The sequence below is a fragment of the Homo sapiens genome, chromosome 13 (assembly GCF_000001405.40).
Source record: "Homo sapiens chromosome 13, GRCh38.p14 Primary Assembly".
In the NCBI taxonomy this organism is placed as follows: Eukaryota; Metazoa; Chordata; class Mammalia; order Primates; family Hominidae; genus Homo; species Homo sapiens.
In genome coordinates this window covers 44,405,425-44,639,005 of record NC_000013.11, presented here as the reverse complement: position 1 = coordinate 44,639,005, position 233,581 = coordinate 44,405,425, and the positions used below count along the sequence as shown (strand labels likewise).

Sequence of the window (233,581 nt, the reverse complement as noted above, 5' to 3'; positions counted from 1 at the left end):
GGTTTGCTCCATGTTGGTCAGGCTGGTCTCGAACTCCTGACCTCAGGTGATCTGCCCGCCTCAGCCTCCCAAAATGCTGGGATTACAGGCATGAGCCACTGTCCCCAGCCTGAGAAGGCAAATTCTTAGTCACCTATCTAACATCTCTTCCCTTCTTCCTCCTTACTAATAGACTCCCAATTATCAACCTAAATAACAGAGAGGGGCTTTCTAGAGGAAAGTTATACTTATGTAGGAATAGGGCATTGCAATAGAAATACACATATCATAGTATGTGCATATTCAAGGAGGTAAGGACAAAGGATTTTAAAGGAAAAATGAGGATTACATATTGTTTTGAGATAACTATCCTTGGCTACAAGGATCAATAAGACCCTGATGCCAGTTCCAGGAGGTACAGGCAGTTGCTGGACAGATGTCCTCAAAGAAATATTTTTTGTTTGTTTGTTTATTATATATTTTCATTTTTATAGAAACATTTTATTGGTTGGCTAGGTGAAGTGACTCACATCTGTAATCATAGCACTTTGAGAGGCTGAGGCAGGAGGATCACTTGCGCCCAGGAGTTCGAGACCAGCCTGGGGTAACAAAGCAAGACCCCATCTCTACAAAAAATTAAAAAATTAGTCAGGCATGGTGGCACATGCTTGTAGTCCCAGCTATTCAGTAGACTGAGGTGGGAGGATCACTTGAGCCTGGGAGTTCAAAGCTGCAATGAGCTGTGACTGCATCACTGCACTATAGCCTGGATGACAGAGTGAGATCCTGTCTCAAATTGAAAAATAAAACAAAGGCCTGGCGTGGTGGCTCATGCCTGTAATCCCAACACTGGGAGGCTGAGGTGGGCTGATTACTAGGTCAGAAGTTCGAGACCCTCCTGGCCCACATGGTGAAATCCTGTCTCTACTGAAAATACAAAAACTAGCTGGGTGTGGTGTTGTGTGCCTTTAATCCCAGCTACTTGGGAACTGAGGCAGGAGAATCAGTTGAACCCAGGAGGCGGAGGTTGCAGTGAACTGAGATCATGCCACTGTACTTCAGCCTGGTGACAGAGCTAGATGCCATCTCAAAAAAAAAAAGAAAAAAAAATTTTTATCAGGCAACACTTCATTCTATAAAACAGAATAAGTGTTCCAGTCACAGAAGTATTTTTTGTTACAAGTATTTTTGTGTAAGATTGCAATGGCCTTTGTGCAAGATTGTGGTTTTTGCAGTCTTTTGTAATAGTTTTTGTTATCAGGTATTTATGCTTGAGAACTCCCTCTTCATGGCCTTCCTTGGCTGTCAGGTTTTTTTGTTTCTTTTATTTTTTGCTTTTTTTTTTTTTTTTTCCAGATGGATTTTCACTCTTGTTGCCCAGGCTGGAGTGCAATGGCACAATCTCAGCTTACTGCAACCTCCACCTCTTGGGTTCAAGCCATTCTCCTGCCTCAGCCTCTCAAGTAGCAGGGATTACAGGTGCATGTCACCCCGCTTGGCTAATTTTTGTATTTTTAGTAGGGACAGTGTTTCACCATGTTGGCCAGGCTGGTCTTGAACTCCTGACCTCAGGTGATCTGCCTGCCTCGGCCTCCCAAAGTGCTGGGATTACAGGTGTGAGCCACCGTGCCTGGCCTTTTTTTTTTTTTTTTTTTTTTTTTTTTAACAAAACAACTCCAGTTTGATTCTGACAATGTTCATACAATATTATTCAAGACAGTCATGTCCCCAGCCAGGGTAGTGGATGAAGATTTTTCTATACCCACTTGACAGTTTTATTCCAGTGTTCCCATCCTCTCCTTGAGTGAACATGGCCATATAATCCATATTTGCCAGATGAGATCTAAGTAGAGCTCTAAGGAGGATAGCATTTCTGTGAAGACTTTTATCTCTCAATAAAAGGAAACTGATGTGGCTATACCACTAGCATGCTTCCTCCTTATTCCTGCTTTCAGTATGGATATGACATTTAGAGATGCTACAGACATCATGCATAAAACATGAAGAGGCAAGTATAAGGGAAAAACCAAGGAAACTGTATACAGCAATCTTGTCATGGTTGAGCTGCAGAATCAAGGACCTCAACTGTTTATCACTAAACTTCTGTGGAAAAAAGGTGTACCACTTCATTTGAGCCACTTTCGACTAAATGTTCTATTACTTGCAGCTAAAAGCAATCCTAATTGATACAGAGCATCATGGTACATAATGTATGCAGAGAGGCCAGTTATGCCTTCTCCATGAGGCAATTTCTTATCTGCTAAGATTCTGTATTTGAGGTGGCCATTATAAAACACTGCTCAAATCTCCTGCTTCAGGGAGCACAACTGACTGATGGCTTCAGCTGCTGCCAGTGGGGACCCAGCCCTGAGTTCATGCCAAGGCCATCCTTCTCGGGAGATGCTCTGAGTCTGTGACTGAGCAAGGCGGGGAGACTAATGCAGGCCCATTCCTGCAAGAAGAAGGGCTCCTTTAATGGGTAACTTTGGCTCAAGGACTCCCTCTCAACCTTGCTGAAACTTTAAAAAATTATCCTGCATGTGAGACTCTTCTCTCCAATTTTCCTTCCTTGCCCCTCTTCTTCACAAGCATCAGATTTGCCCATGGTCTGAAAGCTCTCCTTGCCTTCTCTTTTTTCCTTTTCTTTATCCTTCATGGGGATTTCTCCCGATAAACCTCTTGTATGCCTAATATTTTCTTGAAGTCTACTTCTTGAAGAACCCAATCTAACACAATACTTCTGGCTAAATTAATTAGGAACATAATCTAACCTAGGAAACTAGAAGAGGCTCAGCCTGATTGAAGCAAAAGAGGGCTTGTATTAGTCCATTTTGTGTTTCTATAAAGGAATACCTGAGGCTGGGTAGTTTATTTTAAAAAGGTTTATTTAGCTTACAGTTCTGCAAGCTGTACAAGAAGCATGGCCCCAACGTCTGCTTAGCTGTTGGTGAGGGTTTTTGTGCTGCATCGAAACATGGTAGAGGGAGCTGGGCGCGGTGGCTCACGCCTGTAATCCCAGCACTTTGGGAGGTCGAGGTGGGCAAATCACAAGGTCAGGAGTTTGAGACCAGCCTGGCCAACATGGTGAAACCCTGTCTCTACAAAAATACAAAAAATTAGCTGGGCATAGTGGCGGGTGCCTGTAATCCCAGCTACTCGGGAGGCTGAGGCAGGAGAATTGCTTGAATCTGGGAGGTGGAGGTTGCAGTGAGCTGAGATCACACCATTGCACTCCAGCCTGGGCGACAGGGGGAAACCCTGTCAAAAAAAAGAAACATGGTAGAGAAGGTCAAAGGGGAAGTGGGCATGTGAAAAGAGAGACCAGACCTGAGGGTCATCCTGGCTTTGTAACAACTCACTCTCTTAGGAACGAATCCATTGCCCCAGAACTAATCCAGCCTTGTAAGATGGAGAACTCACCACCAAGCCATTCATGACCAATCCACCCCCATGACCCAAACACCTCCCACTAAGCCTCACCTCCCAACACTGCTACCTTGGGGATCAGGTTTCAACACGAGATTTGGTGGGAACAAACACAACATATCACCATATCCAAACCACAGTAGGGCTGGAGAAGTAAGAAGACTCCGAAGCAACATTCAAGCCACTTATTTACCAGCCTCTCTCAGCTTTCCTACATTTAAAATTCTTGCCACTAAAAAAATTTTCTTTAAATTTCAATAGCTATAAGGGTACAAGTGCTTCTGGGTTGTACATGGATGAATTGTACAGTGGTCATGTCTGGGCTTTCAGTGTACCTGTTACCCAAACAGTGTACATTGTATCCAATCTTGCCATTTTTTAGTCTAGACTCCTCATTCCCTCTGGATCAATCCCAAAAATCCACTCCTACCTTTCTGGATAATTCCTATCAGCATCAGTTTGGTTGCTTGTTTTCAAGATGGCCACAATAAAATCCTTTTCTTCATGTGTGCTCATAGCATTTTTAATATCGAGAAAGAGATCAGTCTGTTCCTATCCTCCTCCTGAATCTGGAATAGTCTTGGCAACTTGCTAGACCAACACATATGGCAGAAGTGACACCATGACTTTTGAGACAGTCATAAGAAGCCTTGCAGCTTCTCCTTACACCCATGGGCATGCTGTCTGCTGGGATTCTCTTGCACTCTGGGGGAAACCACCTACCATGTAAGCACTGTGGCCACCATGAAACCACCTTTGTAGACAGAGAGAGACAGAGTGAGGCCGGCCAGCCCTCAACCGTTCCAGCCATCCCAGCCCAGGCACTATACCTGAGTGAAAGAGACAACTTAGACTTCTTAGGCCCATCAGATGTCCCAAAAAGAAGAAAGGAGGTTTCAGACATACGGCCCCAGTAAAGATATCTCAGCCATCTCCAACCATTCAAGCCACGCTAGTGGAGGACCCAGATATCATGGAGCAGAGATAAGCCAGCCATTTCTGCTGTGCCCCGCCCAAGTTCCTGACTCCCCAGATCATGAGTGCAATAAAATATTTGTTATTTTATGCCACTAAATTTCAGGATGGTTTGTTATGTAGCAAAAGATAACCGGAACATCCTTGGGGTTTCTCAACATCCACATGGCTAAGCCATTTAAAACAGTGACTTCTCAGAACTTCATTTAGCTCTCTGAACTCCATCATCATATTGAACCAATTCTTCTAAGTCTCTCTCACATTCCTGCCAGACTTGTTGTCTTCCTCACTGGATCCAGTACCATCTTGTACACTTGTAGCTGTCATGCGCTACACAAAGGTATCAGGCCAATGAGTTGAGTGGTGGCTGATGAGGGTGTCGTTTTTTGGTTTTTTTTTTTTTTTTTTTTGAGACGGAGTCTTGCTCTGTGGCCCAGGCGGGAGTGCAGTGGCGCAATCTCGGCTCACTGCAAGCTCCGCCTCCCGGGTTCACGCCATTCTCCTGCCTCAGCCTCCCGAGTAGCTGGGACTACAGGCGCCCGCCATCACGCCCGGCTAATTTTTTTTGTATTTTTTTAGTAGAGACGGGGTTTCACTGTGTTAGCCAGGATGGTCTCGATCTCCTGACCTCGTGATCCACCCGCCTCGGCCTCCCAAAGTGCTGGGATTACAAGCCTGAGCCACCGCGCCCGGCCCTGTTTTTTGGTTTCTTTTGAGATGGAGTCTCACTCTGTTGCCCAGGCTGGAGTGCAGTGGCGTGATCTTGGCTCACTGCAAACTCTGCCTCCCAGGTTCAAGGGATCCTCCTGCCTCAGCCTCCCGAGTAGCTGAGATTACAGGCACAGGCACACCACCACAATCAGCTACTTTTTTTGTATTTTTAGTAGAGATAGGGTTTCACCATGTTTGCAGGCTGGTCTCAAACTCCTGACTTCAAGGCGATCCGCCCACCTTAGCCTCCGAAAGTGCTGGATTACAGGCGAGAGCCACCGCACCCAGCCAGGGGTGTCCTTTTTTTAGTTCCCGTAAATGTGTTAGGCGAGGCACGGTGGCTTAAGCCTGTAATCCCAGCACTTTGGGAGGCCAAGGCGGGTGGATCACCTAAAGTCAGGATTTCGAGACCAGCCTGGCCAACATGGTGAAACCCCGTCTCTACTAAAAATACAAAAATTAGCCAGGCGTAGTGGTGCATGCTTGTAGTCCCAGCTACTCAGGAGGCGGAAGCAGGAGAATTGCCTGAACCTTGGAGGTGGAGGTTGCAGTGAGCCGAGATTGCACCACTGCACTCCAGCCTAGGCAACAGAGCGAGACTCCATCTCAAAAAAAAAAAAAAAAAGTGTTATACAACTTAGTGGCTGCCATGACTGGGACAGTCAGATTCCCAAATTTTTCACTCCATCAGTTTCTATTGCTGATATCTGATTGCCTGTGCAGTATAATCCAATCTGCCTTTACCTCTATTTTCATTTTCTTGAATCCCTTATTGAAGTGCTTATTGTGCCTATCCTCAGTCTTGGATCTCTTTTTTTCCTCTTTCTCTATTAATAAACTTTCCTCTCTCTCAATGAAAATAGTTTATTTTCCTAATTATATGTATTTTCATATTTAAAAAAATTAAACAATGCATAAATTTATAAGAAGAAAGTAAAAACTCACCTGAAATCCCATCCCTGATGCAACTGTAATTTAACTGCCATTAACATTTTAATGACATTTTTCATGTGTTTCTATATACATGGGAGTTTTTGGATCAATCTCACTGTCTGTTTTCTTCAGTCCTTTTCCCAGAGATAAATGAAGAACCATCTAATTAGAGCCCACTACATATTTAGTTGTCAGACTTTGCCTGAATACTTACACTGCTTAGCCATATTTAAAAATCTGTTTCATTTCATGTGGTAGGAATGTGGTTCCTATCACATCCAGTTAGTTGATGCCTTCTAATTTCTCCTCAATAACTACCCATCTTGCTGAAAACAATGAGTCTCTCCTCAACTCCCCTTCATCTCAGTAGATTTCTGTCATGGCCCATGCATCAAAAAACAAAACAAAACACACTAGGAGGAACAAAGACAAGGGAGGCAAGTCAGGGATACTTTGGAGTGGGTTGTTGACAAACAAAGAAGACAGAAATTGGGAAGGTGAAGTATGTCAGGCCAGGATGGCATGTTCCCTGGAGCAAGGCCAAGCCTATTCTAGATGCAAGGGTCAAAAGCCAAAATGAAATTGTAATGGAAGCAAAATAAAAAAGATCTTGTAGAAATTCTGCTAGTGTCAGTCTGTTTTGTGTTGCTATAACAGAATACCATAGACTGGGTAGTCATAAAGACAAATAATTTATTTCTTACATTTCTGGAGGATGCAAAGTCCAAAGTCAAGTGGCCTTCATGCTACGTCATCCCGGATGGGCAAGAGAGGAAGAGAGGACAAGAGGCGACCAAATATGCTTTTACCAATAACCCATTCCTGGCCGGGCACTGTGGCTCATGCCTGTAATCCCAGCACTTTGGGAGGCCGAGGCGGGTTGATTACTTGAGGTCAGGAGTTCAAGACCAGCCTGATCAACATGGTGAAACCCTGTCTCTACTAAAAATACAAAAAAATTAGCCAGGCATGGTGGTGGGCGCCTGTAATCCCAGCTACTCGGGAGGCTGAGGTACGAGAATCACTTGAACCTGGGAGGTGGAGGTTGCAGTGAGCCGAGATCGCACCATGGCACTCCAGCCTGGGCAACACAGAGATTCCATCTCAAAAATGAATAAATAAATAAACAAAAATACCATCACAATAGCAATTAAATTTCTTTTTTTTTTTTTTTTAATTTTTCTTTGAGACAGAGTCTCGCTCTGTCGCCCAGGCTGGAGTGCAGTGGTGCGATCTTGGCTCACTGCAAGCTCCGCTTCCTGGGTTCACGCCATTTTCCTGCTTCAGCCTCCCAAATAGGTGGGACCACAGGCGCCTGCCACCACCCCCGGCTAATTTTTTGTATTTTTAGTAGAGACGGGGTTTCACCGTGTTAGCCAGGATGATCTTGATCTCCTTACCTCGTGATCCACCCGCCTTGGCCTCCCAAAGTGCTGGGACTACAGGTGTGAGCCACCGCCCCTGGCCAGCAATGAAATTTCAACATGAGTTTTGGAGGGACATTCAGACACTAGCATTCTTCATTAGTCCCCCAAAACTTATGTCTTTCTCACATACAAAATACATTCATCCCATCACAACAGCCCTCAAATTTTTCACTCATTCCAGCGTTAACTCAAAAATCCAAAGTCCAGGGTCTCCTCTAAGTTAGCTATGGGTAAGCCTAAAAGCACAATTCATCCTGAGACCAATTACTCTCCAGCTGTGAGCCTGTAAAATTAACAAGTTACATGGACCCAATAGGTCCCATGTCAAGTCCAAAAGCTAACCAGGGGAACAACATCCAGTCTTCTTAAAGCTCCAGCATAATTTCCTTTGACACCATGTCCCGCATCCTGGGCACACTGGGGTGGGATATGGTCCTCCCAATGCCGCAGGCAGTCCAACTCCTATGGCTTTGTTGGACTCAGTCTGCCCAGCAGTTCTCATAGGTTGGAGTCCTGTGCCTATAGCTCCCTGAAGCTGGTGCTGCAAGCTGGTAGCTCTACAGTTCTAGGGTTTTAGGACTGGCCCCACTTTCATGGCCCCAGTAGGCACTGCCCTAGTGGAGACTCTCTGTGGCAGCTCTGACCCCACATTTCCGCTTGACAATGCCCTAGTGGAAGCTTTCTGTGGTGACTCCACCCTTGCAACAAGTGTCTCCCTCGACCCCCAGCCTATCTGCAACATCCTTTGAAATCAAGGTGGAGGAAGCCATGCCCCCACAGCTCTAGCATTCTGCTTGTCTGCGGAATTAGAACCACATGGACACTGCCAAGGTTTCTGGCTTGTTCCTTCCAGAGCAGCAGGTCAAAATGTATCTGGGCCCACTTGAGCCATGGTTGGGGCAGTCCAGGAACACTGCACCAGAATGCAGGGAGCAGAGATCTGAGGCAGCTCTGAGCAGCAAGTCCGTGGAGGGTACCCCAGGCCCATCTCCCGAAACCATTCTGCCCTCCTAGATCTCTGGGGCTGTAATGGGAGAAGCTGTCTCCAAGATCTCTGAAATGCCTTCAGTGTCTTTCTCCTATTGTCTTGATGATCTCTTCCATCCATGTATTAATCTACTTAGCAAACAGTCACTTGGCCACATGCTTGGTTTGCTCTCCCAACATGTTTGTTCATCCTTTATGTAGCCAGGCTGAATTTCTTCAAAGTCTTTTTATTCTGCTTCTGTCTCTCTCTCTCTCTCTTTTTTCCCCCCCCCCCACAGACACTATGGTGACTTATGCTTTTCTTTTAATTATAAATTCCAACTTCACATCACTTTTTTCCTCTCATATCTTGCTGTACGTGGTTAAAAGTAGCCACATAGCTCCTTTAATGTTTTAATTAGAAATTTCTTCCACTGCATATCTTAGTTTATCACTCTTAAATTCCACCTTCCATAAAGGCTTAGGGCATAGATAAAATTCAGCCAAATTCTTTACCAGTTTATAACAAAGACGGCCTTTACTCTAGTTTCCAATACTTGTTCCTCAGTGTCAGCCCTTACTATTCATATTTCTGCCAACATTCTGATCATGACAACTTAGTAATCTCTAAGAAATTCCAGACTTTTCCTACATCCCTTGTCTTCTTCTGAGATTTCACCAGAATTGCTTTTAATGCTCCATTCAAGACAAAGGCTTTTTCTAGGCTTTTCCTCTAAATTTTTCCAGGCTCTATCCATTACCAGTTCAAACTGCTTCCACATTTTCAGGTATTTGTTAAAGCAACAGCCCCATTTCTCCATAACAATTTTCTATCTTACCCATTTTGTGTTACTGTAACAGAATACCACAGACTGGGTAATTTATAAACAATAGAAATATATTTGGCTCATGGTTCTGGAGGTTGGAACATCCAAGAACATGGGGCTGGCATCTTGTACTGGCCTTCTTGCTGTGTCATCTCATGGAGGAAGGTAGAAGGGTAAGAGAGCACAAGAGAGCAAGAAAGGGCAAGAGGGGAGTAAACTTTAACCAGGAACCCATTCCGATGATAACAACATTAAACTGTTCCTAGGGGTGGAGCCCCACATGACCTAATCACCTTTTAAGAGTTCCACCTATTAACGCTGTCACAGTGGCAATTAAATTTCAACATGAGGCCCAGCAAAGTGGCTCACACCTTAATACCAGCACTTTAGGAGGTTGAGGTGGGCAGATGACAAGGTCAGGAGTTCAAGACCAGCCTGGCCAACATGGTGGAACCCCGTCTCTACTAAAAATACAAAAATTAGCAGGGCGTGGGGGCATGTGCCTGTAATCAGAGCTACTGGGGAGGCTGAGGCAGAAGAATCACTTGAATGCAGGAGGCAGAGGTTGCAGTGAGCCAAAATCATGACACTGCACTCCAACCTGGGTGACAGAGGAAGACTCTGTCTCAATAAATAAATAAATAAATTAAATAAATAAATTTCTCCATGAGTTTTGGAGGGGACATTCAAATCATAGCAACCAGATACCAGAGTGTGACTCCAACTGGGCTTTGTTACAACCAAGTCCAGATGCTAAATTACTTAAAGATGTAAGTGTGGGCTGGGTGCAGTGGCTCATGCCTGTAATCACAACACTTTGGGAGGCTAAGGCAGGCAGATCTCTTGAGCCCAGGAGTTCAAGACTAGCCTGGGCAACATGGTGAAACCCTGTTTCTATAAAAAATACAAAAATTAGCCAGGCATGGTGCTCAAGCCTGTAGTCCAAGTTACTCAGAAAGCTGAGGTGGGAGAATCACCTGAGCCTGGGGAGGTTGCAGCTGCAGTGAGCTGCAATCATACCACTGCATTCCAGCCTGGGCAACTGAGTGAGATCCTGTCTCAAAAAAAAAAAAAAGAAAAAAAAAAGGATCCTTTTGTAGTTCATGAGGATGATGGTTGGGTGTTTCACACATGTGTGTGAAATGTACCACCCTCAAACCTTGTTACAATGTCAGCACATTACCTGCCTGACCTGAAAAAAAAAAAAAAAAGTTACGAGTGTGACCTAAGACCCTCTGGAGTTCTGGTTCTTGAAAGTGACTCCACATGAATCCTTGGCTAGTTGCTCCATTCACTCCAATTGCCTAACTATATGCCTTGGAACCAGCTCTTGCTTGCATTATGGCTCAGCTTGTACTCATGGCAGAAGGTGAAGTGGGAGCAGGCATGCCACATGGCCAGCGCAGGAGCAAGAGAGACAAGTGCCACATACTTTTTTTTTTTTTTTTTTTTTTTTTTGAGACGGAGTCTTGCTCTGTCACCCAGGCTGGAGCGCAGTGGTGAGATCTCGGCTCACTGCAAGCTCCGCCTCCTGGGTTGACGCCATTCTCCTGCCTCCCTAGTAGCTGGGACTACAGGCGCCCGCCACCCAAGCCCGGCTAATTTTTTTGTATTTTTAGTAGAGGCGGGGTTTCACCGTGTTAGCCAGGATGGTCTCAATCTCCTGATCTCGTGATCCACCCGCCTCGGCCTCCCAAAGTGCTGAGATTACAGGCGTGAGCCACCGCGCCCGGCCAGTGCCACATACTTTTAAGCAACCAGATCTCCCAGGAACTCCACTCACTATTTCGAGGACAGCAGCAAGACATAAAGGATCTGCCCCCATAATCCAAACACCTCCCTCCAGGCTCCACCTCCAGCATTGGGGATTACAGTTCAACATGACATTTGGCAAGGGCATATATTCAAACTATATTGGCCCTACAAAAGACTGGAAAGTTTGCTGTGATGGAGAAGGGGCTGTGTGCAGTAGCGGTAGGAATCTAAGGATCTAATGACTTTTTATGCAGACTTTTAAGCTATCTGCTAGTTTTCAGCTGCATGTTCCTTGCCAGTGAGTGCCCAAGCTTCCTGTGATTCCAATTCCTAAGAATCTCGGAGATTTTGTGATATAAATCAGGTCACTTACAGACTTCCCTCACTGGTTTAGAATTCAATTTTCACAAGTCTAGTGAGTCAGTTATCACTCATCCATCTGCTTTACAGTTTTCAAAATGTTGATGATGTTTGTCTTTATGGGTTTATTTATTTTAAACATTTTACTGTCATTTTCAAGGGGTTTAAGAAAAGAATTTGAAGTCAATATGTGCTCAATCCATCATCTTAAACAAGAGGCTAACATGAAAGTATCTGCAAAGGAGAACAACATGGAAAAAACCTTATTTTAAGAAGCTGAGATCATCTGTAAAATGCAGAATAAATTAAAGGGGCAGAAACTAAAGCCATGGGGTCAGAAAGACATACAAAAATCCAAAAGGGAGACAATAGAAGGACCAAAATATGATGGCGGCAAAGGGGATAAAAATAAAGAACAAGACTTTTGAAAAGAAAGAAAAGAAAAAAATCTGTGGACCAATTGACTAAGACAAAGAGGGTTCTGTAGTGTTTGTTTGGAATAGAATGACTGAGATAATTCTAGGGAATTTATGAAAAGTAATGAAGAGTAAGGGAAGAGGATTAGGGGACAGGTCATGGGTTGTGTTTTTATAATAGTGATTATTGAGAGTGTGTTATGGAGGCTGATGTGAGCAGATCACTTAAGCCCAGGAGTTCGAGATCAGCCTGGGCAACATGGCGACACCCCCATCTCTACAAAAAATACAAAAAAATTAGACTGGTGTGGTGGCGTGTACCTGTAATTCCCGCTACTTGGGAGCCTGAGGCTCAAGAATCGCTTGAACCAGGGAGGCAGAGGCTGCAGTGATCTGAGAACACAACACTGCACTCCAGCCTGAGCAACAGAGTGAGACTCCATCTTAAAAAAAAAAAAGAAAGAAAGAAAAGAAAAGAAATCTGGCCATCTCAAGAGGAACACCCTAAATATACAGACAGCAGAGACTCCTTTTGTCAGTTAGGGTTGTCAGAGAAACAGAACCAATAGGATATATGTGTATTTATATTAAGAGATTTACTTTAAAGAATTGGCTCATGTGATTATGGGAGCTGGAAAGTCCAAAATTTGTAGGGCTGGCCAGCAGGCTAGAAACTCAGGCAAGAGTTGACTCCTCAAGTAGTCTTGAGTCTGAAACATGTAGCGCAGGCCAAGAGGCTGGAAACTGAGGCAGCATTTCTTTGTTACAGTCTTGAGGCCAATTTCCTTTTCTCTGGGAAGCCTCCAATTTGTTTTGCTTTGCTTTGTTTCTCTTAAGGTCTTCAACTGATTAAAAGAGGCCCACCCACATTATTGAGGGTAACCTCTTTTACTTAAAGTCAACTGATTGTTGATGTTAGTCATATCAACAAAATACCTTCACAGCAATGTCTAGCCTAGCGTTTGACCAAACAACAAGGCTCCATAGCTTAGTCAAGTTGATGCATAAAATTTAGCTTTTACACTCCCCAGTGAAACTGCCCAGCTAGAGCCTTCCAATGTCAAAGTCCACTACCAATCAACAAGGTCCACTCATAGCACAGAACTCCCAGTCAGCCTTCTAAATGCCCTATCCTGAAGAAAGAGCAGGGAACCAAAAATAAATAGACATCTGTGGAAGTCACTAGGAGGAAACAAAAACAATTCAGGAAGAAGAAAATGACAAAAAGTATTAATACCTTCAGAGAGATAAGAGAAGATAATTCAGTCATGAAAGAAAGAAGCTAGTGGGGGAAAAGATTTCAGAGAACAAAAAGGAACTCTTGGAAATTACAAATATGATAACATGAATGAAAAACTCGGTAAAAGGATTATAAATTAAAGGTAAGAAAATCTCCAAGAAAGTTAAACAAAATGATAAAGACACAGAAAAAAGAGAAGAGAAGAAAAATAGCAGTTTAGGAGGATTAGCATCTGAATAAAGTTTCCAGAAAGAGAATGGAGAAAATGAAGGAGGGGAAATTATCTAAGTAATAACTCAAAAAAATTTTTGAGCGTTATCAATCATGAGTTTCCAAATGAAAAGTCTACCAAGTTCCCAGCACAGTGGCTAACTACATATCCACACCAAACCACTTCATCATTGAAGAAATTAAAGAAAACAAAGATAAGATAGTAAAGTTTTGAGTGGGTGAGAGGGACAGATGACACAGAAATGATCAAGAATCAGACTGACTTCAGGTATCAGGAGAGGGCAATGAAAACATGCCTTCAAAACTCTAAGGAAAAATGACATTTCGACCCCGGATTCTATTTCCAACCAAACATAGCAAATTTAAGGGTAGCAGAATGATCTTTTCAGAAATGAAAATTCATGGTGACTCAAGCCTGTAATCCTAGCACTTTGGGAGGCCAAGGCAGGAGGATCACTTGACCTCAGGTGTTCGAGACCAGCCTGGCCAATGTAGTGAGACCCTATCTCTAAATTAAAAATATTACATATAAAAAAATAAAAATCAAAAATAAATAAAAAATAAACAAAATGAAAATTCTCCAAAAATTTACTTCCCAAGAACTTTTTATCAGCAAGTGATAGTGGAGGTATTCCCCTAAAAAAAGGAGAAACCAAAGAAAGAGGAGGACAAAATAGTCAGGAATCAAGAGAATCTGAGGCCAGGTGCGGTGGCTCACTCCTGTAATCCCAGCACTTTGGGAGGCTGAGAAGGGTGGATCACCTGAGGTCAGGAGTTTGAGACCAGTCTAGCCAACATGATGAAACCCCATCTCTACTGAAAATACAAAAAATTAGCCAGACATGGTGGCTGATGCCTGTAATCCCAGCTATTTGGGAGGCTGAGGCAGAAGAATCACTTGAACCTGGGAGGCGGAGGTTGCAGTGAGCTGAAATTGCACAACTGCACTCCAGCCTGGGCAACAGGAGTGAAACTCCATCTCAAAAAAAAAAAAAAAAAAAAGGAAACTGAGAAAGAGAGAGGCAGGGGAATACTTAGCAGGATGAAGGGAGATCCCAGGATACAGCATTAGACATAGATAGCAGTCAGTCCAAACTGGATGAGGTCAGAGGATTCTGGGAGAGATGCCTTCAAGAATATGGAATCCATAGGGCACCTGACATGTTTCAACTAGTAAGAGGAGATTTATACCTCTTGAGGACAATTTGGGGCCAGAAAACTAAGCAAAATTTTTTTAAAGAAACAAGAAAAGCTGGGCATGGTGGCTTTCACCTGTAATCCCAGCACTTTGGGAGGCTGAGGTGGGTGGATCTCCTGAGGTCGAGAGTTCAAGACCAGCCTGATCAACATGGAGAAACCCTGTCTGTACTAAAAATACAAAATTAGCCGGGGTGGTGGCGCATGACTGTAAGCTACTCGGGAGGCTGAGGCAGGAGAATCGCTTGAACCTGGGAGGCGGAGGTTGCGGTGAGCCGAGATCGTGCCATTGCACTCCAGCCTGGGCAAAAAGAGCGAAACTCCGTCTCAAAAAAAAAAAAAAAAAAAAAAAAAAAGAAGCAAGAAAAGTATTAAACCTAAGAGAAGCAAAAGGTTATTCAAGAGTGGAAAAGGAATAATATGGGTTCATACTACTTGGGTCACTTATGCATAATATTTACCTAGTTAAAATAATGTAAATAGTGAATATTGTTTAACAAAATTACCTTTTTTTTTTTTGAGACAGGGATCTCACTCTGTTGCCCAGGTTGGAGTGCAGTGGTGTGATCAGAGCTCACTGCAACCTTAACTTCCTGGGCTCAAGGGATCCTTCTGCCTCAGTTTCCCAAGTACCTGAGACTACAGGTGCACACCATTACACCTGGCTAATTAAAAAAAATTTTTTTTATAGAGACTGGGGTCTCACTTTATTGCCCCAGCTGGTCTTGAATTCCTGGGCTCAAGCAATCCTCCCACCTCAGCCTCCCAAAGTGCTGGAATTACAGATGTGACCCACTATGCCTGGCCCAAAATTACATATTTGTATGAAGGATGATATTTGTGGTGAAGGCAAGGAAGTGGAAAAAGAGAGTTAAGTTTTTATCATTTATGATGAATACAGATAATATATAATATCACAAAATTAAGAAACACTGGTTCAGGAGGGTTGTGTAAAGATTTAGGGGTAAATAACAAAAACAAAAACAAAGATTTGATTTTTTAATTTATTTTATTTTATTTTATTATTTTTATTATTTTTTGAGATGGAGTCTTGCTCTGTCACCCAGACTGGAGTACAGTGGCGTGATCTCAGTTCACTGCAACCTCCACTTCCCGGTTTCATGTGTTTCTCCTGCCTCAGCCTCCCGAGTAGCTGGGATTACAAGCGCCCACCACCACGTCCAGCTAATTTTTGTATTTTTAGTAAAGACGGGGGTTTCATCATGTTGCCCAGGCTGGTCTCACACTCCTGAGCTCAAGTGAGCCTCCTGCCTCGGTCCCCCAAAGTGCTGGGATTACAGGCATGAGCCACCACGTCCAGCCAAAAATAAAGATTTAAAAGGACTTGTCTTTGGAAGGAAAAAAATGGTGGAAACAGGGAGAAAAGATGACTACTGTTTTTTATACTAAGCATTGCATAACTGTTTACCCTTCTTGCATACATAATTTTGATTAAAAATATAAACTTTCTTTTAAAAAAAACTTCTCATACCTGTAGAAAAAAACCCAAACTCCTGACAGTCTAAGAGCTCAGCTTACAGGATCAGAGTACCAGCTATATAAGCTTGGTCAAGTTATCTAAGTTTTCTAAATTCTGTGAAAAGAGAACAATAGTTCTCATGGTAACGGTGCATACTGACTGATTAGCAGCCCTGGTTGTGAAGAATGAATTAAAAAACCCATGTGGAGTCTAAGCATTATGCCTGACACACAGTTAGTGTTGTGTAAACTTTCACTAGTTTTGATATTATCAGGCTGACATTCAAGGATCTTTGTAATCTCTCTCCAATCTGCTTTTTCAACCTCATGTCTTATTACTCTCCTAGAGAAACTCCAATCTTAGACCAGGCAGTTCTTATCCTTTCTAAAATATATCTTGTTTTTTCAAACTGCCTCCTCACTATTGCTTGTGCAATTGTTTGTTTTCCTGTTCACCAACCTATTTGGTTGAAATAACAATGGAAATGAAATGTGTTACACCCTGTAAATAACTGGACAGTATTTGCATTCATAGGATCAAAATCCAAGATGTAAATATTTCCTCTAGGGGCTAAAAGCTGAAAGGAGGAGTTCCATTTTTGTTCAAGATGTGTTAATCTTGTCATTGCTCAGGTTGCCATGGTTCCTGTTTGAAATATTTTCTTGATGCTTCTAGGACTTAAGCTTATGCCACTGCATCTGAACAAGTGGTAATAACCCCATTCTATTGAGACAACGATATGGAGTAGGGAGGGGGTAGGATTCTTGTGGATAGGTCAGTGCTAGAACCAGAAATATAAGCCAAGATTTTTCATGTCTCTGTTACAAACTAATTCTTGCTACTGATGACACTGCATATTTCCATTTTCATTTTTTCCTGGTGAACAGGGAGCAATTTATTTTGTAAACCAGGGAAATACTCTTTTCCCTTTCTCTCCTGTGGCATAATTTATTAAATGGGAAAAACCTAGTAACTGTTTCCTTGTAGCTTTTTTAAAAAATAAAGGCTTTAATTTTATAAGTAAATTGTTAGTCAATTATTTTATTAGACAGAGAGATAATTCACTAGAATATAAAAAGGAGTAAATTCTAGCCTAAAAAAAGATTCAACCAATGAAAAGTAAGTAAATTAACTTTGGTAAATCATAATCATCGGTCAACTTCACAATCATTTTTAATTTCATAATCATAGATAGAAGAGTTCCTTGAACAAAATGGAAACTGTGTTTTTATGAATCTTGCTAATCTATCTCTGATGACATTTATGTCCCATGGGACATCCTTGCTTCTTTTCTAACCTCCTAGAGACTTGTGGTCTCTAGTGTATATAGGAAGTAAATAGTAATATGAGAATAGTGTTAATTGCTCTTGATTGCCTAAAATGATCATAACATTTCATAATTTTATGAATTTCATAAATCATTTTATAAGATTTTCTTTTGCAGATTCAAAGAGGAGGGATAATATTATCTTCTTTCTTTCATTCTAATTTGAATTCAGATAGACTATCCAGAATCTTACACAAATTCACCAGCGTTTCATTATTTATTATCCTTGCCATCAATATTTTGTTGACATTTGGTGACACTTTATAAGTGTCCTTAAGGCATATGATAATAGATCAGTTGCTGTAAGTTGTGCATTTGTATGTACTAGGAAGATTCTCTTTCCTCATAGGGTAATTTGTGAAGGGCTGTTTCATGTGAGCTGTATTCATTTTTTTAGATATGAACAATAAAGTGAGATACCTTTTAATGCAAAATAGAAAAATGGAAAAACCTCAAGTTAAGTTTTGAGAACGTTTTTTCCTTGGCTTTAAGGAAGGATAAAGTAGAAGCCATTTAGGTGAGTAAAGGGCTGCTAAGACTTACGCTTTAATTTCAATTGCTCAGTCCTGTTCCTGTGTTCTCCCTTCCAAGCCAAATATTGTTGCATAGGATATTTCAGGAACAATTAGAGCACAGCTTAGTCTCTATTGGAGATAAATTCTTATAATCTAAATATTAACCCATGACTGCCCTTTATTTCTAATTACTTTCTTGCTTTTTGATATCTTTGTTAATTTAAACATACTGTCCCTGCTTAAATCTCATGATACCAAAGTCCTGAAAAGTAGACAAGGACATGTTGCCAATGAAAAGTTGCCAACTACAGGTTGAGAATGTTCTTAAAATAAGAGCAGGGCACAGTGGCTCATGCCTGTAATCCTAGCACTTTGGGAGTCTGAAGCAGAAGGATTGTTTGAGTTCAGGAGTTTGAGACCAGCCCAGGCAACATAGCAAGACCCTGTCTCTATAAGAAAAAAAAAAGAGAGTCTTCTTAAAATAAGAAAGTCATATCCAAAAAAGTACCCATAAACCAAGAAACCAAGTTCCCAAGACCCTCTAGTATACTCTAGATACCAGTGATTTCATGTGAAAGTAATACTGAATATCAACCTCTAGGGTTCAAAAATTTCATCCAATAACAACATCTTTCATGGATTCAATACTACAATGACTTCAAGTGCAATGGCTTCCAACTCATCAATTAACAGATTGTTTGATGAATTTATTGAAAAATTGGCAGTTCTCAAGTGGTAATCCCACTAATGGATATTATGCCTGATAAATTAATTCTGAGGCTTACAATCTATGCAATGTGGAAAACAATTAGAAAACCAAAATAAAAACACTAGAGCACTAGATACACATTTCAAAGAAATGGCCTGTAGCCTCTTGTATAGAAGAGGACAAGGAGAAACAGACATTCCTGAAAACATGGCACATGACACAAGATGACTTATTAGCTTGCCTCAAGTGGCTAAGTGGCATGGAATGCTGCCTTGAACTGAACCATGCACATGATGTGAGTGCAAAGGCTGTTTGTTCATGATGATTTTTACTGCTGTCTATGCAGAATTCACTCAATTATATGTGATGACCACATATTTTTTTTTTCCAAAGCAGCATCTATAGGACATTCCAGAACAGCAGTCTAAAGGCCAACAGGACCTCACCTTCCTTCCCACCAAGTGGTGCCCAGTGAATCCTCTTCCTGATTGTGGTTGATAACTGACTTAGGTTTCATATTTTCCTGATTTCTTTACCTTAATTTTTGACTTTTTTCTTCTCTTTCAATTACTGGTGACATGCAGATTGGAGTAAAACACTTCACAAATTATTTCTGGCTTAACATTCCTCATTTCCAAATGTGCTTTTCAGACTTTAATTAAACCTGGTCTCCCTGAGCACCAACAAAGAAGCACTGTTTTCCTGCTTTCCAGAAGGGGACAATGAAAATGGAATAATGAATACAGCCAGTAAAAGTGAGAAGGGACAATAAAAAAGAAGCTCTCCTGACTTAATCAGAGTTTAGAAGCTTTTCCGCCTTTCTTTAGATCTAAATTCACATTATCAAGCATTTTGGAAAAATTTGTTTCCTTGAGGGGATTAAAAGGCATTGTGTTCTATTTCAAATTATGAGAAAAAATTTTATTAACGAATTCCTTTTAGATGTAACATTATATATAAATTAAAATACAAACTATAAGAAAAAATTACACTTTTAGCTGATTTGCATACATAAATTATTTTTGTGTGTGTGTGTGTTTTTTTTTTTTTGAGACCAAGTTTCGCTCTTGTTGCCCAGGCTGGAGTGCAATGGCACAATCTTGGCTCACTGCAACCTCCGCCTCCTGGGTTCAAGCAATTCTCCTGCCTCAGCCTCCTGAGTAGCTGAGATTACAGGCATGCACCACCACACCTGGCTAATTTTTTTGTATTTTTAGTAGAGACGGGGTTTCTCCATGTTGGTCAGGCGGGTCTCGAACTCCCAACCTCAGGTGATCTGCCCGCCTCTGCCTCCCAAAGTGCTGGGATTACAGGCATGAGCCACTGCGCCCAGCCCTAGATAAATTATTTTTATTATTTACTGTTAAACATTAAACATTTACTATTAAATAATAAATATTATTTATCATATTTAGACAAAATTCACTTATAATTAGATTAAAATGTTTATAATTTGACCAGCTGATCTTCAAGTCACATAACTTTTTTTTTTTTCCTTAAGACAGAGTCTCATCCTGTCACCCAGGCTGGAGTGCAGTGGTGCAATCTTGGCACACTGCAACCTCCGCCTCCCGGATGCAAGCGGTTCTCCTGCCTCAGCCTCCCTAGTAGCTGGGATTACAGGCATGCACCACCAAGCCCAGCTAATTTTTGTATTTTTAGTAGAGACAGGGTTTCACCATGTTGGTCAGGCTGGTCTCAAACTCCTGACCTTAAGTGATCCACCTGCCTCAGCCTCCCAAAGTGCTGGGATTACAAGCATGAGCCACTGTATCTGGCCTAACTCACATAATTTGATGGTTTTATAGAATTATAATTTATTAAGAAAATTTAAAATATACCTACTTTGTCTTTAAAACCCACACAGGCTGGGCAATCCAGCGAAATCCCATCTCTATTTTTAAAAAGTTTAAAAAAACACCCACACATACTGGACATAAAAGAGTTAAACTACAAAACCTCAGTGAGGCAGCCACTGGACAGCTGTAACCACATTTACTGAGGCCAAAGAGTACATTTGCTAGTGGTATACACAAAATAACCATAGAAAACATTTTTGAGGGGTAATGAAGTCCTTGAGGTAGCACTTACCCTTTCTTCCAAATTCCTCAGCAGGACAAAGAAAATCTTTTTTTTTAAAGGCCTGTTTTTGCAAAGGAGGCATTAAAACAGAGTTTCCCTTCCTTGAGGTCTGGTGCTGCACAAATATTTTTAACAGCTAGTAGGGACAGAAGCAAAGATGTACAGAATTTAAGCTGATAAAGATACTCTTATCTGAAATTTATATTTTTAATAATTGCAGATACAGAAATGAAAGAATAAGAATGTGCTACAGATATTATATTAAGAAAACACTCTGGCTAGGCACAGTGGCTCATGCCTGTAATCTTAGCACTTTGGGAGGCCAAGGCAGGCAGATCACTTGAGGTCAGGAGTTCCAGTCCAGCCTGGCCAACATGGTGAAACCCCCATCTCCACTAAAAATACAAAAATTACCCGGGCATGGTGGTGCACGCCTGTAGTCCCAGCTACTCAGGAGGCTGAGGCATGAGAATCGCTTAAACCCGGGAGGTGGAGGTTCGAGTGAGCCGAGATTGTGCCACCGCACTCCACCCTGGGTGACAGAGGGAGACTCTGTCTCAGAAAAAAAAAAAAGTAAACTCTCCAGCACGGGCCGGTTTGGAATGAAGGGAGGAATGTGAGTAACTCAGAATCCGAGGGCAAAGGAAGCAGAGGACATGGGCAAGTCCAGGTGAGAAACAGTTGCCTCTACAGCAGTTCCTTGGTGCTATGTAACATTTATTATGGTTGACTCCTCATTATCCATTCCACTCACCAGGTGATTGGTGTAAGTCAATTGTGATAATCCCATTTGTTTCGCCAGTGATTGGGTTAGGAATGGGAATGTGACTCAATGAGAAAAAGTCTGCTGGGGGGGTTTTAGAAAATATTTTCTCACTACCATGAAAGAGACAGAGGAAAAAATGAAATTTCTTCCTTCTTTGGGAACCAAATCTATACTCAGAAGTTGGCAGAGTGGGAAGAACTTCAGTATCTGATGACATTTTTGAATTACTATATCAACCAGTCTTGAATTCTTCCATAACTATGGACTTCCGTTTATGTAAAATAACGTTTCCCAATGTTTAAGCCAGTTGAAATCAAGGTTTTCTATTAACTATTAACCAGGAGTATTCTAATTGTTATAATTATTTGGAAAGATTAGATATTTTATCAAAATTCTTTCATGGTTTTATTTTATTTTATTTTATTTTATTTTGAGATGGAGTTTCACTCTTGTTGCCCAGGCTGGAGTGCAATGGCACGATCTCAGCTCACCGCAACCTCTACCTCCCAGGTTCAAGCAATTCTCCTGCCTCAGCCTCCCAAGTAGCTGGGATTACAAGCATTTGCCACCCCAGCCCCAGATAATTTTGTATTTTTAGTAGAGACAGGGTTTCTCCATGTTGGTCAGGCTGGTCTTGAACTCCCGGCCTCAGGTGATCTGCCTGCCTTGGCTTCCCAAAGTGCTGGGATTACAGGCGTGAGCCACCACGCCCGACCCATGGTTATATTTTAAATATGACTTTCATAATATGTATTTATACTTAAGTTAATTGCACCTACTTTATTCCACAATTCGAGTTCTCTTCTGACTTCTGAAGTCTAAATTCTCTTTCTTAAATCCTAACTCAAGAACCCTTTATAGCCGGGCGTGGTGGTGCATGCCTGTAATCCCAGCTACTCAGGAGGCTGAGGCAGGAGAATCACCTGAGCCAGGAAGGCGGAGGTTGCAGTGAGCTGAGATCAAGCCCCTGCACCCCCAGCCTGGGTAACGCAGTGAGACTCCATCTCGAAAAAAAAAAAAAAAGCACTTTAGGCCAGGCGCAGTGGCTCGTGCCTATAATCCCAGAATTTTGGGAGTCCGAGTCAAGTGGATCACCTGAGGTCAGGAGTTTGAGGCCAGTCTGGCCAACATGGCGATATCCCATCTCTACAAATATACAAAAATTAGTCAGGTGTGGTGGCAGGCGCCTGTAGTCCCAGCTTCTTGGGAGGCTGATATAGGAGAATCACTTGAACCCAGGAAGCAGAGGTTGCAGCAGTGAACTGAGGTTTTGCCATGGCACTCTAGCCTGGGCGATAGAGTGAGGCTGTGTTTCAAAAAAAAAAAAAAAAAAAAAAAAAGAATCACTTTAAGGCCAGGCACAGAGGCTCACACCTGTAATCCCAGTACTTTGGGAGGCCGAGGCAAGAGGAATGCTTCAGAGTAGGAGTTCAAGGTTGCAGTGAACTATAATTGCGCCATTGAACTCCAACTCCAGCCTGGGTGACAGAGCAAGACAATGTCTCTAAGAAAAAAAAAATTACTTTACATGTTAATAGAAAGATAACTGATGGCTGGGCATGGTGGCTCACGCCTGTAATCCCAGCACTTTGGGAAGCCAAGGTGGATGGATCACCTGAGGTCAGGAGCTCAAGGCCAGTCTGACCAATATGGTGAAAACCCATCTCTACTAAAAATAGAAAAATTAGCTGGACATGGTGGCAGGTGCCTGTAGTCCTAGCTACTGGGGAGGCTGAGGCAGGAGAATCACTTGAACCCGGGAGGCGGACATTGCAGTGAGCCAACATTGCGCCACTGTACTCCAGCCTGGGTAAAAGGGCGAGACTCCGTCTCAAAAAAAAAAAAAAGAAAAAGAAAGATAATTGATGAATTGACTTTAAACGTCTTTGCAACTAGGATTTTGGTGTTCAAAACTGGAAGATAAAACAAGCAGCATCACTGGTAGAATAACACTTGAAGCATCTATGCAGGTGTCACATGTTATCCTTTCTAGATTATATAATAAAATGGGCATATTTGATATTCCTAATAATGTGAACAGAAAAATGTGTAGAATTTATACAGAATGGCCGGGCGCAGTGGCCCATGTCTGTAATCCCAGCAATTTGGGAGGCTGAGGCAGGCAGATCACCTGAGGTCAGGAGTTCAAGACCAGCCTGGCCAACATGGTGAAACTCCATCTCTACTAAAAATACAAAAATTAGCCGGGCGTGGTGGTGCACCTGTAATCACAGCTACTCAGGAGGCTGAGGCAGGAGAATCACTTGAACCTGGGAGGTGGAGGTTGCAGTGAGTCGAGATTGCACCATTGCACTCCAGCCTGGGCTATAGAGTGAGAATTTTCTCTCAAAAAAAACACCAAAAAAGAATTTATACAGAATTTATTCTTCCCCTCACACTTCCACCATCTGATGATGATCTTATTTATGACTTAATATGTTCTCCATTCTTTTTTTATTTGAAACGGGATCTCACTCCGTCCTCCAGGCTGGAGTGCAGTGGCACAATCATGGCTCACTGCAGCCTCGGCCTCCTGGGGTCAAGTTATCCTCCCACCTTAGCCTACTGAGTAGCTGAGACCACAGGCATGCACTAGCATGCCCAGCTAATTTCCTTTTTTTAGAAAATTTTTTGTAGAGACAGGGTCTTACTATGTTGCCCAGGTTGGTCTCGAACTCTTGTGTTCAAGAGATCTTCCCACCTCAGCCTCCCAAAGTACTTGGATTACAGCTGTTAGCCACTGTGCTTAGCCGTATGTTCTCCATTCTATGCTGGCATTGAGAGGTAAGCATTCACTATGAATATCCATGTTCACGTTGCTGGGATGAGGAATATTGAGTATTAAAGAAGAATCCTGGCCAGGCATGGTGGCTCGCACCTGTAATCCCAGCACTTTGGGAGGCCAAAGCAGGCAGGTCATGAGGTCAGGAGTTCGAGACCAGCCTGGCCAACATGGAGAAACCCCATCTCTACTAAAAATACAAAAATTAGCCAGGTGTGGTGGCACATGCCTGTAATCCTAGCTATTTGGGAAGCTGAGGCAGGAGAATTGCTTGAACCTGGGAGATGGAGGATGCAGCGAGCTGAGATCGTGCCACTCACTCCAGCCTGGGCAACAAAGCAAGACTCTGTCTTAGGGGGGGAAAAAAATAGAGGAATCCTATTATTTCAGGAATCTGTAAATCAGTATTTCTAAAACTGAAAAATTACAGGTCTTTCAGAAAGAAAATCATGGTTGAAATTTTGACCTTTTAGAATAGCATGGTAAGAGCACCACTACAATGAGCATAGCCTGTGGCAGGTCTGGATAACGAAGTGAAGTGGGATGGCCGCTAGCCTAGAGTATCTTACATCCTATATAGGGCCCCTTTGAATGAGTCTTAGGAGTCATCTGCCCTTTTGCCAGGACTCTTTTGTTCCTAGTTTGATCCTAATAATAGAATACAGATATAAGGTAACAAAAGGGGAAATATGATAGAGGAGACATTAGTTCTTACACCTAGTATTCTTAGCAATACATCCCTTCCCTTTCTATTAATAGTCTTTCCATAGTGCTTTAGGGTATCTAAGTGCACCTTAGAGTGCATCTAAAGTTGTCTCAACCTCTTGCCTCTACTACTTCCCACTTCAAATAAATCTCATCTCATTGTCTTTCTTGCCTATAGTTCTGATTTATTATCCTCATGACAGCCACAATGATTCTTTTTTGTTTTTTTTTTCTTGAGACAGAGTTTTGCTCTTGTTGCCCAGGCTGGAGTGCAATGGCGCAATCTAGGCTCACCACAACCTCTGCCTCCTGGGTTCAAGCGATTTCTCCTGCCTCAGCCTCCCTAGTAGCTGGGATTACAGGCATGCACCACCACGCCTGGCTAATTTTTTTGTACTTTTGGTAGAGACAGGATTTCTCCATGTTGGTCAGGCTGGTCTTAAACTCCCGACCTCAGGTGATCCGCCCACCTCGGCCTCCCAAAATGCTGGGATTACAGGCATGAGCCACCACGCCTGGCCCACAGTGATTCTTTCAAAACATTTTATTGGCGTAACATTTTGCATCATCTCACTCTCAACCTTTCCGTATCCTTATATTTAGGATATGCTTCTTGTAAGCAACATAGAACTGGGTTTTGTTTTCTTACCCAGTTTGACAATTTTTATATTTTAATTAGAACATTTAGTCCACTTACATTTAATATATGTATTGATATATTACATTTTAAATCTACTATAGTAATGTTTGCTTTCTGTTTGTTCCTCTATTCCATGTTCTATTTTCTCCTATTTCCATCAACTTTTGAACTTATTTTATGATTATTAACATTCCAGTTTTTTGCTGGGTATAGTGACATATACCTGTAGCCACAACTACCAGGGAGAATGAGGTGGGAGGATCGCTTGAGCCCAGGCATTTGAGGCCAGACTAAGCAACACAGACAGAACTTGTCTCTGAAAGAAAAAATTGTTAATTCCAATTTTCCCATTCTATTAGTTTAGAAGTTATACACTTTTATTTTTCTCTTACTGTAGAGATTATTAATTTATCAAAGTCTCAGACTGGGCACAGTGGCTCACACCTATAATCCCAGCACTCTGGGAGGCCGGGGCAGGCAGATCGATTGAGCTCAGGAGTTCAAGACCAGCCTGGTCAACATGGCGCAACCCCATCTCTACAAAATATACAAAAATTAGCCAGGCACGGTGGTCCCTGCCTGTAGTCCCAGTTACTTGAGGGGCTGAAGCGGGAGGATTGCTTAAGCCTGGAAGGTTGAGTCTGCAATGAGCTGCATTTGTACCACTACACTCTAGCCTGGGCAACAAGCAAGATCCTGTCTCAAAAAAAAAAAAAAAAAAAACAAAGTCTATTTATTTTTTTAAGAGACAGGGTCTCACTCTGTCACCTAGGCTAGAGTTCAGTGGCACAATCATAAATCACTGCAGCCTCAAACTGCTGGGCTCAAATGATCCTCCCACCTCAGCTTCATAAGTAGCTGAGACAACAGGTGCATGCCTCCAGACCCGGCTAATTTATTTTTCATTTTTTGTAGAGACGGAGTCTCTCTATGTTGCCTAGACTGGTCTTGAACTCCTGGTCTCAAGTGATCTGCCTACCTCAGCCCTCCAATGTGCTGGGATTATAGGCATGAGCCTATGTGCCTGACCCCAAAGTCTAATATTAATTGGTATTTTCATGCTATTACCCAAGTCTGTAATGAAAGCGCCTTAGAAACTTTAACGCCATTTATACTCTTTCTGACTTGGATGCCATTGTTGTTATATTTTAATTTTACATTTATAAAGGATTCTACATTATTATTATGTTATACGGTCCATATTTATTTATATTTATTCACATATTTGCCTTTCTCATTGCTCTTTATTCTTTCTGGTATCTCTGGGCTTCCACGTAGGGTCATTTTCTTTCTGCCTAAAGAACACGCTTAGTGTTTTCTTTATTGTGAATCTGCTAATAATGTATTTTACCAATTTTCATTTGCCTGTATATTTATTTCAGCTTCATTCTTGAAGGATATTTTCACTGGGTAAATAATTCTAGCTTGATGATTTTTCTTTTCTTTTCTTTTTAAGATGAAGTCTTGCTCTGTCACCCAGGATGGAGTTCAAGCAATTCTCCTGCCTCAGCCTCCCAAGTAGCTGGGATTACAGACGCTAACCACCATGCCCAGCTAATTTTTGTATTTTTAGTAGAGACAGGGTTTCGCCATGTTGGCCAGGCTGGTCTCGAACTCCTGATCTCAGGTGATCCACCTGCCTCAGCCTCCCAAAGTGCTGGGATTACAGACATGAGCCACTGCACTTGGCCGACAGCTATTTTTTTTTGCTTTTTTTTTTTTTTTTTTTGAGACAGAATCTCTCTCTGTCATCCAGGCTGGAGTGCAGTGGCGTGATCTCGGTTTGCCACAACCTCCACTTCTTGGGTTCAAGTAATTCTTCTGCCCCAGCTTCCTGAGGAGCTGGGATTACAGGTGAGTGCCACTACACCCAGGTAATTTTTATATTTTTAGTAGAGATGGGGTTTCGCCATGTTGGCCAGGCTGGTCTCGAACTCCTGGCCTCAAGTCATCCCCCTGCCTTGGCCTCCCAAAATGCTGGGATTACAGGCGTGAGCCACCACACCCAGCCTTCTTTTAGCATTTTCAATTTGTCATTCCATTCTTTTCTGGTTTCTATAATTTTATGAAGAAGTTAGCTGTAAACCTAGTTTTGTTGCTCTGAAGTTAATCTTTTTTTTTGTCTGTGGTTTTACTATGATAAATCTAGGTATAGTATTTTTTTATTTATCCTGCTTTGGTTCATAGTAATCCTTGAATCTGTAGCTTGGCGTCTTCTTTTTTTTTTTTTTTTTTTTTTTTGAGACAGTGTTTTACTCCCATTGATCAGGCTGGAGTACAGTGGCATGATCTCAGCTCACTGCAACCTTCACCTCCCAGGCTCAAGTGATTCTCCTGCCTTAGCCTCCTGAGTAGCTGGGACTGTAGGTGCATGCCACCATGACTAGCTAATTTTTATATTTTTGGTAGAGATGGAGTTTTGCCATGTTGCCCAGGCTCATCTTGAACTCCTGAGCTCAAGTGATCCACCCACCTCAGCCTCCCAAAGTGCTGGGATTACAGGTGTAAGCCACTGTGCCTGGCCAGCTTGGTGTCTTTTATCTATATTATTTAATTCTGGAAAATCCTTAGCCATTCTCTTCAAATATGGTTTCTGCCTCATTTTCTCTCTCTCTTTCTTGTTGGGGATCTTTGTATGAGTATCTTGTACATTTTCACTGTATGCTCTATGTCTCTTATACTCTGCTCTGTACTTTCCATCCTTTTTTCCTCCCCATTCTGGATATTTTCTTGTGCTCCATCTTCCAGTTCACTAATTCCCTTTTTATCTTTGTCTAATTTTCTGTTAATCTCATCTCTTGAATTTTTAACTTTAGTTTTGTATTTTTCAGCTATATAATTTCTTTTTAGAGACAGAGTCTTGCTCTGTTGCCCAATCTGGAGTGCAGTGGCATGATCTCAGCTCACTGCAACATCTGCCTCCTGGGTTCAAGCCATTCTCCTGCCTCAGCCTCCTGAGTAGCTGGAATTACAGGCACCTGCCACCATGCCTGGCTAATTTTTGTATTTTTAGTACAGATGGGGTTTCACCATGTTGCCCAGGCTGATTTTGAACTCCTGAGCTCAAGTGATCCATCCACCTTTTCTTCCCAAAGTGCTGGGATTACAGGCATGAACCACCGTGCCTGGCCTCCAGTCATCTTATATCAGATAGTAGCCACTCATTCCATTACTTTCCATTCTCATTCTACTTCATTTTTTCATTAAGGCCTTCCTCTTCCCTCTCTCTCATACACACATATACATATCCATATACATACAGATTTATATATATATGAATATATATATAGACACACACATACACATATTACAATGGTCCAGAAGAGCCTCTGTGTTCCAGCTCCAGCTCTTATAATATAAAAAAAAAATTATTTTTATATGTATAAATTCGTTTTGATTTGCCTCACTCTATTTGAATATATGCTTCCTCATAAAGATGACAACTTTTATTTGTTCAGTGCTGTATCTGATACCTAGAACAGTGCTTTGATTCTTGCAAACACTCAGTAAGTGTTGAATGAATAAACAAAAATGTAGTAATCAATACTGCCTTGTAGAAGTACCTGAATTTTGGCAACTAGTAGTTGGTTAAGGGATCTCCAAGTGTCTTAGGATGCAAAAATTCTCTTAATGTCTTCCGCAAATTAAAGGGAATTCTACTCCTTTTCATTTATATTTAGCAAGTCAGTTTGTGTGAACATAGAGCAGTTCTTCACCAATAAATATTGTTGGTAGCCTACTCTATGCCTTGGTGGAAGGATATAACAATAAATATGACATGGTCTCCCCTCTTAAGACTCTAGAGTGGCTTTCTGTAAATCTAAGGATCAACACAATATAAACTCCTAAAGAGATCATGTGATATGTTTAAAGCATTTAGATTACTATCAAAGCAATATAATCAATATGATTAAATTTGACTACTTTAAACAATAAAGATCCCCCAAATAGTGGCTTCAACTAGAAAACGTACTTTTTGCTTAAAGGGAAGAAATCCGGAGATTGGCAATTCAAGGCTGATATGAAAGCAGCACGTATTGGGAATCCAAGCTCTTTCTATCTCACTGCTTTACTGTACATGGCAGGCCATCTGTGGTGTAAGATGGCTGCTAAAGCTCCCGCTAGGTAGCAGTAAGAAGAAAGATGGAAGTAAAAGGGTGCCCCCACATTTTAGGAGACCTTCCACAAGTACTACATGCTACCTCTGCTTTCATTCTCTTTACCTAAAACTTAATCACATGGATTCATCTAGCTGCAAGGGCAGCTGGGAAATGTAGTCTTTTAGAGGAGCTGCAGTGTGCCTAGCTAAAAAATTGGAGTACTTTTATTAAAGGAGAAATCAGATACTGGTATGCAACTGGCAGTCTGTTCCACAAACCCTAAGCATGGCTTTCTGAAATTGGAGTTTCTTAGTGTCTTTTTCCTTGATCTTGATCTCCTCAACTACTGCTCATAGACTCATTCATTCACTACTCACCTCATTCAAATGCACTATTTCAATTTCCCAAAGATTCTCCATGCAAAATCCTACAATTGAAACTTCTCTACTAAGGAAACCAATCTCTCTTCTCTTCCTTACACAAATATAGAAATATTATCTCTTTAGTGAAATCCTCTTTGACTGAGTGAGAGACGGGACAATTTCCCTTGAACACCCGGAGTTACCAATTGTATTTCTCCAGTGAGTTCACCTGGCATCTGCAGAATGTGAATATTTCCCTTACTTAACTCATATCTATATTTAACTTATGTAGTGTGAGTGTGACCATTTGTGAACCTCTAATTAATGTCTTTTGATACCAATATTGTCTACATTAGATTTGACTAATGTGTGTCTTTTCCCTGAGAATGTAACCTCCAAGAAGGTAGGAAGTCCGTCTGTTCCCATTTTATTCCTACTGTGTAGCATAGTGTAGAGGGAAACCACAAGCGCTCAATAAATATTTGTTAAAAAAAAGGAATTTTAACACTTACTGAATACCCTCTATGTGCCAGACAATATGGTGAGTACTTTGTAAATACTATTTTATTGACTTTTTTTTGGAGACAAGTTCCCAGTCTGTTGCACAGGCTGCAATGCAGTGGTGTGTTCTTGGCTCACTGCAGCGTTGACTTCCAAGGCTCAGGTGATCCTCTCACCTCAGCCTCCCGGGTGGCTGGATCTACAGGAGTGCACCACCATGCCTGGCTAATTTTTGTACTTTTTGTAGAGACTGGGTTTTGCCATGTTGCCCAGGTTGGCCTCAAATTCCTTGCCTCAAGCCATCTGCCCACCTCAGTCTCCCAAAGAGCTGGGACTAAAGGCATGAGCCACAGTGCCCTGCTAATTTTATTGACTTTTCACAACCAAATGTTATAAGAATTTTATCCCCATTTCACAGCTGAGGTAAATGGAGCTTAAGGAAGATGAATAATTTCACCAAGCCCACACAACCAGAAAGAAGTAGATCTGAGGTCAGTCCTATGAGCTCTGCCTCCATAGTAAATGCTAATTTCACTCTGCCACATTTATGTTGGGTGGGTGGGTTGATACCTGGCTTCCTATGATAACATACGTTGACTGATTTTATAGGATGGAAAAAAATAAATAATGAATTAATATCTTTCAGTGGTAAATTCCTCAGGTCTCGTTGCTTTAACCAAAGGAATGAATTTGTAACAATTAAATTGTAGGCATAATGGCAGGCAATTGAATGAGTTGGTAGTTTGGAAGGGATAAATTCAGGAATATTTCTTCAAATATTATGCTATGTAGACATTTGCCTACTTAGCCAACACCAATTGCCCGTAAGGATCAGTTGTTTAGGTGATACAATTTTGATATTAGTGTTACTAGTAAAGAAGTGGGAGCAGTGACAAAAATTCCAGCCAAGACAACAGATTTACATTCTATTTTTATCTATTTAATTTTTTTTTAATTGAGACAGAATTTCACTACGTTACCCAGGCTGGTCTTGAACTCCTGTCCTCAAACAATCCTCATTCTTTGGCCTCCCAAAGTGCTGAGGTTACAGGCGTGAGCCACAGAGCCCAGCTGAGATAAATTTTAAAAGGCAAGAAAAAGGAAGATTTAAAAACAGAGAGATAGACAAAGGAAGAGAGAAAACATAAAAAAGGAGAAAGCACAGTGAAGTGGAAAAGGGATGGGGATGGTACCCATTCTTTTTTTGGTTATTTTGCCTTTCTAGCTTTCAGTCCATCTTCTTGCAGCAGTAGCATCCCCACTTACTATTTGAGAATTACTAATTACTACCTGGATAAATCTTGTGGGACTGTTGTTCACATACGCTGCCTTCTCCCAGTGAAGGAAAGAGGAACTGACTCTAGGACCCTATTAAACCAAATACTCTATTCCTGGAATTGGCATCATTCGTGCTGGATGGGGTTGTTTAGATGTGCATGCTTTGGAGACTCATGTGAGCTGCCAGGGCTGTCTTCTCAATCCTTTGATGTTCCCCCAATTTGCCCAGTAAATTCCCTTATTACTTAAGTTGACCAGCAGCAACTACTATTGCTGGCAACCAAAGAACTCTGATACAGCCAAGGAAGAAGAAAATAAGTGGAAATAAATGCTGAAATCAAGGCCTGGAATGAGACCCATTGAAAACATATTTTCACTTCCTACAATAGTAGCTATTGGAGACAAACAATTCTAGTTTAAACCTGAATCAAAGTGCAAATTAGTGTTCAATCATCTTAGTACATCTCTAGGAGCAAATGTAATTACACCATAAAGTAGCAAAGAGCTTTTGAAAGATGTGAGTACAAAGAGCTAAAAGCAGAACTACCATTCAACCCAGCAATCGCATTACTAGGTATATACCCAGAGGAATATAAATCATTCTACCATAAAGACACAGACACACAAATGTTCATTGCAGCACTATTCACAATAGCAAAGACAGGGAATCAACCTAAATGCCCATCAATGACAGATTGGATAAAGAAAATGTGGTACATATACACCACAGAATACTATGCAGCCATAAAAAAGAATGAGATCATGACTTTTGTGGGAACATGGATGGAGCTGGAGGCTATTATCCTTAGTAAACTAACAAAGGAACAGAAAACCAAATACTGCATGTTCTCACTTACAAGTGGGAGCTAAATGATAAGAACTTAGGAACACAAAGAAGAAAACACTGGGGTAGACTTGAAGCAGGGGGGTGAGAGGAGGGAGAGGAGCAGAAAAGGTAACTATTGGGAACTGGGCTTAACACCTGGGTGATGAAATAATATGTACAACATATTACTGACACACATTTACCTATGTAACAAACCTTCATGTGTAACCCCAAACCTAAAATAAAAGTTAAAAAAAAAAAAGATGAGGGTAATAATCTTTTTCAAGGCTAACCTACTATAGGATTGATGTAATAATTTTTAGTATTGAAAAGAGAATGCAAGGCAGAGGTTTGCCTCTGTTTTTACAATGTTAAATCTTCGTTTCTTTAATAATTTTACATCTTTGGCATGACTAAAGAATTTTCGATTCAAATTAAACTCCTTCAACTTGGCTAGTCCCTCCCCTCCCCCCACTGACTTCCCCTGTGGGATTCTTTCTTTTCATTGCCACGGATTAAATTATCTGTGAAAGCCTTGAAGGCAATAAACATCTGTACTAGAAATGAGATACAAAACTATCCAGAAAGAACGAAGCAACCTCAAAGCTTATGTGAGAAAATAATTGAATGCTTATGCATATTGGGGAAATGTCTGGTTTCAAACCGAGTTTTTTTTTGTCATAAAAAGAATTATAATTGATGTTAAATTGAAACTTTATTTATTTTTTGAGACAGAATCTCGCTTTGTTGCCAAGGCTGGAGTGCAGTGGTGTGATCATGGCTCACTACAGCCTCAACTTTTCAGGCTCAAGTGATCCTCCCACCTCAGCCTCCCAAATAGCTGGGCCATCATGCCTGGCTAACTTTTTTTTTCTATTTTTTGTAGAGATCGAGTCTCCCTATGTTTCCCAGGCTAGTCTCACTCCTGGTCTCAAACAATCCCCCTGCCTCAGCCTCTCAAAGTGCTGGCATGAGCCACCACTGCACTTAGCTTGTTATTATTTTCCTTTGCCAAAGATTGCAAAATTTTGTATGTTTTAAATACCAAACATTTCCACAGAAAATGACTTGCTGCCAATATCTGGTGTGTCCGGGAATGCAAACTGATCTTGTACCTAATGCACATCATCACATATCAGATTCTTTGAATATTGGTAATAAACATAATTTAACCAAATGTCTAAATGTTTTAGAAAGGCAAACCACCTGTGATTTAACTAAGTTATAGTGTGGTAATGGAGTGATTCTTTTTCTTTACATGGGCTAAGAGCAAGAGAGCAATCTTTGGACAGAATGATCTTTCTCCACATGTGAAGCTAGTTGCAAGCATGCCCGCCCTTCAGAACAGTCCAGTGACACCAGTTCTGTGTTGGCAGTTGAGTAATTCAAGGTAGAATGCTGAATTAGAATTCAATCCTAATCCTGCTGCAAGTGCTGGTTTTACTGGGTCATATCTTGGTAGTCAGAAAATGACCCCACAGCCCCACAGTTTTACAGATCCAATATCCGCCCATCAAGTCACACACATGAAAGGCATCATGTCACTAGTGATATGCAAACATCAAATGTGATGAGTACAAACAAAAAGGACCCACAGTATACAGTGAAATTCTTCATTATTGTTCTTTTATCAGTCCTTAATCTCTCCACCCTCATACATGAAATATCTTACAATAATTTTACATACTGACACGGGTGGGTGGAGTCATAAGTTGTGCCAAACTAAATTGATTTAGACATGATGATAAGGAGGATCATAGAAGAGTGATGTATTATCAGAACTGTACCACCTCAATTGTCGTTGGCCATTCAGTGTATTAATCCAAAAACTGTGAGGAGCCTGAGACTGGATTTGGGGAAACCTGATTCAATGAACAAGAATTGAGCTCTAAATATTAGCGCTTATAGAATAGCCCCTTGAAAATGTCTTTTCTTTATGCTTATTTGCATGGGAAATGACATCAGTTTTGTTCTGTGTGAGAAAATTTAGCTTGGGGTAAAATCACTTAGGTTATCATGTCAGGTCTCCCAAAAGGTTAGATGACCCTTTAATTAAGAAACCTAGGCTGGGCGAGGTGGCTCCCGCCTGTAATCCCAGCACTTTGGGAGGCCGAGGCGGGTGGATCACGAGGTCAGGAGATCGAGACCATCCTGGCTAACACGGTGAAACCCCATCTTTACTAAAAATATAAAAAATTAGCCGGGCGTGGTGGCGGGTGCCTGTAGTCTCAGCTACTCGGGAGTCTGAGGCAGGAGAATGGCGTGAACCCGTGAGGCGGAGCTTGCAGTGAGCCGAGATTTTGCCACTGCACTCCAGCCTGGGCGACAGAGTGAGACTCCATTTCAAAAAAAAAAAAAAAAACCTAAGAGTACTCTGCTTTTCTTATAACTGCTCAAGCTTCAAACCTACTGAAAAGTGACTGGAAAGGTCATTCTATGAAATAACTCTTTAATATTTGATGAATGATTCAGTCTTATGGGCCTACGCGGTTACATCAGTCACCAGCTAAGACTGCATATGTTCACATGGGATGGCCATTAAAACTTTCAAGATGACAGGAGTTCAGTTCTTCTGTCTCATTTCCCAGGAAGAAAAATAAGGCATAAAGTCTTCAGAGTTAAAAGGAAAAGAAAAGGGTGTGTACACAGACACACACACATACACATAAACACACATGCACACACAGGCACATACGCAGATATGTACATGAGTCTTTCTAACCTAGAGATACCACATACTTTAGTGGCAAAGAGTCATATTCTAAGTGGTAAAGTGAACAGGAGACACTTTTTTTTTTTTTTGAGACAGAGTCTCTGTCGCCCAGGCTGGAGTGCGCCACCACACCCAGCTAACTTTTGTATTTTTAGTAGAGATGGGGTTTCACCATGTTGGCCAAGCTGGTCTCGAATTCCTGACCTCGTGATCCACCCGCCTAGGCCTCCAAAGTGCTGGGATTACAGGAGTGAGCCACCACACCCGGCCTCAATTTATTTTTATAGAGATAGGGTCTTGCTATGTAGCCTAGGCTGGTCTCAAACTCTTCAAGCAACCCCCTTGCCTTAGCCTCCCAAAATGCTTGGGATTACAGACATGAGCCACCATGTCAGCTGCAACACCAAATTATATTGGTAAGGTTAATTAATGTTGTTTATTAAATAATAAAAGAAATCTCTCTCTCTCTCTGTCTCTCTCTCTCTATATATATATATATTTTTTTTTTTTTATTTTATTTATTTTTTTTTTTTTTGAGACAGAGTCTCACCCCGTCACCCAGGCTGGAGTGCAGTGGTGCAATCTCGGCTCACTGCAACCTCTGCCTCCCGGGTCCAAGCAATTCTCTGCCTCAGCCTCCCCAGTAGCTGGGATTACAGGTGCCCGCCACCATGCCTGGCTAATTTTTTGTATTTTTAGTAGAGATGGGGTTTCACCATGTTGGCCAGGCTGGTCTTCAACCCCTGATCTTGTGATCCACCAGCCTCCCAAAGTGCTGGGATTACAGGTGTGAGCCACGGTGCCCAGCCGGAAACCTATACATTTTTAAAAGATGCCTAGAGAGGTGGGGAGCAGTGGCTCCCACCTGTAATCCCAGTCCTTTGGGAGGCCAAGGCGGGCAGATCACTTGAGGTCAGGAGTTCGAGACCAGCCTGGCCAACATAGTAAAACCCCAACTCTACTGAAAATACAAAAACTAGCTGGGTGTGGTGGTGTGTGCCTATAATCCCAGCTACTTGGGAGGCTGAGGCAGGAGAATAACTTGAACCCGGGAGGTGGAGGTTGTGGTGAGCTGAGATCATGCCACCGCACTCCAGCCTGGGCAATAGAGCAAGACTCCATCTTAAAAAATATTTTTTTTTTAAAAAAAAGATGCCTAGAGAAAATATGCACAAAGCAGTTCATACTCATACTGTAATTAAGTATAATATCTTTTTTTTTTTAATAGAGACAGGGTCTGCCTTTGTTGCCCAGGCTGTTCTCGAACTCGTGGGCTCAAGTGATTCTCTTGCCTTGGCCTCCCAAAATGCTGGGATTACAAGTGTGATCCACTGCATATGGCCACTAAGTGTAATTTTCTGAATATGACATTGCAGTTTCTGACATTAGACTCTTTTTGTTAACAGCTTTACTGAAGACTTAGAAAATGAGGTAAGCACTATGATGATGGCAATTCTGTCCATTGCTTAGACAATTCTGTTCTCCACCAAAACAAAAAATATTCTTGGCTGGGCGCGGTGGCTTACGCCTATAAATCACAGCATTTTGGGAGGTCGAGGTGGGTGGATCACTTAAGGCCAGGAGTTCAAGACCAACATGGTGAAACCCCGTCTCTACTAAAAAAAATACAACAAAATTAGCTGTGCGTGGTGGCGGGCGCCTGTAATCCCAGCTAGTAGGGACGCTGAGGCAGGAGAATCTCTTGAACCCGGGAGGCAGAGGTTGCAGTGAGCCGAGATCATGCCATTGCATTCCAGCCTGGGTGACGGAGGGAGACTCTGTCTCAAAAAGAAAAAAAAGGATTCTCAAGGACAAGAAAAAACAACGAGGTTTAACCTCTAGCAAATAATTTTGTTAGGCTACTGATCCTGATAGCACCAGCATCTCCCTTTGCTTCAGAGCTATCTCCAATTTCCCAATTACAGCCAGAGGGGAGGGCTAGACCTGGGCTAGAGCTAGGAGGAAAGAGCTAAAGTAAGGGCACTAAGAGAAGACTGTGGCTGGTTGCAAAGGTGATTATGGGCTGTGATTAGCTGCATTCCAACCCAAGGGTTGTTCCTTCTGCATCACCTGGGTAAATGACGTGCACTGTCTGGGGTTTCCTTTCCCCATTTATACAGTAGGGACAATAAAACCTACTTTTGATAGTAGTAGATGTTTCTTGAAAGTTTGACTATTGTCATTTATAATTCATTTATATTATTTCATGTATTTCTACTTGCCCTTTACTTTTTTGACCATGGAATTGCAGCCCATTTCAACAGCAGTTCTCGTTGCTTGCATTTGTTCATTTCATCCTTATCATTAACCTACCGGACTAGTTCTATGACAACCCAGACAGTTTCCTTCTAGCCTCGGACTTGCCATTTGATGTTTAATAAAACTCTTAGGTAGCACTGATAATATTCTTTAAACATTCATTAAACAAAATATTTCCTCAGTAATTTTTTTATTGAGAGTCTATGTGCTAAGCATTATGTCCTAAGGACTATGCCAAATGATATATCTAGAAATTTATAAATCCTGGCTGGAGAAAACTCTCTGGATACACTTAGGAAAAAGCTTGGGCAAATATTTTTTAAATGTGTAACAAATAGGGCTAACAAAAGGTGGAATTCTAGGTATGTCATGAGTTAAAGACAATTTTGATTTAATTTCAAGAAGTTTTCTGATAGGGAAAGGATATGAATTAAGAAATTGGAAAGTCAGAGTGAAATAGCAATTAGGAGACTTGATCTTCCGGCCATGAATTTGCTATAAAATTTTGAGCAAGACATTTAATTTTCCTGGACTTTAGTCACTTTATCTGTAAAACAGAATTTAGGGGTAACAAACTGAAAAAATACTCTTCTAAAAAACCCATGGGTTCAAGAGAACATCAAAATGGAAATTATGAACTATTTTTGTATGTACAACATACCAAGACTTGTGGGCAACTAGAAAGATAATGGGAATTAGTGTCAATTTAGAATGAAATGCATAAATAGAAATGAATTTATTTAAGATATAGGACAGATTGAGAATAATTGAACTACATGTGCAATTCAAAAGCTAGTAAGAAACAAAGTAGAAGAAGAAAATAAAATTAGCAATGGAAATTAACGAAATAGAAAAAAATAATAAAAAATATAGATATAACCAACAAAACCAAAAGCTATTTTTGGGAAATAATCCAGACAAGGTAATTTGTGGAAAGAAAATTATAGGCTAATTTCACTTATGAATTTAGAGGCAAAATCTCTAATTTACTAACAAATCATATTCAATAATGCATTAAAAATACATTGCAAGGACTATGAGCAGTGGTTCATGCCTGTAGTTCCAGCATTTTGGGAGGTCGAGGTGGGAGGATCCCTTGAGCCTAGGAGTTCGAGGCCAGCCTGGGCAACATGGTGAAACCCCATCTCTACAAAAAATACACAAATTAGTCAGGCATGGTGGCATATACTTGTAATCCCAGCTACTCTAGAGGCTGAGGCGGGAGGATCACCTGATCCCAGGGAGGTTGAGGCTGCAGTGAGCCATGATTGTACCACTGCATTCCAGCCTTGGTGACAGAGTGAGACCCCGTCTCAAACAACAACAACAACATTGTAATCAAATAAGGTTTATCCCAATATCTGTCAGCCCAAGCGGGTGCGATCATAGCTCACTACAGCCTCAAACTCCTGAGCTCAAGAAATCCTCCTGCTTCAGCCTCCTGAGTAGCTGAGACTACAGGTGCATGCCAGCATGCCAGGCTAATTTTATAATGATTATTTTTACAGGTAGGGCATAAACATTTATATATAATATACCAATCATGTAAAAATTAAAATGCATATATAATTACGTTAAAAAAAGACTCGGTGCACCCTGAGGTTAAGCATTGAGAAGATAAAACAGCACGTATCTAGTATTCCTGTCTGTAGTCTCCTCCTCAAAAAAAGTTTAACCTGCATCTAATTATAAAAAACAAACAAGGCTAGGTGTAGTGACTCACGCCTGTAATCCCAGCACTTTGGGAGGCCGAGGTGGGCAGATCACGAGGTCAGGAGTTCGAGACCAGCCTGGCCAACATGGTGAAACCCTGTCTCTACTAAAAATACAAAAATTAGCCAGGTGTGGTGGCACATGCCTGTAGTCCCAGCTACTCGGGAGGCTGAGGCAGAAGAATCACTTGAACCGGGAGGTGGAGATTGCTGTGAGCCAAGATCGTACCACTGCACTCTAGCCTGCACAACAGAGTGAGGCTGTCTCAAAAAAAAAAAAAAAAATCTAGCTTGTGGGACATACTACAAAACAACTGGCCTGCAATCTTTAAATTGTCAGTGTCAGGAAAGAACTAAAGAGACTAGAGATTGTTCCAGATTAAAGAAGGGTAAAGGGACATGTAAATGAAATGCAATGGATTTTCTTCCATTGACTCTGGGATTTTTATTTTTTCAAGTTATAAAAGACATGACTAGAACAGAATTGGAGCCCAGGTGTGGTGGCTCACACCTACATTTCCCAGTTTTGGGAGGCTGGGGTGGGAGGATCTCTTGGGGCCAGGGGTTCAAGACTAGCAAACAAGGCCAGGTGTGGTGGCTGGGCAACATAACAAGACCCTTTTTTCAAAAAAAATTTATATTAAGAAGAAATTAAAGAAAAAGTTTTTTTAAAAGAGAACAATAATTGGGAAAATTTGAATGTGGACTTTATATTAGATAATAGGATTGTATCAATGTTAAATTTCTCAAGTGTGATCAGAGTATTGTGATTATGGGAAAGAATGCTATCATTCTTAGGAAATACATATTGAAAGCTTTAGGATTAAAATGAGACCAACTCTCAAGAGTGTGTGTGTGTGTGTGTGCGTGTGTGCGCGTGTGGGTGTCAGAGAGAAAGAGAGGGCTACACAGAGAAAAAAGAAATGTAATATATTAATAATTGGTGAATCTAGGTGAAGAGTATAAGCTGTTTATCCTAGTATTACAACTTTTCAAGTGATTTGAAAGTTGAGAAAATAATCTTTTAACAGTAAATGCAAGATTAGAAGGCATTGAGGTATTAAGCATAGCTTTATGTTATTGTAAAATTAAGATACATTTTTGCGCTTTTTGGCCAGGCGCAAAGACTCACACCTGTAATCACTTTGGGAGGCTGAGGTGGCTGGATCACCGAGGTCAGCAGTTTGAGACCAGCCTGCCAACATGGTGAAACTCTGTCTCTGCCTAAAGATAGAAAATCAGCTGGGTGTGGTGGCCCGCACCTGCAGTCCCAGCTGCTTGGGAGGCTGAGGCAGGATAATCACTTGAACTACACTTTTCTGTAGTTCTGTATTTTCAATATTTTAACATGCTGAGCCTGTTTTTCTTATTGGCAAATAATTAAAGATGGAAAAAAGGCTGGGTGCGGTGGCGCACGCCTGTAATCCCAGCAGTTTGGGAGGCTAAGGTGGGTGGATCACCTGAGGTCAGGAGTTCGAGACCAGCCTGGCAAACATGGCAGAACCCCGTCTCCACCAGAAATACAAAAAATTAGCTGGACATGGTGGTGGGTGCCTATTATCCCAGCTACTCAGGAGGCTGAGGCAGGAGGATGGCTTGAACCCTGGGGGTGGAGGTCGCAGTGAGCTGAGATAGCGCCATTGCACTCCAGCCTAGATGAAAGAGTGAAACTCCGTCTCAAAAAAATAAAATAAAATAAGGAAAAAATGACAGATTCTTCTTTGTTAGGAACATCCATTTTAGTTTTGTGTACCTGATTCTATAAATTCTTTAAATTGGCTTTATTTAACTTTGTACATGGCAGAAATTTTGCCTTGACATTCAAATGAGATCATTAGGAGATACCAGTCAGAACCACCATGTATGTTGGTTTTAAAAGACACGAGTTAACAACATGGATGATCCTTTAAAGCATTATGTTTATTATATTAAATGTCTAAGAAAGGCAAATATATAAAGACAGAAAGTTTGGTGGTGCCTAGGGCAGGCAATGGGGATAACTGTAAAAGGACATGAGGTTTCTTTTTAGGATAATGGAAATGTCCTAAAATTAGATTGGGATTATGGTACACAACTCTGTAAATATAGTAAAATTCATTGAATTGTATACTTAGAATTGATAGAGACAGGAGGCAGGGAAATTCTGGGAAGAAGAGGGCAGGTCCCTGGCAATGGCCCCACCCTCAAGCCAAAAAGCCTAATGCCATGGCCCAAAGTGAGAACTTACATTCCTGTTTTCCTGCTCAAATGTTGCCTTTTCCAAAAGCACCCATGGCCCACCCTGCCCACCCATCCTATACCTATAAAAACCCCAGAACTCAGCCAGCAGAAAAGAGAAGCAGCTGGATGTCAGAGACTACAGTTGGACGTTGGAGAGAAGCAGTTCCTGACTTCAGAGGGAGAGTTTGATAGCATAGCTTTGGAAAGGAGTCAGGCCAGGGACGGCCAGACTCCAGGGGAAGATCACCTTCCCACTCTGTCCCCTTTTCAGCTCCCCCTCCTGTGAGGGGTGGAATGCAGTGGTACCGAGTGAGTAGAGTCCACCCCTGCCAGCACCGAAGCAGCCAGCTAGTTCTAGCATCCGTGCACTCCAGTTCCTGCTAGTGAAAGGGTCAGGAATATATCCTGCTTCAGAATGGGTGCGTTTTATAGTATATAAGTATCTCGGATGTTAAAAGAAGGTATGTAGATTAAAAGACGTTAGCCAGCTGAAACATACAATCTCAATTTGAAGGGACTTAAAGGTATAAGAAGTCTATTGTAACTACTTGTGAAATATTCAATAGAATCTTATTGTTCTATCCTTAGATTTTCCCTATTTTTACCAAAAGAAGCATCATAAATTCAGACTGCCTGGAGGCATTTAGATGTAGACGAACATCTGATTTATAGAATGATTCTCTAAAACATACTTTAATAAATTTAAACTATACACAATGACTAGAATCAAGCTATTAGAGGATCAGAGAAGACCCATTCCTTAATTATTAAGTTGCTCTGCAACTACAATTTAAAATTTTAATTCCTTCAGCAAATGACTATTGAAGTTTATTATGGCCAGTTTTACTTTTGTTTTTTTAAAGACGGGGTCTCACTATTTTTCCCAGGCTGGTCTCCCACTCTTGGGCTCAAGCAATCCTCCCGCACTCAGCCAGCCTCCTGAGTAACTGGGATTACCAGTTACTGTAGCCAGCTCATATTATGGCCAGTTTTAGAGACAACTGCCAAGATATAATTGTATATAGCTAATGATAGATATAAATATTTTAAAATGCTATTTGGAGCCAGGTTTTACATGCTTAATTTCTCAATTTTTTTTTTCTTTTTTTCTTTTCTTTTTTTTTTTTTTTTTTTTGATAGATCTTGCTCTGTCACCCAGGCTGGAGTGCAGTGGCATAATCTCGAGTCACTGCAACTTCCACTGCCCGGGTTCAAGCAATTTTCCTGCTTAACCTCCCGAGTAGCTGGGGCTACAGGCGTGGGCCACCATGCCCAGATAATTTTTGTATTTTTAGTAGAGACAGGGTTTCACCATGTTGGCCAGGCTGGTCTCGAATTCCTGACCTCAAGTGGTCCACCCACCTCTGCCTCCCAAAGTGTTGGGTTTACAGGCGTGAGCCACTGCGCCTTGCCTACATGCTTAATTTCTTTTTTTTTTTAAACCAAAAAACATTTTTTCATTTAAAAAAGTATTTAGAACACATAAAACAAGGCAACATTTATTCTTTTTTCCCATCTTCTGGTATGGGATCTGTTGGTGGCTCCTCCACTGTTGGGCTGTTGCTCTCTGAGCCAGTGTTACTATCCCTGGTTCCTTCCTCTGCCATACTGTCCACCCCCTCCTGCCACTCTCCTTGTCCTCAGGAGTAGACGTGCCTTCTTCACCATTCTGTTGGCTCTCTGTCATTTCTTCAAGGTGTGTCTCCTCTGTCTCCATTGGAATGTTGTCGTCTTCTTTCTTCTCCTCGCCTTTGTTGGCTGCTTGTTCTTCCTCAGGAAGGATGCTGCTCTGACTGCGCTCAGCTTGCTCTGCTGCCTCCTTCTCCCTTTCCTCCTGCCCTTTGCGGGCCTGTTCCTCTGCCTGTGCAATCTCAGCTGCCATTTTCTCCATATCCACTTCTACTTTCAGAGGGCACAACCTTTTAAGTTCATTGTTAAGTGAATCTGTGCTTTCCAGGAATTTCCTCTTCTTCTCCTGGTGTCGTTCCTCTATTTGAAGTTCAGCTTCTAGTTTTCGCTGATGAACCATTAAGGACTGGACCTGTCCTTCGAGGACCTGCATTCTAGCTGTTGTGACAACTGACCGAACGTCTGCCACCACACTCCCACTAAGGATTTCACTGATGAGGAGGTAGTTTCTCTGGAAATGGGTAGTGACTGTATGCTTCATTGAAAAGCCATCATCATAATCATCTGGATCTTCAGCAGGCTGAATGCTCATGTACGGTTCTCCTTTCTCCAAGCGAGACTGTCTCTGTCCACTTTCTCCCTCTAAAACAGCTTCTGCACGACTTTTTGCATTTATGTAAGCAAAGTACACGGGGGAATTATGATAGGCCTTCATAGATTCATTGTACTCTATCTTTTCTGCTTTGTATTCGTTTAAATATTCTTGTTTTTCATCAGTGAGATCTTGCCACATGCCACCAATAATCTAGCCAATCTCCCACAACTTTAGGTCAGGGTTGGAAGCCTTTATTTGGTCTCAGACCTTTCTGCTGTACCTCATGTAGGGCATCAGCAGCTTATCTGGTGGCTTTCAGGGTTTTGGAATGGTAATAGCGGAGGATGCCCTGACCCAGCTGTTGGTGGGCGGGTTTCCTCCCAGCCTGTAGTTGCTGTCGGTGAGCTGACTGTATGGATTGTATCCCACAAACCCTGGTGTGCTGGGCATTTGTGTTGCAGGAGCTGGGGTGGGAGGTGGGGCATAAGATGGTCTTTTTGACATTTTGGAAGATTAAGTTCTCAGTTCCTTAAGAACGAATCTGAGACACCATGGGCAGAAAAAGCGCCTGCAGCTCCAGCTTCACTTCCCTTTACGTGCTTAATTTCTAAGCAGACCCTTTTTAAAAAAAAAAAAGGTAATACAAATTCAAATTTACTCTCAGTCCATGAATCCTGGTGATTAATGCAGTCTGAATTTGTGAGATCTTACTGTGTTTTTGAAAGGTGAAGCCCGCTGGGCTTCTGGGTCGGGTGGGGACTTGGAGAACTTTTCTGTCTAGCTACAGGATTGTAAACACACCAATCAGCGCTCTGTGTCTAGCTAAAGGTTTGTAAATGCACCAATTAGCACTTTGTAAAAACACACCAATCAGCGCTCTGTGTCCAGCTAAAGGTTTGTAAACGCACCAATCAGCACTCTGTAAAAAAGCACCAATCAGCACTCTGTGTCTAGCTAAAGGTTTGTAAATGCACCAATCAGCACTCTGTAAAAACGGACGAATCAGCACTCTGTAAAATGGACCAATCAGCGCTCTGTAAAATGGACCAATGAGCAGGATGTGGGCGGGGCCAAATAAGAGAATAAAAGCTGTCCACCCTAGCCAGCTGTTGCAACCCACTCAGGTGCCCTTCCACGCTGTGGAAACTTTGTTTTTTCGCTCTTCACAATAAATCTTGCTGCTGCTCACTCTTTGGGTCCCTGCTACATTTATGAGCTGTAACAATAACTGTGAAGGTCTGCAGCTTTACTCCTGAAGTCAGCGAGACCACGAACCCACCGCAAGGAACAAAGAACTCCACACGTGCTGCCTTTAAGAGCTGTAACACTCACTGCGAAGGTCTGCGGCTTCACTCTTGAAGTCAGTGAGACCACGAACCCACCAGGAGGAACAAACAACTCTGGACGCACCACCTTTAAGAGCTGTAACATTCACTGCAAAGGTCTGCGGCTTTACTCTTGCAGTCCGCAAGACCACGAACCCACCAGAAGGAAGAAACTCCGGACACATCTGAAGGATCAAAATGTGGACGCACCATCTTTCAGAACTGTAACGCTCACTGGGAGGGTCGGTGGCTTCATTCTTGAAAGTCAGCAAGACCAAGAACCCACCGGAAGGAATGAATTTCAGACACATTTTCACATGTATTAATGAGGTTGTGCTCAGTAAATCTAAACAACTCTCTAAGATATTAATTGAAAGGTATTTAATCAGAATTAGATTAATATTATTCAAATTGTGGCAATCAATTCTAAAGCATAGTGATAGCACGACACTTTTTTTTTTTTTTTTTTTTTTTTGAGACAAAGTTTCCCTGTGTCACCCAGGCTGAAGTACAGTGGTGCAATCTTGGCTCACTGCTCTGCCCACCTTGGCTTTCAAAGTTCTGGGATTACAGGTATGAACCTTCACACCTGGCCTCCTGGAAAACATTTTTATTTTTATTTTTTTATTTATTTTTGAAACGGAGTGGTGCTCTTGTCATCCAGGCTGGAGTGCAATGGCACAATCTCGGCTCACTGCAACCTCCAACTCCCAGGTTCAAGTGATTCTCCTGCCTCAGGCTCCCAAGTATCTGGGATTACAGGTGCCTACCATCACGCCCAGGTAATTTTTGTATTTCCAGTAGAGACAGGGTTTCACCCTGTTGGCCAGGCTGGTCTTGAACTCCTGACCTCAGGTGAGCCACTTGTCTCGGCCTTCCAAAGTGCTGGGATTACAGGCATGACCCACTGTGCCGGCCCTGGAAAACATTTTTAAAGGTGCCGCAGTGATAGCCAACTCAGTACTCATCTTAGTGTCTTCCTTCCTTCCCTATTTCACTGCCCCTGCTGACATTCATGCCCACTGGCTCCATTTTTTCAAGTACACTCTGCATGTGAGTTTTATCTCTTATTTTGAGGAACTCAGGCTAAGATATATGGGGTATTTGATATACGCAATATGTAATACTTGATAGTAAATAAGTACAATGTTGTGCCAATAATATTTGCATTACTCACTTGGATCATTCAGATAGCATGAATTTTATACAAAATATGTGCATAATCTGATAGGAAATAAGTCCCTAATGCACATTTGATGGCAAAATCTTCATAGCATAGTTCTGATTACAGCTGTCATTCAAACCACTCAACAGTATATCAGGGTCATTGTCATTGAAAATCAGCTTAGGCCTCAGTGGAAGAAAATAGCAATGTTACGGGATCTCTGGGGTGTCAGTTTTCTTCCTGGAAACCTCTGTGGCTGGTGGCACTTTTGCCTGAGTTCTTGTCCTGCATCCAGGAAGAATGAGGTACACAGACAAGTGAAGGGTGAAGGAGACGAAGAGGAGTTTTATTTAGTGTTAGAACAGTTCAGAAGAGCCCCGCAGTGGATAACTCCTTTCTGTAGGCAAGTCCTCCCATTGAGTGTTCAGCTCTCAGCAGAGAGGCGGCCCTGGAGAGGGTGGCGGAGAGGAGGCCCTGGAAAGGGTGGCTCCTCTCCACAGGCTGTGCAGACATCTCTGCAGGCCTCTGAAGTGCTCAGCAGAGAGGGTAGCTCCTCTTTGCAGCTGGTCCTCCTGTTATCTCTCCATCTTCTGCCCTCTGCCCTGCTCTGGCTGAGCCCGAGCCTTTTATGGACCTTAGAGGGGAAGAAGTGCCAGCCGATTGGTCCATGGGCGGCCATGGGCAGCCCAGAGAAGGCACCACAAGTCCTCATTCCAATTCATGAACTGGTAGCCCAGTGCTCAGCCTTTAGGCCCTCCCTGGCCTGAAGGTGGGCCTTGCTAGGAACCAGCGCCCTTCTGCCCAGGAGCCTGTCTGCCTCCTGCGGCCATCCATGGCAGGGTGCTGGCATCAAAGGGCACCTGCAGGCCACTACCCAGCCACCCTCAGCTTCCCCTCCTGTGCTCCTCAGTGCCCAAAATCCAGAGGGGGCCGAGGTGGCAGAGGGATAGCATGTCAGCACTGGCCCAAGCCTACGCATACCTGGTCTGGCTGTGACAGTGCTTGGGCTCCACCCAAATCCCACTTTAAGATCAGAGTAGGCCCTGGGAGTGGGGAGATGCTAGACAGTGGGAGTAGGCACCTCTGAGTCTGCAAGGGCATGGGGGGGCCTTCCCAGGCCCCCCAGGCCTGCAGGATACCTGGCGCTGCAGCCCCGGTTTTCAGTGGGGTGGGGTGGGGCTCCTGCCTGTTGCAGGGAGCTGGAGGCCCTGATCCACAGCCAAGACTTGGGAGGCTGTAGCCCCGCCCAGGAGGGCGGAGCTCCTGCCTACTCCCGGCTCCCAAGAGCACAGAGGTGCTGGAGTTGCTGCTGTAGCTTAGGCAGCTGCAGTTGTACCTGGGGAGGTCCCGCCCCACTAACTTGTAAGGAGCAGAGTTCCCGCTTGTCCCTGGCTCCCAGCGCCTCGCACCGGCAACCGGCAGCGCCCCCTCGAAGCCTGGGGCAGGGGCTCCAGGTCCTCACTGGGTCTGGACCGGCATCTCGGGTAGGGGCGATATTGCTGAAAGCTCCTGCTGTGGTCCTGGCTCTTAGGGGTGGCCTGGAGCTCCCCCTCGCCAGGCGGGCGACTTGGCCAGGCCCCATTGTGGCGGCCCCCAGGGTGGCGGGCTGGGGCTGGGGGTTGCGGTGGGGTGGAAGGGTGGAGGAATTGGGGGTAGAGGGGTGGGGGCAGTCTGCCTCCTCCCTGTACCCTTCTTGCAGTGGCCGGCGTGATGGCAGCGACACACCAGATGGCCCACTGCTGCCATCATCATGTATAATAACAATATAGGGCCGGGTGCGGTGCCTCACGCCTGTAATCCCAGCACTTTGGGAGGCCAAGGCGGGCAGAACACTTGAGGCCAGGAGTTGGAGACCAGCCTGGCCAACATGGAGAAACCCCATCTCAACCAAAAATACAAAAATTAGCTTGACATGGTGGCATGCACCTGTAATCCCAGCTATTCAGGAGGCTGAGGCAGGAGAATCGCTTGAACCTGGGAGGTGGAGGTTGCAGTGAGCTAACACCACTGCACTCCAGCCTGGGCAACAAAGCGAGACTCTGTCTCAATAATAATAGTAATAATAATAATAATAAACAATATAAGATGATGTTCGCCAGGCGCGGTGGCTCACGCCTGTAATCCCAGCACTTTGGGAGGCCCAGGCGGGTGGATCACGAGGTCAGGAGATCGAGACCATCCTGACTAATACGGTGAAACCCCATCTCTACTAAAAACACAAAAAATTAGCCGGGCGTGGTGGCAGGCGCCTGTACTCCCAGCTACTCCGGTGGCTGAGGCAGGAGAATGGCGTGAACCTGGGAGGCGGAGCTTGCAGTGAGCCGAGATCGCGCCACTGCACTCCTGGCTGGGCGACAGAGCGAAACACCGTCTCGGAAAAAAAAAAAAAAAGAGAGAGAGAAAGCTGTTCAGGCCAGGCATAGTGGCTCAAGCCTGTAATCCCAGCACTTTGGGAGGCCGAGGTGGGTGGATCACCTGAGTCCAGGAGTTTGAGATCAGCCTGGCCAACATGGCGAAATCCTGTCTACAATTTTGCCGGGCTTGGTGGCTCGCGCCTGCAGTCCCAACTACTCAGGAGGTTGAGATGGGAGGATCCATTGAGCCCGGAGGTCCAGGCTCCAGTGAGCCGTGATCGCACCACTGCACTCCAGCCTGGCCAACAGAATGAGACCCTGTCTGTATGAGATCCAGTTTCTGTATGCCTGGGCTTTCTTTTTGTTTGAAGAAGGCATGCCTGCCCCGAAAAATAAATAAATAGAAAGCAGGCTTCTTACTCTTACAGAGACCTCTCCCAGCCGCTCTCCAACCAACTGGAGAGTTCTGTGTTAATGTTAAACAGTATCCCCCGTGCAGTCTTTGAAGAATTCTGGACATTACCTCAGTTTCCTGAATGAAGTTCTTGCTCCACGATTGACCCCCTTGTCCTGCCTTTAGTGTTTATTCTTCAACGACCCAATTATTCCAGATTTCTGCTGGTGGTCTAAGTATAATACAATTTACTGAAATGTACTGTTAGAATCATTCTAGAATGACCTGTTATGAGAAATGTAGGCACAAGCTGAGTTTTCTGTTCCACATTAAAAATGAGCTACAATTTAGGTGAGTTCTTAGTAAATGTGTGCAGAGAGATCTCATTGAAACAGCAATCAATTCTTCATTAACTTTGCTATTAGAAGCAAGCAATAATAAAATTCTCCCAAAATAGTGGATAAACTATAATATACTTTGAATTAAATTTAATGGATTTCTTCCCACTCAATGGATTTGACTGCCTAAACTCTTTTGGTCTGAATTTTAAATGATTTCATATCCCCTGTGCACATATTGCGGTGTGGCCATGGGAGACCTGATTGGTGTTGGGTAAGAGGTTCAAGGTGGTCTGGGAATGGAAACGGCCCATGGGAAATTCACATGCAGATAATGAAGTGGTGGTTGTACCTGAAATAGTGAACAAAATGCAATTCAATCTGTGTAGAGACTTCAGTCTCTGCTCTTCTGGGGCCTTTCCTGCATAGGACAAGCAAGTTAATGCTTTTAAAATGATCCCCATGTTCCTTCTTGAGAATGGAATTTAAAGTTACATTTTAAATCTTCGGTTCAGTGCTTTAAAGGTAAAGTTGATAATTTATTATAATTATTTAAAAAAATAAAACCCACTTTCTAGTCCTTCTCTTTATGGAATATTCTATCTGTCACTATGTAGACAATGGCCTGCTGTGGAATAAAATTGGTGAATGCTAAATATATGAGATAGAAACACAATTTTATTATGCATGCTTATTTGCTATAATCACATTTATCAGGGAACAGGTAGCCTCAAATAGTCCTTTAGTGTGTTGTTATTGTCCCTGTTTTCCATTAAGTTTTGTGGATTTTCCTGGTCTTACTAGTAATATTACTATATTTAGTTATATTGCAAACACAATCTTCCTTTTGGTAGGCTTTGCTCTTCCTAAATGTCTGCCATGAAAAACCAGCCAACCAACCAACCAGCCAAACAAACAGCAAAAGCTCAATTACCAAAAAAAAAAAAAAAAAAAAAATTAAGACAACCAGGAAAACTCAAACGTTTACTCAGAATCAATTATCTTACTAAGAAGCTGTAATTGCAGTTTTTACATATGTACCAAGCACTAACCATATGCTCAGTCCCCAGCAGATGTATGCATCAACGAGGCCTCACCATCATGGTTTCTAAACTATATTGCTGTCATTATTTCACATTAAAATCATTCTTATCTAATTTCCAAAGATCCATATTGTGCCTATATGTAATTGGTGGATTAATAGGTATTTACAATTGTTGTAGGGCTTCTTAGTTCAGCTAAAAGCCAGGTTCTTGTCACATGGCCATGAGAAATTAGGCTCGCAGACACTTTGAAAGGTAAGAAGAATGGAATTTATTGGGTGAAAAGGAAAAAAAGGGAAATGGGGGCTCTTGCTTGCTAGCTGGTTTCCTGCCTCACAGATTGAATCCCAGGTTCCACCCCAGAACAGAAGAAGCCAGGCTGGAATCCCAGACTCCTCTCCCATGCAAAGGGCGCAGACTTCCATGGCTCATCCTATTCTCCCAGTGTGCAGGCCAGTTGGAATTTCTCCCAGGACCCCCTTTATACTTGGCTGTCTCACAATGATTTGGAAGTCTCTGATTGCCTTTAACCTGAAGGAAATATATCTTTGGTGAAATATGAACCAAATTGTTCTCCTACTTCCTATTTGTCCTTTGTTTAGAATAAGGTTATGTAAATACACCTTTGAGCTGGGGATGAGGTTTGGGGAAGTTGCCTCAGTTTGTGCCCTCATTGATATGTAAAAAAAACAAAAAATGGCATTTTTGTCTCCTAAAGAACTGGAAGTAGATATTTAATTAATGACACCAAAGTTGGACCAACTTTAAATGTTTGTAGTTTTTCTTTTCATTATATACATAAATACATATATACATACATATATATATTTAAAATTAATAGTGTAGGCCATGCGCAGTGGCTTACACCTGTAATCCCAGCACTTTGGGAAGCTGAGGTGCATCACTTGAGGCCAGAGGTTCGAGACCAACCTGGCCAACATGGCAAAATCTTCTCTCTACAAAAAAATACAAAAATTAGCCAGGCATAGTGGCACACACCTGTAATCCCAGCTATTAGGGAGGCTGAGGCACAAGAATCACTTGAACCCAGGAGGCGGAGGCCGCAGTGAGCCAAGATCATGCCACTGCACTCCAGTATGGTCAGCAGAGCGAGAACTTGTCTCAGAAAAGAAAAAAGAAAAAAGAAAAAAACATTGATATTGTAAACCAAAAATAAAATTTGAAGGACCCTAAACATCTGAATGGACCCCTCCTCTCAGTCAAGGACATGCCAGAGTCATCTAAAAATCTAGTTCAGGCCATGAAAGAAGAAGGGGTTGGACATGCCTCATTATACCTCTCTAGAATTAACGTCAACACAGACCTTTATATGGTAGTCTATTCTCTCCAAAGCCTGTTAATTGGAGGCTTCATCTGCATGATGAAACATAGATCTCTGCAACCCCTTATCCACAAACCCTTATCATAACCCAGACATTCCTTTCTACTGATAACTCTTTTAATCAATTGCCAATCAGGAAATTTTTAAATCTACCTATGACCTGGAAGCCCCACCCCCTCCCTCAGACCTTTGAGTTGTCCTGCCCTTCCAGATCAAACCAGTGTAAACCTTACATGTATTGATTGATGTATTATGTCTCCCTAAAATGTATAAAAGCAAGCTCCACCCCAACAACCGTGAGCACATGTCATCAGGACCTCCTGCAGCTGTGTCACAGGTGCATCCCTAACCTTGGCCAAATAACCTTTCTAAATTGACTGAGACCTGTCTCAGATGTTTTGGTTTCACAATAGTGATGGGGTCTCACTAAGTTGCCTCAGCTTGTCGTGAACTCCTGGGCTCAAACCATCTTCCCCTCTCTGCCTCCTAAAGTGCTGAGTTTACAGGTGTGAGCCACTGCACCTGGTCCCTGTTCCTTTTTTTTCTAAGGAGAACAGAATCCCATATTTCCCATCTTGTAGTCCTTAACAATGTAGCAGCCCTTAAATTATCATATACTTTTTTTCCTGAGACACAGTTTCACTCTGTTGCCCAGGCTGGAGTGCAGTGGCCTAATCATGGTTTACTGCAACCTCTGCCTCCCAGATTCAAGCAATCCTCTTGCCTCACCCTCCTAAGTAGCTGGGATTACAGGCGCACACCACCATGCCCAGCTAATTTTTGTATTTTTAGTAGAGACGTGGTTTCACCATATTGGCCAGGCTGGTCTTGAACTCCTGATCTCAGGTGATCCGCCCGCCTCGGCCTCCCACAGTGTTGGGATTACAGGCGTGAGCCATCGCACCTGGCCCCCTCTACTTATTTTTATCCAGTTTCTGTAGCAGTATTATTCATGAAATACACTTATTATGCACTTAGGACGAGCAGAATGGTGAATGGTGTTATTAGTTGACTGCTGCTGCACAATTACCACAAAGAAGAAAATAAAATATTACTATTTGGGGGTTTTGTCAACATGAAGATCGCTGTAATTTCAATTTCTGAGTTACGGTAAGGAAAATGGGAGCAGAGGGAAGAGTACAGTGGAGCAGTGAATGGGAAGGGAAGGGAAGAAGGGTTGGGGACTGGTGTCCAATATCCAATGTATTTGGCATTCAAAAGACTTGACTTGTATATCAAAGCCATTTTGAATGTATGTTAGCAACTGAGTCTTAAACGAGTGACTCATCTGGCACAACTAGTAATAAGATGAATGCTAAATTAATGTTTTATTAGAACAGAATTACTGAAAACAGTGCCAAAGGCATTCTCTTTGGACATTTTAATAATGTGGAGGTGGCCGCACTTTTGGCAGCACTTTGAGAGGCTGAGGCAGGCAGATCACAAGGTCAGGAGTTTGAGACCAGCCTGGCCAACACAGTGAAACCCTGTCTGTACTAAAAATACAAAAATTAGCCAGGCATGGTGGCACATGCCTGCAGTCCCAGCTACTCAGGAGACTGAGGCAGGAGAATCGCTAGAACCTCGGAGGCAGAGGTTGCAGTGAGCTGAGATCAGGCTATTGTACTCCAGCCTGGCTGACAGAGCAAGACTCCGTCTCAAAAAAAAAAAAAAAAAAAAAAAGATTCTTCATTTAGTAGCATCTGCAGTCTTTTGGCCATATAAGGTAACATCACAAGCTTTGGGGATCAGGATGTAGATATCTTTCGGAGGCTGTTATTCAGCCCACCATGATTATATAAATGTTCACAGCAATTTAATGGATCTTATTGTCATCCTCCAATGCTATGATTGTTACATTCTCCTCCAGGACCCCCTCCTTCCCAAAGCTATCAGAAAAGGAGATACAGATTCAACTCCTATCCTATTACCATTTTCACCGAACTTTGCTTCTTACAAAAAAAAAAGTGCTTTGGGCATGATGCTTAATGAAAAAGAGTAGTCAGCAAGTTGTTATTGGCTTAGGTTGGGCAAGGAGAATTTTACAGGGATCAAGTGAAAGAACAGAGAAGGAAATTTAATACCATTGCATGCCCTTGACCAAAATTTTAATAATGAGCTTGTTTTTAATGCCGTAATGTCTGAACTTTATGTTCTTCAGAAACACCTTGTGAAACGTTCAGTAGTAAAGTTCATGTGATCACTTATGTTGACAATGTTACTACATAGTATAGGATTTAGAACATTTTTTATAAGAACTTTTAAGTTTCTGCTATATACTTGAAATAACAAAGAAAACTTAGCACCTTTCTCAAGATGCTTTTAATTGGAAGTATTCCTTTCAAAGCTCTTGTTTTTATTATCAAATAATTTGGGATCAACATTGGGGTAAAACAGTATTACTCCCATTTTACTCGAAATATACCTTGAGTTGTAATACAGTTGTACATCTACTAACCATTTTGTATGTCAGTTATATCAGTATGTCTCTTGAATAAATTCTTTTGAAACACTGAAATTAAACCACTAAGTTGGCATTATCATTCCTGTCTATAAATAACTGTGGCAAGAAAATACCTGGACCTTTCCAGTTTTTGATGGAAAACTTTGTTGGTATCTTTGCAATTAACTTTATGTTTAACTCAGTGAAGGGGCTGAGTCAGTCATATTTTTAATTTTCTTGAATGTGATAAGTGTGTATATATTGCATATAAAACAAATCATTTTGCTGGGCTTTTTCTCCTAAATCCCATCTCACAATTTTGTCTAAAAATCTAACATTTCCTCTTTAATCATTCTAATTTATCATTCATTAGAAAGGTTTTGTAAACATCTACCATATGTAAATTGTGCTGTTGCATTTAAATTTTTGTGGTCATAATATTTTTGGGAATTGATTTTGTGTCTCTGACTCCAATTTAGAGTGCACACATTTAGGATTTTCTTTTCTTCTTTTATTAATGGTATTAAAATCAGAAAAGATGTTGGCCTTTAAGACTACTGATTTCCTGTTTTCTACAATGAAAATAACTGGAAATGTCAATTTGAATGTGTTACTAAAAATTATTTTAAAACTATTTTATCAATTTTCTTATCTTAAAAGATATGTTAGAGCAGAGGGAGAAAATAAATGATCAAAGGAAATTTCCAGACTAAGGAATGACCCCAGTAGCCATTCTTTTTTCTTTGAGCTTGAAGACTTGAGATATACCTAAATATTTGTGAATGTAATCTTTAAATACAAAGGAATATTGGTTGCTTTCATTTTTAAATTTCATTAATTTCTTTTGAGGCAGGGTCTTTCTCTGCTGCCTAGGCTGGAGTGCAGAGGCATGATGCTTATGGGCTCACTGGGCTCACTGCAGCCTTGACCTCCAAGGCTCAACCAATCCTCCCACCTCAGCCTCCCAAGTAGCTGGGACCACAGGTGCACACCACCACACCCAGCTAATTTTTGTATTTTTTGTAGAGATGAGGTCTTGCCATGTTGCCCAGTCTGGTCTCGAACTCCTGGGCTCAAGCGATTGGTCTGCCTCAGCCTCCCAAAGTGCTGGGGTTACAGGTGTGAGCCACGGCACCCAGCCGCTTTTGTTTGTACAACTTGACCTTATTTTTGTTGACAGTGAATGGACAAAGGTCTTATTAGAATCATGATATAAACAAATGTGATAAATGTGTTTATTTCTATAATTTTATATTCAAAAAATATATAAATACAAATGGGCCCTTAGAACATGTTGAAAAGACTAGGTTATTACTCTTATTACTCTCTCTATTCTACGGGCTCTTATGTTCAATAAAGACTAACTGCTAAAACAGGAAAACATTTATTTTGTCCTATATAGATAGCATTTCTCACTTATGTGTGATTGATGCCTTTTTTCAAGCATTTGGCATCTGTTTCGATCAGTGAAGAATCCTCCCACTTAAATCATTGTTCTGTTCCTTTATGGCTAATTCCTACATGGCCACAGTAGTCTCTAAAATGTACATTCTTAGAATGTCTCTGCATAGGAGAAAATGTGCTTATAGATTCTTTGGAGATGTCTAATTAGAAAAATTAAAACATGAGTATTCTGTAGAAACAACTTGGGAGCATGAGTTGGCAGTAGCCTGAATTAACAATATGCCTTGGAAGCAGCCGTGAAGGGGTGGTTAGACTGCCAGGATTTTCATTTTAGCCCTACCACTCTAGTTAAGTTGTAAGACTGAAACCTCCCGGCACCTCACTTTCCTCACTTGTAACATGGGGCAATTTCAGCTCTTACTTTGTATAACTGTGAGGACTGAGTGGGATAGAACACTTACAGCATTGAAAACAATGTGCAGTATATAGTAGGCATTAAATAAAATTAGCTAACACTGGAAAGATTTGGAGGGCTATTTGATCATAGTCTTTAAAAATATAAATTAATAAATTCTTTTTTCAATGTCACTTCACAGTACTGTAGCAGACATTAGAAATGATTTTTTTAGGTTGTGAGAACATTCTCCAAATTAACACGTTTATAAATCAGAAAGGAGTGTAGAAGAATCTATAACATTTACATTGGTTCAAACAGGGAAAAAGTCTTTTATCCTCTTCGTACAGAAGAAATGCTGTTTCAAATTGTGTATATGGCACATCTTCTTTGGCACTCAAAAGCACTGAAGGAACATTTATTAATTTCAAGAGATTTTTGAAAAATACTTGTCTCTAATGCTCAGACTTTTTCAGAAAAATCCTTAAATACAGAGGCATAGAATCTGATACTAAGAGGACATGAGTATTCAGATTTAGGCATGAATCTTGGAAAAGTTATTTAACTTCCCTGTGATTACTCACTTCTAAAACGAGAATGATAATGTCTTCTCCCTCAAAGGGTAGAATTAAATGAGCTAATGTGTATCAGTGTGCCTTCTGAACCACAAATTCAAATAACTATACTTTTCTGTTTTATAAGCATTATCTCCTTTGAGGATACAAAATTGTTTAGCTGAACTGAAATATACTATTGAAAAACTTAACAAATGCTGCCAAAATTAATCAGTTATAAGCTAAACTGTACTCATTAAAATCGAAATTAAAGTTTTGAAATAAGCATTTTGCGATATTGATAGAGATGGCACACTCCTGGTCTCATTAAAAATTTTACAGAGAGCAAATTGATTAATAAACATACTGCAATATCCCCTTGCATTAGGTTCTTCATATGTAAAAATGTGTGATTATTTAAGTTTATAAGTCATATTTAAACATCTGACTTTTTTTTTCCCAGATGACATCTAAAAGCTATAAATAAGTATTAATAATATTACATGACTAAAGCACTGGTTAGCCAGAATAATTACTGGAGTGGAACAGTGGCATATTTTCTGTACACATTTCTCTTTAATAGTATCTATTGTTGTAGCTCAGCCATTTGGAGTACAGGTATTCCCTTTCTGCTTTTCAAAGGCATTGCTTTTGGAGAATTACTTTATTTATTTATTTTTTTATTTTTTTGAGACGGAGTTTCACTCTTGTTGCCTAGGCTGGAGTGCAATGGCATGATCTCGGCTCACCACAACCTCTGCCTCCTGGGTTCAAGCGATTCTCCTGCCTCAGCCTCCCGAGTAGCTGGGATTACAGGCATGCACCACCACATCCGGCTGATTTTTTTGTATTTTTAGTAGAGATGGCGTTTCTCCATGTTGGTCAGGCTAGCGTTGAACTCCCGACCTCAGGTGATCCACCCTCCTCGGCCTCCCAAAGTGCTGGGATTGCAGGCGTGAGCCACCGCGCCCGGCAAGAATTACTTGATTTTAACTGATCTATTTCGCAGTACTCACAAATAGATAATTGTGTTACAATGTTCAGCAAGTTTTTTTTTTTTTTTTTTTTTTTTTTGAGACGGAGTCTCACTCAGTCGCCCAGGCTGGAGTGCAGTGGCGCGATCTCGGCTCACTGCAAGCTCTGCCTCACGGGTTCACCCCATTCTCCTGCCTCAGCCTCCCGAGTAGCTGGGACTACAGGCGCCCGCCACCACGCCCGGCTAATTTTTTGTATTTTTAGTAGAGACCGGGTTTCACCGTGTTAGCCAGGATGGTCTCGATCTCCTGACCTCGTGATCCGCCCGCCTTGGCCTCCCAAAGTGCTGGGATTACAGGCATGAGCCACTGCGCCCGGCCGCAAATTTTTTTTTCTTTATTTTTGAGACAGAGTCTCACTCTGTGGCCCAGGCTGGAGTGCAATAGCGCGATCTCGGCTCACAGCAACCTCAGCCTCCCGGGTACAAGCGATTCACCCTGCCTCAGCCTCCCAAGTGGCTGGGATTATAGGTGTGCCCCACAGTGACCGGCTAATTTTTGTATTTTTAGTGGAGAGGGTATTTCACCATGTTGGCCAGGCTGGTCTCGAACTCCTGACCTCAGGTGATCCGCCTGCCTAAGCCTCCCAAAGTGCTGGGGTTACAGGCGTGAGCCACTGCACCCAACCCAAATTTCCTATTTTTACGGTACATTAAACAGTAAACATGTCCAAATATATAAGGCTGGTTTGTAATGTTGCAACTGGATTTAAGTGAGCACCGCAATACAGGCTAATCTTTGAGTAAGCAGAAAAGTAATTCAGAGGCTGGGCGCGGTGGCTCACACCTGTAATCCCAGCACTTTGGGAGGCTGAGGTGCATGTATCACCTGAGGTCAGGAGTTCGAGACCAGCCTGGCCAACATGGTAAAACCCCGTCTCTACTAAAAATACAAAAATTAGCCGGGTGTGGTAGCACATGCCTGTAATCCCAGCTACTCGGGAGGCTGAGGCAGGAGAATCGCTGGAACCCGGGAGGCGGAGGTTGCAGTGAGCTGAGATTGTGCCATTTTACAGCCTGGGAGACAGAGCATGACTGTGTCTCAAAAAACATCAACAACAAAAAAGTAATTCAGAGGTACAGCTTCAGAATGAAAACAGCTAAAATTCGATCTTTCAAAAGGCAAAGGATAGCTCTAAGTACTTGGTTTAAAGGATTTAATGACTTTATTATACATAGCAGTCGGCATTTAATGTTTATATAATAAAAATCCAGACCTTTTTAATTAAAAGATGATAGTATAACAAAATCTGGCTCTTGAGGTGCCTTCTCCTTGTTTCAACGTATTTGTGTTCATATATTGCTGTCGTAAGAATTTTGGAGGGGGAGAGACCCAGATTTTTGAAACTCAGATTTCCCTAACTGTAGAGTTGCCCTTTTTATTTTTTATTTTTTATTTTTATTTTTTTGAGACGGAGTCTCGCTCTGTCGCCCAGGCTGGAGTGTAGTGGCCTGATCTCGGCTCACTGCAAGCTCCGCCTCCCAGGTTCACGACATTCCCCTGCCTCAGCTTCTCACGTAGCTGGGACTACAGGCACCTGCCACCACGCCCAGCTAATTTTTCGTATTTTTAGTAGAGATGGGGTTTCACTGCGTTAGCCAGAATGGTCTTGATCTCCTCACCTCGTGATCCGCCCGCCTCAGCCTCCTAAAGTGCTGGGATTATAGGCACGAGCCACCGCGCCCGGCTGACTTGCTCTTTATATCTTAGTGGGACTTGATGCAGCCTAAGCAGGAGTTTGAAAGTGATATGGCAGGCAAAAATTAATACACTTCAAAAGATCTTATTTTCTTACGTCTTAAATTCTGGATTTTTTTTTAAACCTTTATTTTAAAGGGAATAACACCCCAACCCTTCCTCCCCCATCAAAACAGCTCAAACAGTACCCTTTGCTACTGGTCATTAGAACAAGTATCTGCTTCCAGAGGGGCTATCTCAACAGCTCTTTTACTCTATCAGCTTTGGGTAAGACTTTAATATATGTGTTTATTAAGCGTCAAAGCATATCAGCACAATCATGGTGAGTTATTTAGGTGGCCCAAAGGGTATACAGCTGCTGTTTGGGGTAATTTAAAACTTTGACTTAAAAAACAAAACAAAACAAAACAAAAAACCTTTGACTTAAGGCTACATTTTGAGAGATCAAGAGCATTTTCTTTCATACTGCAGTCCAAAGAAAGGACATTCCACCCATCTACATTCCATTGCAGTTTCAATCGGTTAGGGTAGTTTCTATTTTCCATTCAAAAACTATTGAAAAAGAATGTCAAATTTGCATTTCAACAATGGATGGCAGCGATTAACCAGGCATATTACTTGCAACAAAAGCTCAAAAAGTAAAAAAGAAATTATTTTTGTGAAAACACAAATAGCCATAGTTCTATAAAAACAACCAATCACATATTAATATCATAGAACAAGTAGTCTTCTCAAACATATTTGATGTTTATTACTGTATCACTTTGAATATTTGCGAGAGCCTATTTACTTCTAGCAGAGGTTTACATTAGCAATATAAAGTAATAAATAAATAAATAAATAAATAAATAAATAAATGAAGTCCGGGTTTTTCTTTTCAGTGTGGGAGACCCCACATAAAGCAACAATGTATCATAGCTTTGACACTGGATAAATGGGATGTTAAGAGTGCACTTCTATTCAATAACATGCAAATGGTGACATAATTCACTTTTTGAAAGCTTCCCCTTGGAACAAGGGGAAGAGTTCAGAGAAAACTAAAGGTAAAAAGTTGAACTGACAACTAGAGGTGTATCAAAACTGCAAATGACAATCGTTTTTGCTTTAACAATCTTCTGAAATAGGAATGTAAATCCTTGAGACTTCCTGAATCAGAGGTCTAACCATAAGCGTTGATTCCCCTAACAACCTAAATTTAACAAAATGAAAATTCCTCCCTACAGTTTTTCGGCTTGCTTTATCATTTTTAAATTCCTGGGAAAGACTTACATTCTCGATTATTGGTAAGAAACGCTTAGAACTAGGTTTTGACATGAAATACCAAGAAAGTAACCGCCAGTAAATTGCCCCCAATCAAACCTAACATTGCTTCTGTAGAACTACATTTGGACCCATGAAATGTAACGTGTGTGTGTGTGTGTATTTTAAAACTGGAATTTCGGATGGCTTTTTCTTTTCTAGCCCTAAAAGGCATTCTTATCATTTGTGTTGCTCACATGTCCGGACCACCTTGCCTCCTGAGTCAAACCAATGGGGGATATAGCCAGGACGATGAACGAAAAAGGCGTCGCTGCTTGGAGACACCTGTTGAGGTCAGTCGATTACAGGGCCGGCCTGCTTCTGTCCTCCAGTTAAGGATGGATTGCAACCACTCCTCGTTAGAGAAGAGCCTAGCCCAGAGGAGCTCAGGCAGTTAACTGGAAACAGCTGCAACATCTGCCCGGCCGCCTCGCCCCTGCCCGTGGAAGGGCGAGGGGACCGCATGGCAGCAACTGCACTGCACAAAAGACAACACCTATCACCGGGAGCCACCGGCCTTCCATAGACCCCACAGCTCCCGGCCCTAGGGCATCCCCCGAGGAGGCAAGGGCCGGGGGCGAGCCCAGGTGCGGCGAGGGGGAGGAGGTTTCCGCCACGCGCCAGGGAAGAAAGCCTGACTCATGTCGTGGCAGCGGCAGCAGCCGCGGCGGCGGGCTCCTGGGAACTGAAACTCGTGATGCTGTTGCTGCGGAGAAAAGCCTCATTACCCATTCCGCAGGCGGGGGACACCACCCAAGGCGCGCACACCAAGCGCCGGCGCTCCCGCCGCCTCCGCCGGCCCTTCCGCGCCGCGCCCCCTCCTCTGCCGCGTGCCCGCGCGCGCCGGCCGCGAGTGTGAAAAGAGCGGACACACCTAACCTGGGCGCGCGGCAGGCGCGCACCCTGCCCGCCCCCACCGGGCCGAATCACGCAGTCCGACCCGGATTCGCTCCTTCGGCCGGAATTCCCCACCCCCACTATCCCCTCCGGCTCCACCACTCCCGGCTTCGGCGCCTCTGCCAGCCTTCGGTAATTTCCGTCGGGAGACCTGGCGCTCGCCTAGGCCCGAAGACCCGCCGCCTCCTGCCCCGCCAGACCCGGCTTTATGTCTGCGGCGCCGAGGCGCATGCGCAGACGCCATCTTCCCTCCTCCTCCTCCGCCTGCCCCCTCCCCCCAGCCACCACCGCCTCCTCTCGCCGGCGGTCGCCCCTCCTCCTCCTGCGCTCCGCGCTGGTCCCTCCCCTCCCGATGCCGCGAGAGACTGGGGGATACGGTGGAGCCGGGGGAGCCGAAGAAGAGCACTAGTAACAACCACCACAGCCCCCTCCCCGCCCGACACCCTCCCTCGGCACCCACTCACTCCCCCGCCCCGTTTGCCGACACCGACCAACCCCACCTCGTTCCTTTGAACGGCGTCGGCTGCAGTCGCTGCACCAGCCCGTCTGGCCACCAACGCCGCGGAGAAAGGAGCCGCCGCCGCCTGCGGCCCTCTCCCGCCCGGTCGCGGGAGCAGCGGGGTGAGGAAGAGCCGGCTGCGGAGGAAGAGGATAAGAGAGGGTCGCACCCTCCGCCCTAGCGCACGTCCCGCCGCCCTCCGGAGAGGCTCGGGTGCCGGCCCCTTCCTCCCCGAGGACGTGTGCCGAGTCGAGGCGCCTGCCCTGAGGGAGGAAAATGCTCGGGCTCCATGGCTGCCAGTGATGGAGCGGTCCCTGGGCTCCCGCTGCCACCGCCGCCGCCGCGCCCCGGCCGTGCTCCGCGAGGACCCGGCGTCTCTGCGCGCCCGCCCGCGCCTCGTTGCTGGGCTCACCGTACCGGGCGCCTCGCCGCCGCCCCGCTCGCAGCCGCGTCGCCCCGGCCCCAGCCGCGGCCAGCGTTTCCTCACCGAGCAGCCGCCGCGAGCCCAGGGGGTTTGAAAGGGTCTGCGGGGCGCGGGGGGAGGGCCGAGCGGGGCCGGGAGGGGAGGTTTGAGCGACACTGAGCTCGGGGCTCGCTGGCGGCGGCGGCGGCCCCGGGGGTGGCGAGGGGAAGGCGACATTTGCTTGGCGCTGCCTCCGTGCAGAGCGGCCGGGAGGGCTTTGCAGCGGCCGCCGACGCGGCGGGAGGAGGGGGCTGAGGCGGCTTCGGAGTTGGCCGGAGAAGGTGGGCATTTCTCGCTTTTCCTCCCCTTCCTGCGCTCTCCCCCTCCCTCCTGCCCCGCACCCCACGTGAAGCAGAATATAAAGGGGGGTGTGAGGCTAGAGGGGAAAGTGAATGGCGAAGGACTGAAGGGATCCCCCCTTCGGGTCCCCGGCCGCCCTGTTCACCCTCGTTCATCCTCCTTTCCGAAGCTCGCTCTCGAAGGCAGGAGCGACCGGCGCCTTTGGCTGAGGAGGAGGAGAAGGAGGAATCGCGCCAGGCGGAGCGTCAGGTCCCGTTTTCCTCTCCGGCGTCTCCAATACAAAGATTACGGTGCAGAAGGAAATTGCACTCGTCTCCTCCGCGCCCCCGGTACCCAACACAATGCACCAGCCGCCTGAGTCCACCGCCGCGGCCGCCGCCGCTGCAGACATTAGCGCTAGGAAGATGGCGCACCCGGCAATGTTCCCTCGAAGGGGCAGCGGTAGTGGCAGCGCCTCTGCTCTCAATGCAGCAGGTACCGGCGTCGGTAGTAATGCCACATCTTCCGAGGATTTTCCGCCTCCGTCGCTGCTTCAGCCGCCGCCCCCTGCAGCATCTTCTACGTCGGGACCACAGCCTCCGCCTCCACAAAGCCTGAACCTCCTTTCGCAGGCTCAGCTGCAGGCACAGCCTCTTGCGCCAGGCGGAACTCAAATGAAAAAGAAAAGTGGCTTCCAGATAACTAGCGTTACTCCTGCTCAGATCTCCGCTAGTATCAGCTCTAACAACAGTATAGCAGAGGACACTGAGAGCTATGATGATCTGGATGAATCTCACACGGAAGATCTCTCTTCTTCGGAGATCCTTGATGTGTCACTTTCCAGGGCTACTGACTTAGGGGAGCCCGAACGCAGCTCCTCAGAAGAGACCCTAAATAACTTCCAGGAAGCCGAGACACCTGGGGCAGTCTCTCCCAACCAGCCCCACCTTCCTCAGCCTCATTTGCCTCACCTTCCACAACAGAATGTTGTGATCAATGGGAATGCTCATCCACACCACCTCCATCACCACCATCAGATTCATCATGGGCACCACCTCCAACATGGTCACCACCATCCATCTCATGTTGCTGTGGCCAGTGCATCCATTACTGGTGGGCCACCCTCAAGCCCAGTATCTAGAAAACTCTCTACAACTGGAAGCTCTGACAGTATCACACCAGTTGCACCAACTTCTGCTGTATCATCCAGTGGTTCACCTGCATCTGTAATGACTAATATGCGTGCTCCAAGTACTACAGGTGGAATAGGTATAAATTCTGTTACTGGCACTAGTACAGTAAATAATGTTAACATTACTGCTGTGGGTAGTTTTAATCCTAATGTGACAAGCAGCATGCTTGGTAATGTTAATATAAGTACAAGCAATATTCCTAGTGCTGCTGGTGTGAGTGTTGGGCCTGGAGTTACCAGTGGTGTTAATGTGAATATCTTGAGTGGCATGGGCAATGGTACTATTTCTTCCTCTGCTGCTGTTAGCAGTGTTCCTAATGCAGCTGCAGGGATGACTGGGGGATCGGTTTCAAGTCAGCAGCAACAACCAACAGTTAACACTTCGAGGTTCAGAGTTGTGAAGTTAGATTCTAGTTCTGAGCCCTTTAAAAAAGGTAGATGGACTTGCACTGAGTTCTATGAAAAAGAAAATGCTGTACCTGCTACAGAAGGTGTGCTGATAAATAAAGTGGTGGAGACTGTAAAGCAAAATCCGATAGAAGTGACTTCTGAAAGGGAGAGCACTAGTGGGAGTTCAGTGAGCAGTAGTGTCAGCACACTGAGTCACTATACAGAGAGTGTGGGAAGTGGAGAGATGGGAGCCCCTACTGTGGTGGTGCAGCAGCAGCAGCAGCAACAACAACAACAACAGCAACAACCAGCTCTCCAAGGTGTGACCCTCCAACAGATGGATTTTGGTAGCACTGGTCCACAGAGTATTCCAGCAGTTAGTATACCACAGAGTATTTCTCAGTCACAGATCTCACAAGTACAATTACAGTCTCAAGAACTGAGCTATCAGCAAAAGCAAGGTCTTCAGCCAGTACCTCTGCAAGCCACTATGAGTGCTGCAACTGGTATCCAGCCATCGCCTGTAAATGTGGTTGGTGTAACTTCAGCTTTAGGTCAGCAGCCTTCCATTTCCAGTTTGGCTCAACCCCAGCTACCATATTCTCAGGCGGCTCCTCCAGTGCAAACTCCCCTTCCAGGGGCACCACCACCCCAACAGTTACAGTATGGACAACAGCAACCAATGGTTTCTACACAGATGGCCCCAGGCCATGTCAAATCAGTGACTCAAAATCCTGCTTCAGAGTATGTACAACAGCAGCCAATTCTTCAAACAGCAATGTCCTCCGGACAGCCCAGTTCTGCAGGAGTAGGAGCAGGAACAACAGTGATTCCTGTGGCTCAGCCACAGGGTATCCAGCTGCCAGTGCAGCCCACAGCAGTCCCAGCACAACCTGCAGGGGCATCTGTCCAGCCTGTTGGCCAGGCTCCGGCAGCAGTGTCTGCTGTACCTACTGGCAGTCAGATTGCAAATATTGGTCAGCAAGCAAACATACCTACTGCAGTGCAGCAGCCCTCTACCCAGGTTCCACCTTCAGTTATTCAGCAGGGTGCTCCTCCATCTTCGCAAGTGGTTCCACCTGCTCAAACTGGGATTATTCATCAGGGAGTTCAAACTAGTGCTCCAAGCCTTCCTCAACAATTGGTTATTGCATCCCAAAGTTCCTTGTTAACTGTGCCTCCCCAGCCACAAGGAGTAGAACCAGTAGCTCAAGGAATTGTTTCACAGCAGTTGCCTGCAGTTAGTTCTTTGCCCTCTGCTAGTAGTATTTCTGTTACAAGTCAGGTTAGTTCAACTGGTCCTTCTGGAATGCCTTCTGCCCCAACAAACTTGGTTCCACCACAAAATATAGCACAAACCCCTGCTACCCAAAATGGTAATTTGGTTCAAAGTGTTAGTCAACCTCCCTTGATAGCAACTAATACAAATTTGCCTTTGGCACAACAGATACCACTAAGTTCTACCCAGTTCTCCGCACAATCATTAGCTCAGGCAATTGGAAGCCAAATTGAAGATGCCAGGCGTGCAGCGGAGCCCTCCTTAGTTGGCTTACCTCAGACTATCAGTGGTGACAGTGGGGGAATGTCAGCAGTTTCAGATGGGAGTAGCAGCAGCCTAGCAGCCTCTGCTTCTCTTTTCCCGTTGAAGGTGCTACCGCTGACGACACCCCTGGTGGATGGCGAGGATGAGAGGTAAGATCATGTCATATTTCTGGAGACATTCAACAGATTTGAAGTTAATCTATTTAGTAGCTATATGTATGCACAAAATGACTCTAAAACATTGTATATTGTGTTTTGTATGTGAAAAATGCATTTTTATGGGAAGTTTTATAGAGCAAGAGTTATGGAATGGTTTCAGAGGGAGTAGGAAATAATAGTAATATGTAAACAATATTTTCAGAATAGTTGTTGAGCATGTGTTCACATTAAAAACAGGTTTGGGGGCGCCAAGTGGTTTTATTATCTCTAAAATGCTTTTTAGAAATATTATGGAAAGCTTAATTTTTGCTAACCCACATAATAGTTAATCTATTTTGAGCTGCTAAAATAATCTCTTGGGGGGTTGTGGTTCCCACGTTTGTTCTCCTTTACTAGACATCCCTTTTTCATTTCTACTGTGTTTGATCTTAGTCTGTGAAAGATATTGTTGCCTACTTTTCCTAGTCAGATATGGTAGGAAAGATGACTTAATCTGGGTTATATAGGTTGCCCTCATACTCCAACTGACCAACTTTTGCGTACTTATTTAATGGTCATTTTATCTGAACAGTAAAGGAATGGGAATCTTATTTTGTGGGAAAGGAGGACATAAACTATCAAAATAACCAGACTTATCTTGATAGTATGCTGAACATTTTTTCTTTTGCATGGTAGATCAAGGTGGTAGCCATTTTAAAGAACAGAGAAAGTAAGTCTTGGAGGATTGAATTTATAGAGGCGTGAAAATAAGACCTTGGTCTCTGGCTAATCTACTCCACCTGTTCCTTTCTTTCCTTACCAAAAAGATACAGAAAGCCTAAAGTACATTATTAAACCAAGCGTTTTTTCACGTAGATTGGAAATAATATGCCAGTAACGCTTATTGAATCAAATTGTGTCTTTGAAGCTGACTGGCTAAAAAAGTTGTGAAATCTTTCATGTTGATTTTTAAAGTAATGTTCTTTTCACAAATTTTCCAGTCTGTTACTAACCTTGATTAAAATGCTATTATAGGAGTTATGAAAAGACATCATTTTCACGGTGGAATTTGGAGTAAGCGTGCAAGATATTTAATTATTTTAGTATTAGTTGGAGGGTTTTGTGATTGAACTTTCATCAAGCGAATTTAAGCATTTATATTCTATATGTATGTTTGTGGGTTTTGCTTTGGAAAAATTGAGCATATTGCAAAATAGTTGTAATTTTAGAAAAAGAAAACAGGTCAAATGTTTCAGTGAGGTTTGTGTTATTTAGTTGTTTAAAAGGTAAGATAAAGACATGGTTAAATTGATAAAATCTTATCTTTCAAGATTTTTATTATTTTTCTAATAGTCAGGTAATTAAAACCTTGTTACCTAACCAAATGTATTCTGTATTATTTGTACAAAACTGTACTCTAAAAGATAAACTTTTAGGAGGTAGTTTCCTTAATTGTTCCATTATTATTGTTAAACCTTTAATTTTATCATGCTAATACTCAACTAATTTTAAAAGAATTACCACAAATATTAATGTTTTTTAAGTCAAAAGGTTATGATTTGAGTGAAGCCTCTATAAAAACAGCTATATTATGTGGATGCTAAGTTTAGAGAAACAAAAGACGGGTAAAATACACAAACAAAAACACTCATTTTGAATTCAAACTTGCCATGATTTTGTAATTGCCATTTGTGGTCTCCTGGCTTGACTTTCACCTCTTTTTCCTCCTATTGGTAGGACATGATAGGATTTTCCACAGCTTGCCCTTCCAGGCAATTAAAGTCAGATGATGCTACTTTCAACTAGAGTTTTAACTATAGGAATAGGGTCCCAGTTTAAGATATTAATATAAAATTAATTTTTCCAGATAATAATTGAGAAAAGGAATAATAAGGTGGAAATTATGGAATTCTAGAAAGGGACAAAAAGACATACTGAGAAATAAGGAAATATAGCTCTAATACAAGTTGTCTTCAGACACTGTACACATTCAATTATAATTATGTTTAGCAGTCTCTCCCACAAGACCAGGAGTTCCTCAAGAGCAGGGACTGTTTTGAATTTACTACCTATTTGGGCCTTGGTTAGTTAACATCAAAGTTTCGTGATTAAAAACCAGAAAATTTTTGTTTTAGCGGTATCTTAAATTCTGTGAAATCGGAATGTAGCCCTAAAACACCTTGTAAGATCAGAAAAGATATATATTATATTCTTTATTGTGTTTTACTGAAGATTATTTATCACTACAGTTTGGAAAAAAGTTAATTTTCATTTAAATTTGCCCTTGGAAGATAATTTAAGAATAACTACAAGAGAAAACAGTGATATGATTAAAAAACAAACTTTTAAAACCTTTCTTCCCATGGTAGCTTCTGTTGTCACTTGCATCTTCTGGGCTTGGTCACCATTAGTCTCAGGAGAGAGGGAATACATATATAATTTCAATATTATGAATCAGGAAATGTGTTAACAATATAATTTGGGCAGTAGGACAGATGAGGATGGTTATCTTTTAATCATCTTTTGAAATAATACTCTTAACACTTTAGATTATAAAATGTTTAGACATGTGGAAAGTGCCTTCAGTTGATCACTGGGAGAGACTATAAACATGGATCAGGATGCTAAGATTATGTATCTTGTTTTAAAAAAAATCATTCTTATTTAAAAGGTCTTAATGTCAGGCCGTGTGCGGTGGCTCACACCTGTAATCCCAGCACTTTGGGAGGCTGAGGTGGGCAGATTGCTTGAGCCCAGAAATTTGAGACCAGCCTGGGCAACATGGCAAAACCCTGTCTCTACAAAAAAATACAAAAATTAGCCAGGCATGGTGGCGCATGCCTGTAGTTCCAGCTACCTGGAAGGCTGAGGTGGTAGGATCCCCTGAGCCCTGGAGGTCAAGGCTGCAGTGAGCTGGGATCATGCCACTGCACTCCAGCCTGGGTGGCAGACCAGGACCCTGTCTCTAAAAAAAAAAAAAAAAAAAGTCTTAATGTCTTAGACTGTAACATGAACTGTGAATTCACCTTTACAAGAATGGGAAAATACAGGTATTGCATCTTTTATGTTTTGTGATTGTTATTAGCACAGCCTCTTAACGTGAAATGGGTCAAACTTCTATTCATCCTTCAAGACTCAGCTCAGATGTTCTCTTTAAAGCATTCTTTTCACTCAGGGGACATTGTTTCCTTAGCACTTTTTAATATTCCTCTATTTAAGCACTGTACACATTCAATTATAATTATGTTTACCAATCTTTCCCACAAGACTAGATGTTCCTCAAGGGCAGGGATGAATTATTTTTTTGAATTAATTAGCAGGCATTTCTCCTGATTTTTTTTTTGTCATGATTTAAAGTTTATATTGTCCCTCATCTTAAGCACAATTGTGAGAGATGCAGGATCATATAATTTATGCAACAAATGGAAAAGAACTGAATAAAAAGACTTGCTTTTTTGTATCTCTCATCAACATTTTTAGGTGAATTGATGTATGTCTGCAAAGTACATTGCCTGTTTTATAGTAGGTCCTCAAATATTTAAGACGCATGTGTGTTACCTATAAAATAGGAGTAATACTCATTTTGCCTGCTTCTCAGGATAGCAGTAGTATCAGTTAAAATACTTTGTTAACTAAAATACGAAATTATAATTTTTAAAGTTTTTTTTTCAAGATGTACATGCACAGTTTAAAGATAGTTTAAATGGTTTTCCAAGAAATAAATGGAAGAGCTTCCTGCACCCTTACTTTCCAGTTTTCCTTTCCTAGAAACAATCACTTTCACCTCTTTTAGATGATTATTGTGGTATTTACCTCCCAGTCTCTAAATAACTTGCTTGTCTTACCACTAGATATGTAATATAGCCTGCTCGTTAGGAGCATGGACTGTGGAGTTAGATTGCCTAGATTTGATCTTTCTTGTCATTTACTAGTTTTATGTAACATCGGGCTATTTATCCTCTTTATGGTTCAATCTTCTCATTAAAAAAATGATGACAATAGTAGTTACCTCATTGGGTTGATATAAGAATTAAATGAATTTGGAAATTCCCTAGAACTTTGTCTAACTCACATGCCCTATGTAGGTATTTGTTAAATAAAATACACCTTTCATTTCTTTTTGTCTGTATTAACTTCCTGGATAGAAAATGAAGATTTAATTTTGTTGTTACCATATACCTACCTGGTCTCCTTTTTTCCCAGTACCCTTCCTCCCAGTAGTTATCAATATTGATTATTCAGTATTCTTGTCAAATATTACTTTTCCTATCCTGTACAGTGTTTTGTGGCTGCTTCCCTGCTCCATCCCCACCTGTCTATTATAGAAATGGGTTTTCCTCCACTCCCAGGTTTTCATCTGTCAGCGCTGTCTGTTTTCTCCAAGTTGCCCCTCCTTTCCCCACCCTCTTCCCATTTTTGTATGTTTTGGGCTCTACCTTTCCTGTAGAACCTTTCCTTAGATGTCTGGTAAGTCTTGATTGTCTGCTTGCAAATAAGTGTTAAAGGATTAAAGAGCTGATTAGAGATTTGCAGTGTGGGGCTGGCCATGGTGGCTCACGCCTATAATTCCAGCACTTTGGGAGGCCAAGGTGAGAGGATTGCTTGAGGCCAGGAGTTTGAGATTAATTTGGGCAATATAGCAAGATCCTGTCTCTACTATATATATATAATTATTTTTAAAAATTCTTTTTCCGTGTGGCTTGTTGACTGTTAACTTTACCGCAGAGTAATCTGGCTGGAGTTCATTGTCTTTTTTTACCTCTTTGCCTAGTTTTCTCTATATTTATCACTAAATCCACTTTTCATCAGATGCCTCTTAGGATGTTCCAATATCAGATATTGTTAACAATTTTATCTTTCTCAGGAAGTGTTATATCCCACTGACCTCCATTCTTGACTGGTTGCCTTCTTGGCTTGGTACACAACTATTATTCTGGGATTCCTTTCACTTTGTCTTGTGTTGGATCTTTATTTTCCAGAGACTAGTGTCTTTATTCTTAGTTTGCTTGTTTTAAAATGGCTTTAGTTTACTCTGACACTTTCTTAGGTAAAGAATACCAGGTGGGGAAGTTATGTTCTCTTATATTTTGTGCCATTGCCTTCTAACATCCATATTGCTTTTGAGAAATCTGAAGCCATTCTGATATCTTATATATTGTATGTGACCTGTGTATTTTGTTTTTCCTTCCCTTCCTTTTCCTTCTTCCTTTTCTTCCTCTCATTTTTAAAACCTCTAAAACCTTTATAAGATTTTATGTTTCCAGTGTTCTGAAGTTTTGCCATGATGGATTTTTGTGTGGGTCTGTTTTCATTCACTGTGCTGAGTACTTGGTGAACCCTTTCAGTTTGGAAACATCTTTTCATTCTGGGACTTTTTCTTGAGTCAGGTTGTTGATTATGTCTTTCTATTTTTTCTCTCTTAAACTCCTCTTATTTGGATAACGGACCTTCTTGACTGGTCTTCTAATTTTCTTGTGTTTTCTCAACTACTTTTCATCTGTTTTTCTTTTTGCTCTATTGAGTTTCCATTTCCCTTATCACATATTTAAATTCCAAGAACTTTTTTTTTGCTCCTTTTTAATAGTATACTATTCTATTTTAATAATGATAGTATTTTTTCTTAGCTATCTGAATATATAAAATGTTAGCTTTTTTAAAAAGTTTTTTTTTTCTTTCTATGTGGTGTTTCCTCTAGGTTTTATTTTCTTACTTTTTATTTGCTTTGGTCTTTATCTTTCATCTTATAGCCTTTCCTCAGATAGTTGGTAGTCATGTGTAAGAGTAAGGAATTAAAATGCTAATTAGAAATTCTGAGCGTGGCTTGTCAATTGTTAGCTTTCCTGTATGGTAACCTGGCTGTGGTGTTTGGTTGGAGGACTTCTAGTGTCGGTTTCTTCTTGTATATCCTCCTAGCTGGTTAGATCCCTATAAGAAGGCTCTTCTGATTTCTTGCTTGGAATTGAAGGCCTTTCTACAAGCATTCTGTGGGGTGGGCAGTGAGGGGGATGTGGAATGAAAGGTTTTGGGGGATCCCCAGATACGTTTCTTCACTCAACCCTGTTTTCAGTATGTTCTGCATTTTGCTGTGCCTGATTTCCTTAGTCCTGTGATCCTATGTTTTACCTTCTTCAGACAATATTCCTTTTTTTTTCTTGGGATTAGGGAGGGACAGTTGGGAATCTGTAGGACTGGTTGCTTCTTAAACTGACTTCTAAACAATCTTTTTAATTTTAGCACCTTCTCCCCCCACATCCCACTTATATAGATGTGGTACTGCCAATTCCTGAGTCTTTTGGGGATTTTGCAGTTTAAATTGGGTTTGTTTTTGGCATTCTCCATTGTTTGCTAAAGCTTTGATTTTCTAGTGTTTGCTAAGTCATTTGTCACTCAACTGTCTGCTTTCCAGCTTTCAAATTTTTTTGCTATTGTCTTTTCATCTGCCTCAGTTTTTGTGGGCTTATGTCTTTGTATCTTAACAAATTGCTTTTCTGTCATTTTAGTGGGGTTTTAGGGAAGGAGTGAAAAAATAGATGTGTGTGTTTAGTATCATTACACATCTATTTCAATGGTAGAATACTGTACTATTAAATGTAATGAATGATGCTAATTTTAATTAAGTCATAGCTCCAAGTTAGTTCTCTAATGAATACATAAATTTTAAGAGTGGAATTACTTAGTTTATATTTGTTAGAAATAAGAATAGTATGTAATTCAGAATTTCAGTTCATAGAAGTGATGAAAAATGTTAGTATTAGATTCAGTTAATGTCTACCATATTTAACCACTCAGTAATCTTGTGAATTAAGTTTTTTTCTATTTTATTGGTGAATAAACTGAAACTTGCTGAGTATTTAGAGAGGGCAAGTTGTCTAAGGTTACATACATAGCAGTAAAGCAGAGCTAGGATTCAAGGCTGTTTTTCCAATTCGAAATCTAGTGCCGTTTTTACTTCTTATAAAGCTAATAAGAGGTAAGGCCAGTGCCCATAAGGAATTTTTAAGAGTGTCTGAAAACCTAAAAAATAGGCAGGCTTCATTGCTTTGTGTATTCGTATAACTGATGGAATTGCCATAGAACATAACATTTCCCTGCAAGTCCTTGGTGAGAAAAAAGTGGGTAAAGTCATCACAGTGGTGTGCCTGGAATGCATTAGACATTCAAATGTTAAATGTTAAGGTGGACATGTTTTATTTATTTATTTTTTCTTTTGAAACTTATGTGGAAATTTTAGGAAAACCATTTTAATTTTTTAATAATTTAGATCAGCTTTTGCAGCATTAGCTTCAGAAATACAAAACATGTAAATTTTATTTCTTGTTTAGAAAGTTTAATTTCACACCTGTAATCGCATCACTTTGGGAGGCCAAGATAGGAGGATCACTTGAGCTCAGGAGTTCAAGACCAACCTAGGCAACATAGTCCCCATCTCGATTTAAAAAATTCGATAAAAGAGAAAGTTTAATTTAAAAATATGAAGCTGTTAAGCATGACCTGTTCTGATGCTGCAGTATTAGAACTTTGGTGGTTGGTTTTTGCCGTCTCACTTTTGTTAAGGTTGAAAATGTCATGGTAAGAACATGCTTTATTGGCTCATTAAGAGAAACTACACAAGGTTGAAAAATTTTAAAGTATCTTTATACTGATTTTTAAAAAATTATAACAACTTTTTAGATTCTAGGTTAACTTTTTTCCTAGTCTCACATATATTCAAAAGCTGCCCTCCACCACTCCATTTCTTCTTTACCAGTCAATTTGACCAGGAAATCTTGACCTTTCAGCACGATTAGGCCTAGTTGACCTTTGTTTGCCCTCCTTGAAACACTCTATTTTGCGTTTTGTGATAATCTTCCATTTTCTTCCCACTCTTCTGGCCATTCCTTTTCAGTCTGTCTTTCAGGTTTCTCTCTTCTGTCAGACTCTGTTTCCTAGGTTTTCTGAGTCTTCTTTATACTTACTACCTTTTCCCTAGGTAATCATTGGTTCCCATGGCTGTAAAGACAGTTTGTATGCTATTGGCTTCTGAAAGCCTATCACTAGTCCAGACTTCTCTTCTTAGCCTTAGACGGGTAAAGTCATCTGCTTTCATAACATTTCCGCTTGCATTCTCATAGGCTTATCAGTCTCAACAGGTCATAAATGTAACTCTTGATTACCTAGCCCCTCAAATTTCCTTCTTTAGTTGTCTTTATTTTGATAAATATAATTTCTTAATGCAGTTCTTCACTTTAGAAACCTGAGAGTCATTCTTGATAGTTTCTTTTCCTTGCTCTCTACATCTTGATCATTACTTTAAAATATATCTTCATCTTTTTTTTCCATCCTTATTGCCATTGCTCTAACATAACATCAGCTCTCATTTAATGCACTGCATGTAGTAGCTTCCTCACAGAGCCTCCTGCATATGTCTTGTCTTTTTCTAATATTGTATCTTACAGTCAGAATCATATTCTTAAAATGGAAATCTGTTCAGGTAACTTACTTGGCCAGAACCCCTTTTAAGCCTTTCCATTTATTTTAAGGTAATTTCTTTCTGTCTTTGCTTACTGATGGCTTCATCATGCTTCTTTCTCCCAACTTTCTTCATTCCAGTTGTACTTGACCTTTCAGAAAGTTTTTCAGTTTTCATCCATTCTTCTTCTAGGCCTTTGCACATGCTGTTATTTTAGCCTGAATATCCCCTATGCCATCTCACTTTCATTCCACTTTAAAGCTAAACTCACTTTTTGAGAGGCTGCCTCTGACGTACCAATCTAAACTTAGGTTGTTTGTTAATAACTGTTTAATAGCACCTTGTTCTTTTCTTTTATAATGCTTATTACAGTTCGTAATTAGATTTTGTTTTCATGATTATCTGATGATTTTAAGCTTCTTGAATAGGAATGGGGATGTTTGATGTGCTGCATATATTCAAAGCCTATTTCAATGCCTATTAGATAAAATCTGCTTAATCAAGAAAATATACTGTTAATATTGTCATAAGAAATCTGCTTAATCAAGAAAATATACTATTAATATTGTCATAAGAAAAACCAAGGAGAACTTCTATTTTTAAAAACAGAAAGATAAAGTTCTTTATGATCATGTGATAACACTATTTTCTCCTTTAAGAGAGAATTAACTGATTTACTTTTTGCTGTGTTTGTGAGCCAAAAAAACCAATGCTTAGGTATAATCAAATATGGTTCTTGTCCCCAAGGAGTGTATAATATTATAAGAAGATATGTATGCATGTGGCAGTTATTTGGCAATATAAGGGCTAAGTAATAGTTTTAAGCAACATGAAATATTAAATAAAATAATCAGAAACTTAAGAGTTGGAAATCTTGATCTCATTCAACCTATGAAGGAACAAGTTTTGGTTAAGTGAATTCGCCGAGACAGTTTTACAAATTGTTTCTTAGACTGTACCTGGAACTTGGGTTTTCAAAATGACATAAGCAAAGTTCACAGATGGTGTAGATTTGACCTTTGGTAGGTCAGAAAAGCAGTGTTACTTGAAGTGACTTTTCACAAGTTTTAGGGTGAAGGAAAATGTGTCAGGTGGGAGAATATTAATAAAAATGGGGGGAAATAAGAAAAACACCTGGGCAGCAGTAAGGCAACAGTTGGATTAAGTGATAGGAAATGACTGAAGGTTGAATTGGGGAGTTAATGATTGGCCCTCAACACTTGTTGACTAAATGGTGTTCAGGGAAGATTAGTGTAAAAGGAATCTGTAGTTTGGATTGAAGTGGGAAGCAGGAAGAACCATGTTGGATGTTATGCATTTCTATAATTTGTTAATGAATGAAGGAAATAAATGATGGGGATAGGGATTTTCATTGTAAAATGTTCAGTACAGGGTTTCTTTGCTGAGCAGATTCCACAATTTGACAAAGCACTGTATTCACTTTCCTGTCTTCTCTCTCAAAGCAATATGTTAATTCTTCTCATTTTGAAAAAGGGGGTAACAACCCCAAAACCCAATTTCCCCAAAAATTCATGACCCAGCCTCAGTTTTAAAGGTTTGAAGGATAAGCAGTTATAACCTTAAGACAGGGTTTTTGGCAATTTAATTTTTTTTTTTTTTTGAGATGGAGTTTTGTTCTCGTTGCCCAGGCTGGAGTGCAATGATGCAATCTTGGCTCATTGCAACCTTCCCCTCGCGGGTTCATCGATTCTCCTGCCTTAGCCTCCCAAGTAGCTGGGATTACAGGAATGCACCACCATGATCGGCTAATTTTTTGTATTTAGTAGAGTTGGGGTTTCACCATGTTGGTCAGGCTGGTCTCGAACTCCTGACCTCAGGTGATCCACCCACCTGGGCCCCCAAAGTGTTGGGATTACGGGCATGAGCCACGGCTCCCGGCTCAATTTAGCGTTTTTATAGAGTTTATCCATATCTGAAATTCAAAGCAGATGTGTCCCAAATATGTTTGGTAGTGAAAAGAAGTCCAGGTAAATGCGAACTAATATGAATATTTTAGGATTGGTTCCTTATATTAGTGATTGTAGAGACGTTTGCCAGCTTCCTTTTCATACTAAACAGATTTCCATTGTCAGTCTCTTCCAGGCAGTAGAGAGGAGGAATTATTTTTTTCCTGTCTACTGGGGACTCCTAGGTCTCTACCAAAAAGGAAGTGGTGTACATCTTAAATTATTTAAAATGTGAAAAACATTAATGCTACTGTTGATACTAAATGTGAGCATTTTGGTTATTTTGCTGATATTTAAAGAGCCACAATACTAATGTTTATTCGGTTCTTTGTTGGTGCCCTTTTGCACGTTGTCATTTTCAAAGTATAAGGATATATACATGTTTGTAGATACATATATAAAGAAATATAATTTTTTGGTCTGGACTTGGTGGCTCATGCCTGTAGTCCCAGCAGTTTGGGAGGCTGAGGCAGGTTGATTGCTGGAGTCCAGGAGTTTGAGACCAGTCTGGGCAACATGGTACCCTATCTCTACAAAAAAAATACAGAAATTAGCTGGGCATGGTGGCGTGCACGCCTGTTGTCCCAGCTCCCTGGGAGGTTGAGGTGGGAGGATCGATTGAGCCTGGGAGGTGGAGGTTGCAGTGAGGTGAGATGGCGCCACTGCACTCCAGCCTGAGTGACAGAGTGAGACCTTGTCTCAAAAATATATATATATAATTTTTTAAAGGTCATTTTGAAATTGTCCTTAGATGATTATAAAATCTCTTAGGTATCTGAAAGAATGTAATTTATTTAATAAGTATGTGCATAGCTCGCTCTCTCTCCTTAAGGAGAGCCAGCAGTTGAATTCAAGAATAAACGTGTGTTTGTATTTAAGAAAAATGACAAAAGATTCCTTCTATTACTCCTGTAATTTTTGGTCCTTTACTTCAACTTTTTTTCACCTATTTTAAATTTATTTTGTTTCAAAACATTTCTGTCTTTGTAAGCTGCTTTAAATATTTTAAGGAATGGCTTGGGATGGAAATCTAATCGCATTTGGGAAAAGTATAACAAGGTAGAAAATTATGTTTAGGAGAGGTACTAATAAAGGAGTATTGGGAGTCAGAGAAGTTAAGATCACATGCTTGAGGAGGAGTTTGATAGCTACTGGGTTTAGTAAGTCATTTTAGTAGAGAAAACATTAAGCAAAGAGGTTCAAAGTACACCGATGTTTATAGAAAAGAATATAAGACATAGTCCAAGTTGGTATCAGATGGGCTTTGTATACATAAGGCTAACTTTGAAAAGCCTTAAATGTAAGATTGAGAAGTCTGGATTTGATTGGACATGGAATGGAGGGCTCTTTTTTGTTTTTGTACCATGCAGTGGCCTGATCAGTACTATGTTTTAGGAGGGTACTGGCTTTACTTGGGATGTCTAGTTGCTTCCTTCCTTAATTGAGTATGAGAAACTCAATAATTCCTTTTTCCTCAGTGGTAGAAATGGAGGCATATTCTCTGTCATTGTCTGAGATAATGGTTTGAATCAGTCCCTTTGGCCTAATTAGGAAAAGTAAGGAGGTTAGGACCCAGTCCACATATGGTAACACTCCACTTAATCCAGAGGTTAAACCAGCTGTGGAATGTAAGGAGCCCAAAAACTGCTTGAAATTGCTATCAAAGCCATGTCCCCTCCTCTCCCTGGTCCCCCGACGCCCCGGGGGGTATTTTTGCATAGCATTTCTGATCCTTTTTTGGACTTCCATTAAGTCTCCTTATGTTTACTAGCTTTGTTATCTTAAAGCAGATGAGACTAGGGAGGGAAAAGAAATGGGATTCTGAGGCATGTAAGTTGACGTCAGGAAAGTTAGCAATTTATAGCCTGACATGAAGGTAGGAGTTAGAAATTTTAAGAAAACCCCAAAGAACTGTGATAGGATATTGAATATTTGCTAGTTGAAAGTTAGATTATGTTCGTTATATTGTTTTAAGGAATCATGGGTGTAAGAATAAATTCCAAATGATGTTAATGACTGAGCTATGGACAAGTATAAACCATGTTTTAGTCGTATTGCCTCCACTGTATCATTTAAGCATAGACAAATCCTTTTACTCCTCTATATTGCTTTTTTCCTGTTCTAAAATAAGACAAGTTGTTTCATACTTTTTTACCTTTTAGGGCAGCAAGGTTATTCTCTAAGACATTCTTAACATATGTTCTAAATATGTTACAAAAATAAAAGCTAGACCTTTACATACAGAAATTACGAAGAATATTTGTAGTAATATTCAGAAGTAAAATTAAAAGTTCCTAATAGGTGCTAAGATTTAAGTAATTGGTAGTGATAATTTTTATTTTTAGTTAAATTAGTGAATGACATATTAGGTACTAAGTCTGCATAAGGTATTTTGTAGACATTTAATGATTTAGATGTTTAGGTATAATGAAGATCCCCCCCCAATTTTTCTCTTTGAAATATTTTTATTAATTACCTTTTTATTTTTTTAAAAAGAGACGAGGTTTCACCATGTTGCCCAGGGTGGGCTCAAACTCCTGAGCTCAAGTGATCTTCCCACCTCAGCCTCTCAAAGTGCTGGGATTACAGGCGTGAGCCACTGTGCCTGGCCTGATTACCACAGTAAATCAAATACTATATCAAGGAAAACTGACTTTTCTCATTGTATATGTTTTTATTTCCTTTTTTAGAAATTGACAACCAAGCCAACTTGGTTTCTTTCATAAGGAAGCTTTTGTTTGTGCCTAATATTAAACTAATTTTTAGAGACTGGGTGTGGTGGCTCACACCTGTAATCCCAGCACTTTGGGAGGCCAAGGCGGGCGGATCACTTGAGGTCAGGAGTTCAAGACCAGCCTGGCCAACATGGTGAAACCACATCTCTACTAAAAATACAAAAATGAGGCAGTCATGGTGGCACACACCTGCAGTCCCAGCTTCTTGAGGAGGCTGAGGTATGAGAATCGTTTGGACCTGGAAGGCAGAGGTTGCAGTGAGCTGAGATCACGCCACTGTACTCCAGCCTGGGCAGCAGAGCAAGACTGTGTCTCAAAAAAAAAAAAAAAGAAATTTTTGGGCTGGGCACAGTGGCTTACACCAGTAATCCCAGCATTTAGGGAGGCTGGACAATTGCTTGGGCCCAGGAGTTCGAGGCTGCAGTGAGCTGTGATGGCACAACTGTACTCTAGACTGGGTGACCAAGTGAGACCCTGTCTCAAGAAAAAAAAAGTTAATTTTTTTTCTTGGTTGTGTCCTCTAAACAAATTTGTTGTGGTACTTTTGACAATGACCAGTACATCTTCCTGTTGAGGAAATACACTCCCATGTTTTAAAAATTACTTTTTAAAAAAGGTGGTACTTAGTGAAATTTGTCTTAGTGAATTTAATTTAGGAAAAAATGCTGCTTTATAAGTTATGTTTTTTGCTTTATTTTTGGTTAAGGTTGTTCCTTTGGGTACAAGGTGTGGTGTGAGATGTGTGAATTGAGAAAATCCCTGGTTTGGGCTATAGACTGTCCACTGCTTAGGTGCTCAGATATCTGAGTCTTTCCTTTTCTTCCTCTTTTAAAAGGTTTTTATTGCTGTAGTTCACCTAAACTTTTCTTTGAGAGTCAAACATGGAGCCAAGTCTTGTCTTTGGTTGATGGTTCATTTTACTGTAGAATTTGGAATAAGAGTTTTAAACTGTTCTTCATTTTCAATGTGTTATTTTCCTCTATGGAGATCCACCAAACATTCATCAGTTATTCTCTGAAATAATGGATAGCAGGATTTATACATTTGTACAATTGGTTATGTTTTATTATTAGGAATTTTACCTATTTTGAGGTTCCAGGCAGGAAGGGTGGTACAGAAAGAGGAGATGGAAATGAGAATTTCACCCTAGATAACTTAGCGGTTTCCTACCTCCATCTCTGAATCCCATAATAACGATCATGATATCACACCCTAATCCTTTTAGGAACAAGTATATTTAATACTTGGTGAAGGTACATAATGTTTATTTTATTTTATTTTTTTGAGATGGAGTCTTGCTCTGTCACCCAGGCTGGAGTGCAGTGGCACAATCTCGGCTCACTGCAGCCTCTGCCTCCTGGGTTCAAGTGATTCTTCTGCCTCAGCCTCCTAAGTAGCTGGGATTACAGGCATGTGGCACCATGCCCGGCTAATTTTTGTATTTTTAGTAGAGATGGGGTTTCGTCATCTTGGCCAGGCTGGTCTTGAACTTCTGAGCTCAGACTGTCCATCCGCCTCAGCCTCCCAAAGTGCTGGGATTACAGGCATGAGCCACCACGCCCAGCCTGAAGGTACATAACATTTAAATTGGCAACTGTTTAGCTCCTCTTTTTTGTAAGCTTGTATAAGATTGATAATAAATTCATGGGAGACCTGAGGATTATATGACAGGGAAATGATTCAAAAATTTTTTTTACTGTATTATTGGTTGATATGTTACTACAAATAAAATATTGTGAAGTTAAGGACCTTGGTCACATTAACTACTAAGTGATGGAGCTAGTCAGTATTCCATTAGGTGATTTCATTCCAAAACTTGCACTCAACCACATTCTGGAGGTTTCTTTTGTCCATTGAGAAGAACAAAAGGTGACAGCTGACAACTATAAAAAGCAGTCGTTAGCCTATTGAGTATAGAGGCATTTGACACTATAGACTTTCCTGGTTATTTCGGTCACTATTTTATGGAGTTGTCCAGTAATGAGTGTACCTAATAATTCCTTCAATCTTTATTATTATTTTCTCTTAGTACATTTAAAAAGTATAGTTTCTACCCCAGTGGTTAAATTCTCCAAATTTATTGCTAAAAAGTAAACTTTAAATTTGGAAAATTTGCTGAAGTAAATTGCAATTTCAGAAAAATAAGTGAATATGGAGACACCCAGTTTCATGACATAAATATTTCAATAAATTATTAGATTACTGGCCTTCTAGTGGTCTCAGATTCTATAAGCTGTTGATACTTAGGATATTTTTTATAAGCTTAATGCAATCAAATTAAAATTCTATTAAAATACTTTTAAAGTAGAAACCTAATTTTAATCAGTTGAATAATAGCACATTTTATGAATCAGATTTTTAATTTTGAGTGGTTACAACTTATCTTCACATCATATTTATTATTGGAACAAGAAAGTGATAATTTTCCTGTGAACTCACTTGGGGAAGTATAAAAAAAATGATAGTTTATATGAATGCTTTAATATTCATTTGAAAAATAGGATTTAGCTTGTCCTTTTGCTTATTCTAGAAGGTAGAATTAACTTTTTGTTTTGTTTTGTTTTGAGACGGAGTCTCGCTCTGTCGCCAGACTGGAGTGCAGTGACGTGATCTCAGCTCACCGCAACCTCCACCTCGCAGGTTCAAGCAATTCTCCTGCCTCAGCCTCCCAAGTAGCTGGGATTACAGGTGTGCACCACCATGCCCAGCTAATTTTTGTATTTTTAGTAGAGACAGGGTTTTACCACATTGGCCAGGATGGTCTCTATCTCTTGACCTTGTGATCCGCCCACCTTGGCCTCCCAAAGTGCTGGGATTACAGGTGTGTGCCACTGCGCCCGGCCACTTTTTCTTTTTTTGTAATTTTTTTTTTTTTCCTTTGAGACTGAGTTTCTACCTTGTTGCCCAGGCTGGAGTGCAATGGTGCGATCTCGGCTCACCACAACCTCTGACTCCCGGGTTCAAGCCATTCTCCTGCCTCAGCCTCCCAAGTAGCTGGGATTACAGGCATGCACCACCATGCCTGGCTAATTTTGTATTTTTAGTACAGATGGGGTTTCTCCATGTTGGTCAAGCTGGTCTCGAACTCCCGACCTCAGGTGATCCGCCCGCCTCGGCCTCCCAAAGTGCTGGGATTACAGGTGTGAGACACCATGCTCGGCCTTGAATCTTAGACATCTGCATTAGGTCTTCAGAGGTGGCATGATCTCGGCTCACTGCAACCTCCGCCTTGTGGGTTTAAAGGATTCTCCTGCCTCAGCCTCCTGAGTAGCTGGGATTACAGGTGTGCGTCACCACGTCCAACTAGTTTTTGTATTTTTAGTAGAGACGGGGTTTTGCCATGTTGGCTAGACTGGTCATGAACTCCTGACCCTAAGTGATCTGCTCGTCTTGGCCTCCCAAAATGCTGGGATTACAGGCATGAGCCACTGCACCTGGCTACAAAAATTTTTTAAAGTATTCAGATTTTTTTTTTTTTTTGAGATGGCGTCTCATTCTCACCCAGACTGGAGTGCATTTGCACGATCTCGGTTCACTGCAACCTCCGCTTCCTGGGTTCAAGTGATTCTCCTGCATCAGCCTCCCTAGTAGCTGGAAGTACAGGCGTGCACCACTGCGCCCAGCTAATTTTTGTATTTTTTTTAAGAGACGGGGTTTCACCATGTTGGTCAGGCTGGTCTTGAACTCCTGACCTTGTGATCCATCTGCCTTGGCCTCCCAAAGTACAAGGATTACAGGTGTTGAGTCACCGTGCACGGCCCCAAGAGATGGTGGTGGTGGTGGTTTGTTTTTTTTTTTTAACAGTAGAACTGTTTTTTTCGTTTCCATTATTTATTTCCTGATTCACTTATAAATGTTGGAGCTATTGAAGCAATTGGAATTTTTTTGAATTATAGTTAACAATAGTAAAGATGTATCTTAAAAGATATAGTAGCTTTATTTATCATTTAATAGTAATGTAATATAAGCCTTACTTGTGTGTTCCATAATTTTTACTTTCTGCCAGTATGAAATAGCCAAAAGTGACTGAAAGCCAGTAATTTTCACATCCCGTGCAAGTCGATTGCATTTCTAGATATTTTACTTATTTAGTATGCTCTTGACAGCCTAAAATTGCCATTCTCCCCAGTGTCAGCATTCATGGAGAAAAGAGAATTTTTTTTCATTTTGTTAGATATTATTTTAATACCATATCAAAACACCTTGACTAATGAAAAAAGCTTTTCTCTCAAGCTTTGAACATTTTTGAAGGCATTTCATACTTTTTTTTTTTTGGTATTTTAATGTATAAATACAGAAACCTATCTTGCATGGGTGGGTGCCACATGTAAACATCAATGGCTAAAATGTTCTCAAAGTGCTTGAAGACAAGGATGGCTGTACATATTTGTTTATTTATTTATTTATTTATTTATTTTTAGACAGGGTCTTTTGCTGTCGCCCAAGTTGGAGTGCAGTGGCACAATCTCGGATCACTGCAACCTCCACCTCGTGGGTTCAAGTGGTTCTCCCGCCTCAGCCTCCTGAGTAGCTGGGATGACAGGCTCGCGCCACGACACCCAGCTTATTTTTGTATTTTTAGTAGAGACAGAGTTCACTGTTGGCCAGTCTGGTCTCAAATTCCTGAGGTCAGGTGATCCATCCTCCTTGGCCTCCCAAAGTGCTGAGATTACAGGCATGACGCACCACGCCCGACCTACGTATTTCTTATTAGTCTTTTGTTGTTGTTGTTTGCTTACGTTTTCTGGAAAAAAAAAAATTCACAAGGGCCTAAGAATAACATTCTGGCATTTTTGCAAGACACTTGTGATTATTGAATCTTCTTAAGAGATAATATTTTAAAACTGGATTACCTTTTATAAAATGGACAGGCTAAGATCAACTTTGGATTTTTTTTTTTTTTTTAATTTAGAGGTCTAGTTATCTTTCCAGTTGTATTCAGACTCTTAGCCCTTAGGGATCTACAAGTGGCTTATTAGGAAATTGATCCAATATGTAGAAACAAAAGCTTCTAACAAGTGGACACATTGGCCTAACAAAAACCAAGTTATACTATATTTGAGTTCATGAATGTCTGACTTAAATGCCATTAGTACCATTCATTCAGTAATCTGAATTAGGCTTAACACATGAGAAGGGGAGAGGAGACAAGAGAAATAGGGAGTTGAAGACCATTAGAAGGAGTGGAAGAGAAGGAGGGGATTTGGTGATAATAATTTGGTAAACATTTGGTGCAGTTTGCGGTCAGGGTCACTGTGTCCTCATTGCCTGCATCAGCGAATTTATCTATATAAAAATTATTTTAGAAAAATTACCTAAGGTAGTTTAAGCAATTGTCTTTTAGCCTAGAAGGTTTTTAACAGTACCTCTTTTTTTTTTTTTTTTTTTTTTTTGTTCCTGGTATTGGGATGATTTATTTACTTCAAAAATACTCATTCAATATTTATTGAATGCTTGTTACATACCTAGCACTGAACAAAGATACTAAGGGTATGAAGAAAAAAAAAGACATGGTTTTGGTCTGCAACAGTTTCGTCTAGTACACTCAAGCATCATAAGATCTTGATTTATCTTCTCAATTATCCAAATAAGTTTATATTGTGCTCAATTGTTATTCTGTATATGGTATACATGACAGTTTTTCTATTCAAATGAATTGATGCATCTGGACTATCGATGAATAAGCATAATGAGGTAGAGTTTAATGAACGTTAGTCTTGGCATCAGCCCTGGCATCTCATCTTATTTCTGCTACCTCTTCATTGTATGACCTTTGTAAATGAGTTAACTTTTTTAAGCCTGATTTCCATAGCTGTTATGTGCAGGTAATAGCTACCCGTGCTGTTGTTGTGAGGATAAAAGGAGAAAGGCATATAATGCACCTGGCTCAGTTCTTGATAGTTCTGTAAATCGATGGCTGTTTTTATTACTGTGCTAAGTAAGAGTGATTCCTTTCTTAAGCACTGTAAGTTAAAATGGAAAGCTTGTTTACTTGTTCAGAGGCGTTATACATAATTTTCTAAAGCAGCGGTTCTGTACCTTTGTGACATTTTTGGTGCAGTCTTTCTCACCTGGGGTCCATAAGACAATCCCTACAGGAAAAGAGTGCCTACTCTCTTAGTTCTAAGAATGGCATATATCTAGCACCATCATTCTAAATGCATAAGAAAATAGCGAATTCATTACATACAGTGGAGCGATCAGGGATTAATTCTTTCGCTGACTCTCATGCTGCCAGGACAGTATTATATGTGATTATTGAGCAGTTCTTTGAAATTCCTAAATTCACAAAAACATAAGTTGTTGTAAAAGCAACCTTTCCCTTTTTTTAAATGGGGGTGGGGAATACTTGGAAGAAATACAGCGTCATGTAGCAGTTTGTTAATACTCTAAAATAGAACCATTACCCCAATTAAGTGATTCTCAACTTTTTCATTCTGAAAGATTGTTTTAGATGGGCATTATGCCCTGAAGACCATCTCTTCCATGCTCAGTCCCATATGGGCCCGAAAACTATCTCCTTAGAATGAATGGGATTAAGCTGTTTGTTTTAAGTAAGATTATAAGTCAATATCTGGTTTTTTAAGTTTCAAACATTCATTGAACTGGATTTTGAAATCTATAAAGTTTCAAAACTAGTTTTTTTCTAATACTGATTCTAAAAGTGAAAAAAAAAAATAGTATTAGAGCCCAGAAATTTGGGGGAATGCTTTTTGTCTGTATATTTTGGAAGTTGACATTACATTTTAGTTTATTGAAGACCGATACATTTTGAAGAAGAAAGACGGTTTTATTGAAATCCAACTCTTTCATCATATAATACCTGTTACTGACCTGGAGAACCAGTGTTCCTTGAAACACAGATTGAGAAATGTTCGTTTGCTTCATTTTATATATGAGAAATGTCGTTGGTCATGTATAGTCAAGTGACGGCAGGCCTCAACTGCAGCCCATCTCTACATTTATTATTCTGCTGTAACAGTTCCCTTTCTGTTTACCACCTTATTTTCGTTTTGTTTGTTTGTTTGTTTGTTTTGAGATGGAGTCGCGCTATGTCGCCCAGGCTGGAGTGCAGTGGCACGATCGCGGCTCACTGCAAGCTTCGCCTTCCGGGTTCACGCCATTCTCCTGCCTCAGCCTCCGGAGTAGATGGGACTAAAGGCGCCTGCCACCACACCCGGCTAATTTTTTGCATTTTTAGTAGAGACAGGGTTTCACCATGTTAGCCAGGATGGTCTCGATCTCCTAACCTTGTGATCCGCCTGCCTCGGCCTCCCAAAGTGCTGGGATTACAGGCGTGAGCCACCACGCCCGGCCTACCACCTTATTTTCTATTAGTATTCAATTCATATTAGAAATAAAAGTATAATTATTGTCATGTGAGAGTGTTTGTAACAAGTAGAGATCTGGCAGATGTTAAAGAACACATTTTGAGAAGTGCGGCACTGACATATTTGCAGGCTCTTTTAATTGGCCCTGTCTTTGTAAATGGTTTGCAGACCTTAGTGGGGGAATAGACTTTCTATGTGGTAGCATATTCCTGACGGAAATCTTGTACATAAGTTAGAAAGAACTAGTTAACTTCATAAATGTAGGGAAATGATCAGTTTGTTACGTGCTTCAATTGCCATCAGTATGGGATATTTTACTAGCTTTATGTTCTCTGTTCCTCATGTTGGAGAGTTAACCCTTGATGGTGTTCGTGAAGTAAAGGAGCCAATTGAACATTCTTGTCTATTATTTATCCATTTCCTAGGTTATGCTTATCAGAAAAATGAAATATGAAGTACAGAAAGGGTTGTCAAAAATGGAGAAACCTTGAAGTCATTTTGAGAATAAGATTTGCTAAAAGATTTGGGGCTAAAAGATGGTTATTGGGAGACATTTCTGAAGATATACAGGTAAATTAGGGAATGAATTCATGGTTCTTTTGGGAATTCCTTTACGATGGCCAGCATAAACTTCATGTGGGGATAACAGCTACCCTTGTAAAGGAGAGAGGTGTATAATGCACCTAGTGAAGTTCTTGGTCGTTCGTAAATGGTGTCTGCTCTTACTACTGTGCCAAATAAGAGTGATTGAAAGTGTTGGTCTTTTTTTTGTTTTTTTACTTTTAATTTTTAGACACAGGGCCTTGCCCTGTTGCCCAGGCTAGAGTGTAGTGGCACAATCATAGCTCACTGCAGCCTCGAACACCTGACCTCAAGCATTCCTCCCAACTCAGTCTCCCAAAGTGTTGGGATTACAGGTCTGAACCACTGTACCCAGCCTATGTCAAAATCTTTAAAATACCAGCTGATGGCGGCCGGGCACGATGGCTCACACCTGTAATCCCACCACTTTGGGAGGCCAAGGCAGGTGGATCGCTTGAGCCTAGGAGTTCAAGACCAGCCTGCCCAACATGGTGAAACCTCGTCTCTACTAAGAACACAAAAATTAGCCAGGCGTGGTGGCACGCTTATGTAATCCCAGCTACTTGGGAGGCTGAGGCACGAGAATTGCTTGAACCTGGGAGGCAGAGTTTGCAGTGAGCTAAGATTGTGCCACTGCATTCCAGCCTGGGCAACAACAGAGTGAGACTCTGTCTCAGACACACACACACACACACACACACACACACACACACACACACACCCATCTGATTGGGGTTTTGGGTTTTTGTTTTAGTTTTTGAGACAGGGTCACACACACACACACACACACACACACACACCCCCAGCTGATTGGGGTTTTGGGTTTTTGTTTTAGTTTTTGAGACAGGGTCTTGCTCTGTCACCCAGGCTGGAGTGTAGTGGTGAGATCTTGGATCACTGCCACTTCTGCCCCCAGGCTCAAGCGATTCTCCCACCTCAGTTTCCCTGAGTAACCAGGACTGCAGGTACATGTCACCATGCCTAATTCTTGCTTTTGTTTTTTGAGATGGGATTCCATTCTGTTGCCCAGGCTGGAGTACAGTGGTGCAATCACAGCTCACTGCAGCCTCAATTTCCCCAAGCTCAGGTGATCCTCCCACCTCAGCCTCTTGAGTAGCTGAGACTACAGGTGGGCGCCACCATGCCCGGTTTATTTTTATTTTTTTTTTTTGAGACTGGATCTCACTTTGTCACCCAGGCTGGAGTACAGTGGCAGTCATAGCTCATTGCAGCCTCAACCTCCAGGGCTCAAGTGATTCTCCCACGTTGGCCTCCCGAATAGCTGGGACCACAGATGTGTGCCACCACACTTGGCTAATATTAAATTTTTGTAGAGATGGAGTCTCACTATGTTGCCCAGGCTGGGCTGATTGGTTTTGAAGGAAGTAGGGAAATAAACTTTTCTTCTATTTAGAAATACTATAATCTGGTATTCTGAATAATATTTTAAGAAGTGGCTTATTAAAAACTGAAGGGAATGTACACTAGCTTCACTTCTTTTCTTTTTTTCTTTTTTTTTTTTTTCCCCGAGACAGAGTTTCACTCTTGTTGCCCAGGCTGGAGTGCAATGGTGCAATCTCGGCTCACTGCAGCCTCTGTCTCCCAGGTTCAGGCAATTCTCCTTCCTCAGCCCCTCAAGTAGCTGGGATTACAGGCATGCGCCACCACACCTGGCTAATTTTTGTATTTTTAGTAGAGATGGGATTTCACCATGTTAGTCAGGCTGGTCTCGAACTCCTGACCTCAGGTGATCCACCCACCCGGCCTCCCAAAGTGCTGGGATTACAGACATGAGCCACCGTGCCCGGCTGCTTTATTTCTTAATGGAGCTTGCCAAATAAAGAACTTGAGTTCTAGTAATATTAGCACTTTCAAAGACATAAACTAAGATCCGTTGTGGCTTTTGTGAAGTTTTACTGATAGTTATTACAATGTTAACTAGACTCCACATACTTTTTAAATCAAAGCATATTTTTAAAATTGTTAATTTAATGGTGGGTTGATGTTCTTTCTTAATACCTTTTCATTTTCTTTTTGGCAACATTTTACTTTCCAGACGTGGATTAGTCGCTATCAAAATTTTATTCCTAAAATGTTTGGAAAGTGGAAATAGCTGTGGAAACTGTGAATAGTCAGTAAGGTAGCAGGATTCAAATTATTTTTTCCAGTATTGACATTTAGAATGTCATGTTGGACATTTAAAATTTTTCTGGTTTGTAGCCTCATTACTGTATAGAAATCAACTACCAGATGAGTAGTTGACAGACACAGCTAGCTTGGTTGCTTGCTTGCTGTTCTTGCCGCCGCCGCCTTCTTCTTTTTTTTTTTTTTTTTCTTTTTTTTTGAGGCAGGGTTTGGCCCTGTTCCCCAGGCTGGAATGCAATGGTGTGATCTCAGCTCACTGCAACCTCTGCCTCCTTGGGCTCAAGCCACCCTCCCACCTCAGCCTCTCCAAGTAGCTGGGACTACAGGTGTGCGCAACCATGCCTGGCTAATTTTTTGTAGAGATAGGATTTCACCATGTTGCTTAGGCTGGTCTTGAACTCCTGAGCTCAAGAGATCCTCTCTCCTCAGCCTCCTAATGTGTTGGGATTACAGGCCTGATCCACTGTGCCCAGCCCAGGCTTTCTTAATTTCTGAGTTTGCTGAAATGGGCCCTAAGGCTGAGGATGCCTTCTGAGATTGGTGGAAGCTACTGATATTTCCTTGTCACTTTAGGCTCAATTGCTGTATAAGTTATAATAAGATAGAGTAGATTAAAGGATTTATTTGTAAGTAGATGTGTTCTGTCTTTTACAAAACCTACCCCACTTTATTGATAAAGAATTGGAAAGCGCCCTGTTTTAACTAAAATGTTGATTGCTTCTGCAGATGTCTAATATCATATTTATATTTTTTATTAAATTCAAGTTGAGATAAGGCAATGACCTTTTCATCTTATTATATACGGAGGAACTTGAATAGATATATTGTAAGCTATCATAAGTAATACTTAAAATATATTAAAATTCAGGTCAGCCACAGCATTCATACAGATTATTATCTATTCTGTAATAAACTAAAGACTGTTTCTCTGGGTCTTTAAGCAGAATTGAGCTCTGAATCTAGTTTATTATTGTCAGATTATTATTTTAATCATGCTTATAACAAATGGTGACTTAAACTGTTGCTATAATGTTTACATTATGTTAGGATAATAAAACTTATTAAATTATGAAGTTCTTGTACATTTAAAAGTCTATCTTATATATTTGTTATGCAAATCAATAGATATGTATCAGGTAAACTAGAAATTCTAGTTAGAAAAAATCCTTTTTGTGTCTTGGTTTTTGAAGATACTTAAAAGGTGAAAGGAATTTCTGATTACCATTTTAACATGTTTAGATATGGGCTTTTTAGTTTCAATAGAAACATCTTTTCCTAGATTATCTTGCTGGTATTAAGTTGTTAAATTTTGCTACGCTTTATTTTGAAGTTTTACTGTCTTGTAAAACTCCATATTTTTACATAGTTTTACTGTCTTGTAAAATTCCCTATTTCTTAGGTTGATAGAAATGGCAAAACAAGTTAACTTGCTTAAGCTTAGCTTGCTTAACTGTCAATTGATGTATGTTTAAATGAATTTGAAGTTGTTTCAGAATTCTACTTAAAACAGTATGTTTATTCTAGCTTTTATCATACACTAAGTATTTATTTATTTGAGATGGAGTCTCACTCTGTCACCCAGGCTGGAGTGCAGTGACGTGTCTCTATTTTAGTAGAGACGGGGTTTCGCCATGTTGGCCAGGCTGGTCTCTAACTCCTGACCTCAAGTGATCGGCCTGCCTCAGCCTCCCAAAGTGCTGGGATTACAGGCATGCGCCACCGCGCCCAGCCCCAGTCTATATACTAAGTATTTAAAAAGAAGTACTCAGTTGTTAATCAAAATAATATGATTTGGAAAAATGTAAATTAAACCTCAGAGTCCTAGAGTCAAACTGGTTTTGAATTTCCTGTTCTTTACTAGACATGTGATCTTAGGTGAGTTAGTTCACCACTTTGTGCTTTAGTTTCCTTATCAAGTAAAGTTGTGATAATAATATTCCATATATGATAGGGTTATGCTAAAGATTGAATGAGGCAATATATATAAAATGCATAATACAGTGCATAATAATAATGCACACAGTGGCAAGTTCCTGTAGTTCCAGCTACTTGGGTAGCTGAGACAGGAGGATTGCTTGAGCCCAGGAGTTCGAGGCTGTAGTGTGCCGTGATTGTACCCGTAACTAGCCACTGCATTCCAGCCTGGGCATCATAGGAAGACCTTGTTTCTCTTTTTTTAAAAGCATAATACATTACCTACCATATACTAAGCTCTCAGTAAGTTAAAAATTAAAACAAAAAGTTATGAATATTTACCTGTAACCAACTTTGTAAGTGAAGGTATTAATACATTGGAGTTTATCTCTTGAATTTTAATTTAAAAAAAGGAAGGAGGATATTTATGGCACTAAACTCTATTTCCTGCGAAAATTTTTGAAGAAACAAATGAGGAGAAGGTCTTCAGTTTTAATAATGCAGGAATAAACATACATGATAATGTAAATTGGAAAGAACTTTTGCTTTTTTGTTCACCTGTTCTATGATATGCTTGCTGTAGTCTGGAGTTAATTTCCACACTTGCTATTTAATGTAAACATTGTTTTTCTATTTGTAGGAAAGATTTTCCCTTTTGATCTCTCACATATTATCTTCTGAATTAAAGTTCTCTAGAGAACTGTTTACCAAAGGGAAAGAAAAAGACTATTAACATCTGGTTACTTTTCTGATATTAGTACAGAACATGACATAATGCTATCATTTCCATTAGGATTAGCTTTTAAAGAAAGATTGGACTAAATTTTTCATCTGAATGAAAAATCGGAGATTTATGTTTCTTAATTTCTCAGTGGATATTCCATAGGCGTGTCGAGTATGGAACCATATTCAGGATGTTTTGTTCTATATTTTTAATTTTCTATTGAAATAATTTTAGACTTACCAAAAGTTGCAAAAATTTAGTACACAGGCTTGGTGTGGTGGCTCATGCCTGTAATCTCACCATTTTGGGAGACTGAGGCAGGCACATTACTTAAGCCCAGGAGTTCAAGACCAGCCTGGGCAACATGATGAAACTCTGTCTCTACAAAAATTAGCCAAGCATGGTGGTGTGTCCCTGTAGTCCCAGGTACTAGTGAGGCTGAGGTGGGAGGTTCGCTCGTCAGGGAAGTGGACATTGCAGTGAGCCACGATTGTTTCAGCGCATCCTAGCCTGGGCGACAGAGCCACACCCTAAGTACATACATACATACCTACACACACACACACACACACACACACGTATTTCACACAGAATTCCCATATACCTGTCACCCAGCTTTCCTTAATGTTTGTATCATGTATAACCATAGTACAGAAGTCAGGAAATTAATACCAACTACTCTAGGCATTTTTGAATTTTGACCTTGTCTACTAAATGATCTTTTTCTGGTCCAGGATCCAGTTTAGGAATTCATATTGTACTTGGTTGTCATATCTCCTTAATCTCCTTTAATCTAGGCCTGCTCTTCATTCTTTCTTTCCTTTCATGACTTTGACACTTTTGAAGAATACTAGGTAGTTTCATTGGTCCTTAATCTGTGCGTTTTTGGCAAGGATATGACAGAAGTGATGGTATATTCTTATTAGTAGATAAGGAGGTACATGATTGTGATCCATCCCATTATTGGTGATGTCATCTTGATCATTTGGTTAAGGAGGTGCCTGCCAGGTTTCTAAACTATCAAGTTACTGTTTTTCACTTTGTAATTAACACATGTCTTGGGAATATTTTGAGACTGTGTAAATAATCTTATTTCTCATCATACTTCCATTAATTTTAGTATCCATTGATGATTCTTGCTTGATCAGAATCTTTTACATTTAATTATTTAACATCTTTTTTTGTTTCATTGACTGATACATTATTTTCCTTGTCATAAATGGATAAAGACCCAAAGGAATTAATGTAAAGGCAGCCTAATTCGCAAAACGTAAGTGGTTTTGTTGCTATGGTCTTTCTTTTCTTTTTTATCTATTTGTATTTGTATTTTTATTTATTTATTTTTTTTTTTGAGACGGAGTCTCGCTCTGTCACCCAGGCTGTAGTGCAGTGGCGCGATCTTGGCTCACTGCAACCTTTGCCTGCTGGATTCAAGTGATTCTTGTGCTTCAGCCTCCCAAGTAGCTGGGATTACAGGCATGCACCATCACACCTGGCTAATTTTTGTATTTTTAGTAGAGACGGGGTTTCACCATGTTGGCCAGGCTGGTCTTGAACTCCTGGCCTCAAGTGATCCACCCGCCTTGGCCTCCCAGAATGCTGAGATTACAGGTGTGAGCCAGCACGCCTGGCCTGGTCTTTCATGTTTTCTGAGTTTTCTAAGTGCACTCTTATGAACGTAACGCAACCCAAGATCCTAGAATGAAAAAATACAGTAGGAAGATTATCCTTTTTTTTTTTTTTTTCAGTACCTTATAGGTCCAAAATGTGCTGCTGGCCATTATAAGAATAAAGCTAAATATTTCATGCTAGCAAGACGAAGAAGACACTAGCGAGGTAAAAGTAATGGATAGGTTAATTATGAAAAAAGTATTTGTTAGAGCAATTTAGAGATCTTCTTAAAATTACTAAGGTTTTTTTAATGACATATACTAGCCTTTTTCACTTTAAGGAGTCAGTGGCAAATTTAAGCTTTATTTATTTATTTATTTTTTGAGACAGAATCTCGCTTGTTGCCCAGGCTAGAGTGCAGTGGTGTGATCTCGGCTCATTGCAACCTCCACCTCCCGGGTTCAAGCGATTCTCTTGCCTCAGCCTCCCACGTAGCTGGGACTACAGGCGTGTGCCACCACACCCGGCTGATTTTTGTATTTTTTATTAGAGATGGGTTTTACCATGTTGGCCAGGCTGGTCTTGAACTCCTGACTTCAGGTGATCCGCCTACCTTGGCCTCCCAAGTGCTGAGATTTCAGGCGTGAGCCACTGTGCCCTGCCAAATTTAATCATTTTTATATTTAGTTTTCTTGACCCTTAGGTTGCCTTATCCTTTTTTATAGTCAATATAGTTTATGCAACTGTGTTTCTATGATTGCCTTTTATCTTTTATTCTATAGTGAATTAACTACTCTAAAATATATATATTGTAGATTGTTTCTTTTTCATCTGTTTTACTTCATCTTCTACCTCAGTGGAGCATGAACACATTTGGGTTATCTGTTGGTTGTCTTTTAACAAATACTTGATATTTATATCTAGTGGACTAACTTGAATACCGGTAACATTTTCAGATGGTATATTTTCCAAAAGGTTGAAGAGAAAATATACAGATAATGGAATTTGGCTAGATGTTGAGCTCTAAAAATGCTTTAATAGTTAGGTTTTTCTGTTTTCATTACAGCTTTCTTCTCTTTTAGGAAATTACTGTCCATGATTAAGCACATATCCTCTTGATGGTATTCAGCCCCTTAAGTTCAGACTTCCTTCCCGTTGGTTTTTTTTTTTTTTAATTAAAAAAAAAATTCTTTTTAACACACAACTTTGCTCAGAGTCTTCCCTATTTTTTTTCAAAAAATGTGTATTCCATTTGATAATACACACAAGATTTATGGTTTAGAAATAATCTTTACCTCCAGTGTCAGTACAATACCTTAGTTAACTAATTCCGAAGAACTTGGGTGGGTTTTTTTTTTTTGCCTTTTTGTTTTGTTATCGGGTAAGATCTCTCCCTTTTTGAAATTGGATATTCTGGCAGTATCTGGTTTTTGTACTACTTTTAAATCTCTGAAAAAGAATATTAGAAATCTGTAATTGTTGCAATTTGGCTAACATTTGTATCATCTCTCAGGATAATACCTTTGAAATTTCTGCTAACTATACTAAAAAATTAATCCTTAGAAGTTGACGACCCCAAAAAGAGATGGATACATGAAAGTTTATTTTTTATTTTTTATTTTTTGAGACGGAGTCTTGCTGTGTCACCCATGCTGGAGTGCAATGGCACAGTCTCAGCTCACTGCAACCTCTGCCTCCCAGGCTCAGGCGGTTCTCCTCCTTCAGCCTCCCGAGTAGGTGGGACTACAGGTGAGCGCCACCATGCCCAGCTAATTTTTTGTATTTTTAGTAGAGACAAGGTTTCACCATGTTGGCCAGTCTGGTCTTGAACTCCTGACCCCAGGTGATCGGCCCACCTCAGCTTCACAAAGTGCTGGGATTACAGGCGTGAGCCATGGTGCCTGGCCGAAAGTTATACTTTTGATAAATTTTTTGTTTTCTTTAGGATTAGAAAGTTGAACTTTTTAGTGTCTACTTTAGATATCGGCCACTTGACAAAATTCTCCTTTGTTTTTTGATCAGTAACTTATTTGTAAAGCATTTACTGAGTTACCTATTCCGTGTGCCAAGCACTTTTCTAGGGTCTAGAGATAAAAGACACACTGCTTCTGTTAAGCATGTTCTTTCCTTTTCTTCTTACTGCCAGCTAGGACTGTTTTGGATACTTAGAGGAATTTGTGAAGAATTTGTTTTCTTTGTAGAAGTGCCTTAGAACCAGTATGAATGGGTGATAATAGGTAAAGAATAAAAAGATACTTCCAATGTATGTAGAATGTCCAGGTTAATGAATAATCGGTAAATTTATAAACCATTAAGTTCAACTTTAGATCAGTCAGTTGTAGCACATTTGAGTAGAAATCAGTCTTTGTAGAAACATAGTGCCTTCTATTTCATAGCTTAAATAGGTGTAGCCTTCCCTTATGCTTAGATATTAGAAATGCTTAAAACTAATAAGCTGTGTATGCTCATTTCATAATTTAATATTGAGAACAAATATTGCAAACAGCCTAATTTGATGTACTTCTCATAAAATTTTCTCAGTGGTATTTATATATAAAATACTGCTTCTGATTTGAATATACATGGATTTTCAGTAAGAATCTTTAAAAATTTCATTATTTACAGAAAATGTTAAAATGATTTCATTGATGTACTGGTAGGTTAATAGATCTATAACAGCCATTTGAGGTAGCAGCTTAGCATTGCTGATTTTGTTAGCTTTGGTTTGAAATTTTTTCTCTAGTGGTTGAAATGTAAGTCTTGCAGTGTAATAAATATTTCTCCCTCTTAAAATATCACATAGAAGAATGTTGTCCACTAAAATAGAATTAGGTAAGGGCTTCCTGTATCATTTTTAGGAGCTTCCATCAATAATATTCTCACAAAGGCTGCACTTTCTTTTTCAAATAATGACCCCATTTTGAAAGCATCTTTACATTTTTTATATAAATGATACATTATCAAATTCAGAGTCTTCATAAATTATTAACTCTTAAAGCAAGCTCTCTTTACCAGCTCTCCTCAGTGATTTCAAAATAATTTCTACTTAGAGAAATCTGCTTATTCATTTCTGAGTATGAGTGTTGAATTATTATGTTTTGGTACTTCAGGCAAAATAAAGAAGTTATATTCTGAAAGCGTTCTGACTTAGGGGAAGTTTGTAAAGATTCATTTTCTCCAGTGAGCTCTCATATTTAACTTGTTGTGTAACTTAACCTTCGGACATTTGGTTTTTTAAATCTAAGTTTGTTGTACTTTTTATCTATATTATACTGTGGTGTGTGATAAATAAAGATTTGGATGCATTTAACGTAAAGTTCCTGTTGTAGGAGAAATTCTAAATTTAGACCAATATTAATCTGAGCAAGATCTGGTTTTTTGTGAGTTGTTTTTCATTTTCAAAGTGAAGTAGGCCTGTAAACTTAAAAATGAAAATTACGAGGTGTATTTCCTATATCAAAATGTACCTCTTTCTTTTTGCCTGTATTTTCACTCACCTATATATTATTATGGATTAGTATTCAAGAACTGAAGGAAAACTATTGGAAAGTTAACTATTGAAAACGACTGGAAAGGAAACTAAAGGAAATTTGGAAAATCGTATCTTAATTATAATTTCTGAATAGGTTTTAAACTATTTTAAAGTAGTTAAGTTTTACTTAGATTTCATTAATTTAGAAATCTTAGATAATTTTCATGGTTGATATTGAGCTATTACTATATGAAAAAGAATAATTTGTCAAGGAAATTGATTAGAAAAGGCTAGAGGATGATTGTTTAATAAATAATTTTTAAAGCACTTTTATAGCACCTATTTGCACCATATAGGTACTGTGAAAATGTATGTAGATAGCTCCAACGTACTGATTTTAAGCCTTTTTCCTCTGTTAAAGAGCCACTCCTTAACAACTCCAGCTGTGGAATGCTTTGTTAATCTACTAGGGTGTTTTAGACTCTTGAAACTACTTAATTAGATTGCATTTGTTAAGATTCAGCATTCAGATCCTTTTTCTAATCTGTGCTCCTTTCTTCTTATCATCCATCATATACCTCCTCATTGTGATTATACTGTAAAATACTTTTTAAAGCCTACTGATCTAAAGATACAGTCTTTTAAATACTAAAAGGCTTTTGGACTTAAAATCTGTTGGAAGCTTAAATTGAAAAAATAGCTGCCACTTTAGGTGCATAAAGTACTTTCATAATTATTTGATACCTCTTGTTAGATGGCAGTTTCACCTTCTTCTTTCCAGTTTCTTTTTTCTTTTCTTTAATATTTGGTAATTGCAGATTTGATGGTTAAATTCATAGGTTTTCTTTACTTAGGCCAAACTGTCATTTCTCATTTGTACAGAATTGGATATGTCCCTGTGCAGAAGGGTTAGCTCATTCTTTTCATCTTTAAGCTTTTAAAATTACTTAGTCTAAATGTTGTTAGGTAATGGAATAACCATTCCTTTTCAGCTTTTGGTACATTTCCAAACTGGCTGGCAGAGCCAGGAGGAAGTGAAGGCATTAGAAACACTAACTTTGGTTGGTTGCTACCGTCTTAGTGCTGAGACTATAACCTTTGTTGGTTGATTGATAGAGAACAAGAGAACACAATCCTCGTTCCACTAACAGGTAAGGAACCCTTGTGATAACTAGTTGGTATGAGAGGGAGATTACTTGATAGCATTTCATAAAAACTTTATCCCAAAATATAACATGTCCTAGAAATAGGATACTGTGACTGACTGTACTCCGTAGAACAAGGATACGCAGCACCTTTATATTTAGAATAAGATCTGAAATTTAATAGGGATGTATTACTCTGTACCACAAAGCATAATTGATCTGTTTTCCAAAGGCAACACTGTTAAAATTTATCCTGCAGTCCCTGTAACTTTAAATATGTATCTGCCTATCTTATTCTCCTTTCAGCTTTTCCTTGATCAGATGCTATGTGCTTTGAACTTCCTTCTCTTATTTATTCCTATAATAAAGCTAACTATTTTCTAGTATCTTTGCCATCATCTATAATTTGGGTATATCTTACTGCTTTAATTTCTATGTTATAGCCATTAATGATTATTCCTGGTTCTTCTTGACCCAAAAGAAAATGATTATGCATTTTAAAAAGGATTTTGAGTCTGTATTGCCTATATCCACTATTCTGCCTTCCCAGTTTTAAAGCTGAGTGCTTGAAGAATAAATCTTTTCAGTGACAGTAGTCATAAGCTTTCATAAAATATAGGCTTAGCTTTGTATTGCTATAATATGGGCCTATAGTGTGATTAATTCTTTAAGTTAATGAAGACTTGAACTCAGAGAAGAAATTCAGCTTCTTAGACTTTCCCAAAGTTTAGTAGTATTCCTGTTAATATACTTGGTTTTTTCTGTTTCTACTTTTCAGTCCATCTTCTTTTCTTTGACAGAAGAATTAACTGGGACTCCTCCTTTGATATATCTGAGGTTGTGTGCCTTTTCCCTGTCCCTTAAAGACAACTATGATCTTGTTTCCAGTCATAATTTATCATTTTTGATTTGGTCTTCCACTCAGAGTTGAGTGGTTTATCACAGAGTGTGTTATGGCTTAGACCAATACAGGTCCCTTCTTAATAGTTACTGAGGAATTAATCATTTGTGGTGACAGACTTCTAAAATTCAAATTAAGAAGGCACTAAAGAAAGTATGCCCAAAGGTAGCTCCTTTTTATCCTGAGGATTAAGCCATTACAAACTCAAATGACCAGAGAATGTAATTTCTTAATAAGAATTTTTCCTTAAATCTATATTCAGCTCTCTATTTCAGTGCTTCTCTCCTACCAGAGGTGCAAGGAGTGATCCTAGAACCACAGATACAGCCAAGACCACGGAGAGCTTTTGACGTCAGGGGTCCACTTTCTCCACTGAACCCTTGGAGACAGAATATCCAGCTTCTGGAGAGAGTGGGAAAGGATAATAAACAAGTGGGTGCTTTCCATTATTTACTTGGGTTAATTTATAGATTGGAGTGTCCTTCCATTGCCCATTTAATTCTGTGGTAAACTCCTTGGGTTCATTTAAGAACCAGGTGGGACTGCAATCTGTTTTGTTTTTCTGAGAATGCTAACTAGTACTCATTCAAAAATGAGACCTAAAATTTAATTTTCTCTCCAGATAATTAAAGCAGTGGATGATTTGGGGCACATGATTTGACGAATGCCTATGTAGTCCACAGGAATTTTAAAACGGGAATATCTACCCATTTTGGCCTTTGTGGTATTAGTGGACTTCTAAGTGCTCTTTTATATTCAAGTAATTTAAAAGGTTCTGTATTTCATCTTTGGGCAAACTGGACATTTGAAGTCTAATTTATACAGTCACATGTCCAAGTGTTATCCTACACTGTTAGTGAGAACCTTTTGGTCTTCTTCCTACCTCAAATGTTAGGACTTCATATTAGATCTTTTAAAAGATGCAATGATAGTACTATTATGGTTTTACTGTCAATTCTAGGCTCCATTCTTTAATAAAACATAAGTATGAATGAATGTAAGTTTCAGGATACAGTATCCCTGAAAGCTATGTTTAATATACTCAAAAGTCATTTTCTAGTCCCTAGGAATAAATATTTATGGTAAAAGAACCCTTTCCTAGATTTCCCCCATGGCATTAAGATGGTTTTCTCTTAGTTTCTTTGATGCCAAGGGTAGGATTTGATTCCAGGAAGTTCTTATCACCTACAATGGGTAGAATGTGAACTTGTTACCTTTGGCAAGTTTTCATTTTTCCTTGGTGGATTCCTTCTGTGACTCCAGGTATCTTGATAATGGGAGACTGGTTTATTTGTTCTTTAATTGCCCAGATTTCTTTCAACTGGTAAAACATCATACTTCTTCAGCAAAAGGAATTCTTCTAGCAGAGCCTTCATGGATGATATCTGTCACACATGCCAGCACCTGCAGTTTGGAAGGCAGTGGTGAATGGATCCATGCAATATGTCTAGAAGACACAAGGATGAGCCAGCCACCTGATCTTGTCATTTATAAACTTTTAAGAATTACTCTGGTTTACTTTTGGTCTGAAAATGGAAAGGCCCAAATAATGAAATAATCTTTTCAGATTGGAATTTTACATGGCCATGAAAATATTTCTTTCTATTCAGAAGACTGAAATAGAGGAAGCTTGAGAGACTCCTTTCTTTTAAAAGCGGCTCTCTGTATCTGTTTCATTTAAAACATTTGTGGGATTGAAAATCACCTTAATGAAGTAGGCAAACATTTTTTTAAGTAGTAGAGGAAGTCCAGAAAACTTAATGAAATGGTTTTTTTTGTTGCCTGACACTGAAAGTAACTAGTAAATAAAGGGTGAACTTCTTAATTATTCGAAAACTGCTTTTAATATTAGGATATACTCTTTTAGCTCATCTTCGCTGGTCTTGAGGCTTATTATAATTGTCAAATCAACAAAGTTTCTAATAGAGAAGTAGAAGAAATATCTTTTGAGATGTAAGTAGCTTGGTCTGTCTTCTAAAGTAATACATACCTGTTAAACTTGAGGTATTTTTTTCATACTGAAGGCATTCTAAAGTTTGGTACTGTCACAAAACAGTAGTTTACAGAGCAGAAGCACTTAGTATTAGAATAAGCCTGTAGGTGTGAAGGAATAAGTGTTGCAAAATAGTTATTTATCCAAGCTGTCAATTAATTGATTGAAGTAGTTATCAAAATGTTTCTGTTTCTTTCTTTGGTATCTATTAACTGGTCAGTCAAAAGCTATTAAAGAATGTTTTTAAAGTCACCTAATGCTGCCAGTTTGTTAAATTTGGTATACATTTTAAGAATAGACATTCTAGAGTTATTAATATGGAAGCAGCTAAAATGTTTTAGGAAATCTCAAAAGTTTTAGAAGCCACATTTGCTAAAGCATAACCTGCACTTAGTCTTTCTTGGCTATCTGTATTTTTTTCTCATTAATTATAAATAAATTTTTGTTAAGTATAGTATTTAAAAGTAAGTTTAAAGGTTCAATTTGAACTGAAATTTCCCCAGAGAGCTTTGAATTCCCATAAGTGATTACAGCTTTTACTCCCGACTTGTTTTTAGTAAATGTTAATAAGACAATTGGTTTACAAACACATATAAATTAAAAAAAACAACTGTCCATCGTTTTAGGAAGAACTGAAGGAACTAAAAATGATATTTGCTTGGAAATTAAGTTAGTTGAACTCTTTGAACCACAGTAGAAACCGCTTTGTGTGGCCTGTGAGATTATAAGCTTTTTGTTTCAGCTTTGAAGATGAAAAGTGATTTAATCTCTTAATCTCATGCTTTGATTGAATTTTAGCTCTGTTCCTTAAAATATGCAAAAGGAAATGTAAGTGCATTTCTAGTCACCTCATGCCACTACAAGCTATTTATTTAAAAGTGAAACTTTTTGTATATTATTGTGAACTGATTTGTTTATTTAAACTTTTATTTTGGTGAATTTACCTTTGAGTTTTTTTATATTTTATGTCACAAAATGAAGTCCTATATTTTTCAGTGTTTATGAATATTAATATAAACTATTTTTTTCTAGAATGACTAATTGTGTAATATCTGTATTATGTGATAATTTGAAATCTAATAAATATTTTCTCCATGAAAAAAATGCACTTACTGATAATGGCTTATTTCTGTTTCAGGAGTAGAAAGTGAAAACTGCAACAGTATTTTTAAATGTATTTTAATTTTCTGTGTCTTTCTCTAAATATTTCTGAATATGTATTCTTTCTGTGTGTTAGTTTTTTTTGTTTTTTTTTTTTTTTTTTTTTTTTTTTTTTTTTCAGAAAAATACTTTTTTGAACTGTTAAGGTGATTCTTCGTGGGGGTCACCAGTGAATGTATGAAATAGGTGATCTGTTTTGTATGTTTTTGCATTTTCCTGATTAGCATCATCTTTCCTGATTAGTTTCCAGAATTGGACTTTTTTAGATGCAATTTTTGTACCTCAATTTTGCAAACCATTAAAACTCTCTTGAGTTAATACTGTAAATATCAAGAGTAATTTGACCAAGTCTTTTAATGCTAGATTGATCAAAATATAACTCTTACAGAATAGCATCCAAAAACAGTTCCTTTACCCAGAAGAACATTTGAAAATAATGGCTGATTAGAGAACTATGCAATTCATAAGAACTGTTGAAATGAAAAATGTTTTGTATTTTAGTGTTCTACTTGCGCAAATAATTGTAGTGGGAGAAATCTTGGCCTCATAGTCTCTTGTTTTTAAATCTTATCAAGACAGCATGGAGAAGGGTAATATTTAGTTTTATTGATTCTTGTTTTTATAGCTACATAATTTTACTTAATTGAAGCCACAGGAACAATTTACCTTTTCTATGCAGGATTTGCTTAGAAGCAAGAGGATTTCCTTTCAGATTTGAAGAAAAGTTATTGAAGAAATGGACCCCCAAAATTAAAAATAACATTAAGATGGGGTCCTAGGCAAGAAGTAAAAATTGAATTAATGACAATTGGTGGATTAAAATGTAATAATTTGGCTCCCCAAAGAAATTAATACTCTGAAAGAAATCAAATTTCTAAAAGGCAGTTATGATTTAGAATAGCTGTTGTATTGGGGGTGGGGGAAAGGAAGCTAACATTCTTGGCTTTATTAACCTGGTAAGTTTGGAAAAAAAGTAAAGATTCTGTGCACAAAATTTTGTTTTTAGAATTAAAGCTATTAAAAGGTTTACAGACACAGTATATTTCAATGAAAGGCTGTATTTTATTTGAATATAAAAAAAATCTATAAGCTTTTCCTATATGTGTATGAAAGGGTAGGTTGGGCATGGAAGTTAAAATACACCCTGCATTGGAAACCTGAAAAATATTGCAAAGATAATGGTGACATGAGTTTTTAAAAAGTAATTTTTAAAACATAGACTCTCCTCTACATCATCAGTAACCTTCAAAATAAAAATACTACAGAATGTTGAATTTGGCTTACCATTGTATTTTTGAGGTATAGGAACATAGGCTTATGGTTTCACCATCACTGACGAGGTTAACTATAGTATAAAAATCTGTTTTGATTGTTCTTTAGTAAGGAAACAAATGGTTTTTTTTGTTTGTTTGTTTGTTTGTTTTTTGTAGCTTCTGTTTAAAAAAACATGACAAGCAGTGTGACTGCAAAGTCCTGACTTTATAGGTTATTGTAAATATGTACACAGATCTTATTTTCTTTGCCATATTGAAATACTCTGACAAATGTCAGTGCTTAGATGTCCTAAGCAATTTTTTTACTTTATTTTTATCCAGGTATTTTTGTTTCCCTTTAAAAATATTTCATAGTAATTTAGTCCTAAAATGTGAAAGACTTGTTTCAAAATTCAGCACTTAGGTACTCTGGAGTGTTTTTTCCACTAATATGTACATCTAAGGTAATTAGATTACTGCATTAAAAATGTTAGTGAACTTTGAAGTATTCATCGGAGTTTTCAGGAATTATGATCAAAGGGATCTCTGCTGAAGAGGTAAGGTATGGCATAGGTAGAAAAATATTCAAAATATGTTTAATGTTTGGATTATAATGTAAACTACAACAGGTATCCTTGGGTTTTCAGATAGATGGAGAATTAGGAAAATAATTTTTCTTAAAACTCTCAGAGAAGTGAAATTGATAAACCACAAATTTGTTTTTGTGTGGCTTTGGAGTGCATTTAGAAACATGTCCACAGACATTGTACTCTGTGTATATGTAGCCTCCAATATTCCAAGGCATTTCCTACCCCTGCTCTCAGCATTTATGATTCATATTTAATTTCTCAAGCCTGAGCACTGTAAAAATACTGTACTTTGGTAAGTTGAGTATATATTTCATGAGATTATTGCCTGGAATATTTTTGGCAAAATTTTTGCAGATTTTGGCAAAGCAAAAGGAAAGTACAATCTCCTTTTGGCTGTTTGTATTAAAATCTAGAACTTAGAAAACAATTGCTTGACTTAGAACTTTTATTTTGGTTTGAGAAATTAAGGAATTCTGTAAATGTTTACTTAGCACTGTAACTCGGAAGTCTTGTACTGAGGATCAAGAAATAATATTGTTGCCTGGTATATAAAATAATTGACAGGAGAAAGTGATATACTATTATTCTCTAGGGAATATTAAGTAGGTTCAAAGGGTTGTGTTAGGATAATAGCATATCTAGAAACAAAGAAAAATGCAATATTGAATATGGACAAGATAGGAAAATAGATTAGGACTTTTCCCCCTAGAATTAAATTACTAGTGTAATTTACTCAATAAAGGATAACATCGAAAAATGCAGTAATCCTGCATCATGTTTTTGAGTTCTTTAAAAAGAACTGCTAGTGGACATTTTTGGCTTTTTTTTTTTTTTTTTTTTAAGACGGGGTCTCACAGTGTCACCTAGGCTGGAGTGCAGTAGCACCATTATAGTTCACCAAGTGATCCTCTCGCCTCAGTTTTTTCTGCTACAGGCGTGCACTGCCATGTCTGCTTTTTTTTTTTTTTTTCTCCTTGAGACAGGGTCTTACTCTGTCGCTCAGGCTGCAGTGCAGTGGCTCAATCCTGGCTTACTGCAGCCTCGAACTCCCCAGGTTCAGGTGATCCTCCTACCTCAGCCTCTCAAGCTGGGACTATAGGTATGCACCACCATACCCAGCTAATTTTTGTATGTTTTTGCAGAGATGGAGTTTATGTCGCCCAGGCTGAGAAGTGATCCTCCCTCCTCAGTCTCCTAAAATGTTGAGATTACGGGCATGGGCTACTGCTCCTGGCCTGGCTTTTCTTAAAATAATTTGCTATTTATTCCACCTTACCTTTTGATGTAGAAAAAGTGATAATGTGAATCAACATGCCATCATTACCTTTGCTAAGTCCTTTGTGATAGAACTTGGCATTTCATAGCTGATTCCATGTACATTCAGGATACTATTTTTGTTTGTTTGTTTGTTTGTTCTGGAGACAAGAGTCTCGCTCTATTGCCCAGGCTGGAGTGCCATGGGGCAACCTCAGCTCACTGCAACCACCACCTCCTGGGTTCAAGTGATTCTCCCACCTCAGCCTCCCGAGTACCTGGGATTACAGGCACCTGCCATCATGCTCAGCTAATTTATGTATTTTTGTAGAGATGGGGCTTCACCATGGTGGCCAGGCAGGTCTTGAACTCCTGACCTCAGGTGATCCACCCGCCTCAGCCTCCCAGAGTGCTGGGAAAGGATACTCTTTGCTAAGAAGTTGATTCAGAATTTGCTTCCATGCCTTTTTTTTTTTTTTTAATTTTATTTGATACAGAGTCTTACTCTTACCTAAGCTGGAGTGCAGTGGCAAGATCTCAGCTCACTGCAACATCTGCCTCCTGGGTTCAAGTGGTTCTCGCCTCAGCCTCGTGAGTAGCTGGGATTACAGGCACGGACCACCATGCCCAGCTAATTTTTTGTACTTCTAGTAGAGATGAGGTTTCACCATGTTGGCCAGGCTGGTCTCGAACTCCTGACCTCAAGTGATCCATCCACCTCAGCCTCCCAAAGTATTGGGATTACAGGCAGCGGCCATCATGCCTGGCTAATCATGCCCTCAAGTGAACCACCATGCCTGGCCCCCGCTCCCATGCCATTTTTACTTGAAAATTACTTTAGAATTCTCTAGTTTAGCACCCTTATTTTACATGCAAGATAATTGGTATCCAAAAATACCACATACGTTTCTAATACCACACTCTTTTAAACAAATTGTCTGTAGTACTCAAGTCTCTTCACTACCAGATGTACCACTTTACTACTTACTGCTGCTTGTTGATCCTAGTTTGAGACGACAGAGCAAGTCTGATCCCTTTCAAATGTGACAGCCTTCAAGATAGCTATTAATTTCCCATCAATTCCAAGCCCAAGTCTTCTACATATTAAGTATCCCCATATTCTTACCTCTTATTCATGTAGCATGCTTTTGAGATCCTTAAAGATTTTGTAGATCGACTGGGTGTGGTGGCTCACGCCTGTAATCCCAGCACTTCGGGAGGCTGAGGCAGGCGGATCACAGGTCAGGAGATCGAGACCATCCTGGCTAACACGGTGAAACCCCGTCTGTACTAAAAATATTAAAAAAATAGCCGGGCATGGTGGCGTGCGCCTATAGTCCCAGCTACTCGGGAGGCTGAGGCAGGAGAATGGCGAGGACCTGGGAGGCGGAGCTTGCAGTGAGCCGAGGTGGTGCCACTGCACTCCAGCCTGGGCGACAGAGCAAGACTCCGTCTCAAAAAAAAAGATTTTGTAGATCTTCTGTGAGCGCACTGCAGCTTCTGTTAGTGTGTGACACCAAACCAGCACATTACAGATGTGCTCTGCCTGGGCTTATAACACGTGACCTTATGTTACCTTTGGCCTGGAATACTCATACCGCTTTCTCCTTAAATATTTATCCAGTAAAGTGCTTGATTTTATGCATGTTGAGATTCTCCTAGGCAAAGAAATTATAGTGATATGAAAAAGTATTTTGTTTCTAAAAATTAGGCTAGTAGTCCGTATCTGCAAAGTATTTGTATTTTGCACAGCTTATAAAAGAAATTGACTCAGTGTTACAGCCACAACCTTGAGAAATCATAAATACAAAAGTACAGTCCCCATTTAAGTTATTTTCAGTTTGCTTTAATTCTGACTTTAAATTGTATATTAAATTGTGTAAACATAAAATGTTATTTTTCGGGTTGTATTTACTAATTTAAGGGTAACCAGGCTTGTTGGAGACACTTGTTATGTGACTGGTATTGAGAAGAAAATAAACTTGAGTTTAGTAACATAATTAAAATTAGTGGAAAAGTGTAGGACATATATCAAATAGCAGAAGATGGTGAAGAAGTAGTCCTGAAAGTTTGAGAATATGGCCTAAGTTCTAATTCAGGCACAGTCTTGTGTTGCATATTGAAATACAGTGCAAACATTCTGCTATAGCAACATTATTTTAGTATAATAGTGCTTTTAATTACCATTTAAAATATTTATCATTCCTCCCCCAAATCTTGAACTCCTGGAAGACATGAGGTGTTTTATTTATTTAATGGTTGCATGTACATCTAAGGGTATAGATACCCCAATTTGAGAAACACTGGTTGAGTTAGGATATATCCTGTCTTGCCTGATTTAGAAAGAATTTGGGGGAAAATAAGAACAAACATTTACATACCTACTAAGTGTACCTTTGCTAGATGCTTCAGGTATATTTACCTAATTTAATTGAGTTAACCTGTGAGAAAGGTGATAATTTTTTCATTTTACACATAAAAATGTTGAAGCTCAGAGTTTACAAGACCTGGCCAAGGACATATAATCTGTAAGCAATGAAGATGGCATTCCAAGGCAGATCTGTTGATCTATTACACCATTGATAATGCATTTGCATATTCTCAGAATTTCATATAGAACCTCAGTGTCTGAATTAAAGGGTTATTTTAGTATTTTTAATAGACTTTTAAAAAAGAGCAGTTTTACATTTATGGAATAGTTGACCAGTAAGTGTAGAGAGTTCCCATTTACCTCCTCCTCCCTCCCACAGTTTCCTGTTACCATCTTGTGTTAGTGTGTTATATTTGTTATAATTGATGAACCAGTATTGATCAATTATTAATTAAAGTCTATAGTTTACATTGGGGTTCATGCTTTCTGTCGTGCAGTTCTATAGGTTCTGTCAAATACATGTCACGTATTCACCATTAGTATCATACAGAATAGTTTGACCTAGAAATGTCCTTTGTTCCCTTATTTGTGTGATGGCTGGATCATATGGTAAGTCAGTGCTTAGCTTTGCAGTACAGAAACTGCCAAACTGTCTTCTAAAGTGACTTTACCATTTTGCATTCCCATCAGCAATGAATGTGATTTCTGTTGCTCCACATTCTCACCAGCATTTGATGTTATCATTTGGTTGTAGCTACTCTAATAGGTGTGTAGTGGTATCTCATTGTTTTAATTTGCAATTCCCTAATGATATATGATGTTGAACATCTTCTCATACACTTTCCACTCAATCTGCTGAGTGTCTGCTTAAATTATTTACCCATTTTAAAAATCAGGTTTGTTTTTTTTTTTTGAGTTTTAAGAGTTCTTGATATATTTTGGATACCAGCTTTTTATCGGGTGTTTGGTAAATGTTTTATCCCAATCTGTGGCTTGTCTTCTCGTTCTCTTAATATTGTCTTTTGCAAAGAAATTTTAATAAAGTCTGCCTTTACTGGGTCATGATTTTGGTGGTGTATCTAAAAATTTAAGGCCACCTAGATTTTCCCCTGTTTTATATCCTACAGATTTTTTTTTAAGTTTTGTGATTTACATTTAGATCTATGACTTGGTCTCAGTTTTTGTGAAAGGGGTAAGGTTTGTGTTTACATTGATTTTTGGGGGGATGAGGGACATATGATGTCCAGTTGTTCCAGCACCATTTGTTGAAGACTGTTCTTTCTCCATGAATTGCCTTTGCTCTCTTTTCAAAGGTCTGTTGACTATATGTGGTTCTACATCTGGGCTCTTTATTCCATTCCACTGATCTTTTCTTTGCCAATATCATACTGTGTTGAATACTGAAGCTTTTTACTAAGTCTTGAAGTCTGGAGAGTGTAAATCCTCTGACTTGGTTCTTCGGTATCGTGTTGGCCATTTTGGACCTTTTGCTTTTCCACATAGACTTTCAAATCAGTTTGCCTGTATCCACCATGCCAGGATTTTGACTGGGATTGCACTGAATCTAAAGATCAAGTTGGGAAGAATTGACATCTTAGCATTATTGAGTATTCCTATCTATAAACATGGAATATCTCTCCATTTTTTCAGATCTTTGATTTTTGATTAGCATTTTTTAGCTTTTTCCTTATATAGACCTTATATGAGATCCTATTTTGTTAGATTTATACCAAAGTGTTTAATTTCTTGGTGTTAATGTAAATGGTGTTTTAATTTCCAATTCCAATTGTTCATTGCTGGTGTATGGGAAAGCAATTGACTTGTGTACTAACCTTATATTCTTCAACCTTGCTATAGGTGTTAGTTGCAGGAATCTTTTCCTTGATTCCTTGCGGTTTTCAACATACACAATCATATCATCTGCAAACAAGTTTTATTTGTTCCTTTTCAATCTGCATACCTTTCATTCTGTTTGCTTATTGCACTAGCTAGGACTTCCCAGTATAATGTTGAATTGGGGTGGTGAGAGGAGACATCCTTGTCTTGTTCCCAATATTAGGGGAAAGCATCCTTCTTCACCAACAAGAAAGACATTTCTCAACAGTAAGTGAGATGTTCACTGTAGGTTTTTTTTTGTTGATACTCTTTATCAGGTTGAGGGAGTTTCCCTCTCTTCCTAGTTTGCCCAGAGTTTTTATGAATGGATGTTGGATTTTTGTCATGTGCTTTTTCTGCATTTATTGATAGGATCACATGATTTTTCTTTAGCCTATTGATGTAGTAGATTTTATAGATTGACTTTTGAATGTCAAACCAGCCTCGTATATATGGAAAAATCTCACTTGGTCATGGTGTAGAATTTTTTTTATACATTGTTGGATTTGATTTGTATTTTGTCAAGGATTTTTGCATCAATATTAATGAGAGATTAGTCTGTAATTTGCCTTTCTAGTATTATCTTTTTCTAGTTCTGTTACAAAGGCCTCACAGAATGAGCTAGGAATTGTTTACTGTTTCTGCTTTCTAAAGAGATTATAGAGAATTGGTATCATATCATGAGATACCTGGTAGAACTCTACATGGGAAGGTTATTAATGATTGATTCAATTTCTTTAATAGATATGGGCCTATTCAGTTTATCTGTTTTTTCCCATGTGAATTTTGATAGATTATTCAAGGAATTTGCCCATTTCATCTAACTTAACAAATTTGTGGAGACAGAACTGCTCATAACACTTGTTATTCTTTTAATACCCATGGGATCAGTAGTCATGCTTTTTGATTTGTGGTATTATTTTTTGGTGTCTTTTATTGGCTAGCCTGGCCCTAAGTTTATCAGTTTTATTGATCAAAGAACTAGATTTTGGTTTTGTTGATTTTTCTGTATTAACATGTTTTCAGTTTCATTGATTTCTGATCTGATTTCTTTTTCTGTTTGCTTTAGATTTATATTGCTCTTCTGTTTCAGTTTTCCTAGATTATTGGTTTTCAGTCTTCTTTTATATGCTTTCAGTGTTATAAATTTCCCTCTAGCACTGTTTCTGCTGCATTCCAAAAATTTTGATAAACTATTTTTATTTTCATTTAGTTTGAAACAATTAAAAAAATTGAGGCTTCTTTGACCGATGTTATATTTAGAAGTGTATTTTTAAATTTCTAAGTATTTTGTGGGTTTGCAACTATCTGTAAATATTTGGTATGTGTTATTGATTTTTAGTTTAATTCCATTGTGGGCTGAAAGCTTGGTTTGTATTCTTTTACATTTGTTTTATGTTTTTATTGCCCAGAATGTGGTCTGTTTTGGTGAACATTTATGTGAGCTTGAGAAGAATGTGTATTCTGTTTGTTGTTGGATGAAGTAGCCTATAGATGTCAATTAGATCCTGTTGATTGATGGTGCTGTTTAGTTCAATTATGTCCTTACCGATTTTCTGCCTTCTGGATCTGTCAATTCCTGATTGAGGGGTGTTTAAGTCTTTAACTATGATAGTGGATTTGACTAGTCCTCCTTACATTTCTATCAGTTTTTGTCTCATATTTTGATGCTCTATTGCTAGGCACATACATATTAAGAATGGTTATGTCTTCTTGGAGTATTGGCCCCTTTATCATAATGAAATGCCCTTTGTCTTTGATAACTTTCCCTGTTCTGAGGTCTGCTTTGAGATTAATGCAGTTATTCCCACTTTGTTTTGATTAGTGTTAGCATAGCATATCTGTCCCTATCCTTTTACTTTTAACCTCTATGTGTTTTTATATTTAAAATGGGTTTCTTGTAGCCAACATATAGTGTACAGTCGGATCTTGTTGTTTTAAATCCACTTTGAAAGTCTCTGTGTTTTAATTGGTGTATTTAAGCTGTTCACATTTAAAATGATTATTGATTTAGTTGGATTAGTTATCTGGTCTAGGTTTGCAGCTTTTCTGTTCATTGCTCTTGTTCTTTTTTAAAAAATTTATTTTGCCTTCCACTCTTTTTCTGCCTTCTCTGTTATTAGTTGAACATTTTAAATAATTCCATTTTCTGTCTGTTCATAGCATATCAATTATACTTAAAAAATTTTTGTTTTAGTTGCCCTAGAGTTGGCAGTGTACATTTACAACGAATCCACCTTCAATTAACATTAAAACTGTTTTATGGGCAGTGCTGGTACCTTATAACATAGCATTACCAATTATTTCTCCCATTTTTTATAACACTGCTGTTTTTTATTTTGCTTTTCCATAAATTATAATTATTCAATATATTGTTGATGTCATTATTTTGAACAAATTTATGTGTTAGATCAGTTAAGAATTTTTAAAATAAACGTTTTGTTTTTATCTTTTATTCTTTAATGCTTTTCCTTTGTGCAGATCGGTAACCTATATTTTCCTTCTTTCAGAAGAACTTTTAACATTTTTTTCAAGACAGGTCTAGTAGTGACAAATTCTCTATTTTTATCTGAGAAAGTCTTTTTTTCTCTTATACTTTTCAAGAATTTTGCTGTATGCAGAATTGTAGGTTGCTAGTTTTTTCTTTCAGCACTAAATATTTAACTTCAATCTTCTTGCTTGCATGGTTCCTGAAGAAATGTCTGATGTAATTCTTATCCTTGTTCCTCAATAGGTAAGGTTTCTCTTAACTACCATCTGTGGCTTCTTTAAGTATCTTTTTGTTGTCTTTGATTTTCTGCAGATTGAATATGACATGCCTAAGTGTAGATTTTTGGTATTTATCTTATGTCATGTTCTCCAAACTTTCTGCCTCTGTGATTTGGTGTCTGTCATAAATGTTGGAAAGTTTTCAGCCATTTTTTCTTCGATTACTATTTTAATGATTTTTCAGCTTTACAATGGTGCAAAAGCAATATGCATTCAGTAGAAACCATACTTCTCTTGCTATGCTGGGCAGCAGCAAGCCTCAGCTTCCAGTCAGCTATGCCTTTTTGACTGACAGTATTTTCACTCAGGATGGACTTACTGGGACTTAAGTGGAGGAGCATCTGTATTCTGTTTCCTTCTCTCTTTCTTTTCTGTCTTGGATTCCTATTATGCATACATTTTACCTTTTTAAATTGTCCTACAGTCTTAGGATATTCTATTCCTTTTTTTTTTCTTTGCTTTTCAGTTTTGGAAGTTTTTATTGACGTATCTTTGAGCTCACTGATTCTTAGGCCATGTGCAGATGATCTGGTAATATGCATTCTTTTTTTCTGTTGCTGTTTTTTTTTATTTCTGGCATTTCCTTTTGATTCTCAGAATTTTCATCTCTTTGCTTATATTACCCATCAATTCTTAACATGTTCTCTACTTTTTCCACTAGAGCCCTTAGCATGTTAGTAGTTATTTGCAATTGTTGGCCTAATAATTGCAAAATATCTGCCATATCTGAATCTGATTCTGACACTTGCTTTGGATCCTCAGACTGTTTTATTTTTCCTAACCTTTTAGCATGTCTAATGGTGTTTTTTGTTTGTTTGTTTGTTTGTTTTTGAGACAGGGTCTCACTCTGTTATCCAGGCTGGAGTACAGTGGCACAGTCTTGGCTAACTGCAACCTCCACTTCCCGGTCTCAAGAGATTCTCCAGCCTCAGCCTCGTGAGGAGCTGGGACTGCAGGCGCAAGCCACCAACACCTGGCTAATTTTTCTATTTTTGTAGAGATGGGTTTTTGCCATGTTGTCCAGACTAGGTTCAAACTCCTGAGATCAAGGCAGTCCGCTCACCTTAGCCTCCCAAAATGCTGGGATTACAGGTGTGAACCACTGAGCCTGGCTATTTTTTTTTTTTTTTTTTTTTTGTTAAAAGCTAGATATGATGTATTGGGTAAAAGGAACTAAGATCAGTAGGACTTGAGTATGAAGTTTCATGTTTATCTGGCTAGGGGTTAATCTGTGTTTATTTGCTGTTGATGTCAGAGGCTAGAATTTCCTATAGTGTCCTTGATCTTGTCTACTCTGTGGTATTTGGGTTTCCCTAGAGACTCCCTTTTATTTTTACTTTTTTAGAGACAGGGTCTTGCTGTGTTACCCAGGCTAGAGTGCAGTGGCACGATCATGGCTTACTGCAGCCTTCAACTCCTGGGTTCAAGGGATCCTCCTGCCTCAGGCTCTTGAGAAGATGGTACTACAGGCATGCGCCTCCATGCTTGGCTAATTTATCTTTTGATTTTTGTAGAGGTGGGGGCTCACTGTGTTGCTAGGCTGGTCTTGAATTCCTGGGCTCAAGTGATCCTCCTGCCTCGGTTTCCCAAAGTGCTGTGATTACAGGCATGAGACTCCTTTTTAAATAGAGCCTGAGCCTTACCATTCTTTCAGTTGTGATTTCCTGTTTTACAGGAGCTCTGTTGATTGTAGTAAGATGAGTGTTGTGGAGCGGGGAGAATAGTCTGTATGTAGTCCTGTGATTAGGCTCAGGTTTTTTGTGGGACAGTGCCCCTGGGCTTTCACCTTTACAAATGCTTCTCAGCTTTTTTACCCCCCTTAGGTGGAACAAGAAAGCTAGAGAGAGAACCCTAGTTGGATATTTTCCTTATTCCACTTGGTCAGGCTTTGATATACCCGCTGTTGGTTAGCCTCTGGTAAAATAATTTTCCTTAAGGTCAGTCCTTTGTTAAGGATAACAGAATGTTCTGGGAATATTTGAATATGGTTACTTTTTCCTTTTTTCCTTTCTCCTTCCAGAAGCACAGGGATTTTTTTCTCTTTTCTTTACCCTGACAACCTGATGGGGCTTTTGGAGTTAAAAATCATGGAAGTAGCTGGGCACGGTGGCTCACGCCTGTAATCCCAGCACTTGGGAGGCCTAGGCAGATGGATTACTTGAAGTCAGGGGTTTGAGACCAGCCTAGCCAACATGGTGAAACCTCATCTCTTCTAAAATAATACAAAAATTAGCTGGGCATGGCGGGTGCTGTTAATACTCAGGAGGCTGAGGCAGGAGAATTGCTTGAATCCGGGAAGCGGAGGTTGCAGTGAGCCAAGATCGCGCCATTGCACTCTAGCCTGGGTGACAAGAGTGAAACTCCATCTCAAACAAACAAACAAAAAAAATCATGGAAGTGTGGGGAGCCCCTTAAGGCTGGTTTGCCAGGAGTTTCCATCTGTCAAACTAGTCCATATTTAGACTGTCTTAATTAATCTATTTAAGTTTTTCTTCCAGTTGTTGGCTTCAGCAATAGTTGCTGCTTCTGGTAAGCTGTGATTTTCTGTATTTGCTTGTTTCTTTAGTTTTGGAGGAGGCAGCAGATTGTCCTGTGATCTCGGTTCTCTGATGGATCTAAGAGAAGCTACTGATTTCCAGTTCAGTTTTTTTTTTTTTCTGTTGTGTGGACAGGAGTGACAGCTTCACTAGTTGAACTCAAAACTGGAAGTAGTATGAATTTTTCAGTGTCTGAATTTGCCTTCAATTTAGTTTGAGTCCCACGACTTAGAAGTAGGCTGTTCTACTAGGAGCTTTTTAAACCATTACAGTTATTTAATTTGATTCATTTAATCTCTATTGAGGATCTACTAAGTTTCATGCATCTTTTATTATGTATAGTATTTCATGCACTGGAAATATTAAGATGCTTCTATCCCCATACTTCTTTTTTCAAAGGCTTTTTCTCATTGTTCTCTAGAGGATGGGTCTATCTCTTATATTTTGCTAAAGATTTGTTGCCTTTTGTATTTTATCTTTCCTTCTATTAGCAAATGTTTTTCTCTATTAGCTCATTCTCATGAGTATCTAATTATGCTTTCATACATCATCTTAAGGAAGCCACCTTGGGTCTTTCCACACCCCCTAACTTCTGCAATCTCTGTTCACTTTCATTATCAAGAGTTGTCTACTTATATTGTTACAATCTCTCAAATTTAGTTTACTTTTCAATCTATTCCATTCTGGTTGTCGCTTCTGATACCACTGTGAATGCTCTGTCATCAGGGTCCTCCCTGTTGCAAAATCCTTCTTCTCTGCGTGCCACATACTCCTACCTCCCCACCTCAGGCTCTGGCAGCCACAGATCTTACTATCTGTCTAGTTTTGCCTTTCCTGGAATGTCATAGTGTTGGAGTCATGCAGTGTGTAGCTTTTTCAGACTGGCTTTCACTTAGCAATATGAAAGTTTTTTTCATGTCTTTTTGTGACTTGGGAGCTCATTTCTTATTATTGTATATATCTACCACAGTTTGTTTATCCATCATCTAATGAAGGACAGCTTGGTTGCTTGATGTTTTTGGCAGTTCTGAATAAAGCTGCCGCAAACATTCCTGTGCAGGTTTTTATGTGGACTTGTTTTCAACTCATTTGGGAAAATACCTGTGTGTGCAATTGCTGAGTCATGTAGTAAGCCTGTGCTTAGCTCTGTAAGAGACTGCAGACTGTCTCAACTCGACTGTACTGTTTTTGCATTTCCACCAGCAATGAATATGAATTCATTTGCTCTGCATTCTTAGCAGCATTTGGTGTTGTCAGTGATTGTAGCCTGTCTAATAGGGGTGTGGTAGTATCCATTGTTTTAATTAGCATTTCTCTAGTGATATAGGGTGTTGAGCTCCATTTCATGTTTTTTTTTTTTCTCTATTATCTTTGGTGATACATCTGCTCAGATTTTTTGCTCTTTTTTAAGATTTTTTCTTTATTGTGTGTTAAGAGTTCTTGGTATATTTTAGATACCAGTCCTTTATAAGATGTGTTTGACAAATATTTTCTCCTAGTCTGTGGCTTGTCTTTTCATTTTTTTTAAACAGTGTTTTACAGAGAAGAAAAATTTTCAATTTTAATGAAGTCTACCTTATCAATTTTTTCTTTATGGGTCATGATTTTCGTGCTGTGTTTACAAATATATTGCCAAACAAGATTTTCTTCCTCATTATCTACAAGTTTTACAGTTTTGAATTGTATGTATAGGTCTGTGATACTTTCTGAGTTAACTTTTGTGAAAGATAAAAGGTCAGTGTTGGATAGATTATTTTTCCTTTTGCATGTGGTTGTCCAGCACCATGAAGACTCTTCCTTCTCCACTGAATTGTCTTTGTACTTTTGCCAAAGATCAGATTTACCTCTTAAATCTTTGTCAAACCTGTCCACTTCTCACCATCTCCATTTTCAATCTCTTCAAGCCACCATCCTCTCTTGCCTAATTATTGCAGTAGTCCTTACTGGTCTTGCCTTATCTGTTGATCCCTGTTTTATTCACAGAATATGATTTGTGATTTTAAAGGCATAAATAAAATGCCTTTTCTGTTTAATATCTAATTGCTTTCCTTTATACAAACAACAAAATCCAAATTCTTTATCATGGCCTGTGAGACCCTAAATGATCAGGCCCTACCTTTTCTTCCAACTTTACCCTCATTCTTCCTCTCCAGCCACCTTTGGCTCATTTAGTCTCTGAATGTGTTACTGTCTACTACCTTAGGGGATTCCTAATGACTGGAATGCCCCTTTTAAGTCTCAGCTTAAATGTTTCCTCTTCAGGGATGCCTTTTCTAGTCATTATATCTAAACATTTAGTTCTCTTCCTTGACTTTTACTCTCTAACATTACATCAATTCTTTACTACTATTTTGCCCAATTTAAAAGCATATATTGTTGGTCTATTTATTGTCTGACTTCCTGAGACCAGGGATCACGTCTGTCTTGTTTGCTATTGTTTTTTTTAGCAGCTGCTACACAGTAGGCGCCAAACAAATATTTTAAGGAAGAAGACATAGGCAGCCTTTGAGATGCCCAAATTTAGTGAGGAAGATCCATATGTATGTAGGTAAATTATAGTGCCATTTTAGTGCTGTTAGAAAGTTGTAGTTTTGGAAAACAAGTAATGAAAGGTTAAGAAAGAAAAATCTTTCGGATTCTTCCTCAAGTGTGTGAACTTTATAGCTGTCAATTTATGAAGTCTTATTGCCTAGGTTTCTTTTTTTTTTTTTTTCCATTCTTTGTCACTTTTATTCAGTAGGTTTTTTTTCCCTTATTTTCAGTGCCAGACATGGCGAGGAGTGATTACAGCCAACTGTTATTAAAACATTTGTTCACAACATATACCCCCTTTATACCACTGACCCCAAACTGACTCATTTTATGTGCTTTCATTCTTTCTTTTTTTAATATACCACTATCAAGACCGGGTGGAGGGGGCAAGGGTAAGAGAGATGAAGGGGAGGAGTCCAGGAGGCCAGAAGAGGGGAATGCTACAAGCCACAGTAAGAATGAGCTGTATTTAATTTAAAAAAAAGGGGGAAGGGGTGTACCCCACAAATGATACAGTAATGAGGATACACAATTAAATCCCATAGCATGACTGAAAGCTTTCACTGTGTTTGACATCATCACAATGGAATTGCCTAGGTTTCTTAGCTAAAAGTAAGTTTGTATCTTTTATTATTTGATAGTGGGGGGTTAGCGTCCTAGAAGTCCCAGACTTAGGTTCTCAATTGTCTTAAGAAACCATCCATCTGTATTGACAATATGGGTGCTCTAGGGGCAGTCTTAAGCCCAATAAGAGGTCTTTTAGCGCACTGAGCTTTTGCTCTCTAGGGTCAGTGTTTGGATTTGAATATCCAGCACTGCCACTCACCTTGGGCAAGTCATTTAAACTGCATGTCTCAGTTTCCTCATCTGCAAAGGGACTAATAAACACACCTACCTCCTGGGATGGTTTTGAGGAATACATTGGCTAATATATGTAAAGCATTTACTATGTGCCAGACCCTGCAATAAATGTGAAAGTAGTCTCTGTTACTACATAAAGGGCTTCTCATTTAGCCAAAATTTTATTACATTCTAGTACACTTACGTTGAGTAATATGCAGCTTTTTCAGTGGATACTTCATTTCAACCTTACAGAGAAATTAGAAACCATCAGATGGGATATCCTTCATTCTGATACCAAACATAAATCTGACATGTTCAACACCCCTTCCTTCAGCTTCACCTATGCTCTATATCTTATCACCTCTGCTATCTGAGATCTTAAGATTTTTAAAAAATTACTTCTTTCTCATATTTAACTTTTTCCTTTCAACTAGATCCTTCTCTTATGCATAGAAGCATGTTAAAGTTTGTCTAAAACTTTCATTGATTTATATCTAGCTACTTCCCCATGCTTCCTCTGCATACCCAAACTTAAAAACTCTGTAATCTCTCCATTCCTCCCCTACTCAGCCCACTTGAATCTTGCTTCCACCTCTGATAACCTCACTGAAATAATACTATTGAGGTTATTAGTAGATCAAGTGGACAGCTTTGTATCTAGTCATATGTGTACCCTCAGCAGCATTTGAAACAGTAGACTACATTCTCTCTTCACACTTTGGGTGCTATTAATCTTTAGTCCTCTGATTTCCTGTCTTTCTGGCCAGTTTTTAGTCTGATTCGCAGACTCATTCTCACTCTACCTGGACTTTATATATGGGAGTTTCTTAGGCAGGGTCCTTGGTTATCATGTGTCAATTCTCTGGGCATTTCTACCAATACCACAGATTGAATACCTTCACACAGATGACTCGTGTTTATAACACTGATCAACTTCATAGATCTACCTATTTGACTTCTCTTTTTGGGTGTCCCAGGAGCACTTCAAACATGCTTTATGAATTTATGATCTTCGCCTTCAAATCTGGTTTTCTTTTGGGAGATCTCATCTTAGTGACTGTCACCCACATGTGTTCAGTTATGTATGCTGGAAACCTGGGTGTCGTATTTCAGTATATCTGTAGTCCTTACACCATAATCCATCATCTAGTCCTGTTGGTTTTTTTACGGGCTGGAGGGCTGAAATATCTCAGCCATATATCCTGTTGTCATTACCTTGTCTCAATCCATGATTTCCTAACTTGGATGCAAGAGTTCTAATTGGTCTCCTTGTATATAACCTTATGCTAATGAAATTCATTCTCCAGAATTTGGCTGGAGTGATGTTATTCCTTTAATTAAAACATTATATTGGCTTCCAATTAATTTTGGGATTCATGGGTAGGGTAGAGACAAAAATTCTTGCTATAATTTTTGAAAACCTGAGAGTCGCCATTTACCTTTCCAGTCTTACCTTTGACCACTTTTTGGCTGTCTCTTTTGCCCATTTACTTACTTCAGGGACGTCTCTTGTGATGTTCTTGAATAGGTGAGATCATTCTGTTTGCTGTCATTGTGCCATGTATACTCCATTTTGTATACTCCTGGTTTTACATTTTTGCGTGCCATTTCTCCCTGTAGCTAAAATCCTGTGAGAGACCAGGATCTTGTTTACTTTTGCTTACCATTTGCCATTGCTTATTAGCATAGCTAATTGGCTTATACCCTTCATACATTGAATTTTAAGATGTCAGCCTTATTTTTCATTTACTATGAAAAAAAGGGAAGGAAAGTAATCAGTGAAAGAAGAAACCTAACATGATAGATGTAAAACATACTGCTTTGAATCAATGAAAGATAAGATCACAATGATATTGTTGAAATCATTTTCTGTAAAAGCTGAACTAACTTAAACTATAACATCCTCTCCCAGCCCCTTGCTTTTCTATAATGGTAAAATAAATGCTATTGAAGAAAAAAAATTTAGACCGGTTCTAGATTCTAACACCTTAAGAAAATAATTGGCACTAAATCCACTGTTTCAGGCCTTTCAAAACTGAAAAATTACATTGTGTTTCTAACATTGAAAATAAAGTTTCAAGATAGTTTTAATTAATTTGGATATAAGTATAGAAGGTTTGACCACTTTCAGAACTCTCAGGTGATTTTGACTTGTGATCATCTCTGGGAAGGGATATTTAGTGATAGCCTGAATTTTAAAAACCTCAACTTGAACACTGGGAGTTGATGGGAGACCATCTGATTAAGGGATGGACTAAGTAAGTGTACCAGTGTCAGTTTGCCTATTAAATACAATCAAAGCGCAATGTCTTTCCTTTTAAGATAAAAAACCAGTAATTTGGATAATATTTTAATTCAGCACCAAGTAGATTGTTTCTCACACCTGTGTTGGAAGTTACTGGTTTAGAGTATGGTTTAAAATTTTTTTCTCTCATAGGCCTTTAAAATTAAAATAATTTGCATGTTAATTAAATTCCAGCCTTAATAGGGTTTTCCATCACCTTAATTCCCACATTTGTTTTTCATTTCCAACATCTTTGAACTTTTATTGAATAAAATAATTGTACAATCTTAGATAAATATTAAACCAAAATTTGATGAAAGTAATACTGCATTCATGATACTTTGCTAGCTAGATACTATAATTAGAACTGAATGAAATAAACAACCTGTTTTTAATTTTTCCCTTTTTTGAGGGATGACACAGTTTGCCTAATTAGAAATACCTTTTGTGACTGTCGTTTGTTTACCTCTATTTTGCAGCAGCATAGCACTTCTGAGATGTTTAACTTCTTTTTTCATCAAAATTATTTTGAACATGCTGACATATCTTTGAGATTTAATTCCTAGTCATTTAAAGAAAATAAGGGGCTAGGGGTGGTGGCTCACTTCTGTAATCCCAACACTTGGAGGCCAACGCTGGAGGATCACTTGAGTCCAGGAGTTTGAGACCAGCCTGGACAACATAGAGACCTGTCTCTACAAAAAAAAAAAAAGTTAGCTGGGCGTGGTGGTGCACGTCTATAGCCCCAGCTACTCTGGAGGCTAAGGTGAGAGGATTGCTTGAGCCTGGGAGGTCCGTGTCTGCAGTGAGCTGTGATCCTGCCAATGCACTCAGCCTCGGCTCAGTGAGACCTTGTTAAAAAAAAAAAAAAAAAAAAAATATATATATATATATATATATATATATACACACACACACACACACATATATATGTGTGTATATATATGTATATATATGTGTATATATATATATACACACACACATATATACGTATATATGTATATATATATAGTATTAAGCTGGAAAATACTTAAACTTTTTTTTTTTTTCTTTTGATAGAAACAGGGTTTCACCATGTTGGCCAGGCTGGTCTTGAACTCCTGACCTCCAGTGATCCACCCACCTCAGTCTCCCAAAGTGCTGGGATTATAGGCGCAAGCCACCGCACCTGGCCCGGAAAATACTTCAAAATGCTCAGGTTTTGATTGATCAATGGATAGTAATCCTGCACATTTTCAGTTTGAAAATTTAACAATTCTGTTGTTATTGATATGTCTTGCCAATTGTAGATAATTTCTTGTGGGAAATTTTCTAATTTATGCTTACTGTTTATTTTTTCTAATCTTTACCCAATTTTTGTGAGGAAGGAGTACATTTGTGTGTGTGTGTGTGTGTGTGTGTGTTTTGTTTTTGTTTTTACGGTAACGATGGTTACTATTGCTCTCTGTTTTAGAAGTAATGGTCATACATAAGAGCACATTGTGTACAAAAATAAATATTAGTTTGTAAAATAGGTTGTAGTACAGGATGAATAGAGAGGTTTGAAAAATAGGTCCGTTTCCATTATTTCCTTTAAAATGCATATACACACATATAATCTAGATCAAATTTTTATATACAGGTATACATGTGTATACACACAAACACACACGTGTATATCTCTGTGTAAACCTTTCATTGATCTCAGACCAGGAAGGGAACATGATGGATCAGGCAGCTGTACTTCCAGGTTGCTTTTTTAGGATTGTTGCCCTGGTGTAGAGCTGAGATCAGCAGGTGGCAGGAAGAAGGCGGGGTGACTAACTGGGCAGGACTTAGGAAGAGACTGCTATCCCTTTCTTCCTCCATCTTATAGGTAATTGATCTGCTTTTGCTGAAATGTTTTCTGCTTTGATAAGCTTCTGTTGTTAGTAGTGTTGCTGTTTCCAGAAATAGGAGGAGAAATGAAGGGAATTACAGAGGGAAAATTTAACTTTTAAAAATCCTGCCTTTGAGGGAAGAAAACTAAGTGCCTCAGCCTCATTTCTTCTGCTTAATGGATTCTTGATGGGGTACTTTAAAAAATGTCTCTTTATACATTTTGCTAATTTTAACAAAGGTAGATCAAGTGAGTATTCACTTGTAATATTAGTTTGCTTTTTTTTCCCCCCATAAAAAGAATATTTCTTTACTGGTATAATGCAGTCACTGGTGTGCTTTGAAAATGGCCTGGGTGTCTTTGATGTGTTGGGGTGTCCTGGGTTTCTTTTCTGTCTGATGGCCACCATGTGGCTAGTTTCCATAAGCCTTTATGCCGAAGTCCCCTTTGGGAGCTTGATTTCAAGTCTTCAGGAACTTTTATTTATTAAGAGATTTTAAAAAGACTATTAAGAGAATTTGTTTTTAAAAAGCAGGTTCTTCAGAATTAGAGGGAGGTAACCTGTGGTAGAGGGGAGCTGGTAAAGGGAGGTGCTTTCTCACCATTCAGCGTCAATTTCTAGTGCCCCCAAAGTCTCAAGTAAACTAATGATGTTCAACAAGAGAACTTTTTTTTTAGTAGCATAGGTGCTAAAGTTCTGCAGGTCAAGTAATGTATTATTCCGGGGATACTGCATACTACTAATAGCTAAAACACTTGAAACCACTTTTTGGGAATTGGATATGTTTTTATTAAAATCAACCCCACTTTCTATTTCAGCTGTTCATTTCAAAAAGTATTAGAAAACATGAAAAGTTTGCCTACTCTTGAAAATAGTATACTAGAAGTGTGGATTTTGTTTATATTAATATCCTTATTTCTCCCTCTGTGAAGTTCTACTGCTTATTTGAAGTGAGGTGGTTTTTCTTTTGAAAATTTGTAATAGGTGTAAAATGGTACATATTGCAAAGTTTTGCTCTTATACCTGTTTTAAATTCACCAAATACTTCTCACCTTCCTAGCCCTAGGCAGCCACTATTAAGTTTTTTATATGTTATTTCAGATATATACATATTCATGCAATTAAGAATTTTTTTCACTTAGGCCAGGCATGGTAGCTCACACCTGCAATCCCAGCACTTTGGGAGGCCAAGGTGGGTGATCACTTGAGGCCAGGAGTTCGAGGCCAGCCTGGCCAACATGGCAAAACCCTGTCTCTATTAAAAATACCAAAATTAGCCGGGTATGGTGGCACATGTCTGTAATTCCAGCTACTTGGGAGTCTGAGGTAGGAGAATCACTTGAACCCAGAAGGTGGAGGCTGCAGAGAACCGAGATTGTGCCACTGCACTCCAGCCTGGGTGAAAGAAAGAACTGTCTCAAAAAAAAAAAAAGATTTTTTTCACTTAAAATTTTACACAAAACTTGTACACTATATATGCTGTTCTGCTCTTTGCTTTTTTTTCACTTAATATTTCTTGGCCATCTTTCCATATAGTAAATAGATGACTACCTTATTCTTTTTAAAAAAAAAATAGTTGTAGAGGATTGTGTCTCATGGATATACCACATTTTACTTAACCAATCTCTAATCAATGCTTATTTTAGATAGTTTATTATCTTTTGCTACTAAATATAATACTGTAGTGAGTAACTTTGTACAGGTGTCGTTCCTGTCTATCTGCATATATATATTCATAAGTTAAATTCCCAGAAGTAGAATTGCTGGGACAAAGGGTATGATTTTATAATTTTGATGACTATTGTCAAATTGCCCTCTATAGGAGTTGCACCAGATTACCCTCCCACTAGCAATGGATGAGAATGCCTCTTTTCCTGCTGCCTTATCATTAGAGTATGCCATTAAACATCTGGATTTTTGCTTATCTATTAGGTTAATACTGTATCTCAGAGTAATTTTAATTTGCATGTTTTTAATAAATGACTTTAAACTTCTTTTATTTATTTATTTTTTTCTTTGAGACAGGATCTTGTTCTGTCACCTAGGCTGGAGTGCATTGGTGCGATCTCGGCTCACTGCAACCTCCGTCTCCTGGGTACAAGCAATTCTCCTGCGTCAGCCTCCTGAGTAGCTGGAATTACAGGTGCATACCACCATGTCCAGCTAATTTTTATATTTTTTGTAGAGACGTGGTTTCACCTTGTTGGCCAGGCGAGTCTTGAACTCCTGACCTCAAGTGTTCTGCCCCCTTTGGCCTCCCAAAGTGTTGGGATTACAGGTGTGAGTCACGGTACCTGGCCTAAACTTCTTTTTATAAATATTTGTGTTTCCGTATACTGTCAGTTTGTATCATCGTGTGTGTGTGTATGTGTGTGTTTTGGATTAGCCCTTTGTCAGTGATATGAGTAGTAAACGTTTTTCCCAGTTTGATATTTATCTTTTGATCTTGTTCATGGTGGTTTTTTTGTGTGTGTGTGATGTGGGGGGCATGCATAGGTTTTTTTTATGTAGTCAAATTCATCAAAGTTTCCTTTTATGACTAGAATTTTGAGTAGGGAAGATCTTGTTTACTTCAAGGCGATAAAGGAATTATTTTACATTTACTTTATTGATTCTTTTTTTTTCCTACATAAATCTTAACTCCTTTGAAATTGATTTTGGTGCACTGAGTGGATTCAATTGTATTTTTTTGCAGATGGCTTCTAGTTGTTCTAATAACACTTAATGAATAATTCATATTTTCTCCAGATCATCAGATCATATTCAGAATGAGTTTTAATTGGAATGTCCTTCAAATTTGCATATAAGGGTGATAGAATAAATGAGTAATAGAAAAGGTAACATTTTCTATTCTCAGTTTCCTTGTTAGTTGAGTTGCCAAAACTTTAGTTGTCTATACCTGCAAGTTGAAAGGAACTTTTAGCAACTTTTCTACTACATGGTTTGAGTTTGGTGTGGGTTATCCTCAAGGTTTATCTATTAAAACTGTTTTTAATTGGTGTCTGAGGTTATTTGTGCTTACTGAAGTAACTTGTCATCTGAATTCTCTTTTCCCGAAGGCCTTAATTAGCTGAGAACAAAGTTAAAAGAAGTTAGAAGAGAAAAGATTCTCTACTGCGGTTCAGCATTGCCCTGGTTGATACTGCTTATGGTGACTGTAGTTGGATATGTCTCCTGTTGTTAGGGTTTCCAGTGGTTTACACAAACTCTGAATCTGAATGAAAAAACATAGCCAGGGTTTATAAGTGGATCTCTGTCCTAGCCAATTCACTTTATTTCTGGAGTGTTTTCTATTGCTAAATATTTCACTCTATTTTGTTAGGCCATTTTCTTCCCAATCTAGTTATCTCCACATTTTCAAGTATGAAGACCTATTTCTGTTATCAAAAAAAGTCACAGGTTATGTGTTTTGTGTATTGTGACTTTTGAAAATACATGACAAAAACCTATCATTTCTAGCAGTGATTTAAATTGGTATAGTATTGATCACCAAAAACATTTATATATGTTTGGAAAAGTATGTTCATGTTTGAGATATAAAGCATGAGGCAATTATTAGTCACATGTTAGATCACATATAAGTGATTTTAATGAACTCCTAGATGCAGTAAAGCAAAATGGTATCAGAGAGACAATCCCTTCTCTCATGCAGAAGCTCACTTAATAGGATAAAGACAACCATTACAAGGACATTTTTTAGTGTTAGGGGAAGTAGAGGAGTACTGTGAGATCAATTGCAGTTAAATCCAACCTGACCTAGAGAATGGGCAAGACCTTCCTGAGGATGTGACATTTAAGCTGATTTCTGAAAAGAATTGGTGAAAGTTAGGACTGGAGGTGAGAAAGTCAACTAGGAAGCAATTTCAGGATTTAGGAAGGAGCTAACCTGATCCTGAATTAGGACACAGGCTTTAGAGATAAGAATGAAGAGGCCAGGCGCAGTGGCTCACGCCTGTAATCCCAGCACTTTGGGAGGCCGAGGCAGGCAGATCACAAGGTCAAGAGATCGAGACCATCCTGGCCAACATGGTGAAACCCTGTCTCTACTAAAAATACAATAATTAGCTGGGCGTGATGGCGCACGCCTGTAGTCCCAGCTACTTGGGAGGCTGAGGCAGGAGAATTGCTTGAACCTGGGAGGCAGAGGTTGCAGTGAGTTGAGATCGCGTCGCTGCACTGGTGACAGAGCAAGACTCCATCTCAAAAAACAAAACAAAAAAGATTGCTTTTACTAAGGAATTCCTAAGTCTTGTTAATTTATAGATGTAGATGTAGAGAAAGGGATGAAGATAATCTGATTTTCCAGGTGGGAAGTGGTTCTGTTTCACAGTAATAGGGAATATAGGAGAAACAGGTTTACAGAGGAAACACTAAGCTTAAGGCATGTTGAGTTTGAAATAAATATCCAAGGCTGGGCGCGGTGGCTCACACCTGTAATCCCAGCACTTTGGGAGGCCGAGGCGGGCGGATCACGAGGTCAGGAGATCGAGACCATCCTGGCTAACACGGTGAAACCCCGTCTCTACTAAAAATACAAAAAATTAGCCGGGCGCGGTGATGGGCGCCTGTAGTCCCAGCTACTCGGGAGGCTGAGGCAGGAGAATGGCGTGAACCTGGGAGGCGGAGCTTGCAGTGAGCCAAGATAGCGCCATTGCACTCCGGCCTGGGCGAAAGAGCAAGACTCCGTCTCAAAAACAAACAAAAAAAGAAAACAAACAAACAAAAAAAGAAATAAATATCCAAGTAGAGATGGCCAGTGGGCGTTCAAATTTGAGTTTGAAGATTGGGATACAATTCTGAAATGAAGATGTTGATGGTGGGAGCTGTCATCTTAAGTGATAATTAAAGCTGTGAGAATAAATGCGATTGCCCTGAAAATGTGTGTAGAATGAGAATGAGAAAAGCAGAAGGTTGAAGGTACAACTTTTGGGAGCATTGGCATTTAAAGGGGATGGAAGATCCTAATTCTGCCCTTTGCTTGGGTAGCTCCTGTTTATCTAAATTGCTCTCCAAGCTCTTCACTTAACCAAATATAATCAGGCCCTCCTTCAGTGTCTGAATTAAAACTTACCTTCATGAATCCATTTCTACTACTTCCTCTAAAGATTGTTTTAAAAAGCATTCATTGGTGGCAGCATTTAAAAAAAATCATAAATTCTACTTCAGAGATTCCCAGGTTTTTTGGCTTGGTTGTCTGATTCCTGATTGTTTAACAACAACAAAAAAGTGTGTGTGTGTGTGTGTGTGTGTGTGTGTGTATTTCTTTTTATTCAGAAAGCTGTCATTTAGATGGATAGGTGTTTTTGGATTGTCATATTGAACAATTACTATATGTCAATTAGTTATATGCCAGATGTTAGCGATAAATAAAACTTGGCTCCTGATCTTAGAGTACCAACAACTTAATTGAGATGATAGACAGCTGGGTGGATGTTTTATGACGTTCATAGCTTTCTTTTCCCAAATATAAGTTAGAAGTAAACTTCTTCCTTTCCCACTATTACTGTGACATGAGCTCAGCTATAGAAAAGCAGAAGAATTACAGGCAAAGGTTTTTGTTTATGTTGTTTGAAAATTTTTTTTGGTTTTTTTTTGAAACAGGTTCTCACTCTGTTGCCCAGTCTGAAGTGTAGTGGTGTGATCATGGTCACTGCAGCTGCAACCTCCCGGGCTCAAGCAATCCTCCAGCCTCTCAGCCTCCTGAGTAGCTGGGATTACAGGTGCGCACCACCATGCCCGGCTAATATTTTGTATTTTTTTGTAGAGATAGGGTTTTGCCGTGTTGCCCAGGATGGTCTCCCTGGGCTTAAGTGATCCTCCCACCTCTGCCTCCCAGAACGCTGGGATTGCAGGTGTAAACCACCACATTGGCCTGAAAATGTTTGAAATTATACTTGGTATATACAATTTTTCATAATTTTTTCACAAATTACCACGAGTTCTTCAGAAACATTGTGAGTTTCTTATAAAAAACATATGGCTGGGCTGGACATGATGGCTCGTGCCTGTAATTCCAGCACTTGGGAGGCTGAATTGGGCAGATCACCTGAGGTCAGGAGTTTGAGACCAGCCTGGTCAACATGGGGAAACCCTGTCTGTACCAAAAAATATACAAAAATTAGCTGGGTGTGGTGGTGCATTCCTGTAGTTCCAGCTACTCAGGAGGCTGAGGCAGGAGAATCCCTTGAACCTGGGAGGTGGAGGTTGTAGTGAGCCGAGATCATGCCACTTCACTCCAGCCTGGGCAACAGAGAGAACTTGTCTCCAAACAAAACAAAACAAAACAAAACATATGGCTGTACCAGAGCTTTATTCTTATTGCCTGATGTTCATTTCATTTTCTACTATATTTATAAATAGTGCTGTGAAGAACATTCATATTTGTGCATTAATCTTTTTAGACACTTAGGATTATTTCGTTAGAGTTAATTCACAGAAGTGCAATTGCAGGGCCGAAGAGTATGAACATTTTTTGTTTTTTTTTTGAGACGGAGTTTCACTCTTGTTGCTCCTGCTGGAGTGCACTGGCGCAATCTTGGTTCACTGCAACCCCCGCCTCGCAGGTTCAAGTGATTCTCCTGCCTCAGCCTCCTGAGTAGCTGGGATTATAGGCATGCGCCACCACGCCCGGCTAATTTTGTATTTTTTTTTTTTTTTTAGTAGACAGGGTTTCTCCATGTTGGTCAGGCTGGTCTCGATCTCCCGACCTCAGGTGATCCACCCGCCTCAGCCTCCCAGAGTGCTAGGATTACAGGTGTGAGCCACCGTGCCTAGCGGAGTATAAACATTTTTAAGACTCCTAATATATGCTGACAAGTTCCTTTTCCAAAGGGCCTTGACTATAGCTTCACTAGCAAAGTACATGAGAACTCATTTTCCTTGCCCAGGTTATTTTTTTTTTTTAGCTTTTTTTTTTTTTTTTTTTTTGCTTATTTTCTAGTTTGACAGGTGAAAATAATATCTTGTTTTAATAATGTAAGTTTATTAGTGAAGCTAAACATGTTAAAAATATATTTCTTTCAACTGTCTCTTTTTTCTGTTAGTGAACCATTACATATTCTTACTGCATCTTCAATTTAATAGATTTAGAAGGTATCTTTCTTAGCTTTTATGTTTTTTCATGGTGAAAAATTGTCTTACAGATCTGTTGAAACTTTCCTATTCCTTGAAAAAAAACCTGGTAAAATACACATAATATAAAATTCACCATCTTAACCATTTTTAAGTGTATAAAATAATGGATGGAGTCTCGCTCTGTCGCCCAGGCTGGAGTGCAGTGGCACGATCTTGGCTCACTGCAACCTCCGCCTCCTGGGTTCAAGCGATTCTCCTGCCTCAGCCTCCTGAGTAGCTGGGACTACAGGCGCCCGCCACCACGTCCGGCTCATTTTTTGTATTTTTAATAGAGACGGGGTTTCACCATGTTGACCAGACTGGTCTCAAACTCCTGACCTCAAGTGATCTGCCTGCCTTGGCCTCCCAAAGTGCTGGGATTACAGGCGTGAGCCACCACGCCCTGCCTTATACACTTCTTAAATGTACAGTTCAGTGGCATTAAGTATATTCACATTGTTGTGCAACCATCACCAGCGTCCTACCCTCTTCATCATTTTGATTACTCCTCCAGCGTAATAATCTTGGCTTCAGAATTCACTGGTATTGACTGTAGCATTGTTAGTGTTAGTGCACCATTTTGGGGGGGGTACTGTTTTGTTTCTAATAATTTTATTGGCCTGTCTGAGTGTGGAAGCGCACTGGGTAAAGTTGAGATTTTCACTTTATATTGGGTCTTGGGTTGTTTGATAATAATTCAGAGTTCTTCATTCAATGAGTATGGCTTATTAACATTAATTTTAATTTTCCCTAAACTTGTTATTTTGTCCTGTCAAGATTGTTGCTTATCTGCCACTTCATGCTTATCACATGGGGCCTCATGTGCTTTTTATATAGTTTGTTTTTGCTTGGACATTTCCTTCCTCAGTTCTTACCCATGAGCACGGGGGCTGTGTCTGACTGTGTGTATTGGCTGAGGACACAGGAGGTACAAAGGCTCTGCTGTGGAAAGGAGCCTTGATTTGCTCGAGGAACAGCAGGGAGACTTGGGTGGCTGGAGCATGGGGAGCAAGGGGACAGTGGTGTGAGATGAAGCTGCAGAGGTAAGCAGGGGCCAGATGCTGTAGGGCCCTGTAAGAGTTAGGTTCCTATTATACTGTGAATAGAGCTTTGTTGAAAGATTTTTAACTGGAACTGGGTGGTGGGCAACATAGTCTAATGTGCCTTTAAAAAAATCATCCTGGCTGTTGGATGGAGAAACGGATTATAGAGGAATAAGAGTGGAAGCTGGGAGGTGTGTTGGGACATGATTTATGTTATCCAGGTGGCAGTGTTAAACTGATTCGTTTCCTTTTTTTAAAAAAACAATTCATATTGTGACCATCTGCAGCACAACTGAAGATAACTGGCCAAGTTTACTCCATGGAAAAGTTAAGCTTATAGAACGTATGAACATCGGAACCATGTGTTCATTAGTATCATACTTTAACCAAGCTCACCAACCCCTGGCTAAATATAGTTTCTATGTATGTGAATCTCAAACATTTACTGTCAGCTGTCTTTGAACATCCCTGTGAAGTTAACTGAACTTTAATTATAAATGATTGAGTGAATTCAGAAGATACTAATATTGCTATTTTACATAGGAAGAATGGGAAGTCTGGTCATTTATAGTACTGAAATAAAAAGCAAAACACTTGTCAGTTTCTCCTAGCTGCAAGCACCATTTTATTAACAACATGTTTTAAGTTTAATTCCCTCCAAATCTATTATAACTTCAGTGTATGGATGAGACTTGAGAGTTCTGGGATATATTATTCTTGGGACACCAGTTAAATTATTCCCACACTTAACTGCTGTCGCAAGTTAGAATTTGTATAATTCCTCTAGGAAGCTGCCTGTGATTCCCCAGGGCTCAGGAAGGATCCCTCTTTGTGCTGTCGTAGTGCCTTATATCTTCCCCTGTGGTAGGCATTTATCATGCTGAATTATATGGCACTCTGAGGACAGAGCCAAAGATTCGGGAGAATGAATGCAAACATGGGGAGTTGGGGAAGCAAAACTGAAGGGATTGAGGCAAGAGTGAAAATTCTTTGAAGTCTTGGGAATCTTCTACTTCATTTCTTAATGCGGTTTTGTTTTCATATGAAATACTTTACCTAATGAATAAAATTGACATTACAGCAAGCTGTAAATTTTGTTTATATTGCAGCTTCATCTATTTTCAGTATCTTCTTCAGTCTGAGGGGTTGCAATTCTATAGTATTTTGTGTACTTTAAATCCATCTCCTGTGTTAGCTATAGGGGGCTAGCATCAATACATACATATTAGTCTTTGCACATTAAAAAAAAAAAGTAAAGTAAGATATTTGCTTTGCAAAACTTTGAAAACATCTCCTTAGTTTGAAAACATCTTCCTTAGTCCTTCAGTATAATGTATTACTCTGACGCCTTCTCAGACCTCCCTAATCTTGGCCTTTCGCTCCTTTTTGAGCCTTCCTCATTTTGAACCTTGCGCTACTGTAGCAACGTTATTCTTACCTCTGCTGCTTTTATCTCCTTTCTTGGCTGTTAACCCTTCCTCCCATAAGGTACCTGTAGGTATAAAAGGTTATCTCCTTAGTTCTGTTCCTTTCTGTCTACTTACTCCTGAAGCATTTGCTGTAGTTCTTAAAGTCTAAACTCTGCAATTGACTCCAAATCTTTATCTTCAACCTGGGCCTCTTTCCCATTGCCCTGTGCTGAGATAGCTGCCTTATATTTATATGTGCTCCCTCTCCTCAGTTTATAGCTTCTATTGATGATTGTCCCAATTTTCCAGTACTCCAGGCTAAAAGCCTAGGACCTTTGACTCCATTTTCTCATGCCTCTGACATGCTTGTTCCTGAGTCCCCAGATACACAGCAGGCACTGTGTACACATTCATCCCATTGTGAAATCTCAGATTCTGTAGTGTCTTGCCTTTTTGTTCTTCTCCTCTCTATCCCCATTATCACCACTGTAGTCCAGGCTGTATGACCTCTTTAAATTATCTGTGGAGACACCTTACTGGTCACCCAGTGTCCAAGCCCACTTCCATCTTTTCCATACTCTCTCGATACCCAGCTCAGAAATCTTTAGTGGTAGAACACTTTTCCCTGTTCCCTTCTAGCTATCTTCTTACATATACTTTTTATTTATTTTTTCCCATCCACTTTTAAGTTCTGGGATACATGTGCAGGATGTGTAGGTTTGTTACATAGGTAAACATGTGCCATGGTGATTTGCTGCACAGATCAACCATAGGTATTAGGTCCAGCATCCATTAGCTATTCTTCCTGATGCTGTCCCTCCCCTGCCCCCTCAACAGGTCCCAGTGTGTGTTATAACCCCTGAAGTGTTCATATGACATCATCGTTCAGCTCCCACTTATAAGCGAGAACATGCGGCATTTGGTTTTCTGTTCCTGCATTAGTTTGGTGAGGATAATGGCTTCCAGCTCTATCCATGACCCTGCAAAGGTAGACTGCTTTCACACAATGTCTTGCTTTTTCTTAGGCATCTCTCTTTCCCAGAATTCCTACTCAACTGTTCCCCTGAAACTCACCTGCCCTTCTGGGACCATATTTAAATTTCTACTTGATGGAATGTAATCTAATTTTGGAAACTCCATACATTTTTTCTGTAGCTTTAAGAAACTGCCATCATTATTACTTCGTTATACCTTCATCAGTGCTTGAGAGTAAGTGGGGCAGAGTGGTTAGAAGCATGGACTCTGGAGCCACACTGCCTGCATTCGCATCCCAGTTCACCTCTTATTATTCCCCACCTTGCTCTGGTTACTTAACCTCTCTGAGTCTCATTTTCCTACCTATTTCACAGAGCTGTTAGGAGGAATAAAATGAGTTAATGTATGTTTAAAATACTGAAAACACTGCCCAGTACTAGAGAGATTTCTGCTGTTATCATTACATGTTAAAAAAGATTTCTTCTGTTCCATAAGCCCCTTTAGGTTAAGAAATGTCTTATTCTTCTTTGGATGCCCTCACAGAATGTAGCATGGTGCCTTATACATAGTAAGCATTCAATAAATAAGTACTTAATGAAATGGAAATTTATTGAAAAGTCTAGTAGTTCAATAACAATGATTTTTGGTTTTGATCCTAAAGTGAAATCACAGAGTTTTTTCTGGGATAATTTAATAGCAGAATATGTTGTTTCCTTGTTTAATTGCACAATTTGGATTTTAAAAAACTGTATAGTTTAAATATATATAGTATGTATTTTATTTTTTGAGACGGAGTCTCATTCTGCCCCAGGCTGGAGTGCAGTGGTGCAGTGTTGGCTTACTGCAGCCTCAACCTCCAGGGATCAAGCAATCCTCCCACCTCAACCTCCCAAGTAGCAGGGATCATAGACACGCACCACCACGCCTGGCTAATTTTTTGTATTTTTGTAGATACAGGGTCTTGCCATATTGCTAAGTCTGGTCTCGAACTCCTGAGCTCAAGTGATCTGCCTGCCTCAGCCTCCCAAGGTTACAGGCAGGAGCTGCTGCACCCACCCTTATTTTAATTTTTTTTGGAGATGAGGTCTTGCTTTGTTGCTCAGGCTGACTCAAGCGCCTGGCTTCAAGTGATCCTCCTGCCTTGGCCTCCCAAAGTTCTGGGATTGCAGGCATGAGCCACTGTGCTTGACCCAAAAATATATATTTTGACCAAATCATACAAGGATGATGAAATGGCAAACCTGTGAGTACTAAAATATAAGACACAGGCTTTGACATTAAAGGAAAAGAGCACTACGATTCACATTAGGCAAAAATTTGCCTGCAATGGAGATAACCTTCTAAATGAAAGCATCCCAGAGTAGAAAGATCCCAGAGTAGATCCAGTCATGATGTATAATTTTCTTTCAAGAGCACTAGTTTTAAAAGCACCATTCTGGGATTTTTAGCTTATGTATGCATTTGGCCTTTAACATATATTTGATAGAGCTTTTTAGTACCTCTTAGAATTAAATAAGAGATGTCCAGGATTAAAATTTGCTGTTGATGTTGATATGTGAAACTTTAATGCATTGTAGATTGTGGTAATCCGATGTTTCAACTTTAAGTATTTGACATCATTTGGGGTGTTAGTTTTATGATTTTCAAGAAATGAAAAACATTATCATTGGGGCAGACATTTCATTCAAATTACTTCTATCAGTTTGCTTGAAAATTTTTTTTTTTTTTTTTTTTTTGAGACAGTCTCCCTCTGTCACCCAGGCTGGAGTGCAGTGGTACGATCACTGCTCACTGCAACCTCCACCTCCCAGGCTCAGGTGATCCTCCCACCTCAGCCTCTCAAATAGCTGGGAACACAGGCGCAAGCCACCACGTCCACCTAATTTTTCTATTTCTTGTAGAGACAGGGTTTCATCATGTTTCCCAGGCTGTTCTTGAACTCCTGTGATTCTCTTGCCTTGGCCTCTCAAAGTGCTGGGATTACAGGCATGAGCTACTGGGCCCACCCAGTGACTTTTAAGAGAGTCACTTGAGACTTTTAAGAGAGACTTAAGAATGCTCTAAAACTAGACTACAGGTGAAATGTAGAGTGATATTTGGTTTCCGGGGAGGGGCGGGTGGGGAAGGAAGAAATATTCATTAAATACAGGCTTGCTTTTTCTGGCTTCAAGTCAAGTCAAGTAGTTTTTTTTTTTTTTTTCATTTGTACATTTTACAGGGGCTTTGATGGGTCTGACAAAGAAGCACTTGCAATGTTTTGGGGTTTCTGTTATGAAATTAACACATAGCTCAAATTCCCATTAAGTAATCATGACTTAAAATAGAGTCCAGCTATATAGTCTTGCATATTTCAGAGTTAAGAATGTAATCTTTATCTTTTATTGTTAATATTCTCTAAGGTTTATTTACTGTATTATTTTGTCATGAGTTTATTTAAAATATTTTTTAATATTAAAGTATTTTAAGTATTTCTAGTTGTAATAAAAATGTAGATATATTCAAGAAATTATAAAATTAGGTTTTGTAATTGATCGGTATTCAAGTAAAAGGAGGAAAGCTATCAAGTAGTCATGATGAAATATTCATCAAATGTAAAATGACCTACTCATCAACTTGCCAGGTCTAACCTCTGTTTCTGTTTCATTTGTCTTTACAACCTTTTAAGAAGTTTATTTTGTAAACTTCTTTTTTCTCTGCTTTAGAGTTGGAAATACTGAAAGACTTTTCTATTCTAGATTGTATCTTTTCCCCCCAGCCCCAACCCAAATTGAAGAAAACTATTGGGACAACTGGATGATTTACAAATCTATTAGCAATGGCAACAATATGAAAATTTGAAGGTATTTATGTATGGCATCCTGTAGTTTGGGTGGAAATCATTTTTTTTTTCCTTTCACTTCTGCCATGTCAACTTTAGTCTCAATGTGTAGATTCCAAAATAGAATCCCAACAGATTTCTGGAGACTTTCGTCTTTAACTATGTTGTCTCTCTCTTCTCTGTTTTTTTTCTGTGTACTTTAGGATATCTGTGTGGGAACCTAAGAAACTATCAGAGGGAACTAGGAAGTAAAATTGCTGAAATAGCAGCCTTTATATTAGTATTATATGATAACTTGAAAATTATTGGTGATATGTTTATGTTATGTAAATCTTGTTTGTATTTTTATCTTCAAATTTCAGAATGTTTAATATACACATATTAGCATGTCTCTAACAACTGATGACTATAGTTTGGCTCGAGAGGCTTATATCATGTAAGCTAGTCACACCTATTTGAATTCACTTTTCTTTGTTTCTTGATTTCTTATGGCTATTATTGCAACAATCAAACAAATTTTGAATACCTTTTGTGAGCTAGCACTGTGGAAATATGAGGGAAGTTTATTGTGGTTCTTACTTTAAATAGTTTGCAGTTTTATTGTGTATACAAATGTATGCATGTGAAATATACAGATTTTAAAAAAGCAGATCATTAAAGATTAGGTCATAAGGTGTAGTCTGTACATGGAGGAAGAGCTAAGTTGATTCAGAATAACATGGTTAGATTTTGAAGCTAGCCTGGATTTGAATCTTGGATCCACCACTGACTAGCTATGTAAGCTTAGTCAAGCAACTCAACCCCTGCCACTGTAGGGGCACAGTTTCCTCATCTGTCAACAGTTTCCTCATCTGTCAAATGGTGACGATAATATAACCTACCCACTGTATAGTTGTGACTTGTGGCCTTTCTTTACTGGTATTTCTTGAGAAAATTGAGCCCTAATGAGCTAAGCATTTGTTGTATGAATGAATACAACAGTTTTGTGGTTCTGGAATAGCATTGGTCATCAACCATCCTTGGGATATTTGAGAAAACAGGCACTCAGATCATTTTCTGTGTGTGGTGGTTCCAATGAAGGAATCTTAGTTAAGGATTAAATGAGTTAACATATAATAAATAACAGAAAACAAGGCCTGGAAGTTTTAAAACTAGTATTGTTGGACTCTGAAAAATGAAGACAATTTAATTAATCAGAGGTGAGAGTTTTCAGCCTGAGAGAAATCAAAGGTTTATATGAAAATGTTTTTCATCTTAAGCAAGTATCCAATTACTTTGTGTCTCTGGAACCAAATGGGACTGGGAAAATCAACAACGTACTCACCAATCAGGAAGGCATCCAACATTTGGAAGGAGGCTCACACATAGAAAAAAGATTCTTAATAAGCATATTACCTGTATCAGAATCATCAAAATTTACAAATATATTGAAACGATAGGAGAGAGAGTGCACATAAGAGTAAGCCTTAAAAACTTCTAATGAGAAAGAGATGGTGAATGGAAATGAACCATGTAGGATAAGATGTGTAAACTGATACACCTTTTGTTGCTATATATAAAGACAAATTATTTCACTTGGTCTTCAGTGCCATGTGAGTACAATTTTAGGTAGGTTAAGTGTGAAGAACTGGCTGTTAAGTATAAAGATCATTTGGCGACTTTGGGAAAGAGCCATTTTAATGGACGATCAGCCCACAGCACATGTGTTAGCGCTTATGTTTTCTCTCTCACACACATACATTAGTTTCAATATGATATTAGTAAATTTATGAGGCTTTGATACAGGTAATATGCTTCTTAAGTTTAGCTTTTCATGTGTTTATTACAGTAGACTCTTAGCTCATTATCCTTCTTTTAGGGTTTCTCTTCCTGGCAGTTTATTCTGCATGTCACTGCCGTGATCATTTTCTTTCATCTGTTCCACTTGATTCCTACTAATACGCTACCCCCTCCACCCGGCCTAGCCTCTGGGACCAAGTGTGCCCTTAGGAAGGATTTAGAGTTCCATTTCAATGCCAGGGGATTCAGCAGTAAGGGTAGTTGTTGCTAGTTTGATGCTTTATTCAGTATTTATAATTAGTATACTACCTTATTCCAGTGATTTGTTCCCCACCTTGCACTCCAATTCAGGTACCTGGGCTACTTACATTTCTCTTTGAAGAGTCCTTGGTTTGATAACCCTAAGCCTTTGGAGAGGGGTCTCTCTGATGTGTGACATTTGTGATTTCCTATCGTTGGGATATCTGTTAATGCATGCTGAACTTCCCTCAAACCAGCCACTTGCCTGATTATTAACTGTTGCCTTTCAGGGTTTTATCTGTTTTCTATTATACCTTCTAAATTGTCCCTCACTGCTTGCTATTGGTTCACCACCTCGCAGTTTCTAGTCCCAAATCACTATTCTTTTCGGTCCATGGCAGGAACCTCTGGTACTACCTGGAAAATGACAACAGCAGAGAATGTAGTGTTCTTTATAAAATTCCTCTGGCACATGAAGGAGCCAGCAGAATCAATGCCATTAAATATACCAGTTGGACCACACATAGTTGCTCATGCCTGTAATCCCAGCACTTTGGGAGGCGAAGGCAGGAGGATCGCTGGAGGCCAGGAGTTTGAAACTAGCCTGGGCAATAAAGTGAGACACTCATCTTCACAAAAAATAAAAAAATTAGCCAGGCATGGTGGTGTGCATCTGTAGTCCCAGCTATTCAGGAGGCTGAGGCAGGAGGATTGCTTGAACCCAGGAATTTGAGGCTGCAGTGAGCTATGATTGCGCCACTGCACTCCAGCCTGGGTGGCAGAGTGAGACCCTGTCTCTAAACAAAAACGAAGCATGTCCATAGAAAGAAACTGAAAAATGTTAGCATTAAGAACCCAGATGGAGACCTTTCTTTTGGTCAAGATTATAATTTAGAAATTTTGAGATGGGGTGTGGTGAGGAAAGTGAGGAAGCTTAACTGCTTGGTTCTTTCATCTCTGAAATTTAGGCAGTGACATTATTTATTTAGAGTGAGATAAATTGTGATGGCTCAAAGAGAATGAAAAATCCCTATAATGGTTTATATGGGGGAATAGATATATAGTCAACTAAGAATGAACACAAGGATTGTTGAACAGCTGTGAAATAATTTTATGTCTGGCTCCTGTAACATTTGGAGGCCCAGAAACAGACTGGCTAATAATTAGCCAAGTGTGTATATGAGGTTTTTTTAAAGGATTTCTTCCAGAAGGGATTAAAGGCAGTTTACAAAAATATATCCAGCATGACAAAATTAAATATATATAATGGCAAAGGAGAAAAAAAGTTTAATAAGATGGAGCTCAGAATGAGGATAATAACCAGATTGCATATGAGGAAGTTTAAAAATGGGCCGTAAGTTAGCCGTGAGCTTTTTTCTTTTTCTTTTCTTTTTTTTTTTTTTTTCTTTTTTGAGACGGGCTTTCGCTCTTGTCACCCAGGCTGGAGTGCAGTGGGCGCCATCTCAGCTCACTGCAACCTCCGCCTCCTGGGTTCAAGTGATTCTCCTGCCTCAGCCTCCCAAGTAGCTGGGATTACAAGCACCTGCCACCACGCCTGGCTAATTTTTGTATTTTTAGTAGAGATGGGGTTTCACCATGTAGGCCAGGCTGGTCTTCAACTCCTGACTTCAGGTGACCCGCCTGCCTCAGCCTCCCAAAGTGCTGTGATTACACATGTGAGCCACTGCACCCGGCTAGCTGTGAGCTTTTTAGTAGCCAATTGCAAAGATGGAAATAATAATAAAGTGATCCCAAACCTGTAAAATATAAAACAAATGAATTACTTAGGCAAAGCACAAGAATTGGTGGCATTGAGAAAATGTTTGCCCGAGGTCTTTTCTGGGAATTTATCAAATATTAACTTGGGGGAAATGCTTTGGGTCCAGCAGAAATAGCCCTAGGAAGAATCAGTCTTGATTCTAAGAAAGTTTATAGTTGTGCTTCATGCCTTCCAGGGTTTGAAATCTATAGATGTTGTAAAGTGGGCAGAATTAGATTGGATTTGAACAACTAGAGTAAAACTAACCTCATTAACAAAACACTTTAATGTGTCACACAAATGTAATTTTATAGGAAATATTTATATATTTTAGATATTTTAAAATATTAATTTATCTCTAGTCATCAAGGAAATCCTGAGATATATTCTGGCTTTTCTTGGGCTCACCTGGGTACATTCAGATTGTCAAAACATTCTCAGATATCAAGTGTGTCAGCACAAACAAAAGGAAAGAGTAGAGAATACTTTCTTTGAAAAATATTCCAAAAGAATCTAGTTTCCAGCATATTATCTAATGCCAACCAAATGATTTGGCAAGCCTGAGAACTTGGCAATATGCCTTAGGGGATTGGTAGATAGTGGTACAGGAGTGAGTATAACTATGTCAAACTCTAAAGACTGAAATTGAATTGTATTTCCAGTGAGGGAGAGAACAGTTAGTTAAATTTTTGTATTTAAGGTTTTTAAAAATTTTCTAAACTAATTAAAGGATTTTGCCTTGACTGCAGTCTTATTTAATGAAACTTTGCATTTTTTTTTACATTTCCTTAGATTGACTTAGACTAGTTTTCAGTTTTTTTAATAAGAAGGATTAAAAAGTATTCTTTCGTGTATCAAATGTGTTAATCATGTCAAAAGCTCTTGTTTTACTTAGTTTGAGGATGGAGTACTAAACAGAAACATTACACAAACAAGTTGCCAGTTATTCTCAGATACTGGCTAGTCATGAAGGATGAGGGCAACGGTGAGTGGGGAATGACGAATAGTGATCCTCACTACTGAGGATCAGGTAGTGAAGGATGAGTGGATCCCTGAATTATTTTATGCTTGACTGAATGACTGAATGGATGAACATTTGCTGAGCTAGGTTCTTGAGACAGAAGTATGATAAAGTCATGGCCCCTGCTCTGAGAGTCTACTGGGGGATTATCTAGTTGATTAGAAAATAAGCCAGTTATACTACAGTGTGGTATAACTGTATACCAACCATTATCCAAGCATGGCATAAATGGTTGGTATGCTGTGAAATGGTTGGTATGCTGTGAAAATAGAGAATTGGAAACTGAATGAGACGTTTAGTTGAATTTTTAGGGAAGTTGCTCACTTGGGAAAGAGTATCCCAGGCAGAAGTAGAGAACTTAATTAAACAGCATGGTTTTTGTTGTTTTTGTTTTTGGTTTTGTTTGTTTGTTTGTTTGTTTTTGAGGCAGAATCTCACTTTGTTGCCCAGGCTGAAGGGCAGTGGCACCATCACAGCTCATTGTAGCCTCAACCTCCCAGTCTCAGGTGATCTTCCCACCTCAGCCTCCAGAGTAGCTGAGACCACAGGTGCATGCCACCTTGCCCAGCTAATTTTGTATTTTTTTGTAGAGACATTTTTGTGGAGACATTTTTTTTTTTGGTTTTTTTTTTGGTTTTATCATGTTGCCCAGGCTGAGCATAGATCTTGGAAGTAGGAAGACTACACCCTCTGTATAGTGGAGGAAGGGGAGGAGTGACAGGAAGTGAGCCCAGAGGGATAGGAAGGGGCTAGAATAGGAATGGCCTTTTGTGCTAGGATAAGGAGCTTCATATTATCCTGAAAGCTATCAGGGAACAAGGAAAGATTTTGAGTAGGAAACTTATATGATTAGATTTGCATTTTTAGAAAGGTGAATCTGGCAGCAACTTCAGAAGGGATTAAATGTGGGAACAGTGCTGTTGACAACTAGACAATCTATGAAACTGTTGTAATTAGTAGGTGAGAAGTGATGGTTCTGAATGAAGGCAGGGACAGTTGCAAAGGAAAAAGGGGGAAAATCACCTTCTAAAGTGGAAGTAGAATCTGCCTTAGCTCAGTGACAGGTGGGGTGTAAGTGATGATGGAAAAAAGAAATTGAAGATAATTTGTGGCTTTCTGATTAAGGCCACAGGTGTTTTGTTGTTGTTGTTGTTCTTGTTTCCTTTTTAAATTGAGGTGACATTTAATTTATAAACAACATAAGATTAACCATTTGAACTATATAATTCAATAGTATTTGGTACATCCACAGTGTTGTGTAACTGTCACCTTTATCAAGTCTCAAAACATTTTCATCACCCCAAAAGAAAGTGGCAATTCCCAGTTTGCCTCTGCCCCAGCCCTTGGCACCCACCAATATGCTTTCTGTTTCTATGAATTTACCTATTCTGAATATTTCATATGAATGAAATCATATACTATGTGACCTTGTATGTGGCCTCTTTCACTTAGCACGATTTTTAAGATCATCCATATTATAATACAAATCAGTACTTTATTTATATGGCTGAATGATATTTCATGTATATATTTACCACATTTTGTTTGTTTATCTACTGATGGACATTTGAGGTGTTTTCACCTTTTGGCTATTGTGAAAGCTCCTGTGAACATTAGAACAGGTAGTGTCTTACTACCCATTTTCAATTATTTTGGTAATATCTAAGAGTGGAAGAGTGACTCATAATTCCATGTTTAATTTTTTGAGAAACTGCTATATATATATATAGCACAGCAGCTATACCACTTTACACTCTCACCATTGTATGAGGGATCCAGTTTCTTCTCATCCTCACCAACACTTGTTATTTTCCATATTTTTGATTGTAGCTATCCTAGTGGGTGTGAAGTGGTATCTTGTGGCTTTGTTTTTTGAGACAGAGTCTCACTTTGTTGTCCAGGCTGGAGTGCAGTAGTAGCCTCACACTCCTGGGCTCAAGCGATCCCCCTATCTTTGTCTCCTGAATAGCTGAGACTGCAGGTGTATACCACTATGCCCCACTAATTTATTTTTTATTATTATTACTATTTTTTTGAGACAGAGTCTCGCTTTTGTTGCCCAGGCTGGAATGCAATGGCGTGATCTTGGCTCACTGCAACCTCCACCTCTCGGGTTCCAGTGATTCTCCTGTCTCAACCTCCTGAGTAGCTGGGACTACAGGCGCTTGCCACCACGCCTGGCTAATTTTTTTGTATTTTTAGTAGAGATGGGGTTTCGCAATGTTGGCCAGGCTGGTCTCGAACTCCTGCCCTCAGGTGATCCACCCGCCTCGGCCTCCCAAAGTGCTGGGATTACAGGTGTGAGCCACCACACCCGGCCACCCCACTGATTTTTTTAAAAAAGTTTTGTGGAGACAGGGTCTCCCTATGTTGTCCAGGCTAGTCTCAAACTCCTGGCCTAAGCAATAGCCTCCCAAAGTGCTGGGATTATGGGCGTGAGCCACTACACTGGCCTCTTGTGGCTTTGATTTCCATTTCCCTAATGGCTAGTGATGAGCATCTTTCATGTGCTTGTCAGCCATTTGTATATCTTCTTAATTCCACTCCCAGGTGTATACCCAAAAGGTCTTTTCAAATTCTTTGCACATTTTTTAATTGAGTTGTGTTTTTGTTGAGTTGTAAGAGTTCTTTATGTATTCTAGATACAAGTCTCTTATACAATTCACAAATATTTTCTCCCATTCTGTAGGTTATCTTTCATTTTGATGTACAAAAGGTTTAATTTTGATGAAGTTCAATTTATCTATTCTTTTTTGCTTATATGTTTGGTATTATATCTGTCTATTGTCAAGTCCAAGGTTATGAATATACACTCTATGTTTTGCTCTAAGAATTTTATAGTTTTAACTGTTACATTTAGTTCATTGGTATATTTTGAGTTGTATATGTTAAGGTGTCCAACTTAATTTTTTTGCATATGGATATCCAGTTGTGCCAGCACCATTTATTAAAACAGATTATTCTTTCTCCTTTGGATGGTCTTGACACCCTTTTCTGAAATCAGTTGGTTGTAGATGTAGGTGTTTATATCTAGATTCTCAGTTTTATTCCACTGGCCTGTTTTTTTTTATGTTGTTGCTACAAATTACTTCTTTTACGTGGTGTCACTGTCAACAGATTTATGATTATTGTTTTATGTAGATGTCTTTTAGTTCATAAGGGTAAAAAAAGAAGAGTTGCAAATTAAGAAGTAAAATAGTACTGACTTTCATATTTATCTATACAGTTACCTTTACCAGTATTCTTTATTTCTTTGTATGGCTTTGTGTTATTATCTAGCATCCTTTCATTTCCACCTGAAGGACTTCTTTAGCATCACTTGTAGGGCAGGTCTACTAGGGAGAATGTCTTAATTTCTCTCTCATTTTTAAAAGATAGTTTTGTCAGATATAGAATTACCGTTAGACTGTTTTTTTTTTTTTTTTCCTTAGCATTTTAAATATGTCACCCTGCTGCTTTCTGGCTTACATACAGTTTCTGCTGAGAAATTGGCTTATCAAATTTGGGAAGTTTTTGGCCATTATTTCTTCAAATAATTCTTTCCTTTTCTGTCTATTCTTTCCTTCTGGAACTCTCATTATGTGTTGAGAGTGCTTGATGTTACCTCACAGGTCTTTTGGCCTCCATTCATTTTTCTTCATTCTTTCTGCTCCTCTAGTTTGATAATTTCAATTGGCCTATTTTCAGTTTCACTGTTTCTTTCTTCTGCCTACTCAGATCTGCTCTTAAACCTCCCTAGTGCAATTTTCATTTCAGTTATTGTATTTATCAATTCTAGAATTTCTCTTTGGTTCCTTTTTATACTTTCTGTCTTGTTACTGATATTCTGTATTTGTTGAGACATAATTCTCCTGGTTTCCTTTAGTTCCTTGTCCATGTTTCCTTTAAGCTCTTTGAGCATACTTAAGAAATCTGATTTAAAGTCTTTGTCTAGTAAGTCCAATGTCAGGAACAGTTTCTGTTAATTTCTTCCATGATGGGTCATATTTTCTTTTTTCTTTGCATGCTTTGTAAGTTTTTGAAAACTGGACATTTTATTATTGTAATGTGTGATAATGCTGGAATTCAGATTCTTCCCCTTCCTCAGATCCTCAGAGTTTGTTTTTGTTGCTTGTGTGGGTTGTAATTGTTTGGTGACTTTCTTTTTATTTTTTATTTTTTTTGAGATGGGGTCTCGCTGTGTTGCCCAGGCCGAAATGCAGTGGCACAATTATGGCTCAGTGCAGCCTTGACCTCCCAGGCTCAAGCAGTACTCCTGCTTCAGCCTCTTAAGTATCTGGGACCACAGGTATGTGCTACCATGCTTGGCTAATCTTTTTTTTTTTTTTTTTTTTTTTTTTTTTTTGATACGGAGTCTTGGTCTGTCACCCAGGCTGGAGTGCCGTGGTGTGATCTCGGCTCACTGCAACCTCCACCTCTTGGGTTCAAGCGATTCTCCTGCCTCAGCCTCCCAAGTACCTGGGATTACACGTGCACACCACTACGCCTGGCTAATTTTTGTATTTTTAGTAGAGACAGGGTTTCAACATGTTGGCCAGGCTAGTCTCAAACTCCTGACCTCAAGTGATCCGCCTGCCTTGGCTTCCCAAAGTGCTGGGATTAGAGGTGTGAGCCACCATGCCTGACCATGCTTGGCTAATTTTTAAATTGTTTGTAGAGATGATGTCGTGCTGTGTTGCCCAGGCTGGTCTTGAACTCCTGGACGTAAGCAATCTTCCCTCCTCACCCTCCCAAAGTGCTGGGATTACAGGCATGAGCCACTGCACCTGGCCAACTTTTGTAAGCTATTTTTGTAAAGACTGTACCTTTGTCATGTATGATGTCTGAAGTGTCTGTTTGTTAGCTTGTGGTTAGCAATTGTTTTGACAGATGGCCTTGAATACCTGGAGCCTCACCACCCACCTCACCACTACTTCCAAAATAAAAATAAATAAACAACAAAATGTATTCTTCTAAAATTTGCTGATTGGCTCTGCACTGGGGCACTTTTTCAAAGCTTAGACAGGTTATTTACAGTCCTCTCATAGCCTGCTTGAACTGAGCCTAAAGATCAGCAAGATGTGAAAGTTTGGGGTCTTCTCAGGTCTTTTCTGAATATGCATCCTACCACGGGCATGCATATGGCTTTCTAAATTCCCCAGTAACACATGGCAGCTTTTCAATGCACTAAATCTCCAAAGAATCTTTCTTCCCAGGCTGCAGCATATCTTTTGTGTGCCTTAACAGTAATCTTTTGCTTCAGGTGACGGTGGTTTGTTCATTTGCCTTTCAATGTTTTCAAAGAATGCCCTCTGTATAGCCACTTTTCTGCCTTGAGAAAGTCTTGAGTTAGGTGAAAGTAAGGCAAGTGTCTTTTGTCAGGCCTGAAGGTTGTCCCCAGATAAGTCAAAACAGACAAACACAGTTCTTTGAAAATAAGATCTGCTCTGCCTTCTGTAGAACTGGAGTCCCACGCTGGAAATGTGGGCTGCCATTGTCAAGATTGTCACTAAATCAGGGAGGGCATTGGGGCAAGGGCAAGTAAAAATGCCACCAAAATTTCATGTTTCCTCTGTCTTGAGCCACTATTTACTTAGTTGCTGTAAACCTTTGACTATTTTCCAGCGTTCAGATGAAGTTAATTCTGATAGTTTCTTCTCATTTTTTTGTTTGTGTGTTTTTCTGGAGGGAAGGGCCATTGGTACTCTGCTGTCTTTGCTGACATTACTCCCGTGGGTGATTTTTTTGAAGAATAAATTTGATAGAAGAGTTTCTGAGCTAGAGAGAGAGGGATTTGAGTTAGCAGATGCCAAGAGCTACAAGGGAGGTATATCTCTTGAGCAGTTTTCAAGGGAAATATTAGAACTCATATTTATGTATTTTAAGAAGTTTTTTTTGTCATTTGTTATGGGATTCATGTAAAAGAAATACATAACTTTTAAGTAAATTATTAGGAAAAAAAACCCCTGTGAATCTAATACCAAACTTAAAGCTAACACATCATAGTAACTTTGAAACGATATTGTATTCCTCCCAGCCCCATCCTCCACCATTCCTCCAGAGATAAGTACTAGAGTGATTTTTTTTTGTTTGGAGGGGGGAGCTTATATTTCTGCGTTTTAAAACAAAGCAGACTCCAAAGCAGCTTACCTAGATATGTACATATCCCTAAACAATGTGTTGCTTAGTTTTGTCTTATGCTTTATATGGAATCCTGTACAGAGTCTTGTCTGTTTTACATTTTTCACTCAGTATTGATCTAAGAGTGTCAATGTCGTGTATAGCTGTACAGATGGTCTCTAACTTACTATGGTTCAATTCAAGATTTTCCAACTTTACAATGGTGCAAAAGCGATACACATTCAGTAAAAACTGTACAGCCATTCTGTTTTTTCACTTTGAGTATTCAATAAATTACATGAGATATTCAACACTGTTATAAAATAGGTTTTGTGTTAGATGATTTTGCCCAATTGTAGGCTAATGTAAATGTTCTGAGCACATTTAAGGTAGGCTAGGCTAAGCTATGATGTTCAGTAAGCTAGCTATTTAACTGTATTTTTGACTGACAGTATTTTTAACATATGATGGGTTTATAAGAATGTAACCCCATTGTAGATTAAGGAGCATCTGTATGTTGTTCATTTCATGAATGAATGAAACTTAGACGTGAATGTACCACAATTGATCTGCTCTCTACTTGATGGGCATTTAGGGTTGTTTCCAGTTTTTATGTTTTGTGAAGATGAACAATGCTAGTATGAACATTTTTATGTGTGTGCTTAAGAAGATATGTATAGTGTTTCCACTGAAATGAAATAACTGAATCACGGAAGATATACATGTTCAGCTTTACAAGATGATATCGCATTGTTTTCTACAATGATTGTTCCACTTTGCTTTCCTACCATCAATACATAAAAAACCCCACTGATTATTGTTTTCCTAACATTTGATATTGTCGGGCTGCTTCAATTTTGCTGATATAATGCTTGTAAATATTAGTTCATTGTGGTTTTAATTTCAAGCTAAGCATGTTATTTATATCTGTTAAACTGTTCATATTTCCTTTTCCGTAAATTCATTTTCTCAATTTTCTATTGGATTTTTTTGGATTGTACTTATTTACGGAAGCTCTTTATGTATTCTGGATACTAATCTTTTCTTTTTTCTTTTTTTTTTTTTTTTGAGACGGAGTCTCGCTTTGCCTCCCAGGCTGGAGTGCAGTGGCGCGATCTCGGCTCACTGCAAGCGCCGCCTGCCGGGTTCATGCCGTTCTCCTGCCTCAGCTTCCCGAGTAGCTGGGACTACAGGTGCCTACCACTACGTCCAGCTAATTTTTTTGTATTTTTAATAGAGACAGGGTTTCACCATGTTAGCCAGGATGGTCTCGATCTCCTGACCTTGTGATCCACCCGCCTTGGCCTCCCAAAGTGCTGGGATTACAGGCGTGAGCCACTGCGCCCGGCCTCTGGATACTAATCTTCAGGTTACATATATTGTCGACATTATTGCCTCATTTGTGGTATGCCTTTTCACATTCTCTGTGATGTCCTTTGTTAGTTTTGTTTTTTTGAGACGGAGTCTTGCTCTGTCGCCCAGGCTGGAGTGCAGTGGCACCATCTTGGCTCACTGCAACCTCTGCCTCCTGAGTTCAAATGATTCTTCGTGCCTCAGCCTCCCAAGTGGCTGGGACCACAGGCATGTGCCACCAGGCCTGGCTAATTGTGATATCCTTTGAACAGAAGTTCTTAACTTTAATGTAGTCAAATTTATGAATATATACATATATATGTATATATATTTTTTTTAATGAGACGGAGTTTCATTTTTTTTAATGAGACGGAGTTTCACTCCAGCCTTGTTGCCCAGGCTGGAGTGCAGTGGCGTAATCTTGGCTCACCGCAACCTCCACCTCCCAGGTTCAAGTGATTCTCCTGCCTCAGCCTCCCGAGTAGCTGGGATTACAGGCATGCACCACCATGCCTGGCTAATTTTGTATTTTTAGTAGAGACGGGGTTTCTCCATATTGGTCAGGCTGGTCTCGAACTCCCGACCTCAGATGATCTGCCCGCCTCGGTCTCTCAGAGTGCTGGGATTACAGGCGTGAACTACTATGCCCAGCCTATATATTCTTTATAGTTAGCAATTCTTGGGTTTAAGACATCTTTTATTACCTCAATGTCATCAAGAGAGTTTCCTATAATTTCTTCTAAAATATTGATTTTTTTGGTTGAACATTTATATCTTTAATTATTCAGAATTATTTTTAAAAATTGAAATATAGCATACAGAGAGGAAAATGTACAAATCATATCACTTGATGAATTATTACAAAGTAATGGGTATGTAACCTCCATCTACATGAAAAAAAAAAAAAAAACTTAGCATTCTCTCAAATGACCTGCTAAGTACTATTCTTCTCCCTAGCGATACCTCCTCTACAGACCTCTAACACTATCAGTTAGTTTTGGCCATTTTGAAATTTATATAAATGAAATTATATACTATATATTCTTTTGTTTCTTATCTTCCGTGTTCAATACTATGTGAGATTCATTCATGTTGAGCTTAATAGAAGTTTGTTCATTTTCATAGATATATACTATTTGTACAAGTATGCCACATTTTATTTCTCTATTCTGTTGATAGATATTTGGGTTTTTTCCATCTGGGGGCTAGTACACCTTTGCATCTCTGTTGGGGATATTTGTAGGAATGGAACTGCTGGTAGGTTTGTGTATGTTCGTCTTGAGTAGATACTGCCACATTTCCAAAGTGGTTGTACCTGTTTTCACTCCTAGCTGTGTCTGTGAATGTTCCAGCTGTTCCACATTCCATCCATCTCTTAGGTTTAACCCCTGTCAGTCTTTGAAATTTTGGCCATCTTGGTGGTGTGTAGTGGTACCTCATTGTGGTTTTAAATTGCATTTCCCTTATTGCTGTTGAGATTGAGCATAGATCTATCAATAGGCAGACAGACTATTTGGATATATTATTTTATAAAATGCCTGTTAAAGTCTCTTGCCTATTTTTCTTTTTTATTTATGTAATTTATTTTTATTTTTTAAAATTCTTTATAGAGATGAGGTCTTGCTATGTTGCCCAGGCTGGTCTGGAATTCCTGGCCTGAAACAATCCTCCCACCTCGGCCTCCCAAAGTGCTGGAATTATAGGCATGAGCCAGTGTTCTCAGCCTTGCCTATTTTTCTAGTGGTTTATTTGTCTTTTTTTTTTATTATTGATTTTAGGACTTGTCTTAATATTTATAAAATGAGCTCTTTGATGTTTAACAAATATCTCTTCTCTCCATGTGACTTAAATTTTTGTTCTCTTATTGATGTCTTTTAATAATCATAAATTCCTAATTTTGATGTAGTTTACTTTGTTCAGCTTTTCCTTTATAGTTAATGTTTTTGTATCCTGTTTAAAAAATCTTTGCCTATTCCCAAAATATTCTCCTATTTATCTTCTAGGAACAGTTTTACCTTTCACAGTTAGAGCTATAATTCTTCTGATTTTTTTTTTTTTTTTTGCATGAAATGAGGTAAGGCTCAAAAGTAATTTTTTCCCCATGTGGATACCTAATTGACTCAGCACCAATATTTGAAAAGACTTTCTCTTTTTTTGCAGTGCTGCTTTTGTCATAAATCCATATATTTAGGGTTAATTTCATTTCTGCAATCTATTCTTTTAATGGAATATTGCTTTGCTGAAAAGTTTTGGTATCTGGGAAGGTCTCTTCACTTTCTTCTTCTTTAAGATGCCATGGCTATTGTGGGGTCTTCCATACAAATTTTATGGTTCCTCATAAAACTCTTTTGGGATTTTGGTGAATACCATTGGATTTAAGAATACTGCTGAATCTACAGATGAATTTGGGGATTTTCGATATTGAATTTCTCTGTTTATTTCAGTCTCTTTAATATAGTTCAATAAAATTCTGTGTATCCTTTGTTAAATTCTAGGTGTTTTATATTTTTGTTTCTTTTGTCAATGGTATCTTTTTGAAAATTACATTTTCTAAGTGTTGATATATGCAGAATGCAATTAGCCATTTTGCTAAACCTTCTTATTGATTCTAACAGATTCTTTATATATTATTTTGTTTTTCTGTGTAGATAACCATAGCATCTGAGAATAATGACAGCTTTGTTTTTTCTTTTCCAATATTGGTTCGTTCTGTTCTTTTTTCTTGTTTTACTAACTGATTAGGATAGCACTATCCAATGGAAATGCAACGTTAGCCTTATGCGTAATTTAAAAATGGCTGGTAGTCACAGTGGAAAAAAAGCAAAAAACAGGTGAAGTTAGTTTTAATAATTTGCTTTATTTTATTTAACTCAAAATTGTCATTTCAATATGTAATCATTATAAAATTAATGAGATATTTTACTTTTGGGGGGGTACTAAATCTTAAAAAGCTGGTGTGTATTTTGCACTTACAGCACATCTCAGTTTGGACTAGCTGTATTTCCAGGCCTCATAGCTGTGTGTGTATGGCTAGTAGCTATTGTATTAGACAATGCAGGACTTCAGTTACCAGTAGAGTGCTGATACTGCACGTACTTGTTACTCATTTTGAAACAAATACTTCTGACATTTGACCATTAAGAAGGATGTGTTCTGTAGATTTTGGTAGATATCTTTTATGTTATTAAAGAAGTTTCTTTTTTTTTCTTTTGAGACAGAGTCTTGATCTGTTGCCCAGGCTGGAGTGCAGTGGTATGATCTCAACTCACTGCAACCTCCACCTCCCAAGCTCAAGCAACTCTCATGCCTTAGCCTCCCAAATAACTGGGATTACAGGCGTGCACCACCACGCCCAGCTAATTTTTGTATTTTTAGTAGAGTGGGGGTATTGCCACGTTGGCCAGGGCTGGTCTCAAACTCCTGGCCTGAAGTGATCCGCCTGCCTTGGCCTCCCAAAGTGCTGGGATTACAGGTGTGAGCTAATGCGACTAGCCAAGAAGTGTTTTTGTACTTTTAGTGTACTGTGTTTTCTTCTTAACAAGAAATTTATTTATCTTTTTTTTTTAACCTCTTGAAGTGATCTTTCTTGATTTTCTAATGGTAAGCTACTCTTGTATTGCTGGGATAAACTCAGTTTGGTCCTGATACCTCTTTATTCACTACTAGATTTGTTTTAATTTTGTTTTTAAGAATTTTTACATTGTTCATAAAAGGAATGGCTGGTAATTTCTTTTTCTTTTCTTTTTTTTTTTTTTTTTTTTTTTTTTTTTGAGATGGAGTCTTGCTCTGTTGCCCAGGCTGGAGTGCAGTGGCACGATCGCGGCTCACTGCAACCTCCACCTCCCAGGTTCAAGTGATTCTCCTGCCTTAGCCTCCCCAGTAGCTGGGGTTACAGGTGTGCATCACCACGCCCAGCTAATTTTTGTATTTTTAGTAGAGACAGGGTTTTGCCATGTTGGACAGGCTGGTCTTGAACTCCTGACCTCAGGTGATCCACCTGCCTTGGCCTCCCAAAGTGCTGGGATTACAGGCGTGAGCCACCACACCTGGCCAGTAATTTCTTTTTTTAACTATGCTTTTCTGATTTTGGTTTAAAGGTTTTACTAGCCTCTTAAAATAAGCTGGAGAGTAAATAATTTTATATATATGTAAAATCTCTAGAAAAGTTTTTATACAAGAGTTTCATCTTCTGTTACTTGGCAGTTTGGTAGATGGTAGAAACTTTGCATTTAAAACCTTATAGGTATTTTTTTTTTACATTTCCTAAGTTTATAATCCTCTACCTTATTGTAAGCATTTACAATAATATAAGCATTTAAGCTATACAATTCCTTCTGACTACTTCATAGCATATTTTAGAAATCTGCATTTCTTTTTCATTCTAAGTGTCTTAAGTTTCTATTAAGATTTATTTTTTGATCCACATATTATTTAAAGTGTTTTGAAATTATCCAGTGTGGGTGCTTTTATGCTTTGTCATTTTGTTAGTGAATTACACATTAATTAATTGCATAGTGTTCAGCAAACGTGGTTGTATGAACTGATTCTTTTAAATGTATTTGGTCTTGCTGTATGGTTTAGCACATCAACAGTTTATATAGATTGTCCATGTATGCCTGTAATTCTTTAATTTTGAGGCTGAGGATTCTCTATGTGTCCATTCAGTCAAGTTTTTAAATTGCTTTAATTAGATCTTTAGTATCTTAACTAATTTTATCTGCTAGACCTAACAGTAATATAGAGATTATTTGATACTTCCTTAGAGTTCTAGCAAATTTTTCTTTGTCTGTTTATCTATATTCAGTGCATGTAAGTTTAGAATTCTTATATCTTCCTGGTGCATTGAAGCCTGTTATGTCACGATTCTCTTTAACCCTAATGATGCATTTTGCTTAGATTTATTTTGTCTTATTTAACAAGGTTATTCCACCTTTCTTTGGTTAATATTGCCAGTGGTATCTTTTTCTACTTCCACTTTTCATCTTTTAGCATTTGCATGCCCTTATATTTTAGTGTGTTTCTTGTAAATATCATATAGTGGATTGTTTTTTTGTGGGGGTGACATTTAAAATCTTTGGTGAGTCTTGTCTGTTTATATTTATTGTGATTATGGATCTGAATTTCTTTATTCCATCCCTGTTCTTCTGTTTGTCCTGCTTTTTCTATGCTTTGCCCTCCATTCTTGCCTTATTTTTTTAGATTAAGATTTTTGCTTTGGATTATTTACATTTTCTTTTTCGCCTTTTCTGGTTGGGGAGCTATGTATTAATGTTCCTTTAGTTTATACTTTTGTCTAATCCATCTAACAAAATCTAAAATTATTCCATATTTAAAAACCCATCCCCCTTGAAAAAATACAGAAGCCTTACAACAGTTTAACACTAATTACCCTAACCTTCCCCTACTACCTACAATTTATTTGATACTCTTATCCATAATTTTAACTTTAAATAATTCTACAAATTTGACAGTATTTTATATAGGTAATGTTTGTTTAGATTGGCCCACAGGTTTACCAGTTTCTTTGCCTACTGTTCTTTCTTGTAACTCAGACCTTTCTAATGGAGTATTTTTCTTCTTCCTAAATAATATTTTTTGTGAATTCCTTTAGTGAATGTCAAATGGTGGTAAACTTTTATGCTTATCTGAAAAATGCCTTTATTTTATTCTAGTTCTACAAATATCTGAGTACCCATTTCCAGGTTATTCTAGGCATCTGTTCTCTCTGAACTAGTAGGACATTTTTGAAATGTCTTTCTAATTAGAAAGGTAATCTAGAGGTCTAATATTTGTTATGTATGGGATTAATTTAAAAATCTTACTAAAAACACTTTTAATAACCTTGTACAAAGTTTGTGTTATACTGAAAGAATTGCTATACAATTAAAGACTGAAATATGACTAAAAGAACTTTCCATATATATATCTTGGTGATTGCTTTTAGATTCATAGCTGGAGTCACTATTTATAGGGCCTATTGCTTATGGCTTTGAGTTTCATTTACTTATACTAAGCACTCATTTTTCAGAAAACTTGTACTTTATTAGTTCTTGGTGATGGGGGGCAGCATGCATTCTATTCTTTAAAACTCTTATTTTCTAACTATTGTCTTGATTGGAGTCAGCTTAAGTGGATATGTACTATTATTGCTGCCTGCTCCTTATTGCTTCTATAATATGGTAAAAGAAAGAGGATGGACTCCAATATTTATTGACTCTTTATGTACTACTCATCTTACATACTCTACATATCTATTCTTTTTCAGTTCTCACTACATATAATCCCACTTTACTTTCATTTTGTAAATGAGGAAATCGAATTTGAAAGTTAAGTGACTTCCTGAGTTATAGTATACAAGTGTTGGGACTAGGAGTCAAAACACAGATGCTCATGTATTTTCTACAATTCCAGTGTTATCAGTTAAAATATCTTCTGGTAATCAGTCCTTTATATGCAGCCCAGTAAGCAGAAGGGATACCCACCTGTGTGGCTTGAGGTTCGATGTGGGAAAGAGCCCATCAGCTAATGATACTGCTGTACTATTATTCTGTGGTGCTGCATATGTACTATTATTCTGTGGTGTGGCCTATACTTAGATTTACTTCTAGGGTTTGCGTTGGGCCATAAATTGTTAAATATGTTTATCATGAATATTAGTTGTACCTTTAACAATTTCCATCATTTCCTGCCTTCTCCAACCGCATCTCCCATTCTAGACTAACATGATAATAATACACAGCTATGCATTTTTCCGCTTCCAGACTAATTAAAGTAACGTATGTTTCTGTGCTCACATTCAGAGACATTATTTACCTCTGAATTGAGAAGCACTATTATTTATAAAGTATATAGGATGGGCTAGTATGGGAAGGGAGGAAGGACTGTGTTCCCTTGCTTGTCAACAAGAAATTAGTATATTCTTCATAGCCTTAAAGGGTTTTACAGTAAGAAATGGAAATCTTGTTACTGTAGAGACTAGAGATTTTTGAGGGATTTTTTTTAGCATTCCCATAGTTGAACTGTAGGCATAATTTCAAACTCTTAGGCTACTCAAACCTCAAAACGTTCAGATACTATTTGTTTTGAGGGTTTTTTAAAACCTGTTCCTACTTTTTTCAGTTTCAAACTTTGTGATAGTATGTATGTCTGTTTTATTTGTTAGCAAATTTTGTAGCTTTTTAATCTATGTTTAAGTAATGCTTTTAAAAAGGGCCAAGATTCGTGTATAAGATACCTATGTGTTCAGCTTAAGCAAAATTAGGTTAGAAATGAAATTATATGAATCAAATTGTACCTAATTTAAGAGCCCTGGTTGCATTCATAAAAATAATCTAGAAGGCTAAATGGACCATTTTTTAATGAAAAGGATACGTTGTATTAGCGCCATCTACTGTTAGGTCAGAATAATTACTTCTTGGTGTACGTTTGGATTTTTCCCAATGGCATATTCCAAGTCCAGCATCTTTCTGCATGTCCTTTAACTTAATTGACCAGTCTGTAGAATGTGGGCGTTTTAAGCTATTCAAATAATATCCTGTCTATGTTCAGGGTCAGCCAATTTTTGTAGATCTTGTTTCATAATTCTTTTTTTTTTTTTTTTTGAGACGGAGTCTCGCTCTGTCGCCCAGGCTGGAGTGCAGTGGCGCGATCTCCGCTCACTGCAAGCTCCGCCTCCCGGGTTCACGCCATTCTCCTGCCTCAGCCTATTGCTGGGACTACAGGCGCCTGCTACCACGCCCGGCTAATTTTTTTATTTATTTTTTGTATTTGTAGTAGAGACGGCGTTTCACTGTGTTAGCCAGGATGGTCTCGATCTCCTGACCTCATGATCCGTCTGCCTCGGCCTCCCAACATGCTGGGATTACAGGCTTGAGCCACCGCACCCGGCCCATAATTCTTGTTAAAGTAGCAATGGCAAATTTCCTACAATTTTCTTGATAGTTCATGATTTTAAAATAAAGCTAGCTGATTGTGCTAGCTTTCTACAAAGCATCCTTGTTTTAAAATTTGCTAATTGATAATTGTTATAAAGACTGGGATATTAAAATTGAACATCCAATTTGTAGCTGAAAGACTGTCTAGAGAAAGCTGTATCTCAATATGTTGCTTGTTAATTCACTGAATGTCTAACTCTGCATCGTACATTATTAAGTGTATTCGTAATTTAGGGGAAAACCTATATCTAAATAATGTAGTTACTTTTTTAAAATTTCTTAATGTAAAGAATATTACAAAAATAGCTTTATATAATGTACTGATTAGGAATATAAGCTTTAAAGTTAGATTCTCTGAGTTTAAATACCGGCTTTAGCACTTGTTGCATTTATGATCTTGGGATAATTGTGAAGCATAAATATCTTTCTAAAGCACTTGGAATAACATCTGGCATATTAGTAAGCACTCAATAAATGTTAGTTGCTATCATTAATATTTTAATCAATGTTTACATATCCAAAGTAAACATAATGTTTCAATAACTATATTTTTATCTTAGTAACTAATAACTTTTTTGGTAATGAAACCTATAATATTTGACATAAAATATGTAACTTAAGAATATAAATGTTCAAAATGTTTACTGTTTGTTTCTGCATATCATTTAGAGTAAAGGGTAGTATGGTAGAGCAGAAACAACAAAGTTGAGTCTTCAGTCTCAGCTCTGTCAGTTACTAGCAGTGTAACTTGAGGTTATTTAACCTCTCTACTGAGTTTTTTGTTTTGTTTTGTTTTGAGATGGAGTCTCACTCTGTTGCCCAGGCTGGAGTGCAGTGGCGTGATCTCGGCTCACTGCAGCCCCTGCCTCCCAGGTTCAAGCGATCCTCTGGCCTCAGCTTCCTGAGGTACTGGGATTACAGGTGTGTGCCACCATGCCTGGCTAATTTTTTTTTGTATTTTTAGTAGAGATGGGGTTTTGCCATGTGGGCCAGACTGGTCTCGAACTCCTGACCTCAGGTGATCCACTTGCCTCAGCCTCCCGAAGTGCCTGGATTACAGGCGTGAGCCACTGCACCTGGCTAACCTCTCTAAAGCTCAATCTCTTCACCTGAAAATGAGTTGTTTTGAGGATTAAATTATATAATGTATGTATAAAGTCATTCTTGGCACTTAGTAGACTAACAGCATAGATGTCAATTCTTTTATAACATACTGCAAATTTACTAACATGCACGTGTTTCCATAATTTTGCTTTATATTACTTATATGAAAATAAAAATATATTAAGCACCCTTTATATTTGAAAAGCTGATGGAGTTTGAGAAGGAACAAAGAAATTGTGACATCTTAAGAAGTATAATTGAGGATGGAATAGAAACGTGAAGAGTTTTAACTGGGAATAATGGTTCAGTCAGTAATATTTGTATGTGATTGCTAAATATACAGAATTTTTTTTAATTCAAAGGAGGAATACTTTCTACATTGGACCTAGATTGCATGTCCCCCACCGACTTTGTTATTATTGCTATAATTTTTTGGTAGTATGGCCCATTGCACATTCTAGGAGGACATAAAGAGGATGAAATCCACTTGTGGATTATTAGAAGTATTTGTTGATTTCATGTTATCTGCCAGCATCATGGACCACGACTGTAGATATATCCAGCCTTCAGGGTGGGTGGAGTTAGGTGGGCTCTGTTGGTAAATGATCAGCACCGAGTATTGTTCCTGAGCATAGTAGATGCTTGTAAATATTTGAATGAACAAATGAAAGTGTCTGTATCACAGTTATTACACTGACTGAGGCTAGTGTTCTCATCACACGCTAATTTAAATTTCTATGTCAAATGGTAAATAGCTCATTCCTTCCTGTGTTCTCTGGGACTTTGCTTTATCAGGATATATCATCTCTTGTTTAATCTTTTCCACTTTATTGACAACCTAAGTGAACCAGAACCACCCACCCCTCACCAGTTACCTGTCTTCCTCATTTTACCCATTCATCTACACTGCTGTGGTGTGGCTGTTCCTTTTTCCTTACCACCTCCCACCCCAAGCTTTTTCTGCAGATGTCACCAATGACTTCCTAACTGCGAAGTCTCAAGCCCCGAGGATCCCATTTCCATCCTTCTTGTCTCATTTGATCTCTCTGTATCTTTGGCATTGCTGCCTGTTACTTCCTGAAGTTCTCCTCTGTTGGCTCCAGTGCACCAGTCTCTTCTGGTTCTCCTTCTGTCTCTTGGCCTTCTCCTTTTCAGTCTCATTTACTATTTGTTTGGCTTCTCTCCCCAGCTCTCTTAAACGTTGGTGTTTCCCTAGGTTCTGTTGCTTGGCCTCCCTTCTTTTTATAGTAGGTTTTCTTTGTACTCCAGCGACCCAATTTATCTGTGGAACCCAATTCAGCCGCTCATAACACAAGGGGAAGAGGGTGTAGGCAGCAGCCCCCCATAATCTCTATGACCTGTTACACATGAAAGCTTCACTGAGTAAGCATACAATCTATGTAAAACAACCAAAAAACAAACATTTATGTAAAAGGAGTGTGGTTAGTATGGAAACTTGGCCTCAAGAAGTGTCTCCTAACCCCTGTCCCTGGACTCCTTTGTAGAAATTCTAGAGTTGTCTGGAGTGTCTTCAATTTCCCTGTGAACATATCTACTTGGATGTCTCCTCCAAACAGCCTCTTATTTATTCCTGTTTTCACATAATCCACCCCTCCTGTATTCTCTCACAGCTACTAGTACCAACATGTACTCTACCTTAAGCCCAAACCCTGCATCATCCTAAATTCTACTTTATTCTCAACAGCTGGTCCTGGGATCGCTGCTGCCTTCATCTCTCATCTGTGAGAGAATTTCCTATATTATAATTATTTGATTCATGTCTATTTCTTTCATTAGAATCTTTATGTCCCAGGCACCTACAATTTTTATAGTATTAAGTGTTCAACTAATACTTTTATATGTAAAAATGAATTTATCAGCAATCACTAATTCCCAAGGAATTAATAGCATTACCCTGTTGTCTTAAAAAAATGCCAAAACCATAAGAAAATTGATTTTCCAATCTTAATTTTTTAATGTTAATGAATGTTAAATTCATGCTATATTAAAATGAAATACTTTTAAGATCTTTGTCTTTTACAGTTGCTCAATTTAAAGGAAAGTTTTTTCAGGTGCTGTTGATAACATTTTGGAACTTGTACACATCTTATACATTCAATTTAAAAAAAAGATCCAAACTTATCAGTCTTGTTATTAACACTATTTTTCAAATTTAATATTTCTCAGTATTTATTCATTGAATGCTCTCAAATGGTGGCTTAATAGTTTCATGTTTGTTAAATACAGAGCTGTGTCTTCCATCTGCTATTTTTGAAATAAAATTTTCATACAGCAGTCCTTGATAGGGCCAGCCTAGAATCATAGACTTTTTCCATTTTAGTCCTAAATAAATAATAGGATGGCATGCTGTAGATTCTGAATAGTAACAACTTATTTACCTGATTTTTCATTGGTTTGAGTATTTGATACACAGAAATTGAAGCTTAAACTTTTATCTAATCTTGTTTTAACCTTCTGAGAAGACTGTGTGTCCTTAGTGACTCAGATTTAGCATACAGGTGATGAGTTGTCTCATTTGGTGGCCAGTACTTACTTTTTGTCTTATTAGGTTGAAAGCTATCTCTTCTTGAGAATGCTGGTGTATGTGGCTGGTAACAGCTTGCCATTTTTGTTTAGTTGCTTTTACTTTCCTGAAACCCAGGAAGCCAGATAATTAAGTTTTAAGGATTATACGATATACAAGTCAATAATTTTCTAACAAGATCTTAAAAGCACAGTATATTGCTTTGGTACAGTGGCTTTATGAGAGCTTTTTGAACTGTTTAGAGTAGGGGTGTCCAATCTTTTGGTTTCCCTGGGCCACGCTGGAAGAAGAATTGTCTTGGGCCGCACGTAAAATACACTAACACTAATGATAGCTGGTGAGCTAAAAAAAAAAAAAAAAAAATCACAGAAAGATCTCATACTGTTTTAAGAAAGTTCACGAGTTAGGCCGCATTCAAAGCTGTCCTGGGCCATGCCCGTGGGTTGGGCAAGCTTGGTGTAGAGGTTGGTTTTCATTCTTCAAGTTTCTAGACTGTGTGCTAAAGGTTAGGGTTGCTGATTCTAGATACACAGATGCATTTTCCATTCATAGATAACCTAGTTCTGGTGTTTTTTAGTATCAGTCACTCTTGTGTAGTTTATTTCATTGGATCTGCTCCTAGGGCCATCTAGGACCAAGTAAGAGGGCTTAATATTTTTTATTCAGTAATATTCAGAGACCTATAATCTTTGATGATACAGGATAGAGAGCCTGACTGAAAAGCTACACACATACACAAACACACACGTAAACATACACACATACATAAATACACACACACACACACACACTACCTGTGTGTTTGTTTATATATCAGACATAGCAAAAATTCATTAATCTCGTTTCTTTTGGTTCACTGCCAGAAATCCCTACCTAGTGCTGTTTGACAATTAGTGTCCATGTCTGCATACTGGGCTCTCTTGCTGGGTGGCGTCCATAGTAGGAAAACTAGATACCGTGGTAGAGTGTGGTAAACAAACTAATCATGAGTTTTCCATAAATAGTTTGATGGTGGCTTATGTTTTGGAATGTGGTGTAAATTTACTATCATTGGCTCATTTTAATTATGTAAAGAATTGCTATGCATGAAAAATGTGAAAAAATTCAAATACCCCATTATTTTACCCTTCCCCCCCAGATTTTGAGCTTCCTATTTATTTTATTCTTTGTAGAGACAATAAAGCATATACACTCTGGCATCAGACTGCCAGGTTCCAAGCCTGACAAAAAATTATTAATTTATGCCTATGAACTTGGGCATGTTATTTAGTCTTTCTGTGTCTCAGTTTTTCTGCCTATAAAATGGTAAAACAAAGTTAGAGTTATCATGAGGATTACATGAGGTAATATACGTATAAAGTACTTAGTGTGTGGAGTTCAATATTAGTAATATTATTCTACATGTATTTTTTCTGTATAAAACATACAGAAATGTAAGTAAATTTTAAATGTGAGTAAATTTTAATATTTCTTGTAACTTAAGGCTTGCAGAATTTTCTGGCATCTCTAAGAGAATGTTGTGATTTAACTGTTTAAGTAATTTAAAAATAGTTCTGCTTTTAAATTTTCTCCTAGTTTTCCCAAGGAATCTATAGACATTATTTTACTTATTATTATTATTATACTTATTATTTTACTATTTGCTTTTTATATAAGGACTTTACTTTAAAATAGTGTTAATACTTCTGTGTTCTTCATGGTCTCTTCTTCTGTCTCTTAAGGAATGGTATTTAAATCTATTAGCAGGCTGGGCGCAGTGGCTCACGCCTGTAATCCCAGCACTTTGGGAGGCTGAGGCGGGCAGATCACTAGGTCAGGAGTTTGAGACCAGCCTGGCCACCAAGGTGAAATCCTGTCTCTACTAAAAATACAAAAATTAGCCAGGCGTGGTGGCACCCGCCTGTAAGCCCAACTACTCAGGAGGCCGAGGCAGGAGAATCACTTGAGCCCAGGAGGCGGAGGTTGCAGTGAGCCGAGATCATGCCCACTGCACTCCAGCCTGGGCGACAGAGCAAGACTCCGTCTCAAAAAAAAAAAAAAAAAAAAATCTATGAGCACATTTGATAGGGAGACCTCACTTGATCTAAGGGTTCATGCAAGGCTCACTTCAGGAAGGAACTTCCTGAGATCCAAAGAGTGATCAGAGTTATAAACTAGAAAAGGTGTACCATGGAAGGACATGCCTTTCAGGCAGAATTAGACGTTTAAATGCCCAGAAATGAAAGGGAGCCATTATTATATATAAATAATATATATTGTTTCAGGAAAAATAATGGATTCTTATTTTTGCAGTGATTGTATTTTATTGTTAAATATATTCCATCTGGGAAGATCCATGCAACAATCTTTAAATTTTTAAAATCAATCAGTGACTAGGATAGTCTAATATAGTCTTAGTAAAATGTTTGTGTTTGAGAAAATATAGGTCAGGTTGGCCAGGCATGGTGGCTCACGCCTGCAGTCCCAGCACTTTGGGAGGCCAAGGCGGGTGGATCACTTGAGGCCAGGAGTTGGAGACCAGCCTGGCCAACATGGTGAAACCCCGTCTCTACTAAAAATACAAAAATTAGCCAGCTACTTGGCAGGCTGAGGCACGAAAATCATTTGAACCTGGGAGGTGGAGGTTGCAGTTAGCCAAGATCGTGCCACTGGACCTCCAGCCTGGGCGACAGAGCAAAACTCTGCTCAAAATAAAACAAACAAACAAACAAAAAACAGGCCAGGTGTGGCAACTCGTGCCTGTAATCCCAGCACTTTGGGAGGCTGAGGCAGGAGGATTGCTTGAGACCAGGGGTTTTGAGACCAGCCTGGGCAACATATCAAGACCCCCATCTCTACAAAAAATTAAAAAATTGGTGGCATGCACCTGTAGTCCCAGCTACTTGGGCTGCTGAGGCAGGAGGATCACATGAGCCCAGGAGGTTGAGGCTGCAGTGAGCCATGATCATGCCACTGCACTCCAGCCTGAGTGACACAGCAAGACCCTGTCTCTAAAAGAAAAAGAAAATATAAAAAGAAATTTGATTTTTAATGTAGATTGTAATTACTAACTATAGAAAACAGCCATCATAAAATTTCCCTTTGACTCATAATTGTCTATGATTTTTAAATTAAAGGTTGACTTCAAGTATAAGATTTATTTTTCATAATTCAAGTGTCAGATCATGCAGTTTATGGGCACTCTTGATAACTTTCTTTTTTTAAAATAGAGCACATCATCCCTGTTTTTGTATATTGATATTTTTTATTAGATAATAATCAACAAAAAGAAAAAAATCACTTCATTATTCTGTTTATTTCAAGTTACAAATAATTTATATAATTGTTGACTGATACAGTATTAATGATTCTGTTTTATAATAAACATAATGTATTTTTATATTTAAATTCCTGGACACAACACAAGTTTCCCTACAGTTTGTATATAGCTTATATAACTATTAAAGTAGAAAGTTGGATAGACTGGGAGTAATACTTAATTTATGTATATGTCAATAATCACATCTCAGCTAATATTTGAAAACTCCATATCCCTTAAGATGTAAACAGTTTTCATTAGAATATTAGTTTTTATTAATTATAATCCATGTAGCCCCCACCTAATGTGGGATACCAGTGCCTCTTCCAAATATTTTTTGGAGTCCCCAGAGTATATTATATGGTTCATGCAGAGCTCTGGGTGTCAACCACATGGCATTAATTTTAATTTTTTTCTTCTGGCCATGTACTAAGGTTTTGTCATTTTCACTGGAGACTGCCACTTTTGTTGGGCTTTGTTGTTGATCTTTCCTTTGGCCATTGCAGGGACTGGCTGAGCTGGGTCACTTAGTGCTTTGTAGGACTTTTTGGTGGAGCTATCTAGTCTGGGAGTTTTATTTGAGGAAATATTTTTCACTATTATATTGATTTAATTTTATATGATGGCAATATAGGACTATTCAGACTTTATATCTCTTTGTTTCAGTAAGTTATATTTTTTCTATTTGACCATTTAATCTATATCTCTTAAATTATGGTTACATATTTTTTTCGTTCCTGATACTGCTTATTTCTGCCTTCTCTTTTTTTCTTGATTAAATTATACTGGCGGCTTGCTGGTTTATGGTCTTTTTCATACAGCCAATTTTTGGTTTTGTTGATCTTCTAATATATGCTTGTTTTCTATTTTAACAGTTTTTGCTGTTGTCTTTATCTCCTTTCTTGAATTTTTTTTTTTTTTTGCTTTTGTTTGTTTTACCTCCCTCTCCTGACCCTCCCACCCTGCCAGTTTCCTTGAAATCCTTATCCCAATAATCTTTAGGCTTTATTCTAATGTTCAAGACTATACATTTCCCCTAAGTGCTACTTTAGATGCATCCTGCAGTTTTAATATATGCTACATTTGTCATTGTTCATTTCATTCTTATAATTTAAAACTACTTTTGTGATGTTGGACCCTTTGGATTATCTTTTTTCTACTACAAAATTTTTTTAATTTTCTCAAGTTTATTTTTTTAAGGAGATCCAACTTGTATATTTACTTACTAATTACATACATTTTCCGTCTCATAATTAATACCATTCTGCTTTTATTCCTTTCACTTGTTTTTTTGGTTGGTTTTATCAGTCTCTTGTCTACCTTCTGGAACAACATTGCAGACTGTTTAAATAATAGAAAAACAAAGAATTGTAGATTTCTTTTTGTTTCCCGCCCCTTCCCCACCTCTGCTCCAATAAGATAGTATATTTCTAGGGCTAGAGTAGAATATCTAAGATATAAATTGCAGGAAGTACAATGAGGCCTTATTGTACTGGGAATGAAAAAGTTGTCAGATATCTCGTTTCTACATTTCTGAGGCTTCTTGATACCTGCTTGCCTGGGTTTTGGTTTACTTGTCTGGTTAGTTTTTCTTCCCTTTCCTCTCCCTCCCTCCTTTTACTCTCCTCCCGTCCTCCTTCCCCTACCTCCCTTTCTTCATCTCCTCTCCCTCCTTCTTCCCTCCATTCTTATTTTTAACCCTTCCTTCATCCTTTCTCTTCCTCTTCTCCTTCCTTCCATTCTTGCATCCTTATTGTTTTTTCACCTCTGACATAAGTGTGTCAAAAGTGGGGAAAACCCTCACTAGATTTTCCTGATTTTGGGATCAAGACGAAATGATCTGTAGAGGTCTTATGTTATTAACTTGTTGCACTCTAAGAAAACCTAAAGAAAATCACCCATGCCTTTTAAAATGCTTGAAACATAACAAATCACTATATTCATAGTATTTTTGTTCTCTTTGAAGTAATGAGTCATCATAAATAAATTGGACCACTGCCCCTTTAAGTAGAAACTGCCTTAGGGGACAGATGGAATTTTGGGACTACTTCCTGAAGCACTTGTTTGTCCACCAGGAGTGTCAGTTGGGCCTGGGTGGGAAGAGAGGCCCAAGAAAGCCACCATAGTCTGTAGCGTGAAGCTTTTCCTATAGTCTAGTGATAATCCTGCTGTGAGTACCTCACTGTAATTCAAATAATTGTGGAAGGAATTGTCTCTCAGTTGTCCTAAGTCCTGCCTAGTACCTTGAAAAGCAGTTGGTTTCTAAATACTCAGCTTGGAGGGTGAAATAAGGTTCAGTTCAGCCATTTTAGTTCTTTGCTTTGTTTTTCCCAGCTGGAAAAATTTTAAAGCTATTTTAAAAATCACTTGGAGGATTATTTGGAGATCATGATAGAAATTTTTTACTGGTTAACTGAGATGAATTGTATAGTCCTTTTTTAGCTTAAGATCTTTAAACATTTAGTTGCATAACAGCTTTTTAATTTGTTGGACTCCTCAGTTGAAGCCATTACAAATTGGCTTAAAATTGTAAAAGATTGAGTATTATATTGAGCCTTTCTATCAGAAAACATTAGCTTAATTAGTCTATAATTAAAGATGATGTTAGCTGTACTTTAGTTTGTCTTAGGAATAGAGGTCCTCAAATTATATGTAAACCATCAGTTGCATGGTTCTTTTGAAATGTGGATTTTTGTGAATGCTTAATAAAGCTGGCCTGACTAGCTTAATTTAAAAATATATACATCTATGCTAAATATATACACACACACACACACACACATATATACTGCTTCTACTGTTTGTATAACTTAAACTGATTTGCATGCTGACAAAAGTACTCATCCAATTGTACAGTTTTATTTTTATTTATTTATTTATTTTTTATTTTTAGAGTCAGGGGTCTTGCTCTGTCGCCCAGGCTGGAGTCCAGTGGCATGATCTTGGTTCACTGCAACCTCGACCTCCTGGGCTCAAGAGATCCTCCTGCCTCAGCCTTCCAAGTAGCTGGGACTACAGGTGTGTGCCACCATGCCCAGCTAATTTTTGTATTTTTTGTAGAGATGGGTTTTCACCATGTTGCTCAGGCTGGTCTCAAACTCCTGACCTCAAGTGATCCACCTGCGTTGGCCTCCCAACGTGCTGGGATTACAGGCCTGTGCCGTTGTGCCTGGCCTCCAGTTGTATAGTTTTAAATGAATGTAAAATACTTGAGTGATTGGTAGATTTAATATTATTTAATAAATTTAATATTTTAAATCTAAAAATGCATTAATCAGTTTGAATAAAAGATGTACATTGGGTCTGCAATTCCGTTTTAAAAAGAGGAATTCCCCTGCACAAGCTCTCTCTCTTTGCCTACTGCCATCTATGTAAGACGTGACTTGCTCTTCCTTGCCTTCCGTCATAATTGGGCTTCCCTGGCCACGTGGAACTGCAAGTCCAAGTAAATCTCTTTCTTTTTTAAATTGCCCAATCTCAGGTCTTTATCCACAGCATGAAAATGGACTACTGCAGTTGTACAATTAGATGTGGAGCTTATTTTGAGAAGAATTTGAGGGATAGAAGGAATGTTCAAAAATATATACCTCAAAACAAAGAAAATTGCCTTTCCTTGAAGATTAGGTCATGGCTCACTGCAGTCTCAACCTCCCAGGCTCAGGCAAAGGCAGTCCTCCCACCTCAGCCTCCAGGGTAGCTGGGTCTACAGGCACATGCCACCACAACCGGTTAATTGTATAGCCAGGGTTTCACCATTTTGTCCAGGGTGGTCTCAAATTCCCGGACTCAAGTGATCTGCCCACCTCAGCCTCCCACAATATTGGGGTTACAGGCGAGGACTATGCTTTTTCATGTTTCCGTTTTAGGGACCTGGTACACATAGCAGGTCCTCATATGTTTGTTGAGTGAGTGAGTGGGTGAGAGGGGAGACAGAAATCAGATATGTCAATGGTTGAGAGTGTCTGAAGGATTGATACCAGTGTGCAAAGTAAAACATGCTGTCTCATATGAAAAAAAAGGAACAGTTCTCAAGTTGTGAGACAAAAGAGATGACCAGTATTTGTTAAATAGAAGAATTCAAAGGATGCTGTATAACAGAAAAATGCCACAGTTTATCTTTGCATTTGTGACCCCTCTTTATTCCAGGGGTCACATTCTAAGACTCCCCATGGATGCCTGCAACTGAGGATAGGATCAAAACCAATATTCAGTATGTTTTTTCCCTATACATACATACCTCTGATAAAGCTTAATTTATAAATTAGGCACAGTAAGAGATTAACAACAACAGTAATAGAACAATTATAACAATATGCCAGCATTACTACTCTTGCACTTTGGGGCTATGAAGTAAAATAAGGGTTACTTGAATCCTCCAATCACTTTGACACGCTGACAGTGGATCTGATAACTGAGACAGTTACTGGGTGACTAATGGGCAAGTAGTGTATACAATGTGGATCTGCTGGACAAAGGGAGGATTTCAGCACATAATTTAACATTTATGACTTATTTCTGGAATTTTCCACTTAATATTTTTGGAGTATAGGTAACTAAAATTATGGAAAGTGAAACCACAGATAAGGGAGGACTCCTGTAATTGGTAGTTTATATTTTCACAGGATAAGCTTTCAATATTTTATTTGTCAAAGGAGACTTAGTCATCACTTAACAATTTTCTAAAAGTAATTATTGTAGATGATGCTCTGAAACTGCCAGTGGTTCTGTATTTTAATTCACTGTTTTAGAACTATTCTCTTATACGTCAATATGATGTTAAGAAACTTAAGTCTATTTAGGTTCATTGAAGAGTCTGAACAATCTAAAAATTATAAGTTTAGTAAAGATATAGAAATTTACCATACTTAATCTCTACTTGTAGTTAAAAATTGATCAAGCAATGCTATCTAGTAAGTTTTGCAGTTCTATTTATTTAACATTCCGGCTATTTAACTGTCAGAAAGGAAAGTGTGATGGTAAGAGTTTATCAAGAGATCCAAGTGCTACACAATTGCATTTCCACATCTTATGTTGGAAGAGATAATTTAGTTTTGACCTGAGAAATAATTTCATTTCAAACAAATTTCAGTGCATTTTAGCTAATGTCAGCATGAGTATTTAATATTTTAAAATAACTTTATCTTGATTAATATTTTTTCAAATAAGCACATTTTTTAAAATTAGAAAATTTATGGTAAAGTATGAAGTACTTTTGAACAGGTACCACAAGGTGGCAGGATTGTATTTTGTAGATTCTTTTTGCTTTGATGAACAGCAAACCATTGGTTATCTAAAATCTAAGTTTTCCAGATAGTTGGCTATTACACACTTTATATGCCAGAACTTTTAAATTTTAACTTTTTTGATGGAAAACTAAACTATATTTCACATTTCCTGATTTCTTAAGCAGTAGAATATAACTTATCTGTTGTCAGTGAGCCATTTGAATGTATTATTGGATGTGATTAAGATGGAGTGGTCAGTAACAGTAGTGTGGAGGGAATAAGGACTGGTCCCAGCAGAGACTCTGGACCGTGACTCTTAAAAGCTGGGTCTGACGTCAACTTGCTTTTTGCTTTATCTGCATTTTTTTCCTATTGGAGGTGAAGTGAATCATGTGAAGTGCCAGCCTCTGGTGTGGTACAACATGGCTGCTTTCCTGCAAAATTAAATAGCAAATGAAGGCAGACATTGCCTTCTCCCAGCGGCTTTTGTGACACAGGGTATTTGGGGGAAGGAAAATAAACTATGAGGCCTTAAAATTTCTTCTTCAAACACCAGTATCGTAAAGGTAGCACCAGACCATGAGGAATGAGTTCTGTAGTTATGAGAAATATTAGAAACAAATCTAACTGCTCATGGAGCAACTTTAAGGAATCTTTCCTATAAAAATATTTTAGACTCTGAGTTGTACATCATTTGTATGAATGAGATAATAATAATTATAAAGGATGTGGCCAGACGCGAATCTATTTTCCTTTCGAATCCAATTACCTGCTCTGGTAATTGGAGAGCTGTTTCAAGGCAGTTTATGCCTTTATTGGTGATACAACAAGCAGTGGGTAAAATCTTCATCCTTTGGACTTCTTGGTTTGCTCATTAGTGGATACTGTGTTTCCCTTTCCACAGGCTTCCAGGTCTGGAGTTGTTCTGCGAACCTGTTATAAAAGATTTGACTAGGGGGAAGTTTTCTTTCATATTTGTTCCCTTCATTAATTACTTGCATATTTTTCTAATCTTTTAAAAGATGAATCAGTTTAACATCACATAAGCACTAAGAAAGCAACAGTTGAGCCCTACCTTAAGGGGAGAGGAGAGGGCATGGTTTCCAGCAGCAATCCTTTCTCTGGCTCTCTAAAATGTTTATCTACCTGTCACTTTCTTACTCATATGGATTTTGCATGATGGCTGCATAAATCATCATATTTCCCCCCTCATCTTAAATTCAGTCCTCAAGGGGTAATGGAGAACTTTTATAAGAGCTCCAGAGAAGCCACAGGAAATAACTGATAAATTAGCTCCACCTGAAATGGATATTAGGGCATCGTCAATTGACTCTTCTCAGTTCTGCTTGGTAGTAGAACTTTTTTTTAAACTTCATAGTAGACGAGTAAGTGGAACTTTCATGACTTAAATAGATAGATAAATTTCACTAGCTTGTACTTCTAGGATTGGGTACATTTTCCTCTTGGCATGGTACTATGTGTTTTCAAGTAAAAATAATACAATTCAAGTCTGACAAACTGGCTCAGTGAATTATACAAGATTCGTGCTTTAAAACACAGTCTACACCCTCCCTGTTGCTTTGGGGCAGAGTTTTTGAGTAATTGGACATCTAAAACTAACTCTGAACTTCAAGATTACCAGAAAGATCAGATGCAAGAGCTTAATTTGTGTTAAGAACATCCTCCTACATATTCTGCCAAAAGTTTAAGAGCTATTAGTAAAAGCAGCTCATTTGAAGTAGTATGAGATTTGAACATTTAACTCCAAGATAGCTAGAATTTTATTAAAACGGATTTAAAGAATTAGCCCACAATTTAAATACTTTTCTCATTTTAAATGTGGCTTAAGATGTATTTGTCTTTATGAAGGAATTTTGGATTAAAAACTGTACTGTAGTTGAATTTAGGAAAGGGAAGCCGGAGATGGGTAGGCGGTGGGTACTTATAGATCTTGAATGCCTGGTTATAAAGATTGGGGGCTTACCCTGTAGGTACCCTGTAATCATTAACAGACTTGTAATTGCATGGGTGACAGGCAGGAAATGTTTTAAGAAAATTAGCCTGAAAGCGCAGGGTGCATTTGCTTGGATCCAGCTGGAGAGAGATTGGAGCCAGATGGACCAGTTGAGATGATATGGCAATCAATAATCTGGAAGTTTTATGATATAAATCTGAATTAGTGTGATGTCAGTAGGAATACAGAAAGAATTTAAAAGCCTTTAAGATATTATTAGGGCAGAATTGATAAAACATAGCAACTTGCTAGGTGAGGTTAAGAAAAAACTATGTTATATAAAATTTCTATTTTTGTTAGAAACAGCAAACTTAGACATAAGCCAGTCTTCTACAGGAAAACTATTTCTGTGCATTTAGCATATTATAAATTCTTCATAATAAAGATGATAATATTTCTTGATATAAAGACCAGTAATAGGAGATACTGTTGATTTTGTGTCTGATTTCAAAGAGTGAAATGGCTAAAGCGACTTGAACATTCCCATAGTATAGCGGTTCCCAAATGCTGGATTAAATACCAGCTACCTCAAAAAATTACTTGGTTTGTTGCAGGTGGAAGGTATCTTAAATAATGCAGAATGTCATGGTTAGGAGCACAGACTGTTTTGAAACCTGGATCCATCTACTATGGGCAAGTTACTTCTCTGTGTCCCAGGTGACTGTTAGGGTTGTTACAGGAACGAAATAAGATGATACATACAAAGTGCTTAGAAAATTGCCTAGCATATTGTAAATGCTGAATAAATGGTAGCAGCTTTTTTAAAAAAAAAATTCAATAGCTTTAGGGGTACAAGTGGTTTTTGGTTACATAGATGAATTGTACAGTGGTGAAGTCTGGGCTTTTAGTGTACCCATCACCCGAATAGTGTACATTGTACCCAACAGGTGATTTTCTATCCCTCACCCCCTTTCTACCTACCCCACTTCTGAGTCTCCAGTGTCCGTTATACAACTCTGTATGCCTTTGCATACCCATGGCTTAGCTCATGTTTATAGGTGAGAACATTTGGTATTTGGTTTTCCATTCCTGAGTTGAGTTTGCTTTGAATGATGGCCTCCAGTTCTGTCCAAGTTGCTGCAAAAGATATTATTTTGTTCTTATATGGCTGTTCTTTTTATTCCATTGTGTGTGTGTGTGTGTGTGCGCGTGTGTGTATAGGTTGATCCCATATTTTTGCAATTGTGAATTATGCTGTGATAACATATGAGTGCTAGTGTCTTTTTTATATAATGACTCTTTTCCTTTTGGTAAATACCCAGTAGTGGGATTGCTGGATTGAATGATAGATCTTCTTTTAGTTTTCTGAGAAATCTCCATACTGTTTTCTACAGAGGTTGTACCAATTTCCCACCAACAGTGTATAAATGTTCCCTTTTCACTGTATCTGTGCCAGCATCCATTGTTTTTTGACTTTAAACAATGGCCATTCTCCCTGGGGCAAGGTGGTATCTCATTGTGGTGGTTTTGATTTGCATTTCCCTGATGATTAGTGATGTTGAGCATTTTTTCCATATGTTTCTTGGCCATTTGTATATCTTCTTTTGAGAAATATCTATTCATATCCTTTGCTCACTTTTTAACGGAGTTATTTTTTTTTCTTGCTGATTTGTTTGAGTTCCTTGTAGATTATGGAGATTATTCCTCTGTCAGGTGTATAGTTTGCAAATATTTTCTCCCATTCTGTAGTTTGTCTGTTTACTCTGTTATTTCTTTTGCTGTGCAGAAGCTTTTAGTTTAAGTAAGTCCCATTTATTTATTTTTGTTTTTGTTACACTTGCTTTTGGGATCTTAGTGATAAATTATTTGCTAAGGCTAGTGTCCAGAAAGTGTGTCCTGGGTTTTCTTCTAGAATATTTATGGTTTCACGTCAGGTATCCATGTCCTTAATCTATCTCAAGTTAATTTTTATATATGGTGAGAGACAGGGAGGGATCCAGTTTCATTCTTCATAGCAGCTATTTTTTTTTGTTTTTTTGTTTATTTTGAGAAGGAGTCTTGCTCTGTTGCCCAGGCTGGAGTACAGTGGCGTGATCTTGGCTGACTGCAACCTCCACCTCCCGTGTTCAAGCAATTCTCCTGCCTCAGTCTCCGGGTAGCTGGGACTACAGGTGTGCACCACCATGCCTGGCTAATTTTTGTATTTTTAGTAGAAATGGGGTTTCGCTTTGTTGGCCAGGCTGGTCTCAAACTCCTGACCTCAAGTGATCTGCCCACCTCGGCCTCCCAAAGTGCTGGGATTACAGGCTTGAGCCACCATGCCCGGCCATAGCAGTTATTGTTGCTAATTTATTATTTTATATCTCTGGAGATTCTAATTCATAAGGTTTGACATTGGGCTCAGGAATCTATATATTGTTTTCTTTTTTTTTTCTTTTTGAGACACGGTCTCATTCTGTCACCCAGGCTGGAGTGCAGTGGTATGATCTCAGCTCATTGCAGCCTTGACGTCCTGGGCTCAGGTGATTCTCCTATCTCAGCCTCCCAAGTAGCTGGGGCTACAGGTATGCATCACAACACCAGGTTGATTTTTTGTATTTTTAGTAGAGACAAGATTTCACTATGTTGTCCAGGCTGGTCTTAAACTCCTGAGCTCAAGCGATTCGCCTGCCATGGCCTCCCAAAGGGCTGGGATTACAGGCATGAGCCACTATGCCCGGCCAAGGAATCTGTATTTTTAAAATATCCCCTCCTGTGACTCTGATTACCAAGTTTGAAAACTTTTGTTGCCACCCACTTATCTACCTCCATATAATAGGATGGTATTTAAACCACTCTGTACATTTTTGTCCTTTATTTTGACATTCCAAAGATGGCCATGTTTTAAAATGGTACGTGCTATTATTTGTATGTGCTAAGTCGCACTGAATAGTTTACCCAAATCCCTCTGGTACTAGTTCTAAGCTTCCACCCTCTCCCTATACCCCTTCCCTAGCTTCTTGAGGATCGTAAATCCTAGCCCTTGGATGCCAGCCCTATGTGCTGCCTTCTTGAGAAGTCTAGATGAGTGCTCCTGGGGGATTGGCCCTCACACTGCAGCTCTGCTTATTTCCAGCCCTGCTTGTGTCCTAGGAATATCCTTGTAAATTTTGTTGGGAAAAATGAACAAACAGTCTTATTTGCTAATTAAAAATTGCAAAGTTTTGTTTGTTTGTTTGTTTGTTTGTTTTTTCTTGAGGCAGAGTTTCGCTCTTGTTGCCCAGGCTGGAGTGCAATGGCACAATCTCAGCTCACTGCAACCTCTGCCTCCTGGGTTCAAGCGATTCTCCTGCTTCAGGCTCCCAAGTGGCTGGGGTTACAGGTGCCTGCCACCACACCTGGCTAATTTTTGTATTTTTAGTAGAGACAGGGTTTCACCACGTTGGCCAGGCTGGTCTTGAACTTTTGACCTCAGGTGATCCACTCGCCTCGGCCTCCTAAAGTGCTAGGATTACAGGCGTGAGCCACTGTGCCTGGCCCAAATTGCCAACTTTTTAATACATAAGTAATATCAGTCGTGGGCTTTGTTGTTGTTTAGAAAATTTCTTCCTAAGAGCTATTCTCCAATGCTCTGATTGCTGCCAGTGCCCCCTCTGGTCTAGTGGTTTGTAGCCCTGGCTTCACATTGAAATCACCTGTGGCAGCTGACTCACACAAGATGAGTACAGTCTGAATCTCTGAGGCATGAGCCTGAACATCTGTATTTTTTAAAAGCTTCCTACATGATTCTGAAGTTCATCCAAGGTTGAGAACCACTGAATTAGTCTCATCATTGTCATGCTCGTGTCCCCCCACAGAGTCCTATTAGAAAAAGGAATGCTTCAGCCATATGACGTGAATATAGCTTTCTTAGCCTGGCAAAGTCTTCGGGGGTAAAGACAAAGTTTAAGCCTGCATTTTTTTTTCCTGGGAGGCTCTCCTTGTATTCCTGTCTCTGTGCTTTAAACCTTCACACATGCTATTTCCATATTAGGTCAAGGTCCTGTGTTACATACTGTCCTAGTACCGTGAAAGTTTCCTTCAGACATTTCTTCTATGCCACGATATATATGTTCCTAAATACCTCATTCTGCAGCATTATGTGTTAAAAATAAGACAGCCTATGAAGAAAACACGGTGGGGGTCAACCACTCAAAACTTGTGCAGCATTGTAACCAGAGCAGTGAGAAAACAAAAAGTTGGTACCAGTTTAGTAAAACAGCAAGCTCTAATGGTAGGTATTAAAAAATACACAAAGAAGAGTGAAATGCTACCAACATTTTAATTAGAGCAGAGGTGGCAGGTGCTGATATAACACAGAAGGAAGTGGAGCTCCAAACCAGGGGCGCTGCAGTAAGGTTGGGTACAAGAGTCAGGGTAACCTGGCATAAGCTGAAAGGAGCACAAAGCTGGTAGGGGCTCCTGGTGGAAGTGCTTGCTTTTAGGTCTTGTTAAATACAAATGAAAAGATTCTTCCTGCTGCTATACAGCAGAGCTGAGAGCTCTTTCCATTCTTGATAAAGGCTGTAATTCACCAGCTGTACTGAGTGCTCTTGTGAAGGAAAAAACCCTGTGAACCAATACAATTTTTGTGTTATGCTGACATCATTATCCCATTTACTAATCACTTAATTGATTTGCCTTCTAGAAGGAATTAATTTGCCTTCCAGAAACATAGGGAAAAAAAAAAGACTATATCACTATGTCACTATCTGTAATCCTAGACAAATTTGATTAAAGTCTGTAAACTCCGTAAGGTCAGTGATGGTGACTATTCTGACTTGTCATCCTCGCAGGCATTTGTTCAATGAGTGAATGACTTCGGTAAAACTTCTCCAAAGAAAATGGTGGGAGTAATATGAACATTACGCTTTTAAAAAAATGGAACAATGAAAGTGACATAACCTTAAAGAAAGTTTAGGAAGTAGAAGACAAAATTACTCCCAGTCTTCTTCTATTACAGTCACACTAAAATACTATTATTATTTTTACATGTCCTTTTATTAGGTCTCTATTGCTACATTACAAGTTACCCTAAAATTCAGTGGCTTAAAACAATGAGGATCATCTTAGTTTCTGAGGGCCAGGAATTTGGAAGTGGTTTAGCTAGGTGGTTCTGGCTCAGGGTCTCTCATGAGGTCAAGATGTCAGCTAGGGCTTCCATCATCCCAAGACTTGACACTGGGGCCGGAAGATCCATCCTAAGACAGCTCACTCACATGGCTGGCAAGCTGATGCTGTCTGTTGGCAGGAAGCACCTCAGTTCTTAGCACTGTGGAACTCTCCATAGGCCAGCATGAGGGTTTCATGCTTGAATATGAAAATTTAAGCTAGGTACATACATGTAAGATAACTCAAAAACAGGTACAGTAAACAGTATGGGAAATGACTAATTTTTCTCTTATGATTTAATCTTCTACTCTGGCATTCTTTGACAATTACCATGATTGGATTATAGGTAAGGATTCTTTAAAACCTTTTCTTCTTTATTATATCTTTAGAGCAAATGGCCATTAATTTGCAAATACATTTTTTTCATGAAATCCTCTAATCAAATGCCACACATTTAAGGAGTTAGCTATTTGTTTAAAAAGGCCATTTTGAAAGAGAGAACTGTTCTCTTTATGCAAACCTCCTAATGAAATTCAACAGTGAATCTGATTTTATTTGCATTGACCCACCTCTGAGTTTAAGTTTTTTATGTTTAACATATGGGCTGTTTAGCCACCTTAACTTCTAATTCAAAGTCAACCAGTAATTAAACTGCAGTTTAGCTAGAACTGCTATTTCTATAATTCTGGATAGACTGAAGAGTAATACAGATATGTGAGAAGCTTGCAGATTTGTCAAATAAGTTGAATTTGATGTATGGATGTTAGGTCATTACCACACTTAAAAGAAATTTCCATGGACTGTTTGCTGAAAATTCATAATTTTAGGAAATACCATGTAGCTTTTATGTCTATTTATTACTTTTGTTCTCTATGCTTATACAGAGATGGTGATGTCTGTTTTTGTTACTTTGTCAAGTAAAACTGATCCCTTTAATCAAACACATGAGAAACTCATAGGCAATATTTTCTTGTATGATCAGCTTTAGTTTTTATTTTAGAACTAGGATTAGTAGGGGAAAGAAAGAAAGTATTAAGTGATCTCTTTCATTGATGACTGGCAGGATTTAAACTGTTTAAGTTCCTCAAACTCTTTGTAAGTGCAATATGCATCTAAAATCTTTATAATTTATAGTTTGTAATTATATGTTAGCTGTAACTCTTTACTTTTCACAAATAAGTGAACAGTTTTTAAAAATTCCCAAACACATTAATCGTCCTAATGGATCTGAGACATACCATGCTTGATTCTTTTTGTTCCTTATTCTCCTGTACTCTAGTTTTATGACTTATTTTGTGTTCCTTTGAGGGTCTTTCTGAATTTTTATATTATCTTATTGATTTGGAAATAGAGCCTATATCAACTACTTAAAGCACCCAGACAAATACTATAAGTAGAGGAACCTCTAATATCTTGTATCTCATAATATGGACACTTTACAGATCTTGATATTGTATAAGATTTGTTTTTATTTAGATTTTTGTGCTGTAATTGTACACATTGCCATTTGTAGGCTTGTAAATGGTTTACTGGAGTAGTGATCCATATAACTGAAAGTAGTGTGGGCCAGAATATATAGCTTGAACATTTGCTATAATAAAATGATCACAGAGTAGGACTCAGAGGCTTATTAGAAATATATCAGTACTTCTTTCTTTTGTTGAACAAGTCTGCTTTCTTTTTCCATAAAATAGATTAAATGAGGCCATTGTGATGTAGAGTTTATAGAACCATATTTTCTATGGTCCAGCACCTTTCCAAAAATGTTTGTAAAATAGATGTTTGATGTTATGTAACTTGAACAAAACAAGGTGCTTAGTTAAATGATAGTAATTTTCTTGTTACTCTGCTGAAATAACATTCAAATATATTTGTGGGGGTAATCGCAGAGTCACCAGTCTGAATTATTCTTATTGTGTAATGGTTTCTGTATAATACATAGTCCTATTTGTTATTGTAATAGACTCATTTGAAATGATGTTTACATTTTGATTACCTGGCGTCTTTTAAAATCATTTATCTCCCCTCTCCCTCCAGCAGAAACCCTTTAACAGAATTTATTCCTGGTCTCTGCTTTTGCCTTCCTTCTGTTCATACTTCATATTATATCTTCATGCTATATATTTAGGAATTGCCTTCCTAAAATACAGAGCTGGTCAGGCTACTCCCCTGCGGTAAACACCCCACTGGTGCTCCTATTTCCTAAAGGCAGGGTTGATATTTCGCTGGTTTGCACTAGTTAGGTTGAACTGGCCATTTACAACTGGTATCTGTTCTGATTGGCTGGGGCTCATGTGCTGTGGGGTGAATTTCGGATTCCTTAGCAGTGTTTTCAGTGTTTTGGGGGATTAGAAGATCTCTGAATGAGTATTTATCTGCCTTAATTTCCCACCATACTGTAATTATTTCAGAGGACCCTACTGTTTGGGCACCTTCCATAACGATGCTTTGACTTACTGCCTCTGTTTTGGACATTTTCTGCTTTTCCCTTAATACAGTCATTCTCTGGTCTAATTAATGATTTTAAGATTATTCTTGATGATTTAATTTAGGAGAAAATTCCTTGGTGAAATCTTTACTGACTACTCACCATCTAGTACTTTACTCGGTTACCTTCTCTTATGCTTTCCTGGTACCTGCCATATACCTAAGATATCACACTTATTACTTTGCCCTATAATTATTGCTTACACATCTACCACCCCTTCTGGACTATGGGCCAGTCACAATGCTTACCACAGGTAGGCACTAAATAAATATTTAAGTGTATGGAAAGAAGTTAGATTTTTGAGTCAGAAAAACCTGAGTTCATATTCCAGGTCAGCTATTATACTTACTAGCAGTATGAGAGTGAACAAATTAATTTTGCATAGTCTCAGTTAACTACTAATTTGTATATGCAATGATAATAGACGTGAGTTGAATATTAAGCAAGATACTGTGTACCATGCTTATTATATTACCTAGGATTTAGCTGTTCAATAAACATTCCACTGTCCTAGTTAAATTTGGTTTAAAAGTATTGTTTTGCATTTCCTTTTCTCTTTGAACTTTAATTTATAACAAGAAAGCTGTTTTTATCTGAAAACATCTCTGTTCTACTGGTCTGTGATAAAGCTAGATGATAAATTATATCATTCCTACTGCTAAGAAAAACCATTGTTTTCACATTTCTACTAGCATTTTTTGGTTTGAAAGCTTTTTAGAAGGAGGGCTTCTTCACTCCTCGAAAGAAGCCCAGTAACTACTATAATGCCAGGCACAAGATGTTTGTGAATTAAGTATTTGTGGAAAGGAGCTGTGGTGGGAAAGAAAGACTATCTCCTCTTCCTTGTTCTGGGGAGAAGGTCACTTGATTTCCTGCTGGAGCAACAAATATGACAAAATCAAGGGAAGAGAACACTAGAAGCGGATGGGGCCTCCCTCCATAGCTTTTCCTAGAGGACAGTCTAGGAGGGCAGAGATGGCCTCTGTGAAAGAGGCTGCAAGGACTCTAACACAGTTTAGGACATCAAATAAATGGGTGAGGAAGTAAGAGGTGGTTCTCTTTAAAGACATAAAGTAAAAAAATATTAGGAATCACCCTCTGAACTAATTCATCATGTCATAGGGATTAAGGCAAAATTTGAGTTGCCCTTTTACCAAAAACAATGAAGTCACTTATAAATTGCTTCTCCAGATAATTATTCTGTGTCATGGAAAAGGGCATCAAGCTGTATAAAGGTGGTTTTCGTATTTGAAAAAAATTTCCTTTGGAAGTAATCTATAATAATACTTTTTATATTAGGCCATTCTCAAGCAACTCTCTACTTTAAGGAGTAATTTGAGAAATGTGAGGATCTCTTTTGATTAACCCCAATTATGGCTAAAACCAAGTAGTTCAGAACACAAGGGCTTCACCTTAATTGGTCACCTTAATTACTGTGGAAAGAGCCAGGTTCTTTTCTTGTGTTATCTCTTTTAAATGTCATAACAATATTATTGTCACAGGATCCTTGGGGTGTCGCTTTTTCAGCCAGAAACCTCTGTGGCTGGGGGTACCTTTGCTGGAGTTTTCTCAGGCCCTCTGAGCTAATAATTCCACCCACTTGGCCTGGCTGGCTGCTTTCCGCTGGCTGCTCTCCGCTTGTGCTACTGTCCTGGATCCCATGCCTGCCAAGGATGAGACAGGCACCCATGCCTGCCAAGGGTCAGTGGCAAGGGGTGTGTGAAACGAGCCTGGGGTCTCACCACTGTGCACAGCCAGGTGTGCTGGCTGCAGCGGGGTAGGCAGCTCTAGGCGCCGGCTCTGTGCAAGGCTGCGGCTAGACCAGGCATACTGTAAGTGGCTTCCACTGTGGGCACCGGGGAGTGCAGTGGCGCCTGGAAGCTTGGAGATGCCAGGAACTGCAGAGCCCCAAAGAGGGTGTCACAGCCCTGGGTTGGGGAGCCCCTAGGTCTGGGCTTCCTGAAGGGCTGCAGCTCTTCTCTCTTTCTTGTCACCTGCAATGTGGCAAGCCCTGTTTCTGTTACAGCTCTTTCAGTCCCACCACTCGGCAGGTCCTGGGTTCTTGTCTCGTGTCCAGGAAGAATGAGGTATGTGGACAACTGGAGGGAGAGCAAGGCAGAGAGGAGCTTCATTGAGTGACAGAACAGCTCTCAGGAGACCCAAAGTGGGTGGCTGCTTTCTGCAGGCAGGTCGTGCCAATAAGTGTCCAGGTGTCAGCAGAGAGGATATCCATAGTGGGTAGCTCCTTTCCACAGGCAGGTCATCCTGGCAAGTGTCCAGCTCTCAGTGGAGAGGAGACCCATAGTGGATAGCTCCTTTCCACAGGCAGGTCATTCCCCACAAGTCGAGCAGACCCCAAGTGGGTCGCTCCTTCCTGCAACCGGTAGTCCCCACATCTGTGCAAGTCTGACTGAGTCCGGGGGTGTTTTATGGGCTTAGAAGGGAAGAAGTGTGTGCTGATTGGTCCATGGACGGCCATGAGTGGGCCTGGAAAAAGCACAAGTTCTCACTGCCATCCCACGGACTCCACCCGGAACTGGCAGCCCAGCCCCCAGGCTTTAGGCCATCTACCACTTGAAAGTGGGGTTTCACTAGGGATCCTCCCCTTTCTCTCCAAGAACCTGTCTGCCTCCCGCCATCAACATGCCATCCACAGTGCCCAGGCTGTTCGTACTGAGGGGTGCCTGCAGGTTTGCATGGAGCTGCCCTCAGCCCCACCCTGGCCTTCTTCCTGCACTTGTCGGTGCCCAAGGTCCAGAGGGGGCCGAGGCAGAGTAGGGGTGGCTGGCATGTCAGCTGCTGCCCCGAGCGCACACACACACCTGGTCGGACAGCGCCCAGGCTTGGCCATAACTTTGCTGCAAAATCAGAGCGGGCACTGGGAGTGGGGAGAGACCAGAGAGCAGGATCGGGCCCTTCCAAGCCTGTGGGGGAAGTGGGGCTTCCTGGGTCCCCGAGAGCACAGGGATGCCCAGGTCTGGAGGTACGGCTGGGCAGCTGCAGCTGTGCCTGGGAGTGCAGGCTTCTGTCCTGCTAACTTGGTAGGGGGTGGGGCTCCCGCCTGTTCCTGGCCCTTGCTGTCTCTCTGGAGCCTGCAATGCCCGCCGCGCCTCCCCAGCTGCAGCCAGCGTCTTTGCAGTGGCTGCTCTAGATGGGCTGCTGTTGCCATCATTATGAAATATGTATTATCACTTCCATTTTACTATGAATAAGTGATTTTTGGAAATTTGAATTAGGCTCTAACTCCAGTGCTCAAAATCTGACTCTTTAAAAAGCTGCACTAAAGTCAGTACTGATGAAGATGTTTTATAATTGCATTTATGGACTTAAATGGCTAAAACAACATCATAGATGCTTTCAAAGGTTGTTTGGAAATGATGCTTTAGTTGGAATTAAAAAGGAAAAGGATCATACTATTAAGAGAACATTAAGAATTTTTGCTGATAGAATCACAGTGAGAAATTAGGAGGATCAGATTTGATAGAATATAGTGACTGGAAAGGCTTCAAAGATTTCACCTATCTGTTTCAAAAGTGAAAGTAGATCCTAGAACTTGTTCTACTTTTATATGAGCAGACTTTGAAATCCTTGGAAACTTAGTTTTCTAATTCTGTCCAAGAATATGAAACAGTGTCAGTTGACAGATCTGATGTATGTGTAATAGATAACTATTTCATCAGAATTGAAAGTTTGACCCAATATATAGCCACCTTCTTCAGTTAGCTTCTGTATCACTGCTGGAAATTCTTTTTGCAGTTTTCTTAGGTGAGCTCTCTGCTTCACCCTACAACCGAAGGCTTTGGAAATCATAGAGATTTTTGAAACTACTAAACCAGCCACTGCTAGCACAAAAGGAGCAAATTCTGCAGGATTTAGCGATTTCCTTTTTATATAAATAGTGCTTTCTCTTTGATTCTGAGAAAAAGTATTCCTTTTTTTTTTTTTTTTTTTTTGCTATTTGCTTTTCAGTACATATATTCAACAAGCTTTCTTTTTCTTCTGTTTCTTTAGGGGTTGCTCTTTTTGCAGCCCTTGAAATTGCTTTACCAATAGGCGTTTCTTTTATTTCCATGCGTTGTTTGTGAAGGCCCACAACATGAATTTTATTTCTGTTGCTTGGGAGATACCACATGTTCTCATCACATATTCTCTCATTTCTTTCAAAATGCCTTATTTCTGGCTTCTCAATATTTAAAAGCTTTTCTTTTGTGCATGCTGCTTGATGTTTTTGATCCAGTGTGATTAGACATATTTGAGATGTTGAATGCGTGTTTTTATATAGAAAAGTTATCCTTTGCGAAAGAATAGCAAAACATAATTTTGCAGAGTAACAAACGTGCCGAACTGAGGTAGCTGTTACATGTTTGAGATATGTGCTGTTTGCGTTTTCCTAGGTGCAGTTTTGGTTCAGCTGGGTGCAGTTTCCTGCGTTCACCTGATGTTTCTCACAAACAAAATCACACATAAGCAAATGTGAAATGTGCATTACGCTCAAATTGTTCTCTAACATATGAATTGTGTTGGAACAAATTGGTGTTTTCCAAACAAGTTTTATAATGGAACAGATTGTACTTGATAGGCTCTGTTAATTTTAAAAAGCCTGATCTGTAGTTCTAGGAAGTTTTCTTGAATTATTTTATGACACTTTTCTCCTGTCCATATTGCACATTTCTGAAACTTCTTTTGTTAGGGTGTTAGCCCTTCTAAATATTAATAGCTGTTATTTATTTTCTTTCCTGTATTAACCTTTTTGGTATTTTGTTCTAGTTTCTGAGATAGTTCTTCAACTTTACTTTCTATTCTAGCACATTTTCACTTATGCTCTCATATCAATTTTTCAGTTTCCAAGAGCTCTTTCTAGTGTTCTGAATGTTGTCCTCCTCTTATTTTATCCATGTAATCTTTTAGGATTTTACAAGTTTCTTCAGTTCCCTACACTGTCTCTGTTTCCTCTAGGTTCCTTTTGACTGAGTGTTGGCTATACTAGAGAATTGTTAGTCATTGTGAAAGGTGAAGCCGGCTGGGCTTCTGGGTCGGGTGGGGACTTGGAGAACTTTTCTGTCTAGGTAAAGGATTGGAAACGCACCAATCAGTGCTCTGTGTCTAGCTAAAGGTTTGTAAACGCACCAATCAGCACTCTGTAAAAATGGACCAATCAGCGCTCTGTGTCTAGCTAAAGGTTTGTAAACGCACCAATCAGCACTCTGTAAAAACAGACCAATCGGTACTCTGTAAAATGGACCAATCAGTGCTCTGTAAAATGGACCAATCAGCAGGATGTGGGCAGGGCCAAATAAGGGAATAAAAGCTGGCTACTCCAGCCAGCAGCAGCAACCCGCTCGGGTCTTCTTCTCCGCCGTGGAAGCTTTGTTGTTTTACTGTTAGCGATAAATCTTGCTGCTGCTCACTTTTTGGGTCTGCACTACCTTTATGAGCTGAGCTGTAACACTCACTGCGAGGGTCCACGGCTTTATTCTTTAAGTCAGCGAGACCAACAACCCACGGGAAGGAACCAATTCCAGATACAATTGCTCAGTTATTCAGTTGAGTAAGATTGGGTCTGTCTTATACAGACTTATGTTGTCTGCACCTTGTACTTTTTGAGTATTGAGTTCTTTACTGCATATCAATGGTCTTTGGACTTTCTTTACGGCTTGCTCAGGTTTCAACTTGATGAATTACCGTCTTTTTTCCAGCTTTGAAAAACTATTGAAATTGACGTCTCTTTTATATTTACTCTATCCTTATGCATTTAAAACTGGGTTCTCATCTCTTTAGTGGTGTGAGGTAGAAATAAAGATAAATGAGTGTGTTCGGTGCACCATGCTTAGTCAGAAGTAGCTTTAAAAGGCTCTGTAATAGATTCCCTATGCGATTAATTCTCATGGCTTCTTGAAACTATCCAAAGCAAGACTCAAAAAAGAGCTATCATTGCATATCTAGTGCTTAAATTTTGTAGACAGATGATTCTACAGGAGGACCTGACTTATTTGTACTTCCAGACAGGGAAAGTTTTTATTGGAAAGTGAAAAGCATCCCAAAATAATTCTTGAAGAAACTAGTTTAGAATATAAAGTGGCATGTAATACCTATTGCTATTAAGTGCAGAACAGTGTTTCTTAAATGCACCGTGTACCATAATGATGGTCTCAGTAAGCATGTTTCTTTAAAAAAGAGTCTTTCAGAAAACCAAGATAGCAAAAGTGAGAGAGATCTCTTGTATCATACATTGGTTACTGCGCAGTCCTATGATGCATCATGCTGTCTTGACTTTGTTGGGTCTCTTGAATACAGCATTTCCCCTTGCTGTTCTCCCTGCTGGAAGAGTTCTTCCATGACTAATCCCATCATCTCTCTTAGGTCTTTACTCAAAACTCATTTTCTCAGGGAGTCCTTCTTTGAAAGCTAGCTAAAATTTCATCCTCTCTGATCTTTCATATCCCTGCTTCTGTTCTTTAATTTGTCTCCTGGGTACTTGTCCTTATCTCACATACTGTATATGTACTTATTTGTCTTGTTTACTTTTTCAGCCCCAGTTGAATGTAAGTTTCAGGAAGACAGAGACTTTTGTCCATTTTGTTCATACTGAATCCCCTGTGCCTAGAACAGTTCCTGACACAAAATGGGTGCTCAATATATATTTGTTGAATTTTTATTATTTTAAAAAAAAACTATTTCCAGTGATAACCAGTCTTTCAAGGGACTGAAGATTACTAAAACATGACAGCATCTGTTATGATAAGAGTGCAGAAGTATTTTTTGCTTTTCATAGTGGTGATGAGTATGACCTTATCAAGTCACATAACTCCTTTGCGCCTTGGTTTCCTCCTCTATATGAATGGGAATAATAATGGTACCTAGATGAGGTGGTTATTTAAAGGATTAAATGAGGTAATATACATAACGTGTAGAATAGGGACTGACAAGTAGTAAGTCTAATCAAGTATTAGTAAACAAAACTTCTGCCTTTGTCTAGTATGTTTTAGTGGAGGAAGGAAGCCAATAAACATAGTAACTAAACATAGTAAATATAGTAACTAATTAAATGGGAATGATTTCAGGCTGGAGAAGAATTGCCCCTGGTGTGGGAGTAGAGGATGAGGAGGAGCATAAGAGTTTCAGTGGTGTTGATAACGTTCTTAGTTTAGCGGGGGGCAGTTTGTGGGTGTTTGTTCTACCGTTATACTTCCTAACTTACATAGATGTTGTTATATATGTTTACATAATGTAAATACTTCATTAAAAAAATACTTTCTGTTCCAAGCATACCTCAGTGTTAAAACAGGTTAATCACTCATTTAATTTAGTTATCCTGATTAGGTAAGAAACTTGGTTTTAAAGAAAATCTCTTCATATAACATAACTGGTCTTCCCCTGCTGTCCCCCTCCCCCAATCTAATGTATTAAAGCCAAAGTTTTTTTAGAATTAACTCTGTTTTTACTAGCAATATGTATTTGAGGTATTCAGTTTTATGTGTTTGTGCAGCATTACCCTAACTTGGGTTACGTAATAGGTGATGGAACTTATGCTTTGTCACCAACATCATTTTAATGGCCTTTGTAAAACATCTTGTTTTATTCAAAATAATGCAACTGAATTTTTAAATATATGTAGTATTTAATTTGGGTAATGAAACAAAGGAATTCATTCCCTCTACACCAGACTAAATTAATCCTTTATGTTTTAACTTTACCTTCAAACCAATGCAAAATCATTAAGTAAAATTGAAGCATCTTCAATTAGGAGCATTTCTTATTAGAAACATACGTGTAATACTCTGATAAATCTGTATATTTTAGATATAAATTGTCTGAAGGTGTCTAGCCATGATGACTAGAAGTAACATTTACTATTTTAAGGACAGGTGTCAGTTTTTTACTAAATTAATTGAACTGCGTATTTCTGGGGTGTCTAGAAATAGCCCACTTTTTGGTTCTGCTAGATTATTGAGTCATGCCCTGTACCAAAGCCGACTGACTTGAGTTTGGATCTTGGCTCTGCCATTTGTTAAACATATGTCTCCTTGGGTAAGTTGTCTGACCACTATCAGATTTGTTTGTGTTAATGAAAATAAGCTTTATTGCATCAAGTAATAAATACATATAAAGATATAAACAGTTATTTTCTTCCAGTTTTGATCAACTTAAAGTATGCATAACCGAAATCTACTGATAGTTTGAAAATTTTGGGTGTTCCTTGTTAAGTTTGGTAGGTTATTCTGCTGTATTTATAACTTGTGCATTTTAAAAATTGACTTCAGTGCACTAATAGTCATGCATATGTTTATGCAAAAAAGTTATATTAAGCAGAAACGAGGAGTGGCTACTAAGTGCGCTGTTAGTATGCATTGAAACAAAATCCTTATGGTTGTATTAGCTTAACAGAACAGTTTGGGGCACAGAAACATATTCAAAGGAGAAGGTTAAAGGGAGACACTGGTATCTTAGAGGCAAACTAGTTTGCTGAGATAACTTTACATGCACCTTTTAAATCAATGCTTAAAAAATAACTTGGGTAATTCCTAACTACTGAAAATGTAAATTCTAATTAACTGCAAAATCTTTTTTCAATCTGTGAGACTGTAGTTCAGAGCCAGGTGAAACATGGGAGGAAAAACCAACCTGTTAGCATTTTGAAAACAAGAGTTTCATCGAAACAGGGGAGGTGAACTGTAACTTCTCATCTTGTAAAAAGATGGAAAACCTTTAAAGCCAAAAGCAGCAAGGATATGGCACTCTGTTCGGTTTTAGCCAAGCACTTACCTTACCAGCTTTCTAGAGTGAATAATGCCTCGATTTAGTCTCTTTATTCTGTTCTTACTCCACGTAGGCAGGGTTGATCTCTCCCCAACTCTTCACTGGGGCTCCTGGCTGTTCCCAGCTCCCTGGGTGTAGCCTATGGATAGTGGCCCATGGTCACTCAGCAGCTGGCGGTACTGGGGGGGCATCACCAGGCTGTCAGAAGGCAAGCAGACGTCCCTAGAGTGTAGCCAAGTTACTTTGTAAGACATACTCACCCTTCCCCATGAGTAGCCCAGCCAGGCCATGAGGACAGTGGTGGCATGGGGCCCTGTGAGGCGCAGAGGCCCAGGCTCCCTGTGCTCGGGCTCTGGGAGCACTGGCAAATATGATTGCCCTCACCCTCGTGCCCACTGTAGGGTGTCATCCACACATTAGGCAGGTGGGCGGGCACAGAGGAGGCCATAAACTTCAAGCAGACTTTTTAACTTTAAAATGAAGAAAAGAATGGTACCTACCGCCTCAGAGTAGTAAAGATTAACTGGGGTATGAGTGTGCGGCAGTTTCCTTTTTCGAGTAGTTGCCACCAACTCTGCCACTCCTTTTTGCTATACATTGGGGTTGCCTTACAACATCTCACTTTATTTAGTTCCATGACTTGTTAGTTACTTCTCGTTACTTAACCTCATTTGGGTTCTTAAGGCTTAGTTCTGTTATTTGATAGCTTTATATCGTGTTTTGTTCAAAGTTCTCCTCTTCTGTCAAGTCGGACTAAGCTTGTGTCTCTAGCAATTTGGAATTGACATGAGAGGACCTGGATTGTTTCCATCTATATCTGTCCCCTGCCTGCTTTCCTGACTGAACAAGTCCCTGATGTGGGGCTGGGAGCGCAAAAGTGGGAAAGGACAGGGGTGTCCTTGCCAGGGAGCCCTTGGTGAGTTTGCAGTCCTCTCCTCGGTCAGCCATGGCGGATGTCCTATTGGTGATCGGTGGGATAGATACGGGCATGCAGTGGCCCCAACAGCCCCACAGGTAAGGGGCTGTGCCCCCTATAGCTCACTGGGGTCTGCTCAGCCCCTGACATGATATGGCCTCATCTCACAGTTGATCCTCAGCGTGTGGCTTCATGCCGCATTCTTCTGGATCCCCTCCAGAGCCATTTGCTTAAAGTCTCAATTCATTGGTGAGAAATATGCATGTCATGGTTTGTTTTTATTTCTCCTAATAACTGCTATTAATTGTGCTCAGTTGAATCACCCTTTCACTCTGGTAGCAGGCTTCCTTACTAGCATGTCGACCCATTTCCATCGCTTTCCAGTTAATTTTGGTCATTTAAACAGTCACTTACCATTTTTTAAACACTTCGTTCTTTGCATTTTGAAATTTGACTCTCATGTCAGAATCAAAGCTCTCTCTTCTCTGCCCACTCTTTCCCTGAAAAGGAAAAAAAGAACCCAGTCTGTTACTGGCGCCTTGGAGTGGAGGCTGTTTTTGGCTCTCACACGCGTCCCTCCCTCTTGGCAGTAGCAGTGCGCTAGCATGGAGGTGGGAAGGAAGAACCGAGGGGCAGAGTCTCTGTGCTGACTGTTGCAGTGTCCCGCTTCTGTCACGGTTGCAGCTGCCGTCTGTCTGTTTCTGTCTAACGGACTGTCCATTGGCTCATTTCGTGAGGCTGCCATCCACATGAGCTTTCTCAAAGGACGCAGTTGCTGGCTCTTTGCTGGCACCTTAGGGTGCCTGGCATTGGAGAGCTGACCTGATCTCTTCATTTCCCCGCTCCCTCCACAGTTAAATCACTTTCTCTGTCTTGGTCTCCTTGTTGGGTAGAGGCTACTCTCCCATTCAAGGTTCTTGCAAGTGCCTCAAGCCTAGCCACCTTCTGTAGTGTCCACTAGATCCACAGAAAACTCAGGTGTCTTTGCTATGCCAAACGGCTGCCCCAGTGTGTGTGGCCGCCCAGCTCCACCATCTCTTGCCTATATGGATTTCTGAGGTAATCTCATCCACTCCCAAGGAGACTTACTGCTAACCTAACAACTTTTCTTATGCCAGTATTTTCTTATGCCCAACCCCACCTGAGTTCCAAAACCGTATTTCCCACTGCCTAGTAAGGCCTATCAATGTTATACCCCAGAACCAGTTTACTCCCCTTAGCCTACAGCCTTATTCTGGCTAATGGCATCACCTTCCACCTGTTCACATAATCCAGAAACCTGTGAGTCATCCTGCCTCCCTTACCTCACACAAGCCAGTTCGGTCAGTTCTATGTTGCAATGTCTTTGAATCCATCCCACTTTTCTCTCTGTCTCCCCTTTGCTCCTTGGTTTTGGCCCTCATTATTTCCTTCCTTTTACCCCCAGTTCCATCTCTTGTAGTCTTATACATTGTGGTCAGAGTGACCTTGCCAAAACACAAATCCCATTGCATCATTTGCCCCCTTTAAACCCTATTATGTGGACCTTCATTGCCCTCAGACTAAAGTCCAGTCTCCCATCACATGGCCTGTGAGGCCCCAGCCTGTCTTAAACTTTTTTCCTTCTACTGCCTTTCTCTTCACTCCCACTGCTAAACTCCAACCTCCTATTCCATAGCCACACTCAACTACTGAGAGGTGTCCAAACTCAGCATGCTGCTTCATGACCCTGGCTTTTGCCTGGCCCTTCCTTTTTCATGGAGTGTTCTCATTCTCTTTGTACCTTGTAGTCTAACTGGACAACTCTTATTTGTTTTTCAACACCCAGAGGGTAAGTCTTCTGCCCTCAGAAACACTCCCAGGCTGCTTTCTGCTAACCATCATTTTTTATATACACTCAAATTATACAAAATATCATACGTCTTTCTCCCCTTGCCCCCTGCAACTGCCCCCAAGTCACTAAAAGCAAGGATTGTGTCTTACTCATCTTGATAACTGTGGTGCCAAGCCTAAAGTTCCTGGCCTTTCATGGGTGCTCACTGTTAAATAAATGCGAGTAAATCAAATGGCTGAAGAGCTAATGTATAGAAAGTTTTTAAATTCTAGTTTATATCTTTCTAGCTAAGATGTATTATGTTGACCATTTCTTTTACAGTAGTTGGCAGCAGGTTTAAATGCTAAAAAGTGACCCTCATTCTCATTGTAAATTTTTATTTCCCACTTCATTGGCCCCACTCAGCACTTTATTATTTTCATCGCATTGTCTTCTTACCCTTATTTAATCATGGATAGGAGAATGTGGCAATGTCAGAATCACACTAAGATGATATGGAAGGAGATCCAAGCTGATGACCACCTAGAGTAAAAATCCTTGGGGTATATTGGGACACCACAGAAGTTCTTAAAGTGATTGCCGCTAAAGCCATTTCTCCTATTCCTGGCCACAAGCCTTGGGGACGCAGCCTGCCTGCCTTCTTTACAAGTGAGCATCATTTTCTTTGATCCCCTTGGACTTCCTCTAACTCGTCTTCTCACAGCTCTTGAGGGCTTTGCAAGGAACTGTCAGGGCTAATGAAAGGACAATTTGAAAATCTTCTTTAGGCACATTCACTAAGTAATGTGTCCGTCAGCAAGTGTGGCTCTGTGTCTGTGGTGAGCCCCTTTCTCTGTCGGGACCTTGTCCCAGTGCCTGGAGAGCACCTTCTCAAACTGTAGACCTCACTGGCACTGGGACTGATCTGAGTGCCCCTGTCAGCCTGCCCAGCCTCAGAAAGGAAGCTGTGGAGGGCCAGTTCTCACCAAGAGCTCACCAGCTCCACTCTAGACTAGGCCCAGAAACCCTGCAGCCAGGCTGCCTGACTCACATGCAGCATGGGTCTCTGGCTGTGGTTTCCACACAGCCTCCCAGCTTGTTTCTTAATCTGTAAAATGGGTGGCTTTCAATGAATACTGTGGCTCCGTTGAGATCAGCAGAAGGGCATTTCACTTTATGGTCCCTTTATTCTTCCAGGTCTAACATCTTACACACACACACACACACACACACGGATCTAGAATTTCTGGTGTGCACTTCTAGGGCACACTATATTGAATCAGCATTTGGTTCTATGCTCCATCCAACAGTTGATGAGGTAGACCCTGGACAAAGCACCTAATGCCTTTGAGCCTCCATTTCTAAACCTAGAGAATAAGAAAATTAAATGATCTCCAAGGTCCATTTTGCTTTATAATTCTGAATAGATCAGAGGGTTAAAGAAACCCTCAGACCTCATTTATGTCACAGAGCTGCTGCCCATGGAGGCCATAATGTAGAAATGTGTCCCTTGATCGAAGCAGAGGTATTTATTATGTAAACACACTGTGTCCCCAGCACACAGAGTCAACTTTGCCAATGTGTTAATGCTTACCTAGGCCTGTACTACATTAGACATTCTGGAGCTAGGTAATATCCTTAAATTTATCTTTACCGTTGTAAATACAACTGTGTAATTGAGCTTCATCTGATTGTTTTAGAGTCACCAAGAGACTGCCTCTAATGACCCTAAGTGGCTCTGTATGCATAGAAAAATGGTTAGTTGGTTAGTCTAGTTCCTACCAGGTCTTTTAGGACTGCTTATCGTTGTTTTCTTCTGGAATTTAACAGGAAAATTAGCTTAAAGTAACTAGTTATTTTTAAAAAGTGCTCAAAGCATCTATTTTTCATAGCTGTGCAAAAGTAAAAGAAATAATATTCATTTTTCACTTCATGCAAGAACCTCACTTGCATGAGGTTCTCGAAATAGAAAATCATAATCAGGACAACTTGTCACTTCTTCAGATGTTTTATATAGAATATCATTTGGCTTCTAAATCTGTGATTCCTTTTTTGTCTGTGGCTCCAGATTTTCATAATCTACCACTATTAAGCAGAAGTGGTAATTTATGAAGAAATTTGGGTTTGAAATGCTTATTATTTTCATGAAGATAAAAAGTAAAATAAGAATGTTAACCATTTGAGTCCTGTTGCTGAAGGGCATTGAGAGGAGTTGAGCCCCATCTCTCTCTCCCATTGCAGTAGTTCCTCTTAAAGTCTCCCTTACCATCTTAAAAAAAAAAAAAAAAAAAAGAAAAGGCATTGGGTCTTCTTAGCATTATAGATATTCTTTTGGAATTAGTAGTTATGCTAAATAAGGTGAAGACAGCCATGGGAAAACTTAAAATTGTTTCTAGAATTGTAACAATTTAAAAGTAATTATAAATGTTTAGAGAGAGAAAAATACAGAAAAAATGTATTTACAGAGGGTAAATACATGTGTTATATATAGGTGTATATAAATAAAAGATTATATTTAAATCTATTAGCATTTTAAGACTTTTAAAATTCTCACACTTAAAGCAAGTATTTAATTTTTACAAATCTTTTAACGCTAATATGAGATTTAGGAATGATTAATCACCAACAAACTCAACAGTTCTAAGAACAGAGCAAAATTATAGTTAAAAAATTCAAGCCTAGTAATGCATTTTATATAATGATAGAACAATTAGTTATAAAATAGGCATTTTTAGGTCTCCTCAATGAATATATTTAAGTCCTTGCATTATATCTTTTAAAATAGTTTTTGTTCCCTTTTTTCTTTTAGTTTAAAATGTTTTAAATCAAAATACTACATGTAGGCTGGGCATGGTGGCTCACGCCTATAATCTCAACACTTTGGAAGGCTAAGGTGGGAGGACTGCCTGAGCCCAGGAGTTCGAGATCAGCCTGGGCAACATGGCGAGACACTGTCTCTAATTTAAAAAAAAAAAAAAAGTATAGGTATCTAAAGTAGCCGAATTCATAGAAATAGAAATTAGAGTGGCAGTTACTAGGGGCAGGAGAAGGGGGAAATGGGAAGTTATTTAATGGATAGTTTCAGATCTGCACATGAAAAAGTTCTGAAGATCTTTTTCACAATAGTAACCATATGCTTAACACTACTGAGCTATACATTTAAAAATGGTTAATGTAAATTTTATGTGTTTTTTACTACAATAAAAAATGATAATGAAAATATAAAGATTAGATAGAAATTTAAAAATATGTTTCTTTTTCTTCTTCTTTTCCTCTTCTTCTTCTTCCTCCTCCTCTTCTTCCTCCTCCTCTTCCTCCTCCTTTTCCTCCTCCTCCTCCTCTTCTTCCTCTTCTTCCTCTTCTTCTTCTTCTTTTTTTTTTTTCATTCTTCCCAGTCTGCTATTTAGGGGCAGTCATCTTTTCATTTTTTAAGATGTAAATTACATATAGTAAAGTTTGCCTTTTTAGTGTACAGCAATAGTGTTGTTTGTTTTGATTCAGGGCATACAGGCACAGGTTTGTAATATGGGTATGTTATGTGATGCTGAGTCTTGGGGTTCTAATAATCCCGTTGCCCAAGTGGTGAACGAGGTACCTCATAGGTAGCCTTTCAGCCCTGGCTCCCCTCCCTCCCCACTTCTGGAGTCTCCAGTGTTTATTGCTCCCATCTTTGAGTTCTACATGTTTTGAAAAACAGTGGGCATAACACCACTACAGTTTAGATATGAGATAGTTCCATCACCCATAACAATCTCCCCTCCCTCCCCTACCCCAAGTTTCTGGGAACTTCTGATCTGGTTTTTGTCTCTATAGTTTTACCTACTCTAGAATGTCTCATAAATGGAATCATATGGTTTGCAGTCTTTAAGTGTGGCTTGTTTCTCTTACCATAATATATTTGAGATTCATTCAGGTTGTTATGTGTATCAGTAGTTTGTTTCTTTGTATTGCTGAGTATTATTGCATTGTCTAGATGTACCATGGTTTGTTTATCTTTTCTCCAGTTGAGTGACATTTGGTTTGTTTCCAGTTTGGATCTCTTAAGCGTTCATGTCCAAATTTTTGTGGTAACATGTTTTCAATTTTCTTGGATAAATAACTTGAATTGGGATTACTGGTTTTTATGGAAACTCTGTGTCTAACTTTATAAATAACTGCAAAACTGTTCTGCAAAGTGGTTGTACCATTTTTCATTCCCACCATCAATATATGTGTTCCAATTTTTCTGCCTTTTCAGCATTTTGTATTTTCAGGTTTAAAATTTAAACTATATTTTAGCTATTCTGATAGGTGTGTAGTGGTATATCATTATGGTTTTAATTTGCATTTCTCTAACAATTAATAGCATTCAGCATTTTTTCCAGGCGCTTATTTACCATCCATATATCTTTGATAAAGTGACTGTTCATGTCTTTTGCCCTTTTCTTTTAATGGGTTGTTTGTTTTCTTGCTATTGAGTTTTGAGTTCTTTATATATTCTGGATATAAGTCCTTTATCAGATATGTGACTTGCGGTACTTAATTCTGGTCTATAGTTTGTTTTTTCATTCTTGTAACATTATCTTTCAAAAAACAAGTTTTTCATTATGGTAAAAGTCCATTTTATCAATTTTTTTTCTTCCATGGATTGTGCTTTTGGTGTCTTACCTAAGAAATCTTTACTGGTTCAAGGTTCAAAAGATTTATGTTTTCTTATAGAAGTTTTATAGGTTGGGATTTTACATTTAGTCCTATGATCCATTTTAAGTTAATATTTCATATGGCGTAAAGAATGGATCAGTTGTATTTTTTTTTTTTGCAGTTGTTCCAGTACCATTTGCTGAAGACTCTTTTCTGAATTGCTTTACATATTTGTGGAAAATCGATTTGCTCTGTGTGTGTGTGTGTGTGTGTGTGTGTGTGTGTGTGTATCTTTGACCTCTCTGTTTTGTTCCATTACTCTATGTCTGTCATTTTACTAGTACCACACTGTGGTAATGCAAGTAGTTATTAGTCTGTAGTTTTTCTTTTTTATAATGTCTTTATCTGGCTTTAGTGTTTAGGGAATGCTGGCCTCATAGAATGAGTTGTAAAGTAGTTTTTTAAAATTTTCTGTCTCTCTGGAAGAGTTTGTATAGAATTGATATTATTTCTTTCTTTAAATATTTAGTGGAATTTACCAGTGAAACCATTTGAGCTTGAGGTTTTCTTTATAGAAAGAGTTTAAACTATAAATTCAATTTTGTAAATAGATACAGGACTATTCAAGTTATCTGTTTCTTCTCATGTGAGTTTTGGTAGGTTGTGTCTTTATAAGAATTTGTCCATTTTTGTTTAAATTGTTAAATTTATTGAAATAAATTTTGATATGCCTTGTTTTTATTTTCATTCAGTTCAGAATATTTCCTAATCTTCCTTTTGATTGCTTATTTGACCCATGGGTTACTTAGACGTGTGTATTTTTTCCCCAAGTATTTTTCAGATAATCTCATGTTATTGATTTCTAATTTAATTACATTGTAGTCAGAGAACATAATGATAAAATCGACCTTTTATCATTATAATGACCTTTATTCTTTATAATATTCTTTGCACTGCAGTCTACTTTGAGTAATATAGCCACCTCAGCTTTCTTTTATTGTTAACATGGAATATCTTCTTCCATATTCTTATTGTACCTATTTGTGTTTTTATATTTAAAGTCTATTTCTTATAGGCAGTATATAGTTGTATCTTGCTTTTTCATCCAAACTAGCAGTATCTGCTTTTTAATTGAGGTGCTTGAGACCATTTATATTTAATGTCATTATTGTTTTTTTTTCTTTTTCTTTTCTTTTCTTTTTTTTTTTTTTTTTTTTTTTTTTTTTTGAGACAGAGTCTTGCTCTGTTCCCCAGGCTGGAGTACAGTGGTGCAATCTTGAGTCACTGCAGCCTCTGCCTCCCAGGTTCAAGCGATTCTCCTGCCTCAGCCTCCCAAGTAGCTGGGATTACAGGCGTATGCCACTATGCACAGCTAATTTTTGTATTTTTAGTAGAGATGGGTTTTTACCATATTGGCCAGGCTGGTCTTGAACTCAAGTGACCCACCCACCTGGGCCTCCCAAAGTGCTGGGATTACAGGCGTGAGCCACCACGCCCAGCCTAATGTGATTATTGATACAGTTGGTTTAAATCTGCTATCTTGGTATTCATTTTTTATTCTATTCTTTATTCCCCTTTTCCTCTTATTCTTTCTTTTAGATTATACATTTTCCTATGATTCCATTTTATCCTCCTGTGTTAGCTTTATTAGATTTAGAGTTTATAGCATACATCTTTAACTTATCATAGTGTACTCAGCAGTATATTTCCCTTCTCCCTTCTTAGCCGTTGTTCTATCTTTGTCATACATTTTACATCTACATATTGTAGTACATTCCAGTACATTGTTATTTTTGCTTTAAACAGTCAATGATTATTATAGACAGAGCCTCAGTATGTTGCCCAGGCTGGCCTCAAACTCCTAGCTAGGCTCAAGTGGTTCTCCCACCTCAGCCTTTTGAGAAGCTGGGACTACAGGTATGTGGCACTGCACCTGGCAACAGTCAGTTATCTTAGATTTAAATACTAAGGGGGAAAAGTTTTTGTATTTAACCATTAGTTATCATTTCTGGTGCTCTTCACACTCTTGCGTAGATCTAGTTTTTTCATCTGGTATCATTTTCCTTCTGTCTGAAGGAGTTACAGTGATGAATCCTTCCAGCTTTTGTATGTCTGAAAAAGTCTTAATTTCACCTTAAATTTCTGAAAGATGTTTTCACTGGGCATAGAATTACAGATTGACAGGTTTTTTTTTTTCTTTCAGTTAAAGATGTTGCTGCACTGTCTTCTGGCTAGCATTGTTTCCAACCAGAAGTCGGCTATCATTCTTTGTTGCTCTGTACATAGCAATTTTTTCCAGCTGCTTCTAAGATTTTATCACTGATAGTAAGCAATTTGATTATGATACACCTTGTCGACTTCTTCACAATTCTCTTGTTTGGGGTTTGTTTAGCTTCTTGGATCTGTAGGTTATTGTTTTAGTAAAATGTGAGGAAAATTACCGTTATTTCTTAAAATGTTTTCTCTCCTTTTTTTTTTTTTTCAGGGACTTCACTACAGATATATTTGGTTGCTTGAAACTGTCCCATAGCTTATTGACACTTTGTTCTTTTTTTGATTTGTTCTTTTTCATTCTTTTTTTTTTTTTTTTTGACAGAGTCTCGCTCTGTGGCTCTGTGGCCCAGGCTGGAGTGCAGTGGCGCAATCTCGGCTCACTCCAACCTCTGCCTCCTGGGTTCATGCAGTTCTCCAGCCTCCCAGGTAGCTGGAATTACAGGTGTGTGCCACAACGCCCAGCTATTTTATATTTTTAGTAGAGATGGGGTTTCACCATATTGGCCAGGCTTGTCTCAAACTCCTGACCTAAAGAGATCCACCTGCCTCGGCCTCCCAAAGTGCTGGGATTACAGGCATGAGCCACCACACCTGGCCGATTTGTTCTTTTTATTCAACGTTTCTTCTGTGTTTTATTTTGGATAGTTTCTATTGCTCATATATCACTAATACTACTTCTGTCCTATCTAATCTACTGTTAATCTCATCTAGTGTATTTTTCTTCTCAAATATTGTATTTTTCACCTTGATAATTTAATTTAGGTTTTCTTACATTTCTCACACCTGTCCTTAATATGCTAATGTTTTCCTCTACTTTCTTGAACATATGAAATATAGTTATAACTGTTTTTAATGTTCCTGTCTATAAATCATCTTTGTCATATCTGGGTCATTTTGATTAATTTTTCTCCTCATGAGTGATATTTCCCTGCTTGTTTTTATGCCTAGTACTTTTTATTGGATGCCAGACATTGTGAATTATTGGATGCTAGAGACTTTATTAAATATTCTTGAGCTTTGTTTTGAGAGAAAATTAAGTTACTTGGAAACAGTTTGACCTTTCAGGGCTTCCTTTTAAACTGCTTTATGTAGGACCAAAACACTCTTCAGTCTAGGACTCATTTTTCCCTTAAATTAGTCCTAGACTGAAGGGAATTAGAATTCTTCTAAGCATTCAGAAGGAGACTTAGGCAGTATACTTCTGAATATCTGATATCCCTTTTTACAGAGTTTTTTTTTCATTTAGGCTGGTGGGTGGTAATACCAACTGGTGCCTACCCTATGTGATTTCTGAAAATTGTTCTGCTTGCTTCTTTTGGGTGGTTCTTTCCCCAGCCTCGGGTAGTTTCCTCACATGCAGGTGTGCTAAGGGCTCTGCTGAAGCCTGGAAGCAGGAAGAACTGCTGCAGATCCCTATAAACCTTTCTTTTATTTTGAAGTGTTTAAAATTTATTTTATTTAAATTTTTTAATCAAAATACATGTACATACCCAAAAAGCAAATAGAATGAATAGAAAAAAATAGCAGTTCTCTTTTTTCACTTATCCACTCGGTGCCTTAGACGCAGCCACTTTTAAGTTTTAGTTGTTTTTTCTCATTTTTACCTCCACATTTCTATGTAATATATTTATACTTACACTATTTCTTGCTTTTTCCATTTTAGATGTTAGGTAATCAAGCTGTAGTAGATTAGGATTTAGCAGTTTTAAACCATTCCTGCCATGCAATTTTTCTTCCTGTTACCTTCTCAATAAAGTTAACTTTTAAAAGGTAAATCCACAAAAAAATGAAAAAATAATATGGGTCATGTATATTTTATGAGCATTCCGTGTTTTCTTCCTTGCTCTGTTTTCAGTAAAACTGCCTTTGAGCTTATCTAATTGTTCCATTAGATCTATCATACACCTATCAGTAGCTCACCTGTGCCCTGCAAATGCTTAGATGTGTTAGATAATCTGTGTGTTCATTAGCACGGAAGCTCTCCCTCCTGGAGTTCTCCATCTTCCCTTACCATTGCAGACCAGGTACAGACCAGCTGCAGCTTGGGCTTGTCCAGCAGCAGTCCCCCTGAGATCTCCCTGCACTCCAGCCTGCTGATTCCCTTCCTTTCCTCCAGTATCTGAGTTCCTGGTTCCTATTTCCCATGCCTGCCTTTTTTCTTGATTTGCTCCTCCATTTTGGTGTCTGAAATATCTAAAAATGTTTTAATTCTACCTTTACACTCAAATGATGATTTGGCCAAGTAAAGAATTCTGGATAAAAAAACTCTTTTCTCTCAGAATTTTAAAGACATTTTCTTCATCTTTTTCTGACTGCCAGCAAAGTGGTTCTGTTCCTAGTCCCTGTGTTTGTAACTTGTTTCTTCCATTTGGAAGCTTTTAGTATTTTCTCTCTATGCCTAGTGATTAAGGTTTCAGGGTGGTGTGCTTTGGTGGAGGGCTTTTTCATTTCTTGTGGTGGGCATTTGGTCATCTCATTTAACTGGAGACTTGTGTCCTTCAGTTCTGGAACAATTCTTAAATTATTTGATAATTCTCTTCCTTCTGTTCTCTCTCCAAAATAGAAATGCATCCTATTTTGATGTTGGACCTCCTAGATTTATCCTTTTTCTTTTCCGATTCTTTTTTTTTTTTTTTTTTTTTTTGAGACAGAGCCTTGCCCTGTTGCCTAGGCTGGAGTGCAATGATGCGATCTCAGCTCACTGCAACCTCTGCCTCCTGGGTTCAAGCAATTCTTCGTCAGCCTCCCCAGTAGCTGGGATTATAGACATGTGCCACCACGCCCAGCTAATTTATTTGTTTTTGTTTTTTTTTAAAGTGGAGACGGGGTTTTACCATGTTGGCAAGGCTGGTCTTGAACTCCTGACCTCAAGTGATCCGCCCATCTCACCCTCTCAAAGTGCTGGGATTACAGGCATGAGCCATCGCGCTCGCGCCCGGCCACTGTTCTACTCTTTTGGAAGCTTTTTCCAACCAGCCTTTCTGTGGAGATAAGGAAATGTAAATTGTGGTTGAATTTAACAGCCATTTCTTTGGCATTTCTTCTTGTTTTGACAGTGTGTGGGACCCAACACTAAAACACTATTTGTTGTTTTTCTGCCATTCACATTTAACTGATAGTCCTGTAGTTTCATTTGTTAAACCTGGTAAGTATATTCCCATGCCTAGTGAGAGTAAACTAGAAAAATGGAGGTGACGTGGGAGTCCTTAGACAGCAGTGATTTGGTCAGGTACAGGGTAATGTGCCTTCGCTTCTTTCCTGGCAGTTGTTTTAGATTTGCAAGGAGTTTGGATAGGGGGAGAAAGAGGTTACTCTATTTCAGTGCTGAATCTCCAACTGTACCGGTGTTGGCCAAGTCAGATTAAGTTTGGAAGAAAAGCACATGTTACAGGAAACAGAAACACTCAGGCCTGTTCCTCTTTTCCTATCCTGTCATGCTTGCTACCAATATGCAGTAGCAGTTGAATTGGAATCTGTGTAAAAAGGCTTTTAGGCAGACAACACTAGAAAATACCTCAATCTCAATTGTCCAGGCTGTTTAATGTGTATGAGTTCCCACTGAGGTGATACCTCCTGATCTTTGCTCAGTGCCTGAAATAGACTTATATGGTCCATGGCTTTAAGGATCTCTCCTGGAAGCCTTGTAGTATTTTTCTCTGCCCTGTCAGCAAGTCTCAGTGAGCTCTGATGAGGCACCAGACATATGGATCGTTTGTCTTGCAATTAGAAGAGCCTTTGAATGTAATTCTAGCCATTTGTGCCACGGACATTTCTGATCCAAGGGTTTTCCCTCCATGGAGCTTTCCATTTCCTTTGCCTTCTTTTTCAAATTATGTCTTCTCAGTTTTCATACAAAAGTCTAGTTTTAAAGGAATCTAGCATATTTATGTGAAATATATGAGAAAATTAGATTTCTAATCATTTTTTTAGTTGCCTATCCTTTGGCTCAACAAATTCTCCAGAAGTGTGCACACACACATACATGTTCAAGGATGTATGTAGAAGGATGTTCCTTGCAATTTTATTTAAAATATCCAAGTATTAACAATAACTGTAATGTCCTTCAATAGGAAAATGGGTTAAATAGACTATGGTTGCTTATATTTGCTTCTCTTGCTTGATACAATGGATGATCAGTTAAAATGATTGAAATAAAAACAGCTTTCTGTTTATGTTGAAGAACGGCATGAATAAATTCAGTTAATTTAGTAATTTTTTAAAACTGCAGCTTGGAATTTAAAAATTTTTTTATATGACCTTAGAGTTTTGTTTTTTAAAGCTCTTTTTATAGCTTAAATGGTGCTTTAATACCCTTTTTTCATGAAGTTGGCATTCAGTTAAAACATGTAAATGGAATTTAGCATACAAATAGTTTTAGGTATAACTTTAACTTTCAAAATATAGAGACTATCATGTAGTAAATAATATTCTGGTTAGCATTCATAGACATAGGGACCACATGCCAGCTTCCCAAATAATTACGATTTCTAAGCTTCTACTTAGTCTCCTTTTGTTGGAAATGGGTATCTTTTTTTTTAAAGCATCATATGAGTTAATATATGTAATTTTTATAAATTATAAATATGTTAACAATTATTGTTATTCAAAAGCCAAGCCTTAAAATTTGGAGAATATGAACCTTTCAGTAAAAAGGGAATCTCATCACTTTATAGTTGGTCACACTTTGGTTTTTAACCCAAAAGAGAATTGTGGTCTTCATCATTTACTGTGCTTACCGATCTGGTCTGGTTCCTAATAACTTTGGACAGTTTCTGAAAACCAAATCTACCTACCCCCACTACCAGCATTGAGTCAACTTAAAAACTGTCTAAATGGATCTGATGGCAATTTTAGAAAAGGATGCTGCTTGAGGAAAGATGCTTATTTTGGAGAGAAGACTGTGTGTGTTTGTGCATGTGCGTGTATTACATATATATGTTCTACGGTCAGATTTTATGTTGGAATTATTTGTGATGACACAATTTTATCTACAGATTAGAGAGGTCTCCCCAAGTACTTTGTAGATTTTTTGGTTTTTATATTATGCCATTAGAGGGCAGTATTGTAGAGGTTAAGTTTTCTTTCTCGCATGTATTGACTTGGAAACTGTTTATGTTGTATTATAATTTAGCAAACTTCAGGGCTTAGATTTCTAGTATATTAAATTGTAGCCTTAATTGATGCATCCCTGCAAGTATTTTAAATTAATATAGGAAATTTTGAAAGGGTTAAGCTATTTTATACCCACATCTCTCGATTTTGGTTTGGAGAAGGGAATTATTTGGTCAGTGTGGCCAAGAGGGTGAAACAGAGGTGAGCCTACAGCATCTATTGGCTGCTTAACTATTTTTAACCACCATTATATCCTCCCTTTTCTGGTTCTGGACACTGCAAATGGGCAGAGACTAACTTCAAGGATTTGTATGCTTTGAATACATACTTTATAATATTTCAATCCCTCTGATGTAAGAAGGCTCATAGGATTGAGGGATTGAGTCTTAGAGGAATTGTCACTCAGCTTGCAAAAACGTGCCTTAGGGACTTAACTAAAAATAGATTTATGTGGAATTCAACCTGTGGATTGACTTTTTTGGGTCTAAATAGAAGAAGGCATATTTAGTTACTAGGGAGAAGATGCTAATAGGGAGATGTGATTTTAAGGTTTGTGGCTCTACGGGCTTTTTGGGAAGATCCTGGATTTTATCTGGAGTCTTTCCCTCATGCCTAGCAAAGAATATATAATGTTTTTTGTTTTGTTTCTATAAAACAAAAGGTAGTATCTCTCAAAGAGCAAATGTGATTTTTTTTCCTCTAAAATTAAAAAAATACATGATTGCAGGGTGATTATTATCTTTAAAAATAAAACCGTCTATAAAATCCTCCCAGTACCGCTGCCGGTAAGAACTAGATAATTGAAATCAAGACACTCGAAGTCTTACAGTGGTGGGACTGGGCATGCCCAGTAGCTCAGACGGTTCGGGTTACAAATAGGAAGCTTTCGCCGTTAAGCAGCCGCGGGACACAGCTCCGGGGACCGGGGTCTGACTCCCTTAAACGTAAGCACGTGTGGGGGCCCCCATAGTATTTTTCAGGGACCCTTCACATTTTCTGCCGAAGCAATGGCCCAGTGTTTTGAGGCCGCCGTGGAAACCTCCGAACCCAGCACCCCACTCCCTCTGAGCACGGCCCGCGCCAGGCCAGCCCACCCCACGAGCGGGATCTGGAGAATGGGGGCGGAGGTGGGGGTGGGGGGAGGCGGGGAAGCAGGGAAGCGGGAGGACCTGGAAGGGAGTAGGGGGCGGTCCCAGTGGCGTGCCGGCCAATCGGCGCAGCTCTTTCCTGCATATATTTTGCACTAAGACTGGGAGTCCTGGTCTAGAGCTGAGTGGAGCCCGGCTGCGGATCTGGGAAGCGCCTCTTCACGGCACTGGGATCCGCATCTGCCTGGGATCATCAAGCCCTAGAAGCTGGGTTTCTTTAAATTAGGGCTGCCGTTTTCTGTTTCTCCCTGGGCTGCGGAAAGCCAGAAGATTTTATCTAGCTTATACAAGGCTGCTGGTGTTCCCTCTTTTTTTCCACGAGGGTGTTTTTGGCTGCAATTGCATGAAATCCCAATGGTGTAGACCAGTGGCGATGGATCTAGGAGTTTACCAACTGAGACATTTTTCAATTTCTTTCTTGTCATCCTTGCTGGGGACTGAAAACGCTTCTGTGAGACTTGATAATAGGTAAATGTCGGCTAAGATAGTTTCTTTAAATTTATTCGTGGGATACTTATAATAATACAGGTGAAAGATAGCCAGGCGAATTCCTTTGTCCATTGCTGAGAGATTATGGTGACATGGATGTTGTTTTTCGAAATGTTAAAAAACCTTATTTTTGCAAGTCTGGCCAGAGAACAGGCTTTCCCCACATTATGTAATTTAGTCCTTTGTGGCTTACTAAAATAGGGAGATGCCTGGATATTCGTTAGTAAGAGAGGGGCTGGCATTTTCTGGAGGGTGATACATTACATAGTGTTAAATAACATTCAAAATATGATGCTAGCAATATCACAAAATTGGGAGATCCTTTTTATCTTGGAAGCTTAAGATAAATTCCATTTATCGATGACCTTTTTCCCTCCTCTTTTTCAGCTCCTCTGGTGCAAGTGTGGTAGCTATTGACAACAAAATCGAGCAAGCTATGGTATGTACTGATGAAAAATCATTTATACTAAATGTGGGCACAGCACAAAAATAAGATGTTTTGTGGAACCAGTGCATCCCTAAGTTCAGATGATGATGATTGCTCTTGATGCGCGTAGAAATGCCGGCGCTGTCTCCATTCGGCCAGCGTGGAGCCACCTACCACGGCAGCCGTGGAGGGAGAAAGGGGCCCTGCGGGTATTAAATGGTCTTCTTCCCCGGACTGGTTTCACACGACGGGATTTTCTCACGGTGACCCTTTTTGCTGGGGATTTATTAGGGAAGCGCTGGCCAACTATCTCCTTCGGCTGGTCGTGAGCACACCTTTAGCGATGTGGCTTTACTAGGAATCCTAATATTTTACTAGGGAGCCGGGAGGTGGGGAGGGCCCCAGAAGTCGGGATCCTGGATAAGGGTCTTCTAGACGGTGCACAAACGGGTCCCCGGTGGCGCGGGCTCCTTCACAATGAAGAAGAATCAGAGAAAAAGTTTTGTTTTCTTAGCCTGCGCCTGGATTTCTCCTATTTTTTATTTCCGCCTTGGCCGTTCTTTGTTATTGGAGCAGCGCCTGTGGCTCTTCTCACGGGATTCTCTGCCCACTGTTGCTAGGCAAACTCTGAACCTTTAATTCGGAGCTATAAATAACTCGGGCTCCCATTGGCTGCGACGTCTGCCCAGGTTTCTGTGATGTCAGCTTAATCACGAAAAGAGGGGGGCGGGGTGGAGGGAAGAAAATGCGGCAACATGTTCGGTAGGAACTGGCTGCAGCCGGTGCTGAAGGAGGCGGCTCCGGGCGAGCGCGGGGCGGGGCCTGGGGGCGGGGACGCGGTGGGCGCGCTGTGGCTTGGACGTCCCCGCTGCTGGTCTCAGTCGGGGACCCAGCGCCCGGCTCTGGCCCAGTCTCAGGAAGCCTTACTTGGGCGTTTCTGGCCAACGTCTGCAGAGAAGCACAGACTTTTACAAAGCTTGATCATTTATACGTTAAACTCAAGTATTGTACAGTCATGTTTGTATTCAGATTTCCCCAAGTGTCATTGAACCAACTTTAAAGGTGGAATATGTAAATAGTTAGGGAGATCCATGTAAAATAATGTCTTGGAAACTCAAAAGAGTCCAGAAAATACCAAATAATGAGTTAAACCTTTTCTGTCTTCTTTCCAGGATCTAGTGAAAAGCCATTTGATGTATGCGGTCAGAGAAGAAGTGGAGGTCCTCAAAGAGCAAATCAAAGAACTAATAGAGAAAAATTCCCAGCTGGAGCAGGAGAACAATCTGCTGAAGACACTGGCCAGTCCTGAGCAGCTTGCCCAGTTTCAGGCCCAGCTGCAGACTGGCTCCCCCCCTGCCACCACCCAGCCACAGGGCACCACACAGCCCCCCGCCCAGCCAGCATCGCAGGGCTCAGGACCAACCGCATAGCTGCCTATGCCCCCGCAGAACTGGCTGCTGCGTGTGAACTGAACAGACGGAGAAGATGTGCTAGGGAGAATCTGCCTCCACAGTCACCCATTTCATTGCTCGCTGCGAAAGAGACGTGAGACTGACATATGCCATTATCTCTTTTCCAGTATTAAACACTCATATGCTTATGGCTTGGAGAAATTTCTTAGTTGGGTGAATTAAAGGTTAATCCGAGAATTAGCATGGATATACCGGGACCTCATGCAGCTTGGCAGATATCTGAGAAATGGTTTAATTCATGCTCAGGAGCTGTGTGCCTTTCCATCCCTTCCGGCTCCCTACCCCTCACTTCCAAGGGTTCTCTCTCCTGCTTGCGCTTAGTGTCCTACATGGGGTTGTGAAGCGATGGAGCTCCTCACTGGACTCGCCTCTCTCCTCTCCTCCCCCCAGGAGGAACTTGAAAGGAGGGTAAAAAGACTAAAATGAGGGGGAACAGAGTTCACTGTACAAATTTGACAACTGTCACCAAAATTCATAAAAAACAATAGTACTGTGCCTCTTTCTTCTCAAACAATGGATGACACAAAACTATGAGAGTGACAAAATGGTGACAGGTAGCTGGGACCTAGGCTATCTTACCATGAAGGTTGTTTTGCTTATTGTATATTTGTGTATGTAGTGTAACTATTTTGTACAATAGAGGACTGTAACTACTATTTAGGTTGTACAGATTGAAATTTAGTTGTTTCATTGGCTGTCTGAGGAGGTGTGGACTTTTATATATAGATCTACATAAAAACTGCTACATGACAAAAACCACACCTAAAGAAATTTTAAGAATTTGGCACAGTTACTCACTTTGTGTAATCTGAAATCTAGCTGCTGAATACGCTGAAGTAAATCCTTGTTCACTGAAGTCTTTCAATTGAGCTGGTTGAATACTTTGAAAAATGCTCAGTTCTAACTAATGAAATGGATTTCCCAGTAGGGGTTTCTGCATATCACCTGTATAGTAGTTATATGCATATGTTTCTGTGCATGTTCTCTACACAATTGTAAGGTGTCACTGTATTTAACTGTTGCACTTGTCAACTTTCAATAAAGCATATAAATGTTGATAAACAAGTGTTTTTCATATGACCCTGTTAACATAATGGCAGTCATTTCCACAACTGTTTCCAGGTAAAGTTAACAATTTGACTAGTAAAATCCTGAAGGGCAGTGGAATGATTGGAAAAGTAGGGGCGTGATTTGACTGCATGAAGTAAAAGGAAATTGACACATTGAGTTGTTCAGCAGGTAAGAGAAGAGACAGTGGAGGAGTCCAGCTCAATTCTAACTACTGTGTGACTTGGACAGGTTGCTTCACTCCTGGACGGATGTAGGGGTTTGAAAGAGATGATCTCTTACATTCCCCTTTGGCTTTAAAATTCTAGGAGTCCTTGAAAATCTTAATTTTTTACTGAACTGAGAGGAAGAAGGAGCCTTATTCTGTGTATAATTGGAATAAGCAGATCTAGGATCAAAAGACGGAAGTTGGAGAAGCTGATTTCCACTTTAAGAACCCTGTCACCCTGGGTTGGGATGTTTCTCCTAGTGTAGGATGAGTTTCTAGCTCCTGGGATAATTCGTTTTGTCTAAGCAAAAGATGATTTGAGGTGGGACCAGATGAGCAAGGATGTCCTTGCAGTTGATTCTGCATGACTATAAAACAGGCCAAAATTAAAACCACGAAGGAATCCTGAGGCAGATTGGCCCCTGGCACCTGAGGAGTGAGCCTGAGGGATCCCACTCTGCAGTAGGAGTAACGTGAGCGAGCAAGTGAATGGGGTGGGTTTACCGGCTCTGTAATCTATCAACCTAGGGCCTCAGCAGTGGCCCCCTGCCCAGTAGGAATTGGACCAATCCCAAGTTCTAAGGCTTGTCTTAAGTCCTTGCAGAACAAGGACAAACTTTCTGAATCATTCATTTCTCTCATCTAGAGCTGGTGGGAGATTGAGAGGTGAATGGGACATCCAAGATCCCTAAAAAGAATTGTTCGATAGCGTGCATGTGTTATAAAGTGGTGACACGGGCATCCTGTTGAAATGATGGATGGCTCACTGCCATAGGCTGATAGCAGTTGTCATAAAGATATTTTGGGGGAATTTGAAAAGGACGTAAAGAAAAATCTTTCATATTGGCTTGTTGGTTATATAACTTCAAATTTAATAAAGGAATACTTACGTAGTAATTACATTTCCTTGAAAAAACTATAGTGAATAGAAATCCCTAGCCATTTCATTTTTTATGTTTTTAATGAAGATCTTTAAAATACCATAGGTGGTAATCGTGGAAAATTTGAAAAATCTCATGTCAGTGTATTAAGATGGTGGAGAAGTTTTTTTCTCCATTATTTAATGGAACTTTGGGTCTTTTTATTAAAAATGTGAGACTCATGAAATTTTGGCAGCTGAATATTTGTGAAATAAGAATGAATTATTAAAAGATGTCTTTCCATACATGTTCCTCATTTTAGTAATTACTAAACATACTTGAGATGATTGACTTATATTTAAACATATTTAAGGTAATTTAAAAAGGCATTTTGCTACTTGCTTATAGACCTGAGTGTAGGTCTTATTGGCCTGTGGGTTATTATATAACTGATTATGTTGCACTTATGTTCTGTGGAGAAGGAAAGATTTTTAAGGGGAATGGCATGCTGTACCAGCACTGAGTGTTCATGACATCAGTTGCAGCAGGAGAAACCCCCGTTCAATGAAGGAGAAGTAGGAATTTTACATGGATTTGAATGAACGTCTACTTTGTATTTCAAATGAACAGTGTTCATATTTCAGTAATTGTGTGCATTTTTTGCATACTTTAAAAGAGAACTTTTATTTTTCATTATGGAATAAATATGCAATGCCAGAACAGCTTTAAATTTATACAAGAAATGTATAAAAGTTAATTATAACTAAAATTAGGAATGAAAATTAATCTATATAGACACTACTCTGCTCTTGCTTTGTGTAAAATAAGTAGTTGAAACTACCAGGGGCTGACAACATGACTGCTTTTAGATGTCAACTTCAAATCCATTCAGGCAGCAATTGTGGCATTACGATTTTTAGAAATGGAGGCAGAGAAAATCAAGTTTCCTCTCCCTCTTAGGTAACATTGCCTGCAAGTGGAGATCTGTGCCCACCGATAGAACTTGGAAGCAGACAGTGCCATAGGTTCCTGCACTGGTGTGTGGGAGGACCCTGAGCTGAGAGGCAGGCTTCTGGCTGCTAGGCCTGGCCCTGCAGTCATCAGCTGTTTGACCTTTGGACCAGGAATGGAATCCTTCAGACCTGAGTTCTCACCTGTGAAATAAGGATTGGATCAGGTCACAAAGATCCTGTCTTGCCACAGATGCTACAGTCCTCTGCATCTGATAATGACTTTATTTTATTCTTCGAACTTTTGGTGGGAGGGTGTGTGTGTGTGTGTGTGCGTGCACTGTTTTTGTTTATTCATTTAACTTAATGGCTAAAATTAATTTGGTTTTAATCCTAGCTCCTCTGCTAGTTACTAGCTAAGTGACCTCAGGCAAGTTCCTTGTTGTTCTCTGTTTCCTCATGCTTAAAATGGGGACATGCTATCTCCATAGGGGTTTTGGGAGGCTGATGCTGGGAAGCTGTCAGCACAGAGACAGTTCAGAGTGAGGTGGGTTCAAGGAGTGTTAACCATTACTATTATTTCTGAGTCATTCATCTGCTTGTTTATGTTTGTTTATATATTTAATTTTGTATTTTTCATAGGGATAAAGGTGTGGCAGCTTTATTTTCTAATAGCTTTTGATTTAGTATTTGGTAATAGTAGTGACTGTTTAAACTTTACTGTGAAAACACACATGGGAATAATGTCCTTTAGAATACAGATAGAAACACACCGTTTTTTTCTGTATCAAAGAAATAATAGCAAAAGGCTGCATTTCATTTCTGTGAATTAGAGAAGGGATTCGTTGGGAATTGTCCATGTTTCAGTGTCCAATATTTTCGGTACTACAGAAATAATATTGGTGGAAGGAAATGATTACAGGTGGAGTATATATATATCTTAAATTATTAATTTCATTACAGAAAAAGGTTCTATGTAAACCAGTGCTATGGAATGCCAGGCAGGCCTGAAGTCGCTAGGCTTGGAGATCAGGTTCTGGCAACAGCTACTTGGAAGGTTCAGTAGCCATTTAAAAATGTGCAGTATTACAACAGAGGTCTGTGCTTTAGACCAGGTGTTCAGGACCCCAGTGTCTGTCGGATATGGTGGAGAAGCTTCTTGAGTGAGTAGGGTAAGCAGTAGGACATGGTAGTGACTGTGGCAGTTGGGGAGTGTGCTCAGCTAACAGGGACAGTGCTATGTAGCTCCATCCAGTTGCCATATGGGAATTCAAGCACTGTGTTGCTTGATCTTCCAATTTCTTCCAAGTTCCATAAATCCAGGATTCTGTCTGGAAATGCCTGACTTTTGGACACTGCACAGACCAAATAAGAGAGCACACCTACTAAGCTGGTTTGGCCCACAGGCCACATGTGTCCCCTCCGCCTTCTGTCGTCTGACTGTCTCAAGAACTAGAATCTGCCCTAAATGGCAGCTCACCACCCTTCAGCTCAAAATAAATCAGGAAAATCTCTTCTTTTTGATGAGAGAAAGGGGGCACAGGCTATTTGTGTGACTATGGTGCACAGTAAACTGGTACTTTGTGTTGAAAACCATGTGTTAACTTACTCAGAGAACATTTACTGAGTACCTGCTAGAAGCCAGAGATAGTGTAGTGAATGAGCCACAGTCCCTGTCCCCAAGGACAGTTCACATAAGCTGTCTTTAAGATAAATGAGGTAGTTTGTTTTCTGGCAAAATTTGCCTTATGCAATATAATATCTGAATTATTCATTTGTTGTTCCTTCTCAGACGAACCCTTTGGCAGAAATATTTCTGGGAATTCTTCTAGGAACTCTTGTTAAATGAGTAGTGTTTTTCAATGCGGTATATCCCCTACCACTACATTTTATAGCTGATTCATTTAGGAACAAAGACCATGTTTGTAGATGTGTATCACCAAGGTTATATAACACATGACCCAAATTTTCAGGGACACATATATTTCAGTTACAATAATCTGCCCTGTTGTCTCATAAGTGCATCCAATTCATGCCCTGATAAGTGGTTTGTAGTCACTGTAGATTCAGAGACCAAGAAAACAGAAGAGGTAGTGTCTCTACTTAAACAGTGAGACTTAGTGTCTCTACTTAAACTGGTTTTCCCAGGACTGAGGGTGTTCTGAGTAGTGGAACTTTCAATGTCACATCCATGAAAGTCCCAGGCAAACTGCGACAAGCTGGTTGCCTAAGATTCCATTTTCTATTCCACTTGGGCACACGCCTGAATTACATCTCCCCGCCCCCTTGGAGTTAGGAGTGACCGTGGGACTCAGGTTTAGTCAGTGGATGAGTGATGAAGTAACTGAAGCCCCCCAGGCTTGGCCCATGAGAAAACCATTCTCAGTGATCTGCCAGGCTCCTTCTCCTTCCACTGATGGGATGGAGAAGACCCGGCAACCTTGGGAGTGACAGAGCCTTTGTCAGCTGGATCCCTGAATGACCGAAGTATAGTGCCCTCCCCCACGAACCAGGCAGCATATTTGGATGAGCAAGAGTGTTGCCGCCATTAGGCATTTTAAAATTAGCTTCAGTGGCTAACCTTTGCTAATATGGTTATCAGTACCTGAAGTGGAGTGATGTCAAAAAAACCTTAAATATGGGGCATTGACTATGGTTGGCTGGTGGTGGGTGGTGATGAAACTAGTGGAGGCTAGAGAGATCAAGACCCATATTGTGAAGTGACAAAATGTTTTCTAAAACTGTGGCCAGCAATAACTTAGAAGGCTGGCCATGTGCCTGGTGTGCACGTAGCTGGTACAAGAATGTTAGGACCTTTCACTCTTCACTGTGTTACTCCTCTGATGTTTTTCAGGGAAAAGGTGAGCTCACAAAAGAATTAGTTTGTAAGTACAAAGGAAAGGGAAAAAGAAATGCAGAAATTTGGGGCTATTTGATACTGGAAAAGCCTATTGCTTCTACACCCCAAGGAGCTGGAAATCAGTAGGGCCCATTAAGCCTTTTCAGTTAAGGTGCTTTATCCCTTCAGCAAAGAGTAGACAAAGGGTATTAATTCCCCATATATGCCTTTTGTTTCAGATGACTTCTGCATGGTCACTGTCCAGTGGATAGAGGTAGGGGAGCAGAAGTACAGGCATGTGCAGAAGAATGTTTTAGGTCTTGCTACTGATAACATTAAAATGACTGGAAACAGAGAAGGGAGAAGCTTACTAAGTTTTTGAAGAACATTTACTACCAAGTAAATCACCAGCCAACCCAGACTTAATAACAGCAAGAAAACTTTGTTGAAACCTTCAAACAACCCTCAGGCCCCCCCAACACTGGCAGGAGATGGAAGTGGGTGAAGTGGGAGCCTAAAGCTGTCTAGCTCCCAGGAAGAGCATTATCTCCAACATCCATTTCATACATGGCCCTGGGGGATACTGGACAAGAAAAGCCTCCCAGAGGTAAGAGGCCTGCAGTTTTAGAGAACAATGCACCAAGGGTTTCTTCCCAGAGAATAGAATCATGGTCTAATGGGAGAGCTTCCCCTATTGCCAGGGCAAAGGGATCTTCTCAATGCCTGCCCAACAGGATTTCCTAATAGCTGAGGGCTGGAGCCTACTGTGTGTTTCCTATGCTTCCAATGGGAGGTTTATTGCAATTATTATGCTGCACTCCACCATTGTGCATTGTCAGTGGAAGGGAAGATAATTTGTCTTAGATTACAGATCACCAGACCTTAAGGAGCCACCACATTCAGACCTGTGCCTCATCTACAGATTTGGAGTTTTGAGCTGGATATAGTAGCTCAATGGGACTTTGGGTTATTGCCCCTGGAGAGGGTGAGTGTGTTCTGTGAGGGCAAGAAGATGAAACATACGTTAGAATCCATTGGCAAAAATTGGTAGGTGTTTTCCAAAAAGCCTCCTCTCTTCCTGGTTACACAGACTGCATTTCCCAGGTTCTCTTGCAGCTAGGTGAACCCACGTGATTAATTCTAGTGAAATAAATGTGGGCATAAATGTCATTTTGTCATTTCCAGGCCTGATTCATAAAAACTTCCCATGGGCAATCCTCCATGCTCTTTACCCTCCAGCCAACTGATTGGAGACAACTACAACCACTTTGAAAACCACGTGTTGGAAGATGGCAGAGCCTCATCTTGGGCTGGGCCCCTGAGTGACCGAGTAGGACCAGAGTTCTTGGCCACGTCCCCAACCTGAAACTGCTTAGGACTGTTATAAGAAAGAAAGGAACAAATTCCTATTAGGTTTTAGACATAATTTTTGAGTTCACTACCTTCATTGGTATACATACATGCATAAAACCTGAAACAATATTACAAAGAAATATAACTGCCGATTAACATAATGCAAGTTGAGCATGTCAGAGCCAAGGGGCAGTAAATAGTTAGATGAGTAGAATATATGTCAAAAAGGTAAATGTTGAGGTTGACTTCGAACTGTAAAATAACACATGGGAAGAATAATGTTTGGCATAATTATAAAAAGCAATTACCTTCCCATGTGGTAGGAATATAAGAGTTTAGAAACATTCTTCTATGCAGTGAGAATTGGCCTGCTGAACCTGTAAAGTGTAACTCACTTTGAGAAACACCACTGGCAAGGAGTCAGCTGAGATTGGAGTTCACAATCCAGGGTCCTCAGACCACATAAAGCCCACTAACCAGAGCTGCTGCTCAGACATGATTTTATGCAGTGTTTAAGAAAATAATGTGAATTAGTGATATCTCTTCTGAAACTGGGATATTGTTCCAAGTTCTAGCAGCTTTGAGTCTGTATTCCCATGTGACAGTCATCAGCTGTGCTGAGTCACAGAAGCTGCTCACTTTAGAATCGATTTGGTCCTCCGGCTGCCATGGCCCCACCACACCTGTGATGGCCCCATGCTGTCAGTGGCTGACGTGCCCCACTCATCTGGCTACATACCTGGCTCAGGTAGGCATTTGAGGTTGTGTTTCAAAGCCAGACTACAATATCTGGTTTTTAAAATGTTGTAGCTTAATTCATTTTAATCCTGCTCTTAAAATTCAAATGATTTCTTAAAGAAGACAACAACTAGATCTTGTTCTAGTATCTGTTGGATTTTATTTTGCTTCATAGATGCAAGCAGTTGGAAATGAGCCGTTCTGCATTATCCTTCACAGATGCATGAAGACCTGCGATCCCCTTCTGGAGAAAGGAAAATGGAATCCATTTACTACCGTCACATGTTATCGAGCATTTACTGTGTGTTATGAACTTTGAAGACAGTGTCTCATTTATTCTTCATACCAGCCCTGTGAAGAAGACATTATTAACCCATACTACAGAAAGGAGAATAAGTAACTTGCCAAGTCAAGTTGAAAGAGCTGATAAGTGTGATGCAAACCAGGTTTGCCCAGCATCAAGGTCCATGCTCTTAGCGCTATTTTAGCTGCTTCCCAAAGACAGGCAGCTCCTTCCTGACATGTGGTGCCTGTCTGGCATCTGTGGCTTCCCCAGAGCTAGCATTCAGCCCATCCCCTTAGTGTGTGCCCCAAAGAGGGATGCGAATCCCATCTCCTTCAGAAAAAAGCAACAGACAGGATTCCGCCAAATCCTTCTAGTGTATCAAGTTGCTTGGTTAGTGGGATCTGGTGGAATTCTATGTCTTTCCAGAAACTACAAAGGGCAGAGTAGGTGCAGATCAAGTCAGAAGATCCCCAGGGAATACACACACACAAAGGCAAATGGTGCCGCCCTCTCCCTGCCCAGCACAGCTGCAGACAGATCCACAGCATAGATAAGACAACGACATTTCCCACGCTGATATCACGGCCACTTGACCCCGAAAAGCCAGTGCTGGAGGACTAAATGTTTCCATAGACAATGCTACTATTTATTCATCCATAAAACCCTCCATAGTTATTAAGCACCCACAACGTGCCAAGCTTAGGGAGTCCCCTAGGTGCCATGGGTACAAAATGAAAACACTTTACTTCTGCTTTTGAGATACCCCAGTCTAGTGGCCAAGAAAGATATATTAAGAATTATTATAAGCCTACATGACACTCCCTCAATATCACTATACACTGAAGTGTCCTGGGAACAAAGAGGGAGAAGATTTATTTGTCTGTGAAGTGGGTAACTGAAGGAAGAAAAGACATAGCTTCAGAGAGGAAGTTTTGGTCTCATTACTAACTTGTTTTGGGAAGAGTATTATAATACCATCTGCTGTTGGCTGCCCAGCATGCATTCTCCTTCCTTCCTTTGGGAAACCCCATATGGCTACAGAAATGGCCCTGATTGGCATATGTCACTCACCTGGCCACAGCCCTGTCAGAGTGAACTGGTCCAGTCAGAGTGAACTTTACGTGTGTTACTCCGAATCTTGTCCCAGTCTCTTGTCCCAATTTCTCTCTCTCTCTCTCTCTTTCTCTCTCTCTCTGTCTCTCCTCTCTCTCTCTCTCGGGATTGGCAATTTGAAAATGAAACACTTGAAAGTGTCAAGCGTGGTGTCTCACGCCTGTAATCCCAGTACTCTGGGAGGCCAAGGCAGCAGATCATTTGAGCCCAGGAGATAGAGACCAGCCTGGGCAACATGATGAAACACCATCTCTACAAAAAATACAAAAACTAGCTGAGTGTGTTGGCACATGCCTGTAGTCCAGCTACTTGGGAGGCTGAGGCAGGAGGATCGCTTGAGCCCAGGAGGTTGAGGCTGCAGTGAGCTATCATCATGCCACTACACTCCAGCCTGGGTGACAGAGTGAGACCCCATCAGAAAAAAGAAGGAAGGAAGGAAAGAAGTGAGGGAGGGAAAAGGAAGGAAGGAAGGGATGCAGTTGTGAGCAGAAAGCTTGAGGACCCTGCAGGGGCCATTACTTGATCCAGAAGACAGAGGCAGCTGAAGGAAAGCTGAGCTGAGCTGTGCGTCTGCGGGCACATCGCTATTTTCTCTGAACTGGTTTAAGTTAGGTTTGCTGTGGCTTGCAAACTAGAGGATCCCTAATGAATACAGGTCCTTTCTCTGTTTACTTGTCAACAAATTGGGATTCCGTTTTTTTTTTACACAGAAATAATTATGGTTGCATGCTTTGGATTTTAGAAGAAATAATTATTGTTGCATACTACTTTGAATTCCCACAGTTTTATGGAAATTATAATTATCTAGTTATGAGATGAAGAAAGAACTAGAGCTGCCCTACCGGAGTTTCCAGTTGAATTCATTGTCATTCACCTGATACCATAGATGAAGGACACGTTCTCTGACATATTTAACTGGTCTTCGTGGTTGAGACCATTCTGTGAATGACTGACAGGAATCTACCTGGAGGTAGTGGTCAACTCTATCAGGGAAAGTCTAGAAGGATCCCTGAGCAAGTGATGATTGAGCGGCTCCTTCTACAATAAAATGCGGACAGCCAACAGGAAGAGGAGAGGAATGTCGGAGACATCTATCTTCTGGTGAACATGCAGAAAGGAGTAGAAAATACAGCTGGTTTCCTGTGACTGGGGCCCATAAGCTGGAAAGAGAGGGCCAGCGAGGTAGGAGTGGGGAGAGGGAGGGCTCAGGGCTGGCACGGCCTGCAATCATGCTACCAAGTTGCAGGGGAGGACCACAGTAGACTCTGTTTTAGGAAGAATGAAAGAGGATGAGAGTCTGCAGAGCAATCTGCCATTGAGCTATTGAAATAGATCAGAGGCTAGCTAACCGAGGGCCTGAATCCAGCAGTGGGGTAAGGGCAAGGAAGGGGTGAACCAGAGACTCACCAGGTCAGAGAGGCTTGTCAGGGTGGGGCCAGGGGAGGAGCGTGGGGCCCTTCTCCGGCTTCCGGCTCAGGTAATTGGGTGGGTGATAGTACCACTGCCAGGACAGGAAGATAGAGGGGCAATAAGTCTGACTATGTAGAGTGAGGAGCCTGTAAGATAACTAAGTGGAGATCTCTCCTAAGGCTCTGGGGCTAGGGGAGAGATCTGGGCTAGGTTGACAGAGGCTCTGACACTGACCAACATCCCTTCTGTGCCTTTCTCTTAATCTCCAACCTCCCTGGCAGCTGTGTACAGCCACGTCTGCCCACGGGATGTGAGCAGAACAGATCTGTGCTACTTGCAGGTGTGGCCCTGGGGAAACTTCCCACATTCTCTCTCTGCATCCACCAGCTGCCTGGGAGGACTTGGAGGATGTGGGGGAGGACAATGCCACAGGACTGAAGGAGCCAGCTCTCTTAGTGACTCTGAAGGGGGCCACCTCCTCCCTTTACTCCCTCCAACTCATAATGAACACCGAAGTGAGTGAAAAACAAAGTTGAAATGTGCTGAGCCACAGAAACTCAGGGCTGGTTACTGTGGTCCGCCAGCCTTGACTGACACAGCTGCAGAGGGTGACGGAGAGCCATTTCCACACAAAGGGTGGTGGAGCTGCTCAGGACAAGTGTAGCCCAGGAGCAGAGGGCCCAGGCTGGAAGCCCAGGCAGGGCTCGCTGAAGGCTGAGCCAGCAGAAGGGACTGGGAAGAGTAGCCAGAGGCGAGGGAGGAGGGCCCTGAAAGCCTGGGAGGTCCAGGTGGAAGCAGAGGTGCACGTCATCACGCGCTGGAGAGATGCCAGGCAGACTCGAAACAGGAAAGTGTCCACGCAGGTCAGCGAGTAGCAGGATGTGAGGAGCTTCCATGGGCTGGAGCAGAACCTAGTTTTAGAGGCCTGAGCAATGGGTAGGAGGTGAGGGGGAGTCAGTGGAAGTCGGCATTTGAAGGAACTCGGCTACAAGACAAAGAAATTGAGAAACAACTAGATGGAGGATCAAGGAGAAACACAGGAAGATAGGAGACATTGGCACAAGCCTATCAATCACAGAGCTAAGGCTGACTGTCCCCGAGGAGGCAAGAGGAAATTGGAATCACACACACGAGGGGAATCAGGGTCTTCTCAGAGAAAGGGCAAGAGAATGAAGGTCAGTGCAAAGATAAATCAGTCTGCAGGTGTTGGAAAACTTAATGTTCCTCCTCCCAACCAAATTTGTCCTCTGTGAACAAGGAAGTGGGGATCTGCCCAGAAAGTTTGATGGCAAAGGCTGCAAAGGAGTTTCAGGAAAGCAATCAAGCTAGAATCACACCCAAGATTTGGGGAAAGGAGTGTTGAAGTCAAGGAATTTTCACTCCAACAGGAAATTCAGACCTTGAAGAATCCTTGCAGTCTCTGCAGAAGCCTTTGCCCCCAAATAAGGTGACCTGGAGACCAGACTCTAGGGCTGGCCATCTGGGCTGTGCAGAAGGCAAGATGGACTTGGATGAGATGAGAGATCACGGAGTTGCTGACCAGGGTAGTTTGCAGAGAGAGAATGGGGGCCTGAATTCCAGCCAATGTCTAAGGGCAGGCAGGGGTGGGACTTAAAAACATGAAAGCTGTTAGTAAGGCTAAGTGGCCAGCTAGATATGAGGGTTAGGACCTTGGTCTTGGTGGGTACCTGGGACAGAGAGTGTGGCCTTGGGAGACTCTTCCATCCCAGCAGATGCTGACACCCACACCATTACACAACAGAATCACATTACATAGGAGCAAAAGAGCAGTCTCTAAACCACCTCTAGTTCTACCTACTCCCTTCCATTACAGGGACACTGAACCCCAGGGGCATAAAGTCACTTATCCATACCACAGAGTTAACGGCTAAGCCAGCACTGGAACCACAAGTGATTGTAGGAGAAATAGAAAAGAGTCCATGAGAAGGGGAAGAAGAAGAGAGCAGGGGCATTCATTCACTCATCCATTCATTCCTCCACTCACTTTTCATTCAGCAAGTAAGTATAGCCTTTTAGCCACTGGGGCCACAAACATGAATATAAATAGGACCTGGTATCTGCCTTGAAGGAACTTCTAGCCAGGGAGGGGACATCAAGTGTGCAGCGCACAGTGGGATGTGAAGGAGGAAACGGTCGTTTCTGCCTGAGGAGCTGGAAGATGAATACCAGGAAAAGTTTCCAGAAAGAAGCCACTTGGGCCAGGCGCCGTGGCTCACGCCTGTATTCCCAGCACTTAGGGAGGCTGAGGTGGGTGAATCACTTGAGGTCAGGAGTTTGAGACCAGCCTGGCAAACATGGTGAAACCCCGCCTCTACTAAAACTGTAAAAATTAGCTGAGTGTGGTGGTGCATACCTGTAGTCTCAGCTACTGGGGAGGCTGAGGTGGGAGGATCACTTGAACCTGGGAGACGGAGGTTGCTGTGAGCTGAGATCGTGCCACTGCACTCCAGCCTGGATGACGAAGTGAGACCCTGTCTCAAAAACAAAAACAAGCCACCTGAACTGAGTGTGGAAAGATGTGGGGGACTGAGTGGAAGAGGCCATCTCAGCAGAGAGAGTGGGGACGCCAGGCCTAGCGGGTGGGCTAGGAGGATTGTGTCTGAGCACTTTGAGAAGGAAAGTGGCCCTCCATTGAGCGGGTGAGCAGGTGAGTGCTTCTTGGACATCACATTTGGATTGGGTGGAGAATGTAGGAGACAACTCTTAGAGAGCTCCGGGTGCAGCGGGTGCCACAGTTTTGCCCCTGGTGGACCTGGCAGATGCCCATCGGCCAGTGGAGAGGGGAGTCAGCTACCCAAGTCACTCAGCCTCGAAGTGGGGGAGGCAGAGCTCGGAACAGGCCCACTGGGCTCCAGGACCGGGGCAGCCCATGCCACCACACAATAACACTGAGGGCTCTGGATCCCAGGCAAGTCAGGCTCATAAATAACGCAAATGAGAAGCTACAGTGCTAACATCTGGGAGGGAGCCTGCTGAGGGAGGAATGATTCACTCCAGCTGGGAAGGGGCATCCAAGGTAGGATCTTGAAGGCCGCGGAGGACTTTGACAGACAGAGAGGATTGGGAGTCGCAGAGTGCCAAGAGCTCTCTACTGGGGACACTTTTAATTATTCTGATGGAATTTCTTCCTTAGGGAGGGAACATCCATGGATTTCAAAGCAATGAGCAGCTGAAATCTGCATTTCCTCCAGCTGTGGCTCCGCTGGTGGGCCCAGCCCTCATTCTCTAACCTGCCAGAGTCAGTGATTCTCTCAGGAGGGCGTCTGGGTATTGTTTTTTCTCTTTGTTTGGCACTTAAAATTTTTTTTTTTTTTTTTTTTTTGAGACAGGGTGTTACCCTGTCACCCAGGCTGGAGTACAGTGGTGCGATCTTGGCTCACTGCAGCCTTGACCTTCTGGGCTCAATCAATGCTGAGTAGCTGGGCATACAGGCATGCACCACCACATCTGGCTAATTTTTTGATTTTTTTTTTTTTGTAGAGACAGGGGTCTCTCTATGTTGCCCAGGCTGGTCTCGAACTCCTGAGCTCAAGTGATACTCCTGCTTCAGCCTCCCAAAAGTGTTGAAATTACCGACATGAGCCACTTTGCCCAGCCCTACCACTTTGTTGACGCTAAATAAGTGTTTGTAGAATGAATGAATGAATGAATGAATGAATGGAAAAGGGATATGCAAAAATCTCTCTATTCTTCCACTATTAGGGAAATCTTTTATAACTTTGAGATTATAAAACAGAAGAGTTGGTTTACCCACAGGGCCCAACATTTAGCTTCCTTCTCTGAGGTTCTTAATTTTTTTGTGTGTCACAAACTGCTTTGGTGTCTGGTGAAACCTATAGAACCCCTTAGAATAAAGTTTTAAATGTTAAAATATGAATATATGGGATCACAAAGAAAACATTTATATTAAAATATAAATATTCAGTTATCTGAATATTTTAAGAAATGCATAGATATATTTGTTCATTAACACATTAAATAATAAGATCTACTATCAGGTCTCATTAATTACTGTAATTTCAAAGCCGTGATGAGCTTAATGACATTTAAAAATCTCTGCAACAACTGTAATAGATCTAAAAACATCTATGATTTTCTTCTGTTGACAAAGTCACAAAACTGCTAACACTAGTATGGACTGTTGCCTGCTGCATTTATCGTCTAAGTGACAAAGATTAGTGAAACAAATATGCCTTTTTTTTCCCCATCCAAATTCATGCAGCCACTGAATTCCATCCCTGGTTATGAACTTCCTCAGCCTCCTTACCAGGTATTCTTGCAAAGGCCATGGTCGCTGAGGAAGAGGCATACCTGAGACCAGGCCCTCCTGAGCCTGTGACTGAAACCATTGCAGGAAGGTCAGGTGGGGAAACCAAGTTACTGGAGTTTAGAATAATTTTGGTTCTTTGGTTGCAGAAGGAAATGGTAGAGACAAGTCATTTGCTTTGCCTAAGACCATGCAGGATTTGCCTCCAGAAAAAAAATGACTGGGTTCAGAAGCTCTAATGGATTGAGTAGGTTCCTGGCTTGGTGGCATTTAAGCAGGCCTCAACTCTGAATTTTCTCCTTTCACCTCAGTGGACAAGAACTCAATGAAATCCTTGTATAAATACCTTGCGTTACCAGCAATCGGCTGAAGAATTTTGTTTGTCTCCTCATTTGTCTTCTGGGCTGTGTATGAACTTAGAGATGAGGAGAAAAGAACAATAAAACCTCGAGTTGATTGAGAGTGTGTGGAAACACACAGCATTTCTGCATTTGGCTTCACATTTCCTCACGGCAGTTTGGCAACATGTACCCCAAACCTTAAGTCTGTGCACATACTTCGGTATAGTAATCCTGCTGCTAAAATTTTTTCTTAAGAAAATAATTATTTTTCATAAAGATATGTATACAAAATGTTTATTGGTGTTTTAAACAATAATACAAAATAGAATAATTAAAACACAAACAAACCAAGCAAAAGAAGAAAAAAAGAAGAAACCATTTGCAACATATTGCAAAAAGTGCAAAACCAAATGCTACCAAGATTCAAAAGAGTATTACCGTACAACGGCAATTTGGAAAGCTAAAACAAATATACATCAAAAATGCTAGAAGCACTTACATGAAATGTTAACAGTGGTCATCTTTGCCTGGTGGGATTCCTGATGAGTACTATTTTCTCCATGTGCTCTTCTAGGTTTTCTAAAGTTCTTGCAGGGTGCATATATTATGTAGCTCAGCTAGATGTATTTATTTTTGAGAAAATGAATGCTAAGTTTGTGTTTGAAAGAAGGACCAGTGCATTTGCTCCAAAAAATAATTTCTTCACAAAATTAGAGCTCAATTCAAATCTGTCATCTATCTCCTAACAGTGTGAATTCAATAAGACAACCTGGTTTGTTTTTTGAGACAGACTCTCCCTCTGTCACCAGGGTTGGAGTGCAGTGGCACCATCCTTGCTCCTCAGTGAAATAACTTGGAAAGGTCTGGACGGGAGTTGGCCTGGTAGCTCCCCTCTTGAGGTTCCTCCTCCCACTAAATAAGGGCAGCAAGCTCAGTGGTGAAGCAGGTCCTACCCAGCTCTCCTATTTACTGTTGTTATAAGCGAGCAAGGCTTCTGGGCTGCCATCTGCACTGAGACGTGGACATGAGAGTGGTGAGTGTCTCCTGGGGCTTAAGGACTACTGGGCTCATTGGGCCCCTCCACACTCCAGAGCTCTCACTTCCTCCTTCTCACGTGGAGGAAGCAGAGGTGGCAGCAGGAGGACCCAGGTGACTCCTGCAGGGAACACAGGCTCATCTCGCTAAAACTGTAGCCTTCTGGAATTCGCTAACTGTACATGTTTGAAATTCCTGATGCTCTTCTTCGGCCTTACAAACCTTTCCTTTCAGAGGCTGATCACATCTCAGTTGTAAATAATATTTAGCGTACCTTTGTGCCTTCACTACACAAATCTCCAGTGATTGTTTTCATCAGACAGAGCAAACCATGTGTAGCTCCCTCCTGGACCGTTGGGCCCCTCTGCCCCACCATCAACAGGCAGATTCCAATCATTCTTCCCACTGTGGCTGAGGGACGCCCTTCGGGTGAGGATGAGGGGAGGGACTGATGTCCTGGGCTCTGTGGAGGCCCCATTCGGGTGATGCTGGAGGCAGAAGGGGGCTTTGATGAGGGAGGAGTTGGTCAGGAATGCTTGTCACGGGCACAGCAATGAGTAGCCCATGCAGGCTGAGAGCCCTGCAGAAATGGGCCGGCCCAGTGTGTGCAGAGCTGATCGGTAGGGCTTTATGCCTGTGCTAGTCAGGGTTCTCCAGAGAAACAGAACCAATGGGATACATATACATATACTGTACATATACATATACATATGCACGTATACACATATACACATATATACATATACTATACAAATACATATACAAATACATATACATATACTATATACAAATACTTACACATATACATATACTATACTATACATATACAAATACATATACATATGCATATGTAAGAGGGGAATATAAGAGGGGATCTATTATGGGAGTTGGCTCATGTGATTATAGAGGCTGAGAAGTCCCACGATCTGCTGTCTGCAAGCTGGAGGACCACAGAAGCTGGTGGGGTAATTCAGCACGAGTCTGAAGGCCTGAAAACCCAGCGCTCTGACATCCAAAGTCAGGAGAAGATGGATAAATCATCTCAAGCAGAGAGAGCGAACTCTTCCTTCCTCTGTCTTTGTTCTACTCTTTGTTCTACTCCGGCCCTCAGTGGATTGGATGAGACCCACTGACACTGGGGAGGGCCACCTGCTTTACGCAGCTCACCAATTCAAATGCTGATTGTTTCCAGAAACCCTCAGAGACACTCCCGGAAATCATGCTTTACCATCCATCTTGACATCCTTTAGCCCAGTCAAGTTGACCCATCAAATTAAGGATCACAATGCCTCTCATTCTTTCACTCCACCCATGCATCTGAATGTGATGAGATATCTATGGAACTACTCTATATACTATATAGCTCTGGATGCCATAACATAGTTCCTACTGCCTGGGAGCAGAGAAAAGCAAGTAAACAATTGTCATCTAGAGAAAGTCCTGGGTGAGTGTGAGTTTAAGGGGTAGCCTGCTGGAGCTAAAGAGGAAGTGACTAGCTCTGCTGGAGATGAGGGGAGGGAGGGGATACAAGGGGAAGGAAGGAAGAGCGGTATGAAAGCAGAGCCACGTGAATTGGGACAGCCTCTCAGGGAACTGGGTCTTGCAGCCAAAGCCGAGGCTGCTCACCGTAGAAGAGGCTGGCAACATGGCAGGCGGCAGGCTCCGGGGCCACCGAGAGAGCTGAGGCAGGCAGGCGGGCCTGTGCCCAGACTCCTTGGGAATCCTATGTTGACATTCGTGAGGCAGTGTGGGTTGGGGGCCAGGGCCTGGGCAGGGGCCACGGCTGATACTGCAGCACAGAGGCCACTTGGGCAGCTGTAGCCATGGACACTGGCAGGAGGGAGCAGGTCTGAGAAATATTTAGGAATGAAAGGGTGGATGGAATGTGATGCGTTAGGAAAGAAAGGGAGGGCCAACAACGACTGGTGCTGTGTGGGCAACCCGCGTGTTCCGGGTCAAGAAGCTGAGTTCAGTTTTGAGTTGGTTACGGGGCAGCCCTGTGGGGAAACCAGCAGGCAGTTGGTCATTGGGATTTGGAGCTGGGATGGGGAGGAGCGGCTGCCGCTGAGCTTTACGCATAACACCATCCCGGGGAAGGGGCCCTGCCGCATCCCAGTGCACCGCCTACAACTGTGGGCAATTCCTTTCCTCTCTCTGTGCCCCAGCTTCCTCCTCTGTAGCGTGGAGTGCATTAGGTTGGTGAGGATTGAATGAGCCATGCTCGGTGCGTGTTAGCTATTGTTATGATTGTTTGGGATTCTGCAGGTTGTTAAGTGGTGGCTGAAACCTTGGGTGGATGCGACAGCCCAGGGACAGAATTGTGAGTGAGCGGGGAGAGGCCCCAGGACAGCGACGAGCCTCGGTGGGCAAGAATGTTTTCTCACTCCGATTCTGAGTATCTGAGGCAAAATGATGCAGAGAGGTTGTGGCTTAAAATCTCTTTAAAATAAATTCTCACCAGACCTATATCTAAGCATATAAATAACTGAGTTTTATAAGCAATCTGAATTAAACATTTACTCGTGATGTTTCTGAACGAACAAAGCGACACAGTAAACACTGTATAGGACATTTGGAGGCACCCAGGGACACTGCTGAATTCATGCCTCGCTGGTAAGGAGTTGCATGACATTGGGGAGTCAACCGCACTCTCTAAGCCTGAGTTTATTCACCGTAAAATGAATCGGTTGGATTAGAATCATTGCTTGGTTTCCTTTCAGCTTTGGGTCTAGCTTTTTTTTCTTCTTCCAAATGGAGTCGTCCTGTTGCCCAGGCTGGAATGCAATGGCACGATCTCGGCTCACTGCAACCTCCGCCTCCCAGACTCAAGTGATTCTCCTGGCTCAGCCTCCAGCATAGCTGGTATTACAAATCCTGCCACCATGCCCAGCTAATTTTTCTAATTTTTAGTAGAGACACGGTTTCACTATGTTGGCCAGGCTGGTCTCGCACTCCTGACCTCAGGTGATCCGCCCGCCTCGACTTCCCAAAGTACTGGGATTACGGGCGTGAGCGCTACCACGCCTGGCCGGATCTAGCATTAAGGGCAACGAAACGTGAAGCTGGTTTTAGTTACCCGATATACTTGAAAGTTAAATGTCGGGTCTTCTTTAAGAGCACGGATACGGAAGGCAGGCGGAAGGAGACAGTGGAGCGGCTGGCGCGCAAATCTAGGAATCGGGCAGCCGCTAGGCTGAGGCCACTCCGACTCTGACCCTGACCCTGGCTGGTTCCCAGTGTTACCAGAAGGGAGGGTCGGTGGGTCAGTCGGTCAGCAGCCCAGCCTCCCAGACGTGAGAGCTGCTGTGCTGGAAGCGCGCACACGCCCACTGTGTCCGGAATTGGTGGGTTCTTGGTCTCACTAACTTCAAGAATGAAGCCGCGGACCCTCACGGTGAGTTTTACAGCTCTTAAATTAATGTGGGGCGCCTGGAGTTTGTTCCTTCTGCTGTTCGGATGTGTTTGGAGTTTGTTCCTTCTGGTGGGTTCGTGGTCTCGCTGGCTGAGAAGTGAAGCTGCAGACCTTCGCGGTGAGTGTTACAGCTCTTAAGGCAGCCTGTCTGGAGTTGTTCATTTCTCCGGGTGGGCTCGCTGGCTTCAAGAGTGAAGCTGCAGACCTTCGCAGCGAGTGTTACAGCTCATAAAAGCAGTGTGGACCCAAAGAGTGAGCAGTGGCTCATTTGCAAAGAGCGAAAGAACAAAGCTCCAAAGTATGGAAGGGGACGTGAGCCAGTTGCCACTGCGGGCTCAGGGCAGCCTGCCTTTATTCTGTTATCTGACCCTACCCACATCCTGCTGATTGGTAGAGCCCAGTGGTCTGTTTTGTCAGGGCACTGATTGGTGCGTTTACAATCCCTGAGCTAGACATAAAGGTGCTCCAAGGCCCCACCACAGGAGCTAGATACAGAGTGTCCATTGGTGCATTCACAAACCCTGAGCTAGACACAGGGTGCTGATTGGTGTGTTTACAAACTTTGAGCTAGATACGGAGTGCCAATTGGTGTATTTACAATCCCTGAGCTAGACACAAAGGTTCTCCACGTCCCCACCAGACTCAGGAGCCCAGCTGGCTTCACCCAGTGGATCCCGCACCGAGGCTGCAGGTGGAGCTGCCTGCCAGTCCCGCGCCGTGTGCCCTCACTCCTCAGCCCTTGGGTGGTCGATGGGACTGGGCGCCGTGGAGCAGGGGGCAGTGCTCCTCGGGGAGGCTCGGGCTGCACAGGAGCCCACGGAGGGGGTGGGAGGCTCAGGCATGGCGGGCTGCAGGTCCCGAGGCCTGCCCTGCGCCAAGGCAGCTGAGGCCCGGCGAGAAATCGAGCGCAGCGTCGGTGGGCTGGCACTGCTGGGGGACCCAGTACACCCTCCGCAGCCTCTGGCCCGGGTGCTAAGCCCCTCATTGCCCGGGGCGGCAGGGCCGGCCGGCTGCTCCGAGTGCGGGGTCCGCCGAGCCCACGCCCACCCGGAACTCACGCTGGCCCGCAAGCACCGCGCGCAGCCCCGGTTCCCGCCCGCGCCTCTCCCTCCATACCTACCCGCAAGCTGAGGGAGCCGGCTCCGGCCTTGGCCAGCCCAGAAAGGGGCTCCCACAGTGCAGCGGTGGGCTGAAGGGCTCCTCAAGTGCCGCCAAAGTGGGAGCCCAGGCAGAGGCGGCGCCGAGAGCGAGCGAGGGCTGTGACGACTGCCAGCACGCTGTCACCTCTCACCATGACCACTGCAAACACAGTCGCTGCCCTTGTTGTGTTTCCAGTCAGTTGAGGAAGCGAGATAGTGAACAAGTTCCAGAAATGAATGAAAAAATTCTAAGGCCATGGGTGAGTCACTGAATTTCTCTGGGCTTCAATTTCCTTCCCTGTAAGATGAGATATAAAATGTTTAACTCAAGGGCTGTTATGAGAGTAAATGTGCTAACGTGGTTTATTCGCATTTGGCGGGGCTTGTGGAGATGCATTCAGTACCAGGAGAGTTAATAAATGAGGACAGAGTGGTCAAGTTATAAGAACATGAAGGCAGGGTGAATGAATCTTCAAACAGCAGAATGGTGGCCCCCAAGAGTTGCAAGCAGTGGGCTGCAAATTCAGTTCCTGATTCCAAGCTATCAAAGAAAGAAGGAAAGATGATCAGTCTGATGGCATTGCTTCTGGCTTTGAATTTTTCAACAGCTTCCTGTGGCTCTTAGATAAAATCCCAGCCCCTTCCTCTGTCTCACACCCTCCTCTCCTCTTGCCAGCTCTTCAGTTCCACAGCACGGAGAAACCAAATTTCTCCCTTTCTGGGGCCAGCTGTGTGCTGTCTCATTCTTCATTCCCAGCTCTGCTCACCAACCCCTTCCTCTGTGACTCTTCTCCGCCCTGGGTCAGTCGCCGGAGGCTTCCTCGCGCGCTCCCCTTGCCTGCCTGTAAATGTGGGCCTGTCTTCTGTCTAGTCACCACCCCATCCCTCTCAGGGTGCTTAACACCGAGTAGGTGTTCGGGAAATGTCAGTAGAGTGAGCGGATCTGCTGAGAGTACACAGTTTTCCCCATCCTGAGATCTCCGTGTCAGGATCCCCCCGCATCTTCAGAAACAGAGAGCCACGTGACGTTGTGGACACACCGCTTGGCCCAGGGCCTGTCTGCTCAGATTGCAAAAATGGTGATCTAAGAGGACCGAAGGAGGCTGGTGGAGAAACAATTTGAGATGATGAGACCTGAAGTGGGAGTTTACTGAAAGCAGGGAGGGAAAGGAGAAGGGGGAAACAGTGAGTTTTAAGGTAGTTTACACAAAACTTGCAAAGGACGCATTAGGAAGCCTGCTTTCTATGACCACCGCCTGTAAGGTACATCTGTAAAAGTTAGTGAGGTTTTTGGAAGTAAACAAAAGGTCAGCCCCAGAAAAGAAAGCCGAGGACAGTACAAACCCATAGAGTCAGGGGACACATTTTAAGGCAAAGATCACAAAGGTGAAGGGCCAGTAACTAGTCATGAATTATCCACAGTGTAGACAGGTAACAGGAAATCAGAAGTTCACATGGTAAAAGCTTTTCAGACATGTTGAGCTGGGAGGATGGTATATATGGTAAACCTCAAGGTAAAATATCGCCAGAACCTTGAAAAGTCATAGCAACCACTCCACACAGCATTTCACAACTAGACAGTGCTCCAAAGATTTTTATTTCCTCTCTCTCTCCCTCCCTCCCCTCCCCCCTCCCTCTCTCTCTCTCCCCCCTTCCCTCCCCTTCCCTTCCCTCCCCCCTCCCTCTCTCTCTCTCTCTCTCTCTCTCTCTCTCTCTGTCTCTCTCTCCCCCTCACTGTTACTCTGCCACACTGGAGAGAGCTGCTTCAAAACAGTAGAACATGTCCTTTTCAGACATCTTCCACAGTAACGATTCCAGAATCTTCACACCATACTGCTTGCTGAATTACATTGGATTCAAAGGATTGGAGATGTGTAGTTTTCAGATGTAGGGAAGACATGCTAAGTTTAATGACATAGGTCAGCATTTCAGGTGGTTTAAAAAGAATTATTGGCCGGCCGCAGTGGCTCACACCTGTAATCTCAGCACTTTGGGAGGCTGAGGAGGGTGGATCACTTGAGGCCAGGAGTTTGAGACCAGCCTGGCCAACACGGTGAAACCCTATCTCTACTAAAAATATAAGAAATTAGCTGGGCTTGGTGACACGTGCTTGTAATCCCAGCTATTCTGAAGGCAGAAGCAGGAGAATTGCTTGAACCCTGGAGGCGGAGGTTGCAGTGATCCATGATCATGCCACTACACTCTAGCCTGGGCAACAGAGCAAGACTCCGTCTCAAAAAAAAAATTACCCACGCACACAAAAATTACCACTTGTAAAAATATTTACTTGCCAATTAAAAAATGATCCAGAGCCTTAGGATCTGAAAAAAAACCTTAGGGCTTTAAGACAATACTGTTTTCCATGTGAGCCATCACAGTGAGATGACTTCCAGGAAAATCCTCAGGCCCCATGGGCTGTGTTCATAAAAGTGTGTGATGGTGCCTTCCTCCATTGGAGTATTGTTCTGTTGTGGGCCCTGTGTCTTCTATAGGACATGGATAAACTCAGAATGCTTTCGGGGGAAAGCGATCATGCTTTCAGGAAGGAGAAGACCCTCAAAGTTATGAGATGTGGGAAAAAACGGAAGCAAGATTCCATTCATGCCACCATCCACCTTCCCACCCAAACCGGAAACTTGCTACTAATTGTAGACTCTTGTACTTTACTCAGTCCCTCTGGGATCCAAGAACCGCTCTCCATTCCCTAGGGTTCCCAGCTGAGTTCTGGTGCCTGCTGTGTCTCCCGTGGCTTCCTCTGGGATGGCTCACCTCCACCCATCTTCCACACAGCTCTCAGAGGGAGCTTTCTAAGATGCACTTCTGTGTGTGTCCCCTCTGTTAAAATCCTTAATGAATACTCATGCGTTCCCCATCTGACCCAAGCCTTTCATGATCTGACCCACACTCACTGTGACAGCCTCCTCCTAGGTCCCCATTCACAGGCACCCTGGGTTCTGGCCAGGCCATACGCCCAGCAGGTTCCTCACCAGGCCAAGTGCCTTCTCCTCTCCATGCTTCTGCACCTGCAGGGTGCGCTAGGACAGAAATTCAGCTTCAAGACTGCAAGGACAGAAACTCACACTCAAACAAAAAGAGAAACGATCAACATGAATACAGTAGTATATGCCCAACTAGAAGGTAACCCTCAGTGAAAAACATGTCCCAGTAAAATTTCTGCCCCACCCCAATTTTTTCCTAAGTTGAATATGTATGCTTATTGGGATAGGGAGGAGATGGCAGAATAGTTTCAACTCTGCAGCCTCTCAGTCTCCTGAATTCAGAGGCAAGAGACAGTTTTTGTCACTAGTGGAAGATCCCCAGGGAAGACTCTGAGGGGCTGTGGCCAGGGAATAGGAGCATATTCTGATTTGCTACCCTGTACCAGAGAAGGACGGCACTGTTCTGAGATCCTACTAGGACCACGTGGAGGGAGGGAAGCAGGGAAGGCAGCTCTTCAAAGGAAAGGATGCTTGGAGACAGAACACTGGACTTCTTTCTTGCGAGCCTTCCCCAACCTCCCCAGGAGTCAAGCGCTTCCTCCTGGGTGCTTCCGGAAGTCGTCATTAATACCTCTCTTCCAGCATGAGTTATGGCACCACTGTGGTTTTTCTGATGATGTGCCTTCTCATCCATCCAATTCAAGTTCCCAGCAGGCAGTGATTTTGTCTGTCTGCCCTCCATATCCACCCTCCACCCTTTCCCCACTGCTCTCCCATGTGGATGGCACCCTGGTGTCCTGTGCCCTCTGGCTTCTGGGGGCATTTGGCCAATGCGGCTCACCATCAGCAGGAGATGAGAGCTGAGCTCTTGGTCTCTCTGGCAGCTTCCCTACAGGGTTCCTGTGAGCTGGTGGCCTCCTGACTAAAGGCGACAGCCTCTCTGTCAGGAAGTCCCCCACATAGCTTCAGGTTCTGGAAGCAGCTCCCTTCCCTCAGCCTTGCCCACCTTGTTCTGCTGTTCGTGGCCCTGGAGTCTGCACTATCTCCTTAGGGTTCCCTATACTCTGCCCACACTGAATCAATATGTCCTTTATTAAACTCTTCTCCTACGACCCAATCGGGGTGTGCCCTCCACCACCCTGGTTCCTGCCTGGACTGTGGCACACAGTGTCCTGTTCATCTTCATTGCCCCAGGATCCAGCTCAGTGCCTTCCACACCACAGGTACTGAATAAGCTCATGGATTATGGAATGATTAAACATCAGCTCGATATGGCAGTATTGAGACCTATATAGAAAATGGATCAGAGTAGCCGCCTTCAAAATTTTTTTGACCAGGTCTCATAGTAAGAAATATTTCATAATGCAATGCAGTAAACACATCATAATCATATATAACTGAACAAGAAATTTCATGAAGGAAGACTGAGTTTTCTATGTGCAATGCCCTGTGGTCTTTTCTATTTCATTCTGCTCTATTTCAATTTTCAAATGAAATTCTTATTATGGTCCGCTGCATTGTTTTCACAGCATGTGAAATGATAGCAACCCACAGGTTAGGAAGCACGAGCCTAGTGATGTTTAGCTTTCCCTCTAGGTTGGAGAATCTGTGATTGCTGAAGTAGAATTCGCAGGCACAATGAATGAGGATGCAGTAATGTCGCAGTGACGATGCATTTAGTGGGAGTTGACTTTATTGCCTTGAAAAAGCAAAGGAGGGCAGGCGAGGGGGCTCATGCCTGTAGTCTCAGCACTTTGAGAGGCTGAGGCAGGCAGATCACTTGAGGTCAGGAGTTCAAGACCAGTCTGGCCAACATGGCAAAACCCCATCACTGCCAAAAATACAAAAAAATTAGCCAAGTGTGGTGGCACGCGCCTGTAGCCCCAGCTATTCAGGAAGCTGAGGCAGGAAAATCACTTGAACTTGGGAGGCGGAGGTTGCAGTGAACCAAAATTGCGCCACTGCACTCCAGCCTGGGCAACAGAGCAAGACTCCATCTAAAAAAAAAAAAAAAAAAAAAAAGAAGCAAAGGAACTTGCCATTCTATCTTCAGTTTTTCATAGAACTCTTACTCAAAGTTGTCTTTGTTTTAGGTAAACCTAATTTGGGAGCGAGGAGGTGGGGAGATTGGAGTCCTTCTTTTTTTTTTCTAAGACAGGGTCTCACTCTGTTGCCTAGGCTGGAGTACAGTGGTGAGATTTCAGCTCACTGCAATCTCCACCTCCCGGGTTTAAGCAATTCTCCTGCCTCAGTCTCCCAAGTAGCTGGGATTACAGGTACCCACCACCACGCCCTGCTAATTTTTTGTATTTTTAGTAGAGAATGGGTTTCACCATGTTGGCCAGGCTAGTCTCGAACTCCTGGTCTCAAGTGATCCACCCGCATTGACTTCCCAAAGTGCTGGGATTACAGGCATGAGCCACCACGCCCGGCCCTGGAGTTCATAATGCATGCCAATGTCCATGAGCAATTTTAAGCATCAGGTTCATAAGCATTAGTGTCTAGGAACCACAGACCCTGAGAGCCAGCCGCGCCCATAAGGGTTCAGGATGAGCCTGAAGTGGAGGCTAATCAGGTGAGCTTGCCTCAGGCCTCCTGGAGCACTTCCCTGTGTCCTTGCTGGCACCAGCAGCTTCTCTTTAGCAAACACATTTCTTAGTGCCCTGGTTATGTGCAGGGTTAGACTGAATGCACAACACAGGCCCATCCGCATCGCCAGGTCTCTGTGACCCACTTGCGGTTGGATATTCTCTCAATGCTTCAAACTCAGCCGAAGTCTGTGATCTTGTCCACCTCAAAAATCGTATGATTCTATTTTAAAAACTGAGTTACGTATGTTCGCTAAAATGGAATCTCCCCTCTTAATTCATTCCCTGTCATTCTTCTGATATCTAAACCGTAAGGTCAAGTTAAAAGGGTAGAAGATGATCATAGATATATAGCTGTGATTCTGAGTCAAATTCCCAAACCCTGTCATCACCTCCCTGCAAGGTTCTTGAGAGAGAAAAATGCAAAAAAGGTAAGGCTCAGTAGGTGGGCTTGTGGCCAGGTGGGGGCACTGGGCTCAAATTTCCAAGGGGAGCCCTGGCAAGCTGGGCAGACACTCCCATTTCCTTGTTTCCTCATCATCCTTCAAATTCATATGAGCACCTACAATCTTTCAAGCATAGGGGAGAGAACAGTGAACAAAACAGAGCCCCTGTGCTCCTGAAGCTTATATTCTAGTTGGGGAAACAGAAAATAAATAAATAAAGATATATATACCAGCATAGGAGATGGTGGTTAGTGCTGTGCAGAAATCTGCTACGGCACGTGGTGGGCAGAATGTGTGTGTGTGTGAGCGTGCGCACGTGCATGTACATGCTTTACTATAGTTAGTGGTGTCAGTGAGGGCTTTTTGAGGAGTGACATTTGAAGAAAGAGCTGAGTGAATTTGAGTCATGGAAATATTGAGGGGAAAAGCATCGGGTGAAAGGAAGAGCATGTGCAAAGGCCCTTTGGTCTCACGCCGGGGGGTGGAGGCAGGCTTCGGGCCTTATCATAGAGGTCTGGGCAGCGTCATTTCTCTCCCCCTCAACGCTTGCCAAACCCTGGCCACTTTTTGGACACATACCCAACAATTTTTTAAATTATTATTTTTAATTGTGGTGAAATGCACATAAATTTAACATCTTAGCCATGTTTAAGTGTACAATTTGGCGGCATTAAATATATTTATTATTGTGCAACCGTCATCATTTCCGGAATGTTCTTATAATCCCAAACCAGAACTCTGTGCCCAGGAAACACCAGCTCCCCGTTCCTTCCTCCCCTGAGCTGCTGGCAGCCACTGTTTCCTTTCTGTCTCTATAAATGGGACCACTCCAGGTACCTCACACAAGTGGAATCACACAGTATCTGTCTTTTTGTGAGTGGCTTATTTCGCTTAAGCATAATGTTCTCCAGGTTCATCCATGTGGGGGCATGTGTCAGAATGTCCTTCTTTTTCATTGACGAATAGTGTTCCATGGTGTGGATGTGCCACGTTTAGTTTACCCGTTCATCCTCTACGGTTGGTGGACACCTGGGTTGCTTCTGCCCCTTGGCTATAGTGGATAATGCCTCTATGAACATGGCTGTACAAGAATCTCTCCAAGTCCCTCTTTCAGTTCTTTTGGGGACATTCCTAGAAGTAGATAGACAGTTTTAGCTCCCTTTTCCTTGAGTTGATCCACTGTGCTTTGCACGCTGCCCCTTGTTAGTTTATGTCACTGTTAGGGAGAGCGTGTTGATCGGCTCACCTGTTTCCCTCCTCTCAGCTGTAAGTTCCTGGGGAATAGGGAGTGGTGCTTGGCACTGCACCCCCTGATGCCATGGAAGGCGCACAGTCTGTGCCCCAGCAGGATTTATTCAGTGAGCAAGTCTGGAAAGGGCTGCTCCAGAAGGAGGGTGAAGGCTGGGCTGCACAGAGCCTGCACCTTCTTTGTATTTTTACATTGGGCTTCTCTGACTGCCCCTAAAATAAAAATGGGGATAATCCATTTTCCTGTGAGAGAAATGAAAACCCACGAAGACTAAATGTCCTGCCCGCTGTCCAGGTGCAGTGAGGGGCGTGGCCGGGACCAGAATCCCTGCTTCCCTGTTCTCTAGTCAGTGCTGCTGCTGGAAACCAGAGTCTTCTTTTGTTTTCCCTCTCACCTCTGGCTGCCTCTCTCTCCCCTCAAAGGTCAGAGCAGTGCCAAGGACAGAAGAGAGAGTAGATCCAGCCTTGGCCCTGCTAGGCTGGGCAGCCTGGCAGGTAGAGTCAGCAGGGATAGAGCTTGCTTTCCTGTTCACGATCTTCAGCCAAGTTCAGGGAGGTCTGAATACTGAGGCCTTCATAGCCACTGCACCCCAGGTAGCTCAGGAGAACCTCCGAGCGCAGGAGTGCAAAGGCTGGCATTCTTCAGGCTCTGAGGCTGTCCCTTCCGGTGGAGGTGAACTGCTTCTTATTGATGTGGACAAGACTGTGGGTATGTGTCTGAGTGTGTGGAGGTGATATAGAGAGGCCTAAGGGGTGTGTGTGTGTGTGTGTGTGTGTGTGTGTGTGTGTGTCAGGGGGTGAGTGTGTGTATGAGAGAGGCAGAGGCAGCGGGAGAGAAAGAGAGCGCAATGCAGAGAAGAAAGCAGAACCTTCCTCATAGAGTTTTGGGGGTTACGTG

The 233,581-nt window shown here is 40.3% G+C and overlaps 1 protein-coding gene, 3 long non-coding RNA genes, 1 other non-coding gene and 1 pseudogene across 18 annotated transcripts in view, besides 13 other annotated features; 3 read left to right on the top strand and 3 right to left on the bottom strand.

The window, feature by feature from the left end:
• Positions 1-10,332: 10,332 nt before the first annotated feature.
• Positions 10,333-10,437, top strand: LOC124903261 (small nucleolar RNA U13). The gene has a single exon (XR_007063960.1). It is a non-coding gene; the product is annotated as a small nucleolar RNA U13 (small nucleolar RNA).
• Positions 42,857-44,238, bottom strand: SMARCE1P5 (SMARCE1 pseudogene 5; annotated as a pseudogene).
• Positions 48,759-49,053: a silencer, noted in NCBI's record as "tiled region #2103; HepG2 Repressive DNase matched - State 3:PromF". NCBI's record gives its function as "represses a minimal TATA promoter and a strong SV40 promoter by Sharpr-MPRA in HepG2 cells {active_cell/tissue: HepG2}" and the evidence as "EXISTENCE:reporter gene assay evidence [ECO:0000049][PMID:27701403]".
• TSC22D1-AS1 (TSC22D1 antisense RNA 1) lies at positions 58,574-63,110 on the bottom strand. The gene is made up of 3 exons (NR_038381.1): positions 62,736-63,110; positions 61,829-61,964; positions 58,574-60,904 (listed from the first exon to the last, which is right to left on the bottom strand). It is a non-coding gene; the product is annotated as a TSC22D1 antisense RNA 1 (long non-coding RNA).
• Positions 60,984-61,033: a silencer, noted in NCBI's record as "silent region_5309". NCBI's record gives its function as "represses an Ori minimal core promoter by ATAC-STARR-seq in GM12878 lymphoblastoid cells {active_cell/tissue: GM12878}" and the evidence as "EXISTENCE:reporter gene assay evidence [ECO:0000049][PMID:35858748]".
• Positions 61,214-61,413: a silencer, noted in NCBI's record as "silent region_5308". NCBI's record gives its function as "represses an Ori minimal core promoter by ATAC-STARR-seq in GM12878 lymphoblastoid cells {active_cell/tissue: GM12878}" and the evidence as "EXISTENCE:reporter gene assay evidence [ECO:0000049][PMID:35858748]".
• Positions 61,662-206,863, top strand: TSC22D1 (TSC22 domain family member 1). Of its 13 annotated transcripts, none has more exons than XM_047430716.1 (4): positions 61,662-62,349; positions 62,760-65,843; positions 202,911-202,962; positions 204,123-206,863. In XM_047430716.1, exons 2-4 carry the CDS (start codon positions 62,932-62,934, stop codon positions 204,378-204,380), a joined length of 3,222 nt encoding a protein of 1,073 aa, XP_047286672.1. In that variant the 5' UTR covers positions 61,662-62,349; positions 62,760-62,931; the 3' UTR covers positions 204,381-206,863. The 13 variants fall into 13 exon arrangements, 12 of the variants coding, with proteins under 12 accessions (XP_047286672.1, XP_047286671.1, XP_047286674.1 ...); XM_047430715.1 differs by having other exon boundaries at positions 61,662-62,571; XM_047430718.1 differs by lacking the exons at positions 202,911-202,962; positions 204,123-206,863 and adding exons at positions 99,083-99,239; positions 100,118-101,904.
• Positions 61,684-61,923: a silencer, noted in NCBI's record as "silent region_5307". NCBI's record gives its function as "represses an Ori minimal core promoter by ATAC-STARR-seq in GM12878 lymphoblastoid cells {active_cell/tissue: GM12878}" and the evidence as "EXISTENCE:reporter gene assay evidence [ECO:0000049][PMID:35858748]".
• Positions 61,934-62,643: a silencer, noted in NCBI's record as "silent region_5306". NCBI's record gives its function as "represses an Ori minimal core promoter by ATAC-STARR-seq in GM12878 lymphoblastoid cells {active_cell/tissue: GM12878}" and the evidence as "EXISTENCE:reporter gene assay evidence [ECO:0000049][PMID:35858748]".
• Positions 62,964-63,203: an enhancer, noted in NCBI's record as "active region_7674". NCBI's record gives its function as "activates an Ori minimal core promoter by ATAC-STARR-seq in GM12878 lymphoblastoid cells {active_cell/tissue: GM12878}" and the evidence as "EXISTENCE:reporter gene assay evidence [ECO:0000049][PMID:35858748]".
• Positions 121,817-122,318: an enhancer, noted in NCBI's record as "NANOG hESC enhancer chr13:45090824-45091325 (GRCh37/hg19 assembly coordinates)". NCBI's record gives its function as "activates a minimal SCP1, AML or CMV promoter by ChIP-STARR-seq in naive H9 embryonic stem cells {active_cell/tissue: H9 hESC(naive)}" and the evidence as "EXISTENCE:reporter gene assay evidence [ECO:0000049][PMID:30033119]".
• LOC124903167 (uncharacterized) lies at positions 174,315-201,802 on the bottom strand. 2 transcript variants are annotated; one of them, XR_007063778.1, is made up of 4 exons: positions 201,714-201,802; positions 187,503-187,588; positions 186,179-186,370; positions 174,315-174,385 (listed from the first exon to the last, which is right to left on the bottom strand). It is a non-coding gene; the product is annotated as an uncharacterized LOC124903167 (long non-coding RNA). The 2 variants fall into 2 exon arrangements; XR_007063777.1 differs by lacking the exon at positions 174,315-174,385 and having other exon boundaries at positions 185,476-186,370.
• Positions 185,990-186,489: an enhancer, noted in NCBI's record as "H3K4me1 hESC enhancer chr13:45026653-45027152 (GRCh37/hg19 assembly coordinates)". NCBI's record gives its function as "activates a minimal SCP1, AML or CMV promoter by ChIP-STARR-seq in naive H9 embryonic stem cells {active_cell/tissue: H9 hESC(naive)}" and the evidence as "EXISTENCE:reporter gene assay evidence [ECO:0000049][PMID:30033119]".
• Positions 186,490-186,991: an enhancer, noted in NCBI's record as "H3K4me1 hESC enhancer chr13:45026151-45026652 (GRCh37/hg19 assembly coordinates)". NCBI's record gives its function as "activates a minimal SCP1, AML or CMV promoter by ChIP-STARR-seq in naive H9 embryonic stem cells {active_cell/tissue: H9 hESC(naive)}" and the evidence as "EXISTENCE:reporter gene assay evidence [ECO:0000049][PMID:30033119]".
• Positions 203,159-204,358: an enhancer, noted in NCBI's record as "MED14-independent group 3 enhancer chr13:45008784-45009983 (GRCh37/hg19 assembly coordinates)". NCBI's record gives its function as "activates an origin of replication core promoter dependent on BRD2, BRD4, P300/CBP and CDK7 cofactors, and independent of MED14, by STARR-seq in HCT116 cells {active_cell/tissue: HCT116}" and the evidence as "EXISTENCE:reporter gene assay evidence [ECO:0000049][PMID:35650434]".
• Positions 203,732-203,841: a silencer, noted in NCBI's record as "silent region_5305". NCBI's record gives its function as "represses an Ori minimal core promoter by ATAC-STARR-seq in GM12878 lymphoblastoid cells {active_cell/tissue: GM12878}" and the evidence as "EXISTENCE:reporter gene assay evidence [ECO:0000049][PMID:35858748]".
• Positions 213,218-213,410: a silencer, noted in NCBI's record as "fragment chr13:44999732-44999924 (GRCh37/hg19 assembly coordinates)". NCBI's record gives its function as "represses an EF-1alpha promoter that drives an FKBP-Casp9 reporter gene in an ReSE screen in K562 erythroleukemia cells {active_cell/tissue: K562}" and the evidence as "EXISTENCE:reporter gene assay evidence [ECO:0000049][PMID:32094911]".
• Positions 220,891-221,419: an enhancer, noted in NCBI's record as "H3K4me1 hESC enhancer chr13:44991723-44992251 (GRCh37/hg19 assembly coordinates)". NCBI's record gives its function as "activates a minimal SCP1, AML or CMV promoter by ChIP-STARR-seq in naive H9 embryonic stem cells {active_cell/tissue: H9 hESC(naive)}" and the evidence as "EXISTENCE:reporter gene assay evidence [ECO:0000049][PMID:30033119]".
• TUSC8 (tumor suppressor candidate 8) overlaps positions 233,022-233,581 on the top strand; it is a 5,735-nt gene continuing 5,175 nt past the window's right edge. The window contains exon 1 of the long non-coding RNA NR_104174.1: positions 233,022-233,392. This is a non-coding gene — a long non-coding RNA (tumor suppressor candidate 8). The remainder of the gene's footprint in view (positions 233,393-233,581) is intronic.

Coding starts and splice junctions, on each gene's coding strand:
- TSC22D1 (XM_047430716.1), top strand. CDS start 62,932: ATGCACCAGCCGCCTGAGTCCACCGCCGCGGCCGCCGCCGCTGCAGAC. Junction 65,844..202,910: donor GTGGATGGCGAGGATGAGAG/GTAAGATCATGT, acceptor CCTCTTTTTCAG/CTCCTCTGGTGCAAGTGTGG. Junction 202,963..204,122: donor ACAAAATCGAGCAAGCTATG/GTATGTACTGAT, acceptor TCTTCTTTCCAG/GATCTAGTGAAAAGCCATTT.